This window comes from Setaria viridis, chromosome 4 (genome assembly GCF_005286985.2).
Source record: "Setaria viridis chromosome 4, Setaria_viridis_v4.0, whole genome shotgun sequence".
Classification (NCBI taxonomy): domain Eukaryota; kingdom Viridiplantae; phylum Streptophyta; class Magnoliopsida; order Poales; family Poaceae; genus Setaria; species Setaria viridis.
The window spans coordinates 1,046,750-1,276,779 of record NC_048266.2 but is presented as its reverse complement, the minus strand read 5'-3'; the positions used below and the strand labels follow the sequence as shown (position 1 = coordinate 1,276,779).

The following is a 230,030-nucleotide window of genomic DNA, read 5'->3' as shown; positions in this document are numbered from 1 at the left end:
CACCGCAGGTTTTCGACGAGCTGGCAGTAATAAGTTATCACTGCAGGATCCAACGGTGATAATATCCTATCACCGCTGGCTTGTAATACAAACCGACGGTGATGGGGTTCGTGGACCCGAAATTATCATCAACTCTGGTTTTCTAAATCTCACGTCCGGAAACAACCCCATGCCTTACCCTCTCCTTCTCTCCCCCCTCTCTCTCTCCTTATCTTCCACGGCCCTCTCCGTCTAGCCTCACCCTCTCCCTCTCCTCTCCGACCTCTCCCTCTCCCCTCTACTCTCCGCTCCCCCCGGCGACGGCCGCCGCCTCTCTCACTCCCTACCTCCCTCCACTTCTCTTTCTCGAGGCCGGCCGGTGCCTCCCCACCCCTCCCCCCTTCGCTCGCCCCTCACCAGCAATGAGGAGCAGCGGCGGGGCGAGGTGCGGCGGCGGCGCACAAGGTGAGGTCCGATGGCGCGGGCCGTGGAGATGGCGGGCGCGGGTTGCAGGCCACGACGGCGAGCACGGTCGGGAGCGGGCTGCAGGCGCGGTCGGGAGCAGGCTACTCGTAGCGTCGACAGCGGCCGCGGCTACAGGCAGTGGCGGGAGCGGCTGTGGTCAACGGTGGGCGCGGCTGCGGGCGACGGCGGGCACAGATCTAGATCCAGATCTAGATCAAGGTCACCAGGTGTGTCCCTCTCCCTCCATTCCTCTCACTCGGTTCGACCGCCGGTGAGGGGTCAAGTGTGTTGGCGGGGCGCGTCTCCAGCGAGGGGCCAAGCGCACTGGCGGGGTGCGTCGTAGGGGCTGCAGGCGGGGTGTGGGGCTCAAAATTTTCTTTTCAAAAAAGACCATCACCGCTGGTTCCCCATCTGGCGGTGATGCCCCCTATTATCATTGCCAACCTTGATCCGCCGGATCCCCAAACTGGCGGTGATGCACGGTTTGGGGCCGGCGGTGATGTTGTCTTGTGTAGTAGTGATGGCATGGTCACCAACGTCGAGGAGTTCCATAAGGTCGATCCAGCTGCTAAGGTGAGCACGACAATTGTGGATCTAGATTTGTTCTGAAAGGTTTGTTCATGTAATAATAGGGAGGGAGACATATCGCATATTGAAAAAATATATACTTTCTCTGTCCTAAATTGTAGATGCATATATACTAACATCTATGAATCTAAAAAATCTACAACAACCTACAATTTGAAACATATGGGTGCAACAACACAAGGATATTGCCGACCTGCTGTTGACTCGGACAAGCTTGTCCGTCCTCCTCCTCGCCAGGCTCGTGTCGCCGCCGCCGCCGTACGTGCGAACTAGCCACACCCAGAACGCCACGAGGGCGACGATGAACGCGGCAACGACGCCGGTGCATCCCGCTAGGACCCGCCTGTCGTGGACCTGGGCAGCGAAGACGGCGCCCTCCATGACACTGATGACCGATACGCCGACGCCCCACACCCCTATGCTCATGAACCTCTCGACGACGGCAAGGGATGCCATAACTGGAGTACCAAACGAAATTCTCCGTGTTCGTACTTGGATAGGTCTCGGTGATAAGAGATGGAAAGAACCTTGTGATCGCTCGGAAAACTGGAATTTGCAAACCGATTCAAAATAGTTATACGGATAATATATAGACCCGAAAGCGTTAAGAAAACAAACACGCGGAAGCAACAAGGGCACTACATGTATGTGAGGTAACAAATGGCATCAAATGCCAGAATGCCACGAGGCCGGCGATGAAGGCGGCGACGACGACGCAGGTGCAGCCCACCAATACGCGGGTGTCCTTGACCTCGCTGGCAAGGACGACGGTCACCATGAGGCCAATGGCGAACAAACCGACGCCCAGCCCCCCGATGTACTTGATCCTTCCATCGAACAAATCGTACGTGTGTGCATGTATTTATAAGTAGCTAGGGCCCCTAGCTACCTTCAGTTATGGAAACGATGAGCAGACGATTTGCTGCTTGAATCGAATTAAGATGGCATGCAGGGGATATTGCTCATGCCATAACTGGAGAGGTTTTTGGCGATCACAGATGGCACTATCCATCCTTGTTTCTACTTTTGGTAGATTTTTGCAACTGGATCGTTAAAAATAACAACGCGGAAGCATCGGTTGTTATGATACTCCGTATTACCGAGAGCCCGGGAGACTTGATGGACCGCTACAACTAACTGAAAGGGATGATCATACGAGCTGCCGTGCTCTGACGGGCTGCTACTTCCGTTATTTTGCAAGGACACGCCACGCCCAAAACTTGTGATGAAGACGTGACGCCGCCACATGCATGTGTGCATGTATATGAGTATACAATAAATACTGTCATGGCCACAGGCCTAATTTATGTGTGTTTCCTGTTAGTAATTGGGTTGGTTTTTGATCCATCAATTTTATCTCTGCTTGTTCCTAAAGTTTATTTATACGTGAAAAAAAAACTACTTGAAATCAGATGTTGTTTGCAATAAACTGTGTTTTCTTCTATGCTGGTTCTGATGGTTGCATTCATTTGCTTGCTAGTAGTTGCTACTACTACCTGCTGCTGCTAGTGGCCTTCAATTTGATACATTGTTATTGTCACATGACACACTGTTGTCATACAGCTTGCCACCTTGTAGCGATGATTCATCAATTTTTCCTTTTGTTGGCTCAATTTGACACATCATTTCTATATTTTTTTGAACAAGACACATCATTTCTACTGTCGAGTTTAAAGTCTACAAAGCAAGGTTCATATGTAACAGCTATGACTATGAATTTGCTCTGAAAAGTATATGATAACTTGGATGCGCACGTATGTTTGCAATGGAAGGATGCTATCTACCCGGCTGCTGATTCGGACTGATCCGCGGCAGGAGCCAACTCCAACGCGCCGGCGCCGGGGCCGCCATACGCACGATCAAGCCAAATGGCGTCAGGGTTTCAGAGTTCAGAGTTTGTGCGCCTGTACAAGAAAGTTGCGATCCTGATCAGGAGTTCAGCAAGCTCCGGCACGCACGTCGGACGTCAGGTGCTTCCGATAGGCTGCCCATTTCCTGAACGAGGCGATGCTATCTTCTGCTCAGTTTAAGCAGGCAGTGCTAAAACCAAATGTCGAATCCAGATGGAACGTTGATTCAACATAGAAGAGTCAAGAGTACAAGAAAGCAATAGCAATGCAAGAATTTAAAATTAGAAGGCCAATGGCATCGCTTCTTCATCTTGTGCGCCTGAGTGTTGTTTGGCAGGTCCACTTCTTCCAACTGGGCCGCAGATCGCGGTGTCCTTTCTACCCAGCGCAACAATTCTGTGCGTTTCCACACAGGATTTAGACCCTCCAATCCTCATGTGGTGTGTGCGTAGGACACGCACGCGTGTGTGCGTGCGGTGTGACGCGTTCTAAATTGTACCCTTAAAAAAACAATTCTGTCCTTTTTTTTCTTTCTGTTTTTTCCATGAAAACATGCATGCACGGACTCTCATTGAACACACGGGCAAAGACGATTACATACATGCACATCCTCTCAGCCTAAAGCACTGTTTGGGAGAACTTATTTCGACTTCAGCTTCACTTGTTTTGCGCAAAACAAGACACTGTAGCGTGGAGTCATTTTATAAACCGAAATTAAAATGAACTAGAAGCCGAGTAAAACCACCATTTTTTTACTTTACCAATTGTGGCTTCACTAGTGAAACCGTTTTGGAAGAAATCCACCCAATCAGCTCCTAATAACGCACCTTGGACGCCATTAGAAAGCAAACAACCTTTACAACAAAGAATGTTTGTTTTTCTTTCTACAACCACTCTACAATAAACCAATCAGACGTACATGTTACACCAATCCCATATACACCACCATAAAATGATCTTCAAATGCCATCGATTAGCAGAGCCAACGTAAAGTAAAATCAAACAAATCTGTCTGTCTCTGTGCATCTACGTACCTGTACTTGCATAATACTGCACATTTTCTAATGGTGATGCAGCTCCTCTGCATCTGCTAACACGCATCGACAGCTGCAATGCAATGCGATCCTGATCAGGAGTTCAGGACAAGACGGCGGGAGGAGAGTAGAGGGGAAGGATGATGCCCTGATCAGAATCCGTGCTCCGTTTCTTCTCCGGGCTGGACGACGCCGTGTGCTCGCCGGCGCTCTTGTAGTGGCTGCCGCCGGAGCAGGCGGAGTTGAGGTCAGGCTCGAGCTCCTCGTCCTCCGCTTCCGAGGCCGCCCGCTTCCTGAACGAGGCGATGCCGCTCCGGCAGAGCGGGCACGGGATGCTGCCGGCGATCCCCGGCACGTCGTAGGACTTGATCACCGAGCACAGGTCCAGCGCGCACTTCACGCACAGCTCGTGCCCACACACTGTCGAGCATGAAGAGGATTAGCATCTGCAAGAACTGATTTTTTTCCCCCTGCGACAGATTCATATGTTTGTAGCTATGAACTGGCAAACCTTCGGCTGCAACGTTGCAGGGTCGTTCTAGGCAGACAGCGCAGGCGTCGCTTTCGTCGACGCCGCCGTCTGAGAACTCTGACGACGTGTTCAGAACCAGGCCACAATCCCTGCACCAGGGTTGTTCACCAACCAGCAGTGGGTCAGAACTCAGAAGAGGCTCCAACAGAAATCAACCGGCGTTCTTGATTCTTACAGTTACTGAAATCAATCGGCGGAGATGGAGATGGGATTACCTTGCGAGGGTTAGAACGCTGGGGAGCGGCGAGGAGAGGTAGCCGGACGGCGGGAACTTGGGGATCGGCAGGTGCGACTTCGGCGACAGCACGTGCTCCAACCAGTGGCAGCCCCATGTCCTCGCCACATCAACCGGGAGCCACCTGACTAGCAGAATCCTCGCAGGAATCAACTACCGATCCGAGAGGCAATGGGGAATCGGACATGGAGGAGAAGAGATTAAGCCGAGCAGTTGACTAATTACCCGTTGCAGTTGACGGCCGTTCTGTCGGCGCCTCGCGACACAAGAATCTGCACGAGAACAGCATGCTCTGTGTGTCAGTCAGTGTTACTGATCGATCTTCCTGCATGGTAATCGGAAATGGGAGTGATCCGGCGAGAACGACTTGCCTGGCAGCACTTGACCTCGCCGCCCGCGGCGGCGTAGTGCAGCGGGGTGCTCCCGGCGCCGATGGACCCCATCGGCGCCGCGACGCAGGGGAGCGTCTGCGCGGCGAGGTCGGCGTGCTCGTCGATGAGCAGGTGCACGCAGTCCACGTGCCCGTGCAGCGCCGCTAGGTGCAGCGCCGTCACGCCGCCGCTGGCCGCCCTGTTCACGAACCTGCCGCCGCCGGCCGCGGCGGCGGCGGCCAGCAGCAGCCTGGCGCACTTGACGTGGCCGCCGGCCGCCGCGGCGTGCAGCGCCGTGCGGCTGCTGAGGCTGTCGGCCTTCGACACCTACAGTGAAAACCCGACAGGGATCACCATCACGCCAGCGAGAGCATTTGCAATTTGCAACGAGGTAGCACTGTGCCGCTCTTACGTTGCATCTGAAAACCAGCAGCGTCTGAACCACCTCCCAGTGGCCGAACCGGCAGGCTTGCATCAACGCTGTCTGCAATTGACCCACGTGTTCAAAAAACCGTGAGCATCATGCCATTAATGGATTCAAGCTCAACGGATCAACCCCAGGAAACGTGGTGGTTGAGAAATCGGTACCAATTAAATGTATAATCAAAGTCATATTTAACACAGTTAGCTTTTCACCGTAGAAGATTGCACGGTTCGGGTCGGAGGGAGACCCAAGTCGTGCAATCCTCCACGGTGAATTAGTTAGTTACAAAATGATGATGTTGGATCGGATGGCTCACCCACCTGTCCGTAGATGTTCCGGGCATTCACGTCAGCTCCGTTCTCCAGCAGCAACGCGGCGATCTGCAAAAAAAAAGGTTGGATGTATAACATGATTAATTCAAGAAAAAGTTGGGTAACACCGATTAGTACTCGTCAGAAGGCATCATCAGGCTACAGGCAAATTTTAAGAGTGCTGGTGTGAGGCTTAGCAGCTGGCCGGGGCGTCCCAACCGTTTTGGGCAGCGATTGTTTTAGGACTCTGACCAACGTCAGCTGACTAATTGTGCCTGCGATGTCAATGACGTCCTTTTTCCTTTGATTGTTTTCTGATGCGACCACATTAAAAATTTGGGGGTTATTACGTTGGATGGATCCCACAGCGATTAGCGTGCATGGACAGCAACCTGATTGGTCTGTGATATTCAAGTGCACCAAAAAGAAAAACGAAAATCATCTCCATTTTTTCCTTTCATTTTTGCCAAGTGGTATGGAGATGTTTGCAACTGGGGAGTCTAAAGTTTTCGAAATCTTTTCGTTAATCCCCCTAAACTATAGAAGGAAAAGCTGGTGGTAGATTTCGTGTCACTGTCCCGTGTCCAAGTATAATTGCGCCCCCTAACAACTTGCAGGACGAAAATGAGTCAAAAAAAAGTTGGATCTACATCTACTATTACCAATCGTCATCAGGGTGACAACAACGTAGAAAATAATCCATACCAGGCCACTTGCTCAACGTTACATCTTGTAATTGAAACGCCACGGATTGTTCCCTTGCCACATGCTAAAGAAACAATAATCGCGTGGCTGTATGTACGGCCATGATTTTTGGCAAGATTTTTCAGCTCCCATGTCACCTCATGAATTTATCTCAAAATCCGTTTGATTGGCACGCAGGAGAATTAATCGATTTGTGTACATGATACTGAACCAACAAGGGGACAAGGAATCAAGAACGGGATCTACTCATGGACATGTTTTATTCACTTTTATTACTTCTACTACAATTCTTGACTGCATTTTAATTACATGCCATGTATGCATGCCTCCAGTGTTATCAGCTCCAAACCTCATCACTGCTGGACATGGGTCATTTTGAGGGGGGAAAAAGATATGCTAACATGAACTATTGAGTTGCATGCAGCGACCATACTAGCGAGGAAAGCTAAGAAATATATCCTTTATACGCTACACCCTTGTGTTTACTATATCTTCCCTAAGCTTAAGACGTGGAATAGAAGTGTGCATTAATTTAGTGAAATTTAAATCTAAGGCCTTTTGTTTCTGATATCATAATGAGTTGTACACACCAACCAACCAACTAAAAATCAATAGATCAATAAGGAAAGGTAGGCATGGACTCATATAGTGTAGGAGTAACCTTGAAGATCCTAGAAAAGGAAGGAGAGAACAAAAACAGAGAACAAGTGGGCCTTGATCAGTGACCCCAACCCTCATACTGCCTACTAGGTCAAACAGATTTAGGCTAAAACCTAATAGCCTGGCTCTATAGCCAGCTACCCTTCATAACAAAACCAAAACTCAATCAAAATTACAGGAAAAAAATCCAAACGGACTAAGGGCCGATCAGACTGCACACATGCAGGCTGGCCGGTAACCCCGCACGTACCTCGTGGTGCCCTTTGGCGGCGGCGAGGTGGAGCGGCGAGTTGAGGCTGCCGAAGGCGGCGCAGCGCGCGAGCCCCGGGTTCGCCTCCAGCAGCCGCCGCACCTCCGCGCCGTCGCCGTCCCTCGCGGCGGCCGCCAGCCGCTCGCCGAGCCCGGCGCACCCCAGGGCGTTGCCCATGCGCCGCTCGATCGATCGCGCCGCCCGTCGCCGGCTGGCCGCGCCGCCGCCACGCAGCTTCTTTCCGAGCTACCTCCTCGCCGGTTATTAGCTCGAGTAGTTGCAGCTTGCAAGGGAGAGGCTTCCGCTTCGCTTGGCTTGGTTGCTGTCGTAGGACGACGGCTAGCTCACGCTAGAAACGTGAGGCTAGCTCTTGGTCGTTGGCAAAAGCTAGCGATTCGATCTCTTGTTGAGCTACACGCTTCTTCAGGTCTTATACACTCTCTGCTCCAGGTGCCGGCCAATGGCTGACGAGAGATTTTTCTCCCATCTTTCTCTCTGGGTAAGAGGCTAGCTGGGCATTAGTGTGTATTAATCAGGTGTGTGGTGTATTTTGCACAAACACCCTTGTGGATTGGCTGATTATTTTCCTTTTACCAAGTGGGTTAATTTGATAAGGACGTCTTCAAAAATTAGAGAGAAGGACAAATGAAGAATAAGAGAACTTGGTAATTCTGCCTGCTGAATTTCATGGTGATGAAACTTATCTTACATATGATAAAACTTCCTCTCCTCTCTCCTCGTAATGATCTTACCACGTCAGCAAAATTGTTGATGTGGTATGTTATTTAATACTCATAAAATTTTTGATGAAACTTCCATTGAGACTGGCCTAATTAGCTTTTGATTGTCTCCTTTTAACACGCCCTTTCTCTCTTGTCTCCTTTTAATTGTCCGCGGGCGAGGATCCACCTCCTATCTAGAAGATAAGTTAGGTCTAATAATCATGAATTGAGAGGTCGAACACGTGCCAAGCAAAATTGTACGCATTTGAATTGAGAGGCCTAATTAACTAACTTTATTGCTCCAACCTACTTCCTCCGTTTTTAAGCATACGTCACCTATTTCTGTAGAAGTTTAGAGAATAGAGAGCGAACTGTTTCCAATATTTATGCATATATTCGGCTACTGAAATGAGATGCACTTATTGGTGGTATCCTAGCCACATGTATCATATGAAAAATATAAAATAGGCAAGAAAACCCATGTGCAAATGCGCGTCCAGTAAACTTTGAGAGATAATATAATATTGTTAATTGCTTCTATTTATTAATTGTATATCCACTGCAAAAAAATTGTTTCTCTGCTATTATCATTAATTATGAAAAAGGGAGAAAAGCGACTGGATGTGACTCTTTCATAAGTACTGCAGATGATGGGACGTATACAGAAGGCAATCAATGGTACGACACCGCAGCTTGCAGTCTCAGACTCGTCTGGTTTTGGAGAGATTAGGTAAGCGTTAAGCGGATTGTAGTTCTGAGATTTTCTAACTCAACGACGAGATAGTGCTGATATGGCTGGCTTGTGTGCTTTTTTAGAGAAAAAAAGCACACAAGATACTGGCCCAAGTGCAACGTTTATTAGAGAAAAAATGCACAAGATTCTGGTTGGAAAAAATGAGCCAGGTAAACAATAATAAAGGAAAAGGCTACTTGTAAAATACCACAAATAAATCTTGTCAAATTTGCTGCCGGTGGTGCAATTTCACTGCTAGGGAAAGCGCCTTCGGTACCGGGTCCTAACCCCCATTTAGATTGTGCAACCGGTATTGCTACTTCGTTACTAAAGGGGGCGGTCGGCATCATCATTGATGGAGAGGACGACGACAAGGGCCGGCGGTGTGGCGGGTGGGGTCGGGGGGCAGTGCGGCGTGTCGTCAGTGGAGGAGGGCGGTGAGGAATGCTGACGGCGGAGTGGTTGTGGAGGTGGCCGGGCGTCGTTGTCGGGGAGAGGTAGAGGGCTGGAGCGGCGGCGGGAGCGCGTGAGGTGCATGGCACTGGTCGAGGGTGGTGCGACAGCGGCGGAGCGTGTGGGGGCGGCGTCGGTCGGCGGCGAGCACGCGCGGAGTGGGTCGGGAGGATGCCGGCGGGGAAGAGGAGGGCCGTCGGTGGAGAGTAGTGGGCCGATGGGCGGCAGCAAAGGAGTGTGTCGGGGCGGCGCGTCGTCGTCGGGGAGGGGCGTGTCGGCGGCGACACGCGATGATGGTGCGGGGGTGGCAGCGTGGAGGATCCGTAGAGGGCCGACAACGACATCGATCGCAAAATTTAGCTAAGTGTTGGGGGAGGAAGACGGTGGGGTTTTTATCCCTTCCCCCACCCACCCTTTAGTATCGGTGCTAGACTTTAGCACCGGGTGCTGGCTAGCATTGGTACTAAGGGCCACCCTTTAGTATCGGGCCTAGCCACCGCCCGTTACTAAAGCTGGGTAGAGCGCGCCAAAGTGAAATTGTCCCCCTTTAGTATCGGGTATTGTTACCACCCGGTACGAATGGGATTTGTAGCCCACTGTTTCGGCTTCCCGCCTAAACATCTTTTTATTTTTCTTTCTTTTACAATTGCTATAGTATTAATTTATTGTGTAGTAAATCAAATAACATTCACAAAAATTGTAAAAATAATTTGTTAGCTTGATGTTGATTAGATATACACTATAAAAATATTAGATGCATTTAAATATCAAAAATAGTAAAATTATTAATTTTAACTTAGCAATAGGTTATAATGGTCATAATACTTGTGTTAACTTTAAAATTAGAAAAAATAGATATTTTGACCGTGCGAGGAAATACCACATTCCCTTCGCAAGAACTTTCTTCTTTCTGGCCTGCCCCTCAACATCATCGGGATCATCTCGCTTGATCTTATAACGCAGCGCTTCGCATACAAGACAAGTCTCCAATTTCTCGTATTCCTCACCATGATAGAGGATACAATCATTAGGACATGCATGTATCTTTTGTACCTTCAAACCCAGAGGGCAAACAACCTTTTTCGCTTCGTACGTTGAGGACAACAATTTGTTCCCCTCGGAAAGCATGTTCTTTATGATTTTCATTAACTCGTCAAAATCCTTGTCATAAACTCCATTTTTTGCCTTCCATTGCAACATTTTCAGTGTGGTACCTAACTTTTTTGCCCCTCTTTGACTCCTTCACACTCTTGCAATCTTCCTTTGCATCTTGCAACACCTGACCTAGATCATCGGTAGGACCTTCTTCTGCAACCATCTCTTCTTCAGCCTCGCCCATTGCAGCATTTGCAAAGGCACCTCCTTGAGTCCAGTCAGGAATGTAGTTATCATCTCCTTCATCATCATCATCATCTTCTATCATAACTCATCTTTCCCTGTGCTTGGTCAAACAAAATAGTTAGGCATGAATTCCGAACTGTACGTGGGTGTGAATAGTCTTTCTGGATGAGTAATCCTTCTCATTTTTGCAAATTCGGCATGGACAATAAATAAAATCAGATGGTGGCTTGTTGGACTTTGCTAAATCAAGAAAATCACGCAAGCTATTAATGTACACCATGGAGCGTTTGTCCGTGTTGTACATCCATTGCTGATCCATCTACAAAGTATTACCGAACCAAAGATATTCGGATCATCCATAGAATTATATATGAAACATAATAAACATGATACAAAGTTCATTAAACTCAAATGTTGCTAAAAGTTTAGATAGAAATACACAAATTTAAATATCAGACGCAAACAACATGATACACTACGACAAACTCAAATGTTGCTGAAAGTTTAGATAGAAATACACAAATTTAAATTTCATACCCAAACAACATGATACACTACAACAAACCATCCACTGAGTACTATCAGGAGGACTTTAAGCATCCTTGGGTGGTGAAGACGAAGGTTTCGCTGACCCAGCCTTATCCTGTGGTTTATTTGTGCCTCCTGCGACGGTAGTACTCAGTGGACCTGAAACCCCCGAGACTGGCGGTGGAGCATAACGACCACCAAAAAGAGGTTCCTGATCAGCCGCAACAGCATCTTCATGACATCTTTCCAAATAACGACGTATTGCTCTCTCCCACGTGCTTATTTTTTTCAGCTTATCATGAGGGCCAACGATGGTTTTCCCCTTACCACGAGAGGAACGACGATCGCCCCCACCATCACCACTACCTCCAGCAGCAGTAGCTATCTCTATGTACCATAATTTATTTCGCTCATATTTGCAAATGACTAAACTATGAATAAATTATATTTTTTCCCACAATTTATTTAGCTCAAACATAAAATATAAATAAAAAATTTCTCCATTGTAGTTTATTCTAAAAATGACTAATTACGTACCTCTATTTCATCTTATTATCTCTATGTACCACAATTTATCTCGTATTTGCAAATGACTAAAATATAACCAAATTATATTTTTTCCGATAATTTATTTAGCTCATATTTGTAAAGGACTAAACTATGAAATTTTTTCCTCCAACCTCATATCAATTTCTTTGACTAATACGAAACATAACATCCAAAAAATTGTAGCTTATTCTAAAAATCACAAATATGAGCTCTAAATAACACATGCATATAAATGAAAGATTTCTCCATTGTACCTTATTCTAAAACTCATAAATTACTCTAGTTCTAAAGCATAAAATTTAGTATACTAACCATGTATCAAGGGAGGATGAAGTTTCTAACCTTTAAAACACTTGAATGAGTGAAATCCCCATGAAATGGTCAAAAATCCGGTAGTAGCTCCCCTATTTCGTCATGAATGAATGAAGCCCGAGCTGGAGGAAATGGCTTAGGCAGGAGGAAGGAGACACCTGATTTATAGGAGGGAAGTACTGGGTGGAGGCTCCACCCGGTACTAATGGGTGACCTTTAGTACCGGTTGGAGCCCTCAACCGGTACTAAAGGGGGTCACAGGGACTCCTGGGGAACTAGACGTTAGACCCGGTACTAATGCTCACATTAGTACCAGGTCAAAAAAACAATTGATACTAAGGACTAGGACCGATGCTCGGTTTTCCAGTAGTGTTTCCTGCTGAAGGACATAGCTGAATTCAGAATATCGTGGTCACCGAGGGTCAGAAGCTAAATTGGTGCAGAAGTATCTGCGCTTAATCATCCTTCTAATTATTTTGTCAAGGAATAGATAAGCACTTGGGTCAGTATCTTCTCCTTGCGTAAGAACAGAATCTCGCAAGAATCTGAACACACCAAAACTCACTTCGTATTTATCCAGGGGTGTTGGATTCTTGCAAGGAAAGGGAATCAGTGTGGTTCGCTCAGTGCTCCCGCCTGCTCGCTAAGTGCTCAGTCCACACCAACGTATCAAGGCATGGTCACTGACAAAGGCGACCCAAGCTAGTAGGTAGCTCGTACACCCTCCGTTCTAAATTACTATTCGTTTTGACTTTTCTAGATACATAACTTTTGCTATATATTTAGACATGTATACATCTAAGTCCATAGTAAAAGTTATATATTTAGAAAAGTCAAAACGAATAGTAATTTAGGACGGAGGGTGTATATGCAAAGAAAAATAATCTAGAAATTGTTTGTAGAACTTGTTGGTGTTGTTTTCCATGCACAAGTAGTTTCATTTTATGAGAATGCAAATAAATTTTATTTATTTTTAAACTCCGGCCGGAGTTTAGCCGGCTTATATTAATACTTCCTTTGTCCTAGGTCGTTTTATTTTTCTAAACTTATAGATTTTGTTATACATATAGATATATACTATATCTAGGTGCATATTTAGGTCGTTTTGTTTTTTCTAAACTCTTAGATTTTATTATACATATAGATATATACTATATCTAGGTGCATAGTAAAACTTATGAACTTTAGAATGCTAAAATGACCTATAATTTACGACAGAGAGTATATTAATGGAGAAGAAGAAAGTCAACCAATGGTAAGAAGATGAGAAAAGTAAGATAATTATATCATAGCTCGTTTGATGTTTGTCATCCTCGCTTCTTTGGCTTGCAACATTGTTGTGCCGTACATATTTGTGTTTGTTCAATTCTAATAGCTGCTAAACGCTAGTAACCAAAATGTTGCTATTTTCCGTAATGGTAACGGAGGTAACCACGGCCACTGCGCCTATATATCAGGGATATATATATGTAGCTGTTTTACCTTGTACTCCCTCACTTCCAAATTGTAAGTTATTTTACCTTTTTTAGATATATAAAATTTATTATGTATCTAAATATAACATATATCTAAGTGTATAATAAAAATCATGTATATGAAAAAGTTAAAACGACCAACAATTTAAAATAGAGGGAGTAAAATGCAAGCACTAAACCAATGCCATGTGTCCCACACGTGTGCGTGGCCTACACTAAACGAGTGCAATCTAGCAGGGTACACGTAGCAGGCCAGGGGTGAGGTGTGTCATGTGTGTAAGATCCCATTTCAATTTTTCCATTTTGATCGCTGTCAGTAGAGACGGGAGAGATGTGGTTGAACGAGTGACTGATTGGCCGGGCGAAAATGACACGCACGCAACCGCGCTTGCCCCCAAGGAATGAATCACCTCCTCCCAAGTTGCATTTGCACCCAATGCAATGTTGCCGGGCATCATCATGTCCTTAGACCCCAGCTTACGTGCACCCGTATCACTGGTGGGCCCGCACGCCACGAGCGAGGTTTGCTTGCGTTCTGCGGTTTCCATTGGCGTGTCATTTCTTCGTCGACCGGATCGATCGTGCTGTTGCTTCCTAGCTCGATCGGGCAGAGAGTTTAATGTTGTTGATCCATCAGCAGATGACGTGGCGATGCCACGTGGACTGGATGTGGAGTGGTGTGATGGAGAGAGATTCTGGTTGGTACGGAGTAACTTTTTTTTAACTACGGCAGGCAGGCGAGGAGCCAGCCTGAATATTGCATATTCATATTAATAAGTAAGGTTGGTGCTTACAAGATTTGTGAATGAGGGATCAAGAGATCGGTAGAGAGAGGCTAGCTAAATTATAACCAATTGAGGTCACTACTGGCGATTTGGACCTGCGCGTCCATAAGCAAAGATCAGTCGTAGCATTCCGAAGCGTTGTTGATGCGTTAATGTAAATGCTGTTGAACACCATAACATTTCGTGCCTTCCAGATGTTCCAAAGGAGCACCGTGGGCCTATTCGCTTGAGCTTATTCAGCCGGTTTATCAGCCACCAAACAGTATTTTCCTCTCACAACAAATCAGTCGTTTCAGCTTTTCAGCTGGCTTATAAGCTGAAGCGAACTGACCCCGTGATGACGGCCGAGCGTGCCGCCAGGGCAGTATCATCAGGCAGCTCAGCAAGAATCCAGAGGTCGTGGTAGGAGAGGAAGCGCGGGACGGCAAACCATCCGGCTGTTTTTATCCTCTTCTTAGCTTCCAGCTTAGATGGCAGTTGTAGACTTGTTTGGGAACCAAGTCAATGGTTAAATGGAACTACACGCCTTGCTGTGAACCGAGTGTGTGAGAACCTGGACTTGTTTTCGAGTATCGTGAGAAACTGGACTTCCAGAATGCGTCATCGTCACCCCAGCCACAGCTCGTAGACGGCCGCCAGATACTGCAGCATTTGACGCCTCGAACTCAAAAGTCCAGGGGTTCGCCCTGAGATCCTGCAGGTTGCGTACCTGAAAGACTGACTGAAAAACACAATCTTTTCGACAGAGAGGCGCTTTATTTGGCGGCCGCGTGCTTTCAAAGCCGGCCGGCCGGCCGGCGGCGGCCAACCAATTCCCCGGCCGCACCATAAAACCGCAGGCAACATTTCCATGGATCGAGTGGACCGCTGGAATCCCTCGCCCACGGATTCATCAGCAAAAGTGCTACTGCTGCTCAAAAGAGCACTTGGAATTGATAGCCAAAAAAGAGGCTAAAAAACAGGCTCAAGGGAAAAAATTATATGTTAATGTCAAAGTCCAGTTGTCAAATCCTTCCTATTACACCTAGGCTCGCGTGAATATTTGGCAAACAATAAGTTACAGGTTGGCAGTTCACAAATCAACGGTGGCGGGAGTGAACACTACTGAAAAACCCTCTTTAGATATGCCAGATTTAAAGTTAGACACACTTTATTTCGTCTCTATGTCAATATAGGCACGTTTTTATAAAACGTGTTAGAAGCGTTTTCATATATACCGTGTTAGTTCGTTCAAAAATATATACCGTGTTAGACCTTGTAGAAATGAATTCTTTAAGCGTTGCTATGAAAGATGGAGATATTTTATAAAAACGTTAGATGCATATCTAAAAATATTGATACAATTTTGCAGACACATGTATAAAACGTCTCTAGTGGTGTAGTTACGTAGTACAGTAACGCTTCATTGCGTGTTAAGAGATATAGATACAATTTATAGATACATATACAAAACATGCCAACTAATATAGACGTTTTTTATAACGACGTCTTATTGCGCAGTAATTAGTATAGAGACGATTTAGTAGAGCGTGACTGGTAACATGGTACATGATGTGGCGGGTGATGTGGCGGGTGACATGGCGGGTGACATATTTCATAGTAACACCAAATTGTGTGTTAACAAATGTAGAAACAATATTGTAGATACATTTTTATTACGCGTTTATGGATATAGACACGTTTTACAGTAACACCACATTGTGTATTAAGAAATGTGGAGACGATTTGTAGATACATTTATTTTCGTATGTACTAATATATAATGATTCTTTTATTTGCATTTATAAATTCAATATATCATTTTATTTTCTAATAGGTTAATGATGCCTAAATAAATTATCCATGATATTGCATTGGTAATCAATTCTTTGCTTCACCAAAAAGAAACTGAGTACTTCATTCAAGAACCAACATGTAATTAAAGTACTGTCAACAAGATAATTGCCTTGATAAAGAAACACAGGCAAAGTACAATTATTTCTAAATTTTTTCACGAACAACTAAAACCTACGCTTCATTGCCCATTCTTGCCCCTCTCTCCATCGCAGCTTCACTTGTCCCTTGAAAAGTTACATCACCAGGTTGTTTCAGATTTGAACTTGCAGCTTTCTTCATCTGCAACTTTCAGTTTTTGAGCTTCACTTCTCTCTTGAAAAGTTACATCATCATGTTGTTTCATATTTGAAATTGCAACTTTCTTCATCTGCAACTTTCAGATTTGACCCAGTTTCGCCTCCAACTCAGTATGCTTTATCTTCATCTCCTCTTGGTCCCTTGCATGTTCTATTTCCTGCAGTTTCTTTGACATGTCATCCATTTGTGGTCGAAGCTCGGCAAATAAATTTGGAATATTCTAACAACCATATCAATGATCTGAATATGGTCACAATCAGAACAGCAAAGATTACTAAATTAAAGGGCAAGCTAATTACTGTAACAAGTAGAAAGGCAAAACAGTAAAAGCAAGATTTAATAACTACTAAAGATAAAGGCTATAGGACACAAACATACTAATCCTAGAGCTCAAATGGAAAACATGCCGAAGCATACAAGCTGATGGTTCATCATATCAGTCATGGATGATTGAAACAGTGAGCTCAATAAAATCAATGCTGCCCCGCTACATATGTATAAAAGAAATGATTATCCAATATTATTACTGCTGTATGACAGTGACCCTCCAAACATTCTAAGCTGAGCTTCCTCGATGCAATGCTACTGGTGGCCGATCAAAACAGCAACAAAGACATAAACTAGCTGCTGCTCTCCACCGAAAGAACTGCAGGAATTGTAATACAGGCAGCTACAGAGCTAGGCAATTAATGAGTCCAAGTTCCTATAAACCAATGAGCTGTAGCAGGGGAATTATAAAGCTACTGCAAACCATAGCAATCAGATCCAAATACTCTCACTCTTGTTTTCAGGTACAACGCTGCGAGGGCAACGGTTATCGGGACCGAATAATCAAGTCACTATGCTATTCAAACTAACCTCAACTGTCTATATGCTGATCGATAAGAATGAGCGGAACCAATTCTCAGTTTCCTCTAAAATCTCAGTTTCCTGTAAAATTTGTAGCAATTGGTTTCAAGTACTCTCACTCTTGCTTGGGGCAGCCTTGCATCTAATGTCCTGATAGAAGTAATTATACACACAAACCCTTCCAAGGCAACGGTATATATATAGCAAAACTTCAGACAAACATAGCAGGTACAAACCCATGAGCAATGTGGTTGCATAGCATGAACATCAGGTGAAGAATAGTGTGAAGAAGTTGGGGCAAAAACTTCAATTGAACTACTGCCCGCAGCAAGGATTGATCATGCAAGAACCAGAGCATAATGTTGTGAAATGTCGATCGGCGTAAGAGCGGAATGACTATCATGGACTGAATAATCATATCATGCTGTTTAAGCCAAGCTCAACTATGTAGACGCCAAGCAACAACAGTTAGCAGCACCGATTTTCCGTTTCCTCTAAAATCTCAAACTCACCCGCACAACACAAGTTTGTTCCGGGGGAGAAAACGAAGCAGCAGCTCGTCATGATTGACTAAGGGGCAGACTTGCATCTAATGTCCTGAACTCCTGATAGACGTAATACACACAGCCCACACACATACTACCAAGGCATCGAGATATATATTCAACTAGAGAACAGAATTTCAGACAAACATAGCAGAGCAGGTACCATCTCATGAGCAATGTGGTTGGATAGCATGACCATCACGCAAGGGCGCTTTTCTCAAAGAATAGTGTGACGAATTTGCAGTGACCTTGGGACAAAAACATCTGAACCAACTGTGTGCAACAAGAACCGACCATGAGCAGGCTGTGAGCCTGTGAGCAATAAAGCATGACTACAAGAACATCAGCATGAATAAAATGGTTTCTGACGGGAAATGCGTTTTGTGAAATCCGTAGACCGGACATCATGCAGCAGCCGTGCCTCCCGTTCAAGAACACTCAGTTCATCTGCAGCGTAAGTGCATGCTGCTGGCACATGGTTCACTATAATCATAGCACCGACTACGGTCTCAATGTTTCCACGGACCGACTGAAAATCCTCGTCCATGGACTGACTCATCAGCAAAAGTGCAAAACTATGTACTGGAAAGCGTAAAGGAGGATAGCACTTCAGAACCGTGGCTTGAAAGAGCAGTTGAATTGACAGACAAAATGAGGCACAAACATGCATATCACATTACAAGAAAGCTCAATTATTGGAACCGAGATGCTAATGTCAACAAAGCATGTTGCAAGTATACCATGGACATAAAAAAAAGGATTGGTCTTACACGTCTCCTGGGACAAAGATACAACACAACGAAGTAAATCTTTCTAAGTGCTACTTATCCTCTCAACCTTAGTCCCACAGGAAGCGTATGATCAGAGGGTGTTGATCATCCGCTTCATTTCTGCGGACCTTCTTGGGTCAGGCTCAGCTATGGCCCTCTCAGTCAAGACATGCTTTATCCGGCACATTGATTTCTTCACCTGAAATTATGCAAAAGCAAAAAAAAAATCCCAAGTTCAAGAGCAGATATAGAAAAGGAAATGGAATGGAAGATGAAACACATGCAGGAAATGTACAGTGATGAGAAGAAATGCACATTACATCAACAAGAAAGCCCATGTCAGAGTCTATCCCCACCATAGCAATTTTTTTAGTGTTTTTCAAATGTTTATAATTATTTTTGAATGGATGGGTCACCTTGCACAGGATGCCCATGTTTTCTTTTTCAATTCTGCTGTGCCACACAAAAGAAAAATGATTTCAGATCTGTTTCCATACGCTGGGAGGTGGGAACTAAACATAATGCAACTGATAGTTCATTATGAAGCCGCTGTCTTTTAACACATAAACTTTAGGTATGCGTTATATTGGCTACAGGTTCTGTTGTCAGATACCCCAATTCAAGAACATTCAGTAACACATGAAACACAAACGAACCCACTCAGTTTAGTCAAATGTATTAGATTAATCTGTCAGGACTAATTGGAAAAACAGTGTTTAGTATGATCTGCAGTTGTAAAGCTATACCCACAGTTGACTCGATAATAACTAGCAAGCTCATGAAAGTGAAATCCCAATGTAAACAATAAGCAAACAAAGAAACCAAGAAGACGGCCAGAAAAACAAAATTTCGATTTCAAAAGGGGGGAAAAAATCTTTGATGAGAAAAAAATGCAGTGCCCATAAACATCATCTTACAAAGCATATCATAGTTATTTCATGAAACCAAAGCCCCTTCAACTATTGTTACACATGACATCGACATGAATCTGTGGAAATGAGGGCACAAGTAGTGTAGTTAGTTGCATGAGGAGCTGTGCTATTGGTGTCAGTCAAATACCTTGGAAATACGCTCTGGATTTGGAAAACGCAAGTTCTCTGCATACAGCATCTGTCGCTGAGTCATAAGCATATTCTTTTCCTTCAGAAGAACATACCAAAGCTTCTGAAGATCATCCCAAGATTTTAGACGCAGTTCAGAAGCCTTCCAACTACGACCTACCAATTAATGCAACAAAAAAGGAAACAATATTAAGTTTTGTAGAGTAGTACAGTGTTTACACCATAAAAATGTGCAGAATAAGTGCAAAATACTAAAGTATGGAATGGAAACAATGATATGGAAAGACTCACTTGTCAACAATTACATGTGTAGTAATGCAGTATGAAGGCAAGAAGGTACAACCATTTCAGTATTGCTATTGAAGAAACCCTCTCAGCTACACGCAGATATGCTCATATTTTAAGTGTTACATGTGCACAAGCAACAGCAGCCCATAATTGACTCCAGAGCAAACAAAGCCGGTTTTGGCAACACTATACATAAGCATGGGAACTTCCCCACAAGACATAATCTTCAGGAATGTCTAGTGTTTTATCGAAGGAACAAATAGAAGCACACATACTACCTTAATCCTAACTCGAGATTCAGATATGAAACACAGCCTGAGTATGCAACACTGTTAATTTCTAAAAGAACAACTTAATGGCATATAATTTGCCATAATAATGGATATGCAAATGAGTTTTGGCATATAATTTGGCTAATCTGAACTCGTATCAGGGACAAAATTGCAATCCAACACAATCAATGGGATGGTGTGCTCCACCATCTACCGCTAACCACTACCGATCAACGAAAAAAATCTAGATCTAACCGCAGCGAATCTGCGAGCCGCAACACTGGTCTATAACGAGGCGCAAGCGGCGGGAGGTAGGGGAGGGAATGGATACCGTAGTGGGGAGGGGGCTTGTCCTCCTCGGTGCTCCGCTCGACCTCGAAGAACTCCTCGAGCGGGTTCTGCGCCTTCCTCACCGCTGACGTCGACGCGGCCGCGGCGGACTCGGACGCCGCGGCAGCGGAAGAGAAGAGGCGCCTCCCGAGCGCCCTCGACAGGGACAGCATCGCGGCGGCGGCGGCGGCGGCTGCGTCCTGCCAGCACAACCGATCAGGGAATCCGGACACCGGAAGCGTTCGATTCGAGGAGGGAAGGAGGGGATGAGGGGGAGGCGAGTGAGATACCGGTGGCGGCGGCGGCGAGTGATCGGTGGGAAGGGTTTAGATGCGAGAGGGTTTTCTCTTGGAAATCTACGGGTGTGGGAGTAAGACACTGACCATGTGGACCCACTTCTCTTTCGACATCGCTTCGGTGATCAGGTTACCATTCCTTGCTAGGGAAGCTGGAAATGGAGTGCGACGAATACTAATAACCAAATACTCCCTCCGTTCCAAATTAAATTTGACCAAATTTATACCAAATTTATACAATAAAGTACTAACATTCATGATACCAAATAGATACCATTAGTTTCTTCACTAAATATATTTTCATAGTATATCTATTCGGTGCCATAAACTTTTGTGATCTTCTCTATAATTTGGTCAAAGTTGAGATGTTTTGACTCTCCAAGAAAGTTGGAATGACTTATAATTTGGAACGGAGGGAAGGAGTAATGATCAAACAAATTACATTTGTGTTGGTATTTTTCTTAGTGAATAATTTGGCAGCGTAGCATAAACCCTCAAGTCTCAACAATGCCGTCACATTTAGCACGTCGGTTCTCTCTTTGGAGCCCGTCCAAGCATGATTGGGACGAAAAAATGCCATAATTGTTCCCACCTGGTAAAATAAATCCACGGTCATATCATACCAGGCATCCAGCAACACACTTGTCCAAGCGACAATTTAGAAAACACAGCACACCGTATCTCTTTTACGGGGCAAATCCAATACAAGATTGACCAGAAGAGAAATTAAATTATCTAACTACTCTAACTACAAAATTTTGAAGTACCGAACTCACTGCTATGCCTATTGTAAAGGAATAGGCTTTTGAGTACCACGTTTTACCCGGATGCAGTCAATTTGTACTCTTACAGTGTATTACAACACCCCGGCACTTTTCACCAGCTAAATGTGAACCACTCTTGTGTGAGTCAACTCCCAGGGAAATATTCCCATTTTTAAGTTTACCAAAACCGTGGAGAAGGCAGGATGGCACAGTGATGGCCCTACACCTCGGAAACCAAATCACAGCTCATCCTCTGCCCCTGCCCCTACCACCCCTGCCGCCTCTTCCACGACCACCCCTCCCTCTGGCTCCGCCTCTTCCTCTGCCACGATTTCCACCAAACATATAGAACTCAGCTTTGCCCTGCTTCAACCCCAGGGCTTGTACACCTCTCCTCTTGAAATCATTTGGTCCTTCATCATCGCTAGGCGATTCTTCCTTGTGCCTTCTTCCGCTTCTAGAGATGAACGAGATCTCTCTTGAACCACCAGGTCCATACTTGACCTTTTCAAGTGCTTTGGAGTTCTGTTGCTTTTCCAGAGCAGCTATCCTATCCTCTATGGGCACAGAGTCCTCATTAGATAGGGACGCGCTATTCAGAAATGCTTCAGCGTGCCGTTCATCCTTGACTTCGTATAACCTGAAACATAGAAAGCCATAGTTACATCTTCGATGTACCAGTACAATACAGTGCGCATAAAATGCAACAAAAGAGTCTAGCCCCAGTTTACAAATGCAGTAGGGAGGAAAGAATCACTCAGTTTAAAAATGCAATAGGAAGCCACGAGCCAATCAGCTTAGAAATGCACGAGCTTAAAGCAAGACATATGCTTATACAATAAATAAAGCTTAAATGTGCTATCCTACAGCTTAAAAAGATGGAAAATATGCACCCAGGGTACAACCAAATGGTATAGTTAAGAATAAAAATTGCACCCTGTGCACATCAGTACATATGCACACAAGAAAATCTGAAAACTCTAGGGCACATGCGCAGTTCACCAAAATGATGTAAGCTCACCTTATACGCTTTGAATTATGCATGTCATTGTCACTGTCAGACATTCCTGATGCATCAGATGCACTAGCATCTGATTGTTGCTCATCTTCGCTAACACTCTCAAAATGCTCTTCAATTAGGCGGGGCTCCTTGGTGGCCACTTGAGGATGAAGTGCAAGGTATTCCCTTGATTCTTCATCAATTTGGAAATCCTGCCAAATCAATGGGAGAAGAAATCAATTACCATTGATAATATAGCATTAATTAGCTTACAAACTCATGAATGATTAAAGAGCATAAGTAGAACAAGATTCAAGTTGTAGTGGGCCACCGTATGAAGTTAGACACACAATATGGCTAATGACAGCTGAAACCTCTCCACATTCAGTTCTTATATAAGGTTAAGTGTGGCTAAGGAAACACAACTCCAAGAGGCAGCATAGGTTATCAGAAATGCAAGTAAGAATGAGGACACAGAAGCTTCATACGCTAAAACAAAACAGCTGTATCACCACAAGCATAAAGGGAAGCACGAGATCAGGTAAAAATCAAGGTAAAGGGATGAAATATATATTGGATTTGATTTCATATATTACTGCCAGGCTAAAATTTGCCATACATTACTGACAAAAGCAGCAGTAGAGTTCCCACCTTATTCTCAAACATTTCTTTGAACCGTTCATCTTCCAATAGATCCTTATTCACTTTAAGTCTTCTATCCTTCTTCTTCTTACTTGATTTATCAGCATTCTCTGTATCAGCATTCATTTCGTCTTCAATTATACTGTCGAAAATCTGCCTGTTAACCTTTGGTATCCTGACGACTCGCTGCATGAGAAAAAAGAAAGAAAAACTTTGACGTTCATCAGGGTAGGGTATGGTATGGTATGAAAAGCTTATAATACAAATAAGCAGGTGAGCAAACTTACCGTTATACGAGATTTTTGCTTTTCTTCTATTTTCTTTTTCGTCATCTGTTCTCTAAGTGCCTTATAGTCAACAGGAGCAGCTGCTGCCTGTTGCTGCAAAAAATATAATACTAGTAAATACCATGTCTCAAGTGTCTTTTCTTTAACCCAATCGACTGTACAGAAACGGACTAAAGCCAGTCCATGATGGAGTTCAACTATACAGTTAGATGCCTAACTATGCATGCAGCAGTACTTGAGAGTACAACTTAAGTACAACCACGCAGCTAAATCATCAGATGCATTAATGAGCTTTCCATTCAGGTAATTTCAACCATTAGATCCTGAGTTGTACTCAGCCAGTACTGAACAGAGATTTATATTGCAAAGAATCAACTAGTACATTCACAAAAGAAAATGCCTTCAGGTTACAAATTCAAGCATCTAGTTGACAGCAAACCTACTTCAATTTCCAAGTTAAAGTAGATTACAGCTCAAAGAATATATATCCGTCAAAATGTACATTCTAAAGAAAAGCTCAAAAAAATATGTATATAAAAAACCAGATTTACCTTCTTATATAGTTCATAACGCACGATAAATCCATGTAAATGTACTCTTACAGCATTGGTGCCAATGTATTGAGTCAGATTCAGTCGCTCCATCTCTTCTTTAGTCAGAAACTTGTATTCATCATACACTCTGCTATCTGATTTCTCTTCCATCTCCTCCTATATAAAAGTAACGCAAAGAATGAATTGCTTAGCCAAGGATTACTAAAAACTAACTATCACAAAGCAATTGAAGTAGTCTCACGCACAGTTAGGTTATCAAGATGTGAACACCACTTTGGAGCCGGGCCGAGTGCAGGAATAAAGTGGGCAGGTATCTGGCTATTATCCAGAGCTAATAACACTAAACCACTATTCCGGAAGATGCAGACATCATTGATAGCACCACCATCTGGTTCAATGCTAGTCATGTTATTTCCCTGAAAGAAAGATTGAAGCCATCATCCATCAAAGAACATCAAACCATGAAAATGTGTATCAGAAAGTCATACATCAAACCTGAAACCACAGAAGGAGTATGAAGTTAAGGAACTATAGAGTTCATAATGGATTACGACAGCCCATATAAATATTGATATGTCATTTAAAACAGCATGGCATATTATGATCATAATTCAAAAGGCCATATATTTCTAAACCCACACTATTTGGTTTGCCTAACAAATGCGAGTTCCCAAGTCCAAGAACTGAGTTAAAAGCAAGGGTCAAGCAGGGATCAAAACTACTCAGCATTCTATATTTCTATTTGACACTTGAGATTTCTTTAAGGCTATGACCTTAAAGGCTTCAACCAAATTTCTGCAACATAACAGAAATTTGGTTGAAGCCTTTAAGGACATAGCCTTAAAGACATGTCGAGCAAACAAACATCCAGCGGCACATCAAATATCTGCAAAGTCTTAGTTTGCTTCAAACTCATATCAACACTGATATGGTTGTGTGATCACACCATGAAATAAAGAATATAGAAGTTTCGGGAAAGAAAGAACTCACTGTATTAGGATCCCAAACTCTCACTATGTGCTTATCAGCGGTGATAAGTTTAGGTTCAGTAGAATTAAGTGTCTGGTGCCACTTGATATTTAATATTGGACTACCGTACCTGTAATAGAAAAATAACATTAATGACATGGTCCGCAAAAGGTACAATATAACTCAAGTGTGGCAGTTATATAATAGAACTGAAAAAAAAAATGGGTGGAATGCAGCCAGAATGATATGATATGGGAAAGGGACAATCAGTAAAGGTACGACCCCATTTGTACTGAACAAATATAGTAGGAAGTCTCCATCTAGTGAGATGAAATTCCAATGAAAATAGTCTAATTGACTATTGATAATGAGCTGGAAACCCGTCTTCACATGAAGAAATACAGAACTTACATGTGATCCTTAACTCGCAGAGGAGAAGACATGCGTAGATCATATATTGATATCTGCAGAAAATCCCAAATTTGTTTTAAGTGTATTGCATAAAAATCATAATTTTAAAAGACTTGGTTGCATGAAGATATAAAGAGACAAATATTTTGGTTCTATATATAAAAAGGTCTCAAAACACCATTAGATTAGCCAACTGCATATTGTTGTGATACAAAACAGCCAAACTCAATAAATATTGAAATATGCCAAACTCAACAAAACAGCCAAATTTTTTTCATATTGTTAGACTAATTGTTGGTCAAAGATTACGAATTTGAATATTGAAATATGTGCGCGCCTTATATTTTGGGATGGATGGAGTAGCCACCACAGATAGTTACAGAATAGAAGAAATGTTATTTACATAAATTCAGAGCAGGAAACAAACATAGATGAAGTGAAACCACATAAACCATTCCAAGGACAGAGATACTGTAAAATTTGCTATGCATATTGCAAAACACCAACATTTCTTAGCTATACAGGAGGTAGTGAATATAATAAAAACTGCAAACTTGATACTCAGTGAAAATAACTAGGCCGAGAAATGAAATCAAACGAGAAATCAGGTAACAACAAACCATACCTTTCCCGTGCTGCTCCCTACTGCCATAAGGTATCCTTGATCTTCGTCAAACTGCAAAGATGTGACCTCCTGCAGTTTCAAATGTGAGACCCAGTTGCAAAAAGTAAAACATCAGTGTATGAGTCTCTATTGAAGAAAAACATGATACCTGATCATAATCTTCAGAAGAAACAGCTGGAATATTAATCCTGCCAACAGAAGACTTTTTCCTCATATCAAAGCACTCAACTGCACCATCCTCACCACCACAAGCGACAAGCCCATGGACCATACTGTGAGCACCGCAAGAAAATCAAGAAGTTAACAATACTTGATATTAATATCACCTGCGAGACATGTAAGTTAATAAAGAATGACTACCTTCGTGTAACCGCATTTATTGCTGGTGATTGGGAGGAAAGAGAAGCAAGGAATCGTCCCTGCAAGAAGTGCATTTAAAAATGTGCAAATAAATATTTTATCTAGAAAGACTGAAAGCGAATAGCAAGAACGAAAAAGGCATCATTCTGGTTTTGTGTCCTATTTAAACCAACAGAAGGACTGTGTATTTAGTGCAGGCACAACCAGAATTAATATCACCAATATCAAATAGAATGTATGTTAGGTGGAACTCCATTCAAAATAATCTGCTTAAGTTTATGAGAATCCTGATTCTGTATTAGGTGTCAAATAAAATTATAAATATGATATTTTGCTGAGTCACTAAAGATAAACAAATTACTCAAATGTATATGACTAACTAAGTAATGAAAGTAGACCTGCTCTAAGTTGATTCTGTACAGATCTGGTGATGAAGCAGCGCATAGCAAGTCGCACGACCAGCAATCGTAGGCCATGCCCCTTCCCATTCTGTCAACGAAATCATTATAGACATTCGAAATATGTGAGATTGATATTTGGAAGAGGTATGTCTATAAATTTTTTTATTGATTCCCTAGTATTAGATGTTATCATCAAATAACAGACTTCTCTGTTTAGACGAAGATTATGAGAACAAATACACTATGTATTAACTTAATACAGAATGACTTTTAATGCCAAAATAATTAATAGTTTCCTAAAGATACCCAGGTAGGTGACAAGTACATGTTACTACTGCACAGAGTGTGGAACTAGATGAGAAATGCATAGATAAGACCAAGTCATATGATATAAAAGTATGTTTGCACTCATGCTAACCTTGGAATTCTCAAGCTATAATGGCTTCCATATTTTGCGTGCAGATTTACAGAACGATCAGCACACAAAAACGCAAGTTTAGAATAGTCATCACCAAGGATCTGAAGAAAGAAACAACCAAACTTGTTAGGGAACAAATGTGGGCATCCATAAGCATATTAGGATATTTCGAGCAGCTTTTTTCCTGTGTTTAATGCATCAATTAGTAACCCGCTACACATTCCATGAAGAAACAGTAACAATTTTAACTAACTATGTAATATATATTATATAATGTTAACTTCCTTGGCACAAGATAAACAGCCCATCTTTCTCCTTTGTCACCCCTCAAAGTCACTTCTACTATTTATAGGGAAATCGAAAAAACACTACTATATAGAATTCCATAGTGTCAGGTGCAGAAAAAGAATGTGGTATGACACAGAACATGTAGGGGGTGTATATGTCGATGAAGTTACTGTGAAATGGAATGTTAGTTAAGTACAGAGGAATGCTGCGGTCAAAAGGTAAATAATTGAGTGGCCAGAATAAGTCGAGCATCAATATAAAATGAACAGAGACGAACCTCACAGAAATCAATTAACTATTAAAGCAGCCAACTACTCAATGATGGTGACTACTCGACCATGAATCAACATACAAGCCTGTGAATTCTGGAATGGAATATGGCAAGGCATTGTTCAATATTACAAAATAAATGTGCTTCACTAGGACTACCTGGAAATCTATGATTTCTGAAATCAAGTGCCTCTCAAACTTCATAGACAATTCCTTCAACTCATAGACTTTAACTTGTGGCGGGTAGATGCCTAGCATATAAGCAAGAGAAATAAGTATGCCACATTGCCTATTATGAATAAATTAAGCTAAACATAGCCATTAAGCTAGACACACCTGAGGCGATCACGTACTGGTCATCAGGGGTGAGCTTGATCTTGGTGGTGGCGGTCTCGAACCTCAGGTCATGGATCAAATCCAACCTCCGCTGATACTCTACACCCAAACAACGAAAACAAGAGGCGCGATGAATCAACAGCGACCGCAAAACTTCCCGCACTAATCCCACAACAATGGAGAAGATTCGCGGCGGGGTGGTGCGGGAGAGGCACCTTCGTCCTTGCGGAGGGCGCGCTTCTTCTTGGCGAGTACCCAGGGGGCGACGTAGCGGTTGCCGGTGAGCGAGTAGAGCTTGACCCCGTTGATGGAGGTGGACTTGAGCGTCCCCGCGCCATGGTTCGCCGCCATACTCAAAGCGGCCGCCGGAGCCCTATCCCGCGCTCCTCGTAATCGTCGTCGACGGCGCCGGCGAGGTGGCGGGCGCCGCTGCTAGGGTTTAAGGAATTTGGAGGGAGAGGAGAGGACAGAGTCGGCGGCTGTCGCTGGTGGTGCCCGCGCAGGCAATAGCCCTTGTTCAACGGAAAGGTTTCGCAGCCGTTGGATCTCGCTTTTGCAGCCGTTGGATGATCTGAAGTGGTTGACCTTCGTGGGCTTGATGCTGCTAGTTAGTGCTATTATGGTCGTGGGCTACTCGTCCTCGGCCCATGAGTTCGGTGAGATGGGCCTGCCATTACATTCTTTTCTACTTCTCTGCTGAAAGCATTCGGCGGCCTCTCTGATCTCCACTCGAGCCGCTTGTATGCCGTGACTGTGTTCAATGCATGCTTTGCATAGGCTCGTGACTGGCCGGCCGGCGACCGCCATGCACGCCGGCCTCTCAGCTCAAGCTCTGTGCAGCAAGTCATCACTATCACAGCTAAGCTCACAGCCAAAGAGTCACAGTAGGCTGAACAGGGAAAGCAACTCCGGGAGCGTTTGGAACCGCGTTCTCCGTGGCGGCGTTCAACGAAATCGAAGAATCGCACCGAACGGCGCGCGGCGGCCGGGGCTTCAATCCCGCGGCGGGATTGGAACTGCGGGCCGCGAAAACGCGACCGCGGAAAAATCGCCGCCGTACCAGACCGCACGGCTGCGATACGCGCTGCCCGCAACCGCGGAAACAAACACGGCCTCTGAACCTTGCGTGGCTGCATTGCCCAGTGCAGAGAACACTGCACATTTTGTCATAGATTCATCTGAACCTTGCAACGCTTTTTCAGACATGTTTGTTTGAGCTTCTCGATAGCTTATCAGCATGAAAAGAAAGAGCTTCCCGATAACTTATCAGCGTGAAAAAGTAAGAAACTCAAACAAAACAGTAAATTTCTCGTGTAGTTTCTGAAAAGTCAGAAGTTTAGAAAAGCTGAATTTACATGGGAAACTAAAAAACTTAATTTTTCGAGCTTTTCGTAACTTTTTTTGTGCGCCAAAAAGCTAAACACATCTTGTAAAAGTTAATGTTATAGTGTTAGCTTTTCATGAAAAATGCCAACTGCAGCTTCCCATAAAAGCTCAAAATTTTTTGAGCTTTAGTACTTCTCCGTCGGTGAGTTCGATGTCGTCGTCGACGACAAGCAAACCGGCGCTCCCGTCAGTTCTTGTCCATCCACCTGCAACTCGCGTTTCGGCCAAGCAGAAGCTAGTGCAGTATGGCTAGTAGGTCAGCATTTTACGTTGTTCGCTATCTTTAGTTCCGGAAAAAGTAAAAAAAACATCTGTGCTTAACTTGGAAGAGAGGTATTGATCTGCGAGGGGGTAAAGAACCTAGGAGAAAAACGGAGGCATGGTCGGTGCAGGGTCAGTATTCTTCGAGTTGTCTGACAGATGCAACAGTCTAAAACCAAAGACTGCAGTTTTTATCTACCACACGCACTTTAGCACTTAAAACCCGCAGGGCCGCAGCCCATGATTGTGCGTTTCCATGTTCTGAAACTGACAAGGAAAACAGGACATTCCCGCATTGGGATGATTGTTTATGCTATCTCCTAATGGCCCCAGGCCGTGGATGTGGTTTACAAGGGATGACAATTGCAGCAGCTAGCTGTTGGCAGCTGCTCTGATAAAAACTATTTTCTCCGTTAGCAGCAGCCACCGGCTGGGACGTGTTGCCTGGATGCAGGATGCTAATGTAATTCCTGATGCCTGATTTAAGTAAAGGATAAGAAGGATTCACCTGACAAAACAAAAATCTCCAAGACTTAAACTGAAAGCAACGCGGTCACCTGCCATCACCAACCGCTGGACGTCCCCAAAGTCGCAATCAGAGCTTGAAACATGCCAACTCCTCGGACCCTTGCACCGCTGTACCCAGGCAGTAACCACCCGCCCGTGTCGCCTCGCCTGACTTTGGCCGCCGCCCCCAAAGAAAAGACACGGCCCGGCCAGGCGAAATCCACCCGAAAACGCCCCAAAACGCCGCGCTCCTTCCTAACCCCAATCCGCGAAACCCCAACTGCACCAAACCGCCCGAGCCAGCCGGCCGTCCGCCTCGGCCGCACGCTGCTCGCCAGCCTAGCCCACGCTGCCCCCCTCTCCTCTCCCCCAGTCCCTTTCCCCTTCGGCGTCGTCGTCAACCCACCGCACCCCCACCCGCCGCTCGGCCTCAGCTCCGTCCTTCTCGCCTCCACCCTCCGGCGCTGCCCAGATCCCGCTCGCCGGTGGTGGGCCCCCCCGCCGCTGGCGCCGGAGCAAGGGGGAACCCGAACCGAACCCTAGGAGGGAGGGAGTGACAAGTTAGTGAGCGCGCCGAGATCCGGCGGCGGCGGGCGGCGATGGGGGACTTCAACCTCGCCCTGGTGATCGTGGCGGTGGTGGTCAGCGTGCTCGTGCTGCTCGTCAGCGTCTACCTGCTCGTCAACTACCAGCACCCCGACGACGCCAACCAGGCCTACTTCCCCAAGCTCGTCGTCGTGTTCGGCCTCACCGTTGCCGTCCTCTCCATCCTCATGCTCCCCGCCGACGTCGCCAACCGGCAGGCCTGCCGGAAGGCAGTCTACAACGGCGCCTGCAACCTCACGCTCCCCATGCGGACGCTCTGGCTCGTCGTCTACATCGTCGACGCCGTGCTCGTCTTCCTCGTCATACCCTTCGCCATGTTCTACTACGAGGGCGACCAGGACAAGTACTGACTGCATAATCCCTTCTCTTCATTCGAAAATGGGTTTTCTTCCCCTTCTTTTTTTTTTTTTTGAAAAGATGAAGTTTTCCGCTGATTGGATCCGCCTTGCTGGTCTGCAGGTCCGTGGGGAAGAGGCTCAAGACCGCGCTCATCTGGGTTGTCGCTTCCGCGGTGGTTTGCGGCCTCGTCCTCGGCATCCTATACGGTGCGTGCGGATCAATCCAAGCTTCCCCATTTCTCTCTCACCCAAGAATGCCCTTCTGAATTCTCAGATTTCGAATGGTGTTTTAGTTCAGTTCAAAAAATGTGGCATCTTTTGCCTGAATCTTGAGGTGGATTTCAGTGTTCCCTTGCGTTTGGGTTTGAATTGGAGTGAAAGCTTCGATCTATCATCGGTTTTCTTCATTAGTAATCAGAGTTGTCGTTCTCATACTGCTTAGATCTGGAATTGAGTTCGTCTTGTTGCTGCCTCGTTGGGCTGATTCTTCCTATGCTTTGTCAGCTTAGTTTAGAACTATGCATATTTTTACTGTACTCTACTATGTTGTTGAAATTGGATAGGCATTCCTTTACACGTGGATTCTTTTTTAGTTTAGGCCACAAAAGATTAGCTTGTCTTGTCTGGTTTTCCAGTTATATGACTATGGGATAATCTATACGACTTTGTTACATACCAAAATTACGTAAGAGGGAGATGCCTTGATGAAAACCTCACCTTTTGTACACTTCCTAATGCGCGAATTACAGATTGCTAACAGCATGGGATGGTTATGGCTAAACATTTTTATGAGATCATCAGATATCAAAATTTTAAGTTCCAACAATGTCAGATATTTTTAGTCTGTTAGGTTGTGTACCTTAATAGGCTGATCCCATTTGCATTTTGTTGCTTCAGGACTTGTGGGTAAAGTGGACTTCACTGTCAGGCACCTATCTTCATCAGTTGAGACATTTCCAAATTCATTTTCTGGATTCTCAAGCGGTCAGCCTTGCATCAGTTCATTGCCTCGTCAGGTTAGTATTTGATGGAATCACCCTTCTTGCTGATGACTTATAGTCTGTTTCTTTTCTCTATCTTCTATTTTTGGCTAAATGAGCACTATTCTCTGACTGCAACTATTTGCTAGCATTCATAGTTCTCCAGTTTATCTGACTATTAGGCCTACAGATTTGGTGACTAGTTGCAACTTACCTTACCTCTCCTGTCTTGTCTTTTCAGTGTGCGGCTTCTACGGCATCGGCTAACTCTTTGACAACTTGGACAATGCGTGCTACCTTCCCTGAATATGTCGTTGCTCTTACGACTATTGTTGGATCTGTGCTTTTCACCGTGAGTTTATTTCAAAACTTGTCATTTCTTTAGACATTGCGAACTGTATGTGAAATAAGAGCCTTGTTCATCCAACATTTGTACTGCTGCAGTCATGCTGTCAGTTTTTTGCAATTTTGCCTTCCGTTTTGCTAACTATATTGTTTGCTTGGTAGATATTTGGTGGTGTTGGCATTGCTTGCCTTCCATTGGGACTTATATTCTCATTTGTCCGGCGTCCAAAAGCTGTCATCACACGCTCACAATATATAAAGGTGCGAGCACATTCTTATGTACAATATTTTGGTCATAAAGGATGTTTGCCTCCACTTGTTACTGAATTTTTCTGTTGCTTGTGATTATTTGGACATCATTATATCCTTGAGGTTAAACATGTGCTTTTGTTCAAAAAGGTTAAATATGTGCCCTGCAGGAAGCAACTGAATTGGGAAAGAAGGCCAGGGAGTTGAAGAAAGCGGCTGAAGCCCTTCACCAAGAAGAGAGAAGCGGGAACAAGGGCAGGAAATGGCGCAAAAACGTGAAGGCTGTTGAGAAGGTATGCATTCCACCTTTAGCCTTTTTCAGAGTCGTGCTAAAAAGTAAGAGCAGGAGATCCGCTACCTAGCAATTTATTTGGTGACGGTCCAACTTAAGTTCTTGAGGGCTTCTGCCCCCCATCTAGCTATTGGAAACTTTGCAGTTTGCAGTTCTCTTAGTTTCATGTCTATTCATAACCGGAATAAAGAAGATATCAATTCCAAATATTTGGCTTAGAAGAAAAGTTAAGAATTTTGACATGTATTTATAGAAGTCATTGAATTTTTGGGTTTTGATGGTTAAATCGTTCCCCATTGAGCTGGTGTCCATATGCATTCCTCGTAATGTTTGTGCAGTGTTCATGTGGAGTACTATCAGTCCCTGATTATTGTAGTAGACTTATTCTCAATGTTCTGTCATTCTTGTAGCAACACTAACTGCTAAGTTCGCTCTTTTGAACATCAGGAGTTATTACTTCTGGAAGATGACATGAAGGCTCTGGAAGAGATGTATCCTCAAGGAGAACAGGTGACACAATATAAATTCTCATGTCATAGGTTTTACGTGTAAGGTTTCTCCTTAACACCTGTTCTGGCACAGGCTGAGGCTACTTGGGCATTCACAGTCCTTGGGTACATTGGAAAACTTATATTTGGTGTTGTTGGGTGAGTGTAATTTTTCTGTCCTGTACTTCTACTTCTCTCATTTTCAAGTCCACTTTCCCAAGTGATTTCTTCTGAGATGGTGTTATGCGTGCAGGTTAATCATATCAATAGCCTGGGTTGCACATATCATCATATACTTGTTGATTGATCCTCCTCTATCCTCATTCCTGAATGAAGTCTTCATAAAGTTGGATGGTGTTTGGGGTATCTTCTGATCTTTTGCATTCTTGTAAACTTATGCTATTGAGGAGAATAGTCCGGTCATTCTTCTGATTTATGTACCAGGTCTGCTTGGGACTGCCGCCTTTGCATTCTTCTGCTTCTATCTCCTTATTGCAGTGATTGCTGGGGAGATGATGCTTGGCTTGAAACTAGTTTTCATCACCATTCACCCGATGAAGTAACTAACTCATTCTGTAGCATACTTTTTTTCTGCAGTTTTGCTTATTGGATCTTGTTAACAAACCAATCAATTTATTTCAGATGGGGAGGCACTTTAATGAACTCTTTCCTGTTTAATGTTGGACTCATTCTACTTTGCTCCATCAGGTATGCCATCAATGCCATCTTTGAGGCACACATGTTCTGTTGTATCTTAAAAGTTATTATGCAGTGTCAATGATAGTTATTGCATTTCCTGTAGCATGCCCTTTGTGTATGGTTGTTTTTTGAATTTCCATAATATGTAAAGAACATAATAGTCAGCGATAGTGCAATGCTCATAATCTACCATGGTGAATGGACCTAGCTTGGGTTTTCCTATGTTCTTGCTTTGTTACCGAAGATGAAAATGGCGACTACATGAGCATGAATTTTGTTGATTTAATCGGTTTATTTCCTCATGTAAAAAAAGGTCATAACCCCTCCATGAGTATTGATTGCCTATATTCTATTTCAGTTAGCGCTGTTTTTCATGATATAGAAATCCTTTTCATTTAGATATCATATTTTTCTGCTGTTCTTTGTGCAGTGTGATTCAGTTCTGTGCCACGGCTTTTGCCTACTATGCACAAGCAACTGCAGCTCAGGAGATCTTCGGCCACACATTGCAATCTCTTCGTGGAATTAAGTACCTTTACAAGTAAGTCCTGGCAAAACTGAAGACATGAAATTTGTTGCTTTTGTGCATTGCTCTTGTGTACATTAAATTTTGAATGCATTCTGATTTTTAACCAAATGTATACAGGTACAACGTTTTCCAGTATGGCTTTGTTGCTCTTGCCATACTCACGCTCTTCTACTATGCGATATTCGTGAGTCTCTCTTCTCAAGTTTTTAGTTATTCACATTAAAATCTATTGGGGGAAAATGCTGACTGTTATTTCCAACACTTGTTAGGGATGGCGAAAGAGGAAACCGACAGGAAGGTTCCAGCTCTCAAATTGATTTGTTGCCTTGCCCTGTAAGTGAAGCTTGACGGACTCAACATCATATTTGTTCAGTTAGCGTTGTATATGATCAACCAAACCAAACCATCTTCTCGAAGAGCCAAGGAACTGCGGCCGGTGTAGATTATGAACTATGAGACCTCTGAAGGTGGGAATGGGGGAGCTGTTGGTTACCACGGACATGGATGTTAAAAGTAGAACCCAGTTGATTTTGCAGTGTACACATTTCTTGTATCGGCTCTTCTTTTACGTCTGTGTATTATTGATGTTATTCTTGAGAGATGTTTGGTGTGATTGGGTACCATGCAGTTCCTGTTGTTCCTTTTCTTGGCTGTGTCTGGAGTTATTTTAGGTCAGTCCATTGCTTTATATGTATCATACTGTGATTACAGCACGAGGCTCTAGGTTGTATTAACGATGTCTATGCTTGTCTGTGTCACTGTCTGGGATCCCAGCTTGCTGTCTGTGTCACTTTCTACCAAGCAAACATGCGGCGGCCAAGAATTGCCTGAATTTCTTGCCAGTGCAATTTTGCGTTCAGTGTTCACTCAGCAATTTGAAGGCCGTTGTTGACTGAATCTTTGAGCACTTCTCCGTCGATCCAAAACAAAACAAAAGAAAAAACAACTGAAAAGTTCAGACCAACATGTCCAATGTAAAGCTCAGGTAACGAACGGGTTCCGAGAATCTGCTGCGCGAGTGCCCAAAACTTTGAAGTCATCAGTCGCCAAAGTTTCACGTCATGAACAGCTGCGGAATTCAGACTTCAGAACAATAGAGAAATGAACAGCTGCGGAATTCAGACTTGAGAGCAATAGAAAAAACAAAGCAAATGACGTCATTGTAATATTCCGATTGAAAGTAATCTGATGGCATGTCCTTGCTCCTGGAACTTTTCACGTGGAAAACTAATTGGTATACGTTTAGTACAGAAGAAATGAGCAGAGCATGTGTTGTTCTCTGAACTCTCCGATGACCTCTTCACCATCTTAAATCTCCGATGACCTTTTCACTATCTTAGAATGTCAACGAACCAGCCAATCATAGTACTACGTTCATGGTCCAGACAATATCGTCGTTGGCGTCCTGCGGCGCCGGCGAGGATTTGTCACTTCCGGCCATGGCTGTCGCGCCGATGAGAGCCCTGGCATAAACAGAGGAGTAGCCTTGGAGGCTATTGACTATTGACATCATGAGGGCGGCGGGAGGGAAAGTGTTAGGATCTGAAGTGTAACTCTCATCGAGAGGATGGTATTAGGAAGAGTTAGGGTAATTTTTTGGATTTTCTTTCTACAATACCATGTCCAACCAAGAGTTGAGAATACATATGTATAGCTGGCCTAGTAGCCAAGCATCAAGGCATATGCTAGTCTAAGATGCCTTTGATGCTGTCCTATCTAGTCTAAGATGCCTATGATTGTCCTACCCTAAAAGTAGTCAACAAAGTGGTGCTGCAGCAAGCATATGCTGCAGCCCCACTGTCCTCCATGTCCTTCAGTCAATCAGTACAGCAGATGACGAGCAGCAGGACTAGGACCAGCAGCACATATGCCTTGATGCTGTCCTATCTAGTCTAAGATGCCTAGGACTGTCCTAACCTAAAAGTAGTCAACAAAGTGGTGATGCAGCAAGCATATGCTGCAGCCCCACTATCCTCCATGTCCTCCAATCAATCAGTATAGCAGCTGACCAGCAGCAGGACTAGGACCAGCAGCACAGCAGCTGCAGCCCCACTACTAGGACCAGCAGCAAGACTTATCCAGCAGAAAGCACTCTCTTTTCACGACGGCGGGGAACTGATGGGACGGATCCCATGTCCCAACCACCCAACCACCCTGGTCTCCGACATCCGGTGGCCACCGGTCAACAACACCCGTCGGAACTTGGGGCAGCTCCAGCGTACGGTGGTCGAGCACAGGTCACACCTCACACGACGACGGTGCGGCTGAGCAGCGCGACGACCACTCGCCCTCGATCCCCGCAGAGATCCCTTACCGTATTGCCTGGCCACCGCCGCCGCCCCGGCGGAGAAAGGGACGAGAGAGGAGGGCGCGGAGCATGGAGCAGGCGGAGGAGGAAGGTTGGGAGGAGCATGAGTACGGCCACGACGACGAGATGGTGCGACTGGGCAATCCGAATGTGTCACCGCGCGCAGCTTGCCAGCCAGTCTATCTCGGCGGCGGCGGCCGGGAAAGAGAGATCCGCGTGCCCGCGTCGCCGTTGTGACTTGTGAGAGAAGAGAACTGAACTACAGAAGGGACCATTTTGTAAATATAGGGCCGCAAATAGGGGTTTTATATAAATAAGTGGATCGCGATTAATAGTCGCGATCCGATTTAGGGGAATTTATATAAATATTTGGATCTCAGTTACGAGGGGCTAATTTGCAAATTTTGTAACCGCCGTCCATTCTCCCCTCCCCTTCGGGCGCCGGCGGCGGGCGCCAGCGTCTACAGCAAGCCCGCAGGAGCTATACTGCTTCTGCCACACCTCTTCCTGCTCCGGATGGATAATCAGTTCGGCGTGAAGGGCTCCAGGTACGTATTCGCCGTCGTCGGCAGAGGATGGCAGCCGGTGGCAACGACAGGAGGCGGCGGCGGTAGCCGGCATCCGAGGAGTAGAGGGCGGATACGATCTGGTAACGCCCGCCTCCTCCCCTTGCCATCGATGCCGTCCTATTTGGTTCTTTCCACATGTTCAGTCATCCAGTGATTGAATTTGGTCCTCCCTTTTCACCCCTGAATTCTCAGTTTCCTCTAAAATCTCAATTCACACGCACAACACAGGTTTGTCCGGTGAGCAAATGCCTGCTCGATCAACATATATGGTTGGCTAAGGGGCAGAGTTTTGCATCTCATGTCTTGATGTTAAGTGAGACGTATAAGTGCACAACACACAGACGATAAGGCACAGGGATGAATATATATTGAGCCACAGACCAACTTTCAGACAAACGTAGCAGGTACCCCTGATTCTTGAGTGGTACAAACTCATGAGCAATGTGATTACACCTCGTGACCGTGAAGTAAGAAGTGTGAAGAAGTACGGACCAATACGTCAACTGAACCAACAATGTGGCAAGCAAGGACCATGCATGCTAAATTAGATGGTACATTTGACGAGCAACTTAGGTGTGAGCAATGCAACTAGCATGACCATTTCGTAACATAAGCATGAACAAAAATGCCAGATCATATACTGCTGGCTGCTGCAATTCAAGAGAAGAATGGCGTGGAAGAGGACGTTTGCATGGAGGAGCGGTGTCTGGTGCAGTGCGTGCATGCAGTGGTGCGTCGAGCCGTCGACGCGGCGGCAGGCAGGCAGGTCGTCGGTGTAGAACGCTTCGACGGTAGAGAGATGCGCCATGTGATAGAAATGTGACTAACGCTCACGGGAATGTGCCTAACACACTGCGGCATTGGCATTGGCATATAATTTGAGTTAACACGCTGTCCTCGTACTGCCATGTCTCACATTAACACGGATACATTTCAGTCCAGAACAAAGCAAGCCACGGGTCAAGTTTAAATTGCCATTAGCTTGCTATTTTAGACTAATTTTACAAGGGGGTTTGGCACACTTGAATAGTTGAATCTACATTTTTTGAGGTGTCACTTAATCTACGTGAAGGGTGAACTGTTGTCTCAGCTCATCCATGATGCACGTATTACCATGCAATACATGGAGACGCCATGAAGGTTCTCAATGCATAAAGTCACCTCGTTCATGAATGTACAAGGATTGGGATAATGAAAATCGGCAACTCGTATTGCCAGTTTCCTCTAAACTCTCAAGTCATATGCATATCTAAGTGTTTTTTTGAGTGAATGAAATAATATGTAAAAGAACTGGCCTAGGCCCTAAGGGCAAGCTGCATCTCATTTCCTAATAGAAATAATACATGCAAATTATTTCTGTGAAGTCATGGGGATATATAACGTACGAGGCAAAGAGGAGGATGTGATTCATGAAGGGTGTGGTTCATTTGCATGACTAAAAGGCAAGAAGAGCATGCTGTGAGCAATGCAAAGCCATACACACGCATATCAGCTAGAGCCAGAGTAAGCCTAGATTAGCATAATACACTTTATGATTCACAATAGAATATTAGTGGGCGAAAAACAAATGATGTATATATGAAAACAACAAAAAATTTGTGTAAAACATGTACTCTGAATATAGAGCGCGGTAGCTTAATTCTATTATTACAAGTCTTCTTTAGATTGTTCCTTATCCAAGGCATGGAATCAGTTTGCCTTCAGCTCTTTTACAGCATAGAAAACAAATGATAAATGCTCTCCTTCCACACCCAGACCTTAAGAAGGTTCGTAGGAAGAGAGAAAACCCGATCAAGTTCTCAGAGGCGAGCACATGAGCCTGTCCGACCGCATTCACATACCCTTAGATCTTTTATTTCAGGCGTTTCCAGCAAACTCGTTTTTCAGATGTTAATTTGTCACTTACAGTTAGCTCCAATTTCAGGCACTATGTTAGCAAAATCATCTCACACGTCTTAAGCCCTGTTTGGAACCTCCGGACTAAAAATTAGTTCGATGTTTGGATGCCAATTAGGATAACTAAATATGAGCTAATTGCAAAACTAATTGCATAAGTCAGCTGATTTATGAGTAGAATCCATTAATTCTAATTAGATCATAATTAGTCCATGTTTACTATAGTACAACATGAGCTAATCATAGACTAATTAGGATCAATGGATTCTACTCATTAATTAGCCCTGACTTATGCAATTAGTTTTACAATTAGTTCATGTTTAGTTGTCCTAAGTGGCATCAAAACATCGAACTAATTTTTAATCGAGGGGGCCGTTAAGGCATTAAGGAACAAAGTTGTTTCAAAGAGCTTCTTTTTGTGGGGCCGGGGGGAATCTTAGAATGTAAGCTATGTTCAGAACGTTGCAAGTCAGCAACTAGGAATATGCTAGACACGTCTTGACTAGCACTCCAGAGTCCAGACAGGAAACCAAATATGTACCAAGCTCAATAACTCATCTCTACCAGCCTTGCAGCTGATGTGGTTGGCTACAAGCCGAAAAATGGCCGCTGGACCTGGATGTCCTCCTGACTCTCCGTCCATTATCGTATTATTGTTCTGCAAGTTGAATGGCGACACAGACAGAGTCTGGCATGAGCGTATGATCATTTCCGAATCCAACGAAGACACTGAAGGCGACTGAAATATTGTGTTTGTCAGATGAATCAACTGAGGATGCAGGTGGTTACGGCGAGTACGTGGCAGTCGCCGTGATGGCATGATCGCTCGCCAGCACGCAAGCTCGAGGGTGAACCCGCATCTCATGCGTGATCTGCCCCCGTCGGCGACGTCCAAGAGCAGAAAGGCGTTTAAGTTGCCGCATGAAAAGATGCAGACGAGATCGGACATTTTTGGCCGAATCACACGTCCAAGTAGTGAACTGCACACTACACAGATTAGGGACCAAATCTTTAGTTGAACCAGCACAGCAAGGACGATGCTGCATTTCTGTACTGTCACAAGCACGATTATTTGGCATGGTGTGCCGTGGGCCGTGCTATCAGGCTGGCACCACACAAACACGACGTGGGCAGCATGCTAAGTTGCTAACTAGGCATGATATACATTTTTGGCATGAGGTGGTATGAAGAGACCTATATTAGTATAATATTATGTCTTTGCAGGTTAAACATGAAGTTGACAGAAGATAAACGCTACTAAAAAAGTATTTTTAGGTTTAAGTAAAAACATATGCGTAGGAGCGGACTCGAGACCCACTCCTGCTTTTAGCAGCTACAAGTAGAGCATTTGTAGGAGCAGATCTCAAGACACCCCCTAAAAATAAATTTCTAGGTATGGGTCATGGCATCACACGCACCTAGAAGGTGATACCATGACCCACTCCTAGAAATCAATTTTTTAAAAAAATATTTGAAAACATAAAAAAAAATCCATCCAACACGACATCCCCTACTGCTACAAGTACAATTTTTGGATGAAATATGCACAACTTGCGTTTACTAGGGTTCGAATCGCTTATTAACTCAGGCCTTGCATGTTTCCTCCTTTCCAACACACCACACATTTACACATGGCTCTACGAGGTACGTTATTCTTTTGTATTAATTAACTCTGAAAGGAATTTCTAAGGAGGGTGATGACGTCATCACCCGCACTTTTATAATTATTTCTTCATTTTTTTATTTTTTTATTTTAATATAGGCATATATTTATATATACTCAACACATATGTTTTTTCAAATGGTCAAAATATCACAATCTCAACACATATGTTCAAATTGCATTCACATTCACATATACTCGTACATTCGTACTATAGAGTACAACATACATACTATAGACGCAAAATAAGGCGAACAATCCTTGTAATTGACATATGAAGCGAACAATCCTTGTGTTGAATTAAATTGCTAATTTAGAATGAACTCTATGCGACTTTCCCTGATGACCTGTAGAGATTTTGGCGTGAGCAAGACAAGGCGAATTGGTTCAGTCACGCCACCGATCCCCACTGGACTCGTGGATGGGAATATTAGCATGCTGTTCAAACCAACCTCAGCTATGCAGATGCCAATCAACAACAACCAGCAGCACCAATTCTCAGTTTCCTCTAAAATCTCAATGGGCAAATGCCAGCTCAACATCGTTGACTAATGGGCAGAGTTGCATCTCTGCCCTGAAGGAAACCAAGACACAAAAGTACAGACTACAGAATACATACACAAGAACACTGCCAATATATTGAGACAGCTACAAAGTTTCAGACCAACATAGTCATGATACAAACTCATGAGCAATGTGATTACATCACGTGACAATCAAAGAATAGCATGACTCTTTTCTCAACGAATACAAGGTGTGCCGACGCCTTGGAGCTTTGGTGGCTCGCCGGCAAGTCTTCAACTCTCCGGCTTGGTGTGGAGCGGTGTCGACGATCGTGTGCGGGGGACGTGGAGACCCTCTTCCTTCGTGGAAAAGCTCCTTAGTGGAGACGGCATCAAGGTGACTGGGGAACTTGGCGTGAGTCTTAGTGGCCAAGCTTTTATGACAAGTCAATGGTTGCCTCGGAAGAGACTTTGACCGGAAAGCAATACTCTTATGTGAGTGTTTCAACAATGTAGACTAGTACTGGCTTAGAGCCTACCGATACCACAGGATAAATCCTCGTATCAAGAGTTTACTTCCCCTCATCCCCTTCTTTTACGTTTCTGCATTTCATACTTGCAACTTGTGTGCCTTTACTTTTTTAGTGTAGTATCTTGCTATGATTGACTATAGGTTACAAAACTTGTTTTGGGATGAGAATTTCACACTAGATCAACCATAGTTGCACATCTTGATAGCATGATCTAGTTTAAGTTTGATGTAAAAGTAGTGGAAGCCATAGGTTAAGGTTTTAAGTTGACTAATTCACCCCCTCTCCCTCTTAAACTACGAGCACCAATTCCTTACAAAGACATAGATCAAAACCTAACGTAAATCAACACCGAAGCAGTACTCTTCATGAATGATATCATTCTAGCACAATGTGAATGATATTGCAGTGACCTATGGATCAAGAAATTCAACTGAACCAGCATCCAAACTATGATGCTGAAGACCATAACTAGCAGAGAAGCATGAAGAAAATGCCACTATCTTATACCGTTGTAATCGTAAGGCAGCAACTCGTACAGCCTAAGATTTTTGAAGAGAAATGAAAAGTGGCTCAATGCAAGATGGCTGCTTTTTTGTAGCCAGGCGCGCCCGCGGGTGAGGCAGAAACCACGGGTGAGAGCTCCACTCAGTGCTCGGTGGAGCTGGCGGATCGACGTACGACGGCATCGCGGCCACCAGCCACCAGGTAGGCCGTAGGTGTCCACTCAGAACGCGGCGACAACCGCGGCAAAAATGGGGGAGCGGGAGCTTAGGGTCGCCTGACGTGTCTCTTCATCTGCTTCACGGTGGGTGTCAAGCATGTTAAACGTCGGCCGGCAACAACGCCGGGGACGTGAGCTGATTGCCATGGCCACTCCATGTTGATTTGGCTATTGTAGACTTGGGGTGGTTGCCCTTGCCCCGTGGTGCCGACGTGCTGTTTTCTCTGCCAAAGCTCTGATTTTTTTTCCCCTTCAGGAAAAGCAGAAGGAGAAGGCCCTGCTTTAGAGCATCCACTTTCAGTTTCCACCATCACCTCAATTTTGAAGATTGTTTGGAAAATAAATGTGACAGTAGCTGAAGAAGGCTGTTGGGGACGAGCTCATCCCCTGGACTTAATAAAGTTGGGGATTTCTAACATGAGCCACAGACTAATGCTTCAGTTAAACCAATGGCATAGTAGCGACCATTCACGACAAATAGAATTCAAGAACAATGTGCTTCAATAGCTGACAAACAATCAAGAAAATTGTGATCTTTTTCATAAAAGGATAGGATGGATAAGTTACAGAAAATTAGGGTCCAAGCTTTTAATTAACTAACTAATGTCAATTACCCGCAGCAGTTTTAAATTGTTAGTGAAAAAAGTGTAGCACCGGCCAGGATGGTATTTTAATTTCAATTTCTTAGATGAACCTAACTGCTTTGGTTGATAAGTAGAGGACAACAAAACAAGGATCTTCTTGTTGTTAACATTATGAACTGATAACTTTTGTGAAACTAATCTGAAGTCTATATTATATTGCACTTCTTCTTCCCTCACCTTTGTTACAAGGAGGACCAAGCATACATGGAGTTTACAGAGAAACCGAAAAGAGAATTCACTGAGAAGCCAAATAACTAAAGGTGAAGAAACCTTCCCAGCTGGATTCCCATGCATCAGGTTGAATTTTTGATAGCCCCTCCATGTCGCAATTGCAATGCTAGAGATGCTGTCATGATCCCAACGCATGGAAACACCGAACGCTTCCACCAATCCTCCGAGGATGAACACAATCACCAATAGATCGTAATCAGCATGGATTGCTTGCTTAGCCTCTACTTTCAGTTTCCTCTAAAATCTCAACTCATACAGCCTAAGATTGTTTGAAGAGTAAATGAAGCACTGTCTCATTGCAAGTCGGCTCTTGGGACGACCTGCATGTCATGTACTCAGACAAAACACACACACATAACAATTACGCGAAGTCACAAAGTTGGGCGAATATATATAACGAATCAGAGATCAACATTTCTGCCAAACGGTGCCAACAGCATAGCATAGTAGCTAGTCACAAGTCCTGAGTTATATAATGCATGAACGGTGTGCCTAAATAGCATGAAAATCAAGTAAGAAGAGCATGACATATCTTATAGATAAATTGCAGTGGATTATGGTCCAAAAATCAGTTGAACAACCTGCAGCACAGCAATACTGCTGTTGGGCAGCTATCGGCCGCCATCTAGACCGTCCAAGCCAATCAAGAAAATTCTCTCCAATTTTTGGACAAAGCCCGTGATCTTGCCTGATTAGAAAAGTTATTTTGAATCTGTTAGATGGAGACAGTTCACCTCGAACGAGCTGATCATCGACCCGAGGCTGGGAGGGAGCTTCACATCGGAGGGCATGACGGAGCTGGTGGGACTGGCGTTCACCACCAGAAACATGAGCATTCGTCCTCGACCTTAGTATCGGTTGTTTTTACTATGCACTTAGATATATACTATGTCTAGATACGTAGAAAAATATATGGACCTAGAAAAATCAAAACGAATAGTAATTTGGGACGGAGGGAGTAGAAATCAAACTCACCATGGATGGACAGCTTTGAACTAAAAAAGGAAAACAACCACGCACAAGAATACTCAACAAAACACCCCCAAAGTGGAGATGTGCTTAGTGAAGCCGGTCTCAGGAGAACACGTGAAACTTGATGCAACTTGACATCAATTCGGCCCTCTTTGTAGGCTCCCAGTCCCAGTCCCAGATGAAAATCGTGAAAGGAAATTTTGTGTCAATGTGCTGGCTCCGTCATGACGTTCTGGGTTCTTGATCAATTGGTACCGTCAATTTGTTCGTCCACCTACACACTGAAGAGCCTGGTGCGGTCAGATCAAGAACCCCAGTGCATCACGATCGAAGTAAACACATTGAAACTAAATTTCATTTCGTACGGGACCGAGCTATGGACACACAAACACGAGGAACACGTGAAGTTTTGTGCTAAGAAGCAGCACCATTTTTTCATTGCATTTGATCGAGTTTAAAGGACTCTATGTACAGAACATGCCCTGAATAGCCTCTGGACTCACGCCATGAACGAACAGCCCGCTCGTAGCGCAACTACGACCCGCTCCCGTTTGACCAAGCCCGTGTCCAGCACTCCAGCTGAACTTGCGCACAACCAAAAGAGCCACTTGACTAAACATAGCTAGAGATGACCCATGGCAGGCAGGCACTCACCGTAATAAAAAACAGTCATGTCGAAGGATCAACGAGGTCCATGTCGACCATGTGCGGAATGTCTGACCCTTGTTGAATGCAGCGAAAAGTTTTACTCTTTGAGGTGACAAAAACGTTTAATTTGATTTGTCAAGTCAGTCCGCTAAAGATGCATGCTCGTTCAAGGACCACGACTAGAGGCAAGTCGGTTCGCTTCGCAGTCTCAGGGCATGTTTGTTTGAACTGCGGCTTTTGAGCTTTTCTGAGAAGTTGTTGCTGGCTTTTTCGTTCTGAAAAACCATCACTAACTTTTAAAAAATATGTTTAGCTTTTTGAGCTCAAAAAGCTACGAAAAACTCATAAAACTAAGATTTCTGGCTTTCCATCTAAACTTAGTTTTTCTGGATTTATGCACGAGAAATTCGCTGTTTGTCCGAGCTTCTAGTTCTTCACGCTGAGAAGCTCCCAGTAAGCTGAAACAAACAGGGGCAGTACTCATTTGGCTTTGCTAGAAGAAATACATGTTGGGTTGTAATAGGGGCATATAACAAGTTTTTCTGAAAGAAATTTTATCCTTTCCCCTCCCCGTCGTCTCATCGTCTGAAGAGAGTTTGAAGATTAATTAAATGAAAATCTGGCCCAAGATGGCTGTTGGGGACGAGCAACATCTCATGTAGTGACGGAAATACGCAAGATAAACACACACAATATAACTCAGCGAAGATGCAAGGGATATATAACATGAGCAGAAGATCAACCAATATTTCAGTTAAGCCAATAGTGAAGTGGGAATCATCATGAGAGAAATAAGTCGTGAACGATGTGGCTTAACAGCATGACTTCACAAAATAAAAATAAGAAAAAATGTTTAAATTGTAGTTAACACATGCTTGTGAGTCTGCAAGAATAGTGATAGTAACAAAGCCCTAGTAACAAATTAAAGATGCTCAATCAGACATAAGTGGTTGTCCTGGAAATCGACATTTCCTTTAGGAAATAGTACATAAGAACAAACGTCTCAATCTAATAGATCACCTCTTCTTTATCTCTACTATCTAATAGCATGCTATCGATTTTAAGAAACTACAGAAAGAAGTGTAACAAGGGGATTATTGGTATTATTAGCAGCGCTTGAACTTCAAAGAATTACACTTGGATCTTGGCGTAAGGTACAAAGTCTTTGGCAAATACTATACACAAATTAAGTTTCTGCGAACCAATACTCAGCCCAGCTTCCCTATCCGAATTTATGTCGACGAAGCCACATAAATTGCCACATGGATTACAGGTCCCATTCACAGATCACAGCTAATTAGCAGTTGTCTGAAATTTGTTTCTGGAAACACGCAGTAAATACAAACGTAGATGGATGCTAAGTGGTGGGAGGTTCGCTGCGCCACATAAACACCCGCAACACTACAGTCCACAGAAACACATTGCGGCAGTGCCCATTTTCAGTTTCCACTAAAACCTCAACTCATAGGCATAGCCTCATACGATTGTTAGGATGGTTTGAGATCGACGTTGGGATGTTCTGCAAGAAAAAGGAAATAGAAAATAGTTCTACGAAATCAGGGAGATATTTATAGCCAGCTAGAGACCGAATTCAGTTAATTTCACGGCGTAGTAGGTTGCAGTCGCGAGCCACATATAAAGCATGAACGGGCTGGCTCGATAGCATGACCAGCAAGGAAAGCGTGAGAGTTTTCCACTACTAGAAATGCAACCTAGGCCGACTGGGACAAAGAATAGCCAACAGGTAGTTGGGGAAATTGTGAATTGCCAACAGTTAATGGGTTGCCGATCGATAGTTACAAGTTGAACAGTCGGTTTTTGTATCAATTTTCCAACAGTACAAAGTTTTCCCAAGGGTTATACGATGAACAGTTGGGCGCTAGATCAGATGGCCGACCGGGTGCAGTTTTCCCAAGGGTTATACAGTGAGCAGTTGGCCATTCCTACGATTCTAGTAGTGTTCAGAAAAAGAAAAAAACGGGGAGAGGAATTTGAACCAAAGTTCCGTTTATGGATCCACGTTCAATTGCGCACTATGGAACCAATGCATCATGATAGAAGCAAGCACATAGACACCAAGTTCCACTTCATCCGGGAGTGTGCGAGAGATCGACAGGCTAGCCAGATTAATGATCGAGCTAGCCGTGGATCGGACAACACACGCAAACATGAGGAAAGCTGGAAGTTTTGTGTGTTTCGAAGCGGCATCTTCTTTTTCTTTTGTTGCATTTGATCGAATTTAAAAGACACTCTTGTGTATAGAACTAGCTTTGAATAGCCTCCTAGACTCATGGCATGAACAAACAGTCCGCACATGGCGCCACTACGACCTGCTCTCATGCGACCGAAGAAGCCCATGTCGGGCTAAACACGCGCACAACCAGAAGACAGTCATGTGCTTGGCTAAATATAGATAGACTAGAAGTTGTACTTAAGAAACAAGATGTAAGAAGGAAAGAATCAGGCTTGCCAAACTTTTTTTGGTTGGTGATCGAGCGAACTCTCAACCAAACACTCAAATAGTTAACACGAAATGGCACAAAATCGGAGAGCTCTAGGGTTTCAATTCTAAAAAATGCGATCCTTTGTACAGCGAGGGTGGGACCCCTTTATAGGCAGGCTGAGGACTATTTTCTCCATCCAAATTACTCTCGGTTAACCACCCAATACATTAACAGAATATGCCTTACAAAGAGGTAAATAAAAGAGTCTTAATCCGAATTAATAACTACTTGTGGGTCACGCTTTTCACGCCACCTCGGGGTCACCGCTGCCTTCTTGCTGACCTTGGGTCTTCTGTTTGCCTTCGCGGCTATGTTGATCCCCGAAATGATCTTGCTCCATTTCGCTCCATTCCTTGTGTGAAGGTAACCATCATGGACGCCATGTTGTCTCGTTGCAGGCATTACCTTCGTTTACTGAATCCTATCTCCCGAGCACCTGCAAGCGAATGCAAAGAATCGCTATGCTAAGCAGTGGCAGCATCCATTTTCAGTGCCCTCTAAAATCTCAAACCCATTGAGTACACGATCGATAGTCGCTCAAACTGATTGATTGGAGACAGAATTGTGCCAAGCCTGTCTTGGTGTAAGTAATGGGAACATAAATAACAACCCAGGTCAAAACTTCTTTTAACCAATAGCATAATTGGTTCAATCATGTGAAATATAATTCATGAACAATGCATTTCATTAGCATGACCATCTAGTTAGATATGTGTGTCTTCTTGGATGAAGGAAAGTGAGAAGAGTGTGAAGAAATTGCTTGAACCAGTATTGTGCTGAAACGAACCAACATGACCTAAAGTAACAGCAGGATGAATAATAAGCGTTGTGGAGCCCTAGCACATAGTACTAATAATGCAATCCATACGCCAAGCTTCAACTAGTACTTCGTCAGTGGCAGATCATGCATGTACACTAGATCAGCGGCGCAGTCAGCCTAGAAGTTCATGCGGCCGTGACCGTGACGATTCATTGCTATTGGATTAGATGGAAACAAAGCGATTATGCATATGCCATGGTCCAAACTGAAACATTCTTCAGAGATGCAAATGCAAGCAAAAAAGGGCAATGGCATGCAGAGTATCAGTTAACACACCCTACATGGCAGTTCAGAATCTGAACTTCAGATTTTTTTATAAAAAAAATTGAACATTTCCTTCAGTAAATACAGAAAGAGAGCTCTGTCGTGCACTTGTAGGCAAAAGGCATCAAGATTCAGAAATAGAAGGCACCTAATGACCCAAAATTTTCAGGACTAACAATAACCCAAATAAAATGTCACCATTAACAAACTAGAATCGTAAGTTTTGGTATGTGAATTGAGGTTTACAATTCCACTGAAGCATATGTGTATTGTGATTTTGGACCATGTGCATAATCATCAGGTGTGCTGGTGTCTGAAAAACAATTGCCGTCGCTATAGCATCAGGTGTGCAAGAATGTGTGAATGGTAGAATCATCTGCCCCTTCTTGATTGCACTTCAAGTGATTGCAATTTAGTTGTTCCATCGCTTTTTTCAGAAATTTGGAGGAATTTAAACACATTTGTGTCATTGTTTAATTGCTACTTTGTACACCATATATTCACCGACGATGTCTACTATCTCAGTGTGTCACAGGGCAGCAGTCAATTTGCACAGCTCCATGTTTATTTGCACAATTTGCTCAAAAACATGCCCGTCGATGATAAAATCCTGTCAGGGAGATCCTTTCATGCTGTCATCCCTTGACCGGCCAACGACCACCCGGGCAGGATCATCCAATAGCCGCCCGGGTCAGGGATGGAACACTGGCGACGAATCTCGATAATGTACGCAGCATGAGCTTCAGTGAAGATGGCGATAGGCCGCGTGAGCTGTCCGGCGCGCCGCGTCGTGGTTGTCTTGGCTGGGCGCGGGCGACATGGCATCCTGGTTCAAGCTCAAGTCTGGGAGCCTGTGTTCCTCCGGCGAGGGCCTGTGGGAGCGGCGGCGGATGCCTTCTCCGCTGGCGACGTCAGCGGCGGCGCGGAGGCTACCCCTGTCGGCGACATCAACGCGCGGCGCTTCCGGGCCATGGCGCGGCATGACATGACGACCGAGCTCTCTCGGTCGGGTCCCCTGCTTCAAATCGCGACCGAAGGATATGAATCGGACGGCCCCCAGGTACCTTGGGGTGGACGGTAAACCAAATACCGTCCACCCCTGATGCCGGCGTCCAGCGGCCATGGCCACCCGCCGGGGAGCTCGGAGGCGGCGGGGAGGGCGTACGGCGTGCGCGCGGGTGGCGCCGAGATCACTCCTGACCCTCGCACGGCGATTGCTCAAAAAATCACGTCCGTACCTCGACGCCGCGAGCCCGCGACATCGGACATGTCCACTGCCGGCACAACCGTGAGCACGCACTGGCACCGCAGCCTCTGCCCGGTGTCGCTTGAGGTAGTTCAGGCCGCGCCGCGGGTTCCACAGCGACCGCGGCGTGTGCTTGGAAGGAGAAATCGAAGGCTTTGACATTGGACGGAGGAGAGGGACTGCTTTGAGTGGCGGCGCGCCGGCGCCGCGGGTGTGTTCAGGCGGCGACTCGGCGAGGACGAGGAGGCCGACCGCAGCGACGACGTCAAGGTGTGGTTGCAGCAGGTATTCAGGTAGCATCGAAGAGATCAAAATTCCGTCCCTCTCTATCACCAACATTGTCAGCAGCTTGGAGGACGTACGGCGCCAAATTCCGGTCGGGCGCAGGCACGCTCTGCGACGACAGGAATTTGGACAGAGTTGGCAGTGGCGGAAGTTAGAAATGATCGGAGGTGAGATACGGCGGGTAATGAGGAGGAGAGGCCTCGAGGAGGAGCGGAACTCCGTTCACGCCGTCGCCGGACTGGGAGGGGAGCCCCGGACGGAGCCGCCGTGGAGGAGAAAAAAATGAGGAGGGACGCGTTTGCGAAAATATGATCCATTTCAGGGGAGTTTATGTAAATAATTGGAGGGGAGTTTATGAAAATAATCGGATCGCGATTAATAATCGCGATCCATTTCAGGGGGGTTTATGTAAATAATGGATTGGTTGCGGGGGGTTCTCTGCAATAAAAATGTATCCCGGCGAACCCGCCGCCGCTGCCACGGCCGGCTGCGGGCGCCGATGACCCCGCCTAGGTGCTCGGTCCGCCTCCACTGCACGCACCACGGGCCTGACAATCGCGTAATCCCGGGCCCGCATTCGAACGAGAAGAAGGGAGGAGACGGTATAGATCATAGATGGAGGGCGACGGCGACGGCGGCGGCGGCCATGGACCTCCACGCCCGGGCCACGAGCTCCGGTCCAGGCGTCGCGCGTGTAGAAATGGCTAACAAAGCCATGGCTGAGGTCCTGAAGCTGCGCGCGATGGAAACTGGAAAGGCGCCACAGGTGCAGTTCGAGCAAGAGGCGGCGGCGGCGGCAGGAGAACGGCGGACGGCGAGGACGAGGTGAGAACGCGGGCGGGAGCTTGCGCAAGACGTCGGTAAACAAAACAGCGTCCACCGCGGCCATGTACACCCGCCGGAGAGCTGCGAGGGGGGACGAGGTTCTGATGTGTCTACGTGGGGACGTGGATCCTGCATTGTTTATACTTCAAATCAATTTTTCACAGATTAAATTTAAAATTGTAAATGTATACCTAAATGTTCCCAGGTCAGGTTTTATTTAACAAGATCAGGAGCTGTTTTGAAACTGTGTGAATGGACCTGCAATTGGCCCAAAATTTGCAAGCTGGCATTCATGCTGCCAGTAGAACGAACATTGCTCGCATGCAGTGAAGTAATCGAATGTTATACAAAGCGGCCAAAAACTTGAGAGTACGAACGAAGGTTCAAATGATTGGTGTTTTTTTTTTCTAGGAACCAGTTCACCAGTCAAATATTCTATGCTCGAGCAATTTCTTGCAACTTACACCTTAGTCCTTACTTCAAAAATGCATAGCGCCGCTGTTTGTTTCCTTTCAACTTCAGAACTCCTCAACCTAGGAATACATGTTGCAAGGTAATGTAAGAAAAACTCTAATAGTGACCTCCTTTGCCATGCCTTACTCCAGGGTTGATGCCTAAGTACCCAACATTCATACAACAATATCATGAGGCCATGGCAATTCAGAGGCATCTGACGGTGCTCATGAGCCATGATAGAGCTAATCCAACAAAATTCATTTACAAGACTCGTACATTACACTGGGGCCGCGGCTGAGGAAATTAGATGCAGCCAGTCTTCCTGGAATCAGCAAAAAGAAAGAAAGAAAGAATAACTTTTAAACTGAACTCTACACTCAGAACTCCGGGAAGATCGAAATGAAGACCAGTGCTTTTACCCAGCTTCATTTTCATTGCTGGTGCAGATACTCGGATCACACTGAGAAGTAATTGTTAGTGCCGGCATCCCTAAGTAAAATTTTTCACTGCAGCAAGTCCATGTATGTACAGAAAGCCTGGGAAGAACGATATGGTTGTTGTCACACGGGCAAATATAGTTGAGCAAAAGCACATCAAGTATTAGGAGTATATCAGGAGAACCTGTTCTAACTATGAGAAGTATCCCCTAGCCAGATGAAGGACCTGGAGTTCCATTTGATAGTTGAGATGTCTCTGTCAGCTTCTGGCCACGAGGCCGCTTCTTTTTTCCATTTGCTGAAGTATCTTGCACAGTTCCATTCGGCTTCTGTGGTACCTACACATACCACCGTGCCATTGCATGCCATCAATTCATGCGAAAACTGTCCTGGCAAGATGCATGCAAGAACTCAAAAACAAACATAAACTCAAACCTGGAACATCTGCTGGTACATCACTGGCATCAAAACACCATTTCCAAAAGCATGCGGGTCAACACCACTCTGAAATTTCCGATCAGCAACAGTCAACAGCATACTCCTATCGAATGGAATTTGCCTCAAAGTAGAAATTGAGAAAGAAAATTTTCAAATTCAATAACTACTATTGACTAGTAAGTAGTATGATTTATTTTTGTTAGAAAAATCAAATATTATATACCACCTACAAAGAAAAACAAATAGCCATGCTTCAATGCAAATGATTCCTGATTTAGAATGACAGCAGATTTAAAATGAAGCCTCAGATGCTTATGCAAGAGACATCTTCAAATATCCTAGAAATTTGGTATTTTCTAGTGCCAGTGGGATTTCATCAAGATGTGAGTCAGAAGATATAGCCATCTATTCTTTGACATACCGGTACCATATACACAATGCTTGGCCGAATTGCTGCTTGATTGGCTACAAATTGCTGGACATTAGCTGGCACTCCAATGTAGCCAGCAGGAACTATTCCTCTTTCTGCTCCTCCCTGGGGTGAAAATAGCAAGCGAGCAATATACTTAGTGCTACATGTGTCAACTAAGGATACAATATTAAGTAATGCATAGTGCAATCTACCTTTTGGATTTGTGATGCTTGCATGACGGCAGGAGGCTGCATGTTACAAAACAAGATTCATTACATGGTACCCATATTTAAGCAAATCATATCCACTATTGATTCTAATTTCAGTAAAGCTTACAAACAAACATGCGTATTATTACCTCAGGTCCTTTGGGGCCAGCATTTCCTTTATCAGTAGCTGCATCCACCACATTTTGACCAGTCACTGTATTTGGTTTATTTACTTTAGGAACACGAGACTTGATCCTTGGTTGTGTATCATCATGCGTATTGCTATTGAGCAGAAATTTCTCCATCTCCCTCACCAACCTCAAAGCAAGGCGATATTTATCTGATAGGACTGCAGAGTCAACAAGTTGCAAGCATCTCATTGACAAATAGTCATATCGATCCACACGATTGTTGGGGACAAGGTCACTTGGAGGGCGTCCCATCACGTGCAACTGTCTAAAATCCTTTTTCCACCTATCAACAATATACTGTGGTGGAATTTCACGAACCAGCTGAAACTTGAGCGTTGAGAGACTATGCCTGCATAGGATCCCACTGAATTGGAAACCCCCACAGATACACGTTATATCCTTTTCGTCTGCATTGTATGTCACTGCAAAAATCGTACTCATAGTCCTTTTACCATCTTCAAGGAAAATACACTCCTTGACATTGAACGTGGAGATAGGCCCATCAACACCAATTAAAGATACATGGCAGTACATTATGGCTTCAATCTCATCCTGGAACTTCTTGAACATATTGTGGGTGTATACCTTTGAGAGCTGCTCTTCCATATAGAATTTTGATACTGGTGGACGTTGCTTATGAAATGTCTCAAAATCTGCTTGGGCCTCCTTCTCATATTTGCTCTGCAGAGCCATCTCATACTTGCCAAGAAATTGCTTCAAGGTGGTTTTTAAATCCACATATCCATCAAAAAACGGAGTGACAGTTTCATTTCTTTGTGTAACAGACATTCCTGCCCAGAACGTATCTTTAATGAAGACAGGAACCCATGAAGCTCGACATTCATAAAGTGATCTTAACCAGTCATTGCCCTGAAGCCCATTACATGTAACTAAAGCATTCCATTCTCCTTCAAACTCATCTATGGTTAACGAATCATAGACAGCCTTATGCATTGCCTTGTTAATAGCTCTGTACTCCGACAGCCCACTTAACCGCTCTGCAGCCTTCCTCATTATCTGAAACAAGCACATTCTATGACGGACTCCAGGAATAACCTCAGTTACAGCACTTTGGATGCCCCTACAATAGTCAGTGACAAGGGCCTTTGGAAGATTGCCGGACATGCATGCTATCCAAGCTTTAAGTAGCCATGAATAGGTTTCTGCTGTTTCATCAGAAAGCAGGGCACACCCCATCAAGACAGATTGGCCATGATGATTCACCCCGATGAATGTTGCAAGAGGCATATCATGTTTACTAACCACATAAGAAGTATCAAGCGTGATGACATCACTATAATACTCATACATGGCTCTTGACCGCGCATCTGCCCAAAAAACATTCCTGATACAGCCTTCATCATCCAAGTCAATGACATTGAAAAAGTTAGCATTTTTGGCCTGCATCCGAGTGAAGAAAAGTCTAAGGGCCTCCGAATCTCCAGGCTGGAGCTTCAAACGGCCCCTCTCCACAAAACTGTGGTGCTTGCTCTCACCAAACAAAAGCTCCTCAAGTTCCCCCAACTTATCCATGGGCATCTTACTTGGCTCTTCAACAGGCATAGCCCCAGGGCCACCCATACGCATCCGCCTCTTTGCAGGGCCAGAGAGCTGCTTATAAGAGTTCAAGAACCTTGCCATTGCTGGGCTCACTGGATGATTGTGATCAAGGTTCGCCAACTCTACATGCAACAACTTGTCTCCCCACAACTTCACCCGGATCTTGGCTGGGCAGTTAGTGGTCGATGAGGCCCGTTTCCGGAACTTTGGCTCATAACGTGGCCGCCCTCCTTTGCAGCACATAAGCTCGAGATATAAGCAAGTTCCTTCTTGTGAGAATGAGGACCTCCTTACTGAGACACCAAAGCCAACACGGCGGGCATACTTGCGGTAGAACCGGTTGACTTCTGCATGATTATTGAACACCATGCCAACTTCTGGAACACCAATATCCTCCCCATCGGACTCCTCCATGCTGGGATCCTGAAACAAAACCTTCATCATGACACCACTCATATTGCAACCTACTGGAATCTTAAGTTTCTTCCAGCTGAAAAAAATTGAAGTCAACTTGAGAGTAATAACTTTTTAAAACATAGGAATGGCATAAGTGACTTTGAGCAAATAGCACACCCTAAATGCAGGTATTTCATGATGGCACACTAACATTTGCCTCCAACTGCTGGTAAATACTCCAATAACCATCCAACTAAGGTGTCCTACTGCCATATATTAGAGCATCTGAAGCAAAGGCTGCAACGTAATGTGGATAGCAATGGTTCACAAATTAGAACTTCAAGCTCACAGGGATGAACAGAAATATAGAATCACTGGACATGTGAAAGCTCCCGTGAAAAAAAATGCCAATCAAATACACCCAAATAGAGTTTAAAGACTAAACAACCATCCACTAAAACCAAATGAACCAATCAAATCCTAACCCTAAATGACAACCAGCTTCTGTTTAAACCACCGCCCACCCACCCTCATGTTCAAAATGCAACTGAAGATTCCCTCCGCAGTCCCCACACCTCGAATTCAAGGAAAACCATGGAAATTTCCCCCCACACCAAGCACTTATCTAACGCTAAGGATCACAAGACCGCTAGAAGGATCGGGAACAACAGAAGGAAAGAGGGGACAAAGCGAGTTGTACCAGCGCGTTGAGATCCCGGCGCCGAGCCCGGCGGGGATTCTTGGACTGTGCGAACGGCTCCTCCACCTCCATCGCCCTAAATAACCAAATATAACTGTCAGCACTTTGATCTGAAAGTAAAACTGTCAAGTATGAGGTGTCAAAGTAAACAACATCATGTCCAAAGTAATCATTTGCTGCCCGTGACCTAGTATCACGCCAGAACAAGTTCCCCAAACGCGCTTGATTATCCAAATCTACTAAGTAGAAGCAAGTGTTCATGTTCTACATGTTCCTAAAAGAACTTTTGGGTATACTCATCATCTCCTTTTCCGAAATTAAGTCTTCCTATCTCGGTAAAGTTCCGAAACCATAGCAAACAAAACGACGCATTACAAGTTTCCATAGCAGTAACTGCCAAAATTAAAAATTTGAAGTAACGTCAACATTTCTAATATGGGAGACCTCAACATTTCTCAGCACTGCATCATGGCCATTTAGCTCCGCACCATTCCAACCGCGACATGGTCAATTGCCGCCTCCCTCGCGAACTCCTCTAACATAGAAGCAAATCCAACGTGGGCCATGAGGGGTTCAGCTGAACTGAACTCCCAAAAATTTGGAAAGTATGAACTGCAACCGCACCTCCCCCGGACAAACCAGGACCCGAAACCCTAACCTAATCCTAACCCAGCCACCACCATGCCTCAATCCGAGAGAGGGAGGAGGAGCAGGAGGAGGAGGAGGACCCGCCTCGTCGCCTGCCGTCTACCAGTAGCCACCAGAGCTGGACAAGCACGAATCGGAGGAGGAGAGGAAGAGGGAGCAGCTGACCTCGGGCGGAGAAGGCGCGGCTGTGGCTGTGGAGAGAGTCCGGTAGGTGGCTGGGGTGGGTTGGATTCACCTCTCGTGTATTGTTTGGGGGGCGCTCCTCTGGAGGAGGCCTGGCTCGCCGCTTCCCCTTGCCGGCCGGCGTGAGGTCGCCGACGATGACCCTCAACAATTGTGGCGGGCGGCAGTAGGACCGGCCGGGGAGAGGGACAGAGACTCAGAGGGAGAGAGAGAGAACCAGGGGAATGGCCACCATCCAGCTGGGCTGGCACAGGTAGAACTGAATGGGCTTAGCGGCCCAAGAGTTTGCAGGCCCATTTTTCTCTCCTCTATCTATCACTGAGCGCATTGCTCTCACACTTTGGGCCAGATCGAAGGCTACAAGATCTCACTTTCACCAGCATCTCTCTCGAAAGCGAGAAATGGAAGTCTCTACCTGAGGAAGTTTCAAAAGAAAATCTGGACCTGAGATGGGTCATCAGATCATGGGACATGTTGCAAGAGCTCTATGGCCGGGCAAGCAGTAGCCTAGCGACTCTGCACTCTCGTCACAAGCTTCCCTCCCGGTCTTGCACGGCGCAGACGACTGCATCGCTGCTTCAGTGCGCTAAGCTATTGGACATGCATTCTGGTAGATCTACTCCCTCCGTTACATTACAATACGTTTTGGTTTTTAGGATATTATATCTAAATATATAATAATATATATACACCTAGAAAACTAAAATGACCTATAATTTAGAACGGAAGGATTATACTGAAATTTTATTACTCCCCCCTACACACACAGTTTGGTCGGGTTTAATTTGCAGCTCCTAGTGGAACGAGCAAATGCCCGAATCGATCTTCAACTCGACACATCCTCCAACTCGACGCCGTCCAGCCGCGCCAGACTCGCCTCAGGTTTTGAGGTCAAACCGGTCAAACCCTCTTGCACGCTGCACCCGACGTGACTCACCGATGTCGACGCGTGTTCGGCATCTACCAAACCTTCGACGCCTCCAAGTCTTTCGCTCCCACTCTCGGACCGCCTACTCAACTCGCATCTGTCCCGCTTGACTCGATCGACGCCGACTCCATCTCGTATACTCTTGCTCTTCCGTGCACCATGTGGATCGCGACTCCGCCCAAACTCCTCAGGTCACTCGGTCCAAGCCTACTCATGTTCACCCTTCACAGCCCTGGTACATCGGCATGAATCTTTCACTTACCTTCACCTCATGCCATCAACCACCATGTCACATCCAACATCTACGGATCATAAGCCAAGAGACACAACACACAAGATATGTTTTACACACACCACAACAGAACGCACACAACACAACACCTCCGGTTAGCCATTAGCATAATCACGTACATATGAAATATGGACTCAACCAATAAAATCTCAAATCATCCAGTCAATCACTCATCACAAATAGACCAATCAATATAAATATGCAAAGTTCCGCTTACTGTTTATGGAACGAATTTACACTTTTATGTAACAATAATGGGTTTGTAGGAGACAACATCATTAGCCAGATTCGTGGAAAACTTGCATGTGCAAAGGCTGATTTGTTGAAGAGTTTATGTTACTAGAAATCTGTTGTGTTTGTTTTGTCGTTGGCTCAAATTTACGCCTCTTCTTATTAACAACTTGAAAACACAAGCACATACCCAAGTGATGAATCACACTTACAAAAATGGCGATAAGTAGACGCTCAAAGCTACAAAGCCACAATTCGAAAGTAAATTAGCAATTACGGCTCTGCAGAAAATTGAAGCAAACACACACTAGAGCCGGCGTCATCAAGCTCAAGCTGTCCCTGCAGGTTGCTTGGCGCCGCCGTAGCCACCATACGGAGGTTGAGCAGGGTTGTAAGCCACGGGAGCCGGCGGGTATGGCTGCCCCATCGCGACGCCCAGAGTGACCGTCTGGTGTTCCCTCTTCTTGTGGAGGTCGACGTAGGCCGCGATGGCGCACGCGATGCCGATGCCGGCGTTGATGGACGCCGACACGAAGAGCCCGTCCCTGAGCTCGGGGCAGCGATAAACGAAGTCGAAGGTGCGGCCGGGCTGCCGCTCGACCGCCGTGAAGGAGCCCCGCCTCCCTCGTCCCGCGTTCCGCGACGCGCCGTACAGGAACATCGCCGCCGCCGCCGCCACCAGCAACCTGCGGCCGGCAGCAGGCACTAATTAAGCAGCACAGAACCAGCAAAGGTAAAGCATGCATACTGCAGGCCGTATCCCGTCTGCGGTCTGCCCGTGTAGGAGGAGGAGAACGGAGAACCTACGTACCACGCGAGCGTCGCGCACACCTTCGTGACGCAGCGGCGCTGATCACTCTCGGCCGCGGCCGCGAAGGCGTCGTCGCGGCGGCGGAAGCAGCGGCTCGCGGCGGTGACGAGGGCCAACCCGGTCAGCGACAGGAGCGCGGCCGCGATGCCGCAGCCGAGCGCCGGCGTGCGCCGGTACTCGCAGCGGGACGTGTCGGACCGCACGAAAGCCTGATCCGATCGGGTTTCGGGCACAAACAACAGTTAGCCCTGTCGTCGTCGTCGTTGGACGGCGGTCTGAGGTGGGAATAAGAAGGCAAACTTAAAGGAAAAGGAACTTGCCTTGTGCTTGAAATACTCGGCGGCGAACCCCAGGACGGCCGCGGCGAGGCCGAGCGTGGCCGCCGCCGCGCTTACCACCACCACGCGTTTCTGCATATCGATCGCCGATGTCTCTCTCAACTGTCTGTCAAGCTCGGATGCTCAGTGACGAAAGAGGGCTGCAGCAGAGGAAGCTTGGATGTGTATAAAAAGGATTTGCTCCACGCGTTTCCTGGATTTGGTGTACCAGCACACAACACTATTGTACGACGACCTGATCTCCTGCAACGAAATGTTCAACTGGTGGCATGAGCGGAGATCGAGCCCCCCGATGAGTCAAATGGATGATTCATCGAGCAGGACTCAGGCGGGGGGGAGGGGGGGGGGCGGGGGGCATGGATTGATGGAAGAAGTGTTCAGCAACCGTACAGTTCTATGGAGCTTAGTCTTAGGTCCTGTTGGAAATAGGCGAGGTCTGAATTGGCTGGCCAGGTGTCTGGGACATGTGTGAGTTCAGGAAGAACTGCACAGGCCAACAGTACTACAGTAGTGGGTCTAAAAAAACAGGACTCCTCCAGTAGTATAGTACAGTACACACAACTAAAATGGTGGCACAGCTCCACAGAAAAAGCAAACACGCGCTGGAGCCGACGTCATCGACCTCAAGCTGTCCCTGCAGGTTGCTTGGCGCCGTAGCCACCGTACGGGGAGCTAGGCTGATGAGCAGGGTAAGACACGGGGGCCCCATCGCGACGCCCAGCGTGGCCGTCCGGTCTCTCTGCTGGATGATGTCGACGTAGGCCACGATCGCGTAGGCGATGCCGATGGCGGCCTTGATATGGACGGGGACGGCGGCGCCACGAAGACTCCGTCACCGAGTTCGGTGCAGAGTGCAGACGAAGTCGAAGGTGTGGCCGTCGTTGTCGCGCCCGGGCCGCCGCCTGATCCCGGGGAAGTCCGCTGTCCAGCCGTCCCTCACGGCCTCACCGTTCCGCGCCGCGCGCGCGCCGTACGTGAACATCGTCGTCATTGCCGCCAGCAGCAGCATCAACCTGCGCTCGGCAAAAGCGGCAGCTAGCGCGAACCAAAACTAATCCGAAGAGTGGTGAAGAACCGGGAACGGCGACCGGATGAATGGGAGCTTTTTTTTAATTCTCTTCGAGAATAAGGTCTATGTCCCGGTTGCCACCCCAAACATACCTCACGTCTAATCGTTAAGATGACACAAGTCAACTCATGAGAAGCTCACCTTAGGAACGATTACAAATGCTCAAAGTTTAGCGGAAGCAAAACAAAGCGAGCCACCGAAAAGCTTGCACAAGAGAAAAGCAAAGATACTACTAAACCTTATTAGACAATGCTTGAATTAGGTCTTGTTTGGGAGGAAGGGGCTAAAGTTTAGCTCCCTCAAATAGAGTGCTAAACTTTAGCCATTTGGGGTGTTTGGGTGGGAGGCTAAACTTTAGCACATATGTTGACAAAAGACCTATTTACCCCTGCTTTCTCTCCTTCCAAGCCAATTCCATGACAGAAGATGGCAGCACTTCTTCCTGTGCTGCTCGCCCACCTACTCCTCCTCTGCGCCATGGCACCACTGCCTCCGCGGCCGCGACGTCGTCGCCTCTACCGATCCTGCCGGTCCCGTCCTATGCGCAGCTCGCGTCGTCTTCCACCGGTAGCTTGGGCACGCGGCGGATCGAGCTCCGACTCCGGCACAGCTTGGGCGCTCCAGCGGCCGAGCGGAGGTAGCGGTGGTGGTGGTGAGCGGTCCCGACCTCGCAGGCGGTGGGGCCGGCCGGAGGCGGGGGGCTGGGCGGAGGAGGCGGGGTCGGGCGGGTGTTGGAGGCGGAGGAGGCTTGGCAACTGCGGCGCAAAAAGCTGCAGCAGACCGCCGCGGAGCAGAAGCAGGCCATCGCCAAGAAGAAGGCCACCCCTGTCCCGGCCGCCGACGTAGCCCGCCTCCGCGTCGCGGCCAGCACCCCTCCCAGGTCGACGGATGAGCAGCGCAAGGATGGCTCCGGAGAAGCCGGCGCAGCGGCCTGGGCTCGGATCCGGCGGCGGCGGCGAGGATGGGAAGCGAGGATCTGGCCGGCCGCCACCGTCCTCCCCGTCTCCCTCGCCGACAGGGATGACAAGCTCAGCGGCGCCGAGAGAGAGGGGGGTGCGGAGGCGGCAGGCTGGGTGGAGGAGGCATGGCCGGATGGAGGCGGCAGGGCCGGCGAGGCGGAGGCGAAGTGCGGCAAGGGCAGCGAGGCGGAGGCGGAGGCAGAGGCGGCGAGGCTGAGCGGATGGCGGCAGGGGTGCGGCGGGAGGAGAGAGGGAGTACGGGGAGGGGGGCAACGGGGGAAAATTGGATAAGGGGATCATTTTTAGCCTCCTTTAATCCATTTTAGCACTCCTTGGAGGGGCTAATAAATTTTGGGGGGCTAAAGTTTAGCCCCTCCATTTTAGCCCTGGTGTTAGGAGAATGGGCTAAAATCTGACTAAAATGGGAGGCCTAAAGTTTAACCTCCTCCAAACACCCCTTTAATTAATTAGAGACAAAGCAAGATTAGCATGTGACAAACTACTGAACAAAGCTAGACAAGGTGATAAAGATTAACTAAATAAAAACTCCAGCCGACCACGGATGCAAGATCAAGTGATGAACTAAAGCAAAAGCTAATAAACTAATATCCAAATGATAAGGTCATGATTGCTTGAATGATTAAATCATTGTAGCATGAAAGGGACGATATGCGGATGCTGCTCACCAGTCACCACCGAGTGAAATGCAGCTAGCTGGCCTGCTGATTTCGGCCTGCATGCGCGCTGGACCGAGCTGTGAGCCTGCCTGGGCCTTGCTGACACCTGGGCCACTGCGGGAGCTGTGCTGGGCCAGGCTGCGGGACGCTCCCCTGGCTCGCTGGCCTCTCGCCAGGAGGAGCTGAGCCGCTGGCTGGGCTGGAGTGACAGGCCGCGTACGCAGCTGGGCCTTCGCTCCGCTCGGCTGGGCCGTCCACCGGCGCTGGGTTGCCGCCAGTCTACCGAGAGCTCGTCGCGCGTGCCGCGCACCTGACCGTGGGCACCGCGTGCTGCCCACGAGCGCTCGTCGAATATGTACCAGCATTCAATAGCAGCATGCTCATATTTGTCAGACTTGACATTGAGTTTTGTCGGTGCTGGTGCCTCCATGACCTTCAGTGCCGCGTCCTCCTGACGCGCCCGATGATGAGCTGCGGCCGCGGCCTCCAGAACGACCACGGCCTCCTCCGCGTCCACGGTAGTTGCCACCATCGCGGCCTCACCTAGTAGAGTTGGCAGATCCTTGTGATCCACCGTAAAGCAAATCCATCCTATACTCAAAGCTGAGAAGCTGAGAGAATAGTTCCCCCCACAGCGATTGGCTCGACCCGTGCAACCATGGCCGACACCAGGGGATTGAACTCAATGTCAAGACCGACCAGGATGTAGGAGACCAATTCTTCATCTCCAATGGGCTTTCCGCCAGCAGCCATATCATCTTCAAGAGATCTCATCTTGCCAACATATTCAACAATTGACATGTTACCTTTTTGAGTCGTGGCAAGAACGATCTGGTGTTTACCGCCCGTGCTCGTGAGGCAGATGCATACATCTGCTCCAATGCGGTGTATGCCGCACGAGGGGTCGCTAACGTGGCGATTTGTGCCATGACTTCCCGTGACAGAGATGTCATCAGGAAACCAGCACTTGTTGCTCCAGAGCACACCAAGCAATGTACTCCGGGTTAGGCACCTTCGTCGGCTTCTCTCCAATCTTGCTATCGATCTCAGTAGGGGGGGCGACGTTGGTGCCATCCAAATAGCCCTGCAGCTGCGCTCCTCACAGCACGAGCATGACTTGAGCTTTCCATAATGGGAAATTCGTCTTGGAGAGCTTCTCGGTGATGATTTGGCCTAGCAGTGGCGTAGCGGCGGCAACAGACGACGAGCTCGCCATTGCGCAGGAAGATTTTGGTGGATGATGGCTAGATGTATTTCTGGGAGGTGGCTCTGATTACCATGTGAGTAACCAGGATAATTAGGGAAGCGTTCTCACCTCCGTAGAGGCCGCGTACCTTTATTTGTATAGGCAAGGAAGCACTCCCTGCGTGGTTTACAAGATTGCAATCTCGGTTGGTTGTTGAGGCCGATTCATCTAGGGAGTTTGTTACAACAACTCTACAACAACTCTATCCGCTATCTACAAGGAGTCCTAAATGAATCGGCTACAATCCAAACCGGTTACAACTGATACATGTTTATGTAACAGAGATGATCCATGGACCATGGCCAAGCAGGTACTTTGACTTTGAAAGGTGTCAGTTGTCCCAACTTCCAGGCTTTAAGAAAACTAGTATTCAAGAACGTGTTCAAGAAATTGAAACATTGTTTCAAGAGCTTGTCGAAACAGAATTTACAGGCATACCGGAAAGCATGAGCTAGTGAAGCATGAGGATGTAGCAGGAATGCAGGAGTTTGGGGGACGGGTAGTATGGCACTTAGCTTTCTTGGCCTCCTCTGCTTCAAATCCGAGTGCCCAGTTTGCCACTCTTTGATCGCAGGGTTGCAGTGCAAAGGCATTTGGATTCCATGGAAAATGTGCAAACTGCCTTGGTCCAAGCTGAAGCCTTACAAAGTATGCACTTGGTGGTTGTTTGTAAGATCATGCGCTGCAGCACTCACTTATTCTTTGTTAAAACTGTCAAATTGTTCGCATTGTGTGCTTGTAAAAACTCATGTTAGAGAACTACTAGGAATTCGGAGCAACTGTCAGAGTTCAGAGAATTACATACGGAGTGGGCTCAACTCAACTTGCAGGACAAAATTGAATTGAGTTTGCCAATGCATCACCCCGATGCGTGTTCAGCCGTAACTAGCTAGTTTTATCTTAACGAAACTGGTACAAATTGAAATTTCTCTTCTTTCGTTAGGGCAACCAATCACCAGCCATCAAGTATTTGCTTTCTCATATTGGCATCATTTGCTTTCAGTTTCCTCTAAAATCTCAGCTCATTGTTTCCCTTCCATTTGCAGGACATAAGCTGGTTTTGGACGAAATGAAATTGCTGTTTAAGATAGTCGAATAGATGCAAAGTTTCACATCATCCCCTGTTCTAATGAAAGACAACTGGATAGCACATACACAAAATGCTGCAAGGCTCTGGAGCTATAAAATGAGCCGGAGGCCAAAACTTGTGTTCAATTAAAAGCATGATCATCGGTAAGAAGAGCATGTCAATTTCACGAGAGGAAAGCACTTGTGTTGAATTAAAAGCATGATCATTCGGTAAGAAGAGCATGTCAATTTCACAAGAGAAAGGCACAAAGAAATCGAATACGTTCAATGTACTAAGGACAAAATTTTACAGTTGAGCAAAGGTCAAGCTAAATGGTTTGCTCATGAGAAATTAATGCATCAAGATGTTATCCTTGAATGACGCATTCAGCTAACAACATTACAGACCTATTCGCACCCACAGACCGATAGTCTGAAACAACAATAAGACTGGCTCAAGGGTTAAAATAAAACCAGAGTGCAATATTGGGTGATTTGTGCAATTTTGCCTTGTGCTGCCCGCCACATGCAGGAACCAAACAATGGTCTCCTGTATGGATCATTTGACAAGATGTCAGTGATCTGCAAAAGGGATTGATGCCCTGAACAATAATTGTGCTTGCTACGTAATTCGAACATGATGCAACTCGGCTCTGTTTCTTTCGTACTTTTTTTGAGCGACCATGACGACAGGCTCTGTTTCTTTCTTCTTTCTTTTTAAAAAAACTGAATGTTTGGCAGGACCGCTAGCTGTCGTTTTGTTGAAGAATCAAAATATTCACAGCACATTGATTAATTCAATGCTTAGTAGTTTACCATGCACATGATGTCATTTTTTGCAATACCAAAATGAGTCCTTAAAAACTATATTATTTCCGATCAAGATTCTTTTAGCAAAATGATGAACAGAAACCTAAGTACCGATTAGTCAAATGGGATATCCTAGGACAACAAAAGACCAAGGTGGGCTAGAGATACTCAATCTTGATACTAAGAATACAGTCATTCTTAACAAATGCTCTGTAGATTTCTCACAACCAAAGAGAAATTAGCAACACTTGTTACAAAACAAGTATCTCGTTCCAAGCCGTTTTCCTAGGTATAATGTAAAAAATGAGGACTCTTATTTTTGGACAAGTCTTATAAAGGTCAAACAGGATTTTCTTCACTTTAGTACTTTCACTATCAAAGATGGATCGCAGATTAGGTTTTGGGAAGAATGTGTGGCGGCTAGGCGCTAGGACATTGCCCGAACAATATATGTCTCTACATTATAGTCCATCATATACAGGATACTATTGTAAAAGTGCTAATCTCACCTCACCTCCTAATCTCTCGTGGAGAAGAGACTTAATTGGGAACAAGTTAGTAATGTGGAATAATCTCCTACGAGGCACATGAGAGGCAATTTAGTCTACGTATTATGTGTCATTAATGTGTCTATTCGATCTCTTTCCAACATTTTATAAGGTTCCGTGATCTCTTTCCAACATTTTATAAATTATAAGGTTGTGTGCACCTTGGTTATGCAGAGGCTGTGAGAGTTTTAAAAGTTTTGTATCACCTTGATGTAACAATTTAAAATTAGTAAAACTTCTCATTTTGAAAAAAAAAATCACAGCACATATTTCTTAGTTGAAGATGCGTGAAAGTAAAAAAAAAAATGAAGGAAAAAACACCTCCAGAGATGCAGCTTTTAAAGTAGCCTTTCCCTGCTCGGTTTCAGCCATGATTCAATTTCCACGAGTCGAAAAGGAGAAGGAAAACATTATTTCATTTTCCTAGCCCCTAGCTAAACGTGAGAAGGCATTACACTGAGCGCGGGAATATGAGCAGATACCTACATGGCATTTCTGTGACTCTCGGCAGCTCTGGCCTCTGGAAGCAAGGGCCAGCAATAATACACCAGTCAAAGATACAGAGCATGAGAGCAAGCAAAAGCAAGCACATCCAGAAAAGCCTACAACCGAAAGCACACTAGGGCAAAAGAACAAACAAACATGCGCATCATATCACAGTACAGTCGCTCAATATATAGTCCATGCGCGATGAAATTCACACAAATCCAATAGTGCTTGATCCAGCTCACTGGAATAGCTGCTCTGTTTTCTGATTCCTTTCCTTTCTCCTTTTTCTAAAACACGCCTCCTAGATTTGACATTTGAGGCACACGAAATCCGAGGACCAAAGGAATAAAATAAAGCTCTAGGTTCTGAGAGTGTACTGTGTGCTGGTCAGTTGGTAAGAAGCGAGGGGGCGATTTGACAAAAGAGAATTGCTGCCAATGAAGAATCATCGGCCTGTTCGCTCAGCTTATAAGCCGGCTGAAAAGCTGAAACGGCTGATTTGTTGTGAGAGGAAAACACTGTTTGGTGGCTGATAAGCCGGCTGAATAAGCTGAAGCGAACAGGCCGTATATCATGCTTCCCCTCGTGCAATCCAATAGTCCATCTGACTTTACTGCTCTGTCTTTTTATTCCTTTCTCCTTTCTCTAAAACACGCCTCCTAGATTTAGGTACATGAAATCCGAGGATTTTAAATGAAGGGCTCATTGTTAAGTTTTTTTTAAAGGAGGCAGGAGCACTACCAATTCATTTAAGAAGGTACTCCCTCCGTCCCAAATTATAGGTCGTTTATAAACTTTGTTATGCACTTAGATATACCCGATGTCTAGATGCATAATAATATCTATGTATCTATAAAAGTCAAAACGACATATAATTTGGAACGAAGGGAGTAGAAATTTAAAGTTACATATAGTTCAATATTACAGATAAGGAGATTAACTCGACTCTGAAACATCAAAAATGGAAATTAAGATACACCGTCCAATTCAAGGCTTCCACATGCTTGACGTTTCATGGCGATGTCCTCTTGAATTTTTTCCGGAACGTGATTGGCCGTAGCTCCTGATTCTGAAAAATTCTTCTATTCCTTTCATTCCACATGTTCCATGCTGTGATGGTCATGATCGCCGCCTTAGAGCGCCTTTGTTTTATGCTCAACGATTTCAGTTGGCCATTCCACCACGCTTGCAGTTCCTGGTCATCATCAGTTGGAGTAGCAACCTGTTCCCCCGTCCATTTGCTTACCAATAGCCAGACTTCTTTTGAATAACTGCATTGTAAACATAGATGAGCTGCAGTCTCGAATTTCTAATCACACAGTGGGCAAATGGTGTTACATTGCAAATTCCTAGCAAGGATCTTGTCAGCTGTCAATAATTGTTAAGTTTTGCAGACTACAAAAATATGGTGCGATCAACATACTCTTTATTGGTTATTATTTTGGTGGAAGCACAAAACGATACATCTGTCCCAAATTACTCATATTGTGTTTGGTCTAAGTCGAATTTGTCTAATTTTGGTTAAGTTTATTGAAAGATATAATGGTATCTGTGGTACTAAAGTTGTTTCATTCAATCTAATCGCCATGAATGTATTTTGATAGATTATTTATTTGGTAATTTAATTGGTCAACAATAGGCAAGTTTGATTAGGACAAACCCAAAATGAATAGTACTTTGGACGGAGAGAGATATCGTGACTCTGATAAAGACTACAATAGCTCCAGATGAGTGAATAACGAGCTAAACCAATTCATCCTATACGTAGTGGGGTGGGTTTTTGCACCGGAGCTAAGCAAGGGTGTGGAGTGTGGACCAACACAACAATAAAACTAGCTCAAGGGTGTAAATAAAACCGGTGTGCAATATTAATTTTGGGGGATTTGTGCAATTTTGCCTTGCGCTTGATGAGTGCTGCCCGACACATGCACGAACCGAACAACGGTGTCTCCTGTGTGCCTGTGTGGATCATTTGACAAGAGGTATGCAAAAGGGGACGGATGGATGCCAAGGCGAATAGGGCCATGTTTAGCTCCCTCAAAACTCCCAACTTTGACACTATGCAAAAAGAAGATTTTCCATCATATCAAACTTACAGTACATGCATGGAGTACTAAATATAGACGAAATCAAAAACTAATTGTAAAGTTTTGTTGTACTTTGCGAGACGAATCTTTTGAGCCTAATTAATCAATATTTAGATAATAATTCACAAATACAAACAAAACGCTACAGTGTGCTACAGTGCTATAACAGTAATTTTGCACCTCCAAACTTTGAGCAACTAAACCAGACCTAGACAGCGCAAGCAAAAGCAAATAAACGTGCGCATCATGTCACAGTACAGTCTCTCGGTACGTATATGGTAGATGCACGATGAAACATTTCCAGCGGGTGGCAAGAGGGGATTGCAGAGTGTCGTCAGTCGCCTGGATCTCTCCACCTTGGTAAGTCCTTAAATTTCTCTAGTCTGGGTAGGATTTTCTTCCGTTAAAGCTCCTTGTGCCTCTGTGCTAACGACTTCAAGTTCGGCAAGCAGCTGACCACCATGGACTACTGCCCGGTGGTTCCGGCTGCCCACATCGAGGCAACCTTCCACAAGAAGATTAGAGGGCAGATATGGAAAGTTAACTCGCTGCTGCTCATTGAAGCTGTCCTGGCAGGAGTCATGGTTGGAATAGGCGCCTTCGGCCAGCGCTACCGCCGCCACCCCTTCACCCGCTTAATCTTCCTCGGAGCCACCACGCTGTTCTTACCCATCATCTCCTCTGTCGTCTCCACCATCGGCAGCGAGCCTAATTTCGTCATTAATTTCTCACCAGAATTTCCATATCATCTGTCAGCGTTGGTTGCAACATGCGATGCAAGCAATCACTCGTTCGTTCTAGTAATGTGGGCATTCCTTGTTCAGATCGTCATGATCAATACTAGTGTAATAGTCTCTGTTGACGAGAGGGAAGGCCAAAGCACAAGTCCGCCTTTGGAGCTGCTTGTCAAGGGGGGCTGGACCCTTTACCTTGGTGTCACCGCCAACAAGGGTTCTCCCTGGATCTCCATTTACCTGGGATCTGTCACACCTTTTGCTCTCCTCGGTACCAAAATAGTTGTCCAATGGTATGCCTCTAGAACTGCACGGCGGTCCTTTTCACTCGGACGCAATCCTGGACTTGTTTTTGTTTACATGCAGCAACTACAAGCAGGAGAGGCAAGTCAAGATGCTGCTGAACCACCGGTATCTGTGGATGTACCACCACTCTTGGTTATGAGAGAAGACGAGAAAAAAGTGGAGGTGCAGCCTGGCGGGTATGCATTCAAGGATGATTATTCTGGGACAACGTTGATCAGCAATATTGATCCTGTAACCCTTGACAGGATCTGGCAGTTGGATAGCGCGCTTCCCATCTCAACACCACCACTAAAACATTTATGCCTGTCCTTGGCACTGTTCAAGTTGTTGCGGTGTCGATTTGCAAGGTACCATCTCACTAATGCTGGCTCTATGGGGACACTCAACTTTTTCCGGAGCTTGGTTCTGAAAGCCGATGATCATGATACGGTATTTGGGGCGATTGCCGATGAGCTTTCTTTTGTTCATGATTATTATTATTCATCTCTCCCCAACTCCTATTCCAAGCCTTGGCTACCCATCTTGTTTATCCTCCTCTCACTCTTGGACATAGGAATGTGCATCCTGTTTTTAGTGGTAACCACAAATAACCTAATTTTTTCCTCAAAGGATCCGCAAATTACCTGTTTCATATGGTGTACTGCTGAGGGACAAATGGTAGGTCCACCGATGGCAACGTTCATTGGAATGTTTTACTTCGACTTGGTGCCACTACTTTCGCTTCTTGTGTTAGCGGTGGTAGCTGAGGTCAGGGACATGTCATCTTACATTTGCTCTAACTGGACCAAAGTTTCCCTTATCTGCCGCTATGTAAACCGCGCCTCTTTGCAGCATTCAATTTGCATGCAGAGATGGGTTAGTCTTCTGTTACGATGCAGATGCAAGCTTATGAAGCACTGGGATGAAAAAATGAGCCAGTGCTCAGTACTGGTACTTCCACCAAGAACAAACCAACTACTTGTCAGGCGTCTCTTTCGTCTGCCAGACCGTGGGAGGAATGTCAAGATGCCAGCGGCCGTGAAGGTTTGCATCTTCAATGCACTGACAAGTGTCATCAACGGAAGCTGCTTATTAAGCAATGGTGTAGAATCTCTGCACAGAAGCCAAGTTGGTGATAACTTCATCTGGGCTTGCCATGGCAAAGGTGCATCTGATATCATACTTGTATGGCATATTGCCACATGCATCCTTGAAGTGAAGCAATATGATCAGGATTCCAATTCTGATCATAAGATCGCTGCCACTCACTTGTCACGGTACTGCGCATACCTAGTGAACTGGTGTCCGGAGCTTCTTCCCGACAACAAAGCGTGGAGCAAGAGCCTGTACGAGGCAGTCAAGAAGGATGTAAAGTGCGCGCTTGCTGAGCACCCTGCGTCAGGGTCGTCGACGCCGGAGGATGAGCATCGAAAGCTGGTCGAATTGCTGCAAGCCAACTCCAAGCATGAGCTGCTGAAGAATGGGGTGAAGCTTGGAATGCTGCTGGTGGACACATTCAACGATGAGGAGGCAATGTGGAAGCTGCTGGCCGACTTCTGGTCGGAGCTGATCCTGTACGTCGCGCCTTCGGACAACCTCGAAGGGCACAAGGAGGCCATTGCCAGGGGTGGCGAGCTGATAACGCTGCTATGGGCAATGCTCTTCCATGCCGGGATCGCCAGCAGGACAGGTGAGCACGACGGCGCCACTGCTACCTCGGGTAGTGCGGTTTAGTATAATGGAGTCTTCATCTGTTTATTCAGGCACGCTTAGTGTCTTACGTGGTTGGTTTTGTTGTATCGTGTCATCTCTGTTTGAGACTACTGATTCCTCCTTGTTTTGGATTCTTAAAATTTGTGGTGGGGTGTGTGCACTTTGTTTCTGTAGTATGTGTATGTAGTTCATTTAAGATTCCGCTTTTCTGACTGACGATGTTGCGACTGTATCTTCATAATCTGAGTCTCAGCTGTAATAACAAGTATTGTCCGATGTCCTGTCTTGTTTGTCAAGAAGACTTGAGATTCACAGATTCAGGGCTGCAGGCATCTCTGTGTTCTTCTTTTAGTTCTATTTCTCCTCTGAGTTTCGCCGTCAGGACAGGAGCCCATGAAATGCCGGCTCGTCCAATTTACCCTCTGCTCGCTGGCCGACCGGCCACACCGCCGTGGCAACGGAGCGGCCGCCGCTTCCTCCTCCAGGCTCCGTCCGTTTGGCAAATTGTGCTTGGTCACGCGGCGAGGAGGCATGGTGGCAGGCGACGGCCGACGGGGGAGCTGAAAAGGCGTGCTCGCAGGTGGCAGAGGCGACCATGGATGGCCTTCCGCACGGCAGCCAGCCGTGGCAGCCACTGCCTCCGGATGGCGACGGAAGGAGTGTAGCGGCCGGCGTGGATTCAAGCACGCGTAAAAATATCAAAAAAAAATCAAAACGACATGTAATTTGAAACAAAAGGAGCTACGGAGGTAGCATGTTCATAAGATATTCGCCCTTTGGAGTTGATGGAAGATGTGCGAATGCCTTGGTCCAAACTGAAGCAGAAGTGCACACTTGGTTAAAACCATCAGATTGTTCACATTGTGCACTTGTGAATCAACGTAGTCTATTTGAGGTACTTAGGTGGTGTTTGGTTAGCTCAAATGTAACATAATTTGATTACTGAAGGTAACAAATCCCATTACATATGTTTGGTTGCGGTGGTTTGTAATCAATTGATACTGTAATCGAATCCCTTGCCTAAATAATATCTATACAAGCTTGTTACCCCTCCTCCCCCACCGTAATTACATATAGCACCCATCGTAATCTGATTACCTTACCAGAGTGCAACCAAAAAAAGAAGGTAATCACCTATTCCGCCGCCATATACACTGTAATCTGATTTCCTTTACGTTTACGTTTACCTACCTTAGCACAGACAAACACTGTCTTTAGTGTTTTAGGATAAATCTCAAGCTACGCTGGCCGCCGGCGGCCGTACATCGCCGGTCAGTTCGGCTCAGTTACTGATTCAGACGGCAATCCAATCTCTCCATTAAAAAGCAGGAAGCAGACTTGTTCATGGCGCGTTCACCAACCTCTCTCACTTGCATGCTAATAGGTCGGCTCACTTAGCGACCCCACCTGGCCCAGCTTAACTCGTGTTGGGCCTCCGCTTGCGTTTATCCTGCGGCCCATTGCCTTCAGTTGATGCAAACCAAACAATGCAGAACGTGCCTTATATTGGCAGCATTTACTTTCAATTTCCTCTAAAATCTCAGCTCAGAGTTTTGTTTTTCATTTGCACAACATAAGTTGGACCAAATGAATTTTTTGTCCAACATTGTTGAACATATGCAAGTTTCACCTCATCTCATGTCCTAATGAGAGGCAGCTAGATAACACAAACACAAAAATATTGCAAGCCTCTGGAGCTACAAAACAGCCAGAGGCCAATCTTCTGTAAATAAAAAGGCATGATCATTGGGGTGAGCATGAAATTTTCACAAGAGAAAGGCACAAAAAAGTGAAGAGGTTCAGTGAACTAAGGACAAAAATTTATAGTTGAGCAGAAGTCATGCTAAATGTTATGCTCATGTTATCCTTGAATGACGCGCAAATCTAAGAACTTTACAGCCATCCGTACCAGCACTTGAATTTGACAGTCAGAATTAGGGTTTTTCATTTTAATTTTGGGATTTTTAATGCACCCAGTTTTAACTCCATTTTTCTCTGTTTGGCTAAGTTGAACTTTTTTTCAGGAATCACAAACCAAAATAAATTAAATACTTCCTGATGTCGAATTCAAAAAGCCACCGATCAGTCCATCACATTTTCAGGATCAAAATAAAAAAAGTGGTGCTCGTAAAGAAAAGAGATCATACATTTGGCAAAGTGCCGAGTACAGCATACATTTAGTGAAGTAAAACACTCCCTCATCCCAAACTATAGTTCGCTTTGACATTTTTAAATGCATAATAAAATTTATGTATCTAAACATAACACATAACTAACACATAACTAGATGCACGGTAAAAACTATGTATAAAAAAAGCTAAAACGGATATATTATATATTTCATGATAAGGGATCTCTGCCATGGAACGGAAGTTTGGAGATGCTCCGGTCCAGGCACCGCGCCTGTTGAAATGGCTAACAAAGCCATGGCTGAGGTCTTTTCAGTTTCAGACTCAGTGGTGATTTGGTGACTGATCGAACATAGCATAGGATTAGCTGGATGCGGCTGCTCTCACCAGCTGCGGCGATGAAAAAGGCACTGCGCGTGCAGGTTCGAGCAAGAGGCGGTGGGAGAGCGGCAGCCACCGCGGACTGCAAATTGCGAACGCGCGCGGGAGATTGCGCAGGACGAGCAGGTAGAGCCGTAGAGGTATAATAAGGTAAGCAAGAAACAGCCAAGTTTCAGTGAAACCATTTGTCCTCTTTATTCACTAAATGATAATTATGATAAGGGTTGTTCCTGCAATAGTATTTGGAGAGATGGAGGTGTCAGAATATTTGAGAACTTTTTTCTCTAAAATAATGCTAGTGTGACTTGCCACCAAAATTCTAAAAATATGCTAGGGCCATTTGCCACCAAAAATCACCGATGTTGCTGGTCAATCGTGGGTTGCCAGTTTGCCACCGTCCATCCAAGGCTCAATAGCAATTAGTCATTTGCAGTTTCCTCTAAAATCTCAACTCTCATTACACCGATAATTTTGTTCCTGAAATAGTAGCTCAAGATGATTGACTGGGTGTAAAGTTTCATCTTGTCTCATGTCCTGATTGAAGACGGCAATGTAAAACATACACAAAGGGGACTGGAGAAGGACAGTGGCCAAGGTTCTGTCAACCAGCAGTTTTATAGTGAGTAACATTCACATCCGTTCATGCAAAAACGATGAAAAATGTGGTCCATTAGCATGAGCATTGGGTAAGGGCATACATTTTCACAAAAGAGGGTGAAGAGGTTCAGTGAATTGAGGACCAAATTTCAGTTGAGCAAAAGTCTGGTGCCAAGTGGTATTATTGCTCATGAGCAGTGTGTGAGAAATGCATCAAAATGTTGTCCTTCAATGATGCTAACCTGTACAATGGGGAAGCAGAGAAACCTACACATGCAGGCAGCCACCGATTCACTTCACAGAAGCTTGGCAACAAACAGATCGATGGATGAAACTTCCCTACACAGCGAATCGATCATCAGCCATCCTCGCTCCTTGCTCCAGAATCACGTTCAGCTGCTGAGATCTTCACCGTGTCCATGGCTCGTCCCCCTCTGGCGAACATCTCGAACAGCACCGCTAGGTAGTCCTTGGTCGTCGTCTTCCCGTACCGCCTCGACCTCTTCTCGTCCACCAGCTCCGGCAGCGGCTCGATCACCTTCTCCGAGTCCAGCGTGTAGAACATCGCCAGCGACACCCGGTCGCGCTCCGCGTTCGTCACCGCCCTGTGCACCGGGCTCACGAAGAACCCATTGCTCATTATCTGCAAGATCGAATTCATCGCCCATCATCGATCGAGAAGAAAGATTGCTTGGCCGCACAAACCTAATCGTTGCAACGTGTAGAGAAACCTCTATGGCGTCGCCGACGTTGACTAGCAGCGCGTTGGGAACGATGGGCACGTCGTACCATACGCCGGCGCCGTCGTTCGGCTTCTGCACCTGGAGCCCGCTGACGGCGTCGTCGATGAGGACGACGGTGATCACCGATGCGTCGGAGTGGGGTTTCAGGCCGACGACGAGGTCCGGCCTGGGGCAGCGCGGGTAGTAGTTGAACCTGGCGTGCGTCATGGCGACGCCCTCGCCCATCATGCCGGCGAAGCGGCCCTCGTGCAGGTCCAGCACTCTGGCGAGGCCGGCGAGCACGACGCCGGCGATGGCCCGGCACCTGGAGGTGTACTCGCGCAGGACGCCGGCGAACGCAGGAGGCTGCGCCGGCCAGAGGCTGCTGACCACACGGGACTCGGGCTCCACGAAGAGGTAGAGCCTGTCGCACCAGTCCAGGATCTGGTCCTCCGACAACACCATGTCGTTGCCGTACCCTTCGAACCTGAACTCCCTCCCGTTCACCAGGTTGGAGTACTTCTGCTTCTCTTCGAGCGGGAGGTTGAAAAAATCCCTCGTCACTTGCATCATCTGAGCGAGGAATCCTGGCTCCATCCCATGACCAACAGCCTGGACAGGGACCGATCCAAATTGAGCTTTAGTAGCTTTGTCGGATCGATCACCTCGTGATACACCAGAAAACAACAAGAGGAAGGGAGAGGCTTTATTATTACCAGGAAGAGGCCCCAGTTCTGCAGGGCGGACCGGAGCTTGGCGACCTCGTCGGCGCCACCGTCGTCGTCAGCAGCAGTCAGCCGGCTGAGGTCAACGATGGGAATGGGCTCGGGCATGGTGGCGGCCGCAGCCGCGGCGGGACGATCTTGCTCGCGGACCACGTACCGGCTCGGTGGCTCCTGCACGCCGGTGGCCAGCTCCTGCACGATCGGCGGTATCTTCCATGGTTGGGCTTGGTCCTCGGCCATGGTTGCAGCTTTGGTTGTCAGTCGTCACTGTTGTCAGTCCTCAACCTACACTGGCTGTTTTTTTTTTCTTAGCCGTGGACGGCACTTTTGTTGCAATTCTTTGAAGAAAGCGGTAGATTATTAGTTAGATGCAGACAACAGACATGAAATATTTGAGCAAAGTGGTTGGACGACTTTGATCCGTGTTGGTTGACATTTGTCGTATGTAACAGGTAGTACTTACTAATGCATATGTGCTGGTGCACTACGACCATGTTTAATATGGTTAATAGGTGCTGTTCCACATAAGAAAAAAACATCTCATACTTATAAAGTATAATAATCTATGAAAAATGCTTGGCCATCAATAATACATGTCTAATGGTAAGTATGGAAAATCCATGAACACAAAAAGTCTTCAGCTATGGACATTGGACCTTAAAAGGCTTTGAATTGGCAACACCCACTTTCAGTTTCTTCTAAGCTCTCAACTCATAGTCTTATATGCACGGCATAAGTTTATTTTAGAGCAAATAGAATTGCAGCTCAAGGTGGTTTGACTGGGCGCGGACAGTTAGCAGAGTCTAATCTAATCTCATGCATGTGTCCTTATGGGAGCTAGCAAAGATAACAAAGATACACAAATGATGCAAGGGTATATACGGAGTTTTACAAGGAGCCAGAGGCCAACTCCATACCCTTGCTGCCTCGCATCAATGGTTTTATTTGTAGCGAGGACCGTTCATGCATGAGTGGTAGCATGATTCATGAAAATTGTGGTTCATCAACATGGCCATAAGTAAGAAAAGCATGAATGTTGAATGCATGCCATTTTCACGGTCAACTATAGGTAATAAAAAGTACGAAGAAGATTATACTGTATCATACCATTAACTCCATAGTACCTTTCAAATCCTCCTAGCCGCTATCCTAAAGTCAATAGGCTAATACCAGTTTCAGAATTGGAAGAAGCAGTAGAAGGTTCACCATCAGAAAGGCATGGGACAACAAACTCTCTTAAATCGCAGATTTGGGAAGGAATATGTGAAGGGCATGATGTTCTGAAGCAAGGTTTGATTCAGAGAATTTACCTTGCTATTAAGTTGATATTTTTTATGATCTCTTGCGGAACCAAACATGGCCTCTACTATTTTCTCTCGATCGTCCAGCTTTTTGCTTATGGGGATCAGTACGTGATGTAAGTAATGCGTCCATAACGGCTATAGATTAGCATACACAATGTCACCTAAACTGAAATTAAAAGAAGAAACTGACTTGATGGTTCAGAATCAGCAGAAACATTAGGGGTTTAGGATGTTGAATAATTAGAGAAATATAGTATTAAATTCCAAACTAAATAAATTATGACAAGAACAAATAATCCTAACTTGCAATTCTCTAACATGATTAAATAGTTATTTTGCGAAACGATTTTCTCCTGTTAGTTGAACTAAATTTACAGGTGTGTATCAGCTGCGCACCTCACATAAACCAAATATTGTTTAAAAAGAAAACAAAGAACGAGCTAGAGAGGTCAGGTTAGCATGCAGCCATGCAAAACTAGGGGAAGAGTTGCGTAAAATAATCTTTTTTTAGAAACAGTACATCTCTTATTTCTTCTATCTTTTATTAATCAATTTATCCACTCAAATTCAATGGCTCAGATTGATTTGACCTCACAGCTGATGGAAGATAAATTGAGTACCATAACAACAACTATGGTCACACCCTGAACGAAGCTTTGAGTTGACAGCCCCCACTTTCAGTTTCCTCTAAGCTCTCAGCTCAGTCTTATGTATGCGCGGCATAAGTTTGTCTTAGAGCAAATAGAATTGCAGCTCAAGGTGGTTGATTGCGTCCAGACCGCATAGTTTAATCTCATCTCATGTGTCCTGATGAGAGGCAGCAAAGATAAAAGATACGCAGATGATTTAAGGGTATGGAGCTATAAAAGGAGACAGAGGTCAAAACCCCCATATAGCTCAATATATAGTTCGTAGTGAGGACTGTTCGTTCATGAGTTGTGCAGAGTGATTCATGATTCATGAAGATTTTGGTTCACCAACATATATAACCATCAAATAAGAAGAGAATGAATGCATACCATTTTCACAGCAAACTACGAGGTACTCCCTTCGTTCTAAATTGTAGATTGTTTTGGTTTTTCTAAGTGCATAATTTTTGTTATGCACTTAGACATAGTACTTGATATATAATAATATCTATGAACCTAGAAAAATTAAAACGATCTATAATTTGGAATGAAGGGAGTAGTACTATATCATGCTTTTACTTTAATCAAGGATGACACCAACTAAGGGGGTGTTTGGGAGCACTCCACTCCAGGAAAAATTGTTTCACTCCACCAACTCCAAAAATTTTGCAGCCAAACGGGTAGATTCACGTTTTTTATGGAGTACCTCAAGAGGTGCTCCAAAAACCTCCTTTTCAGACCTCCTCATGAAGTTGGAGTTATTTACCCACCATTGCCACTAGTTACACAAGTTACCGATTCGTTTATGATTTTTCTATCTTCTCCCTCATCTCCGTTTCCTTCTCCCACGGGCACCCTCCATGGCCAGCGGGGGAAACTCCCCATGGGCCGCAACCGGGACCCATGGCCGACGGGGGCGACCTCCCCCAGGGCGGCGCGGCTACTGATGCTAAACTGCTACTGATGCCAATTAATTGGGATGGCCGTTGGCCCGTGGAGCAAGATGAACACAAAGAAACCACTGCAACGCCTGGCCGTTGGGGGCTCGGGGCTCTACGGATGGAAGCAGGTATAGCGCCGTAGCATAATGGAAATATTATAGACTGTAATTTGCAAGATTAGCAGGTTGCCTGTTAATTTCCTCCTGTTAGGTGAACTGAATTTACAGGGGAATGGTTTGTGTACGTGTATCAAGCTATTCAAGTATCAACCTCACCTCGTGTAAACAAACATACATAGAGAGCACTGTTGGCACTTGGTTTACTAATTACCAGACCGGCATCTCCTAAAAAAAATTACCAGGCCGGGGCCACCACGTAATAATCCAACTGGCTTCCCTAAATGCCAACTCACTTGCTCATTTAAGTAACACGAGGGCATTGAAGAGAGGCGGCACGGGACACGCGTGCGTGCGCCCGTCCTGCACTGCACCGTCAGCAGAGACACGTAGGCAGAACCGTCCGCGTATCGCACAGCAAGCAACGGGCGGTCGCGTGGCGTGGCCCGCACGCGACCGGACGACCCTGCCGAACCACGTGGGCCCATCGTGGGCCACGCGGGCTTCCACGTGGACGGCGTGCCGGGAGAGGAGAGCCCATCGAAGCCATTCAGCCCAACGGTAACAAAGGGGCGAGCGAGGCGGTCACGTGCCGCGCACCTGACTACCACCCCACGGCCCGCAACGCATGGCGGCAACGGTCACATTGACCAAAGGCGAGGCAACCCCACGCAACGGTCACATCCCGGACCACCCCGCCCACGCCCCGCCAGCCGTCCGATCCGGATCTGACGGCCCCCGCGGGCGCCTCGTGATTCGCGCCACCCCACGCCTGCCAGAACGGCCGTCTCCGTCCCCTGGGCCGGGGGGCTTCTTCTCCCTTCCCCCCTTCCCTCGCACCAGAGGAGGAGAGAGCCAGTGAGAGGAGAGACTGGTGAGGGAGAGAGAGAGGCAGAGAGCCACCCACCACCACAGAACAGAGAGCGAGAGAGAGAGGAGTGCTCATGGTGAGGCAAGAGGAGGAGGAGGAGCAGTAGTCGTAGCAGTAGGATCCATTAGGGAATAGGAACACACTAACACAATCCCATTCATCCCCATCGCCACTGCATTGCATCCGATGTTGCGTTGTTAGATCATCATCTTGATTTCTTCCTCTGCTTTTTTTTCGGTTCTTTTTCCTTCGGGTAATGGAGGTGCTGCGGTTCGCCGCTTGCCGCTCGCTGGGCTTCGCCGCCGCCGCCGTCATCGCCGCCGTGCAGGCTCTGCAGAGGATGAGCCGCCGCCCCGGCATGCTCTCCGTCGCCCGATCTTTCTAGATGTTTTAGGCCATTCGTTCTTACAATACATTCTTTGATTCTTTTGTACTTATCCCCATTCTTTCCTGCATATACAGCATAACACATACACATAGCCACCTCATAGAGACGTTAAATTCTTTCTTTTTCCTCCTTTTTACCCAAAGGAAACTGACCAAATTCTTTCCCAGACTTAGATCCTCTGTTTTTAGAGTTCTCCTCTTTCTCTTGTACATCGATCGATCACCAGATCCTCTAGCAGTAGCCAGATAGCAGCAGAGAGAGACAGAGAGGGGAGAAGGAGAGCAGAGCGAGGAGTGAATCAACAGAGAGGAAGAGGAGGAGGAGGAGGAAGAAGACTAAGAGGAAGCCGCAGAGGAGGAGAGGAGTAGGTCTCTTCTTTTGCCGCATCGCATCCGGCCGCGTCTCCGGGATGTTGGCTGGTTGCTCCTTCTCGTCGTCGAGGCATCAGATGAGCACCGCGCAGCGATTCGACATCCTCCCCTACGGCTTCTCCAAGCGGAGCAACCGCGGCGACGGCGGCGGCGGCGGCGCTCCGCGCGTCGCGGCAGGCGACGCCAGGACCGGCGGCGCCGCCACCTGCTCCTTCCGCGCGCACCCGGCGCCGCCGGTCACCCAGGCGGTGTCCTGGGGCGCCAAACCGGAGCCGGGCGGCAATGGCGCCGGCGGCGTCTGGGAGAGGAGCAGAGCCGTCAAGCGGGCCCATGAGGAGTATGGCGGCCCCGTCGTCCGCGCCAAGCGGACCAGAATGGGCGGCGACGGGGATGAGGTATGGTTCCATCAACCCATTGCAGGGACAGTGCAAGCAGCTGGCGGCGGCGAAGGAGAACAGCCAGAGGAAGAGAAGGCCTTCCTGGTGCCGAGCGCCGCGGCGTTCCCCCACGCGGGGACGTCGTTGGCCGCGGCCAAGGAGGAGGAGTTCAGCAAGTCGCCGTCAAACTCGCCGGCCTCGTCGGGCGGCACGGACGGCGGCTCCTCGGCGGTTCCGCGGCCCGAGCTGCACGCGAGGAACGGCGTGCCGGCACCGGAGGAGGCCGGGCGAGAGGCGATGGAGCTCGTGGTCGCGCTCACCGCGTGCGCCGACTCCCTCGCCGCCCGCAACCACAACGCCGCCAGCTACTACCTGGCGCGGCTCGGCGAGATGGCCTCGCCGGCGGGGCCCACGCCGATGCACCGCGTGGCCGCCTACTTCGCCGAGGCGCTCGCGCTCCGCGTGGTGCGCACGTGGCCACACCTGTTCGACGTCACCCCGCCGCGCGAGCTCACCGACGGCGCCGCTGGCGACGACGACGCCACGGCGCTGCGGATACTCAACGCCGTCACCCCGATCCCGCGGTTCCTCCACTTCACCCTCAACGAGAGGATGCTCCGCGCGTTCGACGGCCACGACCGCGTCCACATCATCGACTTCGACATCAAGCAGGGGCTCCAGTGGCCAGGCCTGCTCCAGAGCCTCGCCATGCGCGCGGTCCCCCCAGCGCACGTGCGCATCACTGGCGTCGGCGAGTCGAGGCAGGAGCTGCAGGAGACTGGCGCGCGGCTGGGCCGCGTGGCCGCCACCCTCGGGCTCGCCTTCGAGTTCCACGCCGTCGTGGACCGGCTCGAGGACGTCCGCCTGTGGATGCTCCACGTCAAGCGCGGCGAGTGCGTCGCCGTGAACTGCGTCCTCGCCGCGCACCGCCTGCTCCGCGACGACACCGGCGCCGCGCTCGCTGACTTCCTCGGGCTCGCGCGCAGCACGGGCGCCGCCATCCTCCTCCTGGGCGAGCACGAGGACGCCCTCAACTCCGGCCGGTGGGAGGCGCGGTTCGCGCGCGCGCTGCGGTACTACGCCGCGGCGTTCGACGCCGTGGACGCGGCCGGGCTGTCGGACGCGAGCCCCGCGAGGCTCAAGGCGGAGGAGATGTTCGCGCGGGAGATCCGCAACGCGGTGGCGTTCGAGGCCGCGGACCGCTTCGAGCGGCACGAGAGCTTCGCCGGGTGGCAGCAGCGTATGGAGGAAGGCGGGTTCCAGAACGCCGGCATCGGCGACCGGGAGGCGATGCAGGGGCGCATGATCGCGAGGATGTTCGCGCCTGGTAACTACAGCGTGCAGGCCCAGGGCGACGGCGAGGGGCTCACGCTCCAGTGGCTGGACCAGCCAATGTACACCGTGTCCGCATGGACGCCGATGGGCGACGGCGGCGGAGGAGGAAGCACGGTGTCTGCGTCCGTCTCCACCACAGCATCCCATTCTCAGCAAAGCTGAATGGGGGAAGAAGGTTAAGTGAAGAAGAAAGAACAGGGTTTTTCAGTGGTTCTTTTGCTGTTAGTGATCATTCGTTAGTTCATTATACAGTCTGACAATTCTTTTATACATCCAGAAGAGCAACAAAAAAACAAAGGAGAAACAAAGATTTGTACTTTTGTTTTATAGTTTGATAGGATGAAAGATTCAATTGTTAGTAGTTGTAATTCTTTATTCTTTTAGCTGCTGAGACCCCCCCTGCAAAATTAGCTGCATGTTATGTAGAAGCAAAGGAGTTGTAGATGTTGGCAGGGTAGCTCACAGCGTATATGGATGTCTCCAGTTACAATACACCATATTATTACATGCAATTCTTTCGCCATATTTGTTTAGATAGTTGCAACTTGTAATCTCTGTTCCGAGTCAGAAGGAAATGGAATCAAATACTATGGTTTTCATCTGGATTTTTGTTGTTGTCAGAAAAAAGAGGTGTAAATTGCTCCTGCTCAACTGCTCTTGGTAGATGGTATTCTGATGCAGCATGTTTTCAGTTGACTGGAACGCCTTAGGATCTGAGTCCTGAATTGTGCTGTCCCTTCCTTCCATTAACTTGATCTCACTGTTAGAAAGTGAGATTGCAGTCACCATTGTCCAGGGCTGAAAGTGCGAAGAAAATGAAACTATAAGAATTGTCATCGCATTTCTTCATATCTGTGTGACTTGTCATATTTGTTCAGAATTAGAATGAAACGGAATCAAGCGAAGTTTCATCATTCACGATGGTTGGTGTAATATAAATATGAAATCCTGCTTTGAAGCATTATGTCGATCCTCTTCTTTCCAGGTATCCTTGTAGAGCCGTTCGAAATCTTCTTTCCAGGTACACCCCTTCTTTTGCGAGAGGCCGAATTATATTTATGTTTGCACAATTACTAACTGAACTTTGTACTTCTTACTCAAAACAGAGCAAAAGAAGAAGAAGAGAGCTGACATGAACTTTGAGATCAGTAGGCAGTATGTATTGAGATCAACAAACATACGCATTGTTCTTTTGCCTTCTGATTCCTTAATAACCATGCCAGAGCTTATTGCCTCAGCTGTTTTTTCCTAACTCCTCAAATATTAAGACGTGCATAGCACGTTTTTCATTAAGAGAGATAGATTACAAAGTTCGAGTTCAAAACAAGAGCAAACGAAACAAGGCGAAGCTAAAAGAACAAAAGCAGGAAAAAAGCTCCTAAAACAATCTGATCCCTAACAGAGAGGCTAAACCAACGAATCCAGCACGCGCCCACAATCTTGCTTCTTCCATGATCACCGACGCCAGAGCTACCGGCTGCAGAGTAGAACGCTCGTGGACTCTTCTATTCCTTTCGCGCCAAATCGACCAAGCGACCAACCAAACAATGGAGTCGAAACCTTTGTGGTGCACCTTTGCAACCTGTTTTTGGGTGTCCATCCACCATTCGGCGATCAGCTGCTTAGCCTGGGTGGCCAGCCCATCCAGCTGAAAGCACCTTAGAATATGGAACCAAGTTTCCTGGCTGAACACGCATCCAGTTAACAGGTGGTCTAAGGTTTCGACCTCCTGAGCACATAGCGCGCAATCATCTCTGTCACGCAGGCCATGGCGGCGTAGTCGGTTGGAGGTCCAGCACTGACCATGAAGTACCAACCACCCAAAAAATCTACATTTCCATGAGACTTGCACTTTCCATAATTGTTGGGCTCCGAACATCAACGTGCGGCCAGGAAGAGAGCACGGTAGGCGAATGCAGAGGACTACTCGCCTAAACTCGACCATTTCCAAATAAATATGTCTTGTTCTTGGTTGAGCGACCATCCACGTAGCCGATCCCAAATCCGAAGGAACTGTAGTACGACCTGAACTGTACGGGCATGAGTGATGTCATGTACCCAACGTCTACCTAGGAGACCATCGCGCACTGTCCTGGAGTTCCTCGTGCGCGTCGACACGGCCTCTCAAAGGTTTGGCACAAGTGCCCTTATGGAGCACCCTCCAATCCAATTGTCCATCCAAAAGAGGGCGCGTTCTCCGTTGCCCACCTCTACTGAGATAGAAGCATCAAAGACAGCTTTGGCGGATGCTGCGTGCGAGAATTTGAAGCCCAACCAAGTTTTTGTCGTGTCAGTGCGGGCAAGCCACAACCATCTTAACCTCAGTGCCGTTCCAATGATTTGAAGCTTTGGGATGCCCAGCCCTCCAATGTCTGTCTGGCAAGAAACGTTTACCCAGGTGACCGCACATTTGCCACTAGAAGCGACCTATGTACCACACCATAAGAATCCCCAGATCAAAGTTTCAATGGCTCTAGTGGCCCAAGGTGCGACCAAGATTGCCATGTACATATGGACAGGGATGGCAGCTAAGGTGGACTTTGCAAGAATTAGGCGGCCACTCCTGTTCAGCAATCTCCCCTTCCAAGGTGGGAGGCGCCTAGCGACCTTGTCGACCAAGGGTTGCATCGCCGCTTTAGGGAGCTTATAGATTGAAAGCGGTACACCTAAGTACGTGCAGGGGAAGTTGGCGATCTGGCAGCCTAGGGTGTCCCTAATCAAAGCAATGTGGTCCTCAGAGCAACGAATAGGGAAAACCTGACTCTTAGTATAGTTAGCGGCTTGACCTATTGCTTTCTCAAAAAGGGAGAGGATCTCTCGGATGATGATAAGATCTTGGACGACCAAGGAGAAGAAAGCGACCACATCGTCAGCGTGCAAAGAAGCACGGAATCTTATTGTGTCTCGACCAAGAGGCTGAAGCGGCTATCTATCGTCAGCTACTTTGATCAAAGTGTGAAAGCATTCCATGACTAGGACGAAGAGCATCGGTGAAAGGGGGTCCCCTTGTCGCAGGCTGCGACCATGATAAATCCTCCTCCCCAGGACCCCATTAAGGAGGATTTTGGTGCTTGCCATGGCAAGGATAGTCGAGATCCAGTTGGTCCACGTACGTGGGCACCCAACCTCAAATAAGAGTTCTAAAAGGAATATCCAGTTAACGGAGTCGAAGGCCTTAGTGAGGTCAATCTTAAACATTATTCTTGGAAGTTTTTTTTACGGCTAGCGCTTTAGCCATCCCAAGCACATATCTGAAGTTATCATGTATTAGGCGACCTTTGATGAAAGCGCTCTGGTTAGGTGAGATGAGCTCATGTAGGTAGGGCGCGAAGCGGTTAGCAAGGGCTTTCGAGAAAATTTTCCCAAAACTATGGATTAGTTTGATGGGTCGGTAATCCCCTAAGGAGGTTGGGTCCGTCTTCTTAGGGATCAAAGTTAGTAACGCATCATTCAGATGATGGAAGCTCCGACAGTCCATCGAGGATAGAGCATCGAAGGCCCTGATGGTATCCCCTTTTATGATCGACCAAGACGACTTGTAGAAGCGGTCCATGAACCCATCAGGAATGGGCGCTTTATCTAGGGGGAGGTCTCTAATGACCTCCCAGATTTCTGCCTCCGTGAAGGGGCGACCAAGGTCCTGGAGGTCCAGCTGCGGGAGGCCCAAAGCCTTGAAGTCTAGGGCACAAGAACGGCAATGGCCGGTCCCTAGGATCGTGTTGAAGTAGTCAAAAGTAGCTGCAGCCTTATCCTCCTCATGAGTCAGTTACCCTCGACCTCTAACGATGTGATGTGGTTCTTGTGCCTTCGATGGTTTGCATGGAGGTGGAAGAATTTAGTGTTAGCGTCACCCTCATGCAGCCATCTCATGCTTGATTTCTAGCAAGCAATAGTACGCTCGAGCGAAGTGAGGCCAAATAATCTGATTTTGAGAAAACGCCGAAGGGATTGTTCTACCGGGGATAGCAACCTCGAGTCTTGTGCGGCTTCCAGTTTGAAGATCACTTCCTTAGCGATCTGAATCTGGGTACGGATGTTACCCACAGCTTTAGTGCTCCATCTTTTGAGCTCTTTGGCCGTTTGGCGGAGAAGGTGGTCAATGGTTCTGAGTGGATCCACGTCTGGTCACGGACCATTCCAAACGGACTCGACCGTGCTCAAGAACCCGTCAAACTGCAACCAGAATGACTCGAAGCGAAAGCGCCTTTTAGGATGAAAGCCATCATCAAACTGAAGGAGTAGGGGGGCATGATCTAAGCACCTCATCGCGAGTGCCTGTAAGGAGCATCTAGGAAAAAGTTGCTCCTAGTCGGTGGAGATGAACATCCTATCAATGCGCTCCAGGGTGGGGGGTGTGCGTTCATTACTCCAAGTGAAGAGGCGACCATGCAAATGGAGCTCAAGGAGCTCTAAGTCATTAAGAAAACGCCTAAAGCAGCCCATCATGCGTCTGGACTTCATTATTTTTATCAGTGGCCTGATAGGTTAAGTTAAAGTCACCGCAGAGCACCCAAGGGCCGGACAGTGTTCCACGTAGGGAGCGCAACACCTGTAGGAAAGCGACCTTGTCACTATCATCCGGCGGCCCATAGACGGTAGTAAGCCACCACTGTTGCGTTGAGTCATTGCAGCAGTTCAAATAGCTGTCTCAGCTGTTCTATCCTAACTCCTACAGTACAAAATCAAGGTGAAGGCGATTCAATCATTTGTTTCGGCTGTTCTTTCCAACTCCTGGACCGGATGCACAAAATTACCTATATAATAGCTTTCATAGGCATGGAGTCATACAATGAACTGATGGGCCGGTGATACATGTACAAAGTGACTCATCTCGCATCAACCTTTTTTCAAGACGTGAATAGCACATTTTACATTAAGAAGAAGAGAATTACAACGATGCAACTTCAGGAGAAACCCCAAAGCGCAGAGTTACGAGAACCACCAACTGCGACTAAGAACAGAAACACACACAACAACAGAAAAAGGAAGCCACAGCACCACCACCACACTAAACATGACCTAAGATGACTGAAACCTACAGAAGATAAGGACACCATGAACACACGCACATCACCGATTGCCTAACAACCCGGACCAAAACTATTGGAAAAAAATTGGACAAAAAGTTTTGAAAAAAATTTACGAAAGATATGCTCCGCAAATAAAGAACATTTGAAAAAAAAAGTTTGTGAGAAAAATTTGTCACAATGATTCATGAAAAAAATCAAGAAAATTTTTCAGAAAAAAGGGGGAAAATCGGCCTGAAGCTGCCGACGGCGGCGGGCGAGCTCGCCTCGGGCCCGCGCCGGCGCTCCTGGCGGCGGACTCCCCCCCCCCCCCCGTCGGCCGCGACGGCGGGGGACCTCACCTTGGGGAGGCCGCACGCCGACGCTCCTGGCGACAGAGCTCGCTGGGGGTGCCCGCGCGCCGTCACTCCCGGCGGGTGGCTGGAGCTATCCGCGACCTGCACGCCGCCGCTCTCAGCTCCGGCCAGGCACCGCCGAGCAGGCTTCTGTCGGGAAAAAAATTGGGTGGGGACGGTTCGTATACTCGATTCCGTGCGGCCCGTCCCCGGATGCTCGACGCGTCACCACCAGGAGGCAATCCACGATCCGCAAACTCACGCTCTTGTTTCAACAGCAAAGGCTTGCAGCTCGGGCTCGGCTCCCTCCAATACCTGCAGCTCAGAGCGAAATTTGATTAGGCCCCATCGTAACGTCAGAAGCCCAAACATCAGGAGCCCTTCTCGCCCGTGCGCTCTGCCGCCGCATCCCCTGTCATCCGCTGCCGCATCCCTTGCGTGTCACCGATGCTGCCACCGTTGCATCCTCCATCCTCTGCCGCCACATCCCTTGCGTGTCGCCGCCGTCGCATCCTATATCGTGGCAACGAAGGACAGCCACCATAGAAGTCTTCGACAAGCATCGCAGCCATAGCAGCCATCATGGGAGAAGGAGGCCAAGAGGATAGCAGTCTGCACTCCACCGGAAGAGAAGCCTCCCCACATGTCACAGCTGCAATGGCGGTAGGAAGCCAGACAACGTTCTCGACTCATCGCCTATGGTGTCGTCTGTGCCTGCCCTAGCCCACAACGTAATGCAGCCAATGCAGGTACATATTTTTTTCACGTTCTTTGATCATCATGAGTTTTCACGTGTGTGTTTGACCGTGTTACATGACCACCACCTCCACTGATTTGTACCATATATATGCTAGATTGCACAGAACTACTCTGGCAATGACATCAGAGTTTGTTGCATGATACCTGAACAAATAGCAGATGAAGCACAAGATAAGGTAACTAAATTACAAATAATTTATTTAACTAAGAGCATAATATTCGTATTGTGGTAAGTCACATTAATTCTCGACTTAATGTACAACAGATGGCTGATGAAGTTGTGCAACCTATGATCGTTCTTGAAGTAGGAATGACTTTCAAATCAGAGGATAAAGCTTATGAGTGTACAACACCTACGCTGGCAAGATTGGGTTTAGTATTAGAAAGAGCCATACAAAGCGATGAGGAGATAGGACTCTACATCAGAAATATTTGGTTTGCAGTAACAAAGGTCATCGAGAAACTGAGTCATCAAGAGACACTACAAGGACGGATTGCGATGCTCGTGTTCAGTTTAGTATTAGTAAAGAGGGGATTTGGACAGTGCAAAAGGTTGTACTTGATCACAACCATTACCTTGCTAGTCCAAATAAAAGGGAGAAGCTGAGGTCCCAACGAAGTGTTCAAGAAGCAAACAGGAAGCTAATTGGGCAGATGAGGGAATCCGGGATGAAGCCAGCCTAGGTTTTTGAGTTTATGAAGGAGTTTTATGGAGCTGACAAAGTGCCATTCTCACGGATGGATTGCAACAATGAGATTGACCATGAGCGTAAGAAGTACTTAGAATCCAATGACGCAGAAACCCTAATGGAATACTCTAAGTGTAAGCAGATACAGGATCCAACATTTTTTTATGCCATGCAAATAGACAAGAAAGATGGTTGGATAGCTAATTTCTTTTGGGCAGATTGCCAATCTATCATGGATTACGCATGCTTTGGTGATGCTGTGTCATTTGACACCACATTTCAGACTAATAAGTTTGAAATGCCTTTTGCTCCGTTCCTTGGAACCAACCATCACAAGCAGACTATCATTTTTGGGGCTGCATTGTTGTTTAACAAGACTATACCATCATTTGTTTAGCTCTTTGAAACCTCTCTAACAGCAATGTCAGGCAAACATCCTAGCACAATCTTCACTGATCAAGACGCGGCCATGGCAGAAGCAATTGCTTATGTATTTCCAAACACAATTCATCGCCTCTGTTTGTGGCATATTTACCTTAATGTTGCTAAACATCTCGGCCATGTAATTCAAAAGCATCCTGACAAGTTTCTACCTAATTTTAAGAGATGTGTCTATGAAGACAGATCGGAGTTTTACTTCAAAAAGAAGTGGGATGAATTGTTGCGTGAGTACAACCTTGAGGACAACAAATGGATGGCAAACCTTTATGATTTGATGGCAAAATGGGCTGCTGTGTATCGTGATTCATTTACAGCTGATATGAACACGACCCAAAGGAGCGAAGGTATGAATAATGTGTTCAAGAAAAGATTTTGTAGAAAACTAGATCTTTCGGAAGTCCTTGAAGAATGTGAGAAGGTTTCCAGTAGTCTTCATAATTCTCTAAGCAATATGGAAGAACAATCCAATGAGGCTCCTCTTGTTTCAGCTGACTTTGCAACAGATACATTTAAAGGTACAATATCGTTTAGAGTTCCTGAGGTAGTAAAAGGTGCAAAGAGTAAACGAGGGACCATCCCTCGAAAAGAATACCGGCAAGAAAAAGAAAAATGCTAAAAAGAAGGTATTTATTGTACCAATTCTAGCATTATTTTTTTATTCTATGCTTGTATTATTAACTTTATGTGTTTGACTACAGGAGAAGAACCAAAGAATGTAGCGGAAAATAGTTATGAAGGTGCTGGTCCAGAGAAATTTATTGTAAGACTTTTGACTTCAACTGCATTTATTTTTCATATTATTTGCTTACATGCTATTTTTATGAACATTTTCATATTCTATGATAGGACCTAAATGATGGTAGCATTGATGCTAACAGTACAATACCACACTTGGCAACTGATGCCTATGGGAAAACTTGGACTATAGTTGCCCCGTTGATCGAAGATAGATTTGCTAATGCTACAATGCCACACTTCAATATGCACGGGAATTCTTCTATCACAAGCGTTTCATATAGAGGATACACAAGTCTCTTACTTGGAGTTGATCAAGCTGCCACACTGCAGCTGCCTGCTAGAAAATTAAATTTTGATGGACTGACAAATAAAGAAAATAGGTAACCTTGTTGTGTTACAGCAGAAATTTATTTTCATTTATGCTTATTTTTCATCTAAACTGTGTCGGTTGGAATATGTAAACTTATCTATATTGTTTTAGAAGAGCCAACCATTTATGAAACCATATAATCTATATCATTTACCATTTATTAATTTTTGTCATGAACCACATTGGTACATTTTAAGTGAACCTGTAACCTCGGGCTCATTGATTAGCCATTGCTTCATTTTCCACTAGTTCCAGATCTTGCAAAACCAGCATCTTTCATCTTGATTCAAGAAGTGAACAGGTTATCCCATTCATGTTGGGAAGTGTACATATGAACATTTTAATTATTCATGTTGTTCTTGCAAAAGAGACATTTGCACGACAGAACCATAACGGCGGCACAGTTCAGAACATGATGATGCACGGCTCTAAGCTGCAGGCATTGGAGGGAGCGGAGCCCAAGCTGCAAGCCTTTGCTGCTGAAAGGAGAGTCTGAGTTTGCGCCGGCCGCACGGAATCGAGTACGCGGACACGGCGAGTATGCGACCGTTCCCACCCAATTTTTTTCCTCGTCGGAGAGAGAGGGGTGAGGAGAGAGTGGGTCTCGGAAGAAGGAAGAGTGAAAAAGGAGGAGGAAAAACGGAAGAGGTAAAGAGATAAGGCAGCAGCCTGTGGGGTCCGCGCACATGGAGGGGTCAGGGCCTGCGCAGCACAGGGGAAAAAAAATCGACCGCCGGGGAACGAGCCTACGGCCACCCGCAAATTCAGCGTTGCGTGCCAGGTTCTTTGAGACGAGACCACGGCCGTTGGCTGCCTCGAGTTTGGGGTGTTCACTGGCATCCAGGTGGAGCAAGCACAGGTCAGAACGCAGTCGGTGCTATAGTCTGTATCACTTGTGTTTCCATGTGTTTGATTCAGACCGTTCTGCCTCTACCTGATACTGTGTTTTACGATTCTGGCTGTGTTGCCTCTGGTTATTATTATTGTATCGAACAGTGATCACTTGTGTTAGCAATGCTAATACTCCCTCAGTGTGGATGGATACGTAGAAAAACTATGCATTAAAAAAACCAAAACAACCGGACCTACATTGGGATTGAGGGAGCACAATACAACTCGTCCATCAGGCCAAATTATTTGGCATACAGGGATAGCATCAGCACAAGTCGTTCTCCACAAAGGCCACCGAGAACAAGATGCTGCCTACACTGCATTGACAGCAACAGAACACGAGCACAACATTTCATCAGGCTTAACCGACAATGGAAGCAGTTAAAAGGACATTGATTTGGAGAAAAAACTGATATTTTCCACAAGCTCATGTGGATATGGGTGTTACCCATGCCAGATGAGACAGTAAACTAAATGCATGGTCATATAAATCGAAAATAAATACAGACTACGAAGCCTTTATGCGAGATGGAGAAATATGCAAGCTCTCTAATGTACCAGCCAGGTCAATATTCGTCAACTCCACCGATTAAACGGCAAAACTGCCTCAAGATACAAATCAGCACATTACAAACGGCTTCAGCGATAGGCATCACGTCTACGGGATGGCGCAAAACATTCTGACCTATCACGTTCAGCTAGTTTACTCAGTCTAGAAAACATCTAGCAAGACCAGGGTCGCAAAGCTGGAACCGCTGAAGGCACAAGCTAACGATCCTATTACTATGGGGGTAATATCTCTGAAACGACGATCAAACTAACAACATCCCTCATGGGTATTCAATGCGATCAGGCCTACAAAACAGCGACAGAAGCAATCAATTAACACTATCGCGCCACAAAAGTTTGGACTTTGGGTCATTTCAGAAGAACATTTCAAATGAGCAGACTCGAAAATCACCTGGCAATTTGAACGCCATAAACTTATCGCCTACCACGAGGTCCACCAGGTCCTGAATTCCCCCTTGGACCCGTAAAACGAGCAAACTGCAGACGCAGGTTGGATGAATTGCGATCATGCTCATCAAACTTATAGCCTGCAAAATCAACCGTGGAGCTGTGACTTTCATCGTTTCAAACGCTGCGTCTATATATTTCATTATAGATGGAAAATGAATTAAAAGACAGCCCGCAACACATTCTTGCAGGACACAACAGCAAACTCTGAATTATTAATATTACTAGAAATGTTAGAAAGGAATGCCTCGAGAAATCTGGACATTGGCCCCTTTCACACAGCCTAAGTGCTGTCCATGAGCCATCTCTAGAATAAGATAGGGTCGCAAACATCATGAAGTGGAAGGTCACCACCCTCATAGTCACATCACCGCGTAATATACATAGCACTAAACTCGTGGTCACACAAAGAACAAATTACTACTTAGCTGGTTATGGTATCGGTGTGCTGAGGGTGTCCCCATTATTCTGCTGTCGTGTCTTTCAAAACATGCACAGGACAATATAAAGTTGGGAAGCATTATCAAATGAAATTCATTCCATCAAGTGGGATAAGCGCCAATGATGACTGACCATGTGGTGGAATATTTTATAGAATTTTAGCATGGACTATAAAGGCCATATTTACACAACTTGATTTGGAAATGTTTGGTTGCCCATTACTCCAAAACCAAAGTAAAGTATATATATTTTACTTGAAATAATGTATTCCACAGACAAAATGATTGTTTTGGATTTTTGTCGAAGGCTCAATACTACCATCCCCTCGAAGCAAAAGGTAGCACTCAGGGGAGAAAAGGAGATATCAAAAGAAGGACTTAGCTACTCGTCCATTCTCTTTTGCTTGTCATTTGGACATCCATTGATAGCCACAATACACACATATGAACATTAGCTTTCAAACCATATGCTAGAAAATATTTAATCTCATGAAAATACATGTGAGAATGAATCTTTGCCAGTATCCTTTCCATGTAAAAGAAAATCTAAAGTTCTAAACATTGATATGTAAGGTAGTGGTAAAGGTTTCTAAAGGTCCACGCGTGCTTTCTAGGATGACCAGTAAAAGAGGAGGTTTCAGTTCAGAACTATACAGACAAAACTTGAGGTATTATGGCAAATGGATGCAGATAAGACCAATACCTGAACACAGTTGTCATGGCTTTCAACATAGAAGAATAAAGAAAATCCGTATATGACTTAATGCAACCAAAAGTAGTTTAGAAGTAAATCTAACAAATGACTTAGTGTCAACTGAACATAGTTTTGTAAGTATCTGTATATGTCAAGTTCATCAGTTTCACCTTGCAAAGCATCCATGGCAATAGCAGCTTGAGTAGCTTCAGCAAAATCAACAAAACAGAGGACAATAGGGTCACCACCAGGCTGCCAATAGCAACGTAGTCACAAGGATGAATGAAATCAAACAAGAGGCAAAGGCTTGAAAGAAATCAAATAGTTCACTTACATGTTTCGGTTCTTTGTTTACAAGCCTAACTTCACGGAAGCCAACAAACGGTCGGAAGATATCTAGGGGAAAAGTGAAGGACCAATAACCAAACGAAGCAGGTGTATCATACTTGATCTCACCTGCAGTCCATGCAATATATGTGTAGGGAAAGAGAGTGGCAGAAAAGATATAGATTTAAGGATACGTGAAACTTCTCGACGTGTACAGCCAGTAGGTATGCCTTCAATGTATAAGGTGTTTGAGGCATCAGGTGGAAGGGGTGGCTCTGGCATTCCACCACCATAACCACCAATATTTCTGCTATCCATACCCCTAGCAGCCATCATTGAACGCTCATCAACAGGGTAGCCAGCATTGCCTCCAACAGCAGGCCTAATAGGTTCTCCAGCAGGTCCAGCACCATAGGATTGAATTTGCTAAAAAGTTAGCAAAAGTGTTAGCTGACTGTGCGTTTGAAATATGATTATGCAACAACACAACAACTGATACCCCAGTACGCAGAAAACGTTCGTAGGACGCATTAAGAGCCTCGGTATCTCTAGCAGCACGATACCCTGCCCTTTCTTCATCACGAGGATAATAGCCGGTCATGTCAGGTGCACCAGGTCCATCTATGGAACGAAAAAATAGTATTAAATATTGAGTTCAAGCCATATTGTTCCCTAGATTTTTGTGGAACAATTCAATGCAGCTCAGAAAATAATGATAGTGCTGTCTCAAGCTATTCAAGTTGCAGCAGAGTCTAAACTACTTCACCCTCTATTTGTAAATATCTAATCCCTTTTATTGTAAATGCCATATTTTCAAGATAGAAAAAAAAATGCTAGCCCCAGTTTCCCTTTTAAACCGTGCGGTCAGAGGGAGTAGCTTCTTTTTTGGTAACATGAAAAACAGACCCCCCATCATAAACATTAGCTGTGGAGGTACTTAAGCCCACGTGAATAACAAGTTTTGTGAATACAGCACTATGGTTTTAGTCTCTAGATACCTTCACCTTCCTGTTGCAGTTGGGTTTTGGCCTACGCATAACGAATCAATCAAAATTTTCCATAAAGTTTGCTCTCACAACTTGCACCAGACCTTTCAACAACTAAACTACAGATATGAATCTATCTGTGGGTTTTAGCAGTGGGTTTTAGGTGTCACCCTAAATCGGAAAGAAACACATGAAACCCAGCAATATGCTAGTAGCAGTCTGCACCCACAGCGCCACTAAAGTGATTGTGACAGATCGCGCAGCCAGCAGAGTCCGTTCTGGCAGATCCGGTCGAACGAATTCAACGAATCCACCTGCTTCCGGGCTTCCGGCAGAAAGCCAGCACGGACGTCACCAAATTCACCGCATCAGCATCAGTGCGCAACATCGTCACAACCGAAGCAGCTCGAGCGGAAACACTGGAGCTCGCGCGATCTCTCGGCTCCAGCACGGGCGGAAGCAAACACTACCGCGCAATGCACGCAAGCCGCGGCAGCGAGCACGGAACCTCCCTAGAGCCCTACACGGCCGGCGCCCACCTCCGCTACGAACAGATCGAGCGGGGCAGGCGGCCAGCAGGTGACGCGGCCGACGACGCGCGGATCAGATCGCGGGGCTGGGCGTGCGGGGGCAGAGGCGGGCGGGCGGGCGAACCTGAGAAGTCGGCGGGGCGGGGGCGCTTCATGGGCTGCTGGCCCCCGGCGGCCATCTGCGGGGCGCCGCCCATGCCCGGGTGCGCCCCCGCGCCTGCCGCGGCGGAGGGGGGCTGCTGCTGCTGCTGCCGCGGGTCGGCGGCCGCGTACCTCCAGTACGCGTCGGCCATCGCGGGAGCCGGGAGGGGAGGGGAGGGGAGGGGAGGTCCGCCTGGAAGTGGGAGGGAGTGGAAGCGAGACAGGCGGCGGGAGTGGAGAGGGGAGGGAGTGGAGGAGGAATGACGTGTGGGGGCAGGAGGAGGAAGAAGGACGCGCAAGGAATCGTGTGCGGGGCGTGTCACCTCTTTGCTGCCTTTGCCTTCTTTTTTTTCTGACGGACACGCCACAACTACGGGCTCGCGTGTGGCGAGGGCGGGCCCGATTAGCTGATTCCACGGCCTGCTGTCTCGTGCAATTTGGGCCTTTGGCTGGTCGTACGGTAACTTTGAGGCCTAATTTGGGAGCACCAATCCCCACTGGTATCCTCCCGTTTTCCCCTAGCAGGATCACTGCATGGAAAGCTGAGCACGGATCAAATTTCTCCACCTTTTTGGAAGCCCATGCTACGGAGAAGGACGACCCGACCATCGTGTTTTCCCTAGGACGGCTCTTCCCCGTCTCGAGGGTCTAGGCACGGCTTCCCCGTCCAACTTCATAAATCGTGAGCCACACGAGGCCGCTCCACATCTCCTGTCCAAGCGCCGCTGCTCCCCTTCCCGTCCACGAGCCCTTCTCCACTCCGCGTCCAAGCTCCACCCTGCTATCTCCCCGTCGAGGTACCCATCTTCGACGCGTCGTCTCCGCCCAACGCCGCCGCCCACCTACGAGGCTGCGACTAGGCACCGCCACCCTCCGTCCGGACGTTGCCCCGAGCCCCTGCATCCCCATCTCGCTCGACTCGACGGCACGGGGCGGTCGACGAGAGGACTGGAGCTGGGCGCGGCTGCAGCAACCCGGCACGGCACGAGGTCCAAGAACGTGCCTTGCCGCAGGAGCGAGGCCGTGATGGGGCCGACAAGGTCCAGGCACGGGGCGGCTAGCCGCGGCAGTGGGACCGAGGTGCGCCCGATGAGGCCCTTGGCGCGCGGGGTCGCGACCTCCAGCTCGCTTGCGCCATGGCCGCAAGCCACAGATGAGCGGCTCCATGGACGGGGCCACCACGCGGGGCCCGCTGAGAAGCTCACCAAGCTTGCACTGCTCGACCCCAAGTAGGTGGCCCCGCGGCTAGCGTGTCGATAGCTTGATTCTTGGCGCCGCTTCGCATGGCCGATGTGGCTGTGGCTGCCCGAGGGGCTCCGTCGCACGGCCACCCGTGCCGTCGTTCGTGCTCCAGGAGCGGTGTTGCGAGGCCACTTGCCTCGCCGCATGGGCCCTGGGGATGCCGCTTTGCGGCCATAAAGCTTCGTTGTGCTGACAGATTATTATTTATTGCTATGATCTCTGAGATTTATCTCCCTTTACTACCAAACAGCAGCAAAGGATAGGGGTTTACCACCCAGAAAATTGACGGTAAAAGAATTCCCATAAAAATTTCCCTATGAGGCGTACCTCCCTAGATTAGCTCAGTTCCCAAAGTAGGTCTGAAAGTGGGCCTCAAATCGTGTGCGCTTGGTTTGCACTTTAAAGAGTGAAGAGAGAATCCTTATTCGCAAAAAAAAAGAGTGAAGAGATCCTAAAAATAAACAGAGAGATGTAGATAGATTGAGAGAACATGCCACGTGTTCACATTCCTAAAATTAGGATTGTTCCCGGTTGGTTCCAACAAGAATAACTCGTGTGTTACCTCCCATTAGCCTGTTACTGTCGATGTTTAGACCCGGCAACCTATCAAGGGGTATCTCTAAGATAGTAGATTGGTTGGTGGGGCTTGTCGAGATCAGGAACTCGAAGGTGAACACTGACACCGCCCTATGCTATAGTCTCCATGTCAGACACACCTTAATGGTCAGTCCCGTAGATGTTTGTATGATAGTTACCATGTAACCAAATCCTAAATACATGTTTCTAAATACTATTCTTCACGGACTTGTAACCCGCTTCGCTATTGTTCATGTGCAGATTTCACTTTTTTTGTTGTATCTTGTATAAGTTTCCATTGCATCTCAAATTTTGTATAATGATAGAAGATGACATGAGCTATCCATTCATATCATTTTTAGAGTTTTTTTAATCACTGTAGACATGCATTTCGAATTTGGTAACACGGTAACACCTCAATGGGTAGTTGTTCTCTAGTTCCAATTTGGTTCCAAATGCTCCAAGTAGGATGTTGTATTAGAATCCATCAAGGTTGGAGCGGAGGCGCCAAGGAGGGCCTAGTCATGTTGTCCCTATCACCACGCGCCGTCCAATCTCCAAGGGCACGTGGACGCGTTTGATTCATCAGGAATGGCCGAGGGAGGCTTTAGCTGGTGTAGGTTCTACTTCAGTGCTTCCTTTTGTTGGAAGCCTCCTGAAGCTAACCCTCTAGCCCCTCCTTCTGGCCCCTCCCCCTCCCACAGTCCCACTACCCCGCGCCGGCTGCCGCCCCCTCCCTCCCTCACCCCCACCAGCTGCCGCTCCTCCCTTCCTATTGGTTTATATATCTCCCACATCTAAGATGTTCAACAATTTTACCTTTAGCAAAGAGCTATGATGATTAAACAAACAGCTTTTGGTTCGGTATGGAATGAAATCATGATACCTTGGATCTAAATATTAATAATATTTGACCCATATTATTTGTTAGTGTCTGTAAGCAGCATCTTTTATGACCACCTATTCAGTAGGGTATATTTTGATTTACATTTAGCATATGTCTAGAAAAATATTTGCATTGCTAAATCAAAAAGAGTTTGCAGCTGCTTGATAACTTATTTTGGTTGGACTTTGAGTTACCTCTGAACATACCACCATAATTTTTAGGATGTCACCAGTAAGTTCTAATGTGGACAAACAAAGTACCTATCTTTATATGTATCATGCAGTTGCTCTTTTCATGTATTTTAAAACATTGGAAAAGGTTGAGAGAGAGTCAGGTGTATACCATATTCAGTTTAGATAGCAACAGGTGGCCTAATAATTGCTGACATTTTTTCCTACTGAACATAGCTGTGTTTCTTGCTCTTTCTTAGCAGGAAAACAAATAGAGACATATATAAAAATAATTCATATATAGGTGCCATGCAGGTGTAGGTGACTGCAAACAAATAAATGGATCTGCCAATCTGCTAGCATTGCTGGATGGAAATCACACCTAACAAATCAGCCAAGGCATGGAAATGATCTTTAAAAATTCACTTAAAGCAACTTAATAAAGCCAAGCTCTGGGCAAACACGAACATTCATAATAGTATTACTCAAGACTAAACACTTTTGCTATCATAAGGGTACAGTTCCGATTTAAAGATGGAAAATATGCTTTGATGCTGGGAAAGCCAAATCTAAAATGATGTTGTTGAAGGTGGTTGAGATAACTAGAATCCATACATTTCTGCTAACAAACTTACCTATGTATTACTTCTTTCTAACAGCAACCACAAGGTTCAGAACAAAAGATTGTCAGATGGTTCCTTGATAGGTATCCATACCACCATCTAAACTGAAGTTGACATCAGTTGTGCAACAGGTATATGAGTGGGCTGTTTTACTAAATTTATAATTGTGTTGTTCTTATGTATGATGTTTTGAATTAAGCATAAGGACTCTTATCTTCCAGTATATAAACCATCTTGCAGTCAGTGTTGATACGTTTATTCCTAGCTGTAGTGCACTCGAGGAGAATGATTATAAAAGGTTAGTCGGTAATTTAGCAAAGCAGCTACTTATGTTATTTTTAACACTACATGCTCATCCTAATCGCTGCAAGACATTGTCGGAAACGCAGTGCCTTGGATTGGATGTGCTTATGATATATACATTTTCTTTTCCTTTTCCAACAACCATATGTGTACCGATGTTAATTTATTATACGGTACTAGCTTTTATCACCCATATAAGATGATCATATCATATCAGCTCCCTAATTGTTTTTTCGTCTATTTGTATATGGATAGGTTTTCCAATTCTATGAATATTAACATCATCAGAGCAATTGAGCTCTTTATAGAAAAATGCATCAGTTGAACAACAGGTGCTGGATGATTATACTTGATAGTGTTGTTCTATTAAGTTTGTACTTCATTCTTCATATATTGTGACCTAGATTAGCCATAGCCGAGTCATAATTTTCCTTTATATACCACCTTCACAGCTAGGGTCGATATACAAAGTGTAGCTTTTTGCATGGATTCCTCAATTGCTCAGATAAATACTAGTTCTCACAGAAAAATATGAGAAAGATAGTGACAAAATTTATTACGGCGTTTTTGGCCACTGAAAACTTCAGAAAAAATCTCTTTCACAGCAAAAACATCTCAAAGAAAAAATTGTTCATAGAATTTAGGTTATTTGATTCATGGGAATTTGATATTTTTTTCTATTTTCTCTTGCAAATTCGATTGAAGATTCATCGGAGACTGTCCTACTGGAAATTCTTACCTACACAATGTTAAGATAATAGGAAGGATTCTGGTTATCCATACTCCATGAGAAATATCCAGTGATTTACTAAATTGTTATCATCAATATTTACTAGAGAATATGGGGGTTCCTAGATCAAGCATAAGGAGGTCCATATTGTAAGTATGCGGATCACCTTCACATGACACAGGTAGAGGTGGATATTGGGTGATCACAATTTTTAACTGTAGTTTCAAACTGCAACAGAGCCTGGTTATGTTCCATCAACTGTATTAGCATTGGAATTGTTTGTGAATTTTTCTCATGTTTCTCATAAACAAATTTGATAATAGGTAGGCGTGTAGCTCCGCTATGATGGAGCATCTTTGCGATGATAGGAAAAGTGATAATGCCATGGTAGAGACTTGAGGGGAACACATTTCAATGGTGGAGAATTGGTGATAAGGACATGGTTAACGCTAGCTACATGGTCATAGCTCAGGTGAAATAATTTGATCTTCCTTTGTATTTCTTCCACTATTAATTCATTTATCCCTTTGCATCCAAAGTGTTCAGTATTTTTTGTCTACAGATGATGTTATGATACCTTGGATCTAAATATCAATAACATTTAGAACATTGCAGCTCCATACGAAAGATGCAATATTTATTTTTCCATCATAAGTATGGAGTTTCCTTCCAAAAGTCCAAGATGGAGAAATAATGTAGCACCACTAAAAGATCTCATATGTGTGATGAAAATACCAGAGCATGCTTTACTTTCCTTGAAATCATTTTGGAGAACTAATTTTCTAATAGAAATTTTGTTGATGAGAAAATGCTTATTAAGGCATACTTCTTGCTGCTTGCAACTACGTATTTTATGAATTTTATTTTATAAGAAAAACCCTTTATAGATTGGTAATTACAAGCTAGGGAACTGGAAGACTGAAACAACAACAGAAGATAGATAGGGTAAGGGGAAAACTACAAATAAGAAAGCTAGCTTAATTGGAGAAATAATTAGACCACACAAGAAGTTTATCCTTACCAGCTAAGTTGCTACATCTATTTGACCAGAGGAGTAGATCATCTCAGCATCATTTAGAAAATCTGTAAATTGGCTTCGTCCTCATGTATAAAGATTTTTGCATTCCTACATTTCCAAATATTCCAATGGATGCAAATCAGTATCGTGCTTCTAATCCGTGAGTTCTGTTCTTGCAGGGGATTAATAGACCAGAGAGCTTCAATACTATCAGTAGATGAAATGGAAGTCAGGTCAAAATCAATGAAGGACCAAAAGCTTGAACTTTGCTGACATTTAATAGAGAGATGGGAGGAGTCTTCCTCATATACACAGAAAGGGCATTGTCCATCAGGTGTCATGTTGCAGTGTTTGAGCATTAGAGCTCAGTCTTTGCCGACGTAGTAGCCAAAGAAAAAACTTACATTTTTGGGGTGAGAAATTGTGCCAAACTGACGGAGCAAAGACATCATCTTCCACTGAGTGAAGGCCATGAGATGGTGTTCTTTTGTGGTGGGGATCTTTCCACCGTGCCTGGATATTCTTGAGTCATTTGAATCTTGAGACAGATCGACTGAAACCATGAGTGATTGTAATCCCAAAAATTCCCGAGTTGAGTCTTCTTCAGACTTTTCACACTCTGTTTATGCAGACTTGAAAATTTCTGATACTAGGCAGCCTTTTTCTTTCTTTCTTTTTCTCATATCTTGCTAAATTGAGTGATTGAATTATCATATGCTCCATTGCATTGCTTCAAATGAGCTTTTTTGTCACATTACTTCCTATGGTTTGCAATTTACATACCTGCACCACCTTATCAGTTGGCTTTCTATTGATAAGTTTATCCATGTATATCTACCAAGAATGATAAAGATCAGGGACTAAGATTATAGTGTGGTTTTATTACATGATCCAAGATTTCAGGTATCCAAGACAAAGACCAATTGAACAGTTGCGTGAATACGGAAGAGACACCTTAGCTATACAACACGTGTGTGAATGGTTTATTTAGCTGGCAGAACGGCTCTACTAAATTTTGTATTTCTTGGTTCCCATGCACAGTGTTAACAACGCGCACAATGATCAGGTGCATTCACCAAATGATGGCGGCATGCGAGTGCGCCCCCCAACCACTAGTATGGCATTAGTTATATTGCCACCTAGAACTTGTATATAATAAATGAGAGAAGAATGACTGCGGCGTATGAGTGTGCGCCCCAGCCACTAGTATGGCCTAGAAATTGTATATAATAAATCAGAGAAGAAAGAGATGAAGAAACGACGCCTCAGAATGGTTTTGACAAAAAAAATAATAACACTAGGCACTAACAAATTTTATACTGACAAAAAAGTATTATCTGCGTAATAAGGGGGGAGGAAGATGATTGGTAGATACGGAGTATGAAAGAGATTAGTAAACTAATTAATTGCATGGGCTACGAATCGATACAGTGGGTTGGGAACAATAGATTCTAGAGTGGTGTTCATATAACGTAGCATTACACATGAACTACTTCTACTTGAGGTGATTGCCAGTACCCTCATAAAGCTCCGTAAGAAAGGATTTAGTTATTCTCCTATGTTTTGTTTTGTTTTTTTACCTTCTTGGTACTTACTTGTGCGTCTTGTCTTATTTCTAGTGCAATTGGGGCTCCATCTTCGGGCTCCGGTTAACGAGAACCAACTTTGGCTTAATCTCTCCGAGGTTCTCATAAAATAAGATCGTGTGTGTATATTCATAGGGATAAATGTACGTGCACTTATGTGAGGACTGGCGTCTGTATTATGTTTTCGCAAAAATATAAATTCAATTTACATTATTTTACTTTATTCCTACAAAAGGATGATGTGAAAATGAAAACATATAGTTAGATTAATATAGTTAGGTACAAAAGAAAATACAAAGAGACACTATTGTACAATATCGGCGGCTTGAGTTCCATTAGCTCGCCATCTATGAGTACAATGATGTAGATTTACTGTTCTTATCCTATGTCATGCCCATGTGTGAGACCTTCATAATGATACCCAACATGCCGCGTGGCCTGCCACCTTATCTTTGATAAAACTTGATAAGGGTGAACTCAAGAAAAGACATAGTGAGGTGAGGAGCTGGGGAGGGCACATGTCCCACTCATCTGAAATTAAGTAGGCTTTATTTTTATTTCGAGAAGCTAACAAAGACTGATGTGCTACTAATCGAGTTCTCGTTCAATTTTTTTAGCCGGAGAAAAATTTACTAAGGGGATTGTAATAGCATATACGGCTAAATATTACGAAGTTGGGTAGTTTGGTTGATAGCCAGAACATAAGATGAAATATGTTGGCTTAGCTTATAACATCTCCATTTCTAAGGTGTTGGATTATATAATCTAGATTATTATAATTTACTTTTTATCACTTGAGATTACCATTATATAAGGTGTTGGATTTTACAGCGCTCCAAAAACTGTATCTGCATCTTCGGGCACCATTTAGCATCGAACTCCGGGTGGCACGAGATCATATCCGTAGCGATCCATGGTCTCAAATGAATTTGGTTCGTGTTATCGTATTTTTCATTCCCCCGAAAAAAAGACGGCGTGAAAAATGAACTGACACGCTACAGTAGAATGTTAACGGCTCGACGGCCGATGAACAACAAAAGATGAAGATCCGTCACTTTTTGGAAGCTCCAGAAAGACAAGGTCAACTACCCCCACCGGCTCAGCAAGATCCAGCCACCCACTCGCCGCCGACAGCCGTGATCATCATTTACCGCATCCCGAAATCTCCCGTTGACATTCCTCCCCTCGAAAAAAAAAATAGGACGGGACCCACCGGCCGTTGGCTTCCCCGGGCCCACCACGTGCCCGACCGGAGGCCCACATGGCATTGGCTTCGGGTTACCGTTAGCGCCTCGCGTGCTGTTCGTCACCCGTGACCGTACGCGGTGGACAGGGGACGGGGGGACAGGCGACAGCTAGTGGGGGCACCGTGCACGAGCCGCGGAGTCCCACGTGGCGGTCGGTGAGTGGTGGCCCGAGGGTGTGGCGGTGAGCGAGCGGTAGGATTCGCTGGAGGCTGGAGCCTCGTGGATTCTTTTGGATCTTTTGAGGATCCGAGTAGAGGCACCGCGTGTGTGTCCCTGAAATTTGAACTCGTCGCACCAACACGCTCGAGATCTCCAACCGAGATGCCGCCGGGTCAACCGTGTGTCTGTTTTGGATTGAAGACTGTCGGGATCTACGTGACAGCAGATTGGTTGTTGGATAGCATGTACCGGGACTTCTCTGACTTTATTTTGAAGATGAATTATCACAGGTACAAATGCGTCTTCCCATATGGTGAACTAGCGCCTTCAGCATAAATGGATATAGTCCAATTCAAACACAACGAGACCTTATTTGCCAAATGATCTCCCAATTATTTTTGCTGGGCATGCCGCATGCATGCACTTTTTTGTGTTGCAAGCTCATTAAAACAAGAGTTTTCAGCAGTTTTACAAATGTTTGCACGCACTCTGAATTTGCACATTGAAGGAAAAGGAGTGACACCAGGCTTCGGCGATCTGCACATCAGCGCGCGGCAGTCGGCAACGCCAGAGGCGTCCTTCTTCTTTGCAAGCTAGCAGCAGGTGTGGGAGAGATGGATCTTGACCTCGGAAGACAACGTCATGTCGGTGTTTCTAGATTTGCCAGGCACAAAGCAGTAGGAAGGTGGAGTAGTGGGCAGCAGGAAGGTTCTCGGATCGCGTCACTTCCCACAAGCGTTCGACAGTATCAGCATCCTTGATTACCACTCCAATTGCGGTCCAAAACTGGGCGCACGAAGCTGCAGTGGAGGTACAGGTGGCCTGGGGTTTCCGTGCTTGAGGCGCACAGGTCACAGGTTGCGCAGTCCACAATGTTCTTCATCAGGAAGTTGGATTTGCACTGTATTTTATGTTGTACAAGCAGTCAGCCAAAGAAACGCACCATTGGCAACAGAAGCGTTTCCATTGGCAGCGTGGCTGAACAAGGCCGGGAAAGCATGTTCCAGTTGGCCGAGATGCAGCCAATGATCCTTCCAGAAGGCGGTTGATTCACCGTTGCCAATCGTCGAGCTTGTAATGGCTCTGTAGGCCGGCAGTAGAGCATTCAGATCCTCCCAGTGAGAGCTACCGATGTTGCCCCCATTTGGCCCATGCAGAGTCGCCTGGGTGGTGTAGCCGGTGCAGGCATTTCAGCAGTAGGCATTGATTCAGTGTTTTCAAATCTTTATTGTTCCATATGCGAGAAGAGGCTTTTTTTTTTTCTGGATATGCATGCACACAAACACGCCATGGGCCATGGCATCCAGCATCCACCCTGCACCTAGATTCCTTACCCACACATATTCCAAAAACAAAAATCATTTAAAAAACTGATAATACGGAGTTGCTCCACTTTGAACTCCAACCAACACGCCCAGGATTTCAAAGACGCCATCATCGCCGTCGCCCGAATTATTCTCCGTGCAGGCCACCCGGAACAAAGGTACAAGAAGTGCTTAGTGCTGCACCGAGAGCTTCTCCTTTTCCCAATTAAAAAAAATAAATAATCACGGACGAATCCAGCGAGAAGATGCACCGGCCTTGTCCCAACTCCGCTAGTACACTACAATCGCTTCGGCTAAGCTATTTCAAGCATGTTTACGTAACCATTAAACCGCAAAGGTCTGTACTGCAAAAATGTTTGTCGCAAAAATTCCTTGTGGTGGAACCTAACCATCAAAATTTGAGTTCTTGATTGGTGCTCGCATTTTTCTAGATTTATTTCAAGATTCAACCGGTGCTATTCTATCCGCGGTAGGCGACGTGACCATCGACAGCGGGATACTAGTGGTGACTTCGTCAATCTCGAGGATTTGCATGCTCATACTTTCGGATGTATTTATAAGAGTAGGGTTGCGTGCGTGTGTTTGTAGGATGAGTGTGTCTATGTGAGCGTCCATGTAATTCGTAAAAAATTAACCTTTGACGAGCAACAGCTGACAACCGTGAACTGGGTACATTACACACCCTGACGCACCATCCACTTTTGTTGATGCGGATCGCAGGACAGGTCTCGCGGATTTCCACAACCAGTTAGTCACCTGACACGCCGTGGTTCAATCCGGGCATCATCTGCTGCCAGCCCAAAATAGAAGCAACGCCCCCAGGGCGGACCCACAGCCCACAGGCTCTGGATCGCCGCCGTCAGAAGCAACGCTGGCCAGTAGAGAGTGTGTGCAGTGTGGAGTGAACCTCGCTCTGGCTGCCACACGGTCGCTTTCCCGCTTTGGTGCCAAGCCAACGAGACCACAAATGGGCAGGGCGGCTTTCCTCGTCACGTCCGGACGAGACGAGCCGTAGAATACAAGTGGCAAAGGCAATCCACGACGTTTCTTAGGGACTATTTGGATACTAAGTTTTAAAATTTAGCTCTTATCACATCGTATATTCAATGTTAATTAGAAAGATTAAATATGAGTTAATTATAAAACTAGTTGCAGAAGCCTTGGGCTAATTCGCAAGACAAATCTATTAAGGCTAATTAATCCATCATTAGCAAATGGTTACTGTAGCACCACATTGTTAAATCATGAACTAATTAGGCTTAATATATTCGTCTCGCGAATTAGCCTCCACCTGTGCAATTATTTTTGTAATTAGTCTATATTTAATACTACTAATTAGTATCAAATATCTGATGTGACAGGGGCTAAAGTTTAGCCTCAAGCTACAAACGACCCTTATTTTTTTTAAAAAAAAATCCATGACGTTGAGGATTAGAGGGCCAACTTGTAGCGCTAGCTCCTTGTTAAGCTACATATAATCCAGCAAAACAAAAGGTGATTGCGAATCAGCAAAAATAAACACACTTGCTTAATCATTTGTTAGGCTAGATGATTTGAGAGGCTGGGCCCGGGTTTTTAGGTACCGCCATGCAATTTGCATTATTGTTTGGGGGACTTTATGGAAGACATAATTTTGGTTCAACTTTGCAGTTTTTTCTCTCTCTCCTGATTTTAGTAACTCTTTCCTGTTGTACCTTTGCCCAGTAGCAAAGTTTTTTTTTAAAAAAAATCGGATACTGGCACATGATTAGCATTTTTTTTAAATGCTATGTCCTAGCGTGGGAAATATAGCGTCGACAAAAGGCCCAAGCCGTAGCGAAATCGAATAGTGTTGCTAATAAACGTCACGATTTTGGTCTGGAGCACCCCCACTTGAGGGTGAGGAGGAGCAACTTGCAGTGACGGACCCTTAAACCAATCCAGGAACTCAAAAGGGCTATGCCAATCAGAACCAAACTAAACTATATAATTGGAGAGGTTGGGCCCAGTTCTTTAGGTTCACCTATGCGTTTTGCATCTGCATTATTGTGTGGCGAGGACTTAACGGAATGATTTCAAAGCTTGGGCCCTATTCATTTAGTATTCTGGTTCAACTTTGCGCACTGCCCCCTCTTCTTTACCCAATGCAACAATACCTAATAAAAACATATGTATTTCTTTTTGAAGAAGAAGAAGAAGATTACATAGTCGTTATTTTACGTGTCACGAATCAACCATTTTAAGAAAGGTGCTACTAAATATGTCAAACATAGCCTAAGAGTGACCTTTACCATGTCAACTTTGCACATTAACCTATTTCAAAACTCTTTTCTTTTTTTTTTGTCGTTATCGTCCCCGACAAGAACTCATAAAATAAACATTTTCTTCACTATAGAAAAAAAGATTATATAGTCGCTATTTTGGCGTTACGAATCAAATAGAGCCATGTCATCTGCCATGTCAAACAGAGCATCCACATATACAATTATAACTAAATATAACGCCAACAGAGGATAAAGAAACACAGGAAAATTAAATAGCGAGCTCAAGTCGGCACAAACTAAACACACAACTTGCTAAAACTAGGGCTCGCTCCTTCTACACTACACATTTCCACTATTCCAGCATTGAGAACAAGTGCACCGAGCAACAGTAACAGAGTGAAAGCAACAGGAAAGCAGAAGAATTACTCGAACAGGGTCGGAGGCGTAGGCGTGCATGTGCCGTTTTTAACTAACGGTACGGCCGGTCCGCACCACACGATGGCAGGTAGGGCAGGGGGCACCAGATCCCTCCCCAAAAACCTGCTGTTTGCTTTTGGGAGAAGAAGAAACACAGATAAAAAAACCCAGCAAAAATATGCTCCTTGTCCAAAGTCCAACCACTGAACCTAATTTGAAATCAAACCCGACCAACCACATCAGAACAACTCAACCCCTCCCAAATCCTAATCAATTCCCAAATCCTACACATTCTATCTGGAAAGACATTAATATTTTTTTTTGAATTGAATGCATTAAGTATTTGGTATAGCAAAATTGGACAAGAGCAACCTTCCAAGCTTACCTCTAATAAAGAAATGCAAAGCAGGGCATGGATAAAAACAAAGCTTAACCACATGATTAGCGGGCTAATTACGCTGCTAATTGCCACTCGGCTCCCTCTCTAATTCTACCACGACTAGCACTAGCCCTACCAAAAAGTGGGGGCGCCTCCCCACCAACGGAACAGACCAAACACCGTGAACCTCTCCCCCCACGGTCTCTCCTCCTCCTCTCGCTCTCCCTCCTGCCCCTCCCGCGGCGCGGCCGAATGCCGCGAGCTGGGCGGAGCTGACCCCGCCGCCGGCGACCCCGCTCGGCCGCCGCCGCAGCGGCGTGGGTGAGTCTCTCCCCTACCATATGTGTATCTTCGAGGCCGGATACGGCGGTTTCTCCGGCAGTTTCGAGCCCGGCTCGGCCTCCCCGGCGAGGCGCGGCTCGATCTGCGCGGGCTCTCGCCCAATCGGCTCCGCCCGAGCTTGCTCGAGGAGTTGACCGCGGGCTCTGCCGCCGGCGCGCCGGCCGCCGCGGGTTTCGCGGGCGCCTGCGCGCTCCCCGTGCTGGGAGTTTTGAATTCCGAGTCGGTGTCCGGGGTCCCGAGCCCGCGGGGCTTCTCGGTTTTTTGTTTGGAAAAAGATTTTTGTTGCTGAGTATAAAGCCGCGATTTTGGGGGCTCCAACCTCCGAGAGCTAAAGCTTTTGCGTTTTTTTGTTCTTGCTTGCCTTTCTCGCTTTCCTCGCCGCAGATTCGGCTGCAGAGCGCGGAATGCCCGTGGAGGGAGGGCACTGAGGCCGCCAGATTCGGGAGCACGGGAGCCTCGCTTCGGGGCCCGGGGATTCGCTTCACCGGGGCGGCGGAGGGTTGGGGGCGGAAGCTTCTCCGGATTCCAGCGTGTGGGACCTCAGCGCGATGGCCGCCGCCGGCTGGGTCGGCGGCGGCGACGCCAAGTACAACTCGTACAAGGCTCCGGGCTTGCGCGGGGCCTTGCTGGAGGCGGCGCACGTCTCGTGCCTCGAGGACCGCTACGCGCTGGGGCCGCAGCTCGGGTGGGGCCAGTTCGGCGTCATCCGTTCCTGCTCCGACCTGGTCACCGGCGAGGCGCTCGCCTGCAAGTCCATCGCCAAGGACCGCCTCGTGTCCCCCGACGACGTGAGGGGCGTCAAGCTCGAGATCGAGGTCATGGCGCGCCTCTCGGGCCACCCCAACGTCGTTGACCTCAAGGCCGTGTACGAGGACGAGGACTCCGTGCACCTCGTCATGGAGCTCTGCGCCGGCGGAGAGCTCTTCCACCGCCTCGAGGAGCGTGGCTGCTTCTCGGAGCACGAGGCCGCCGTGCTCTTCCGGTACCTCATGGAGGTCGTGGCCCATTGCCACAGCAAGGGGATCGTCCACCGGGACTTGAAGCCGGAGAACATCCTCCTGGTCAGCAAGTCGCTGTCGTCGCCGATCAAACTCGCGGACTTTGGCCTCGCCACCTACATCCAGCCTGGTACAGTTGGTATCCGATCAATTCTATGCAAGATGCACTTTGTCAATGCTAGTCTTTGGGAGCTAAAATCAGAATCTGGGTTTTGTCAGGTCGAAGCTTGAGCGGCATGGTAGGAAGCCCGTTTTACATTGCGCCGGAGGTGCTTTCCGGTGGATACAATGAAGCTGCCGATGTATGGAGCGCCGGGGTTATACTTTACATCCTCCTGAGTGGCTTCCCGCCGTTTTGGGGGAAAACAAAGTCGAAGATCTTTGAGTGTATAAGGTCCACAGAGCTGCGGTTCCCTTCTGATCCCTGGGATAGGGTTTCTGATTCAGCAAAGGAGCTGGTGACTGGGATGCTGCGGCGCGATCCTAGACAACGACTAACCGCCAAGCAGGTTCTAGGTGAGACACGAATTCTTCCATTTTTCGCAATCGCCAATTTTAGAAACTAGCCCTTTTCATGCATCGATATCTTTAGCTAGATTCATGATTCCTGACTTTCAGACATGAATTCGTGTGTTTCCGAAACCGCCAAAATTAAATAACAGCCCCTTTCATGCATCAATATCTTCGGCTCCATTCATGATTCCTGACATTCAGACATGAATCCATCAAACCGCCAAAATTAAATACCAGCCCTTTTCATGCATCAGTATCTTCATCTGGATTCATGATTCCTGACTACAAATTCAGACAATTGAACTGTCGACCATAGAGATCAATGAAAGCAAGTCTAGCGTTGTTTAATTGCCCGTTTACGTTACAAAACGAGTAAAGCATCGTAGCTTCTCCGCTAAGTAGTGAGCTAGTGCCAGCTCAAGCTGGTGGTTTTCCTAATTTAATCTTGCAAGGCTGGGAACAGGATGAGTGTCATCGGCAGCCATCACCATTTTGTGGTAGGGCCATGTTCTGGTAGATCCACTACCACCGTACTGATATTTTAAATCCCCCCCTTTCTCTTCGCATATGTTACTTTAAGCTTGCTGATTCATTCTTCCACCCTTCATGGAATCTGGTTTGGTTGGCTGTCATGGCATAATTTCCGGACCTTACTGCAAGGATCAGCCTGTTGTTGATGATGGGTCCTCCCCATTCTGTAGTAGCTGTTCACCACGTGGACTTTTATCTAAACAAATCTTTCTCACGCAGATCATTCGTGGATGCAAGAACACGCGGAGCAATCACAAGATTCCTGCAGCCACTGCCACGAGATCGGCCTCCGGAGGGAGGACCTCGGCTCGTGCTCCTTCTCCACGCCGCTGGCGTCGCGGAGCAGGGACGTGAGCTTCAACACCGGCGGCCCTGTCTCCTGCCAGGGCATGGCGGGGGAGGATGAAGCGTGCTCGCCCACCTTCGCCTGCAGGTCGTCCTTCTCGGCGTTCGTCGCTGACATGGCCCCGTCTTGCTCGACCTCAGGATTCTCGTTCGGTGAGGCCTGCGAGCCCAGCGGCGGGGCGTTCCTGCCACCACCGGTGGCATCCATGCCGAGCTTCTCGTTCTTCTGCGCGCAAGAATGCGACGAGCCTGAGCCGTCGGGGTCTTCGGGCCAGAATGCTCCCGCCGAGGCGACAGTGGCTGCTGCTCCTTTCTCGTCCCTGAGGACCGTGGAGGCCACGACCACAAGGACGGCGAGGGGGAGCACGTCGCGGGGTGGCGTCGGCATCAACAGCAGGCGGAACCACACGATCGGTGCCGGCGAGCGGGAGCACCTGGACGTGGCGGTGGCCGAGTCCGTGATACGGTGGGCGTCGTGCACGAACCTGTCGACGACGCACTCGCTCCGGGCCTCGCTCGTGTGCTAGCATACGTGATAGTTCTTTCGGCAGCCGTCTTTGCCTGTAACTGTGACGGGGATGAGGTGAGGTGTGAGTGGTTGAGATGAGAGTGACAGTCAGAGGTAGAGCATGTAACCTGGACCTGATATATATAATGTTGTTATACTAGTAGTAGATTACCGAGTGATAATGTGCTTGCATGTTGTCATGGCGTCATGCTGAATGAGATGTTCTTTTTTGGCCCTTGGCCCGCCTGTCGATGTCATTGGAACTCTGGAAGAAGCGATCACCAGTCGCTTGCAAAAACCCCATTGCCGACACGAGGGCTTTGCGTCAACTTATCAGCTACCAAATAGTATTTTTTTCTCATAACAAATCAGCTTTTCAGTCAGCTTATAAGTTCAACTGAACATGTCTAAGGGCTCTGCTTCAGCTTATCAGCCACCAATAGTATTTTTCTCTCACAATAAATCAGCTGTTTCAGCTTTTCAGTCGGCTTATAAGTTCAGCCAAACAGATCGGAGATCTTCTTCAGGGTCGTGCGAGAGGCAACTACCCCATTGCCGATTCAATCTGAAGAAGCCAAAGTACTTCATCGATATGCTAGGCACCATATGAGCAAGAAATTTCCCAGATTCACAAGATTCGAGCGGTTTATACACTAAAACTCCACGATTCGATCAATCGATCTGTACATAAAAAATCACTAAAGAAACATAAAACAGGATTTAAGTGATTAAATATATATGGCCCGTCCATTTCAAACTCCAACACGGGAAAACGATAAAAACGACGAGTTCGTTTCCGGGCGCGGGCGGCGCTACTTCCACTTCACTCGCGCAAATCGTCGAACACCGCCATGGCAGCCGCCGCCGACGAGGCCAGGCTCGAATCCTTCCTCCAATGGCTGCAGGTCGCCTCCTCTCCCTTCCCTCTCCTCCAGCTCGCCTGCTACCAGAACCCTAAACCCCGAGACCCCTTCCTTCCCTCCGCAGGCCAACGGCGCCGACCTCCGCGGCTGCACGATCCGCACGTGCGGCGGCGGCAAGGGCTTCGGCGTCTTCTCCACAGCCGCCCCCGAGCCGGGCGCCACCGACGGTGAGCACCCCTATCCTCTCCTCTCCCCTCTCCTCATCCGGTGGGCGCTAACGTGCGCGCGGCCGCACCGGTGCAGGGGTGGTTCTGGTGGTGCCGCTCGACCTCGCCATCACGCCCATGCGGGTGCTGCAGGACCCGCTCGTCGGCGCGCGGTGCCGCGCGCTCTTCGAGGAGGGAGGCGTCGACGACCGCCTCCTCGTCATGCTCTTCCTCATGGCCGAGCGGCGGCGCCCTGGCTCGCTCTGGAAGCCGTAAGGCCGCAATTCGCATTCCCCCCACCTTCACATCTTTTTTTTTTTTTTTTTTTTGAAACGAAACCCCACCTTCACATCTGAGTTGTCTGAGCCGTGGTTGAAATGCTGGGGTTACTGCGTCTGTAGGTATTTGGATATGCTTCCAAGCACCTTCGGGAGCTCCCTTTGGTTCAGCGAAGAGGAGCTTGCCGAACTGGAAGGGACGACTCTGTACCGTGCTACGGTGATCCAGGTTTGTCTGTGCACACTGCTGTTTCTAGAATTTTACTTGCGGAAGATTGGGTGAATATTAAGATAAAATTATTATTTCAGAGGAACTCGATGCAATCCCTATTTGATGAGAAGGTTAAAGGTCTTGTTGAGGAGCTTTTACATGTTGATGAATCCGCAAGGTTTGTGTTGGGTTCGCTCTGACTGACTGGTAGTGTGGTGTCGTCGTGCTGATGGTTTTTCTAAATCTATATGATACATTCATTCTTATGGGCAAAATACTGGCCTATTTTATGAAGCCAAGGAACTGACCCTAGGGCCTATCTGATTCTACATGGCATCAAATTAGGTGTTTCTAAAAATATTGTCAGTTATTCAGCTTTTTCAGCGCATGACTCATTGTCTTTGTATCTTTAAATTAAGTTGTTAGGAGCCTGAAAAGTGACAGAAGGTTGCATCATGATTGAGAAAATAGGTGTTAAACTAAATTCCATACCACTTCTTTTCTGCTGTCTCTCAAGTAAGCTGGTGCCATTTTGCTCTGTTTTCTTGAACTATGGTTCATTATATCGCTTTATTGATACATAAAGAGGATGACAGATTGTATTGCGATTGAGCAAAAAAAAAATATTTAGATCATTCTGTCTCCATTATACTCCCCCTCAAGTGTGCCTCCCGGCCTTTCTCTCCTTAACTAAGGTTCATAGCATGTTTGCTGGAAAATCTACTCTTTTTGATCCGGCTTGAAACTTTCCAGTTGTTTAGTACTAGCACTCTATTTCTTGAACACGCTTAGTACTAACACTGTCAAAACTGTTTTGCAGCTCCACTGAAGTGTTGTTTGAGGACTTCCTTTGGTATGTATAATTATTGTTTGCACTAAAAGTGGAAATGGCAATAATATAAGCTTCACTCGATATCATTTTACCATCCTGATTGATCATGTCAATATGTGGACTGTGGACAGCCCTGTATTCACATAATGTTGTGAACAATACATGGGGTTAGAGAACCTCCTTTACTCTGAGGTCCTGGACATACCTACATAAATGTGACAAAGACAAAATCCTGAAATGCAGTAATCAAGAGAAGAAACAGAAGGATCTTTTGTGGTTATTTTGGTTTGTTACAGTGTAAATTAGATAGATATCATTTTTAACAATTGTATAACAAATAGGAGCACATTTTCACTATGATTTGCATAGCTACTATATTGTATTTTCAAATCTACAATGCAAGTGTATGTTCAATTAGATACTTACGTAAACTAGTCAGCCGCACAAAAAAGTACTAGTACCAAGCTAAAATAAGGTATTACCGTATTAGCCATGAAAAAAATTAGCATGTTTGAACATCTAGTATCAATTGAGTACCTTCCTTCCTATTTCCTATGGTCAGGGTGAAAACTTGATTGGTGTTAAGGAATCTGCTATTCTGCCCTTGATTAAAATTATTCTGTCAGGGACTATTTCTTTCACAAATGTATGGAATCAAAAGCTTAGTGAAAATGCCATACAGATGTCCCAGTTTCCTTATCTCCAGTTTTTTTTTCAGTTCTGATCAGCTCATAAGTCATAAGAAGTATGTGTCTTTGACAGGGCAAACTCAATCTTCTGGACTCGGGCACTGAACATACCATTGCCGCATTCTTATGTTTTTCCGGGGTCATGTAGTGATCAACAGACCAGAACTAATGATGATGTTTGTGATTCTAGTCTCCCTGCCCACCAGGTTAATTTGAATCTTTCTAACCTAGTGCGCTTGGAATTTTGAACATTTATTTATCAATTACTCAATATGTGTGATTTTACCTTTCCATCCAGTTTTATGTGATTGTGTGAAACTATGTGGACAATGGTTAAACATTGGTTATGTTTTCAATTCTAATTTACAAGTTGACTACAACTTATGCTATCCCTATCCTCTGATTATGGGATTAAATCTGAGAGATTAAAATTCGACACATTTTTTTGTTGTTCTGTCAAGTATTTATTGTTTCCTAGTGATGTAATAAAGAAGGTAATTCAGAATTCACAGACAAATAACGAAAACTTAGTAGCTATAGAATGTATTGAAAGTATGCGAGAGAAAAACTAAATACTGATGTTGCTGAAGTAACCAACCCTGATTTCTAAATAGATGTCATTCTACTATAGTACAACAACAATGGAACATCTTTCTTTTCTGAAAGACACAATTCTGCAGAAGATTATGAGACTCTCATTCAAAGCTTTCACTAGTTTAGTTATTGCTGCTGGGGTACTATCTTCTTCTAGTCCATGTAGTAAATAATCTTGGAAATAAATGTGAACCACGAACACTAAAAAGGAAGTGGTATGTCTCTATCTCTAATACTTAAAACATTCCAGTTGGTGGTGATGGTGTGCCTTCCATCACCACCACGCTGCCCCTAAATTGCCCTTGAGTCTGATTATTTGGAATTTACTGCCTTATTTCATTTGCACATAGCAGAAGTTATCTACATGTTTTGTCATAAGTGTTCCATCCACAACATGAATTTACTGCCTTATTAACACAAGTTTTTGAAATGAAAATAACATCAATCTTGGAAGCATAGAAAAAATGGCTTCCTCACTTGTATATGTAGGTAAATCTACTATCACCATCATAAAATGTGCCTCAGGATTGTTGGAGGGTTTTGAAGCTGAACTCAGCATCATGTCATGAACACAAATCTTGAGTCTCAAGCCATTTTAGATGATCCATAATCAGACCTATACCCTCAAGTATTTTGCGCCCTTTTTCTATTATAGCAAAATTTCAAGAAACTTCTTGAGGCTCTGGTATACCATGCGCATCGTTTCTACACATGCTTCCTGGCATCTTCATATTGAGTTTTAAACGTCCCAATATTTTAACTGTTTTTTTTTTCATCCATACGTTCTTGTATCAAAATGCTTGCTCTTTTTTGGCAGGAAACTGACATTACAGCTAAGGATAGTAGCTCTGATGAGAATTCTAAATCAAGTAACACAGAATCGATTTGGGTTGAGGGCCTTATACCAGGAATAGATTTCTGTAACCATAGTAAGAGTTCTAAACTATATTGTATTTAGTAGACAGAGTATTCATATGGTTGCTTCTTCGACAAGAAATGCCTGTGAGGCTGTGACTGTATTTGCTAGGAATTATATAAATTGTAAAGAAAGTAAATATTTACCTGTTAGGCTAGCATTGCTCCTCCCCCTTAAGCTAAACCTGTGGCTGTATTTTCAAGGAATCATATAAATTATAAAGAAAGCAAATATTTATCTGTTAGGCTAGCATCTCTCCCTCTGTATTCTAATCTTGCTCGATTGCATTCACTAGATGTAAAGGCACTGGCAACATGGGAAGTTGATTCTATGGGAAATGCTACTGGAGTCCCTGCTTCAATGTACCTCATGCTTGGTAACTTAAATGATCCAACTTATAGTCTTCATATGATAAACGAACCATGTGGCTTTCCTTTAAGCTAATGTTTTTCTATAAAATGATTCTCATTATGATTAGTTCTATGTGTTCGTTTCTTTCTCAAGCTGACAAAAGTTCTGTTGAGGCTGGGGCAGAAATCTACATAAATTATGGCAACAAAGGAAATGAGGTATTACTCACATAAATATTTGCAGATCTAGAGTTAGTTTACAACAAATGTTTTGTTCTTAGTTCTTACTAGTTTTCCATATTATCATACTTGCCATCGTATGACTTGGATGGTCTCTTTGTCTCACATATTCTTATTCAGGTCATCTACAGTTTTCTAGTATAATACTACTACAGCACTGTGATACATGTCTTGTGGAACTATAGAACCCATTAGAAGGAATTTCTTTTGAGTTGTATCCTTGACCTTAGTAACAATTTGGACAAAATAATGCAGAAAAAAGTCAACCATGTTTCCCTGGTTTTGATGATGCACAGTATAAATGAATAAAGAAATTCAAATGAGGGGAGGATGCACTGCTTGAAGGCTGTGTGGCTCATTTTTCTATCACTGGGGTTTGGTTATTTGATTTGCTGGGTACATGAATTCACAGATCCTTATTTCCTTATGGATTTACTTTTAGTGCAAATGCTAACTCTAGGTTTCACGATATAATGCTTAGAAATGAAAAGATGGTTGTGTTTCTATGCATTTACATGTTTAACAGTTCAACTGCTGGTATAGCCTTACTAATGCAATGTTGTATGTGTACTTACAGGAACTACTGTACCTCTATGGATTTGTGGTTGACAACAATCCTGATGATTATCTCATGGTAACCCTCACAATGATGTATGTGCTTAAAGATAATAATTTTATAGGCCATGTTTGTCATCTAGCTTCTTTGACTAACAGATAAAGGAAAGTCAGAGTTCTCTTGTGGGAGGAGATGTTCGTATTGTTAATGTGAACATTTTGACTATTAGAAAAAAGGAAAATGATGACGTCAAATTCACAAATAATGTTTTTGTCATTTGTTCCAGAGTCGATAGATCTCAGAATTGGAATAGAATGGCAGATCCCTGTCTCATTCTTTGTACAAGTTACTTAGAGACTTTATGATTATTTGATAGACTGTTTGAAAGGCTCGATGTGTTTACAAAAGCAGATAGTTCAGACTCAATGTTTTCCCTCTTGTGGCACACTTACATAAGATGTATGTAATAAAGCAAGCTCTGTTTACTTGTTCTAAGTGCAGGTTCATTATCCTGCGGAAGCTCTTAGACAAATCCAGTCTGCTGATATTAAGATGAGGCTACTAGAGATACAGGTACTCTAAGTGATTAGCTCATTCCCCCTATTCGTGGATTGCTTATATTATGATATTTAGGTGCTGTTGAGGGGCTTACCCATACATGCCAGCATGTTGGGAATTGCCTACTGGTATTAAGTAGCTTGTGCTTAGTAGTTACCTTACATGTCACTTTTGATTGTTAATTTCATACATGATTTAAAGTTGTCCCTGTTCAGAATAGCTCAAGATCATAATGACTGCACTAACTGGTTCAAGCCCTCCAAGCATCCATTGCCATCATTAAGCTCACTTTGTTTGTCTTCTGTGTATGCAGAAGGGTGAATTGAGATGTCTTCTACCCAGAAGTTTGCTTGATAATGGATTTTTTTGTATTTGTTCCAGTGAAGATAAGGATGACAAGAAAAACATCAGTCCTTTTTGTAATTATAGTTGGAGTGGTCAACGCAAAGTTCCATCATATCTCCACAAAATTGTCTTCCCTCAGGAATTTTTGAGTACCTTACGTACGATTGCCATGCAAGAACATGAGATTGAACAGGTTGCTTCTTTACTTGGAGAGGTTAGTGCTTTTCACACACTCTATTTTTAACCAAGAGTTTACTCCTATACTATGATCTCGGTATTTGGATTCAGGCTTTATTCTTGACATGTCATGTTACATTTGCTGCAGATGCAACGATAAGCTTTTCCTTTTTCTTTGCTATTTCTGAATTTTTATAGCATGAGTCTCTTGTATTGTTTGGGCATGTCTTGTTGGCAGGCATCCTCATGTGAGTCGTAGCCATAGAATTGGAATCCTTATGTTGCAGAAATCTGAAAGCTAATTAGCGCAGGTGCTATTGCACTGATGCAATGTGTGCAACTCCAGAATATGTTGCATATATCCATTGTTTTTGGTAGCAACATACATGATAATTATTTCATGTCGTTTGCATGGAAGCACTAATTTTTTGCAGCAAATCCACGATCATTACTTTGTGTCATGAAGGCTCCAAAGAACTTTATGCATGCAGTAAAAAAAACTTCATGAAGTAATTGTGACCTCAAGTTTCTCTGCAATATTTCATTTTTGGTCTAACATTAGCATTTGCATAATACATTTGAATTTCAACTTTTTTCCAGCATCTTTTCATATGGCTTATTTACCGTCCGATTACGTTTATATTTGGACAGCTCAAGAATTTATTTGGATGCACCCCATCTAGCCTTGAATAACAACAAATCATGTATTATGCGGGCAAATTGATTCTAGGCCTTTGCTGATTTTGTTCTTGCTAGGTTGGATCTAGTGAAGATAGAGAACCATCTGATGCAGAGATCCAAAGTGCTATTTGGGAGGTGTGCGGGGATCAGGGGGCACTTGGTTTGCTTGTGGATCTTCTTAGGGTCAAGTAATGCATTCATATTCCCCTTTGATGTATTTTAGACCATACAGCCATATTTGATATAGCATCGTGAATGACCTGATAGATCTATCCATTCATTTTGCAAGAATGGCTGAACTTGAGGAGGGCACTGGAACAGAAGCATCTGACAGCGAATTGCTTGAGCAGTTTAATTCCCATGATTCGGAGGACTGCACGAGGTGGGCAGAGGAAATTATGCTTTTGCTGAATAGTTACTTGTTTTTTTTCTATATCACCGCAGGTCCACTATCTTAAGACACATGAATGCATCCTAATATACTTATTGCCTGCAATTTATTAACGATTTTCTACCAGACTATTGAAAATGACTATTTTAAGATGGAACATAGAGCTTAAACTGTTCTTATTTAGGAGGTTGTCCGTAGTCAATAGCCCAGTATCCAGGGTCAGCATGGAGCTACTATCATTGCCAGTCTACCTGGGCTTCATTTCCTATGAAGATCCTGATAAAAATTTCATTGTACAGCACAATCAGTTTCATTGTGTGCCTTATTCGTAACATAATGGACAGTCGTATTATATACTGAGTTCAGGTGCCAATATTAATCTTTGAAGTAAAAAATGAATATCTGTACGTATCCAACTTCAATACCCTGGCACTTTCGTAATCTAAAGGCTTGGATCTTAGAGCATATCTTCCTTTATTGGCATCATGTTGATCATAGTTGCCTCTTTCCTTAATCTATTAACTCATGATACTTTTTTTCTTTTTCTTGTTTCGCAGCGGAAGTGACGAGAACAATAAAAACAAGTCAAAAATAAATAGTCACTCGTGTATAGTATACCGAAGAGGGCAAAAGCAGCTAACAAGGTTGTTCCTGAGGGAGGCAGAGTATCTTCTGGAGCTTTCTGCAAAAGAACAGACCTAAAAAATTTATCCAGTATACATTTTTCCTCTACTTTCCAGTAAGATTTTCAAGGTTCTGTATGGCTGTAGTTGTGGAAGATAATGTAAACATTCCACTACAGAGGCATGGTAGTTTGAGTCAACGTACGACTGCAAGAGTGATATCTTTTATTTTCACTACATGTTTTGCAGTGTAGGGAAAAGAGAGTTTCCTCATTGAAATCAGATGAAAAAAACGTTCACAGATTCATCAGATGGCTTGCAAATCAAACTTAAAACACTTGCAGTGATTAATGGTTGCATAAACACCATAGTATATTCTAACTTGTTGAAGATTCTCTCTCTTTTCTTTTCTTTGGTTTTTTACAGGGCAAACGTATCGACGATTCTGACCTCTACAGGCTTGCAGCAGGTAAGAATTGCTGCTGCTGTGGTCGCATTTGGTGGAGGATGACCAAAAGAGGCACCTGGCTCCGTGAAGCCTAGTCTGTTAAGAGTTTTTGATGGAGTTTGCCCTGTTATTCTGTTATTCCAAGTTTCCAACCATACCTGAACCAAACGCCATATAAATTGGGATGAGATGGCTCCATCCAAACAAATCCTAAAATGTTATACAGCTGCACGTTCTGCACATGCACAGTACCATGTTCTGTCTCCAGACTTTGAATGAAATTATTTCTCCACTCTGGCATCCCCAGCCCTCTCCTAGTCAGGATAAGAAATCTAAACCCTCATTACCACAGGAGTTCATCAACTCACTACTGCTTTGCTGCTGTTGGGCAAATGTTTGCAGCAGGGGAAGACGCCCCTGATGGTCGCCTGCATGCGACCCGATCTGCTCAACGTGCATTGAGCTTGAGCTTAGCACTGCTCAGTATTGAGGTTTTCACAAATTCAATGGAATGGATAGGGTTATGTTACCAACTTTGCAGCATCTTAATTTTATTTCGTCCCACATTTGCTTCGGAATCACGGTGAGAAATTGCAACGATGAATTTTGAACGTGCTAGAGGTAATTAGCAAGCCCTCATCACCGGAATGTGGGGACACATACATAATTAAGCAGAACCGGACCAGAAATACAACCAAAACCCTAACTTAAGCTGCATTATTAAGGCCTTGTTTGGATACTAGGGGCTAAACTTTAGCCCCTATCGTATCGGATGTTTGGATACTAATTAAGAGTATTAAATATAAGCTAATTATAAAACTAATTGCACATATGGAGGCTAATTCGCGAGACGAATCTATTAAGCCTAATTAGTCCATGATTGGACAATGTGGTGCTACAGTAACCATTTACTAATGATGGATTAATTCGGCTTAATAGATTCATCTCGCGAATTAGCCCAAGGCTTCTGCAATTAGTTTTATAATTACTTTCTGCAATTAGTCTTATAATTAGTTCATGTTTAGTCCTTCTAATTAGCATCCAAACATTCGATGTAACAAGGACTAAACTTTAGTCCGAGGATCCAAACACGCCCAACTTAGATAAGCTGGACAAGAACGAAGGGCACCATTGTTGAAGACCCAAAGGGTGGCATGACATCCAAGACTAGAGTACCCAGTGAAACAGTTTGTTGGCCCTGACCTGTGCTTTACCACGCGGAGTTCACCACCTGCGTTCCCGCCCTCCATGCCCATAAACACCGCATAGCTATGGTAATGGAGGTCGACCGGGCGCTTGATCTGGAAGAACCTGGCATGGCAGAACCTGGATTTGTCAAGGTGCACAAGATAGGAAGACTTGCTGGTCCACTCCGGCGGTGTGAGGTCCCCCCCAAACCTTGCGGATTATTCGGCGGTGTCACAGTGAGGTCTCAAGTACAGATGCTGCCATCGTCCTCGTCGCAACCATAACAAGATGGGATCCCGAACCATAGCTTGTGCTCTGGCACGTAGTGGACATGGCCGCAGAATGGCAGTATCCAGTCGCCAGCCTTGGTCCAGACATGACGCGCCGTGTCGAAGCAGTGGGTGCCAACAACTGCGTAGGAGTCGACATGGGACGACATCCCGGAGTAGGTGTAGACGTAGGGAGGCGGCGGCAGCGAGTACCACCACCGGTCGTCGTCGTGGGAGAAGCGATCGAAGCAGCCGCTGCGGTTGTTGAGGGTGAAGTCCGTGTCGAGGACGTAGCAGCTGCTGCCGACGGCCATGGAGATGGGCGCAAACTTCGGCGCGCTGAAGCTGGGCGCGCTGCGGATGGAGCGCGACTCGGGGTCGTAGAGGACGACGCGGCCGGTGAGGTCTTGGCTCCAGGTGCGCCGCCGGGGCGGGCAAATCTTGGGGACCGAGTCCGCGGCCGAGACCTGAGTGCCGCTTCCGTCCCTTCCCTTTCTTGTCATTTCCCATGCTGTCCGTCCCATGCGGGCTCCGCCGCGGTCGCGGAAGACATGTCCCTGGTCAGAAAAAATTTCCATGGGACGGTCCCCAAATTTCTGTCCGTGAGAACCCATCGTGGATGGACGACGCGTGGCTACTACTGCCATCCGACGCTCTGCTCGTGAAGCTTGACAGGCTCGGTATATCCCTCGCATCGCTCGGCTTAGCTCGGCTTACAAGCTCTAAGCTTCGATACAGCTGAAGAGACCCTGGGAACCCGATGCTGCCGCCGCGCTTCCGTTCAGCCGTTCCCCTCATCCGCCACCCGCAGCTTGACCGTTGGACACCATCGCTATCTCGTAGCTCCACAGACGTCCCCATGTAACAAGAAAACGCTGTGACTGAGGAGACACGCGTTGAAGACGACGAAGAGGATAAGAGGCTTCCTGCATCGGAAAAAAATTCAGAACCAAATGGATGAAGATGATATATGAGTTCGTCGGTCCCTTGCAAGCCAGCTAATGGCTATTCTACGTTGTGCTCTCGTGCTTCCCCTTCCATTCTGCTCAACTTGATTTTAGCAATCCTTCAAATTCCAATAGCTAAATTGCCGCTGTTACAATTACAGCTGCGACGGATGTTAGACTACCCAAGCACTTGATAAAGTCAGAACCCATCTGGTGTGAGGACGTCTGCGGAGCTGCGGCCGCGGACGCGGGGGGCTCTGGCAAACTAGCTGCAATGGTGGATAAGGGGACGTAGGCGATGGCGGCGGCGGCGCCGGGTTCTCAGACCCTCGCTCGGCTGTATCAGCCAAGGTATACAAGTCGAGCCTGTCGAGCCTCGCGAGCGCAACAGTAGCCACGCGTCACAGGATGGGTCCTCACGACCCGGACAGAAGTTTGGGCCCGTGGTCGGGGTAGCTGTCGATTCGGTATTTCGCGCTGCCACGTTTGACCCCGCATTTGTTGCCATCTTCTTTATTCTTGGTCTTCCTTCTCGCCCCCCAACCGACCCAAAAAGCAGAGTCGAGCGCAGGGAGGAGAGATCCAAATACACGGCCAACTCCTCTTCTGCATCGAAGCGAGCAGGCTCCCGCGGATCTCGCTCCACGCGCCGCTGCCTGCCCTTCCCTTCCCTTCCGTTCTCCCCCGGTTGGTTGCTTCTCTTCGCCCTTCTCCTACTTCTTCTTCCCGCGCGTGGGCGGGTTCCTTTCGTGTTAATCGGTGCTTGACGGATCGGGGGCAGGGACAGCAGGGCCCCGAGGTTCTTGGTTTTATTCTTCTTTTGTCTCATTAAAATACCCCTGCACGAAGGAGGATCATGGAGCGCGGGGTTCTTGGCTCCAGGTGCGCCGCCGGGGCCGGGCAAATCTTGGGGATCAAGTCCGCGGCCGCGACGTGAGTGCCGCTTCCGTCCCTTCCCTTTCTTGTCATTTCCCATCTCCATGGGATTCTAAATTTCTAACACTATTTAGGATTTCTGAATTGGTTATCTCAGTTGATCTGGGATCAGATTTGGCACCATATCCTGCTATTTACCAATTTAGTTTCTATGCTGTATGGAGCGATTTTAGCTAAAAACGTTTCTTCCAGTTTTTAAAATTAATGAATTTGCCAGTGCCCATGGGACAGCATCGTTGTGGGATTCTAGCATCATATATGCTTGCTTATTCGAATTTTGATTCTAGTAGTTTTTTCACTACTGATCCTCTACCAAAGGATCACTTATTTCAATACATTCGTAATTTACTATAAAATCTTTCTTTTAAACCCTGAAATCAAGATATTTTACTTATGGTGTTGATATGGGGACAATACGCCAGTCTTCTGCGTTCATCATCAATTCATAGGTTTCATATTTATTTGTTTATTGTCATCTACAGCACATAAAACTCTTGAGGTTTATGAATTTAATAGAACAAGTCATAAGACATTTACGCAATTAAGTTGTATTGCTAAAATATTTTATTTTCTAGCGGAGATTTTTATTTGAGCCCAGAATAAATAAGGGCATAATGCTATTCAGCATTTTATGCTTCCACAACACTAATTTCCACAACTTTTAGAGATCTGTTCAAGCTGTGCTTACATGATATTGCCACTGGGGATGGGCACATAGAACAGCCTTTTGTTCTCAAATTGGATGAGCTGTTCTGTTGGCATCCAAGTATACATGCTTTAAGTATTGATTGGTTGTTGCTACTATTGGCAGGTCATGTGGCAAAACAACTTCAACAAGTTTTGCTGGTTCTACCAAACATGATGTTAAGCCATTGCAATTAGCAGCAAATGGATCCTCTTGTTTGGCTAACGCTAGTCCAGTACTTAAAAAGCAGCGGAACCTCTCTGTTAGGTGTAGCTCTGCAAATGTGGTTAACACTTTTGATGATGCCAAAGGTGTATCTTCCAGTGTTGTTGAAGAAAAAATTGGAGTACTCCTGTTAAATCTTGGTGGACCAGAGACCCTGGATGATGTTCAACCGTTTTTGTTCAACCTATTCGCTGATCCAGTAAGTAAATCGTACCTCACAATTTACTATCACTGGACATGTTCTCTAACTGTTAATAGTTTGCTTTCCCATCAGTTGAATGAGTGCCAACTAATAATAACTGTTTCCCATATAATTGAACATTGGTCAGTATTATATTTCTAACACATCTGCCATCAATTATTTTCCTTCTGTTTTTTAGTTTTTAACATTATCATAACATAGAAGAATTTTCTCTGACTGTTCAGGATATCATTCGACTGCCTAGGCTGTTCAGGTTTCTTCAAAGACCACTGGCCAAACTTATTTCTACTTTTAGAGCTCCTAAGAGTAAAGAGGGGTATGCTTCAATAGGTGGTGGATCACCATTGAGGAAAATTACTGATGAGCAGGTAAATGTTCAACAATCTGACTGTTCTGAAATTGATGTTATTCTACTTTACTGTGGTCCTGAATTGATTGTAATTTATCAGCTGGTCATAAACCTGTTGACCTCCGAGTCTTTCATGACATTGACTTCCTTTAAATTTATTTCTGATTAAAAAGTCTTCCCCATTCTCATTCGAGTAACTGAAATTCCAGGCAAATGCTCTGAAGATTGCACTGGAAAAGAAAAACTTGCAAGCAAATATTTATGTTGGGATGCGTTATTGGTACCCTTTCACAGAAGAAGCCATTGAGCAGGTGAAACTTCTTGACTCCATTGACTAACTTTTGCTTCTGTTAAATCCTATTTCACAGGTTTCTTCCTTTATGTCTCTAGTATTCAGTTTCCAAATGCTTGTTATTCTAGCGTATTGCAGAAGAACCATGGCATGTGTGTAGAAGACCATAGTACCCTCATTGAGTGGCATGCATAGAGTTATCCTGCTTAATTCCCTCATGCATATGCACTTTCCATTTTACATGTATGCGCTACCAATAATACATGGATCCAGTCCATTGTTGCAACCAGCAGTAAATGACATGCTACTAGCCTACTATACTTTTTGTTGGAAAATTAAGATTCAATAATGATGACACAGTTAGTATAAGGGTGTATAAGAAACAGAATGCTAATCCATCTTGAAACTTTAGACTGTATATTTAATAACAAGATTAAAAAATTGTAATGACATGTATATGGGAACAGGGAGACTGGTTATTTTCCTCATCTGATTTTCTTCAGTGGAGTTAATGTTTTGCATATTTAGTTGATATTTTTTTTGGTACTCATCTGATATAAGTAATTTAAGATGTTGATTTATGCATAAAGTGCATTTCATGGTCATGTTATCCGTCCGAGTCCTAAATGAGATGAATTGTTTCCTGTTTTTTCGTTGATAACAGATTAAGAAGGATAAGATTACCAAGCTCGTTGTTCTCCCACTTTACCCTCAGTACTCCATATCAACAAGTGGATCAAGCATTCGTGTTCTCCAAAACATTGTCAAGTAAGATGCCTTCTCTTTATGAAATCCTTTCGTGATGCCGCAAGAACATAAATACTAATACAAAGATACCCATGCAGGGAAGATTCGTTTTTTGCTGGCTTGCCAATTTCCATCATTGAATCATGGTACCAGCGTGATGGCTATGTGAAATCAATGGCTGACTTAATTGAGAAAGAGATATCTGCCTTTTCCAATCCTGAAGAGGTCTGCTCATTCACAATTCCTACTTTTACTTCTGTCTTCGTTCGAATTTTGCATATGATGGCAAGGGATTGCTTGTTCCATATAAACATTTTAAATTTCATTACAGCTATTTGCATTGCTGTAATGTTCCTTAGTGATTTTATTGCAACTATGATTTAACATTGCTATATGTACCTTTCTCTAGATGAACTTAACCAGTAATATACACAAAATGTATGAAAGGTGAGTAAATGAAAATAAAAGTAGTAGATTTATAATGATAATACTTAGATAACATTGCATCTTTTGTTACCTTTACTAACATATTGGCACAAAATCGATGATCAAATATGTATTCTGAGGCCCATATTAATTTCCAAAATGGGCATCAATTTTGTGGCAGAAGAGTACTAGATATTGTTTACTGAATGCAGTATTGTAGTTGGTTTAAAGGATAGTCATGGAAAAAATATATGTGCTGTAATTTCATTCTCACATTTCTTTTTGTTATGAAAATAAATGCCAGGTTATGATTTTCTTCAGTGCACATGGTGTGCCACTTACTTATGTTGAGGATGCTGGAGATCCTTACAGAGATCAAATGGAGGATTGTATTGCTTTGATCATGGGGGAGTTGAGATCCAGAGGAATCTTAAACAGTCACACTCTTGCATACCAGGTATATATAATATTACAATTCTATAGGTACTTGTGTCACTAACAACATCCTGAGTTGTGAAAGCTTGTTTGGGGAAATTTGAAGCAGATATTTTTTCCCTATGTTTAAATGATTGAAATCTATTACCATCCAAAAGGTTTAGAAGTGGAAAAAATTTAAGTTTATACATTTCTGGATTTTACCCCTTTTTTATCTTTTCTGGTTACTGTTTACCAATGCTAACATTTCTGTGTACATGTGACAGAGTCGGGTGGGGCCAGTTCAATGGCTGAAGCCATATACTGATGAAGTTTTAGTTGAACTTGGTCAAAAGGGTGTAAAGAGCCTCCTAGCTGTTCCAGTAAGGTAATCATCAAGTTTAGTATTAGACTTTTTCTGGATGTCTGGTTATTTTCTCCTCTATTTTTTACCCCTTACAAAAAAGATAACTACTGGAATATCTTAATTTTCTTGGGTTGTGTGTACTGCATGCACTTTACATGATACATATTGTTAAAACCAAAACACCCTTCATTGCTGCCTTTATTTTTATTGCATTGGTATCACTGCCACAATCTGGTCTGTCTCAGTGTCTCAGTGTTAAACTGGTACTTTGTTCAGTACATTGTGAGTTTCAGGTCTTTTTCCTCATTTGGTATTTTGTGTGATAAAATTCTGTAAAGAACATGCTATACGATCCCAAACCTCAGATTTTGCATTATCAATGCATGGCTATTGATTTGTTTTCTTCATAATGATCAATGCCATGATCTAACATGAAGGTGCAGTATGCTAGTATCTGGTTTACTCTGTTTACCAGACATATTAACCTGATGTAGTTATTGGTACTCTTCATACCACCCTTTTGATGGTCTAATCTGAACCATCTACTAATACAGCTTTGTGAGCGAGCACATTGAGACATTGGAAGAGATCGACATGGAGTACAAGGAGTTGGCCCTGGAATCTGGAATCGAGAACTGGGGTAGGGTTCCTGCTCTTGGATGTACTTCCTCGTTCATATCGGACCTTGCTGATGCTGTTGTCGAAGCCCTGCCCTCTGCCTCAGCACTCGTGACCAGGAAGCCTGATGACACCGACTCTGATATTGACCTGATGCATTACCTGACCAAGATGTTCTTCGGTTCGATCTTGGCATTCATCCTGCTGTTGTCACCAAGACTGATTTCCGCTTTCCGGAACACCATGCTTTAGGTTGTCTAGGTAAGTAGAAAAGGTGTGACAGGTATTTATCCAAAGCTCTAAATTTTGAGATTGATAAGTGAAGAAGTAACCTCAAGGAACTTGGTGATGGTAGCTAGAGATCCTTTAGACCATAAGGTGGAAGCTTATAGTTTGCTGGTTGTAATGTTGTTCACAGGCGAAGTTGGTCTGATGAAACTATGAAAGCACAAAACATCTCTACTAGTTCCTTCAATTTTCTTCCTCTCTTGGATAATTTGGTCTCAACACACCGTCCATTTAGTTTGCCAAAGGCTGTTATGCGTGCATCTGCTATCTTCCTTTCAGGTTCATTATTTGGCTTGGATGTGCAATTGCTACTACTGTTTCGTGGTTTCGTGCCTTTCAAGGTGACTGGTAGTCCTATGGTCAGGTGATGTAATACTGAGTATAATTTGCATCTGTGGATCCTACCGTCTCCTTAAAAGCAAGTTCAAAGTGATTCCACTGCACCATCTTGCTCTGAGAGAATTCTATGGAGGTCATTTTCACTGCAATTCTGGGTGAAGTTGCCAGCAGGTCTATATCACTCTTGACTGGCAAATACTCCCAAGGAAAAACAACACCAGTTGCAGATGAAGTGCAACACAACCTACAAATTCTGCTGCTTAGGGTTCGTGCCGGCATTGAGGGTGAACGGGGTATCTCAAACCGGGATATGGTAGAGCAGAGATGTCCAGGAGCCGGAACAACTTGAGAAGAAACCAAGCCGGTGAACAAGTGTCAGCCCTGCGAAACGTCTCTTCCTCTCTGGTGCTGGCACGCACTATGCGGTCTCGGAAAAGAATTCGTACGAGTCTCGGAGAACTTGTGAGTTTGTCACCATTGAGCACCCCCAACCTTGTTGTCTGATGGAAACGGGAGACTGCTAGTTATGGTTGAACTATCAGGAGATGTTTAACGAGGTTGAAATGAATGGAGATAAGCAGAAGGGATATTACTCGCACCAGAATCAGAACCGCCAACAAGGGAAGGACAACACACCCTTTTAAATAAGGACATGCATGGGCATGCATACCCCGACATTAACAACAGAAAAAAAAGGGAATCGAACACATCAACCAGGCACGGTGAAAAACATCGAACACATATATATAGCTGAGTCATCAATAACAGTTGTGTTAAATTTGATCAATTGGCATCTCAATTGACAATCACTAATTTATCTATAAATGACATATCACCACCTTGGGTACACTTATGAGTCTTCTACTTTACAAAACTTCTAATTATATTAATACAAGTCATCCCTCCGTCCCAAATTATAGGCTGTTTTGACTTTTATAGACATAGTTTTTACTATACATCTAAGATATACAAAGTCAAAATAATATACAGTTTAAAACGGAGGGGGTATGTAACCTTACATACAACTAGTTTCTTCATATGTATACAAAACAAGCTGACAACCTACACTCAACATAAACAAACACCGAGTCTCACATAGAAGTTGAGCCTCCTGCGATAGCATGGAGTAACCTTTGGCATTGGAGGCATACCAGGCCCACATATGCCCTCCAGAAACTGTACCACCTCAGGCATCGTAGGTCGATCAAGATCATCATCTTGAATATATGCAAACTCTTGCAACCTCCTCAATATTCACGCCATCATGCAAGTTTGCATCCACAAGGCTAACAATGTCTCCATCAAGAAGCTTCTGTGTAACTTTCAAAAGGAAGTAGCTTGCATGATCACCATCACTAGATGCTTCTTTGCTTAAGTTCCTACTTCCTGATACGATCTCTAGCAGAAGCATCCCGTAGCTGTAAACATCGACTTTTAATGTAATTGACGTTCCGCTAATCCATTCAGGAGCAAGATATCCAATAGTTCCTCGCATTGTAGTCACAACATGACTGAATTCCCTCCCTAGAAACTTAGCCATACCGAAATCTGCAATTTTTGGAACAAAGCAAGTGTCGAGAAGTATGTTTTCAGGTTTGATATCACAGTGTATTATACAATCTCGACAACTATGATGTAAATATGCTAGCCCACTTGCCTAATCTCATCCTCCAAATCAAAATTAGAAAGATGAAACCTAATGATGCAAATATTGCACAAATGGCAACAACCGTGACCATTCCCCTTATATTGCTTTTCCAATTCTGCACTTCTTTTGCAGCAAGGCGAAGGTAAAGAATTTCTCCATTACCATCAGCAGCTACATTAACCAGTTCATCATGCCAGATAGAGCATCTATCTTTTCCATAGGAATATGCAGTGCAAGAGCAATTATTCAAACAAACTCGTGCACATTCAGTCCAGCTTGATGCATTTGGAATACGCTTAGAATTATGTGGCAACCTAATGCTTGGTATAGAGTAGAATGTGTCTGTGGTACCTGTACTATTTTTGTCGCTGTGACTCCCGCAATTCAATGGAGTATTTCTTTTACACCCACCTGTTCTGTCCTCTACCTTCCAATCCTCAGGAGACCTTTCAGAGAACCTCTTCATGCATTCACATAATGTATTTGCATTGCCCGTGCAGATTGTGAAAGGGCCACAGACAGCATATACGTCACACTGATATTTTGGTTTGTAGCTAAACGTCACCCAATCGTGCGAGTTCCATATGCGCGATATCCTTTGGCCAGAGACATCTAGCAGATCCTGCACAATCAAATTATTGTTCAACAAGGTGCACATGTAGTAAACCTCTTGGTCGTTGTTGACAAATGTAAAATTATAGATAGTAGGACTTGAAATCTCCGGCATTGAGCTGAAGAACCTGAATCTACTATTCCACTCTCCACTAGACCAATATGATAGAGAAGATTTCCATGAGGACCTACAGATTCCATCGAGACCTATATCTGAGGAATACACACCTGGAGCTTGGTCAATAGTATTCTTCCTATGTTTTGAATCGACCATAACTTTTATTCCCGATAGCTCCGGAGACCTACGAGTACTTGATGGAACAGGATAAAAGTCTACTTCCAATGCAACAGTCCGCATGTCTTTTGTACTTCCTGACCAATTTAGTGGAGATTGCACGGGAGTTCAGTTAGTGGTAACCTTTTAGATATCACAACTCTATAAACTCCCGAGTCCATTCACACCCACCTAGGAGGGTTGTTCCTAGTATAAATAATTCTTGTATCCGAAAGATTACACAAGACTTTGATAATGAAATAGAACCCGTTTTGTTCAGTTGTGTGCTAACAAATTCAGAGAGTGATCTTTACCCCTTTGCTGTTGTGATTTCCTTGAGCGAATACCGAAACGGCCGCTTCGTCGGCTCCCAATTGGTACTCCTGGTCCATTGATTCCAGGTTGTGTTGGTTGGTTCTTTGAGAGTGTGGTTGGGCGAATCCTCGATTCAGGTTGCCAGTTAAAGATGGTGGTTGGCTTCGAGTTTTATTTGCCAGGTTGCACTGGTTATCATTGCTTGCAACAAGTTATCTAAGATGTTCTACATCTAGTTATCTTGATCGGGATCCTACGTGGTGAAGATCGGGACCAAGTCTCATCAATAGTGCTGGTGTTTAGACCCGGCAACCTACCGAGGGGGTACCCGAGGTAGTGTTTTGTACGTGGGGATTGCCGAAGACCAGGAACTCGAAGGTGAACTCGAACACACGATTTAGATAGGTTCGGACTGCTTATGTTGCATAATACCCTACGTCTTGTGTGTTGGTTGAGTTGTATTGATTGGTCATTATTTGGAGGGGATCCCTGCCTCGCCTTATATTGTCTAGGATAGGGTTACAGGTCAGTTGTTGTACAAAAGTACTAGTCGGATTCGACTAAGGAGTCATACTCTAATTGCTACGAGTAGTTTCTTAATCCTTGACTAGTTCTTGTCCGCCACGTAGACCACGCCGTCCTGCACCGTAGTCTCCATGTCTGACACGTCTTGATGTATAGCCTCGTATGTAGGACTGTCCAAGCCTCTCGGTGGGCTCATAAATGTATGGCCGACAAATAGGTCAACACTTTTTGATGCAAATGAAGCAGACACATGCTCACATATAGGGGGGGTGTTTGGCAGCACTCCACCTCACGAAAACCAGCTCCACACTTTCCTAGCTCTACTTCATCAACTCCAGAAAAACATGGAGCTGCTACACGTGTTTGGCTGGTGGTAGTGCTCCAGCTCCAAAAATATGAGCACTTGTTGTGAATAGTATATTTTACCCTTTGTGAATGGATCCATGTATGCCTCTTCTCTTTCCTCCCCTTCTTTTCCTCTGCTCGCGCTTGAAGTAATCAGAACCCAAATCACCCAAATTTGGACAGCGCGTGGCAGTAGTGGCCATTTAGCCTTGTGTAGCCTATTGAATTCTCATAGCACCGGTCAATGCATCAGCATGGCATTAGAGCACAGGCACTCTATGGTGTGAATGTCTCTTCAAGCTGCTAACCAATTACCTCAAGAGAGAAAGGGAATAACAGAGAAAGTCAATGTCAAATTATACTAGCAACACGGGCTGGAGTTGCTCCGGCTGCTGGAGGATCACCAGCTGGGAGCTGCTGCTTCAGCAATAGGAGCACCGGCACCTGCAACACGGGCGGCTGGAGGAGAATCGGCGCCTGAAGCTCGGATGGCTAGAGCACTACTGGCAGCTGCAGCGCCAGAGTCTAAAGCACCACCGGAAGCCGGATGACAAGCGCTTGCATCCCGATGCCTCATCTGGATCTCGAATGGAGCTTGCCCAATTCATGTTGATCCGTTCTTGCAGCTACCTGCAGATGCTTAGGGAGGGACGATTCGGGGTGGATTTGGGTTCTTGAAGCTGGCGAGCAGGAGATTTGAGCTGCACGCGGATCGGCAAAAATCGGAGGTGGCACAAGGAACAACGGCGCCATGGATTGCAGAGGTCGGGTTGCCGTGTGCCTGGTCCGTGGTGGCGAGAATGGGATGGGAGCACCGGATCAGGAGGAAAGGGGAACCGCGTTGGGAAGAAACGACCCAACATCCCCAGCGCGGTCACTGTCGTTTCTTGAGCTTTTTCTTACGAGCGGAGGTGGCGTTGCCATGGCCGGCCGCGCAGCGCGCCACCGCCGGGCGGGGGCGGCGCGGTCCGATGAGCAGGGGTCGTGCGGCCGACGCAGGAAGGGGGTGGCGAGCAAGGGCGGTGTCGGCGCGGTTGATGTGGGCAGGGGGCGGCGAGGCCCGACGGGCGAGGGCGGCGCGGGCAGCACGGCGACGGCAGGCGCGGGCGGACCGGTATGCTATGCAATGAGTGGCAAAGGTAACTCTCGACTTCACGAGGAAGTCATGTTTTCGAGCCTCCTAAAGTACTTTAGGAAAAATGTGGATCTGATCCTTAGCTCCACGATTTTTTTCCTAAAGATGGAGTTTGTGGAGCTAGACATATTTAGCAGACAATTTTGTGAAGTTGATGAAGTGGAGCTATTTTTTCTGAAGTGAAGTGCTACCGAATACTTTCGTAATCTTAATCTTATTACTTTCCTCTGCTTCCTGGTGGCGCCACTCTATCCGGAATGATTAAACCCGAGTACTGTGGCTGAACAAAGTTCAGGCACGGAAAATCCTGTTGCTTGGGCTGTGACGATCACCCAACGTGAGCGGCGGCACCCACATGCCGGGACCGGAAGTGCTGAAGATTCAGTGAATCCTACTGCCCTGCGACTGCAGCCGCCGAGGAAGCCATAAGCATGCAGGGGAACGGGATGGGTGGACAGTTTGTTCAGCAGCGGCGCCGCCCGCGCAAACGCGTCGCCAGGGCCGGTGCCCATATTCAATTCGGGGGCTTCCAATTACTCCCTCCGTCCCAAAATCTCAGGAAGTCAAATATTTTTAAATTTAAGTAAGAATATAAAAAATTAGTATCATTTGTATCTCCAAATAAATTTATTAAAAATATATACTTAATGTTCAATCTATTAATACTTATTATACTAGTAGTATATTTTTTATAATTTTTTTGTCAAACTTACAAAGTTTGACTTGGAGAAGTGAGATGTGCGTTTATTATTTTGGGAGGGGGAGCAGCGATCGTCTGACTGACACAACCGTCGTCCATTATTTATATATACACATATATGTATATAAATATAATCGCCTGCCTCTGCCTGCATGATACCTGATCGAGTATCTTAAGCTTGAGCTCGCAACAAGCCGCACGTGCGACGCGCACACACTGGAACTTGTGCTGGCTCCACCGTGGATCGTCGCCGCCCTCCGATAAGATCCTGTCTCCCTCTCGCTCGCTCGCCGGACTTAACAAGCCACGGCCACGTGAATCCACGACCACTTGCTTAACAGTTGCTTTTTCTTTCTACAGCATGATATCGAGTCATCGCTAATGGCAACTGACCTCAAGTAGCATGAGCACCAGCTGTCACCATCCATCTCCAGCTCTCCGGTCTGTTGAAACTGGATAGAAAAAAAAAATCTAGCTTTTTTTCCGAATAAAAACAGAGATTTTTGTTAGGCAAACATTGAGGGTGTGCCGAAGGATCACCATTTATCCTCTTTAATTTTAATTTAATTAATTCAATTTATTTTTCAAAAACTTTTCAATAGCCGTTTTAATTAATTTTAACTAAAGAGGGTCGATGGTATCCTCTTTAATTCAGTATAAAACGGCTAGGTTGTGGGTTTTCAAAGAATAACTAAATCTATTTGTTTCCTCTTTTCTTTCAAAAAAATAACTCTCGGCAGCCAGAGTTAGTCTTCTTTATTTCCTTCGCCCCAAAAGGAAGAACGGCAAAAGTGCAATTTTTTTGCATGCCCTTTTGCCGTTCCTCCTCGCTTACAAACTCGAATTCAAATTCAACATCCCTCCAAAAAAAAGAACCCCTATCAACTCAGCTTCTCCTCTTCCAATCTCCTCCTATAGTTGAGACTTTAGAGTAGCATCTGAGTTTATCCAGCTCAATCGAACTCAGTAGTAGCTCCAGAGCGTCATGTCGCTGCCGCAGCCGGCGGCACCGGCGCCGTCGTCGTCGCCGTCCGTATGCCAGCCGGTCTGCGTCCAATCGTTGCCGCCGGCAACGGCGCCGCCGCCCATCCCGTCGTAGCAGTACGGGTTGTCGAAGTCCATGTTGCCGTACATTGCCGCGTAGTCGTACGGCGCGGCGTCCTGGTGCTGGTGCATCATCGCCGTCATGGGTGCCGCCGCCGCGACGGCCGCGGACGACGATGACGAGGAGGAGGAGGCGACCGCCGCCGCGGCGTCCTGGTGGGCGGAGGCCTCGGCGAGCTCGATGGCGGCGCGTCGGATGTCCTCGGGGGTGGCGAGCGTGGCGGGGTCGACGCGGAGGAGGCGCGCGGAGTCGGCGAAGTTGAGGCAGGCGGCGCGGCCCCGGAGGGCGAGCGCGGCGACGTCGTGCGCGCGCGCCGCGGCCTCGGCGGTGGCGAAGGTGCCGAGCCAGATGCGGGACTTCTTGTTGGGCTCCCGGACCTCGCAGACCCAGCGCCCCGCGGGCCCGCGCCGCCGCACGCCGCGGTACACCGGGTGGCGGGTCTCCCGGAACTTGGTCCGCCCCGCGGGGCGCTTGGGCGGCGCGGACATGACCGTGGCGTACTCCCCGCCGGCCGCCGCCTCCGGCGACTGATCCTGCTCGTCGTACCCGACGTCGGTGTACTCCATGTATCGGATCGAGTGGTGATTTCTAGAATCTTGGTGGTGGTGTTCGTGTGGCTGCTGCTTGCTGGGCGAGTGGGAACGTTTATATAGGATTTGGTGAGGCATGGATGGAGCGGGAGAAGTTTAAAGCGGGCGCGTGGCGGGAGATGGAGGTGAGCTGGAGGGGCGCGTGCTGTGGGGGGGCGTCGGGACTTGGTCGGGAGGAGGGCGTGGGGGGCGGTGGCGGGACGGCGGGGAAGCCGCGTTGGCGTCAGCATGGCGTCGGATTCCTTAACAAGGTAGGGGAAGCAGGATTGCAGGAAGCTGTGGATCGGGTCGGGGAGGGTGGAGCCCGCCATGGCAGTGACGGAGGGCGGAGGAAGGGAGGGAGGAAGCAGCTGCGGATTGCCGGATGGGGAGTGAGGGAGCAAGCTGGCCACGTGGAGATGGCGACAGCAGCTGGCTTTTGCTTTTGGGCGGCGGAGGGAGAGGTCCGGCGACTTCTGCTGCAGCCACTGCTACCGGCTTGACTGAATGAATGACTGCCTGACGCAGTTACTTACACTGGATTCAGGCTCGAGGAATCAGGACAGAATCTAGCACTAGGCTACCGTGGTGAGCTTTTCGGTGTGAAACGAAATGGAGCAGGGCAACTGCGGAACGATGGAGTTTGGAGTTGGATTGACCGACGTCATGTGATGGTGTTTGCATACGTCATGTGTGCTCATGTATCTTTTGACCTATCGAAAGTAATACTCCCGTTCATCCACGAACGTAAGCATTTTATGGTATTGGTTGATGACACGGTCTTTAATACACTATTTTGACCAGTAATGTCCATAAAAATAAATTATTTTGTACCAACAATATCTATAGAAATTAGCTATTTTTAAATAAAAATAGTTACGTGCTTATTGGTTTCACGATGAATCTAGTAAAATCATTCGTACGTAATGATGTTTTATGAATTCTTTACTGTTGACAGTCAAATTTTTTGATAAAATCGATTTGTGAGAAATCTAGAAATACTTATATTTGTAGACAAAGAGTATGTTGCAAGACAAGCTATTACTAGTTTTAGAGCACTCTTGAACACCATGAAAGCACAATTTGCAATATAAATGTCGTAGTTGTAGTCTACTAACTCCGTTTTCATATAGTTACTTTTTTAGAAAAAAATTATCTCCGACCTCTACGACCGTACACATCCAATTCAAATAGTTGTTAGTTGAATAATTTTGTTTTAAAAAAGTAAATAGTGAAAAGGTAACCGAAGTAAAACAACGATGTGATTGCCCAAGAATAGGATTACTAGTAGCATATATTTTTTCGAATTGTGCGTACGACATTTATCAGCATCTCCTCATGTACCGCGATTTGCAAAAAAAAAAGAAAGTATTTTTCAAGTTTGTGTAGGAATTAGGTGGCTCCCGTTTCCTTTGTTATGGTAGAGAACCTTCACGCATTTTCTAGTAAAGGAAAGTATTGGGTACTGCTGTATAGTACGACTATGTAAGATGAGACTATTGTAGGCAGCGATGGACCCTGGACAACTTGCTGAGCGCCTACGAGGGAGGGACAGAAGCGCGACAGTGAAGGGCGGAGACGGTCGTTTGCTGAGACGGGAGACGCGACGTCGTGATGGTTGTGCCGAGTCCGGGCGGCCGGACGCCGCATGGGCGGAGTTGGTTGGCGCATGCCGCATGGGCACGTGAGGTGCCCACCCGTACACCACACCACGCATGCGGCGGCAGTGGCTTCGTTGCTTGGGTTGGTTGCCGTTGCCGTGCCAGCTCGGAGACAGACGGCAAAGGGACAAATCCGTGGCGCCGCCCGCGGAAACGCGTGGTGCCCTCGCTCTCCGCTGCCGCCGCTGCGTGGGCCGGCGGCGCGCGCACGAGAGAGAATTCTTCCTTCCCTTGCGATTGATTTCTTCTGTCTTAGGTGTCGCCGTCCGGACCGATTCAGCGGCGCGCGAGGTTGCGCATCCCGTTTGGATTCCGCCCTGCAGCCGTCGCTTTCTGGCCATCGGGTGCCGCTGGTACACGTGCCGACCTCTCGCCTCTACCTGGGGGTGCCGGCCTGACACGTGGGCGTCCAGCAGGTGGGACGCCGGGAGCGGGCCAACGTGACGTGGCCGTTGGCGTCGTCGTAGTATCTCAGTCAGTAGAGCGCGTCGTGACCCAGGATTGGGCTGTACATGATGATGGGCATCCGTCCACCATCAACCCCATGTCGCCGTTGCCGAGCGTGGTCGGTCATTGACGACGAGCGGCGCCGTCGTCGTCCACGTACACGTGCTCAGCTCACCGTAATTGATTTTGCAAGGGATCCGATGTTTTGTTCGGCCCGATCCGGCGTGTCACGTACTCACGTCACCACAAAAACAGTGCTACTCGTATAGTAGCAGTACTAGAAATAGGGGCTCAGTAGTGTCCAGGTTGATGAGCTTTACTGAACTGATTGCCTAAAAGATGACTTGTATGCTTATCTGAAACTATGTTCCATGCATGCATATGCTTCAAAATATTGGTTGCTTCAGAGTTCTTTTGGTCATCCTGGTGTGTGCAAGAACGAATGTGTGGAATTTCCCAAACCCCATGCATGCACCCAAGTGCCTTATCCACCATATGCTTCAAAGTACAAGTAGATACACTGTCATCTATATGAAATAAGCTAAAAGAAATGAATAACATATAATTAGTCCGTCTTATGTCACTGTTATGCACCAGGGCAATATCTGAAGTGAGATGTGGGGATGGATAATAAGGTCTAAGTTTTGCTAAAGTAACCAAAGATCACAGTTTTCATATCCACTTGTAAATAACTTTCCCTGGTTCATATCATCTGATAATCACGGTGCCACAGATCCTAGATTCCATATCAACTTAGCAATTTGGATATCTTATGTAAACCAGATAATAAAAGAAAAAATGTATAGCACCATCAGTTAAACTTTTGCATTTTCACATGTATTTAGCCAATTTGCGGAAAAGAACTGAATCCACATATATATCAGGAAAATGACCATGGGAATTTAGAGTGTAACAACAGTGCTTAACCGAGAATTTCCAATCAGATGTGTAGAGGGCATGCCATTCTTTGCATGGTTCAGCTCTTGCTTACTGACCTACCAGGCTACCACGCAAAAGAGAAAACAGAGTGCATCTCTATAAGACGATGTCAGGCCAAAAGCGAGGAGCACATTAGGCCACGTCAACAACAAACATCATCCGTTGATTCTGTCTTTTTTAGTCGGGCTGCCAGAACACGAGTCAGCGCGAAGGGTTCTTCAATTTTCCAGCTCCTTAGCGAATACGCGCTGCATTACTCGCGAGCTGTCATGTGGCCTGTTGCTTCATAAATCTCATGGACTATTCCCCTTCCGCAGCTCCAAAATATTCTTTCCCACGCAGCTCTAAAATATGCTTCCCATCGTCGCACAGATCAAAAGAAACTCCCTTCCTCTTAGTAAACCTCATTTTTTTTTCTTCGAGAAAAGAGACTCTTCATTGATTAAGTCATGGAGGAGTTACAATCCTTGAACGCTAGTTGCTCGATACATTCAGAAATATTATACCTGAGCAAAATAGGTCCGGCCGAGCCCGATGGGCTAAGCCCGCCCGCACTCATTTAGGGTCGGGCGTGGCACTGATTTTTGCGGGGGAAAAAAGGGTGAGCTCGAGCCCAGCACGAATAATAAAATAAATTAAATTTACACTAGAAAATGATGTGCGGCCCGGCCCGAGCCCAAGCTCAGCCCACACCGCTGTTGAGTTAACTCGGCAAGCGTGTTGACTCAACTCATGAGCTACTGAATTTTGGCTTCTCTTTACATGTTGGAATTTAATATGTTCTATCCTTGACATATACTCTCTTGCATCTGTAATCCATGGAACTGAAACTTGATCGATCCATTTCATCCGACGTCAAGCTTCTTATACATGTATTGTTATCTGATTCTAGGATAATTAGGACCTTGGCACCATTACATAACCAGCTTTAAACCTTCACAACAAGCTGCAAATTCAGCCTCTTCTACTGATTGACAGTCAAAAAAAGCGTGGCTAAGCTGAAATCACGACATCCCCATTGTGGTTTGTTACCATAGCACCTGTAGTACCTGCATCAACATTTAATTTCAGCCATCCTTGCTCGGGTGGATTCCATGTAGGTATTGGTCGGGCTGCTCTTGCGATCTCATTAGTCTCTTTTGCCTTCTTTGATTCACCGATGATCCGCCTACCTTTTACATCTTCCAAAAACAAATCAGAATGTTGGATTGACAAATTATTCAGCATTGATTCAGTTACTCAGACTGAACCTGTAATAGAGAATTATGTGCCTCCATATGTGTGAGATCATTACGTATCGACAAATTTCTCAAGAGAGACAATATTAAAGCAGGCCTAGCATTCTCTGGTGTATTGTTAAGGGTGAGTAAAAACCACTCCAGTTCGATGTATTGCTAATGGAAAATTTCTAGTATAGCCCACCTTTGTCTGATTTCTATCAGAAGAGCTCTGGCACGCAGGCATCCTACTATTGCATGTGCTACATCTTCAAGCAAGTCCGCAAAATGTGCAGGCATCATCCTAAATAATATACCTTGCCTTCTTATTAGTGTTCGAAGCAAGAGCATTTGAGGCAAGTCTCCATGCAAACATACACACTTTTGGTGGTACATCCACCTTCTAGATATTGCTCCATAGCTTCTCCCTCCTCTTTGGTTCTGTACTCGATGATATCTGGTCCTGACATTGCAGCCTTAGTGCCAATTTATATACAGACCTTACTGAGAATAATTCTGAATTTTCAAAATGCCAAGCAATTTGGTCGGGTGTTTTGTTAGTCGGAATTCTTCTTTAAAATAGCATCAGAACCCACAGGTAGGGAAATACTTCTAATAAGGCTGCGGTTTCAATCTCTATGTTCATTCTCAAATAAGTCAGAGACCCACCTGATTCTTGGCCTTCTGCATCTTGTTACCACTTTTAGAGAAAGTTCTCTAGGAATCCAATTATCCCGCCAAATCTGAATACTATGGCCATTTTCAATTCTTTGTATAATTCCTTTTTTACCAGCTCCAGCCCATACATAATGGAACGCTATGCGGGGAAATACTGCCGCCAAATACTGTATCCAACAAATTTTCCCTCGGGTAATATTTGACCTTTAATAGCTTTGAACACAAACTATCCGGGTATAATAACAGCCTCCATCCCTGTCGAGCAAGCAAAGCCTGGTTAAAAAGACGCAAGTCTCGAAAGCCCAATCCACCATTACTCTTTGGTTGTAGCATTGTCTCCCAAAAGCACCAAATGTGTCTTCCTTCGATCATTCTCTGCACCCCACCAATAATTCCGTATAATTTGTATAAAGTCATCGCAAAGGGTGAGGGGCAATTTACGCTCACCTGCTACATTATGAACTTGCAGCTCGCCACAAACACTGTCCATGGCATCTTGAGGGCATGCTGCTCCAAACATTATCGATTTAATCTGCCAGGGCAAGAAAAAAGTTAATTCCCTTGAGCATGTCTCGATCTGAAAATCCCAACAACGAAGCATCTCAAAAACCCGTGTCCTTGCAAATCAGGGGTCAAATACCGGTTCATTTGACGAGCTAATCAAGCTTTTGTAAAACGTTGTTGCTTCTGTTCCCAAATCTGTGGTCCCAATATTATCTGTATTCAAACAGCTATAGATGCTAGATGAAAAATAGTATTATTGTTGTGGCATGTTAGTAAGACCTGGCCTATATTTTAAGATTGTACATAACACCATTCCTCAAGTAGCACTTAAACGTTGGATTGTTAATACTTTTTTATTTCTGCGTCAAATAGATACATGGTTCTGTCTGCTCTAAGTTTTATCTCAACATATGGATAGTTTGGCTAAACCCAACAAAGGGTGCGGCAAAGCCGCGCCAGGTTTGTAGTGTATCTCGAATCCAGCTAATCAAACAAGCCAAAGGGAATAGCATATCTACTGAAGAAAGCACGTGCAACTGCACATTCTTCTGGAACTGAAGGTTCACCAGGTGTGACTTCTCAAATCTCAATGGACGCGCGGTTGCAGACAGCATAGGCTGCTACAGCTGCAGCGACCGCCGCCACCTGCCACGCCGCTAGTGCGTTAGCCAGCGTTAACATGATAAGCAGCTAGGTCCTTCCCTCTCTGTCAAAGCCACCGCACCGAACGTCATGCGCAGGCAGCATGCCAGCTGGCTTCCTTGACGCCGAGCAATCTATTAACGCTCGTTATTGACACACTTTTATCCCTATTTATCTTCAATAATGATATAAATTTAATATCTAAACTATCGATCACACCTAATAAACTGATCATTTTCACGTATGCAACGTATTTTGGGGATGTTGTGTTTTTTCAGAAAATTGAACCTAAAATTATATTTTTGGATAAAGCACTGAAACGAGCATCGAACTAGACGAAGACGAAAATCAAAGGGCTAGGCCGATCGGCCTGGTACCCTTTGGCGCCCACTGGTGCCTATTTTTGACAAGCAACTTTCCAACATTACCTAGGAAATATGGTAATGACTAGCTTGGGATTAAAGAGGAATCGAAGAAGATCAAGTGGAGATTTGGAAAGTCATTAAAGATCAATCTCATCCTGAAGCTACCGACGTGCTAGGCCCACATGCAAGTAAAAAAAAAAGAAGATTCCAAAGCACCTGAGTAGACTTGGAGACGAGCAGGACGTGAGAGGGCAAAAGGAAGGCCCAGGCTGATCGACCTGGATCCTCTTAGGCCAATCGGCCTGGGGTTTCCTTCGCCCCCTCACCTTCCAATTTTTACCACGCACCCTCTGGACTATAAATACCACCAAAAATCACCAAGGCCGCAGATTGGAGATGACGTACTCGACGTGAAGCAACAGAGAAGCAGAAGGAGCTTGAGGGACACCACTTTAGGGATCCGAGGGTCGTGCAGTTGTCAAGGGTTAGCGTAGACGAGCCTCTGCCGGCGTGATCACCCTGCGAGAAAGATCACGCTGGAGTTCTGGAGCTAGGAGTCACAAGATCAAAGTAGGATCCCGGTTGTGATCTTGTGATGTACAATCATTCATGGTGAAGTAATATATCTGTTCGTGTTCTTAGCGATCTAAGTATCTCCTTCTATGATTTTATGCTCTATTGCGTTTGCTTGCTTTTCAATCTATTAATCGATGATAGATTGCTTAGGATGTTCTTGTGGTCGTGGTAACCGGATTTGCATGTCTTATCTACCAATGAGTATAACATGTTCTTTTGATCGTGCCTTTAATCTACCTATGCTGATAGAGGGGATCGTGACGGGATTTTTCTTGTGTAAGATAGGGGGTTTCGGGAGCCGGACCAGATGTGTAGATTTAAAGATACTTTTTACTAAGATCATATATGTGTTGCTTTAATATCTATGCTCAGAATTACAACATATGCATAGTCTATGTTGCTCTAGATTGGTTATCTCTGTTCTATATGTTATCTATCTGTACATGTTTAGTAGATTAGATCCGAATCACTCATCAACACCAAGTCCATACTAACAATACTAGTTAAAATAGATCATGTGCTATAAGTTCCACGGATTAATAAATCTTAGGGGAGTACTCTGAGGGAAAAGCTACAACTGATCCGTGCGCTTGCGGTTCACAACTTGGCGTGCTAACAGCCGTCAACACAACCACATCACTAGCAGCAGATTGGATTTTTTTTTTCAAATTTTGAGCTGCAGGCATCTATGAATTCGGCAGGATAGGGAGATCAAGGAGGAGAGGATTTTCTAGAAAAGAAGGGAGAGAGAAGGTGCGCTGCCATCACCGATCTCCTCTTCCGGTGGTCGTCAAGCCTAACAGCGCGGCACCGTCTTGATGGCCAATTGAAGTCGCCACACACCTCAGCTCTCGGCCACGTCTCTTCAGCCGCAGACATCCCCTCCCATTGGACGGAACACAGTGCTGGCCGAGGAAGGTGACACCGAGCCGAACGGGAGGCAACGGCCCTCCAGCCTTCGCTCACGAACCGTCTTGGCCTCGCGCCTCCTATTGGTCGGGATCGGGGTCGCGGCATGCTCGCGATTGCAGCGGTGGAGGCGAACCGCGCGAGGAGGACACCACGCGACTAGGATTTTAGGTTGCTCCAGGGTATAAATATAAACCCATGAATCTTATAACGAATAATCATCGATCAATCAATATAACCTTTCGGCACCACGCCGCCAAAACCCTAGGAGTAGGAGTAGAGTAGAAACTTGCAAGTTTCTTCTTGCGCGCAGGGCTGCATCAGTTTCGATCTCAGGTGAGCTTGTAAGTACCGTCACCTGGTCATTACATTATCTATATCAGAACTTTCTAGGCACCGTCCAATATTCTGATCTTTTATCATGTGGCTAGTTATCGAGTTAACTTAGAATGCAAGTAGAACTTTCTAGGCTTTGTCCAATATTCTATTTATCTTCGACGTTGCTCACAGTTATCGAGTTGTTTGGTTTTATTAAGTTGCATCGTATCGATCTCTTAGTTTTATCAAGCGCTCACAGTTATCGAACGGCTTAGATCTGATTAGGTTGTCTTTATCAGCTCCTTGATCTTATTTAAGCGTTCACCAGTTATGTTCACCAGTTATCTGATCGTACGGCTGGTTAGATCTTGCATACTTTATTTGCTTTTCATATGCTAGATCCAATAAATCTTTACTCCTGCCCCTCGTATTGCTAGCCGTCGGATCCTTAATGCCAAAACGCTACTATTGAGAGCCGATGCATCGGCTGGGTATCATCCATATCTCATAGAAGCGTGATGACGTTATTGAGCCGATAGGTGTGCGTACGAGGCCTTTCTGCCGCAAGCTAGTCTGTTAAGTTAGCAGGTCGAAGTTAATACCCTCTTAGTCGTGTTGCCTTATCTAAGTTCAATACATATCTCATGACATTAATTAGATCAGTTAGCTTAATCGGCTTGTAAGCGGTAGGCAAGAGGTTCTTGTTATCATGTTATAATCTTTTAGACTAACAGATTAAGGTTAATGCCCTCTTAGCCATGTTGCCTTGTCTGAGTTCAATACACGTCTCATGATATTAATTAAGATCTGTTAGTTTATCTAATCATGCGCATGATTAGCAAGGGCTCTTTTCATGGCTGTTGTTCTATATTGCATCCATCTTAGCCCGTCGGCTCGTATAGCTGATGGCACACGCCATTAATGCTTCTGTTTATTTACACCGCATGATTATATTAAAATTCTAACTATTGTGGTGTTTATTAAAAGTAACGCCTGTTAATGAGCTCGAAGGCTTGTCGGCTCAAGAATTTAATGTTTCCCATGTCAATTTCATGTCAAATTAACTAGCACGCCTTGCACCTCGCGAGCTGATTTGGAGCCTGCACTGGAGTTAAGCAGATCCCCAAGTCATTCGTGTTGATCAACGCAGAAGTCTGAAGCCCAGATTTTGCGTCAATACGTACATACCCTACAAGCATCATGTCAAATTGTTCAGTGTAAATTTCCAGATAGGTAAGCAGCTGTGCACGATGAAATGCTCCATGTCAGGTGAGCACAAGAAAGATGACAGCAAATGCAGGTATTATTAGACAAGTTGTTCAAAATTTAAAATACGTAAGCCCAGCCAAGAGAAGTTTATAGGTTGGAATTTGAGTTGTGTCGAGACCAACCTGATGAGCCGGCGGTTTCATTTGTTCATAGTATTAGATAAATAGAAGTTCCAAAAAATGGAACAAGTGGACATGAAGGTAACACGAGCATGCAAAGGAATCATCCTGGCACACATAAAAACTAGCATAAGAACCAACTGCGTTGCTTCTGCTCCAATGAGGTAAGTAGCAATTAAATAGTCATCCAGTGTATTCAATCACATCCTGATTGGTCCAAGAAGTATCCGAGACAAACATTAAAAATAAGAAGCCAAATGTGCATACCCAAAGTTGACAACTGATACAGGAGTCCAAAACCTAACCCCTGCAATATCCATTACAATGTGAAATGTACCATAATATCAGTTATTTCTGTTCAAGTAGTTCAAACTGCATTTAGGCAGAAGGATTACCGTATAGAAGTGTAGGAATGGCATCATTCTGATATTTAGATGACAGCTCTGACAATTTCCCTGACCATAAGTAGTTCCAAGCAAAAACCATAACAATAACACAAGGAACAAGCACGATCTGGTTCAGTATGACCTGAAATGACAATAGTTATAAGAAAAGGTATCTTGTGAATAAAATGCTTATATAACCCAACAAATCAGTTCAGTGGAGGATGCAAGGATACCTTAGCGGACAAATTTACAAATGTCTGCTTGGGCATGCACCGATCAAGAAACTGATACCATGCATCGGATCCTGGGCCATAAAGAAGGAATCCATAGGAAGCCATACGAAGTGCACGAAGCCAATCATGGTTCAGCAACATATCCGGCATCAGTTCCTGAAATGAGCACCTAAATAGACATCAGAATTCACAATGTGACGAATGCCAATGGACAATATTCTACCTAAAAATTTGCCACGGTAGGGCAGGACCGCACTTGCACTGCACGAGATACATACTTGTTTTCTACAACAATAGGCGCTATGGGCTATTGGGTCCTCATTCTTGCCTGGTGTTCTGGTGGCTCTACTGTCCGCTTGTCCCCGGCGGCCGTTGCTTCCTACATGCATGGCTGAGGTAGTACGTGCTCTAGTCTGCTACTTGCAAAATGCCAGATGCATATTTATTTATTTATTGTACTAATGTAAAATCGTAAATGTTTTTCCTTGTATCAGCTAACTGCATGCGATCGAGACATGAGTGAGATGCGGGGGTGACCTTGCTGTCGGCGCTGCGTCCTCGGCGGCGGTCGACGATGCGGTCGCGGACCTGCGCGATGGTGTCTCCGGTGAAGGTGAGGCAGGCGGCCGTGACCGCCTGCCTGAAGGGGAACTCGACGGGCCAGCCGCTGCTCTGGCCGATGGACTCCGAGGAGGACGACGAGAGCGGCTCCCGCGGGGGACCACCACGGCGGCGGCCCCGGTGGTCGTCGTTGTTGCGGCGGCGGGAGCCGGACTTGCGGCGGCGGCGGAGAGACGGGAGGTTCCACCACCAATCGCCGAAGCTCCCGATGGCCTTCATGTTCGCAAGGTGCTGAGCGCTCCAAGCCTGCGACAGAGCGGGGGGCCGCTCCCCGTTTTGTTCGGTGGATACGGAGCTTGAGGAGGGGAGGGCGGGACGCTCCGAATCCTCACAAGGTCGGTGTCTTTTTTTTTTTTTTTGAAAAGCCCGGACGGAGGTCAGTGTCGCAAAGTGAGTGGGCTGGGATATCAACGTGGGCTCTTGTGGAGGTCGCATTCTTCATTAGGAAAACGTCCTGTTCATTCATCTCCCTGGGCTGCGGGCCGAATTCGTGTTTTCATTCTTAATTAGGAAAACGGCTGATTTTTTTTTGAAGGAGTTTTATAGAAAGCATATAAAGGAGTTTACAGAACAGAACCGAAAGAAACAAGAAGAAAAGGAGTGTTCAACACAAAAGACCAACACTAGCTGGAAGAAGGGACACATTGGTACCTTCGCTTCCAGCCTCTTTTCTTCACTTCAGAGGCAGAAGGGAGCTTGTTATGAAGCATCTGCCGCAGAGAAAAATTTAGGGAGTTTGCATTTCCACATAATAGAGTCTTTTCTTTACTCCTGACTCCTCCAAAAGTAATAAACCTATATAGAGATTTAGTAGAGAAAGATTTAGACTTGTCTAGCATCCAGACAACTTCATCTCTCAAATGTGGGGTCAACTGTTCCTCCTGTAACAGGTCCATAAGCTTACTGCCATTCCCTCAAGTCAGAAGCTGTGAAGGATCTTCTGAAATTAGCATTCCAATTCCCAGCTTCCATGCATTCTGCTACTAGGAGTTCTGGGTTTGAACGCATCTCAAATAGGGAAGGAAATTGGATTTTAAGGGGAATATCATTAATCCAAGCATCTTCCCAGAAGCGAACTCTTTGACCGTCTTTTACTTTATAAATTGCCCCCCCCCCCCCCCCCCCCCATTTAAACAGGTGTTTCACCTTATGTAAACCTGCCAGAATTGTGAAGTCCCTTTTTGTTTGGAACAGAAAAAGCTCCTACCTCTCAGATATTTATTAGAGTAAAAAATGGGCATATGCTTTTGAATTTTAGATTGCACCACAAGCCAAGCAAAGAATTTGTGCTTTTCTTCCGTGTGTGCTCTCCATATCCATGACCATTGGAAGGTGCTGCAAGTACCGAGCGTTTGAATGTTGTAGGATGATTTTGCCGTGCACGTTCCATCAGTATTCCATCTCCGGGTGATCTGTTCTGGTTGATCATTGAATTGCACTTGTTCTACTGCATCGCATCGCAACACAAAATCAGCCATTTCTACAGCAGCGGACCATTCGCCAAAGCCCTCAAGTCCGGTTCTGATTCATGACATCCTCCCTCACCTTTTCATCACCATTCATGTTAATTTGGTCTAATTATCTCTTCTTCTCCCTCCACCTCTAGCATGGACAAGTTTGGAGTACCCGCAGTCACCGGAGAAGCCATGGGGATCAAGAATTCCACCACAACCTTTACCCAGAGCTGGGGCAGCACTCAAGGTCGGCTGGTGCGCGTGGAAGTCCTCGTCCTCTTCAGCGCCTTGATCTGGATCCTCGTCGAGCTTTTTGGCTCACGCCGGCGACGGTATAGCCAGGGGTTCTTCCGCTTCTTTGTGTGGGCGGTGTACACACTCTTCACTGTGCTGGTCCCCTACACCATCGGATTGCTGCAGGATGGTCCCTTCCGTGACCAGACTTTCGTCCTATGGGGCACCATCCTCCTCTTCATCCAAGTGAATGTTGATTCCCTCTCAGTTTATAGCATACATGACATTGAGCACAGGAAGAGGATATTTGTGCAGCACTTGATACAGATCATCCTTGTGCTATGGCTGATTGTGAATTGCAAAGGTCACAACAGAAGTTACACTGCAAACATCTGGATATTCTGGATGCTGAGCGTCATTTTGACGTACACAAAGTATCAGAGTTTAAGCAACGCGAGCAAAAAAGGAGGTTTGCTGAAGCTGTCTAAAGTAGTCGCTGATTACATGATGATTGAGCATGAGCAAATACCTCGGGACTTCAACCCTGGAACCATGGAAGGGTACAAGTACATTTTCCACGGTGAAGAAGAAGTAGCTTCCCTGCTTCCCACCGCACCTGAATATAGAGTTAAATTTACAGAGGCCACAAGGAGAAAATGCACCACCATTGATTCCGTGTGGCGATGGATCGAGAGTCAGAGCACTTTCAACCAGGAAGCTATGGAAACACTGAAGGACGTTGCGCTCTCCTTCTCACTGTTTAAATTGTTGAAGCGGAGGTTGTGCGGATACGAGATTGGTGAAGCTGGCCTCGCCAAGACATTAGATTTCGTGCTTCATGGGCTCATCTCTGAAGAAGGTAACTATGTTCGTGCTTTTGGAGTTATAGAGATGGAGTTGTCATTCCTATATGATTTCCTCTATACAAGGTTCAACACAGAGTATTTGGGGTTTAAGGGCTTGAAAGTATGGTTTATCGTAATAACCGTTACTGTTTCAAATAGTATCTCAGGACCATTTAGCAGGCACTACCATCGCAGTAGTTTGGAACAGAGTGTTCATGGAATCGATGTTACTCGCTGGGTAACCATTGTGCTGCTTATCATTGTGTTAGCATCGTATCTTCTACCACTTGCCAAACAATACTGGAGGTGGGACATAGTGGACGACCTCCATTCCCACCGACGACCCACGTGGTCGTCAGGTTTGAATCAAACTTCTAGTGTAAAACGGAAAGCAAAAAAATCGTGGCAAAGAGCGCTTGGGCAGCACTCCCTGTTACTCAACTTCGACTACCACCCGAGGAATATGCTATCGCTTCTGTCACTAGGTCTGGTCGATGCAACAAGAGGAGGCCAGAAGGCTGGGGAAAAGATCAAGTTGGCAGATGAACTCATCGAGCGCGTCCTTTCTGGGTTCAAAGAGAGCAATGGGCAGTTACAAGATGGGCAATCGGCTCTAGCCAAAAATCAGCTGGGAAGCCAGTTCTCATGGGCCTGCACCCTGTCCACACATATACATAAGATTCTTGTATGGCACGTCGGGACGACCATCGCCATGGATGGTCACCCGGTTCCTCCAACCGGTGACCACCGTGTCGCCAAGACGCTGTCGGACTACTGCGCCTACCTGGTGGCTTTTGTTCCGGACATGCTGCCCGGCCATGGCTATGACACCCAGCGCATCTTCGACGCCGTGGTCGTGGAAGCTTGGGAAATCATCACCGGTTGTGACAGTATAAGCAGCCGGTGTGAGAAGCTGGTGATGGCGGTCTTGCCGAGCAACAGCAGCTGCACAATCCTGGAGCTGGGGGGCAGGCTCGGGAGGGAGCTCAGAGGAGTGGTTCCGAAGGAGCAAAGATGGAAGGTGTTGGCTGACTTCTGGGCCGAGTTCATCCTCTTCCTTGCGCCATCAAGCAATGTCGAGATCCACACTGAGATGCTTGCCGCTGGCGGGGAGTTCATGACCCATCTCTGGGCACTGCTCACACACGCCGGCATTCTGGAGCGCCCCTCTACGACCGACGGTGCGCGAGGTAACAACGGTGCCCCTGCACATGATTTACCTGTTTGAGGGATCAAAACATTCTAGTCTGAAGCGCACTGCTAGCACTTCTGCTGGAGTGATTGGTTTGTGATGATTGCTGATTCGTCAGATTTGATGTTGATTTGGGTATGATTTGATGATTTGATGTTTCAAATGATTGTGTATTTGTGTTGTAAGTTAGCACTTAGCAGTGTGCTGTTCGTGTAACAAAGCAGAGTTGTGTGATTCATTTACTTTATGTATATGTACTTTCTCAGCCGAAGGAGCATTCGTCGCCAATTCGTTTGCCCTGAGTTGTTCTCCACGTTGAATACCTTATTTACTACAGCTGTTGCACTGTACAGCCGATAGCTAGAGTTAGAACCTCTGTCAACACATACATCAAATTTCAAGGATGATAATATAAGAATAATTTTTCGTTTTATTTTGTTGATGTCTCATTTCTTCATCTCAACAAGACCTTTTATTTGATTTCTTCCCCAATTAGTAAGCTCGAAATGGCATATTGAGTTGCCTGAGGCATTTTGGTCAACCTCCACAAGTACAGTAGATGTCTCCTTCCAAAAAAAACAAGTAAAGATTGCAACGCAGAATTGTTCTCATTATTTCCCCAGACCTCCATTGACTGAATTGTTCTGCTCATGAACACCCACCCACCCACCCCCAAAAAAAACAATAATAATAATAAATCGTTTTTAGTCACAACGTATAAACAGCGTCCAAAACCCTGGCACATGCAGGAACCATTGCTTTACAAAACCCGAAACTGAACATTAACTTATGTAACCAAAGAACCAAAAGAAAAGGAAAAAGGAAAAAAACAAACAAGAGCCGATCCGATCCGGATGAAAGGATTGGCTGGGCGCCTCAACCTTATCACCAGATGGGCAATTTGTCATCTCAGCTTGTACCACAGCTCATCTGAACCTTTCACAATTTTCCAGATCCATTTCACTAATAGACAATCATTCATAATTTTAGTATTAATGACTAGAAAACCCTGGTGCGGCGTTGCCGCGGCTATCTATAGTGACAAGCGGTATATCTCCAAGTATGTTCTTGTCGCTTAAAGAAATTAGTTGTGGACTTGTGGTATTATCTGAATTGTTGATATAGCAGAGTAAGATCTTATTTACTATGCTTGCCTCTTCGGATTAAAATGGAAAGAGGTGGAATGAGCCTCGCCAAGTGAGAAGGAAGATGCGCCAGGACCTCCTGCTCCTAGGGGCGCCTTTCCTTTGGGCCATTCTTCAGTTCTTCTAGTAGCTAATTGTAGATACTGCATTTCGAAGATTGCTAAGAAACTGAGATTCTACGTTTCTTGGATCGCTAAGCAAGTGAGAGGTGACACACAACATTGTTCAACAGTTTCAAGAACTGGATGGGGGAAAATCTTCTGCTTTTGAGTTATACCAGAAAAATGCAAACCACTACACAGAGTGAAATGCAAAATTTGACTGCAAACAGTCAACGCCTCAAATCGATAAGCTAGAGTTAGGATTTTTTTTAAAAAAAAGCCTCATTTTGAACACGCAACAATAGTTATTGCCTCCTAGATACTATTATTTCTTATCACAACCTCTTATGAGAAAGTTTAAATTTATGCAGAATCAGTGGCACTTTAAATGATGTTGTTGAATGGCTTTGTTAACTGACAAAGGAGTTGAGGATCAAAACGCCATTGGCAACAAACGAAACAATAATCTTTGCAATAAAAGGTAAACTGGAATGGAAGAAAGTGAGAGGGAGGGGTGGGCAACCTCGTATGCCCCATAGATGTGCTCGAACTTGGCCTCTGCCTCCTTCCTGACTGTTGGCGGAGTGTTCTTCCCACTTGCCAGGCTGCCAGAGTGTTGAGGCCGTCGTCGCCGGCTTCGCGGTCGACGTTGAGGACCATGCAGTAGTCCACCCCCATCTCCCTGGCCGCCGGTGGCAGCAAGTCCCTGCGCCTTGCGAATCCTGGCATTTGCTCGACCCCAGTCACGCTCAGGCCTCAAGGAGATGGCTCGCCTGGCGCGAGTGCCACGGGACCACGACCTTCTCTGTTTCCAATGCTGAGGACCTTCACATAGGAGAACCAACCGGTAGCGGGGCCGGGTTCAACGAGCATGGCGTGGAGGTGCGCGAGGCGGTCTACGGCCGCGTGGTGCGGCATTCCGTCGAGCGGGTTGTGGGCGCGCGAAGTGTGCCGCGTCCGCTCGCTGCCGGGGCGCTCACTGTTGGTGCAGGTACCTGTTGCAATGGAGAGCCCAGTGCTGGGTTGTCCTTGGAGCTTGGGATACACAACACAATCCAATCCGCTTCTTCCGGTGAGTGTAACAAAGGCCTTCCACGAAAAACAGGCTACACAGTTGGCATCAAATGCATCGTTTACACCGGCTATTTCTTATTTCATGACAAGTCACTGCGCCCCAATCTTACAAACCGGATCGTACAGTAATCATCAGCCACAAAGGACTGCTTTGCTACACGGAGAGGAAGAGGGTAAGCAGTGTTCTTGTCCACGACGCCCCATTTCTTATTCCATCCATCCGGAATTACTATTTCTTCTTGTCCACGACGACGATGCCATCAGCAGGCGACAGATACACCAGCTGCCCTCCTCGCCTACACATCACATCACTTGCTCTTGGCTGGGCTTGGAAGCAACTGCCGGGGAGAAGGAGAGAAAGGGTCAAAAGAAATGAAACTTAAGCTTTGGACTTTCCAGTGGGTGGCTCTCAACGGACAACGAGGAAGAGGGTAAGCAGTGTTCCGTACCTGATAGCACGCGATCAGCGAGCTGGCAAAGCCAAACGCCCCGGTGACGCGGGGGGTCACCTTCTTTGGAGCCAGCTGCAGTAACCCCACCGCAACAACTATGTCGAGGCTGGATTTTATCAGAGCAAGAAGCCGCTCATTTGACTTCTGCAGCTTCATCCGGTATTGCTCGTTCTGGCAAAGTCGTAAAAATACAGTTGAATATTTCAACGAAGATGAGCATGGAACAACAGTTTCACCGATGACTATTCTCTACTCAAGTTGAAGGTAGTACCTTGTACAACTCTTGGTGCTTGAGCTCCTTCTCTAGCTTCTTCATTGACTTGGACAACCGTTGGAGCTCAGCTAGCTATACAATTAGGCAAGAGTCATTTCCACATAGTAAAATGATTCTACATCCAGAACCAAATAAACCATACCGATACTCAGAACAGAACAAGAGAGAATAATCATACCTCAATAATGGTTGTGCAGGTGTTAGAACCGAGGAAGCAATAGAATGCTATCCTGCTGAGGAACTCCGCTCGCTCCTTGTTCTGTAAACAACTGGATTATCTTCCCATCTTTTGTTTGTCACCATATAAATAGAGTATGCATTTTCTTGTATGATTTCTTTAGCAGGTACAATAGGGCAGAACGATTCCGCGTCAATTTTTCTTTGTTTGTTTCTTTGAGCAGAAAAAGGTATAGGGAAAAGCTCTAGCAGATCAAACTTTTCTAGGCTGACGATATCGAAGGGAATTCTCAAACCTTGTATATTCCTGTCCTCCCAGCCCACACAATTTGATCCAGGAAGAGGAAAGTTGACAGCATTGCATTCTTCGACTGAGAGATACATGAAGACAATCAATCGGGAAGATTCAGAACAAAACCATCATCAGCTGAATTGAGTTCACAGATGAAGAATGTAATAATGCCACCTTCAAGAATCAGCATACCTTCCCGAGTAAGATCAGTGGAAGTGGCGTTCCTTTGGCAGGGGGACTAATTAGAGCATGCAGGTCATTGACAAACTGTAGAGGTGATAGATAGAATCACAAATCATGTGAAGATTCAGGTTTGATCCTCTTATTAAATTTGCAATCTGTAGTATGCGAACGATTATACAGTACCTTAAAAAGCCTGAAAACTTTCCGAGCTAAACTAGTTGACTTGTCAACATTCTGCGCGGGCCCTGGTTGTCCGTTGCTCAGAAACTTTGATCCATACTGTATAGCTCTACAGATCTTATCTCTTGCTTCAGCCTTGTTCAGGTACAAAATGACCAGCGCAAGATCTCCTCTCACGGTCTCCAGAGAAGTCATGGTGTAAATTCAGTAACTGCATAAAGGAAATTGAGTCAAAACTAGAGCAGTGACTCAATTAACATCACAATGCAGAACAGGCGTGCAGTTAAGGCACAAAACGAAGAAACTAAAACTGAAGCTAATAAGGTATAATAAACAGATAAAGTGATGCGGGTTCAGTCGAAGATATTCTCTGCGCGCTTGCATACAGACACGGGGGCAAATTTGCAGGAGGGCCAGCCTGTCGATGCCCCAGATCGGGCGACAGCTTCGGCAAAGCAGCGGCGAGCCGGGATTCGGTGGCGGCCGGCAGCCGCCTCAAGCACCAGCAGCGCCGCCACCGGAAGCCTCGCTTCCCCAGTGGCATCAAAGGTGGCAGGCGGTGGTGCCCTGGCTGTCCCCGGCACATCGCCGACTGTGTCGTGTCGTCAACCCGAACCCCCCGCCGCTGCCCGCCGCCGATCTCCACGACCAAAGAGAAGCAAGAGAGGGGAAGCAGCAGACTGGGGCGGGTGGCGCGGCGGCGTGTAGGTGTAGCAGCAGACTTTGAGGATCGTGGAAGACGAAAGGATTGAACTTGTCCACGACGAGCAGGGGGGGTTGGCAAGGCAAAGATCCCTGAATCTCTACTCTCTTCCCGTGGGTAGAACCCTAACCAAACATACCTCCTCACACCGAAATCGAAGCAGCGAGCTAACGAATCGACGGCGGAACCGAGACTAGAATCCCCGCATCAAACCCCGAAATTCAGGGGGCTGCGTAGTACAAGGAACCGGCACCCATCTATGTATCTACTCCACCAAATCGCGCAATCCCCCGACGGAAATCGATCACCGTGGTCAAGGGGAAACGAAGATGGACTTCTCAAACTAGCGAGCAATCGAAGGCGTGCAAGAAACCTCACCTGCGCTTGGGAGTCCGGCGAATCAACCTGCGCGGCCGGCCGGCCTGCCTGCCTTGCTGCAGCTGCTACTCGTTTTGCGGGCGATCAGTTGATTGGGATGGGCAGTACAACGAGACCCCACGCCTCCGCACGCCTCCCTCTTTAAATACAGTTGTATATTGAGCCGGTAAAATGGTAGGCGCACATGGAAGGAAACCTGCTACAAAACGTGCGCTCCTTTGCACATATTGAGTACTTGTTATTCAAACCGTATTTGATTATGGGTTCTCCTCAGACAGATAAATTTGTGATTAATTATCTACTCTCCCTATATCTTATTCTAATGTTACCTACTGACGGTGATTGTTACCCGACATCATCATCTAATCTATTTGGAGCGCCATAAAAATTAATGTTGTCTTATAAGGTTACGAGACGATGTCGGAGTATATCTCCGACATCTTCTAGTAGTTTTATTTGTATCATGTGGACAAAAGTCACGATCAATGTTTATTATTTTTTCCATTACTGAGGACTTTAAGTCTGGAAAGTTACAGCAGGTTTTTATGTGTGCAATTGGTCGGTCCCAAAGTGACAAAGAGTATTGCTAGTTTGCAAGGTCGCGCTATCCTAGTAGCTTGGTTGTGCGTTGTGCCCGTAGCGACCGTAGAATTCGGGCATAGTGGATGCCTTGGCACAGACCTGCAAGCAACCACTTTTGTTTCCTTCGGTGGATGATGACGGCCCATGTTTGCGCCATCCGTCAGTGGGCCCTTAGGTCCAGCTCTTTAGGAAATGGGCTTGCTATAAGGAAAATTAAAGAAATATAAGAAAAATATAAATTACTCGACCTGATCACATACTGCGGACAAAGAAGGCCCAGTTACGGATCTTTTCTCTTCTTAGAAGATGACGGCCCACGTTGGCATCGTGTGCTATCAACTGCCGGCCTTTTCAACTCTTGTAGCTCTCCAGCAAATTCGGTCCATTGGACGTGGGTAAACTGCAACGCGAGCGCGCAGGGCGGCAAACAACACGGGCACCCGTGTCGCCGGCAGATGCCCTCCGACTCTTTTGGCATGAAGCCGCTCTGTCCCCTCCTCCAGGCTCCTCCAGCCATCGTCGCCTTTGCACTACTACTATTGGTGTTGCTGCATGCTGCCACAGCCCACAGGCCGGCAGCTCGGGCCTCCCGCCTGCCTAGTCTGGGAAGCCAAGCCAAGCCAAGCCAAGCGTCTGTGTTGAGTCGTGGTTGCTCTCGCCCGGGACGGGGACGACGGACGGCGACCACGTAACCGACAGGCTCACGGGTCTGAAATGGAGAGACCGAGCAGGCAAATAGCCTAGCCTAGCCTCGCCTCCCAGCCCCGGCCGGCCCCGGACTGCCACTGCCACGCCCACGCAAGCAAGGCTGCACCGGCGCACACGGGCGCGCCAGCAGGAAATGGCCGCCGCGTGTGGTGCGACTTGCGAGCGCAGGACGCCAAAGGCCAAGCACAAGCAGGGGTCTAGTGTCGGCGAGCCGCCTTTTCCTCCATCTGCGTCGCCGATTCGGCCGGAATTCCACGCCATTCGTTCATTACCTGAAAGCTATACGCACGAGTATGTGTAGGTGTATGCGTGTGGCCCGTCCCTCCTCCTTTTTGTCGTCCTACTTTTCACTTACTCCATGCATCAGCTTGATTAAAGACAGCTCCTCTTTGCTCGCACGCCCGCGTTCCGCACGAAAAAACGGACGGGTGGCGTTCAGCCGCGGTCGTGGTTGTTTTGCAAAAAAATATCCTCCAGTATCAAAATGATTATGATTCTTGGATTTATCTTTGATTGTAGAAAATGAAATGAATTCAAGATACATGTATTCAGATGTCCATTTCATGAATGACAAAAGCATAATAGTAAAGAAATAAGTATTTGAAGTGTCGGTTGATGCACTATACCCATTCGGATCGCATTTCTATCATTCTTGGTAGGGCGCGCCTGCCGATCGGCTCTGCCTGTCATCCTAGTCCATCAATCACTCACCTCCAGCGTGTTCAGCAATGCTCCAGCACCCACTTCGTCACAAAGAAGGAAGAACAGGGACGGCCACGACTTCCACATGCGTTGTGATCGAAAGAAACCTCACCTCTCTCTCGCTCTATCTCTCTACGCCACTGGTCTGCACGCTCCCCGCTCTTGTCTGTACCAACCGCGCCACAAGCAGCCTCCCTCTCCGGCCAGCGGCGCCTCCTCCCCTCGCCATGATCTCACCTCACCATCCGAGATGATCCATCGGGGGATCCCCCACGACGGACGACTCAACCACCAGGAATAATACGCTGCTAGCTGCTGCCTCCACAGATGGCACACAACACATGCTCTCGATTCCTCCCACTGACAAGGCAACAACGGGATGTGCTCCTGCTAATCCGCCAATTCACCAGCTACTGTACCCGGCCAATCATCCGTCACATGCTGCTGGTTCCATTTGTTTTTTTTTTCTTCAGGTTAGCACTGACGACCAAGCAACTGGTAGCTAGTTTTGAGCATCTTGTTACATGTGTTTTTTCCTTTTCTTTTCTCTTCTCACTTACTAAAAAAGCCTTCAAGTGAGCGAGCACAAACAGCTCGGATGGACGCAAACGGGGCACCTAAAAATGTGGCACGGCGGCAATAAAGAATTTCAACGCCGCACCAACCCACCTGCCCACTGTTCATCACCTCTCTCTCTCTCTCTCTCTCTCTCTCTGAAAGGAATCAAGCCTGACAGATAGGCGCCAACTAACTCAGCAGGAACAGCAACTAAAAACCTAATTGTTTTTTATTTATATCTTTATTATTATTATTATGTTGTTATCTTTCATTGCAGGAGAAAGAAAAATTCTGCATCGACCAGTGAGCAGTGACCACTGACTGGCCAGTCTCACCACTCTCTGTTTTTTTTATAAAAAAAACATCTCATCACTCTCAGCAACAGTGTAATCCATGTGGTATTTTTGGTAGCATGTCACGGTTCACATGACTCATGAGACTGTACTATGCATGTAGGAAGGCATGGCTACATTTCTTTCTTTCAGTGTTCAGACACCCAATTGGAGACCGACAACCCTTTTGACTCGACTTATTCCCAATCTGTTTGAATACACTTCACTTGCCCTAAACCAACTCTCTCTTCTCTCTTTTCTCTCTCCTCTCTCTGAATAATATGCACACAAAAGAATCTGAAAAACATTTGGTGAACAAGAAGAAGAAGAATAGGAAAAAAAAAGTAAAAAAAAAACTCTCACATGCATCCTCACATGATGAACTGAACTACCAGTGGTACCATACCATGCAATGCAGCGCGACGCGATGCGATGTGTGTGTGTGGCCAAGCAAAGCAAAGCAATCACCGGCGCAAAGCTAGCTAGGCTAGCCCAATCATGGCCTCATCAAGGACACGAGCGCTCTCATGGATCCTATCAGATTTCTGCCGAGGCACGCACGGGGGTGGGTGCAATTCTTGGCACACAAGCATTGCATCTCATCTGCACTGCATTTCCGCCTTTCGCTTTTCCGATTCCTCCTCGCCCTTTTGCTGCTTGCGCTGGTGATCGATCGGTCAGAAGAGCATCCAGTCCAGCCGGTTCGTCGGCGGCGCGCCGGAGGACGCCGTCGAGCTCACGGTGGTCGTCGACGACGCCGAGGATGTGGATGGAAGCGACGACAGCAGGTCGAACATCTCCCACCGCGTCTGCCCCGCCGCCGGCTGCTGCTGCTGCTGGTGGTGATTGTACTGCTGCCTCGGCTGCTGCTGCTGCTGCTGTTGCGGCGGCGGTGGCTGCTGCTTGGCGGCGGCCTTCTCGCCGGATTTGCGGATGATGGCGGCGTTCTTGGCCGCCACCGCGTCCAGCGTCTCCACGTACTTCTGCACGCGCTTCACCTGCAATACGGGGGACGGATTCGATTAGATTAGCCGCGGCATTCAAGAATTGCTTGTGAAATAGTGAATGATAGATGAGAGCTCCCTCACCTGCATCCGCCTCTGCGCCTTGACGTCGCCGTCGGCGACCACTGCGTCGAGCCTGAGGAGCTCGTTCATGAGCAGCTCCGTCACCTGGACCACGTCGTTCTCCGCCACTTTCTCCCCCTTGCGCACCGACGCGTCCAGCGCCGCCACCTGCCAGCCAATCATCACAGATTCAGAGGTCAGGTCAACTCCTCTGCTCTGCTCTGCTCTGTTCCCCCACTCGATTCGATGGGCTCGGAAAAAGATGCAATCTTGGGATGGGATGGGCGAGCAATGCGGGTCAGGTCACCGACGCGAGTACGCGACGCACCTTGGGGGCGAGCTTGTCGACCTCGGCGGTGACCGCGGCGACGGCCTTGGCGGCCTTCTCGAGGTGGCCGTTGCGGCGCTGCTCGATGAGCCGCCGCGCCTTGGCCTCGGGGTCCTCGACGACGACGAGCTTGGAGCGGTCCTTGACGCCGGCCATGTCCAGGAACGCCTTCGAGTCCCGCTCCTTGTCCTTGTACAGCACCTTCTGGTCGTCCGGGTGGAGCCCCGTCTTCGCCGCCACCAGCTTCTTCAGCTCCCCTGCACCATGACCCAATCAATCGTCAGATACATACTTGGTCGCCGGATGCCGGCGGCGTAGCCTCGTCGGCATCGAATTGATCGATAGCTGCAGTATTACTGACCGAAGGACGCCTCGGAGCTGATGTAGATCTCGTGCGTGACGCCGGCGTGCTTGACCTTGACGCGGATGGTGGGCACCGGCTTCACGTTGCGCGACGGCTCGTCGTCCGACACCCCGCCGCCCCTCTTCTGCACCAGCATCCCGCCGGGCCGCACCTCCCACACCTCCTCCGCCGTCACCCTGCCGTTCCCCGCCGCCGTCGGTGCCGCAGCCGGCGGCGCCTCCTTGGCCGACCCCAGCTTCGCCGGCTCGCCTTTCCTCGCCTTGGGGGTCGCTCCCAGCATCCTGTCCCCTCCCTGCTCCCTCTCCCCTCGCAAGCTACCACTACCTGTAAGTAAAGCTCGGGGGGCGCCGCCTGGCCGCGCCTTTGACCGAGGCAAGAACTAACGAGCGAGCGAGCAATGGCGCGCCAAGGAAGCACACGCCGCGGGTGCAGCGAATTTGAAGGCGGCTAGCGGGGGGGATCGGAGTGGAGAATCCGAGGAAGGAGACGAACGGATGGATGGATGGATGGATTGGCGGACAGCGAGGAGGAGGAGGAGGAGGGAGGAGGAGAAGCAAATAATGGCAGCGATGAGGGGAACCACCGCATGGACAAGGGGAATATATACGCCATATAGAATAGCGGCCACTGGCCACATGGCAAATACATTATCATCACCCATTCAAGCTCACCTCCAAAGGAGAGGAGGAAGACGATTTAAAATCGCAAACCGTTTCTAATCAATTTCTTCTGAATGCAAACCTTATGATTGTTATCTTGACAAGCTTGGCCTGATTGCAACCGTTTTTAAATTTTTTATGATGATGCAAAATAGAATTGAATTTGATGCAACTGCAGATGGAGAAAGGAAGGAATGCATCGTCGCACATTGCAGCAGCAGCTGCTTAGGTAGATGCTAATGGCACCATCTGGAATCACTGTTCGTCCTTTTTATTTCTGTTTGGTTTATGCGATTTCGGTGCTGTTTCCTGCTTGTCCTGATGCTACCTGCCTGGATTTAATTCATTCGTTTTTATTTATATTTGATGATTGATCAAATAAAAAATTAAAAAAGGGGGATCCTGCGGACGTCCGTGGGGGCTGATTCGTTTTCGTTTGGTTGGACGTTGAATCGCCCGAGTGTCGGCCGCCGCTGCTGCTGCCGCTGCCGGTTTGCTTTTCCCCCCTGCTATTCGCGATGCGCTGTGCCTGTCGAGACACGAACGTCCCAACCATCGCCCGTAGAATTCAAGGCAGCAGCTGGGTAAAACGCATCTGAAAAAAACAAAAGAAAAAACATCTGCAAGTAACCGGTAACAGTTACAGGTGCTCATCACTGTCACTGGCTGCTAGACAAGGTGCTGCATCAGCATTCAGCAGCTGGGGGGTAGCTCGGCAGCAGCTTGATGGATGAGCTGTGGGAATGCGCCACCGCACATGCAGATGAAATGATCAGGGGATCTCCGAGCATTATTAGCGCCGGCCGAGGCATGAGCAGCCAGGGTTTGTGTTCGTTGGCTTCGGCTGGCTCTGCTAACCACTCCGAGCAAACAAAAAAAAATCGTGTCAAGTGTCATGGGGCGTTTTGATTTTACGATGATGAGGAAAAGGGGAAAAAAAGAAATAAATGGATGAATTGAGCAAGTTGGCGTATTGTGGAGGAGGGTAGCTGAAGCTCGAGTGCAGAAGGCAACAGTCTGAGCTCCACCGACAGTCAGGGGTGGGCCTGCCACGCTGGCCGCCGCCCCCTCCACCCGTCAGCCCGTCGGCGTTGACCGCCGAAAAAGACGCTGTAACCTCTACCGCCCCCCTCTTGCCTCGCCGGCCGTCCGTCCCCGGCTTGCAAATGGAATCTCTCAAATGCCGGGGATTCGATTCCAAAACACCCATGCCAGCCACGTTTCAGCACAAGTGCCACCCTATGCTTGCTTTCCTTTCCTCGATCCCTTTAAAATCCTTTCAGAAAACGAAAGCAAAAGCCTCGGGATCTTTCCACTATCTTAGTATAGCGGCAGCTCTCTCCTGCTGCCTCATTAAAAAAAATTGCAATAATCACTCCCACATTCTGCATAACAAGTTTTTACCGACTGATGGTAGCAGGTGATCTCTTCTTTTTAATATAATATAATCGACAGTTCCCTTCTAGCTCGTTTCAAAAAAGATGGTAGCAGGTGAGCTTCCAATCTTAGATGAACTTATGTCGGTTTTCATCCCGTGATGATGATGAACAGGCTCACCTTTCAAAAAAAATGATGAACAGGCTGAGATTTTTGGCAGGTACAGAAGAGCGGAATCAGCTGCCGGCAAGAAAAGGGCCGTTGCTTCTTGCTGGTTGGTCCATCCAGGCATGCTGATGATCCCCTTTGTTTCTGCAGCATGGGGGTTGCTGCCACGGAATCCGAATGTTCCCGGCCACGCCAACCAACTCCCAAGGATCGAAAAGCTCCCAACACAACCATGGCATATCCCCTTGTTTGTAGGCTGTAGCTAACACCGACGGACACGGACTCTAGCTATAGTACATTCAGGGGCACATTGGCATCAATCAGAAGCACTCCCCCGGCCCCCGGTGATGCCAGGCAGGCGAGCTGCGATGCGATAGGGTATGGTTAGGGAGTCATGTCATCAGCAGGAAAAAGGACAAGGATCGGGGAGGGAAGGATGGATCTGCACATACGCACAGAAACCACAACAAGTGAAGGCATTATCTTAATAGCTATAGCGATCATGGCATGGGGAACTAGCAGCAGCAGCGACGGGAACGATCCATCGGAAGGTGCCGCCTCCCTGTCAATCACTCGCCGTCGCCGCCGCCGACCGACCCCAGCCCATCGTGGCAGCAGGCGGAAGGAAGAACGCCACGGATGGTGAATTGCCGTGGAGGATCGGAGGAGGTGGGAGACGGGCAGGTGCCGAGTTACCCTCAGCTAACGCAGCCTACGACAGGCGTGGCGACGGCATCCGCTCACCTACTTCTCCACCGCATTGCATTGCATGGCATTGCCTCACAAGTGCTGGCATACTGCTTCAGCCTAGGTAGTGGAGTAGAATCTAGTGGATTTTCGCTGCGTGCCTGTGTAGCAAGATTGATTGCCATCCGTTGTTGTCTTGCACGCATTGCATATCGTGCGTTCACCCGTAGTCCATAGATGCTACTGCTATGCTGCGTCACCGACGATGATCTTCGTAGCATGAATGAACTGGCCTCGTGCGTGCGCATGTGTAGCTGCCACAAAACTGCCCTTAATTTAACCTAGGCGTGGCATGGTCCATGGGAACGAATGAACTTTCTCAATTTATATAGACCGTCCATGCCTTCATCTTTGCATGGCAGCGAATCGTGTAAAGGTATGCAACTGACTAAGGAAAAAAAATATGTGTAAAGCGAGATCGGAGCAAAAGCAGAACCATCATTTCGCACCTCTACTCGATCCTCCTAGCTACTCCCTCCGTTTCAAATTATAGGTTGTTTTAGCTTTTTAGATACATAGATTTTATTATGTACTTAGATATACCCTATGTCCGATGCATGATAATATCTATGCATTTAGAAAAGTCAAAATGACCTATAATTCGGAACAGAGGGAGTATTATGCACCTAGACATATAATATATCTAGATACATAATAATATTTATAAATCTAAAAAAGCTAAAACAACCTATAATTTGGAACAGAGGGAGTACATTTTTTTCGATAAAGGAAAATTTATTAAATCCAAGGTCTTTACATCGAGCTGATACAAATTCCTTGAACTATTTTCCCAGCTTCTACATTACCACGATGCACACAGCCAAAAGAAAGAAAGAAAAAACGCATAATCAACGAGCTAATGGTTGTCAATCCGTAGACTAGACCGCCATCCATGTGCCTGAGTAAAAAACTCCTTAGCCACCTGAGCCAAGTGCTGCGACACCACTGCAAGTAAGCTTCGTGAAGCTAGTTTATGTACTGTAATCTACGAATGAAGCCAATGAATAACTGAGAAGATAACCTGCAAAGGAGAAGGATTAAGTTTTCTTTGAAAGACACAATCATTCCTGCAAAGCCATAACGACCATCCCAAACATATATGATATGCTATGAGGCTGCAGAAGACCTGAAGCCGCATGTGTGATGGACCATATTGTGCGTGCAAAATGACCATCAAAAAACAAATGCTGAATAGTTTCATCATTGGCACGGAAGCAACACTTCTTGTTGCCTTGCCAATTACGCTTAGCTAAGTTATCTTTTGTCAACACCACCCCCCTTCATAAATACCACAACAAAATCCTAATCTTTAGGGGGGCTTTTATTTTGCATAAAAGTTTGTTCAGGTTGGGGACATCTTCATGCATCATGGCTAGATAGTGAGATTTCACTGAGACTGTACATGTACAATATGTACAGTAGGTGTATGTTCAAGTGAAATTCATCTTGCTCTTGGCTCAGCACTATATTAGCAATACGTGGATATAGATTATTCCGTGCTGCTAACTTATTGCCTATGAGATCCCTACGCCACGAGATATTGATGGGTGAGGAGATTAAAACTTATGCTATAGTATGTTATTTGTGTCGAGCTATATTATATAGATAAGGATACTGCTCACGCAAAGTTGCATTACCCAACCACTTATCTTCCCAAAATTTTATTTGTGTCCCATCTTTAACTGTGAAGGTTCCAAAACCAAGGAGCTCTCGTTTACCTTCATCAAACTAGCTGAAAAATGGGAGTCTTTTAATAGAGGTTTAGAATTGAGGTACTTATTGCGTAAAATTTATTGCCACGTCCCGTCGGTTGTGAGCAGTCTAAAGAGCCACTTATTAAGCAGCACAATATTCTTATATCTAAATCATGAATTCCTAGCTCCCCTTGATTTTTTGGTTGACACAAAATACTCCACTTGGCGAGACGATACTTCTTTTTTTATCGTCAATAATGCCAAAAAAATCTAGGTAAAAAATAGCCTAACTTCTTTAGCACTCTTCTTGGAATTGCGAAGAAGGACATCATATATATGGGTAGGCTAGTTAATCAGTAGCAATCGTCCTCCTATTGAGAGATGTTTGCCTTTCCAGCTACTCAGTTTCCAATCAGCATTCGATAGTTTCCTAAAGTGAATAGGAATCCCTAAATACTTGAGAGGGAGTTCACCATCATTACAACCAACAAATCTGTGTATTGAGCGATTGAATCTTTAGCCTCACCAAAACAGAATATTTCACTTTTATGGAAATTTATCTTAAGCTCTGAGAGTTGTTCATATGCACAAACAATAACTTCATGTTAGGAGCTTTTTCCAGGTCATGTTACGGTGTGAGGACATGCCATGACTCATGAACCTGATATCTCTTATTCTTTGAATAAAATCCAGCGAGATCACCATCATCCCGGGCGGAGATATTCACGACCGATCGAGCTCTGAATTGACCGGCCGGCAGACCCAGTGTCGGTCCGTGACCGACTACGGGTCATCATGCATGGCGACCGAGATCGAGGATTTTGTCTTGCTGCAACCTGCGTAGCAAAGCCTCTGCTCTGACGATGGACACGTAAACCTATGGAAAGAAAGAAGAGGGTTTGGTAGCTCCGTCTTCTCCCAACTCCCATCACCAGGCACCAGGCATGATCCTTCTAGCTACCTGCAGTTGGTGACATGGAATATACGACAACCAATCATTGGCGTATGCAGTTCGGTTCCTGCTCCGAAGCGCCGTTGCAGTTGCAGGCCAATAGACCATAGACTGGCTGTATAATTAGGTACAGTTCGTTCACATTCGGATCATTCATTCATTTGCAGGCCGGTTGGTCGGTCTGGCTGTGCATGCATCGTCTGCTGAATCAGTAGTATGGACGGAGCATATGAAAATGGAACCAAGTCAGCATCAGGATCGTTCGGTCTAGTGCTCTACCCCATGTGCTGCTGCACGGCTGCACCACCATCCTCGCCTCGGCTTCCCATTTGCTAGCTCCTTCTGGCCGGTCAGTGGTTACAGCAACTGATCATGCATGTGGAGGACTGTGCTGGCCAAAGTCTTCTCCTCTCTAGCTGCTATCTCTTCTCCCAATGCAAGATCGAGTTGCTTTCCTTTTCTAATCTAAGTGTTACTGGTGAAAACTGAAAAGTAAAGGTTAAGCCAGTGGAGCTCCATCAGTTGCATTGATTTCAGTCATTAGGAGAAGCTCATACGATCAGGGTGGTAAATGGCTCTCTAATTTAGTCTAACAAATTTAAAGAACGAGCTCAATAAAAACTGAGCCACAATATTATATAATTTTGAACTAAAAATATATAGAGCTGAGTTGGATTGTGAAGGAGATACGAGGACCATGATCCATCACCACATCTGCGCACCACTGACCAACGACGCCAACGCGCATGTGATTATTGTTTAACCACTCCAGCTCCAGGTCTCCGCGGCACGAGTTTCAGACATTGGATCGGAACCGCGTGCATGTTCAGAGATTGTTGTATTCTAAACGGCCGGTCAGAGAGCGGATGCAGAGTCAGATGACCTAGCCTGAGGTCTAAAGGTCCCGAGCAAACAACTTGCTTTAGCCTTTGGGGTCTTGTGGATCCCAAGGCACGACATGGATGTATGCACGGTTCTGATCTGTGCACGTCTCTCGATCGAAATCCAGTGTGATCATTCATTCAAAAAAAAAAAATCCAGTGTGATCCATCCATCCAGTGTACTGTACAATAGTTGCTTTTGACCTTGGAGATGCCCCCGTTCAGGACCAACAATCCGGGTTCTGACTTCTGACTCCCGGAGGTTCCAGATCCCAGTGCTCTGAGCTGGTCCTCACTCATCAGCCATGACTGGGGCTCTACTTTTTTTTAGAAGCCGAAGCACATGGTCTAAAATTGTATGATTTGATTTCTGAAACCACAATTATCCATTGCAAGTCGGAAACAAAAATCAAAGGTACCAAAAATTCATGACATTGGGATGAATACATCACAAGTCAATCCTATAATCAAATCATACTGGGAAAACCAACCATAGAGCCATGTTTGCTTTGTTGCTACGAGCATTCAATTAAGCATGACTAGATAACATAAAACTTTAAGCCTCTGTTTCCTTTTACGAGGACCACACGTATTCCAAACCCAAATTAAACCTAGTAATCTCTTATGATGAAATTTTTTTCTACGAAAATCACTCTCTAGATTCATATTCGGTTCTTGTAGTTGTGATTTTGTTGCTATAAACGTTGTTGGATCAAAGTTAGAAACTACTTTAGTAATGTTCTTAAATGTTGGGAGTATGGAACTTAGGTTCATTCCACAAAACTGAGATAGTAATCCAAAAGCTTTGACAAAAAAAATCAAAATATTTCCATTATAATCTGGCATACCTACAACTTAGTTGGAAATATGCTCTTTCATTTTCATTATCACCGATTTGGCGATTTCCACTTCCTCCTAAACAGTCATGTTGGGCTGGATGGGAAAAATCTGCGCGCTTGACGTGTGCTCATAGATGATGGCCCAAGAAGAAAGTCAGAGAAAACACCACTAGGTTCCAGAACTCGGCCCACGATAACCATGTTTCGGCCTACAGAGAGAAGGGTATGGGCTGGTGGTGCCGTGGCGCGCCATGTTCCTTTCATAGTTGGGTATGGGCCATAATTTCGACATTGGGCTGGATGTCTACTCTACACTCAATATCCTGGGCTGCTCCATGCTCCAGCTGATGCAATTATCCGGCCCAGAAATCTGTTATCCCCGATCAATGCCGCCGGCCCGGGTTACTATCCAAGATGTTGGTGGACTCGGCCGAGTCTACGACCCGATCTTGACTCCGACCATGCCGGGTTGAGCTGCACTTGCACCGCGCTCCGTCGCCGCTGCATGCTCGATGGCCGGATCATCTCTGACGACCCGGTCGGTTCGCCTGGCGCCGCACCACCGTGTCTTTATAACCGTCGACGGCACGCGCGTCCTTGCCGCATCTTCCTTCCCACGTAGCCGCGCAGCACATCGCGATCAACACTAGCAGTGTCAGTCCTGCCCTCTCGTCCGCGAGCAGAGCCGCCATGGCCGACGTGCTGGTGGGCTCCGAGCGCCGCGTCCTCATCAGCGGCTACGGCCTCCCCGCGCAGGCCCCGCCGCCACCCGAGAGCCTGCTCGGCCGCCTCGACCAGATCGACCTCCGGGTTCGTCGTCCTACTTGCACTGCGCGTTCACGGTGAATGCAATGCACGATAATCGCCTTGCTCTTGCTTTACGAATGCTCTGTTCTGTGCCGGCGTGCGTGCAGTTGCGGCAGCTGGAGGAGCAGCGCCGCCCGGCCCCCGCCGCCGACGACGACGGCCGCCGTGCGCAACCGCACCAGGTTCACCACCACCACACCAAGTCCCTGCCGTCGGCGCTGCAGCACCAGCACGTGCAGGTGCGGGGCACGCTCATGGACCGCCTCAACCTGCTCGAGTCGCGCATCAGGCAGCTCAGCTGCGAGCTCGACCTCGACATCGGCGGCAAGGCCGGGGGCTACGCCGCCGCCGCCGCCCAGCTGGGGATGATGGGGGGCTCCTCGTCCGTGGCGGCGCCGCCGGCAGTCGAGGACCCCGCGTGGTCCGACACCGCGCCGATGCTGGAGCCCTGCAGGGACCCAGCGGCGGCGGTGATGTCGTCCGCGCCAGCCACCAAGTCGGCGGCGGCGGCGGCGGACGGGAGCTGGAGCGCCGTGGAGATCCTGCAGAGGGGCGCGCGCCAGCTTCACCGAAGCAAATCCAGCGCAACGAACAAGGTGGGCTCCACCCACCGTTGCAATGAGTCAATGACGTCGTACCCAACGTGACACCATTGATATTGCTTTTTGTCCTTTAACAGAATCTGAGTACTGCTTTCTGAAAAAAAAATGGTCCTGAGGTGGAATCTGAAATGTAATACCTTCAAAATCTGAATTTTTGTCTTTGAAGGTGAAGAATCTGAAGGAGGCGAAATGTGCATGTCAGAAGGAGAAGAGGAAGGCGGAACGCGTCAGGACAGGCAGGAGGTGGTTCCCGGTCGGATGCTAAGGCCGGAAGACGCAGGGATGAATTGATCTTCACCAATCCATAGTAGAAGCTACACTACATATATTTGTTCTTTTTTTCCAGTGTAATTTATTTCAGACTTTGTGTTTACACTTGCGTTCTTGTTCCATCCGCAATAGTACACCGGTTTGTATGGATTCAGTAATACTGTGTAGTTTTGCCTTTGTGACGACTGACGATAGCCGATTTCCAATCAAACCTTCTCGCTGAACCGCTCGCTTATACAGTTAGAATCCTGACTCATTCCAAGTTCCAATCCTTTTTTTTTCAGTCAATCGATGTGCAGCAAAGTTGAGTTCAGCGGCAGAGAGATTGGTCTGATGGGCTGATGCTCTGTTTTCTCAACACTGATGAAGTGTGTGAGAGTGCACTTGCTGCAGCGTAGCAGATAGGACAATCCGGCCGACGATCCTTGTCGTGACTCGCCAGTGTGATGACATGACCAATCAGTCCACGAGAAGAGAAGCGAGTGCACCAGCTGACGGATCTGATCTACCTGCCCCTGCTCCAACAAGTAGCCTGATGCTGATTGCCTCCACCTCGTCCTCTCCTCATCTGAATCCTTGCCTGCCTCTGCTGCTCTGCGGCAGCTTCCTTGTCTCCTCTCCTCTCGCCACCGATCGATCCTGGAGAGTCCAGTTAAGCTTCAGCCTAGGATCGGAGAAGGTTGTAGTCAGACCGACGGAGGGCGCGATCGAGATGGCGGCGGCCATGGCGGATCCGTCGTGCCCGCCGTTCCCTCTCCTGGCGGAGGAGGGACATCACGAGCAACACGAGCATCAGGAGGTGCCGCACGGAGGAGAGCTGGAGGTCCCGATGGTGGACCTGCAGGCGCCGGGGGAGGCGCTGGCGGCGGCGTGCCGGCGCCTCGGCGTCTTCCGGCTCGCCAACCACGGCGTCCCGGGGGACCTCTCGGCGCGCCTCTTCGCGCTGGCACGGGACCTCCTGGGCCGCGCGCCGTTCCTCGACAAGCAGGCCCAGCCCGGCTACTTCTGGGGCACGCCGGCGCTCTCCTCGCTCCGCGTCCGCGACGTCAACTGGGTCGAGGGCTTCCACGTCGCGCTGGCGGGCCAGCAGCAGCACCGGCCCGTCACCGCCGCCGCCGCCCCGCCGCCCTCCGACGACCTCGCCGCCGCGCTGCGGGACCTCGCGCGCGAGTACGGCGCGCACATGGCGCGGGTGGCGCGGGCGCTGTTCGACGCCCTCGCCGCCGCGCTGGGCCTCGGCAGTGAGCAGTCGTCGGCCTACCTCGCCGAGCGCGACGGGTTCCTGCGGGTGTACCGGTACCCTCCCTGCCCGGAGCCCGGGCACCTTGGGATGGAGGCCCACACCGACAGCTCCGTGCTCTCCGTCATCAACCAGGACCTCGTCGGGGGCCTGCAGGTGCTCCACGACGGCGCGTGGCGCGACGTCGCGCCGGCGGGACGCGGCGACGCCGGCACGCTGCTGGTCAACCTGGGCGACATGGCGCGGGCGATCAGCGGCGACGCCTGGCGGAGCGTGCGGCACCGGGTGGCGGCCAGCCGGGCGGCGGAGAGGCTGTCGCTGTGCTACTTCGCGTTCCCGCGCGACGACGCCGTCATCACCTGCGCCGGCGGCAGCAGGTACAGGCCCTTCACCTACGCCGAGTTCCGCGAGCAGGTGCAGGCCGACATCAAGGCCACCGGGTCCAAGGTCGGCCTCGAGCGCTTCCTTCGCCATTGATTCGATTCCATCGAGGAAGCCATAGATGACTCGTGTACGAATGAATGGACCACTGTCCAACGCCAAACCTAGATATTATGTTAGATACTCCAAGTGGTAATCATGGCTCAATGCGGCTTACCCATAAATGGTAAACCCCAAAGAAAGCATATATATATATATATATATATAAGACTATTTGCCACGATATTTTTTTAATTTCTAAGAGCTCCTACTCGAAAAATCGCACTCCAGCACCCCTACTTTTCTCCTCCCAACCCCATCTCCCACAGGGCGGGTAGGGAGGCCCCTCTTCGGTCGTTGGCCGTTGCGAGCTCCCGCGCCGAGAAAGAACCGAGCGCCGCCCTTGCTCTGCTCCTCCCGGCTCGATTTCGTGCGCTGCGCTTGCCCCGCTCCTCTCCAGCAAGGCCTTGAACGAGCATGGCGGCTCCTCTGCCTGCCGTCGAAGGCCAAGTTACACCCGAGACCGCCCAACACGCGCGACCGCCCAAGCTCCTCCATGCCAGAACCCGCCGCCATCCCAAACACCTCTGAGCTCAATCGAAAGGGGGGAGCTCGAGCACGAACCTTGGGGTGGAGATGGATGGCCACCCTTTGCTTCCCCGCCGCGGTCACCTACCGGATCTCCCCCTCCTCGGCCTCCCGGAGCTCCCCCGTCGGACCTCCCCCTCCGCAGCTGGCTGAAGGTCCCCCGTCGTGGCCGCCGCCCGGAGGTCCCCCGCTGCGCCTGGAGCTCAGGCTCCTCGGCCGCCGCCGCCGCATGGAACTCGGGCTCCCCCGCCGCTCGGGGCGATCCGGCGCTGCCGCCGCGAGCTGGGGGAGCGAGGCCTTGGCACGGGTGCGCCGCCGCCGCGAATTGGAGGAAGAGAGGAGCGTGGGAGAGAAGAGGTCGGAGGGGAATTAAAAAAAAAAGGACGAGTCACTCACTCATGAACGGGTCCCACATGTCATAGGAAAGTAGGGGCGTTAAAGTTGGGACTATTGCTGGAGTTGCGGGATAAATTAAACCCTAGAAAGGTAAGGTAACCCATGCTCAATAAAATAAGGACATGAAGTAGAGGCTATTGCTAGAGTTGCTCTAAGAATCTTTAATCTAATCTTCTTCTTAAGGAATTGACCCCTCCTAGTTATTTCCTAAATTGTTTAATTATTGACCACTAAAATTAGGGTGGTCACTGGTTAAACTTTCAAAGGTAAGAGATCATGGATCGCTACCAGCTAGATGTGCCGCGGAGCAACCCAACCTAACTTGTGCGCATTGATGTAGATAAAGATTGGAATCCGAAATGTGAAACACCTTATTTTAATTGTTGTGTCGTTTGAATTCGCCTATCTCGTGTTTGAAACTGAATGAACTACTTTCTAGTTGTTACCTAGAGGGGAAATGACAATTAGAAAAACAAAAAAATAGCCGCCAAAGACTTTCTAAAATCAAGTAAAAAGTGAGACTGTCTATATAAGTGTGTTCTCCAAGAGAAGTGCATTGATACATGTTACCTATCTCAATGATTGTCTCGTGTAATGTCACATATGATTTTTTATGATATACAGGAGGTAGCCCGGTGAAAAAAATAAGTGGTGTTTTTTGAGACAACCGCCAAAAAAAAAAAGTGGTAGTTGCTTAATTACTCACGTGTCTCGAAACCGATGGTGTTCCCGACAAATGATGCCGTGGCTGTGGTTCCCCACAAATCATGTCGCTCGCCCGTTTTGGGCATCATGCAATCATGCAACTAGCTCGACCTATCACATGGCATACGACACGAGACGAAAGAGACGCACCAACAGACGTGTCACTGCTCACACTGTGACTAACAAGCGACCTCACCTCACCTCACCTCCGCCACAGCACCTTCCCTGTATAAGTACACCATGCTGCCCTCTCCCTCTCTTCAGCAGCCTACACCGATCGAGATGGCGGTGGAATCATCGGAGACGCCGTGCCCGCCGTTCCCTCTCATCGGGGACGAGGACGACGTCGGAGGGCACGAGAACCAGGCCGCCGCCGAGGTTCCGCAAGGCGAGGCGCTCGAGCTCCCGACGGTGGACCTGGAGGCGCCGGGGCCGGCGCTGGACGCGGCGTGCCGGGGCCTCGGCATCTTCCGCCTCGCCAACCACGGCGTGCCCGCGGACCTCACCGCGCGCCTCTTCGCGCTGGCGCGCGACCTGCTCGGCCGCACGCCGTTCCCGGAGAAGAAGGCCCAGCCCGGCTACTTCTGGGGCACGCCGGAGGAGCCCTCACGGCGCGTCCGCCCCAGGGACGTCAACTGGATCGAGGGCTACCACGTCCACCTTGCCCAGCCGCGGCCCATCGCCGTCGGCCCCCCGCCGCCCTCCGACGATGACCCGGCGCTCGGGGACCTCGTGGCCGAGTACGCCGACCACATGGCGCGCGTCGCGCGGAGGCTGTTCGACGCGATCGCCGAGGCGCTGTGCCTCGACGCGGACCGGACGGCGAGCTACATCAACGAGCACGGCGGGTACCTGCGGGTGCACCGGTACCCGCGGTGCCCGGAGCCAGGCCACCACGGGATCCAGGCCCACACCGACAGCACCACGCTCTCCATCATCAACCAAGACGCCGCCTCCGGCGGCAGCGGCGGCCTGCAGGTGCACCACGACGGCGCGTGGCGCGACCTCGCCGCGCCGGGGGTACCCGACGACGGCGCGCTGCTGGTCAACCTGGGCGACATGGCCAAGGCCATCAGCGCCGACGCGTACCGGAGCGTGCCGCACCGGGTGGTGGCGAGCATGGGAGACGACGAGAGGCTGTCGCTCTGCTACTTCGCGTTCCCGCGAGACGACGCCGTCGTCAGCTGCGACGGTAGCAGGTACCGTCCCTTCACCGTCCCTGAGTTCCGGGCGCAGGTGCAGGCCGACCTCAAGGCCATTGGGTCCAAGGTCGGCCTCGAACGCTTCCTTCGCCATTGATTCGTCTCGGTGAACAAAGGTCTTGGATTCTGGAAGATGGCGAAGAACAGGAGCGCAGGCTTTGTCGGAACCACTGCTGAAGTGCTGAACATGATTTGAGTTTTTGCATTTTCGATGGGAATTGCAAGAAAGGAAGACCGAAGCTTGGCTTAGCGAGCGGAAGTGCTGTGTGTGCTGTATGTGCTCTGTGTGAATGTGTGTTAATGTGTGGAAGTGATGGTTGTTGTTAGCAAGAGGAAGGCCTTTTGCTCTACTTTACATTTTCATATAAAAGGGAATTACTCCATGTCACGTTGCTTGAGAAAATATTTCATGATTGGGGGAACTAGATTTTTCTGTGATTGATTTTAAGGAGACGAACACTAGATTTTTCTTTAAAGTTTGAGTAAAATGCACAGATGGCCATTGTAATTGTTAGCGTGTTTCAATTTGGCCATTGTATTTAAAAAAGTGTAAACCGTGGCCATTAGACTTTCCATTTGTATTTTCCATTTATCCTCCTTTTCTCTGCTGATTTATTTGGGGCAGAATTCATTCAAATGTCTATGTACAAAGGGAAACATAACCTCCGGGTTGTCTGTTCCTACTGAAAAAAAAAACAGTTCTTCTAAACGCAATTCAGAGAACTAATGATTGGGATGCATCACCCAGAGAAGATCTTCCAGGGCTACGAGATGCAGATCCAGACGTCGAGGACCATGAGCGGTGCCGAGCGCCGTGGGCGGAGTGCAAACACACTCGTCTAGAATCGCAGCAGCATCGCAGCAGCGATGCCCTTGCCGGCTGTGCGAACACACTCGACGACCACAGCGGCGGAGATAGGCATGGCACCGAATTGAGCTCCACAGCGATGGAGATGGGCACGGCACTGAATCGCGCTCTCTCCAGATCGAGCTCTAGCGCGTTGACATGGAGTGCGGCAACAATGGCGGCTGCAGCAGGTCTCGTTTGTTTCCCTTTGTTTGAGCTGGTGTGGAAACGAGGGAAGGCTGCGCGCTGTGCTGGCCGAAGTGCTGTCGCCGAAGTCCGGTGACACAGGGTTGCAGGCATGCGTGGTGTGTGGCGGAGCGTGGACAGGGAGGCCTTCTTATCCGGCATTTTGACGCTTTATTATTTGTCGAATCGGAGGGAGCAATTCATAATTATTCGTGTGCTTTTTTGCAAAAAAGAAAAACTTCATTAGGCTATGTTGAACGTCATGTCATTCAACTAAGTATGGCTTGAGAGCTAATGACCGTATAGATCGAGCCAAGCAACCTCGGTGACCATGATTTACATTTTTCTAAGCACAATGACCAACTAACAATTACAGTGACCATTCGTATATTTTACTCTTAAAGTTTAAACCAAAGATGACACAGTGTCTTCTTCCCTGCTGGCTATGACGAGTGTCTCCAATGAGGATTAGGATAAGGGATCGGAGAATTTGCGCTCCAGCGGGGATTAGGGTTCAGGATTGGAAAAATTTTGGCTTCGACAAGCCTCCCAAGCTTCACCGTCTTAGAAGAATAGTCATTAGAAGGAGGGTGGTCCGATGGAGGTGGCTGGAGTGGTACAATGAGGCGGCAGTGGCACCACCAACTAGTGGCGCCAGTTGGATGGGGTAAAGGTGAAGATGGCTCTGATGCTAGGTTGGCACGAGAGTAGCAAAACTAACGGTGGGGAGCTACGATGAGGAATGGGTGCTAGGACTAGGAGAAAGAATCTGCCCTCAGGGAAACTTAGCATCGGGGAGCTAGCGATGGTTGAATCTTCTTTATTTTTTTTACGTGTGCGTGGTGGGTGTGGGGGGGGGGGGCATGAATAATCTTCGTGACCCTAGAAAAACTAAAATAAAAATAGAGCAACTTTTCAAAATAGGTGATTACATGGCGTGCAAACTACTGAATCTGAATAGCTCATTTCCGTTGATAGGTAGAAAATGTACATCGTCCATTGGATCTTGATCGGACGCTGCCACGCCGGGGAAAAAATGGTGAGCGCCCGGGCGTTGATTTCACTTGATTCTGAGATATATAGACAGTCCCTCGTTTGAGAAGAGTGCTCGTAACTCCAATCTCCGAGCATCGTTCAGAAACTGCAATGGGGTTCTAAACTTCTACTAAAAGAATCTCACATTACGTCCGAACAAAATTTTTACTTGAGTGATGATCAATTGAGCACTGACAATTCCCTTCCAAAAAAATTTGAGCACTGACAAACCAGAGCCAGGAATTGTGTACATAGCAGCTGCCGTCCAACATTGAGGGGGCAGAGGCAGAAGCAGCAGGGAAACCATGCAATCCAATAATAGGCAGCGCGCTCCCCTGGTTCCGGCAGCTGACAGGCTGGCACGCCGCTGCATGCCGCCGGCGGTGGAGCGCGCGGCTCGGTGGTTGACCGGGTCGCCGTCGCCAAACATAGCGCGCGGCTTGCTTAAACTTGGCACGCCGGTGGCCACCATAACCCGCCATTTCACGCCCCTCCCCTCCCTCTCCTCCGATTGGGCCCACCAACCAGAGAGAGGGTGAGAGGGCCCCGCCAGTAACCGCCCCACGCCCTCCTCCTCCCTCCTCCTCCATCACCGCACCGTCCCGGTGGCCGTCAGCGTCGTCGCCGGGGGCACGCACGTAGTGACGGCGGCTGCTGCGTCCCACGTTCTGGTGCTCCTGGTCGCGCCGTAGTAGTAAGTAGCCCGGCCACGATGCGCCGCGGGGCGCTCCCGCTGGCGCTGCTGGCCGCGCTGGCGGCGGTGGCGGCGGTGTCCGGGCAGGGCCGGCCCGTGACGGACAGCGGCGCGCAGACGCCGCCGACGCCGTCGAGCTTCACGCCCAAGGACAGCTTCCTGATCGACTGCGGCGGGACGGCTCCCCTGACGGCGGGCGGCAAGTCGTACAAGACCGACGCACAGGCCAACCACCTGCTGTCCGCCAAGGATGCCATCCGCGTCGCCGACGACAAGGCCGACGTGCCCTCGCCGGTGTACTCCACGGCGCGTGTGTTCAAGGAGGAGGCCGTCTACAGCTTCCCGCTCGCCGTCCCCGGCTGGCACTTCATCCGCATCTACCTCTTCCCGCTCAAGGGCGGCGACGTCGACCTCGCCTCCGCCACCTTCAGCGTCGTCACCGATGACAACGTCCTGCTCCACAGCTTCACCCCGGAGAACAAGCCCGTCCTGAAAGAGTACCTCGTCAACGCCACCGAGAACCGCCTAGCCGTCAAGTTCCAGCCTCTCACGGGCTCCGCCGCCTTCGTCAACGCCATCGAGGTCGTCAACGCCCCCGACGAGATCATCACCGACACGGCGCTCGCCATCGCGCCGCTCGGCGAGACCAGCGGCCTCTCGCACGACGCGTACCAGGTGCTGTACCGGCTCAACGTCGGCGGCCCGGCCATCGGCCCCGCGAACGACACGCTGGGCCGGCAGTGGGACCCCGACACGCCGTACGTGCAGTCCAAGGAGGCCGTCAAGGACGTGTCGGTCCCCACCAGCACCATCAAGTTCCCCGACGGCACGTCCAGGCTCGTCGCGCCGACGGCGGTGTACGCCAGCGCCGCCAAGATGGCGGACGCCGACGTGGGCAACCCCAACTTCAACCTGACGTGGAAGGTGGACGTGGACGCGTCCTTCGACTACCTCGTCCGCCTCTTCTTCGCCGACATCGTCAGCAAGTCCACCAACGACCTCTATTTCGACGTGTACATCAACGGCCGCAAGGCCGTGTCCGGGCTCGACCTGTCGACGGTGACCGGCGGCGAGCTGGCGGCGCCCTACTACAAGGACTTCGTGGTGAACCAGTCGGTGGCGACGGACAAGCTGACCGTCCAGGTGGGCCCCATGGGGCAGGACACGGGCCGCATCGACGCGCTGCTCAACGGCATCGAGGTGCTCAAGGTGAGCAACTCGGTCGGCGCCCTGGACGGCGAGTTCGGCGTCGACGGCCGGAAGGCCGACGACGGCAGCGGCAGCCGGAAGGCGGTGGCGGCGGTGGGGTTCGCCATGATGTTCGGCGCGTTCGCCGGGCTGGGCGCCATGGTGGTGAAGTGGTACAAGCGGCCCCAGGACTGGGAGCGCCGGAACAGCTTCTCGTCGTGGCTGCTCCCCATCCACACGGGGCAGTCCTTCACGACGAGCAAGGGCGGGTACGGGTCCCACAAGAGCGGCAACACGTTCTCCTCCACCATGGGCCTCGGCAGGTTCTTCACGTTCGCGGAGATCCAGGCGGCGACCCAGAACTTCGACGAGAAGGCCATCATCGGCGTGGGCGGGTTCGGGAACGTGTACGTGGGCGAGATCGACGACGGCACCAAGGTGGCGGTGAAGCGCGGGAGCGCGGAGTCGGAGCAGGGCATCAACGAGTTCAACACGGAGATCCAGATGCTATCCAAGCTGCGGCACCGGCACCTGGTGTCCCTCATCGGCTACTGCGACGAGAACTCGGAGATGATCCTCGTCTACGAGTACATGCACAACGGCGTGTTCCGGGACCACATCTACGGCGGCAAGGAAGGTGTACCCGCGCTGCCGTGGAAGCAGAGGCTGGAGATCTGCATCGGCGCCGCCAGGGGGCTCCACTACCTCCACACCGGCACGGCGCAGGGGATCATCCACCGCGACGTCAAGACCACCAACATCCTCCTCGACGACAACTTCGTCGCCAAGGTGTCCGACTTCGGGTTGTCCAAGGACGGGCCCGGGATGAACCAGCTCCACGTCAGCACCGCCGTGAAGGGGAGCTTCGGGTACCTCGACCCGGAGTACTTCCGGTGCCAGCAGCTGACGGACAAGTCGGACGTGTACTCCTTCGGGGTGGTGCTGCTGGAGGCGCTGTGCGCGCGGCCGCCGATCGACCCGCAGCTGCCGAGGGAGCAGGTCAGCCTCGCCGAGTGGGGGATGCAGTGGAAGCGGAAGGGGCTCATCGAGAAGATCATGGACCCCAAGCTCGCCGGCACCGTCAACCAGGAGTCGCTCAACAAGTTCGCCGAGACGGCGGAGAAGTGCCTCGCCGAGTTCGGGAGCGACCGCATCTCCATGGGCGACGTGCTGTGGAACCTCGAGTACGCGCTGCAGCTGCAGGACGCCAACCCGCCGGAGGGCGCGCAGCAGGATGGCGACATGCAGGGCGACGGCGAGGGATCCGTCGGCTCCGCGGTCGGCGGCGGCGGCGTCACCTCCGTGCCAGACACCTCCACCACCGCCGCAGGGGAGCTCTTCCAGCAGCTTGCCGACATGAAGGGGAGGTGATCATCCCATCCGCAATGAATACTAGGTGGCTTGCCTTGTGCATGCATTTGCGCACGGTGGATGAAGAAATGAGATGGAAAAAGGAAAACGAAAGAAACTGGAGAATATACGTATATATGTACGGTACGGGATACCTGTCTGTATTATACCAACTAGCACTGATCGATTCTTTTCTTTTTTTCAAAAACCTGCTGCTGATTCGAGCTACTGGTGGTGGCGAGGGAGCTGATGATTCATTTCCAACTAATATACTATGCATTACATTTTCTCCAATTGCTGAGGTTGCCTGTGCAGTTGTACACTAAAGAAGAGGATGAGCAGAATGGGTCAATCCTGTGATTCAGAATCCTTCAGTTTCAAATCCTATGGCTCAGAAGCCACCTTTCAAACATCGGTAAATTCAGTAAAGATTCGGTGGTTAACCACCGATAGGTACTTTCGAGTAAGCACTTTATTTTATTTACTATTACAAATATTATATATATAAAAAGCATACTCATTTAGCTTAAGCCCGAAAGTCGTTTTTTGACTTCCCATGCCTGCAATCCTCATGTTTTCAATCCTACAAATAAAAAGCTGGGCTGAATTTTCGAAGCAGAAGATCACGAGAAGAATCTCACTTGCAGTTGCAGCAGGGGGGATGGATGACTGGCCAATGACTAGCATCCTCGTCACCTAATGCTTCCAGGCGAAGGACGTCTCTTTTACACAACCAAATGGCAAACCCCACACGTTACTGGCAATTCTGATACTGAGGATGCCTTTGGCTTGGCTCACAACACAATGGGCAACAGCCAACAGGAACATGCTGGATTTTCTTTTCTCTCTTTCTGGTCTTACATTGTGTTAACCAATAAAAACAACTTAAAAAAGCGAACTTGAGATAGACACTGCCTCGGCACTAAGAACGGCACTAAGAAGTAAGAACTTTAGTCTCCGCTTAAAATATCCATGAAAACACACCGAATAGTAGTCATGAACACAATGATCATACGGATCACAATTGCTGCTTTGGTCATTCTTCATGTTAAGATTATCTGGCGATCCGAATCATGCTTCCACTGGCAAGGTCCAGTAACCATGCAGCTGCTGAGCCGAAGGCAAAACCGCACACTACACCGGTCACCAGCCTAGCAGAAAAACAATGCAAAGGGCAGTCAAACTCAACCAGCCCGGCTGGGCCCCACCGGCTTCCGCAACAAGAAAGCAGAAGCTCTAACCTAAAGAATGTTGGAGTCCAACTCGCCGTGTGCGGATTGCTTGCGTGCGCGGAGCGAAATGCGAAACCGCTTCCTAGAAGAACAGTGTGGTCGGCCCTGGAAGAGGATATGGGCGACGGACCTAGCATCGTACCCACCCCGCAAATGTGGGTCTCGTGCAGGTGGGCCCCGTGATGGCGTGGCCCGGAGTGTCAGTTGGAGTTACGGGTAGCGTCTGTATCCTTGCTAACGTGGAAAGGTCCAGCCCATTTCTTCGTATACCAACGGCAGCACCCGGACACGCGAGCAAGATGCCTCACTTACACTCTGGATCCACAGATTCTACTCTGATTTTTTTATAAAAAAACTTGTTAAGGTTCATTTGGGAATTGGAAATGATGTAAGAAAATTGCTATTTTGTTATCTTTTTTCTAAGAAAAATGAAAATATGTTAAGCCATCTGATATTTTTTCTATCCACGCAAAAGTAAGATGATATTTTAGGCTCATATTCAGACTAAACCATAGAACTATTTTAGGAGCACAAGCATAGCTATATGAGCCTAAGCGTAAAGATAAATAGATACATCACATGGTTAGATTAAAACCGCAGCAGGCTTGAGTCCTTAGCACTCCAATTTAAAAAGAGATATTTTCGGTCATCTTTTTATATATATATATATATTTTATCTTTTTATATATATTTTTTTAACATAGCATGAGAAAAATGTTCTTGCAATAATTTTGTATTTATGAATGAAGAAAGCCCACCTTAGTTTTTGAGCTCACAATTCGTAAAGCCTCACCTCATTTTTTTTCCTAAGAAAAGAAGGATAAGACCAATACTAACAATAATGTCAAAAAACCTTTTTTCCTTAAAAAGACGTAGTGAAATCATGAAAACCCAGCATCCGGCCGGCCCCACCGCCCTCTCCCCACCTTCCCCACCCCACCCCACGCCCCGTGTGTACACTCGCGGGGTGCACGCAGCCACGAGACCGACCTCCCCCCTCCCGGTTGCCCCGTCCCCACCGCCACTCAATCGCGCGCCGACGCGTGTAAATATCAGCCCCCGCCGCAAGATCCGACGGCTGGGATCCCCCCGGCGGGCCCGCGGCGACCGGCGACGGGCAGTCAAAGCGACCCGGGCCACCGTCTGCGCCCGGTCACCACGCCTCGGGCGCCGCGAATCCATTTAACCGGTGGCTCGCCCGGACGGCTTCGGCTGCACACCAACACACAAACGCAAGAAGAGGAGGGAGAGAGAAATAATTCAGCAGGCAGCGGAAGCAGCACGAGCGCGAAGCGGAAGCAGCAGCAGCCAGCGAGGTGAGATTTTGTTTGTTTATCTCTCTTCTTTTTTCGCGCGCGGTTGATTGCTGGGTGGATTGAGAGGGAGCTCGAGTGACCCGTGCGCTTCAGACCGGCTTCTTGGTGGGGATTTTCTTGTCGGATTTTGGTCTGGGGGGGATTTTTTTGGGGGTAGATGAGCGCCGGTTCCCGCAATGCCGCGCTCGAATTTTGGGGTCCGAGGCGAAAATTCCGCGTTTGCTTGTGTGGTTAAGCTTTTTGCTAGTTGTTTCGATTTGGTTTGCGGCGAGTTCTGCTTAGGGCATAATCCATCCGCGGGGAGCAGAGTTTTGGGGATTTTTATCGTGCTAATCTCCACACCACGAGCACGCCCAATCTAGCTGTCTTCAACCTTCCCCAAGCTCTACCGGGAAAAAACCCCCAAAATCTCCCCCACTTTTCTTTTTTCTCTTTGTAGGGATTAGCTTGGCCAGGTAGCAAACTGCATCCTTGCTTCCTCCAACCGCGCCATTACCGTTTGCTTGGTTCCGTTGTATCCGTCTTTGTTGCGTTCTTGTCCCCCCTCGGTCGCTTAGCGTATGGATGGCTGGTGGAAAAGGCAATACAACAAAATCGCTCAATGTTTTTAGTTGTTGGGGGCTGATATTTGGGTGTTATTTTTTTCTGCGTTTATTGTGACAAATCATGTCTTTGTTCTTGCTTTTTTTTGAGTATTTGCCAGCGTTATTTCTCTGTGCGTAATCATTTGTTCGGTCTTTGTGCTGCAGAATGTCTCCTAGGCTTTGCACTTGTAGAGATTTTTTGCTTACTTTTTGTTTGCAAGATTGGGCATACAAGATCCCTCACAAGCTGCAATACCTCTGACTAATGAAGGGTTACAGATAGCCCATATTTATATAAAGAAAAGAACAAAAATTCATCTTCTACATTGTTGGGGCGATTAGGCAGCGGTCTCACCCAATTGCTGCGACTATGATTTTGGGGAGAATTGGTGCCTAGTTTGGCTGGGGGCGTGGCAGTTTCGGCTTAATTTCATCACCCAGGCAACCACACAGGTGCACTGGCATAATATCTCACAGGTTGGCTGCCTAGACGGTTCCTAGGCACACTGCTGCCTAGCACCTTGCTTTTATGGAATGCTGATTTTGCGTTGAAAATTGGTAGTCTTGGGGATGCTAAAGATCAGAACTTTGTAAGCCAATTTCCCTGCTTCTTTGAAGAGAGTAGAGCTTCATCTGGGTGTTACAGAGTAGCTTTTGATACACTAATAAACGACTAAATACCTGGATTTTGGGTGCTCGAATGCTTTTAGGTGTATATTGAAGTTGTCTTGGGATCTTCTTTTTTCCCGCTTGCAGTTTGATCCCGTCCTGATCTCTTTGTTCTATTCTGTTATTTGCCTTGTTTGCCGGTCAGGCCTGTCGTTGTTAGGTTCACTTTTTACTGAGGTGAACACGATTTTCTACCCATTTTGCTGATGTGAACTAGACCAGTTCACTTTACACATTCTTTTGTGTTATTGCAAATAAAGGAAAAAACATTGCATAATTCTCTTTGCATGTCTTAAGTAGTGCTAATGCCTACTTTCTTTTTGCAGGTTCTGGCTAATATCTAAAGGTCTTTATCAGCATTTCAAGTTATGAGCCTTGCCTTTTTAGTTTTTACCTGATTCTACAAGCGATGAACGGAGCCCATCCCTGGACCTCCATGTCTGGGGGTGCATGCTCTAACCTTGGACTTGTTGCCAGGGAGATGAATGGTAGTGTTCCAATTAGCACTATGAATTCCTCTGGGCCAAGCATTGGAGTTAGCTCTTTGGTGACTGACGCCAACTCGTCTCTTTCCGGAGGTGCCCAGTTACAACCAAGTACTAGCATGAATGGTGATTCATTCATGCGTGTTCCCGCCTCCCCAATGTCATTTTCATCCAATAACATCTCTGGCTCTTCAGTCATTGATGGTTCCATCATGCAGCAAAGTCCACCCCAAGATCAGGTGCAGAAACGGAGGTCTTCAAGTGTAACATCACAACCTGTGATTGATGCTGGTGGTGCATTGCATGCTCAGAAGAAATCAAGGACTGATGTTAGTCAGGGTGATATCGTGCAACAACAGCTGATCCAGCAGCTGGTCCATGGTCAGAATCCTCTCCATTTCCAGGGGCAACAAAACCCGCAGCTCCAAGCTTTGATCCAGCAGCATAAACTGGCACAGCTTCAGCAACGGCAGCAGCAACATCTGTTGCAACCTTTTTCTCAGATGCAACAACCACAAGTTGGTATTCCTCGACAGCCTCAACTTAGGCCACCACTGGCACAGCCTGGAATGCAGTTAGGTGGCCCTGTTAGGACTCCTATCGAGAATGGGATTTGTTCTCGCAGGATACTGCAGTATTTATTTCACAAGCGTCATCGCCCAGAGGTGAGATTCTCTACAGTTTTATTTGTTTGTGGAATTATGAGGTACAAGCTCTTGGCAATGCAATTTACTCAAATGATGTATTCTAGAATAACTCTATAACATACTGGAGGAAGCTTGTTGAGGAGTATTTTGCACCACGAGCAAGAGAAAGATGGTGTGTCTCGTCTTATGAAAATAGAGGGAGTTCTTCAGCTGCTGCTCCACAGAGAGCTCTGGTAATTAATATAGTTTGAACCTCTTTGTGTACAGTGCTGTTTGTTTCATGGTCCAACATTACTTTGCTTGATATTCAGTATTAGATTGATTAGCATCGCTGTAAAGTTCTGCTTGGGTTACTGAAAACCACATTTAATCTATTAAGTACCTTTAATGGTTGTAAAATAGAATTTATAGGCAAAGCTTTCTGCAGTAAAGACTTCCATTGTAGCCTGCAGCAGTTAAATTTCTTTATTCTTTATATAAAAATGCAATGGACGCACATTTCAAGCAATTCTATTTTCTCCATGCTACAGGATACATGGCGATGCGATATTTGCAATACACATGGGGGTAAAGGATATGGTAAGTTGATCTTTGACGACTGTGGCATACCATGTTCCTGATACTGCTGCTTTCATTTGTTCAGATTCTTAGTTTGCTCAGTTCATCTTTGTGATCAATTAGCCTAACCCAGTATTGGTAGGCTTATTATGCTCTATGGAAGGCCTTGCCATTTCAGACTAGAAAACATAATAATACCAATTTGTTTATAAGAATTACTAATGAATAAAAATATCCTGTGAGGATTGGTGTCCAATTGAATTTTTAATCTCTGGATCAGTTGTATGCATTTGAAATTAATGAAACAAATAAATAATCATGAAGGACCTAAAGTTTGTAGGCTAAATAAAGTGTTTGAGTCCTCTGTTTTTGGTCTCAAATTGGAAACAAGATGGTTCACTCAAACACCTGTAGTCTATGGCCTTGTTTGGATACGCTTCTTCTAGCCATGCTTGGATTATAATCTAAGCGAAGATTTTCTCGCTTCTCGCTTTTTGCTTCTCGTAGTTTAAATCTCTGAAGCGGCTTGCCACATAAGCGAGAATTGGTGGAAATAAGCAAAGCGTTTGGCGGGATTCTCGCTTATTTCCACCGATAAGCTGCTTATAAGCGGAAATAACAGGCCCTATGTGATCTATGATACATAGTATATCCCAAACAGGCCCTTGGAACAACAAATTGATGCCCTTGTGATGCTCACTTTCTCACATTGAATCTCTGGTAAAGCTAGATATGTTTTATGACTTTGTGTTACCTTCTGCGCACTTTGCATGAGGATAACATAGATGAACACCTCAGCATGTCTGTTTTGAGTAGTTTATGTAATAAAATCTGTATGCTATTCTTATAGATCATGATTTATTTCGTGTTTTTCCTGTTTTATTATTTCAATGTCTGCCATCGAGCTCACTAAGTTGAATTTTTTGTCCTTTTTGTCTTTGATCTGTTTGATAGATGCTACCTATGAAGTACTTCCTAGGCTGTGCCAAATTAGATTTGACCACGGTGTTATTGACGAATACCTGTACTTTGACTCCCCCAATGAATTTCGGTTACCTAATGGACAAATGGTGCTGGAGCATGCAAAAGTTGTTCAAAAAAGTGTTTATGAACATCTACATGTTATACATGAGGGGCATCTGAGAATCATTTTCACACCAGAACTGAAGGTATGTTGCTTAGCTGTCGTGGTAGCTTGGACATGCCGTTAGCAATTTTGGTAACATGTGGATATTTGCATATCATCTGTGGGTATTTAAATGTTTGAAAGGAGTGGCAATTGATAACCATTCTTATCTCCTGATTGCCTGTGAGCTGTGTAGATAATGTCCTGGGAGTTCTGCTCACGACGCCATGAAGAGTATACCACTCGCAAGACTATAGCACCACAGGTGGAGTTCTTAGCCCAGCATGCTGTTCCTTTTCTTTTTGCTTCAAACTTTTAGGCTAATTTTGCAACAAAATTATGATAGTATAATACCTCTTGCCGATATCAACTTAGACCTTATGAGATGCAAATTATATGGCGCGGAAAAAATTGTTAGATCCTGGATTGTTGGGTGAAAAATGCCTTTTCACAGATTCCTCAGTCCTCACATTTATTCGCTATCTTCTCTATGATTTTATTTACATCCTTGAATTTTTGACAGCTGCACAAAACCCAGTAGAGGATCAAGTGTTAAAATTTGAACCCCCTGATTCATCACATTCTTATTCTAATGTGTGCTTGTCATGTTGAGGGTGCTACCATAGTGCATATACCTTGTACCTGAGTGAACTCCCTTGCATGGCATATTGTTAACTTCAGTGCCATGATATCTGATTTTTGACTCACACACTGTCTTTACAGGTTAATAATCTGCTGCAAGTTGCCCAGAAATACCAAACTGCTGTCAATGAAAGTGGACCAGCTGGGATATCAAACAATGACGCACAAACCATCTGTAACATGTTAGTGAGCCTATTTCACCTTCAGTACTTGACATCCATTTCTGTAGTGCTCTTTTGGCACGGTAAATGAAAAATCTTGTGCGTCATTGTGTACAGAACAAGATCGTTCTTGGTTATCTTATCCTTTTCCTTCTCTACTGTTAGGTTTGCCACTGCATCACGGCAGCTAGCAAAAAATCTAGAGCATCACACCTTGAATGAACATGGGCTTTCCAAAAGATATGTACGCTGCCTGCAGGTAATTAGAGTTCCCCTTTTAACTTTTACAGTTCAGTACATACATAATGCGTGTACCATGCTGATGGTGGTCTTTCCTTGTCAGATATCGGAGGTGGTGAATCACATGAAGGACTTGATTGAGTTCAGCCACAAGAACAATCTTGGTCCGAAAGGTACGATGATCGTGCACATTTTACCTAACAGTGTCTTCAGTTTTATCTAGTAATAACTGCTTACCGTCACTTCCTAGTCCCCCCATTTACCTGTACTGCAGTTCTAATATTTTCTGTGTTCATATGCAGAGAGCCTGAATAGTTATTCTAAAACTATTGCGAAGTTTCAGAATATGCATGATTCAAGACAGCTCATGGCTGCTGCTAGCCTTGCCAATAACCAGAGCAACACCAAAGTAATGGGGGTCCAGCAAGAGGCAAGTGCTTCTGTGAACAATCAGACTCCTGGTGTTGGAGCCATTGGCATTAGCACTCTACAAAATGCCACAGCTCTAAACAGTTACCAGAACATACTCAGAAGCTCCAGCGCAAATCAGATTTTGCTTCAGCAGGAGGCGTCAAGCATCTTCAGAGGCTCTGCAGCAATGCAGAATGGCATACAGCTGGAAGCGGCCAGATCCTTCCATGGACCTGGCCAAGCACAGCTTGCACAATTCCAACACCCTGCATCATTTCAGCAGCCTATGCTGCAGCAAAACAATCTCCAGGGCTTTGGTGCTAGTCCACAATACCAGCAGCACGTGCTTAATCAGCTGCTGCAGGAAGTTAAGAAGAATAACAACCGTTCTATTGCGCAACAACCTCCTCCAGATGCACCTAATGCAAGCAGTGGTCGCGCATCAGGACCTGCTACCCCCAATGTTGCTGCTTCTGGGGAGCAGGCGCAGCGCATCAGTAACAATAACAGTAACAACAACAGCGCGGTAAAGAGTGCTGCTCCAGCTGGTACTGGGCCTAGTAATGTGATCAACAATAACACAGCCAGCATCGTCCCCAGCAGAAACAACAGTTTCAAGTCAGTGAGCAGCAATCCAGCTGTTGTTGCTACTGGAGGCAATGCTGCAAACTCAAAGGTTGACGACTCCTTCCATGAACTGGAGGACCTTGACCACCTGATCGCTAACGAGCTGGTGGAAAGCGGGCTGTTCGGTGCAGGGCAGGGTAGTAACGCGTTACCGTGGTAAACATCACGGTATGTTTGATGTAAAGCGCTAAGCAACAATAGCCTGCTTGGTTGCTGGCAAGTGGTGATGGAAAGTTGCCCTAGGTTCTAGTTTAATATCTTCTTTCTCCTCGTTTTGGAGCTTTTGTATTGCCGTTTCGGACAGTTTCATATGATCATACACTGATGTAACTTCAGATGTGTGAGTGAGAATAGAGAGTTGGATTTGGCTTGGGAATCTGGGAGCGGTGCAGCCAATAGCTTTTAGGGTATCTATGGCGACATGTTAATGAATGACATGCTGTGATTATCACAAGTTCACTACATTACCTCTGTCATGTATATCATGTCCATGCCAGAATGCTAATTACAATCTCCTGTTACCTGCGACAGGCGTGTGTTTCCCATTTGTTCTAGTCAGATGATTTTTGTTAGGCCTTGTTTAGTTTCCAATTTGGGAGTGGCAAAATTAGCATTTTGCCATAAATGCGCAACTGTAGCGTTTCGTTTGTATTTGTGAATTATTGTCCAAATATTGACTAATTAGGCTCAAAAGATTCATCTCGCAAAGTACAACAAAACTGTGCAATTAGTTTTTGATTTCGTCTACATTTAGTACTCCATGCATGTACCGCAAGTTTGATGTGATAGAGAATCTTCTTTTTGCATAGTGTCAAAGTTGGGAGTTTGGAGGGAACTAAACATGGCCTTATTTCTTTTGTTTCCTTTCTGGATGTTTGAGTGAGGGATAATTGATGTGCATGTATGTTGAGGTGAGTATGGGAATACTGGCGCATCATATGCACTCTGCCACGCATGGAGCACCATGAAACGGGAAGGAACGCTAAGGAATTTGCCTGTGTCTGCACAGAAGCTGATAATGGAAGAAAGCTGCAACTTGTGTGTGTGTGGTGTGGTCTTTGTGACTTTGTAGATGGATGTCTGGATGTAGGGCTTCTGCAGTTCAGCTGGATGTTGGTCAATAGAATCTGGATCATGTCTGCTTTTATTTTTGTTTCTTCTATCCGTGTTTATGTATCTTCTATTCTATTCTTACGAGCAGTAAATATCCAATACATCAAAAGGTAACACTGTCTGCTTCGTGAAAACGGAATTTGCATCGCACAGCAAAGGCACAGTCATGGCAAAAACAACAAACTTCGGACATAATAGTATATAATATTGTAAATCTTAATTACATTTCCACAAGCCAAAAAGCCACAGGTGATTGTGATTCTTAAGTACATCCGCAAGCCAACAAGCCAAAGGTAGAAATAAAAACGCCGTTAGAAATCAGGATCAAACATTTCTTTTTTGTTTTCTTCTCCTTGGGTGATCAAGCATCTATATTTCCTAATTTTTGTTTGCCTTTTCTTTTTTTCCCCTCCTTTTGGATTAAGCTGCGATTCTTTTTCCATTTTCAGTTTTCTTGGCACTAAAAAGGTAGATGATGCAACCTTCGATGCCGCATGCTAGGAAGGTCCAAACGGTTCATATTTGCAGACAGGACAGGTCTGTTTCACAAAAAACAAGAAGAAATTCCGGTCAGCAAGCTTTACATACTATTATCTATGGTGAATAAAGCCCTAGCAACTGTAATGGGATGGCTCAACAAATTAGTACAAGAAGAGCATGCTTCATTTGCAGATTTACCTTATTGACCTTGAGCCATTTGGCGACACAAGCTGCGTGGTAGTAATGCTTACACGGCAACGTTATCATACTTTCTCGGTGTCTGAAAGTAGACAGGCAGATAGTACAGCTGCATCCAAACAAACAAAAACAAAATCATCAGCAATGTGATGGAGATTTCACTATTCTATCAGTAATATGAAAAAAAAAACATCTCACATGTTGTGATTGCGCATATGGATCGATATTTGTGCGCCAAGTATATTTACAGTTCATAATATTTTCAAAAGCTGTAACTGAAACTGAAAAGGTAAACATACTCTTCATGGTTTGTCTTCCTGTAGAAAAACCCTGATGCCTTGTACTTCCATTTCTGCAGATAGGAGATAAGCTCATCGGATAAACCTCTGTCCTCAGTGCCCACAGATTCCACGAGTGCTTGCCTTTGCTGCAGCACAGAAGAAGTGCAAGAATCAGCAGCCTTTCCAAACCAGGTGTAAAGGTACACACTACATGCATAGCTCCATTTTGTTCACAAGCTTTACATGTCACTGGAAAAGAGCAAAAGGAAAACATTTCATATAGAACAAACCTCATAAGTCATGTTGTCTGGATCATCATCATTACCGTCCTGCCTGTCAGCCTGCAAACCCAATTATCAGAATCTTCACTTCTTTTGCTTTTCATATACTAACAGAATTGTTAATTCAGAAAGATAGATGAACGCACTAGAAGAGAAAAAAAGAGAGAGAACAAGTTTAGCAATCACCTCTTCGTCGTTATGGTCATGATCATCGTCATCGTCAGAGTCTGATGGAGAGGGTACGCAGCTGATATCTGAAGAATCAAGAAGAACCACTACTATGAGATGTAACATCATGAAAAACACATCTGGATATACTGAATCATCATAGGCAGACCATACCGTCATCTTGGTCCTCCATCTCCTGCAGCCGCTTGGCGTACTCAAAGTCCGAGGCGATCTGCTCTTCCGTTCCTGAAATTCCGGAAGCAGTCGCTGCTTCTGCTGCAGCAGTGCTGCTCTCCCCATGGTGATGGTAGTGCTGTGACTGTGAATTATCAGATGGGGCACCTATCATGTGATTGTGGTTGCTGTATGGTTCTTCCAAGAACGATCGGTGCAAACCCTCCTGAGATTGCAAAGGATTTTTTCAATATATGCTTGTTTTGGGTCAAATTTTTTTCAGTGAAGATCAAAATTCTAAGATGCAAGAATGAACGGCTGAAAGCTACTGAAACTGATATTCAAGGATCCTGCGTGTTCTTGGAAGAAAAAAAAGATATATATAATCCTGAAAGAAACTCCATGTCATACTTGCGCAGAGCAGCATACCTGATTAGGAAGAAGATCAGCAATCACAAACTGGAGCAGGTCGTCGTCTAGGTCTTCAAGGTCTGCTTCTCCCGTGCTGCGCGTGGGCGAGTTGGCGTAGTGCACGGTGATCCTTCTCAGGGCGCCAGGCTGCCCCACGGTGGCCATGGCTGGCCGGCCACCGAGACAAGCGTGAGGCAAAGCTAGAGCCGGTTACCTGCAAGCCATGGCACGCAACCTCTCATAATTAATTGGGACAGTGAAAGTCTCCGATCAGCAAGAACAAGGTCTAACCACCTCCGTTGCTGTTAACACTGTCTAACAATAAGAATTTTGTTTGGAAAAAAAAACTGAAGCAAACCCATCCCAATCTCTCATGTTCCATTTCACTCAAAAAAAATCTCTCATGTTCTTGTGAATTATGCAGTGCAGCTGAAATTGCAAGGAGAAATCGCAGAAGGCGCTCAGGGGTCAAGAACAAGCATATAGCAACGGAAAACAAAAGAAAAAAACTTTTGATAACGACATCACAGAAGATCGATGAAGCAAAGAGCAGAATTGAAGTGCAGAACAAGTGATGGATGGAGCTTTGCAGGACCTCTGACGAACAGAAAGGTAGGAGGAGGAGCAAGAAACAAGAACAGGGCGCGGCGGCAGGGAGAGATGCTGGCTTTACCTCGGCTTGTGCCTCTTCTCCGTCAGCCAGGCGTCTCGAGGTTTGTTGAATGGATGGGGCTTTGTTAATGGTGGAGTGGGTGGCTGCCTCGGTATTTATATGTCGAGACACACAAGTGGCTCTCACTGTCTCTGCATTTAACTTTACTAATCACAGTAAAGTCTAAATTACTGTTCAGGTAGTTCGTTGTTACCCTAATCTCGGCTTGCCTTGCGTCTTCAACTGTGGAACAAGATCTTTGCTGCTGATCCCTTGTCGGAGTTAGTACTTCCTGCCTGTTTATTTCTGGAGAATGACTGCCTCTCCTAAGTCCTAACACAACCACAACTCCACATTTGTGTTTTGATGAATACAGTAAATCACAATGACCTGAACTTGACCTCTCATCCAATCAGAAGGTGAAACGCAAGGCTTTTACTAATAACACAAAAGTTTCTGATGGGGATTATTTTTTATTTGTTTTGCTTCAAGAGTGAGTCACACACCCTGTGCGTGTGCAGTTCGAAGTCGTTATCATCCATGACCCCATCGCGTCGGAACCGTGTCAACTGTGGCATCGCGTCCATGTGAGCCGTTCCGTTTAATTTGATCTTTTTTTGTCGAGTCAAGGTCTTCTGCAGCGACGACAGCTGCGAGCAAAGAAAGATTTTAAAATCGGAATAGACCACTAATATCTTTTGAACCAAGCACTAGTAGTGGAGTTGCATGTGAACTGATCTCACGTTGACGACAACATGGTTGCATCATCAAATAGACAGCGTGGCTTGTTAGCACAATCGGCGATGACTTGGGAGTCTTCACAAGATACAGATCAATCAATCATATCTTAAGCATAATTATTAGCGTGACCGTGATTGCAACGCTTAGTGTGACAGCTCCATCTTTTGAAATTGAAACTTTCTCAGTTAGATCTTTGAAGAAGGAGCTCACTGTGTTGGCAAATTAGTATAAAGTTTTGTACTTGAAGGTTGATGATATATATGTTCATTTCTTGCAAATATTGTCCAAGTGCTAAATTTAAATTCTAGAATGTATCTAACTTGTCACCAAAGAAAAGAAGAAGAAAAAAAAACAGGGGAAAGAAAGCAAATCTAGGTGTCTGGTGCAGGAACCTTCATCTGAGATTCTGAGATCATCTTCTGGTATACACAAAACAAGATCCTAGTTGTTGCCAACAAGAAGTACATATAGAACACCCTACTTGCTTTAGACCATGTTCCAACAAACCAAATTCTTGGCATCCAAAGATGAGATGATCTGCTCAAGATATGCTATACCAGTGGTATAAATGTTGGAATCTTTGGCATACATGTTCCAAGGAGGACACTGAATTTGTTTTACACCAGTAGGTGGCAATCCCTTTCATGGCCAACCACATCTCATGCATGCCTCTGCCTGCCGTCCAATCAGCATAGCCCGGGGCGTGGATTATCATGTGGTTAAGGCACACCGACCACGCTACTGATCACGACATCAAACAAATCGTTGTGTCCATTTCATCCAACGAAATTTCCGAGTAGGATCCCTGCAATGTCGACACAACATGAAAGAGAGGATTGGGCGGCAAGACTTTGAGAGCCAGAGAGGCCAAAGACTTGGGTCCAGGTCAACCGTAAACTAGTGCCGGCAGTTGGTGTTGCCAAATCGATTCAGCTTCCTCCTCTTAATTTTATTTTGAAAACGAAGCAACAAGTGTACTTTCTACTAGCTGATGCAGTCATCGAGAATTGGATAACTACAACAGAATTGGAGATAGCATCAGATTGGTACCAGAACTGTCTCTTATGTCATTAACTCAACAGAAGCTTTCCTTACTCAATTTAACCACAGGAGCCAGTAAACCTAATTTTTCACTGTAACTCAGGAAATGGATAACTATACATACATCAGTCTACCATGTATCACAGTATCAGATGAGATATATGGCTCAGAAGACCACCTTACCCCATTTGGCTTCTGATGCTGCTATTTGCACAAGAAGAAACATCTGATTGGTAGCGCCTGATTGCAAGGCGTCATCGAGGATCCAGAGCACTACCTGGTCAGTCAACTTTACAAACACAAAAGGACGATGAAAAAATCATAGCGCGAATTATTTCACTAGATGAAACAATGACATAAAATAAAATAATATTCACCATCATGTTCGGTCATCAGCACTGACCAGTCATGTCAAGCATCTTACGTTATGATTATGTTCCTAATTGTGAAACTGACCCGGAGAACTTGTTTTTTCCAAATCACATGGCAATCTGAACATTGACCAGTGTCCTCTGTGTTCTTCTGGACTGTCCTGTACTCCTATCTGAGCAAATCTTTCTCCTTGTTTGTTCTAGTACGTTCACACCTAAGCAGCAGCCAGCAGCAGCAGTCATTTTCAAATTTCCAGAATCCAGATTGACACATGGCACAAAAAAATGTTGTAAATTTGTTCAATGTACCAGTCTCAGCTACAAAAAAGTAACCAAGGCCCACTTCTTATTTCTACCATTTGACAATCTCATGAAGCACAACAAAACATATACTGTATAGGGAAAGAGCAAGCCCACTTTTTTTTTAGAAAGTGGAGGACAAATAAGGCCTCTTATTTCTACCATTTGACAATTTCATGTTTGCCTTGCTTCCGGCTCCAGACAATGAGGGTGATCCATGGACCATGGCTGAAAAGTACTACAGAAGGGAATCATGCGAACATGATGGGCCCAAAGATAACATCGCTCATTCCTGCATCATAGTTCCAAGCAATCTCATGCATAAACCCATGGTTTTGATGGAAGTAATCCCTGTCCCTGTGTTTCAGTCAGATTTCTTTCAGTCAAGTTCAGTAGTTTCAGAGTTTCATTCAGGTGCGGTCATTCAGTTAGTAGTCGGCTGAACTGGTCAAGGTTGTTAGCAGGTCCTGGTCTTTAAGTGATGTTAGTAGTGTCAATTTCTCTCCACAGGACGTGTCCTAGTTGATGGGGCCACTATGGCCAGTAGTTTCGGCCATCGCCCATCAAGGCCATGCATTCTCAGATATAAATAAGAGGGCAATATAATCAGAAAAGCTGCATCTTTGCAGTGCCAATTTCCTTTGTGTGTGCATTCTGTGTTCTAGAGTTTGGTGAGTTGAGAGCTTACAGGTTTGAGGGTTTTCTCTAGCGTCTTCCACAGTGAGCTGCCACATCAAACAAGTTAGAGAGGCATTTAGCTAAATGCAGAAAAGCAGAAAGCACGCAGCATGGCAATACTACAGCATAGGCTTTCTCAATGTCCCCTAGTTTCTGTTTAGTAATTTAGCATGTCAGATCCAAAGTTCAAATTTAAACAGAAACAGAGGAATGCACCTGCTTGGGGTATGTCATGCAATTACATGTTCTTTCTGCCTGGTACTCTTGCACCTCTGATAGTAAGCACAACAGAAACAACCATTTGGTAATTGGTACTAGAAAAAAAAAATCTGTTTATATCCAGGTGGTGCATTCACTTGATATTCACATCTTCTGTTGCCTCCTTGATGTATCCTTTTGCAGTTCAGTTATATACGGAAGATCAGAGCAAGGACTCCATGATCAATCTCGAGTGACTTTATATCTGTTTCTTCACAAATCTAGGTGGCTTAAAAAAGATAAGGAAGGTGCCAATGGAAAAATTAGCATTCCTCTTCTTCCAAATTTTCCAAGTCGACAAGCTTCATGGTAAGTGTGACACTATCCAGGGTTTCATATACCTCCTCATATCTTGGATGCGACTTATCCTCAACCAGGAACTTATGCATCCTGCCATCGAACTCAATGAAACTGTACCCAGCTGATTTCTTGTGATCTTTTTCCCTCAGTAACTTCCAGGCCCGGGCAACACCGTCCCATTTGCCACATGCCGCATATATGTTTGAAAGGATGACTAGATTTGCTGTGTTTTGCGGCTCCAGGCGCATTAGTTTGTCTACTGCTATTTCTGCTAGTTCTACGTTGCCATGGAAGCTGCAAGCTCCAAGCAAGGCTCCCCAGATTATGGCATCAGGTTCCACTGGCATGCTCATTATCAGACTCTCAGCTTCTTTTAAGAGACCGGCACGCCCGAGCAGGTCAACCATACAACCATAGTGCTCAATTCTTGGTTTAAGACCGAACTCTTCTCTCATTGAGTTGAAGAGCAGCTTGCCTTCATCAACCAAACCTCCATGAGAACAGGCCAAAATGACTCCAAGCAATGTAATACCATCCGGTTTAACCCCTGCCATCTAAACAGAGTAAAAATCAGCTTCAAGTTTAGCAATGGCAATGTAATAGTAAGTAACATGGTTTTAAGGTTACTAGTCACTAGTTTATGCTTTCAAAGTTAAAAACATATTTGATTCTCAATCCTCTTTGAGACCAAATTGCATGAAATTCAATTGCTATGAAGTTGGGAGAGAATACAAGATTACAAGCAAGAAATCCTCACCCTCAACTTATGAAACAGGACCAGCGCCTCCCTCCACAGGCCATGCACAGCAAATGCCATGATCATCGAGTTCCAAGAACAAAGATCCCTTCGCTGTCCGATGCCCTGGAACACCTTCCAAGCTCGTCGAATGCTCCCACACTTGGCATACATCTCAACCAATGCATTCGCCACATATAAGTTCTTTAGAAGGCCCTTCCCCCTTGCGTACCGCTCCACCTTCCTCCCCAGCTCCATCGCCCCAACAGCCGCACACGCCGGCAGCACGCTGCTCACTGTGAGCTCATTTGGCCGCACACCTTCCTTCTCCCACATCTCCAAGAACGTATCTACCGCCCGCTCATGCCTCCCATTCTGGGCGTAACCGGACACCATCGCAGTCCAAGAAACCACATTCTTCTCAGGCATTTCCTCGAACAGCTTCTCCGCGGCGTCGATGAGCCCGCCCCGTGTGTACGCGGAGAGCAACGCATTGTACACGGCTGCGTCCTTGCGCGGCAACTCGTCGAACACCCGCCTGGCATCGGCCAGGAGGCGGTTCTTGGCGTAGAAGGAGACGAGCGCGGAGGCGAGGAACGGGTCGCCGGTGGACGCGAAATGCCCGGACTTGATCAGCAAGGCGTGGGCGCACACAGCGAACCGCGTGGACGAGGAGGATGCGGCGGATGACGAGGCGGATGCGGAGAAGAGGAGGGTGAAGGAGAGCGGGGCGAGGAGGTGGAGGCGGTGGGCGCGGGAGAACAAGGGGAGCAGCAGCGGGTGGCGTGCGGAGGCGAGCGCGTGGAGGAGGCGGTTGTGGAGCGGCGCGGAGGGCGGAGCCGAAGACGAAGACGAAGGGAAGGACTCGATCAGGAGCGCGGCGTAGCGGAGGTCGCCGGCAGCGAGCACGCGGAGGAGCAGCGGCTGCAGGCGGCGCTCGCCGCGGCGGAGCAAGCGCGCGTGCAGCCGCTTCGCTTCCTCCATTCCCCCTATTGGCGGGGGCGGGTCCCGCTTCGTGATCCAGTTTCATAACCGCCACGACCGTTCATTGCCGGATGGACGGCCGAGATGGAGTCGGGTGGTGCGTGGACTCTGGCCGCGGGCCCCTTGTTATGGTGCGGGCCGGTTTATGGGTGGGCCAAATTGGATCGCGATCCAAATTCGGGAGGGTCCAGGTTGGTCGCGGTTTTTATCGGGAATATGGACTTGGCCCAAATTTGGTTGCTGTTCTGTTTTTCGTGGGCCGAGTCGATTTCGGGTTCGCGGCCTATGATTCGTGGGCCTCAACCTACCTACCTCATCTCGCCGCCGTCATCTTGTCCGACCCCGGCGCCGCTCTCACCGCCGCCGACCACCGCGACCTTCCTAACCCAGCCATGGAGTGTCAGCGTTCCTGGTTTCGATCGGCTGACCAATCCATCATCTTGTTCGACTGCATCTTACACAATCAAGATGAGAACTTGAAGCTCTCATCAGGGCTGGATTCAATGCTGACTGGTAGGCGTTGCAGCAAAGCCGACTGGACCCATTCAGAGACGTGGATTGATTGGTACCGGCAGGGCCCAGGTGATTCAATGCCTGCCTGCTCCTCCGCGATTGGCCGAGCAGGTTCAGATTCCCTCCCTCCCTGATGGCAACGAGGAACCGTCCAAAAGGGGCATATTCATCTGATCCCTGCTGCTTATCCTTTTAAGGAGTGAAAATGCAGGCATTCTTAAAAACATTTCTAAGAATGTTTTAAAAAAACATTTCTGTTCCTTTCTTCGTTCTCAGATCTGGACATGTAGTGCAGTTAGTACTGGACCTGACGCAGTGTAAACTGTGTTTCGTTAGCTAGACCTATCACAAGGAAATTTGACAGTAGCTGATAGTTTGAAGATGACAAGCACAAGGGACGCATCATTTTGAAGATTCAGGATTGCATTTCGTGAAAGCAAAGGGAAGGGAGGAGAGAAGAGAAGAGGAGGACGTCAGTTCATTCATGTAAGGTTGCGCTGCACGCCGGTGTTCCGTGGACCTTGCATGGCCATATGCTAAACTCCCCATGCATGTGTGTTGTCTGCAGGAAAGCTACAGCTTTCTGAGGACTGAGGAGGGAAAACTGAAGAAGAGCAAGGAACACGAGAAAAAAAGTTCGTGTAAATCCCGAGTCGATCCAATCATTCAAGAGATGGCACGGACGGTCCAGGACCGGTTCATTGAACCTGCCCGGGAAAATGTAATGTAAACCATTTGTGTGTCCAGAGACGCCAGCATGGAATGAGTGTGTCCAGAGAAAACAAGTGTACTATACATGTGTGTTGAAGAAAAAGAGAAGGGCAAGTTAGACAGGAGAAAAAAATGGCTAGCTTCTCTGCTAACAGGGGCCCTGCAATGGAAGTACGTGATGCAGAAATAGAGGCCTCGTGTTGCTTGCTTCTTCCTGAATCCTGATCTGAAAATTCATTCAGATCTCTGGATGTGAAGCCCTCAACTACCCCACCTGCATCATCACTTCCCGGCATCATCACACACAGTCAAAAATAATGAACACGTTGTTCTCTCTTTGAACGATTCTCATCTCTCATCACATAATCTGCAGCACTAATCATGAACACATTTATCTCACAGACATGAGTGACCCTAGCTAGGACCCACATGTCAGATGAAGAATCTTTTTTTTTTTTTGAGTTGCTGTCCTTAGAAAGCCAGTGTGTGTGGCAAGTCCTCGAGATCGTACACCCTTTAATACTAATCACAAGTCAGAATTAGCCTAGTTGATCGTACCAGCATTTTATAGTCCAAAATACACAATCACACGCGACAAGTTATCAATGGCCCCCAACAGATATTTCCACAAACGTCCCTGTCCCACAAAAATGCACAGCAGAACAGTGCAGGATTGGCACAGACAGCTGCAGAATTGAGAGACAGCAGGAGTAGAGGACGGGAGACAACCCCAAAACAGGTCACCAAAGCCCAGGACAGGTAGCTAGGCGAAGGTGCCGCAACGCATCCCCCCAGCTACCATGGCATCCTCCCCTCCTCCTCCTCGCCGGGAAGAGGAAGAGGAAGAGGAACAGGAACAGGAGCGCCGCCATGGCGACGGCGGCGACGACGACGACCAGATCACCTCCCCGCTCTGTAAAGATCGTCGTCCCATCGTCTCAGCTATCTGCTGGCTTGTTTCCATCCGGCATCATTGATCGCTCTTGTTTGTCACCGATGCAGTGCCGCCTGAGCCGTCGACGTCGCGCGGCGGCTCGCCGGAGGAGGACGAGGAAGAGGTTGTAGAGAACTCGCCGATCGAGCAGGTGGCGCTGACGGTGCCGGTGGGCGACGACCCGTCGACGCCGGTGCTGACGTTCCGGATGTGGGTCCTCGGAACCGCGTCGTGCGCGCTGCTCTCGTTCCTCAACCAGTTCTTCTGGTACCGCAAGGAGCCGCTCACCATCACGGCCATCTCGGCGCAGATCGCCGTGGTGCCGCTGGGCCGCCTCATGGCGGCGGCACTCCCGGAGCGGGCCTTCCTCCGGGGCACCCGCTGGGAGTTCTCCCTCAACCCGGGGCCCTTCAACGTGAAGGAGCACGTGCTCATCACCATCTTCGCCAACTCCGGCGCCGGCACCGTCTACGCCATCCACGTCATCACCGCCGTCCGCGTCTTCTACGGCAAGCACATCACCTTCTTCGTCTCACTCCTCGTCGTCCTCACCACCCAGGTGAGCGAGGGGTGCACGGAGAAAGCGTTTGCTTCTTTGCTGTTGCGTGGCGTGCGAGACTATTCATTATCGTTCGACATGCAGGTGCTGGGGTTCGGTTGGGCGGGAATATTCCGGCGGTATCTGGTAGAGCCGGCGGCGATGTGGTGGCCGTCCAACCTCGTGCAGGTCTCGCTGTTCAGGTATACTCAGACCCAGCTGTCTGCCTGGTCTCCATTCCATTCCCCAACAAGTAGTTCGTTCTCAGCTTATCATTGACATTGCTTGTTAAGTATTAGTGATTAACATTGCTTGTTAATAACTAATAAACCAGCTTACCATCGATCACTTTCACAAACAAAAATGAAGAAAAGCTTGTTTGTCATAGATAGGAGAGCAAAAATGTGTGATGTGTATAATTGGCACGTAGGTGCATGTGTACGGCTTTCTGATTTTTAGGACCAGCGTTTATGATAGACAACAATGCCACGTCGGATTGCTCTTGCTTACATCCAAGAATGAAAGGGACTGCAACGTGACTGGTTCCCTGAATCCCTGGGGCCATTCGACCCCATGAATTGTTTGTGACTCAAGACACGATGAATCTTAGTGGAAATAAGCAAGAATTCTGTCAAACGTTTTGCTTATTTCTACCGATTCTCGCTTATTTGGTAAGCCGCTCCAGAGATTTGAACTACAAGAAGCGAAAAGTGAGAAAATTTTCGCTCCAGAGATTTGAACTACAAGAAGCGAAAAGTGAGAAAATTTTCATGATTATAATAAGCATGGCATGCGATGGAAAAGTGGTCGGGCGCCAGGTTGGGCTGGGCTCTCTCTCCAAACGTGCTCCAGTTGACCAAACAAAGCTGGATCTGAACGATCCCAACAACTGGCTCTTGCAACTTGTTATTTTCAGCCATCTCCTCCATTTGCTATTAGTTTACAGTTGCGGTCAGCTCGTTCGTATTTTTATCGATTCTGAAAACGACTAGTTATCTCACAAACACATGCAAATTAAAGGAATTTCCCGTGTCAGTCTAGTCAAGCTGAAGGAAAGACAGGGGTAACAGGCATGTCAAAACTGCATGTCCAGAAACTTTGTTCCGATCGAGGATGTAAAGAAACCAAAGATACAAACAGATGTAGTAGAATTCGAACAAACAGTTTTTCGAATGCATGTTGTTCCTCAACACACACTTTTTACAATGTATCTGTAATCCGTTCACCAGGGCGCTCCATGAGAAAGAACAGCGGGTGAAGGGGGGCTTGACACGGAACCAGTTCTTCCTGGTGGCGTTCATCTGCAGCTTCGCCTACTACATCTTCCCGGGCTACCTGTTCCAGATGCTCACCTCCCTCTCCTGGGTGTGCTGGGTCTTCCCCCACTCAGTGTTCGCCCAGCAGCTCGGCTCAGGTCTGCGTGGCCTTGGCATTGGAGCGATCGGTCTCGACTGGTCCACCGTCTCCTCCTACCTCGGGAGCCCCCTTGCTAGCCCCTGGTTCGCCACTGCGAATGTTGCTGCAGGGTTCGTCTTCGTCATGTACATAGTCACACCCATTGCTTATTGGTTCAACTTCTACAAGGCGCAGAACTTCCCCATCTTCTCTGATGGCCTCTTCACCACGACCGGGCAAAAGTACAACATCTCCAGCATCGTGGACTCCCATTTCCATTTCGATACAAAGGCGTACGAGAAGAATGGCCCACTGTACCTCAGCACTTTCTTTGCTGTCACATACGGTGTTGGTTTCGCGTCCCTTACCGCGACGATTGTTCATGTTTTCCTCTTCCATGGAAGGTGAGCAAGTTCTTCTGCAGTTTTCATCATTCTGCTAAGGAAAACAAGAAAAGGAAGCTAAGAATCATGATGCTTTTGTGTAGTGAAATTTGGCAGTTAAGTAAATCAGCTTTTCAAGAGAAAAAGATGGATGTACATACAAAGCTTATGAGAAGATATAAGCAGGTCCCGGAGTGGTGGTTCATCTGCATCCTTGTTGCTAACATTGCCGTCACCATATTTGCCTGTGAATACTACATTGAGCAACTCCAGCTGCCTTGGTGGGGTGTTTTGCTTGCATGTGCCATTGCCTTTTTCTTCACCCTACCAGTTGGAATAATCACAGCAACAACGAACCAGGTACTGATTTTAAGACCCTATGCATATCATATGCCATGCAACTCAAGAGCACTAGCTCAGCACTTCAGCTTCTTTGGTTGTATGTAGACTCCAGGCTTGAACATCATCACAGAGTACATCATGGGGTACTTGTACCCTGGACGTCCTGTTGCAAATATGTGCTTCAAGGTATATGGTTACATCAGCATGAGCCAAGCTCTGACCTTTTTGCAAGATTTTAAGCTGGGTCATTACATGAAGATTCCTCCAAGGACCATGTTTATGGCACAGGTAAGCTCTGCTAGCCATTTCTTGACACAGATACATATGTGGCTCTGTTCTGTTGTGTCACTAAGCAGCTTTTCTTACAACATGATAGGTGGTTGGAACTCTGATTGCAGCATTTGTATACATCGGAACAGCATGGTGGTTAATGGAAACAGTCCCCAACATCTGCAATACTGAGCTCCTCCCACGAGACAGCCCTTGGACCTGCCCGGGTGATCATGTGTTCTATGATGCATCAGTTATATGGGGCCTTATTAGCCCACGCAGAATATTTGGCGACCTAGGCACTTACTCAGCTGTTAACTGGTTCTTCTTGGGTGGAGCTATTGCTCCCCTACTAGTATGGCTTGCACACAAGGCATTCCCAGGCCAGAGCTGGATCTTACTCATCAACATGCCCGTGCTGATTGGTGCCACTGGCAATATGCCACCTGCTACTGCAGTCAACTACACCACATGGATACTTGTTGGGTTTTTGTCAGGTTATGTGGTTTACAGATATCGGCGTGACTGGTGGGAGAGACACAATTATCTGCTTTCCGGTGCACTAGATGCTGGTTTGGCATTCATGGCCGTCCTGATTTACTTATGTCTAGGCTTGGAGAACATCAGTTTGAACTGGTGGGGCAACGATTTAGATGGATGTCCTCTGGCTTCCTGTCCAACTGCTAAAGGTATTGTCGTTGAGGGCTGCCCAGTGTATACATGAGAACTCATGGTGTGACCTGGGAAGAAGAGATCAGGGAGCGATGTAAATAATCAAACTTTATTTCAAAAAATTTAGAGATGAAAAATTGGTGTTATTTTTATTGTATTCTGATGAGTTTATGAAGATTGAAAATAATATTTCAGGAAAATGGCTAATTATTGCCAAAAAAACTACTATTCCAGCATGGTACTATGAAACATATAGACAAAATTGTTCATTACAAATAAACAAAGAAAGATGGATCTTTCTTTTGTGTGTGTACGTGCTACATAAATTGTCTGATCTGTATGCATCCCAGTAATGCCAGGCTCATGGGAACACACTAACCTGATTAATTTTTTGAAGCCCAATGACATAAGTTCCACGAGAAAAAGTCTCAGAACAAATAAGAAGTTCCAGGCTTCCAGCCATAATCTGAATTCTTTGTTGCTACATATTTAGCACCAAATCAAGATGCTTTTTCCAAGTTTCATTTGTATCTACCACTTTCCTGATAAATATTTCCCATGATTCACCATCCAAGAAATCCCGACCACTCAAAGCTGCAGCTTCAACAATAGTGCAAAAGGTATCATCATGACTTGGCTCAGAAAGGCTATCAACCAATACTCGGTAAATAAACTTGCTTGGAGTACATCCTTTGGTCACCATCTCCTTAAATAGTGCAGCACCTTCATTTGACTTGCCCATTTTGCAGAAACCCTTGATCAAGGCCTCATAAGTCATTGCATTTGGTTCATATCGCCGTTCGACCATGTCATCCCACACCTTCCCAGCCTCCTGTAACTCCCCATTCTCAGATAATCCCAAAATAAGCGAGTTATACGTCAACATACTTGGCACGAACCCCCTCTCAAGCTCATCGAACAGCTTCCTTGCCTCCCGAACCATTCCATTCTTGCATAACCAGTAGATCAATGTGCTCGTGACTGCGTTATCTGGTGGGACGGTCTTCTTCACCATCCATCTCCACATCTCATTCGCCTCCCCTGCCTTTCCATCCTGGCATAGCACATCGACCACCTTAGCACACAGTGGTGTGTCCGGCACGTATCCTGCCCCCAGCATCTCCCTCATCAAATCGCGTGCCTCTGCAGATTGTCCCACTTTGCAGCACGCCTCGATCACCACAGAATATGTAACCTCATTCGGATGCACCCCTGCAGCTTCCATCTCATCCATGATCCTTGCTGCATCTTGTAGTTTCCCACGAAGGCAGTACCCATCTATGAGCACCGTGTACATTGTAACATCCGGCCTACGCCCACTTGCAATAATATCATCAAAGAGCTTCTGTGCCCCCACAAGATCCCCTTTGCAACAGTAGGCAGTGAGTACCGTGGTGTACGTGACGACATCGGGGACGATCCCCCAGCCAGTCATTTCGTCGAGCACCTCGAGTGCAGCGTCGAGGTCACCGACGCCAACAAGACCCTTGAGCAGGATGTTGCAGGAGACGAGGTTGGGCGTGATGTAGAGCTTGGCTTGCGCGGCGCGGAAGAGAGCCGCGGCTAGGCGGTGGCGGCGCGCGGAGACGAGGGAGTGGAGGAGCGCGTTGAATGAGCGGACGGAGGGGTGGGAGTTGAAGGACGGGAGCGAGAGGAAGAGGCGGAGGGAGGGGAGCGGGCGGAGCGCGCGGAGGAGCGGCAGGAACGGGCGGTCGGAGAAGGGTGGGAGGCGGGCGGCGCGGAGCAAGGAGAGGACGGGGGGCAGGAGGCGCGCGGCGGCGTCGGCGTCGGAGGCGGCGGCGCGGGAGAGGCGGGAGAGTGCCGCGGCGAAGACGGGGAGCGAGGGCGGCAGCGGAGGGGCGGCGTGGAAGAGCGCGTGGCGGAGGGCGAGGACCGCGGCGTCGGGCGTGGGCGCGTGGAGGAGGAGGCGGGAGAGCGACCGCGCGGTGAGGCGGCGCGGCCAGGGCTGGACCGGCGGGGTGACGGTGTAGCCGGATTCCGGCAGGGACGACGGGAGTGGGGCCAGGTGGGCGACCGGTACGGTGGTCCGCGTGGCCGGCGCTGTGGAGAAGGCGCGGGCGCCGGCGCGGCGCAGGCCCCTGAGCATGGCGGCGCGGCCCCTGACGACGACGCGAGTGGGGTGAGCCGCCGGCCTCTCGCAACGAAGTTGGGTTTTACTGGGCACATTTTCCATGGGCTTGCCACGTTTTGAGACTAAAACGGGCCTTCATATTTCCTCAATTGGGCCCAGAGTACCGGGCTTATTTGACATTGAAGCCCGCCACGAGTTTCGATGCCCACATCTTTTTATTTGATTTCCATGTGAACAATCGATACAGTGCGTCAGTGCCCCATGAGAAGTTAAAAAATTATTATTGTTCTAAATTGTAGTAATCATTTGATTCTCTTGTTTGTACTAAGATTTTTTCTTTTTCTAGTTCAATAGCGATTTTACCGACTTGCTATTACCTGCAGGAACGCCGCAACCGACACTGCATGGCCACGTGTTGATCCGGAATTGAAAACTCCCGCTCGTCCGTGAGAGCTCCTCCGTCTTCCTCGTACAGTGTTGTGTGGAGCTGGAGTAGTCAGAGCTAAAAATAATGGTTTCATCGGCTGTTCATTTGAGCATGAGGGAGAGAATGAGCTCCTGTGAATAGTGTCATAAACACAGTGTATGAGCAGATGAGCCGGAGCTACTTGAAGCCCGACCAACGACCAAATGGGACCTTACATAGCAAAAGTAGTTTTTCTCCAATTGTAAAGAATATGCATAGGCATACATTCACCGCTACACACGCATATGATTGGGACTCCTACTAACAAGAAACATCATATGATTTTCTTTTGAAAAATAGGCCCTTGTTTATTAGCAATCTCCTTTTTATGGGTAATAATTTTCTTATTCCTCATTAACGCGCGCGACTTGCCAGACGTTTGGCACTGCATGGGCCAACAGGGAGCTCGTTTCGATAAGCCCACTATCGACGACGACACGAGTGTTTTTGGATTCTTTCTACGAGCAGGCAGATAATTAAACTGGGTTATTAAGCATTAACGTACGTCCTCTCTTTGAGTTTGAAGCCAATATTAGAATGGCGTTTATATTTGATTACTATGGTTAATTTAAATTTTGATATAGATGACGTGCACGGTGCATGTTATGACTTCATCCACAGAAATATAAAAAGCCAATATTAGAATGGTGTTTGGTTCCACCTTGCTAAACTTTAGTTGCTAAACTTTAGTTGCTAAAGTTTAGCAGCTAAAAGCTGCTAAACTGCCAAACATCCTTGCTAAAACTTGCTAAAGTTGAGTTGCCAAACAGCAAGTTTTTGGTTGCTAAAACTTGCTAAAACGTGGGCTGGACAACCTATGCCCCTCGTTTATTGCTTGTCTCCCCTGTCCTGCGCACCATTAATAAGGGTAGATAGGTCTATTTACAGCTCATTAAATGCCTTTTAGCAAGAGTATCTAAATAACTTTTGCTAAAATTTAGCAACTAAAGTTTAGCAAATTTTAGCTGCTAAACTTTAGCAAGAGTAACCAAACAGGACCATATTTGAAGCATCCTTTTTTCATTCATTAAAGTGTCATTTTCTACTCCCCCCACACACACCACGGTGGCACTGACGGGCTGTTAGTAGTGTGGCCCTTAAAAGCTGTGACAATGCAAGCAAGAGGAGTGGTCATCAAATAAAACACTGCATGTAATCACGTCTCGGTCCTAGTAGCTTTTCTCGATGCCCGATGGATTATAACAAAATTAAAGGAACATGACTTCCTTTTTCTTTGTCCACAAAAATAAAGATGCAGGCAATGCAATCTGCTTGCCTTATTCGATCCTTCAGCATAGGATTGTAACTTTTCTAGACGTCCCGAGGATTATAATAAAAACATTACCCTTTTGCACAAAAGAAGGAGAAGGGAACACACAGCACCAAGGAGTTGTTCATGATGTAGGCAGTACTATTCTGGTTGCTTTATTCGATCCTTCCGATCGACCAACCAGCTGCCACACGGCACAGGAGCAATCCGATACCCTTTCCTTGGCTCGATCCATTATGCCAACCATCATTACCTTGTCGCAAAGTATGCTATCCCATATACCCTCGTGTCTCATGCATATCCTTTTTAATCAGGTATGTTGCAGGACCCCTTGCACTCATGCAGTGCTTATTAAAGTTCCCAGTCTCCTGCTAAATATTAGTATTGCAAATAAACCAAAGATCACTCCTATCCTAAAAAGGATGTTCTTTTAACATTAATTGTCCTAAGACATATCATCTTAAGTTGTATCAAGTTTATATGAAAAAGCATACGTCATCAAATAAATATCATTAGATTTATCATGAAATATAATTTTTATTGTACACATATTTGGTTTAAAAACATGGATAGTCAAACTTTGACTTAAAAGATGAGTTATCTTGGGACAGAGGAGTATGTTGGTATACGGCACCTGTCATACCCGGTTTTAAACAAAAATAAATGCTACCTATATGTATGCTAGGATCAAGTTTCATACATATAGTGACATCGTCAGTGAATAATAATAATAATATCACGTAAAGTAATAATGACTTACGAGTCTACCAGAGATATACAGCTTAATCGTGTAAACGAAGGCTCCAAACTTCACAGGGAATCAACTGGGGCTCGCGTACGTCTAGAACTCAGCATCATCTTCAGAAAACTTCACACACTTTCCTCTTCAGAGCAGCAGTAAGCAAGGGTGAATACATACTCAGCAAGGCTACAAGAAATAACAAGAATAACGATTTAAGTCCATCTTCAAGTTTATTAATCATGCGAGGGTCCAAACCGCTCTTGGCCATAAGCACGACTGATATATCAGTTTTACACTCTGCTGAGGTTGTGCATTTTCACCACAAGTCGTGTAAAAGTTTAGAAAAACTTTGAACCCAACCATGCTGTGAAAAAGGAGGCACTTATCACACTACCGAGGTGTGGCTGCATAGGAACATTATGAGGCCTTTACAAAGATTCGCTAGTAAGTGGTAACCCGTTAAGGTTTCAGGTCGAAGCAGAGCACAAACCTCTCTCAAGACTGCGAAGCTACCATAGAGCATATCAGCCTAAGGACTAGGCTATACCCCATCAACGCCTCCGCTCTTACCCTTACAGTAAGATCACCCCAGACTAGAGTCTCTAATTAGTTGGCTAAGACTAGAGCCATGTAATCCTTGTGGTTGCACTTTTTCTTGGGTGGTTCTCCATGTTCCAATTAATGCATGGTATTCTTGTAAATAAGCATAGATAGAAGGATGGTTAGGGACACTTGCCTTTCTCCAATGAAAAGTTACTCTTACTGCTCTTTAGCTCTAGCTCTCTTGAAACTCTTAATCTTCAAATCTTTCGAATAGTGATCCTACTACTCGAAGCAATCACCAGCACAAGCATACAAGCAAACGAACAAGTACAACTAAGAACAATACACCAATGAAAGAACGACGTTCTAATGGATAGGGCTCGATTCTAGGATCACGCGAACGCAAGGAACTAAGGTTGAAAAGGTACAACTATTGAGAGATTTGGATTATAAAAGAAAAGAGAAGAGCTACATGCTGCATTTATTTTTATTTAGAAAACACATGTAAAGGATGCTTTTAGATAATACCCTAAGTTAGATTTATTTCAAATAATATTTGTATTTGAAAAGACGATGTAAAACCTAATCAACTTTCATTTATAAATATTGATGTATAAATTATGCCATTTAAACTTTTAACTTTGGAAAAAATAGACTATATGCAATAACATCTAATCGTTATCTTTATATGTTGTATTGAACTAGACAAGTTATAACTAGAAACTCATTCATGTTGATATTAATCATATTAACACTTGCTTAAAGAAAACCGACGTATAAACCTAATTAGCTTTTAATTAGAAAAACATTTGAGAGTAAGCATTAATCAAATTAACATTTATTATAAAAATCAGTGTATAACACTAAATAGCTTTTAATTAAAGAAGACATGTTTAATACGCATTAATCAAATTAACCTTTAATTATGAAAGTGAGGTACAACTCTAATTATATTTTATTAGAAAACTCAGTTAAATAGGATTAGTCAAATTAATATTAACTATGGAAACGGATATGTATGCCCTAATTAAGTTTTATTAAGAAAAGGCATTCAACTAAAAATTAATCAAATTAATTTTAGAATAAATTCTTAAAACACACATTAAGGTAAAAATCATGACTACCGCGTAGTTTATGATGAGACGAAACTAACGCAACAAGAATGAGCTTAAATGGATACAAAACGCGAGATCTATTGCCATCTAAAGGTTTTAGGGACCTGATAGAATTAATCATAGATCTAAAGGACTAAGATTAACAAGACACTATAAATAGTGCTTGCAAAAGGCTAAAAGATTAGAGTTAGATCCATAAAAGATCTCGGTTGGATCTGGTTGCGAGGTTCCAACGGTTTTCAGGGGGTTATCTACAAAACTGGAGAGACACAAGAGATTCTACCTAAAATTGCAGAATAGCTTGAGGGGCTATCCGCAAAAGCTCAAAGAGTTGATAGCCATGGCAGATGGCCTCTGGCCGATTCAAATAGCTGGCAGTGGTATGGACCAGGGTTCGGGCGGGTGGCGTAAGGGAGAGGGGAGAGGTAGGGGAGTCGGCTAGTGCTCATCGGCGTTGGAGACAGACGGTGGTGGTCGGAATTTGGCGCACGGCGTACGAAGGAGATGGCGACTCAGTATTGCTCGGCAGCTGAATGGCAACGAGAAGAGGCGGCTGGTGTGCGGATAGGTGAGGGGATGCTTAGGGTGGTGGCCACTTGCTCCTATGGCGCCGGGTCACGCGAATTGGTGGAAAAGTAGCGACGGCGCTTGACTTGGCCCATTGGCCAGCGGGTTTGCAGGGCGGCGACGCTGCGCAACCGAGTCCTCAGGCAAAGGTGGTGGCAGCAGGGCACACAAGGCTAGGGGGTCCACGTTTTATAGGGCGTAGGGGTAGCGTGACTGCCTTGACTTGGAACCCATTGATGGCTGGCGACTGTCGGTGTTTAAACCCGGCAACCTACCCAGGGGAGTAACCAGGGAGAGTTTTGGTTGGTGGGTGTTGCCGAAATCAGGAACTCGATGGTGTACATGGGCATGGTAGGCATGCAATTTAGACAGGTTCGGGCTACTCGATCGCGTAATACCCTACGTCCTGTATGTTGTTTGCTTGTATTTAATTGAACTTGTCCCATCCTTATATATCGAAGGAGCAGGGTTACAGGTTAGTTGTTTTTACAAGAATACGGATTCAACCAAAGAGTCCTACTTTAACTGCTACGAGTAGTTTTCTGAGTCCTCGACTAGTTCCTGTCCTCCATGTAGAGTACGTTGTCCTGCACTGTAGTCTCCATGTTTGACACGTCTCGATATACAACCCTGTATGAGGGTCTGTCCAAACCTTCTGGTGGGCTCATAGATGTATGTACGACAGGCCTCCGAGTACATTTTAGTCAAATGCAGCAGTGTTGAGTACCTTTATAGGCTTCATCCGACTAGTTTTTGATGCTCTCCTGAGCACTTTGTCGAAGTTGAGCCTTCAAGTAACTCGAGTACTGCCTTGCGGCTAGAATGTGCTCAAGCCTTATTTGTCACTGTCTTAAACATCTGTTCTTGAATTCATATATGGAAGTGCGATGAAAATCGCACTCCATATGGAGTAGCCCCTGAGCCTTAGGTTGAATCGAAGAATCAGGCTGAGGGTCAATCTGCATTTTTGTTGTCTTCATTTGAACTTCGAAAGAAAAAACTTTTAAGCCGACGTGCATGTGGCACACAGCCCCTGCGCCGTTACCCAACTAGTTTCAGGGGGTATAAGGGTCAACCACCAGTCGCCGTGTTTGTTGCCAACATTAACCTTATCTCTTGCGGTAACTTCGGAAACTGACGGCCAGATGCAAAATTAATTACCAGGGGTGAAAACATCGGGACCGTTACCTCCATTTATTCTGCTTCTGTTATAAATAGCCAAGGAAAGTTACCCCCGTTTACTTCGCCATTGCCATTTGCTATCTGCGCTTGAAAAAACCCTACTGCCTAGCGCCGCCGCAATCCAATCTGAGAGTGCCAACGCCACCTCCCTCACGTGAGCCCTCGAGCGTATGCGCGTGAAGAGGCTCGTGACATCCAAGATGGGGAGAAAAGCTGCTGCCGTGTTGACTTCGCTGGGACGGAGTACATGAGACCGAGGGTATCGGGTTTTGCCTGTCGAGTTGTTCATAGGCATGTTCCGCTAGAGCTACCAACTGTCTGGTATATTTATCCTGTGGCATGGCGTGTGTGATGAGATCGATGGAAGCAATGGTGGCGAGAGGTGTATGGTGATGCCACATTTGGATTGCCTCAAAAGCGCTGTCTAAGTTCACGATCGGGAGCCTCTCTGCTAGCCGGTGGCGATGATATGCTCTCGCTGCGTTCCTTGTCGTCGGGTTCTCTGAGATTTGGTTTCCTCTCCGACGACGTTGGCGGTGAGTTTATCCTGCGAGACATCATCTGGGTGACGCTCATGTCGAGGATTCGTCTCCGGTTGCTTGACATCTTCCGCATCTTCCCCTGTTATAAGGGCGAAGAGTTCTCTGTCTGGAGAGTAGTTTCCAGAACTTTCAGTGATGCCTTCTATAGAGCCATCGCCTTCACGGATAGGAGACAAGGGTGTTCCATCCTGGTACGGGAGAACGTCGAGGTAGGTGATGAAGCGGGAGTCGCTGTCTTGGGCAAGGCCGGGTGGCCTCATGCCTGGCTAGTAGACAAATCTGCCTTGAGGAGTTGAAGTGATCAATAGGCCCTATTGCGGGCCTGTTAATAGTGTCTCCCCGTCAGAGTCCGAATAGTAGTCGAAGTCATGGTCCTCAATCATACCCGAGTTGGATTGCAATCCGGACAAGGCTCCTTGATAGATGGAACTTGCATTACGGAATCTGAATAGGAATTGGCTTGGAATTTGATTTGATTCACACGATGGCTGGGATGCTGTCTCATGGGAACCAATCCGAGTAGATGTAGAGCCCGAGTTGTACTTAGACTTGCTTCTTGTCAGATCAAAAAATTCATTGAATTTCTCGATGAAATCCTCCAAAGCTTGGCGATGACGGCTGGTGTCGTGGAGCTTCTCCTCCGAGGCCTCCACGATGTGGCGGTGGAAACCTCCAGTGCCATCTGCGATGCAAACCCAGGATCTGAAGACGAACATCGCGCTTGCTTCGAACGCGACTGCGGGCTTGATGATGACTTGGGCCATCGAACTCGCAAGGGATGTTTTGGTGACTTCCTCTACCTAGCGCGCCAGCTGTCGGTGTTTAAACCCACCAACCTACCCAGGGGAGTACCTAGGGTAGAGTTTTGGTTGGTGGGTGTCGCCAAAATTAGAAACTCGATGGTGTACGTAGGCCTGCGATTTAGATAGGTTCGGGCCGCTAGATGGCGTAATACCCTACGTCATGTGTGTTATTTGCTTGTATTCAATTAAACTTGTTTGGTGGAGGTCCCTGCCCATCCTTATATATACTAGTCAGATTCGACCAAATAAGTCCTACTCTAGCTGCTACAAGTAGTTTTTCGAGTCCTCGATTAGTTCCTTTCCTCCACGTAGACTACACCGTTCTGTACTGTAGTCTTCATGTTTGACACGTCTCGGTATACAATCCTGTATGTGGGTATGTCCAAAGCTTCTCGTGGCCCATAGATGTATGTACGATAGCGGCAACAGCGCATCTGCGCAGCAGTTGCAGCTGTGCGGCTGCGGGGCCTGCTGGTGGGTTGAAAAAGGATTTCTATTTCCCGTGAAAGAAAAATCCAGTGAAATCCAGATAATTCATTTAATTCACAAAAAATCCAAAAAATTCTAAGAAAAATCCTAGAGATAGATTGGGACACGAGGAATCCAAATAAAATACTTGGAACCCGTGAAAAGAGAACTAGATCTTTCTAATAAATAGATTTAGCTCTAGGAAAATGAGGTCAACTCCCAGAAAAAGCTGAAAAATTCTCAGAAAGACATGGTTGTCGACTCAACGCATTCTAAATCTTTTTGCACTCAATAAATACCAAGATGCATCGGCATGAATACAACACACATAGAACAACCCTATTTAATTTAGAAAAAACAACCAATTATTTTTTCCTATACTACATTTTCTATCAAGAAAATAAATGTTGGAAAAAATTTAAAATTATGAGAAAATCATTGTTTAATTATTTTTTTCTAATCACATCCTGAAATTCAAAAATTTTACCGCAAGTCCCTAAGCATGTGCTTGGTTCCAAGGATGGGATGGAACAGGACGAGATGGTCCATGGATGTTATAGTGTTTGGTTGTGAGTCGTAGGGATAGGAACATCTCGAATCGAGAATATACCCCAAAAATCCGGGACACCCCCGTCCGGCAAAAATGAGTGGACAGGGGCATCCCAGTTCCGCTTCGCCCCATCACATGAGTCACGCGTGCCCATCAGGTCAGCGCCCACCGCTCCCGGCTCCTCTCATTTTTTCCCGTGCGTGAAAAAATGGGGCGCCGCCGGCACTGGATCTCAGCGACTTGGGCGCCACTCCTCGTTAGGAGCTGTCGCCGGCCACGTCCTCCCTCCCAAGGTACGCACCATCCATCCATCCCTTCATCCCTGTCCTCCCTCCATCCCTTCCCTATCCTTCCATTCTCTCCTTCCCAGATCCTCAGCATGTTCCTCCCTCTAGGTCCACAGGAAGGAGCCCCAGCGCCGTCCCTCCCCGTTCATGTCCTCCAACGGGATCTTGGCTTCCTTTCCCCAAGGTACGGAAAACCCTAGCGCCTGACCCATGTGTATGTATGTGTGCTCAATCTGATCCATGAAGCAACTGTGGGATTGGTTTTGCATCTATTATGCCACCATATTTTCTGAATGAATACATTTGTGCAATAATCTTGGTATTGCTTACATGCGCGTGTGCAGTAGGATTTAAGGTATTTTTGTGATGTGCTTGCATATGGTTCTACTGGTAGTAGTTGGTGGTATATAGTCCTGAATTCCATGTAGTAAATAGATGTGCCTCATCCATGTCAATAATACTTTTGTCAATGAAAGTTTTCTTTGGTTTTTGTGTTATAGATGGATCAACAAACCAAGGTTGTTACTTGTGCTACTTCTGCATATATGTTGTTGTCAATGATGGCCATGGTTATTATTGAGTCTAGAAAACGTAAGCAAGCTGCAAGGAGAGAAGGTATTACTTATGGGCCTATCGATGGAAGGGATAGGATGAGACTTGAGTACCCAAACAACAAAATTTGGAAGGATGATACAGTTTGTGTGAACATGGTAAGACTCAATAGAGCCAAGTTCTTTCGATTTTGCAACCTATTTAGGGATCATGGTTTGCTTGAAGATACCATCCATTGTTGTGTTGAACAGCAAGTGGCTGTGTTTCTAAATACCGTGGGGCACAACCTTAGGAACAGATTAGTTGGGGCTAATTTTGATGGATTCGGAGAAACGGTCAGCCGTTATTTTAACAAGGTTCTTTGTGCTGTTGGTGAGCTACGAGGGGAATTAATTAGGCCACCGTCATTGGAAACTCCTACCAAAGTACAAGGGAACCACATATGAGATCCTTTAAGGATTGTATTGGAGCTATCGATGGTACACATGTAAGAGCCTCTGTTCCTAAGGATATGGAGTTACTTTCGTGGTAGGAAGTCATATGCCTCTCAAAATGTAATGGCTGCTGTAGATTTTGATCTCTGGTTCACCTACGTATTGGCTGGTTGGGAGGGGACAACACATGATGCACTAGTGTTACGAGATGCTTTGGAGCGTGAGAATGGACTTCGTGTTCCACAAGGTAATATACTAATAGCATATCAAATTCTCCAGATGAATCGTTGATATAATAGAAATATGATCAAATTTCCATCACATTTTATGCAAATTCTACCTAGTTGATGCCAGATATGGAGCAAAACCAGGATTCTTGCCCCCTTTTCGTGGTGTTCGTTACCACTTGAATGAGTGGGGGAATAATCCTGTGCAAAACGAGAAGGAGCTATTCAACCTTAGGCACTCATCACTTCGTATCACAGTAGAGCGTGCATTTGGGTCTCTAAAGAGAAGATTCAAAATCCTCTCAAACAATGATCTTCAGATATCTTTTCACTCATCTATTACGCAGGCTGCTAAATCAAACAATGAGCTGCCAGAAGATATCTTTGTCGAAGTGAATAGCCTTTCAGTTTCAGGCTTTAATGATCTTTAGATATCCACGTACTATGCTCATCTAGTGGCCAATCATCTCATTGGTAAAGCTTTCTATGGCTTGCCGTTTGAGCACCAGTTACATTGGATGGCCATGTTTGTTAGTGAGAGGTTCCCTGGATAGTAGGGCGCTTTGGAACATACAGCTAGTGATAGTGGTAAAGCTTTCTCTTTTGCTAACTAGGTCATGTTTGTTACACCTGATAGTTGTAACAGATCTAATTTTTTCATATCTCTTTTGCTAACTGTGGCCTATTATATTGTATGCCTTGAACTTTCTATATTGTGTAAGGCATGAACTTGATGTAATGGAAGTCTGGTAGGTACCATCGGTTTAGTATTTGTACTAAAGCAAGCTTATTGTATATATGAATGTCATTTGATGGTAAATGGATTATATATGATTTGGACTATATATATTGTGTAACCTTGTTGCATATGAAACAAATTCATGGTTGCATAAATGCAAACTACATGTACGTGCATAAATGCTCACTATATCTAAATTATACAAAAAATTCAAATAGATTATAAAAAAATTGAAAATTGTATTTGCATCAAAAGGTAAGCTGCAATTATTGTTAGAAAGAAGGAAGTATGAGAGGTAGGAAGTGAGGTAGGAGGTAATGTCATCGTGCTTGTGCAGGAGGTCATCATAACCAGTTGTCCCACTCTGTCTCTCGATCCAAAAAGAAAATGGCGTCATCCCATCCCATGTTTATCTCTCAAAATAAACAAAAACAGGGACTCCCTTGTCCCCCTAACCAAACATGAAATGGGATCACCCCATCCCAGAAAACTGGGACAGGACTGTCCCGTCCTACATTGTCTTCCATCCAAACATGAGGTAAGATTCGTGTGTCAATATGCTACTGGCAGTAGCATTTTAACAAGGACACAACTTTAGATGACACTTTGGCAACTGGTTCCAACATAATGGTTTCGTGACACATTTTTTCCTTAAAAAACTGAGAGCAGGAGCTGAGCCCCTTGAAAAAAAGGGTCATCGTTAGCTTTGGTCTAGCACCATCATTCCTGCTATCTTGGTCATTTAATAACAGGTGCAGATGTGCCATTTCAGCAAAAAAGAAAAAGAAATAAAGAAAAATGTTCGTTGCGTGGACTTTAGGTAGTATTAGTAGGCAGTGCCCTTTGGAAATTAAAATGTTATCCAAAACTCGCTCAAATGCTTATCATAAATTAAAAGTTACTCTGATGCAAGCGACATCACTGGTCACTCTTCACTCTTCACTAGCATCCTAAGGCAGCGGTAACAGAGACGGATGTACTGCACACTGGAATTTCAAGCGTCTTTGCAGCCGGCTTTGCTGCTTTGGTTGGCGAAGAAGTCGAGTGGCCCGCAGGCGACCTTGATGTCGTAGAGCCTCGTCCAGGAGACGCCGACCTTGAACCTCGCCACGGTAGTGATCATCACGCGGAAGCCGTGGCTCGTCCCGTTGCCGGTGAAGTCTTCCGGCGCCCCTGCGACGAGGGCCACCGTCGCGTTGATCTTCGTCTCGTTCCGCGTCGGCTGGTCCAGCGGCACCGGCGTCGTCACGTTGGCCCTGAGCCAGTGCGTCCACAGGGGCCCCGTGTTGTTGCTCACGTCGACGTACATGCTCCTGTACCACACCGTCGCGCGCCGGCTGGGGTTTTTGGCGGCGATGGTGAGGTTGAGCTGCACCTTGTTGCCGGGCAGCTGTTCGTGGCGCGCCTCGGTGATGGAGAAGACGATGCGCGCGGGGCTCAGCACCACGAAGACGACGGTGACGACGGCCGCCGCGATCAGGGTCACCGCGAGAGCCGCCAGGATGTAGTGCTTGGCTTCTATGCCGCCGCCCGGCGCCGGAGGCGACATGTAGTGCTTGGCTTCTTCTATGCCGCCCGGCGGCGCCCGAGGCGACGACATGCCTCCTTTAAGGGATGATGAGTATATGTGGGTCGATCTATTGATTGAATCAACGTGGAGTGCGACGCGCGGGTTTAATAGGTCGCGCGATAGTCCCTTGGTTTGGTTTTAGCAGGAGTATTTCTAGCATTCAAAACTTATAATACAAACAATACGATACACTACTAGGAAAACATCTTTAGTATGGGAACCCCCTTTAGTACGGGTCTCACAACCGGTATTGGTAGTTCGGTAATAAAAAGGACCTTTTAGTACCGGTTGAAATAACCGGTACTAAATGGTATTAAAAAATTAAAAAACCAAATCCCCCGCTGGCCCCGTCCCCTGCCACGCCGTTGGCCCTCGCCACGCCATCCGCTGCCCCGCCACCCCTCTGCCCCCACTGTCCCTACCCTCCGCTCGCCGCCCCTCCACCCGCTCCGCCCCGCTTCGCCTCTGCCTCCGCCCCGTCTCGTCTCCGCCCACCCCGTCATTGCAGCTCCGCTCACCGCCTCGCTGCCCCCACTTCTGCCCCGCTGCCCTCCGTCCCGCTGCTGTTCCCGTCGCCTGTCGTCGCCTGCCGTCGCTGTCACCCTCCGTTAGATGGCTGCCACCGTGCCTTGCCCTGATGGTGGCAGGGCGAGGTGCCTGGTGGCTGCCGCTGCCGCGCCTCGCCCTGCCGCTGCTCCTCACCTTAGGCACGAGGTAAGGGGCGTGCGGAGGGGGGAGGAGAGGGGTGGCTGGGGAGGGATAGGGGCCGGTGGTGGCGGTGGGAGGGAGGGGAGAAAGAGGGGTCGGTGGAGGGGAGAGAGAGGGGCCAGCAGAAGGGAAGGGAGGGGAGAGGATGAGTGAGCTGAGAGGGTGAGGGAGGTGGAGCTGAGAGGATAAGGGAGCGAGGGAGCAAGGGAGAGATGAAAAGGCGACGCGTGGATGGAGGGAACCCTTTAGTACTGGGTGGAGTGCCCATCTGGTACTAAAGGGGGTTATGGGAGCCTCCTCGGAGACTATCCAATAGGCCTGGTACTAATGCTAGTACCGGGTCAAAATGCAATCAGTACTGAGCCTCAGGACGAATACTCATTTTTATAGTAGTGATAGTGGACCTACCACCATTATAAACTAGAATACAAACTAGCGCTCTCTGCCATTGCCGCCATAGCACCGCCGCCGCTCGGATCTCCCAGCTCCGGGCTCCTCCGGCTCAACTGGCTATAGATCAGAGCTCTCCTCCACACGCACTCTCCATTCATCCCATCAGCAACCCCTCAGGGTACGTGTGAAGGGAGATCAGGGAGCACCTCGCCGTTGCCGTCGTCATCCGATTCAGTGCCGGATTCAGCTTGCCTCTGTGCTCCCCCTCAAATCCCACCCCAGAAGCCCCTTCGCGATGTGAGCGCAAGTGGTGTAGTCATCATCGCCGCCTCCCAGGAGGCTTGCCGGGAGGCTTGCCATGGGAGCCAACAGGAAGTTTCCCACAAGGTTGGTGCGGCCATCTTCTTGGCCGCAGCCTCTCTCCTGCATAGCCCCTCACCGGTGATCCCACAGGGTAACAAAAAGAGACGACGAGGGTCACGGAGCACCGCTACCGTCATTGACCCCGCAGAAGTTGACCTGCCCACAATTCCGGTCAGCCGTCACCAATTCGCCTGCCGTCATCTCCAATTTCATATTGCCGGCTACAACCACCGCGTCGTCACCACTCGTCTCGTCCTCCCCCACAGCTCCACCTCCGGTCGTCGCCACTAGTGCGAGCCTCAGCCCAGGAGTGAGCCTGGCTCACCACCTGCCTCTAGAGCTTCAGCATCCTACACTACAAGCGATCATCTCGCCTGTCCACCTCAACCCTGTTTGCGTTGCGTCAACCTTCATTTTGCAACGGCATTAATCAACAAGTTTAGCTTGCGTGCCATCTCCGAGCCATTTGGCCTCAGTCCCCTCCACTGACATATTGGTTGGCTTATGAGATGAGGCCATGCCACCTAAGCAGCCAGACATCATGCCTGAGGAGAGCAACATGGGTTTTGCAGCTTCATCCATGGAACTGTCGCGAGTGTCTGCGGATACAAAGGGTCACCTCCACCATCAACCATTAAAACCACCACACTCTTCATAGTCAAAGCGGAGCATCACCTTCAAGAGATGGGTTCAAGGCAGATGTTACCACTGCCTCGCACGTGACCACCAAAATAGCTCATGTAGGGACTCCTTTCGATGCATTCATTGTGACTGCTCAGGACATCGGGAGTGACACTGTCGCCTTCTGTCTCCCTTTACAACTCATTGAGTCAACTCCAATGTGCAACCTCTTCAAAAACAGAGTTGGGCTGCTGTAGTGGCCACGCCTTCGCCAAGTGCATGTCGCTCTACTTTGTGTGCAGACATTACGACTGGGTCCAAGTCGCAAGGACATCTCAACCCACCATTGGCTTCTCAACCCACTGGTTCATGTGAAAAGGACGTCGATCTTATCTGCCATAGTTGTTGTGACTCTTCTGCTTCAACATCATTGAACCTATAGTCCATGGTTGCACCTCTGGTGGAGCTGTTGTGATCAGAGCTCCAACACATGAGCTCCAACACATGATTGCAGTTCATTTGGAGGAAGTGGTGCGTCCACTGAGGGAGGAGGCTTCTACAATCAAATTGTGGCTAGCACGTGTGGCCAACCATTTGGAGTGTGTCGTGCCATCCGACATGGCTGAGCTCTTCAGCCCCCGTTCTCCAGTTCATCGCTCTTCGACACCATCGATTCTCACTTCTCCTGCAGCCGTTTGCACTTCTGCTGACTCCTTTGTGTGTGAAGATACATGTGTGGACATCGCAAACTTCGCCATTGATGAGATATTGATGAGGATCTCTGCCATGGAGACTCATAGAGAGATGGACCCTATCAAAAATGAGGTGGCCATGAGGATGTCTGACAGAGAGTTTCACCAAAACACATCTGCAGAGCATGCCATCCAGGCGCCTTTTGGGACTTCCACTACAGAGATGCACCAAGACTCGCCAGAACAAACGTTGCTACGAACCATGACCTCAGTTGAGGATGTTGTTCTAGTGGAGGACGCATCTGATGATGAGGAAGCTATCTTAGATGCACATGGGACAATTGATGACCCTATCTTTCTCATCACCGTCGAAGACAACCCTTCCTATTCTATGGTTGAGGTCAAGGTAGAAGAGGCTCATATGATAATAGAGGATCCACCGATAGAGGTCATGTCTTCTCCATCCACCAAAGTTAGGAATGGCGAGGAGCTTGGATGCCTCCTACGCACACCCCTTCACCACCATCCACGATAGCAAGACGCCGATGCAAGTCCTACAATAGATCATCGTTTCGTCGAAGTGCTCGCATCGCCCAGCGTAACGTGTTAAAAGATTTGGGTATTCTTGGGAATGATGGGAAGCTCAACGATGTAATTCAAGACTCTGCAGATCACCTAAAGAAATTGTTGCCACCGGATGACCTCAAGCCACTTATGGATTTGAAAGGTCATGCCTTCTTGGAGCTATTGGCGGAGCTTTCTTTGTCTCTATGTTAGGTGTTGCCTTCGCTAAGGATGTTGTGTGGCTGTGGCTTATGTTGTGATTGAGTGAAGTTGTTTTTTGGTGGAATTTTCAAGTCGTAGTTTAGTTGTTGTAAGTTTTATGTTTCTTCTGTTGTCATCGCTACGTGGTCGTTGTTTGCCCAGTCTGGGTCTTTTTCTTTATTAATATAATCGGCAGCTCTCCTACTTGGTTCGTTAAAAAAAAAGAATACTATAATGTACTCCACGTGAATGCATATGTGTACTTTTGAATTCAGAGTAATTGATTGGCAAAGATCGATGGAAACAAAAGTTTTATCTTTTACTATGTCATTCGCTAGCATAGCCCTGCAGGGAAGGTTTCATCCAGGCTAGCTCCACCACAATATAATGCACCTTATACACAAAGTTAGCAGAATACTCCAAGTTCAAGACCTATCATTTTCCACACGCCAATGCAAGGACGCACTTTCAAAGATAACGATCGAGCAAACGCAAAGCAAAAGTTTGTGCTCGGTTGTCAGTTGTCACACAACTCAAAAGCCAACAGCAACAGCAACAGGAACAGTATTCAGTCAACTTTTGTGCTTTTCTTCCGCGCCAGGGTACAGATTTGTGAAACAATAATGCAAGTAACCATGCAAAGTCGAAGACTCCGGGTGGGCTTGTTTCCATTGCATCAAAAGTTTGCAAAGTTTGAGAGCACGCATATATTTGGGGGTGGTGACGGTAAGTACAGATATTCTGAACTGACTAAATAACTTTCCTTATTAATTTGTACAAAGCTCATGTAAAAAACATTTGACAACAGGTAAATCAAACAGTATGCAACTAATTAAAGTATGAATGCACAACATGACCTCTCCCCAGCTATGGTTATCACATCGCAGCCCTAAACATGGCATCAGCTTCAACGTCATCAGCTCCATCATCATCATTTTAAGCATTTTGCGAAATGGCAAGTCTTCATAGTGCGAAGACATCAAGCTTGTTCTCAAAGTTTCTCTTCTCTCTTTTGTGCTTTTATATATTCGTATTCTTACCTTTTCTTTCTTAATTAGTCTAATGCAGTTATGAAGACCTCTTCCTTTTTCCCTTTTCATTTACATATATACAAATCACATCCTTTGCTTTTGTCTAAAAAATTGGAAAGTTTGCACCATCTGTTTACACTTGGAATAAAGCTTGTACTATTCTTCAATTCATTTATCACACCCGAACCACGATCTTTAACTTGTCATTTGCTTTATTCCCTGTGTTAGATTATTTCCCCATCTTGTCTGTTTTTTTTTTGAAACGAACGAGGTAGGAGAGCTACCGATTATATTAAAAAGAAGGGATCTAGACTGGATAAGTACAATCAGTATGAAACATGCAAGACAGTTGGCTAGCTTCACAAGAGCAGCTGAAACAGTTGACTACATCAGTATGCAAGACAAAGAATGTATACATGGTATACCTACCTATTATCCAATCCATGCAAACAGAAGCAATTTAGATTGCTTCAGTATGCATACATCTTTAAGAAAAATGTTTATGAATATAAAAGTAATTAACATATGAGTATAAATCTATATGGTTCCCAATCCCAATTATCCACGTATGATTTCTCTATCTCCGAGCGCGTGCCTGATCGTGTAGTGTAATCGCTCTCAACACTTGTTGGATTTCTTGACTCCCCAGTTGGTTCCTCAAAAAAAGAAAAGAAAAATCCTAAAAAAATCGAAGATTAAAATAGAAACTACAGACACCAATGTTTTATACTCCTGTTAAAGAAATAGGATCTCTTCTATACACATGACTTGATCGGTCTCCCTGACTTATTACCGGCTGCTAGCTAGCTAGACAACTGTTTATTGTATAAATATGGAGGCGAGCTCTCAGCCTACCTCCATGGCTCCATTGGCTTCATATACACGCAGAAAGAGAAGACAATCCAGCAGAATTAATATAAATCCCATCGATTAATTAACCTGAGTTGATCATTGTCGCTGCAGCAGGTATGGCAGCGGCTGTCGACGGCGGCGACGACGGCAAGAATCCAGCGGCATTCCGGTGCATAGATGCGGTGAGGTACACGGTGGCCTTGGTGGTGACGGTGCTCATCGTCTCGGTCATCGTCAACGCCATCAAGTTCGTCCTTCGCTCCGACCCGCTGCACGTCTCCATCGTCGGAGGCTTCGTGTCAACGGCGAACCTATCGACGTCGCCGCCGAGCAGGATCGATATCCTGGCCCTCGACTTCGACGTCCGGGCGCAGAACCCGAGCGGCCGCACCCGGATGTACTACGTCAACATCTCCGCCTACTTCTTCGACGGCAACACGTCGGCGTCGACGCTGGCCCCGGCCTACGACTCCATGGTGTACTCCGCCAGAGACATCCCAAGCATAGTCGTGCCCCAGCAGTCGGCGGTGGACTCCTACATGCTCGTGATGGCGACGAACAAAACCATGCCGGACTACTTCGATTCACTGCACGGTGGCGGCCGCATGAGCGGCGTCACGCTGCGGTTGGATGGCAACCTCACTACCGAGGTGTACGGGTCCAACAGCACTCGCCTGACCACCTACTACTGCGAGAAGCTCCTCCTCGGCGGGCACAAGGACGACGAGGCATTCAAGGGCACGCCGGACGTGTTTTGCAGGGCTGAACATCCCAGTTGAGTGATACATGTGCACATTGAGACGATGATTCAAGCGTCCTGGCCTTCGTTTTCGATCTTGTTCTAGCTTCTTGCTGGCCTGACGATCTGATATCCTTAATTTCTTCTTCATTCTGTCACCTGTAATAAAGTTAATGTATTTCGATCGGGTCAGTCATTATCTTACGAAATTTGGTATTGAAATTCGCCACACCGCCGTGTCATCACCACCGTCTATCCACACTACTTTATAACAGGTCTTAACAACTGGCATGGCTGCATCACTCCGGTTGCTGACAACAAACAAGAGCGAAGGTCCCGAGTTGTAAAACCAGAATGCGGCCATATTATAGTATATTTGTGCCATATATATTTTATGGTCCGTGTATAGGGTTGTCAGTATAATTATCGTCTGTGATAATTTCTGTGATCATTCAGAAGAAAAGATGATGTGTGGGCTGCTGAATAAGGTGTCCACAACATATTTGGAGAAAGGGAACAAAAAGAAATGGTAACAATACCAACAGTTAGAAAAAGACTGCACCAATCACAAGGAGAAGAGAATGAGGCCCGATGAGAGCACGGAGATCATGACTGAATAGGTCGCCCTGAACCACGCACTATTCAAGAAAGAAAAGAGGATGTGGTATACTCGTGTATGTTTATGCACCTCATATCACCATATGTCACATCTAGGTTGAAGGATTTGACTAATAACCACCATGTATATCTTTTTTTAAAGAACAGGAGGGGTTTACCCCTACTACAACTCTAGAAAAAAAACCAGCCAAACACCCCACTTCAAAATTCCATGGAGCTGCCAACTTCATGGAATTGTAGTGCAAATGAGAGTGGAGTTTTGGAGCACCTCTTTTGCTGCTCCAAAACCCCTACTTTTTAACCTGTTTGTGGACTTGATGGGTAATTACCCACCAATACCACTGGTTGCACAAGAAAACGCTTCGCTTTTATCCCTCCAAGACCTCCCGTGCCTCATCCCAAGCCCTGCCACCGGCCTCCTCCTCCGCCGGCTGCCCCAGCCCCCCCGCCGACTGCCGAGCCCCGCTGCAAGCTGCCCGAGGCCCACCGCCGGCCGCCCCAACCTCCCCCGCCGCTGGCTGCCCGGGGCCCGCCGCTGCCGTTGGGCGCATCTCCCTCCTGACGGCTCCATGCGCCATTCCGTGAGGGCCAGGTTGCTCTCCAACTCATCCAGCACCGCGTGGCCGCCGGCATCCGTGGATGTAGAAGTGCTCTAATGCCAGCTTGAAGTCCGGGATGTACGGCTTCACCTTCTTCATCTTGAGCAGCTTCCTCACGGCTAGCGTCGCCACGAAGAGGAGCTGCTCCGACACCGGTAGCACCAGCGGGCCCAGCGTGGTGATGTTGGTCTTGAGCGCATCGCCGGCCACTGCCATCAGGTCCCTCGACAGCGACACGCCTAGGTTCCCCTCGCCGTTAGAGACATCCATTACATGGAAGTGCTGGAAGTCCTCTTGTTCATGTTTTTCTTTTCTGGTTAATTTGTTCCAGAATGTATGAGTCGGAATTTGGAGTAGAAATCTTTCTTGCTTCTCGATGTACTAGCCTGATGATTCATTAGTTTGGTTCTGCAGATCGGTGTTGTTATTCAGGGATGTTGATGACTCACTTTTAGTGGTGCAAACATCTGTATATGCAAATGGATAATGCCAACAAGTTGGATCATCTTTGCTCACAGTTGCCGAGATCAAGTTTTGTTGCTGTTGCCTGCTGAGACTAGAAAATTTGCTCCTCCTCCTGCCCAGCTGAGAAGGCTATAGCATCACTCAATTCATTCTGTGGATTAACCTCTTCACTTCAGGCGGCGGTTTAATTGTTTAGACCTTTCAGTCTTTCATGTGCACTTGACTCTGAAAGTAGGCTGCCAGCGTGTGTAAAACTTTAGACATTTTTTAGGAATCCTTCCTCTTTCGCGAGAGTATGTAGCCCGCAGAAAAATGCAAGGTAAAGCACGCAGGAATTATAGCGTATGAGGCTCAGAAACATCTTTTTTCATGTACAGTGACGGCGTCGGGTTGAAGAGGCTGCAGTTGATGACACCTCTACTGCGTACCTGAGGATGAAAAGAGCAGGATAGGAGGATGACAGGTGGGACCATGAGTTGGGGGCAAGAATGGCAATTCACCTCCGAACTCCTCTTTTCTGGAGTTGGGGGCACCCTCCTAGCCAAACACCTCCACCAGACAGCTCTAACTCCACCTAAAGCTGGCTCCACCTGGAGTTCTGAAGTGGAGCAGCTCCACGAGTTGGAGCCATGCCAAATAGGACCTATATATTACTGATAAAAGACAAATTACAAAAGGAGAGACAAAAAAACCCCAAAGGATGAACAAGAAAATCAAATAGCTAAGAGAAAGAGATTACAGATTATAGAGTGTGCAACCAAAGGTTCATGGAAGAAACTAAAGTTGGGCGGGCCCGGTGTAGTAACAAGGAGAATTCGTAGATGAATTTTCTTTTGCACAGCTGCTATGTTGGATCTATGCCGTTGAACATTCAATCATTACTGGTAGTCCAAATGCTCCAAGTCATGACAATTATTATTTCCATGAAGAAGGGAACTGCTAGTCTGCTCCTAATTTGTCTAAATATCGAGTCCTGGACTCGTGGTGGTAATTGTTATCCCAATTGAATTACAGCATGCCTTGGCAAAATTGCACCTGAGGAATAAGTGTGCCATACTTTCTGTTTTCTGCAGAATGCACAATTCACATGTGTATGAATCCAGCTCCATTTGCTTCCTTCTCAGTAATTCTCTTGTGCTAAGTTGATTTTTAAGTAATAACCAGAAGAAGACTTTGTGCTTTATTTGACATATGGATTTCCACAGCCATGTATATATTGGGTGAACGTTCTTGTGCCCAATCATAGCCTTATAAGCTTTGGATGTGGAGAATATTGGAGTACCCCAAATGTATGTCCAATTGTCTTTACCCAGCATAACATTCATTCCATCAATAGACTGCTGCAGAGTAGTGAGTTGGTTGTGTGCCTGTGTTGATAAGGGAAAATTGAAGTTCTAGATGAAATTTGGCTGATTGACAACCTCTTTATAGGTAATATTTTGATTTTTGGCAAAAGAGTAGAGTTCCGGGTGGATTTGTGCTTGTACTGCCCCATTCCATAGATCTTTCCAGAATAACACTGTGGAGCCATCTGCCACTAGAGGTGAAGCAAGATCTTTATATATGTCTAGGAGTTTAACTATATCCCTCCACTAGAATGAGCCTTTTCTTTGCTGACCCGGTAATCGGTCATTGGCATAATAATTGTCCCATACCAGTTTGACCCAAGGAATATCTACCTTGGAGAAGAATTTATGTAGGAACTTAAGCAGCATAGTATCATTATGTGTGTTTATATTGGCCACTCCTAATCCACCTTGCTTCTTAGGCAAGCTTACCATGGACCAAGTAGCCTTGTGGTGTTTCTTAGAATTCAGGTTTGCTCCTCTCCATAAACAATGTTTCCTATACTTGTCCAATTGGTTGATCACCCCTTTGTGTAGCTGAAGTGTTGCTGCATAAAACACTACTAATGATGAGAATACTGAGTTGACCATCTCCAACTTGCCACCCTGACTCAAGAAAGTGGATGTGCTACTTAGTCTCCTTTTTATTTTCTGAATTAGTGGCAGGAAATCTTCTATGTTGGGTTTAGTGGTGCCTAGGGGGAGTCTTAGGTAGGTGAAAGGGAGGGAACCTTTTTGACTGTCAAAGGTTGTGGCGAGGTGTTCTAGAGTTGCTTCAAAGATATTCATGGGTACCATAACTGACTTGCTGTAGTTCACTTTGAGACCTATTGAAGCTGCAAAGGTGTTAAGGAGATCTTTAAGATGTAAGAACTGGTTTGGACATGCCTCCATAACAAGGAGGGTGTCATCTACGTACTGAATAATTGGGAAGTCCATTCCTGCCCTTTCCGGAATTGGGAGATTAAGAAATCCTTGATCTTTGGCTCTGTTAATGACTGATTGCAGTAGGTTAGCTGCAAGTACAAAGAGGACTGGTGAAAGTGGATCCCCCTGCCTTACTCCTCTTTTGCAGTGAAAGACTTTGCCTGGGGTCCCATTTAGTAGTATGGACGAGGTTCTTGATCCTAAAATAGCTTGGATCCATTTGATCCATCTTTCCCAAAGCCCTTATGCTTCAATATTTGTAGAATGGTCTGGTGTTCTATTTTATCAAAAGATTTTTCAAAGTTGAGTTTTAATATCACCGTCTTCTAGATGCTTTGCAGATGTGTAGATACTCAAATGCCTAAGCTAGGCAATAATGAACGGATCTCGATCTGATGAAGCTATATTGATTTGTATGAATCAATCTTAGTATCACTTGTTGTAGTCTGTCAGCGAGCAGTTTGGTAAGTAGCTTGATAGTGGAGTTCAACAGGGAGATTGGCCTGAAATGACCAACCAATGTTGGGCAATCCTTTTTGGGGACCAAGGTGATATAAAAAGAATTGATGCTTCCAAGCATATGTTCCCTTTGAAAAAAAAATCCTCAAATAGTTTATAAAATTCTTGACAGACTAAACTCCAATATTTTTTTAGGAATTCTCATCAGGTCCTGGAGATTTGTTGGTAGGAAGTTCTGCTATTATCCTGTCTATTTCCTCTTTTGTAAACAGGCTTTCTAACTAGTCCAAGTTGATATCAGCCTGGAGTAAGGATCCCAAGTCAAAGTACATGTGCATAAACTTTGAGGTTCCCATGCTTTCTTTGTAACTATTCTAGAGTAGCTCTGCCTTGCCTTCATGATAAAAAATATCTCTTCTAGAGTTATCAGTGAGGGAGGTGATGGTGTTCTTCTATGGCGTATGGACGCATTAGTATGGAAAAACTGAGTGCACTCATCTCCCAGTTTGACCCATTTGATTGTCCCTCTTTGCTTCCAGTATGTTTTTTGCTGATGTAGAAGATTGTGGAAGTGATCTGTGATTACTTGTCTGAAATTCCATTCCTCCAGTGTACGGTCTCGTGTTTCCTCCATGATGTCCACGAGTTGAATCAAGTCCTTGCAATTCCTAACTGTTGCAGCCAGATTGGGTAATTGGGTTTTCCATGCATTTAGCACTCTTCTCAGATTTTTGAACTTTGCACTTATTCTCTTTTCACTATCAGTTTGCAGGTTTGGCAGATTCCATCCATGCTGCAGTACTGGGATGAAATCATCATGCTCCAGCTAATATTTTTCAAATCTAAATACTCTAGGTCTGGGGACATTTGTGCTTGCTGTTATGATGCAAGGGGTATGGTCCGAAGTATCTCTTGACAATCCTGTGGCAAAGGTGTTTGGGAGGAGAGTCATCCAAGTATTAGAAGTGAAGAACCAGTCCAGTCTCTCTAGCAGTGGATTCTGTTGCTTGTTTGTCCATGTAAACTTGTATCCTCTGAGTGGTAGTTCTACTAATCTCAGACTAATGATGGCTGCATTAAAAGCTAGCATTTCATGGATGTTCCCACCTGGCTTGTTCCTATCTTCAGGCTTTCTCATTAGATTGAAGTCCCCTACAATTAGCCACTTTTCTTTGTCTGGTATATCTATGTGCTTGAACTAGTTTAGGAAGGCAATTTTCCCCTTTGCAGTGCATGGTGCATAGATATTGGTTAAAATCCAAGATTCTCCCATCAACCTACATAACAATTTAACTGACTGAGCAAATTCGTTTTGAAAATCCATGCTGCCACTACATTTAGAACTATTCCAGGCAATGATGCTCCCCCCAGAATTTGCAACTGATGGTAGGAATACAAAGTCATCCATGCATGGTGGACAATTTTTTTGACATATGGCATGTCAAAGAACTCTTTCTTAGTTTTCTGCAAACATAGGATATCACATTTGGATTCATTGATCTTACTCTTGACCGCATCCCATTTCCCATTGGAATTGATGCCTCTAATATTCTAGGATAAAATTGTCCAATTCTGTTTATGCAGACCTTGATTCATATCTAGATTTTGGGGAAGAGCCAGACCGATTGTACGTGCAACATACAATCACCCATATGATGTCCCAATAGATGAAGTAAAGCCCATTAATTAAATAGTAGATTACCATAACTAACCATATGGTCCTAGGGGATAATAAACAAGTCCCCATCGCCAGGACAATATAGTTTACCAATGTAGCCAACATTCGAGAGTTTAATATGACCGACCACATGATCCTAGGAGATAGAAAAGTAGTCTTCATAACCCGATCATTATAGTTTAACAAAAGAGCCATCGTATGCATCAGAAAATAAAGATAAACCGGCAGAGGATTTAGCAGCAATATTCCACTACTTCTTGATCATCTTGGAGGACTCCTGGGCCTCAATGTCCTCCATCTTCCCCTTTCCTTTGTACCTCTTGGAGCTGATCACCTTCCTTGTAGTCTTATGGCTTCCTATTGCCTGCTTGCCTTTGTTCTTTTTGGTTAAGTTCTCATCGGTCAGGGCTTTAGCGTTAATCCTGCAAAATTCAGCACCTATTGCTTTGATGGCTTTATTTGTTATGGATGGCGGGGTGGCAGCACATGCAAAGCAATTCCTGCTAGCGCAACTGGTGTGTTTAAAGCCTTCATTATGGCTTCTAATTTTGGGACTTCTTCTTGCTTCAGTCTCCACCTGAGGGGTGAGGCCTTTTGGTTTTCCTTTTGTCGAGCTAGAGAACAGTTTGGGACTACCTTATGAGCTGCTATCTGAAGA

General features: G+C 46.6%; 28 protein-coding genes, 1 non-coding gene and 1 pseudogene across 40 annotated transcripts; 13 read left to right on the top strand and 17 right to left on the bottom strand.

The window, feature by feature from the left end:
* Positions 1 to 3,618: 3,618 nt before the first annotated feature.
* On the bottom strand, positions 3,619 to 7,892 carry LOC117853992 (probable E3 ubiquitin-protein ligase XBOS36). Its single transcript, XM_034736275.2, has 8 exons — positions 7,405 to 7,892; positions 5,799 to 5,858; positions 5,467 to 5,538; positions 5,055 to 5,381; positions 4,909 to 4,955; positions 4,664 to 4,807; positions 4,428 to 4,537; positions 3,619 to 4,336 (listed from the first exon to the last, which is right to left on the bottom strand). The coding sequence occupies exons 1-8, from the start codon at positions 7,579 to 7,581 to the stop codon at positions 4,020 to 4,022; spliced, it is 1,254 nt and encodes a 417-aa protein (XP_034592166.1). The 5' UTR covers positions 7,582 to 7,892; the 3' UTR covers positions 3,619 to 4,019.
* A 10,589-nt stretch (positions 7,893 to 18,481) lies between these two features.
* Positions 18,482 to 20,953, bottom strand: LOC117851350 (uncharacterized). The gene is made up of 4 exons (XM_034733150.2): positions 20,841 to 20,953; positions 20,552 to 20,750; positions 19,659 to 19,816; positions 18,482 to 18,798 (listed from the first exon to the last, which is right to left on the bottom strand). Exons 2-4 carry the CDS (start codon positions 20,721 to 20,723, stop codon positions 18,691 to 18,693), a joined length of 438 nt encoding a protein of 145 aa, XP_034589041.1. The 5' UTR covers positions 20,724 to 20,750; positions 20,841 to 20,953; the 3' UTR covers positions 18,482 to 18,690.
* Positions 20,954 to 21,442: 489 nt separating this feature from the next.
* Positions 21,443 to 28,669, bottom strand: LOC117853207 (uncharacterized). 2 transcript variants are annotated; one of them, XM_034735586.2, is made up of 16 exons: positions 28,387 to 28,669; positions 28,172 to 28,270; positions 27,995 to 28,086; positions 27,278 to 27,378; positions 26,857 to 26,947; positions 26,459 to 26,517; positions 26,247 to 26,370; positions 26,099 to 26,167; positions 25,474 to 25,526; positions 25,084 to 25,192; positions 24,339 to 24,509; positions 24,091 to 24,249; positions 23,540 to 23,626; positions 23,262 to 23,438; positions 22,632 to 22,822; positions 21,443 to 22,250 (listed from the first exon to the last, which is right to left on the bottom strand). In XM_034735586.2, exons 1-16 carry the CDS (start codon positions 28,520 to 28,522, stop codon positions 21,857 to 21,859), a joined length of 2,112 nt encoding a protein of 703 aa, XP_034591477.1. In that variant the 5' UTR covers positions 28,523 to 28,669; the 3' UTR covers positions 21,443 to 21,856. The 2 variants fall into 2 exon arrangements, with proteins under 2 accessions (XP_034591477.1, XP_034591476.1); XM_034735585.2 differs by having other exon boundaries at positions 23,540 to 23,632; positions 28,387 to 28,668.
* Positions 28,670 to 30,595: 1,926 nt separating this feature from the next.
* On the top strand, positions 30,596 to 35,609 carry LOC117852881 (LIMR family protein Os06g0128200). The gene is made up of 14 exons (XM_034735166.2): positions 30,596 to 31,274; positions 31,391 to 31,476; positions 32,167 to 32,285; positions 32,491 to 32,601; positions 32,757 to 32,855; positions 33,014 to 33,136; positions 33,583 to 33,645; positions 33,718 to 33,782; positions 33,877 to 33,986; positions 34,068 to 34,182; positions 34,266 to 34,331; positions 34,753 to 34,863; positions 34,969 to 35,035; positions 35,121 to 35,609. Exons 1-14 carry the CDS (start codon positions 30,925 to 30,927, stop codon positions 35,166 to 35,168), a joined length of 1,533 nt encoding a protein of 510 aa, XP_034591057.1. The 5' UTR covers positions 30,596 to 30,924; the 3' UTR covers positions 35,169 to 35,609.
* A 16,433-nt stretch (positions 35,610 to 52,042) lies between these two features.
* On the bottom strand, positions 52,043 to 57,321 carry LOC117852686 (protein FAR1-RELATED SEQUENCE 6). 2 transcript variants are annotated; one of them, XR_011897966.1, is made up of 9 exons: positions 57,096 to 57,321; positions 56,283 to 56,358; positions 53,585 to 55,609; positions 53,439 to 53,474; positions 53,236 to 53,349; positions 52,812 to 52,880; positions 52,561 to 52,714; positions 52,359 to 52,475; positions 52,043 to 52,261 (listed from the first exon to the last, which is right to left on the bottom strand). XR_011897966.1 is itself a non-coding variant. In XM_034734885.2 (8 exons), exons 2-7 carry the CDS (start codon positions 56,352 to 56,354, stop codon positions 52,586 to 52,588), a joined length of 2,445 nt encoding a protein of 814 aa, XP_034590776.1. In that variant the 5' UTR covers positions 56,355 to 56,358; positions 57,096 to 57,321; the 3' UTR covers positions 52,043 to 52,475; positions 52,561 to 52,585. The 2 variants fall into 2 exon arrangements, 1 of the variants encoding a protein (XP_034590776.1); XM_034734885.2 differs by having other exon boundaries at positions 52,043 to 52,475.
* A 1,182-nt stretch (positions 57,322 to 58,503) lies between these two features.
* Positions 58,504 to 60,280, bottom strand: LOC117853283 (uncharacterized). Its single transcript, XM_034735674.2, has 3 exons — positions 59,696 to 60,280; positions 59,376 to 59,584; positions 58,504 to 59,250 (listed from the first exon to the last, which is right to left on the bottom strand). Exons 1-3 carry the CDS (start codon positions 59,789 to 59,791, stop codon positions 58,893 to 58,895), a joined length of 663 nt encoding a protein of 220 aa, XP_034591565.1. The 5' UTR covers positions 59,792 to 60,280; the 3' UTR covers positions 58,504 to 58,892.
* A 2,733-nt stretch (positions 60,281 to 63,013) lies between these two features.
* On the bottom strand, positions 63,014 to 63,153 carry LOC117854281 (small nucleolar RNA Z247). The gene has a single exon (XR_004640214.1). It is a non-coding gene; the product is annotated as a small nucleolar RNA Z247 (small nucleolar RNA).
* An 11,505-nt stretch (positions 63,154 to 74,658) lies between these two features.
* On the bottom strand, positions 74,659 to 76,328 carry LOC117853204 (protein SRG1). Of its 2 annotated transcripts, XM_034735583.2 has the most exons (3): positions 75,944 to 76,312; positions 75,237 to 75,839; positions 74,659 to 75,148 (listed from the first exon to the last, which is right to left on the bottom strand). In XM_034735583.2, the coding sequence occupies exons 1-3, from the start codon at positions 76,190 to 76,192 to the stop codon at positions 74,864 to 74,866; spliced, it is 1,137 nt and encodes a 378-aa protein (XP_034591474.1). In that variant the 5' UTR covers positions 76,193 to 76,312; the 3' UTR covers positions 74,659 to 74,863. The 2 variants fall into 2 exon arrangements, with proteins under 2 accessions (XP_034591474.1, XP_034591473.1); XM_034735582.2 differs by having other exon boundaries at positions 74,659 to 75,839; positions 75,944 to 76,328.
* A 3,435-nt stretch (positions 76,329 to 79,763) lies between these two features.
* Positions 79,764 to 82,885, top strand: LOC117854019 (protein DWARF AND LOW-TILLERING). The gene has a single exon (XM_034736299.2). It carries the CDS (start codon positions 80,611 to 80,613, stop codon positions 82,444 to 82,446), a length of 1,836 nt encoding a protein of 611 aa, XP_034592190.1. The 5' UTR covers positions 79,764 to 80,610; the 3' UTR covers positions 82,447 to 82,885.
* Positions 82,886 to 91,689: 8,804 nt separating this feature from the next.
* Positions 91,690 to 95,951, bottom strand: LOC117853160 (nuclear speckle RNA-binding protein A). 2 transcript variants are annotated; one of them, XM_034735534.2, is made up of 7 exons: positions 95,653 to 95,951; positions 94,512 to 94,633; positions 94,207 to 94,438; positions 94,020 to 94,081; positions 93,856 to 93,937; positions 92,496 to 92,631; positions 91,690 to 91,851 (listed from the first exon to the last, which is right to left on the bottom strand). In XM_034735534.2, exons 1-6 carry the CDS (start codon positions 95,819 to 95,821, stop codon positions 92,519 to 92,521), a joined length of 780 nt encoding a protein of 259 aa, XP_034591425.1. In that variant the 5' UTR covers positions 95,822 to 95,951; the 3' UTR covers positions 91,690 to 91,851; positions 92,496 to 92,518. The 2 variants fall into 2 exon arrangements, with proteins under 2 accessions (XP_034591425.1, XP_034591424.1); XM_034735533.2 differs by lacking the exon at positions 91,690 to 91,851 and adding an exon at positions 92,064 to 92,389 and having other exon boundaries at positions 95,653 to 95,949.
* A 12,779-nt stretch (positions 95,952 to 108,730) lies between these two features.
* LOC117852284 (calcium-dependent protein kinase 17) lies at positions 108,731 to 111,992 on the top strand. 2 transcript variants are annotated; one of them, XM_034734300.2, is made up of 4 exons: positions 108,731 to 108,894; positions 109,300 to 110,043; positions 110,133 to 110,429; positions 111,177 to 111,992. In XM_034734300.2, exons 2-4 carry the CDS (start codon positions 109,464 to 109,466, stop codon positions 111,827 to 111,829), a joined length of 1,530 nt encoding a protein of 509 aa, XP_034590191.1. In that variant the 5' UTR covers positions 108,731 to 108,894; positions 109,300 to 109,463; the 3' UTR covers positions 111,830 to 111,992. The 2 variants fall into 2 exon arrangements, with proteins under 2 accessions (XP_034590191.1, XP_034590192.1); XM_034734301.2 differs by lacking the exon at positions 108,731 to 108,894 and having other exon boundaries at positions 108,931 to 110,043.
* Positions 111,993 to 112,560: 568 nt separating this feature from the next.
* LOC117852283 (uncharacterized) lies at positions 112,561 to 120,627 on the top strand. The gene is made up of 16 exons (XM_034734299.2): positions 112,561 to 112,715; positions 112,798 to 112,900; positions 112,977 to 113,151; positions 113,281 to 113,386; positions 113,467 to 113,546; positions 114,189 to 114,221; positions 114,963 to 115,095; positions 116,301 to 116,412; positions 116,695 to 116,775; positions 116,904 to 116,968; positions 117,567 to 117,623; positions 118,047 to 118,118; positions 118,417 to 118,662; positions 119,382 to 119,494; positions 119,596 to 119,688; positions 120,255 to 120,627. Exons 1-16 carry the CDS (start codon positions 112,662 to 112,664, stop codon positions 120,397 to 120,399), a joined length of 1,668 nt encoding a protein of 555 aa, XP_034590190.1. The 5' UTR covers positions 112,561 to 112,661; the 3' UTR covers positions 120,400 to 120,627.
* A 3,066-nt stretch (positions 120,628 to 123,693) lies between these two features.
* Positions 123,694 to 128,929, top strand: LOC117852989 (ferrochelatase-1, chloroplastic). 3 transcript variants are annotated; one of them, XM_034735326.2, is made up of 10 exons: positions 123,694 to 123,859; positions 124,022 to 124,105; positions 124,920 to 125,217; positions 125,445 to 125,588; positions 125,779 to 125,880; positions 126,526 to 126,629; positions 126,707 to 126,833; positions 127,339 to 127,491; positions 127,736 to 127,836; positions 128,370 to 128,929. In XM_034735326.2, exons 2-10 carry the CDS (start codon positions 124,029 to 124,031, stop codon positions 128,683 to 128,685), a joined length of 1,422 nt encoding a protein of 473 aa, XP_034591217.1. In that variant the 5' UTR covers positions 123,694 to 123,859; positions 124,022 to 124,028; the 3' UTR covers positions 128,686 to 128,929. The 3 variants fall into 3 exon arrangements, with proteins under 3 accessions (XP_034591217.1, XP_034591215.1, XP_034591216.1); XM_034735324.2 differs by having other exon boundaries at positions 123,709 to 123,859; positions 123,954 to 124,105; XM_034735325.2 differs by having other exon boundaries at positions 123,719 to 123,859; positions 123,963 to 124,105.
* Positions 128,930 to 130,068: 1,139 nt separating this feature from the next.
* On the bottom strand, positions 130,069 to 131,678 carry LOC140222476 (G-type lectin S-receptor-like serine/threonine-protein kinase At2g19130; annotated as a pseudogene).
* Positions 131,679 to 135,354: 3,676 nt separating this feature from the next.
* Positions 135,355 to 136,368, bottom strand: LOC117853142 (dehydration-responsive element-binding protein 1C). The gene has a single exon (XM_034735515.2). It carries the CDS (start codon positions 136,283 to 136,285, stop codon positions 135,578 to 135,580), a length of 708 nt encoding a protein of 235 aa, XP_034591406.2. The 5' UTR covers positions 136,286 to 136,368; the 3' UTR covers positions 135,355 to 135,577.
* A 9,011-nt stretch (positions 136,369 to 145,379) lies between these two features.
* On the bottom strand, positions 145,380 to 147,477 carry LOC117853121 (uncharacterized). The gene is made up of 6 exons (XM_034735489.1): positions 147,089 to 147,477; positions 146,552 to 146,707; positions 146,328 to 146,460; positions 146,200 to 146,239; positions 145,936 to 146,040; positions 145,380 to 145,733 (listed from the first exon to the last, which is right to left on the bottom strand). The coding sequence occupies exons 1-5, from the start codon at positions 147,389 to 147,391 to the stop codon at positions 145,953 to 145,955; spliced, it is 720 nt and encodes a 239-aa protein (XP_034591380.1). The 5' UTR covers positions 147,392 to 147,477; the 3' UTR covers positions 145,380 to 145,733; positions 145,936 to 145,952.
* An 893-nt stretch (positions 147,478 to 148,370) lies between these two features.
* Positions 148,371 to 151,148, top strand: LOC117852105 (uncharacterized). Its single transcript, XM_034734046.2, has 2 exons — positions 148,371 to 148,685; positions 148,779 to 151,148. The coding sequence occupies exon 2, from the start codon at positions 148,780 to 148,782 to the stop codon at positions 150,931 to 150,933; it is 2,154 nt and encodes a 717-aa protein (XP_034589937.1). The 5' UTR covers positions 148,371 to 148,685; position 148,779; the 3' UTR covers positions 150,934 to 151,148.
* A 2,068-nt stretch (positions 151,149 to 153,216) lies between these two features.
* LOC117851310 (peroxisomal membrane protein 11-5) lies at positions 153,217 to 156,016 on the bottom strand. The gene is made up of 8 exons (XM_034733104.2): positions 155,857 to 156,016; positions 154,779 to 154,986; positions 154,605 to 154,679; positions 154,417 to 154,491; positions 154,122 to 154,202; positions 153,941 to 154,015; positions 153,667 to 153,840; positions 153,217 to 153,555 (listed from the first exon to the last, which is right to left on the bottom strand). Exons 2-8 carry the CDS (start codon positions 154,968 to 154,970, stop codon positions 153,526 to 153,528), a joined length of 702 nt encoding a protein of 233 aa, XP_034588995.1. The 5' UTR covers positions 154,971 to 154,986; positions 155,857 to 156,016; the 3' UTR covers positions 153,217 to 153,525.
* A 2,841-nt stretch (positions 156,017 to 158,857) lies between these two features.
* On the bottom strand, positions 158,858 to 161,147 carry LOC117853875 (BAG family molecular chaperone regulator 3). The gene is made up of 4 exons (XM_034736155.2): positions 160,495 to 161,147; positions 160,134 to 160,390; positions 159,827 to 159,973; positions 158,858 to 159,736 (listed from the first exon to the last, which is right to left on the bottom strand). Exons 1-4 carry the CDS (start codon positions 160,775 to 160,777, stop codon positions 159,416 to 159,418), a joined length of 1,008 nt encoding a protein of 335 aa, XP_034592046.1. The 5' UTR covers positions 160,778 to 161,147; the 3' UTR covers positions 158,858 to 159,415.
* A 7,054-nt stretch (positions 161,148 to 168,201) lies between these two features.
* Positions 168,202 to 169,711, top strand: LOC117851431 (uncharacterized). Its single transcript, XM_034733250.2, has 3 exons — positions 168,202 to 168,624; positions 168,729 to 169,217; positions 169,390 to 169,711. Exons 1-3 carry the CDS (start codon positions 168,505 to 168,507, stop codon positions 169,486 to 169,488), a joined length of 708 nt encoding a protein of 235 aa, XP_034589141.1. The 5' UTR covers positions 168,202 to 168,504; the 3' UTR covers positions 169,489 to 169,711.
* A 143-nt stretch (positions 169,712 to 169,854) lies between these two features.
* Positions 169,855 to 171,394, top strand: LOC117851429 (gibberellin 2-beta-dioxygenase 8). Its single transcript, XM_034733248.2, has one exon. It carries the CDS (start codon positions 169,945 to 169,947, stop codon positions 171,208 to 171,210), a length of 1,266 nt encoding a protein of 421 aa, XP_034589139.1. The 5' UTR covers positions 169,855 to 169,944; the 3' UTR covers positions 171,211 to 171,394.
* Positions 171,395 to 173,124: 1,730 nt separating this feature from the next.
* LOC117851430 (gibberellin 2-beta-dioxygenase 8) lies at positions 173,125 to 174,427 on the top strand. The gene has a single exon (XM_034733249.2). The coding sequence runs from the start codon at positions 173,125 to 173,127 to the stop codon at positions 174,139 to 174,141; it is 1,017 nt and encodes a 338-aa protein (XP_034589140.2). The 3' UTR covers positions 174,142 to 174,427.
* Positions 174,428 to 176,824: 2,397 nt separating this feature from the next.
* LOC117852419 (probable receptor-like protein kinase At2g21480) lies at positions 176,825 to 179,365 on the top strand. Its single transcript, XM_034734517.2, has one exon. It carries the CDS (start codon positions 176,825 to 176,827, stop codon positions 179,363 to 179,365), a length of 2,541 nt encoding a protein of 846 aa, XP_034590408.1.
* A 2,367-nt stretch (positions 179,366 to 181,732) lies between these two features.
* Positions 181,733 to 188,418, top strand: LOC117852273 (probable transcriptional regulator SLK2). Its single transcript, XM_034734290.2, has 10 exons — positions 181,733 to 181,892; positions 183,472 to 184,295; positions 184,382 to 184,510; positions 184,808 to 184,856; positions 185,790 to 186,004; positions 186,158 to 186,226; positions 186,685 to 186,785; positions 186,930 to 187,023; positions 187,108 to 187,177; positions 187,307 to 188,418. Exons 2-10 carry the CDS (start codon positions 183,555 to 183,557, stop codon positions 188,200 to 188,202), a joined length of 2,364 nt encoding a protein of 787 aa, XP_034590181.1. The 5' UTR covers positions 181,733 to 181,892; positions 183,472 to 183,554; the 3' UTR covers positions 188,203 to 188,418.
* Positions 188,419 to 189,322: 904 nt separating this feature from the next.
* Positions 189,323 to 191,969, bottom strand: LOC117851452 (E3 ubiquitin ligase BIG BROTHER-related). 2 transcript variants are annotated; one of them, XM_034733273.2, is made up of 8 exons: positions 191,822 to 191,969; positions 191,167 to 191,362; positions 190,738 to 190,963; positions 190,582 to 190,649; positions 190,405 to 190,455; positions 190,133 to 190,260; positions 189,834 to 189,942; positions 189,323 to 189,694 (listed from the first exon to the last, which is right to left on the bottom strand). In XM_034733273.2, the coding sequence occupies exons 2-8, from the start codon at positions 191,311 to 191,313 to the stop codon at positions 189,653 to 189,655; spliced, it is 771 nt and encodes a 256-aa protein (XP_034589164.1). In that variant the 5' UTR covers positions 191,314 to 191,362; positions 191,822 to 191,969; the 3' UTR covers positions 189,323 to 189,652. The 2 variants fall into 2 exon arrangements, with proteins under 2 accessions (XP_034589164.1, XP_034589165.1); XM_034733274.2 differs by having other exon boundaries at positions 191,744 to 191,857.
* A 1,642-nt stretch (positions 191,970 to 193,611) lies between these two features.
* Positions 193,612 to 197,225, bottom strand: LOC117854021 (pentatricopeptide repeat-containing protein At5g08510). 3 transcript variants are annotated; one of them, XR_004640172.2, is made up of 4 exons: positions 196,247 to 197,225; positions 195,148 to 196,043; positions 193,960 to 194,168; positions 193,612 to 193,871 (listed from the first exon to the last, which is right to left on the bottom strand). XR_004640172.2 is itself a non-coding variant. In XM_034736301.2 (2 exons), exons 1-2 carry the CDS (start codon positions 197,207 to 197,209, stop codon positions 195,453 to 195,455), a joined length of 1,554 nt encoding a protein of 517 aa, XP_034592192.1. In that variant the 5' UTR covers positions 197,210 to 197,225; the 3' UTR covers positions 195,059 to 195,452. The 3 variants fall into 3 exon arrangements, 1 of the variants encoding a protein (XP_034592192.1); XR_004640171.2 differs by having other exon boundaries at positions 193,612 to 194,168; XM_034736301.2 differs by lacking the exons at positions 193,612 to 193,871; positions 193,960 to 194,168 and having other exon boundaries at positions 195,059 to 196,043.
* A 1,758-nt stretch (positions 197,226 to 198,983) lies between these two features.
* LOC117854020 (oligopeptide transporter 7) lies at positions 198,984 to 203,113 on the top strand. The gene is made up of 7 exons (XM_034736300.2): positions 198,984 to 199,348; positions 199,436 to 199,926; positions 200,011 to 200,108; positions 201,135 to 201,704; positions 201,788 to 202,043; positions 202,131 to 202,313; positions 202,402 to 203,113. The coding sequence occupies exons 1-7, from the start codon at positions 199,234 to 199,236 to the stop codon at positions 203,017 to 203,019; spliced, it is 2,331 nt and encodes a 776-aa protein (XP_034592191.1). The 5' UTR covers positions 198,984 to 199,233; the 3' UTR covers positions 203,020 to 203,113.
* On the bottom strand, positions 200,920 to 205,176 carry LOC117852417 (uncharacterized). Of its 2 annotated transcripts, none has more exons than XM_072292985.1 (3): positions 203,347 to 205,176; positions 201,845 to 203,035; positions 200,920 to 201,738 (listed from the first exon to the last, which is right to left on the bottom strand). In XM_072292985.1, exon 1 carries the CDS (start codon positions 205,159 to 205,161, stop codon positions 203,449 to 203,451), a length of 1,713 nt encoding a protein of 570 aa, XP_072149086.1. In that variant the 5' UTR covers positions 205,162 to 205,176; the 3' UTR covers positions 200,920 to 201,738; positions 201,845 to 203,035; positions 203,347 to 203,448. The 2 variants fall into 2 exon arrangements, with proteins under 2 accessions (XP_072149086.1, XP_034590407.1); XM_034734516.2 differs by having other exon boundaries at positions 200,920 to 201,735.
* An 11,228-nt stretch (positions 205,177 to 216,404) lies between these two features.
* On the bottom strand, positions 216,405 to 217,199 carry LOC117852416 (uncharacterized). The gene has a single exon (XM_034734515.2). It carries the CDS (start codon positions 217,144 to 217,146, stop codon positions 216,541 to 216,543), a length of 606 nt encoding a protein of 201 aa, XP_034590406.1. The 5' UTR covers positions 217,147 to 217,199; the 3' UTR covers positions 216,405 to 216,540.
* Positions 217,200 to 222,481: 5,282 nt separating this feature from the next.
* LOC140222682 (uncharacterized) lies at positions 222,482 to 223,509 on the top strand. Its single transcript, XM_072293502.1, has one exon. The coding sequence runs from the start codon at positions 222,658 to 222,660 to the stop codon at positions 223,318 to 223,320; it is 663 nt and encodes a 220-aa protein (XP_072149603.1). The 5' UTR covers positions 222,482 to 222,657; the 3' UTR covers positions 223,321 to 223,509.
* Positions 223,510 to 230,030: the final 6,521 nt, after the last annotated feature.

Bases quoted from the DNA above. Each gene is read 5' to 3' on its own strand.
- LOC117851429 (XM_034733248.2), top strand. From the start codon at position 169,945: ATGACCAATCAGTCCACGAGAAGAGAAGCGAGTGCACCAGCTGACGGA.
- LOC140222682 (XM_072293502.1), top strand. From the start codon at position 222,658: ATGGCAGCGGCTGTCGACGGCGGCGACGACGGCAAGAATCCAGCGGCA.
- LOC117852881 (XM_034735166.2), top strand. From the start codon at position 30,925: ATGGGGGACTTCAACCTCGCCCTGGTGATCGTGGCGGTGGTGGTCAGC. The intron at 31,477-32,166 runs GTGCGTGCGGAT...TTGTTGCTTCAG, and splicing joins CGTCCTCGGCATCCTATACG to GACTTGTGGGTAAAGTGGAC. The intron at 34,864-34,968 runs GTAAGTCCTGGC...AAATGTATACAG, and splicing joins GGAATTAAGTACCTTTACAA to GTACAACGTTTTCCAGTATG.
- LOC117853875 (XM_034736155.2), bottom strand. From the start codon at position 160,777: ATGCTGGGAGCGACCCCCAAGGCGAGGAAAGGCGAGCCGGCGAAGCTG. The intron at 159,974-160,133 runs GTGCGTCGCGTA...ATTGGCTGGCAG, and splicing joins TCGACAAGCTCGCCCCCAAG to GTGGCGGCGCTGGACGCGTC. The intron at 159,737-159,826 runs GTGAGGGAGCTC...CCCGTATTGCAG, and splicing joins AGGCGCAGAGGCGGATGCAG to GTGAAGCGCGTGCAGAAGTA.
- LOC117852686 (XM_034734885.2), bottom strand. From the start codon at position 56,354: ATGGAGGTGGAGGAGCCGTTCGCACAGTCCAAGAATCCCCGCCGGGCT. The intron at 53,350-53,438 runs GTAGATTGCACT...TTTTCACCCCAG, and splicing joins AAGCATCACAAATCCAAAAG to GGAGGAGCAGAAAGAGGAAT. The intron at 52,715-52,811 runs GTTTGAGTTTAT...TGGTATGTGTAG, and splicing joins TGTACCAGCAGATGTTCCAG to GTACCACAGAAGCCGAATGG.
- LOC117854021 (XM_034736301.2), bottom strand. From the start codon at position 197,209: ATGGAGGAAGCGAAGCGGCTGCACGCGCGCTTGCTCCGCCGCGGCGAG. The intron at 196,044-196,246 runs GTGAGGATTTCT...TACTCTGTTTAG, and splicing joins TCCTGTTTCATAAGTTGAGG to ATGGCAGGGGTTAAACCGGA.
- LOC117853121 (XM_034735489.1), bottom strand. From the start codon at position 147,391: ATGAAGGCCATCGGGAGCTTCGGCGATTGGTGGTGGAACCTCCCGTCT. The intron at 146,708-147,088 runs GTCACCCCCGCA...TGCTCATTTCAG, and splicing joins GACGCAGCGCCGACAGCAAG to GAACTGATGCCGGATATGTT. The intron at 146,461-146,551 runs GTATCCTTGCAT...TTGTCATTTCAG, and splicing joins TTGTAAATTTGTCCGCTAAG to GTCATACTGAACCAGATCGT.
- LOC117853283 (XM_034735674.2), bottom strand. From the start codon at position 59,791: ATGCAGAAACGCGTGGTGGTGGTAAGCGCGGCGGCGGCCACGCTCGGC. The intron at 59,585-59,695 runs GCAAGTTCCTTT...CGATCGGATCAG, and splicing joins CCGAGTATTTCAAGCACAAG to GCTTTCGTGCGGTCCGACAC. The intron at 59,251-59,375 runs GTACGTAGGTTC...TGCCGGCCGCAG, and splicing joins GTGTGCGCGACGCTCGCGTG to GTTGCTGGTGGCGGCGGCGG.
- LOC117851350 (XM_034733150.2), bottom strand. From the start codon at position 20,723: ATGCTGTCCCTGTCGAGGGCGCTCGGGAGGCGCCTCTTCTCTTCCGCT. The intron at 19,817-20,551 runs GTATCCATTCCC...ATTAATTGGTAG, and splicing joins CAAGCCCCCTCCCCACTACG to GTCGTAGTTGGAAGGCTTCT. The intron at 18,799-19,658 runs GTATTTGACTGA...GCATAATTTCAG, and splicing joins ATCCAGAGCGTATTTCCAAG to GTGAAGAAATCAATGTGCCG.
- LOC117852284 (XM_034734300.2), top strand. From the start codon at position 109,464: ATGGCCGCCGCCGGCTGGGTCGGCGGCGGCGACGCCAAGTACAACTCG. The intron at 110,044-110,132 runs GTACAGTTGGTA...GGGTTTTGTCAG, and splicing joins CGCCACCTACATCCAGCCTG to GTCGAAGCTTGAGCGGCATG. The intron at 110,430-111,176 runs GTGAGACACGAA...TTTCTCACGCAG, and splicing joins AACCGCCAAGCAGGTTCTAG to ATCATTCGTGGATGCAAGAA.
- LOC117852105 (XM_034734046.2), top strand. From the start codon at position 148,780: ATGGACAAGTTTGGAGTACCCGCAGTCACCGGAGAAGCCATGGGGATC.
- LOC117852989 (XM_034735326.2), top strand. From the start codon at position 124,029: ATGGAGCGCGGGGTTCTTGGCTCCAGGTGCGCCGCCGGGGCCGGGCAA. The intron at 126,834-127,338 runs GTCTGCTCATTC...AATAAATGCCAG, and splicing joins CCTTTTCCAATCCTGAAGAG to GTTATGATTTTCTTCAGTGC. The intron at 127,492-127,735 runs GTATATATAATA...TACATGTGACAG, and splicing joins GTCACACTCTTGCATACCAG to AGTCGGGTGGGGCCAGTTCA.
- LOC117852283 (XM_034734299.2), top strand. From the start codon at position 112,662: ATGGCAGCCGCCGCCGACGAGGCCAGGCTCGAATCCTTCCTCCAATGG. The intron at 113,387-113,466 runs GTTTGTCTGTGC...TTATTATTTCAG, and splicing joins ACCGTGCTACGGTGATCCAG to AGGAACTCGATGCAATCCCT. The intron at 119,689-120,254 runs GTGGGCAGAGGA...CTTGTTTCGCAG, and splicing joins GATTCGGAGGACTGCACGAG to CGGAAGTGACGAGAACAATA.
- LOC117852417 (XM_072292985.1), bottom strand. From the start codon at position 205,161: ATGGAAAATGTGCCCAGTAAAACCCAACTTCGTTGCGAGAGGCCGGCG.
- LOC117853992 (XM_034736275.2), bottom strand. From the start codon at position 7,581: ATGGGCAACGCCCTGGGGTGCGCCGGGCTCGGCGAGCGGCTGGCGGCC. The intron at 5,539-5,798 runs GTGGGTGAGCCA...GGTCAATTGCAG, and splicing joins CCCGGAACATCTACGGACAG to ACAGCGTTGATGCAAGCCTG. The intron at 4,538-4,663 runs GTAATCCCATCT...ACCCTGGTGCAG, and splicing joins AGCGTTCTAACCCTCGCAAG to GGATTGTGGCCTGGTTCTGA.
- LOC117852419 (XM_034734517.2), top strand. From the start codon at position 176,825: ATGCGCCGCGGGGCGCTCCCGCTGGCGCTGCTGGCCGCGCTGGCGGCG.
- LOC117851310 (XM_034733104.2), bottom strand. From the start codon at position 154,970: ATGACTTCTCTGGAGACCGTGAGAGGAGATCTTGCGCTGGTCATTTTG. The intron at 154,680-154,778 runs GTACTGTATAAT...TCACCTCTACAG, and splicing joins AAGTTTTCAGGCTTTTTAAG to TTTGTCAATGACCTGCATGC. The intron at 154,016-154,121 runs GTATGATTATTC...CTAATTGTATAG, and splicing joins CCTGCACAACCATTATTGAG to CTAGCTGAGCTCCAACGGTT.
- LOC117853207 (XM_034735585.2), bottom strand. From the start codon at position 28,522: ATGGCGGCGAACCATGGCGCGGGGACGCTCAAGTCCACCTCCATCAAC. The intron at 28,087-28,171 runs GTGTGTCTAGCT...CTTATATGCTAG, and splicing joins CCAGTACGTGATCGCCTCAG to GCATCTACCCGCCACAAGTT. The intron at 25,527-26,098 runs GTATGGTTTGTT...GATTTTCTGCAG, and splicing joins TAGGGAGCAGCACGGGAAAG to ATATCAATATATGATCTACG.
- LOC117852416 (XM_034734515.2), bottom strand. From the start codon at position 217,146: ATGTCGTCGCCTCGGGCGCCGCCGGGCGGCATAGAAGAAGCCAAGCAC.
- LOC117853204 (XM_034735582.2), bottom strand. From the start codon at position 76,192: ATGGCCGAGGACCAAGCCCAACCATGGAAGATACCGCCGATCGTGCAG. The intron at 75,840-75,943 runs GTAATAATAAAG...GTCCCTGTCCAG, and splicing joins AGAACTGGGGCCTCTTCCTG to GCTGTTGGTCATGGGATGGA.
- LOC117853160 (XM_034735534.2), bottom strand. From the start codon at position 95,821: ATGGCCGACGCGTACTGGAGGTACGCGGCCGCCGACCCGCGGCAGCAG. The intron at 94,439-94,511 runs GTATCAGTTGTT...CTAACTTTTTAG, and splicing joins AACGTTTTCTGCGTACTGGG to CAAATTCAATCCTATGGTGC. The intron at 93,938-94,019 runs GTAAGTGAACTA...TGCTATTGGCAG, and splicing joins TAAACAAAGAACCGAAACAT to CCTGGTGGTGACCCTATTGT.
- LOC117851430 (XM_034733249.2), top strand. From the start codon at position 173,125: ATGGCGGTGGAATCATCGGAGACGCCGTGCCCGCCGTTCCCTCTCATC.
- LOC117854020 (XM_034736300.2), top strand. From the start codon at position 199,234: ATGGCATCCTCCCCTCCTCCTCCTCGCCGGGAAGAGGAAGAGGAAGAG. The intron at 199,349-199,435 runs GTAAAGATCGTC...TCACCGATGCAG, and splicing joins CCAGATCACCTCCCCGCTCT to TGCCGCCTGAGCCGTCGACG. The intron at 202,314-202,401 runs GTAAGCTCTGCT...ACAACATGATAG, and splicing joins GGACCATGTTTATGGCACAG to GTGGTTGGAACTCTGATTGC.
- LOC117851452 (XM_034733273.2), bottom strand. From the start codon at position 191,313: ATGGCCACCGTGGGGCAGCCTGGCGCCCTGAGAAGGATCACCGTGCAC. The intron at 190,964-191,166 runs GTATGCTGCTCT...TTGCAATCTCAG, and splicing joins CTGATCTTCTTCCTAATCAG to GAGGGTTTGCACCGATCGTT. The intron at 189,695-189,833 runs GTAAATCTGCAA...TTTGTGAAACAG, and splicing joins AATGGCTCAAGGTCAATAAG to ACCTGTCCTGTCTGCAAATA.
- LOC117854019 (XM_034736299.2), top strand. From the start codon at position 80,611: ATGTTGGCTGGTTGCTCCTTCTCGTCGTCGAGGCATCAGATGAGCACC.
- LOC117852273 (XM_034734290.2), top strand. From the start codon at position 183,555: ATGAACGGAGCCCATCCCTGGACCTCCATGTCTGGGGGTGCATGCTCT. The intron at 184,857-185,789 runs GTAAGTTGATCT...TCTGTTTGATAG, and splicing joins ACATGGGGGTAAAGGATATG to ATGCTACCTATGAAGTACTT. The intron at 186,786-186,929 runs GTTAGTGAGCCT...CTCTACTGTTAG, and splicing joins GCACAAACCATCTGTAACAT to GTTTGCCACTGCATCACGGC.
- LOC117851431 (XM_034733250.2), top strand. From the start codon at position 168,505: ATGGCCGACGTGCTGGTGGGCTCCGAGCGCCGCGTCCTCATCAGCGGC. The intron at 168,625-168,728 runs GTTCGTCGTCCT...GCGTGCGTGCAG, and splicing joins TCGACCAGATCGACCTCCGG to TTGCGGCAGCTGGAGGAGCA. The intron at 169,218-169,389 runs GTGGGCTCCACC...TTGTCTTTGAAG, and splicing joins AATCCAGCGCAACGAACAAG to GTGAAGAATCTGAAGGAGGC.
- LOC117853142 (XM_034735515.2), bottom strand. From the start codon at position 136,285: ATGGAGTACACCGACGTCGGGTACGACGAGCAGGATCAGTCGCCGGAG.